The sequence below is a fragment of the Osmerus mordax genome, chromosome 7 (genome assembly GCF_038355195.1).
Source record: "Osmerus mordax isolate fOsmMor3 chromosome 7, fOsmMor3.pri, whole genome shotgun sequence".
In the NCBI taxonomy this organism is placed as follows: Eukaryota; Metazoa; Chordata; class Actinopteri; order Osmeriformes; family Osmeridae; genus Osmerus; species Osmerus mordax.
The window spans coordinates 3,177,560-3,465,917 of record NC_090056.1 but is presented as its reverse complement, the minus strand read 5'-3'; the positions used below and the strand labels follow the sequence as shown (position 1 = coordinate 3,465,917).

The 288,358-nt window shown below is 43.1% G+C and overlaps 9 protein-coding genes and 4 long non-coding RNA genes across 26 annotated transcripts; 9 read left to right on the top strand and 4 right to left on the bottom strand.

Annotated features, from left to right (window-relative positions):
* Window positions 1–14,621: 14,621 nt before the first annotated feature.
* Window positions 14,622–19,298, top strand: adora1b (adenosine A1 receptor b). Its single transcript, XM_067240816.1, has 2 exons — window positions 14,622–14,962; window positions 18,524–19,298. The coding sequence occupies exons 1-2, from the start codon at window positions 14,622–14,624 to the stop codon at window positions 19,296–19,298; spliced, it is 1,116 nt and encodes a 371-aa protein (XP_067096917.1).
* Window positions 19,299–76,531: 57,233 nt separating this feature from the next.
* mmp9 (matrix metallopeptidase 9) lies at window positions 76,532–83,405 on the top strand. 2 transcript variants are annotated; one of them, XM_067239176.1, is made up of 13 exons: window positions 76,532–76,784; window positions 76,996–77,234; window positions 77,530–77,678; window positions 77,944–78,072; window positions 78,349–78,522; window positions 78,760–78,933; window positions 79,031–79,204; window positions 81,493–81,648; window positions 81,772–81,964; window positions 82,057–82,187; window positions 82,290–82,440; window positions 82,542–82,639; window positions 82,755–83,405. In XM_067239176.1, exons 1-13 carry the CDS (start codon window positions 76,650–76,652, stop codon window positions 82,877–82,879), a joined length of 2,028 nt encoding a protein of 675 aa, XP_067095277.1. In that variant the 5' UTR covers window positions 76,532–76,649; the 3' UTR covers window positions 82,880–83,405. The 2 variants fall into 2 exon arrangements, with proteins under 2 accessions (XP_067095277.1, XP_067095278.1); XM_067239177.1 differs by lacking the exons at window positions 82,057–82,187; window positions 82,542–82,639; window positions 82,755–83,405 and having other exon boundaries at window positions 82,188–82,319.
* Window positions 83,406–88,053: 4,648 nt separating this feature from the next.
* znf335 (zinc finger protein 335) lies at window positions 88,054–108,290 on the top strand. The gene is made up of 27 exons (XM_067239175.1): window positions 88,054–88,251; window positions 88,867–89,143; window positions 89,360–89,437; window positions 89,575–90,654; window positions 90,983–91,150; window positions 94,825–94,992; window positions 95,261–95,531; window positions 95,789–95,963; window positions 96,412–96,524; window positions 96,818–96,836; window positions 96,938–97,075; window positions 97,358–97,434; window positions 97,522–97,682; window positions 98,047–98,267; window positions 98,731–98,827; window positions 98,958–99,046; window positions 99,896–100,158; window positions 100,669–100,801; window positions 101,517–101,720; window positions 103,551–103,693; window positions 104,215–104,354; window positions 104,434–104,534; window positions 105,801–105,878; window positions 106,023–106,106; window positions 106,267–106,326; window positions 106,939–107,044; window positions 107,533–108,290. Exons 1-27 carry the CDS (start codon window positions 88,054–88,056, stop codon window positions 107,652–107,654), a joined length of 4,764 nt encoding a protein of 1,587 aa, XP_067095276.1. The 3' UTR covers window positions 107,655–108,290.
* Window positions 108,291–108,406: 116 nt separating this feature from the next.
* Window positions 108,407–115,076, bottom strand: etv7 (ETS variant transcription factor 7). 2 transcript variants are annotated; one of them, XM_067239179.1, is made up of 10 exons: window positions 115,013–115,076; window positions 114,832–114,921; window positions 114,388–114,541; window positions 114,040–114,204; window positions 113,311–113,502; window positions 111,392–111,505; window positions 111,184–111,318; window positions 110,902–111,044; window positions 110,723–110,823; window positions 108,407–109,248 (listed from the first exon to the last, which is right to left on the bottom strand). In XM_067239179.1, exons 1-10 carry the CDS (start codon window positions 115,061–115,063, stop codon window positions 109,050–109,052), a joined length of 1,344 nt encoding a protein of 447 aa, XP_067095280.1. In that variant the 5' UTR covers window positions 115,064–115,076; the 3' UTR covers window positions 108,407–109,049. The 2 variants fall into 2 exon arrangements, with proteins under 2 accessions (XP_067095280.1, XP_067095281.1); XM_067239180.1 differs by having other exon boundaries at window positions 111,184–111,282.
* ube2t (ubiquitin-conjugating enzyme E2T (putative)) lies at window positions 111,352–133,889 on the top strand. 5 transcript variants are annotated; one of them, XM_067239187.1, is made up of 8 exons: window positions 111,352–111,436; window positions 126,578–126,701; window positions 126,800–126,869; window positions 126,982–127,087; window positions 127,457–127,555; window positions 127,630–127,713; window positions 132,743–132,817; window positions 133,559–133,889. In XM_067239187.1, exons 2-8 carry the CDS (start codon window positions 126,593–126,595, stop codon window positions 133,682–133,684), a joined length of 669 nt encoding a protein of 222 aa, XP_067095288.1. In that variant the 5' UTR covers window positions 111,352–111,436; window positions 126,578–126,592; the 3' UTR covers window positions 133,685–133,889. The 5 variants fall into 5 exon arrangements, with proteins under 5 accessions (XP_067095288.1, XP_067095285.1, XP_067095289.1 ...); XM_067239184.1 differs by lacking the exon at window positions 111,352–111,436 and adding an exon at window positions 126,049–126,212; XM_067239186.1 differs by lacking the exon at window positions 111,352–111,436 and adding an exon at window positions 126,074–126,272.
* A 1,823-nt stretch (window positions 133,890–135,712) lies between these two features.
* Window positions 135,713–201,969, bottom strand: LOC136945765 (leucine-rich repeat-containing G-protein coupled receptor 6). Its single transcript, XM_067239786.1, is given in 19 exon segments — window positions 135,713–135,751; window positions 135,753–136,954; window positions 137,306–137,386; window positions 139,302–139,453; window positions 141,273–141,398; window positions 145,197–145,268; window positions 145,395–145,466; window positions 145,631–145,696; window positions 146,263–146,334; window positions 146,957–147,025; window positions 147,434–147,505; window positions 147,640–147,711; window positions 148,070–148,138; window positions 157,308–157,379; window positions 157,636–157,851; window positions 163,246–163,317; window positions 165,226–165,297; window positions 181,071–181,142; window positions 201,722–201,969. Coding segments are annotated over 19 exon segments (2,895 nt in total). The 5' UTR covers window positions 201,949–201,969.
* Window positions 201,970–215,302: 13,333 nt separating this feature from the next.
* LOC136945403 (uncharacterized) lies at window positions 215,303–228,466 on the bottom strand. 2 transcript variants are annotated; one of them, XR_010876823.1, is made up of 4 exons: window positions 216,244–216,322; window positions 215,783–215,973; window positions 215,587–215,689; window positions 215,303–215,397 (listed from the first exon to the last, which is right to left on the bottom strand). It is a non-coding gene; the product is annotated as an uncharacterized lncRNA (long non-coding RNA). The 2 variants fall into 2 exon arrangements; XR_010876822.1 differs by lacking the exons at window positions 215,783–215,973; window positions 216,244–216,322 and adding an exon at window positions 228,423–228,466.
* LOC136946459 (uncharacterized) lies at window positions 217,207–217,686 on the top strand. The gene is made up of 2 exons (XR_010876902.1): window positions 217,207–217,399; window positions 217,584–217,686. It is a non-coding gene; the product is annotated as an uncharacterized lncRNA (long non-coding RNA).
* Window positions 221,774–224,626, top strand: LOC136946273 (uncharacterized). The gene is made up of 2 exons (XR_010876877.1): window positions 221,774–224,339; window positions 224,524–224,626. It is a non-coding gene; the product is annotated as an uncharacterized lncRNA (long non-coding RNA).
* A 12,120-nt stretch (window positions 228,467–240,586) lies between the features above and the next one.
* LOC136946522 (general transcription factor II-I repeat domain-containing protein 2-like) lies at window positions 240,587–242,398 on the top strand. The gene has a single exon (XM_067240895.1). The coding sequence runs from the start codon at window positions 240,587–240,589 to the stop codon at window positions 242,396–242,398; it is 1,812 nt and encodes a 603-aa protein (XP_067096996.1).
* A 17,404-nt stretch (window positions 242,399–259,802) lies between these two features.
* On the top strand, window positions 259,803–263,953 carry LOC136946063 (transcription factor Spi-B). Of its 7 annotated transcripts, none has more exons than XM_067240250.1 (6): window positions 259,803–259,873; window positions 260,128–260,159; window positions 261,457–261,661; window positions 261,769–261,887; window positions 262,178–262,334; window positions 262,738–263,953. In XM_067240250.1, the coding sequence occupies exons 2-6, from the start codon at window positions 260,139–260,141 to the stop codon at window positions 263,064–263,066; spliced, it is 831 nt and encodes a 276-aa protein (XP_067096351.1). In that variant the 5' UTR covers window positions 259,803–259,873; window positions 260,128–260,138; the 3' UTR covers window positions 263,067–263,953. The 7 variants fall into 7 exon arrangements, with proteins under 7 accessions (XP_067096351.1, XP_067096348.1, XP_067096349.1 ...); XM_067240247.1 differs by having other exon boundaries at window positions 262,157–262,334; XM_067240248.1 differs by lacking the exon at window positions 259,803–259,873 and having other exon boundaries at window positions 260,031–260,159; window positions 262,157–262,334.
* Window positions 263,954–264,837: 884 nt separating this feature from the next.
* On the top strand, window positions 264,838–273,256 carry LOC136945401 (adenosine receptor A3-like). The gene is made up of 3 exons (XM_067239183.1): window positions 264,838–265,175; window positions 271,471–271,949; window positions 272,816–273,256. The coding sequence occupies exons 1-3, from the start codon at window positions 264,838–264,840 to the stop codon at window positions 272,962–272,964; spliced, it is 966 nt and encodes a 321-aa protein (XP_067095284.1). The 3' UTR covers window positions 272,965–273,256.
* A 150-nt stretch (window positions 273,257–273,406) lies between these two features.
* Window positions 273,407–281,331, bottom strand: LOC136945406 (uncharacterized). Its single transcript, XR_010876825.1, has 2 exons — window positions 281,159–281,331; window positions 273,407–274,227 (listed from the first exon to the last, which is right to left on the bottom strand). It is a non-coding gene; the product is annotated as an uncharacterized lncRNA (long non-coding RNA).
* Window positions 281,332–288,358: the final 7,027 nt, after the last annotated feature.

Here is a 288,358-nt window from a genome sequence, read left to right as displayed (position 1 = left end):
TCTGTGTGTTGGTGTAAGTGTGTGGGTGGTGTCTGTGTGTTGGTGTGGGAGGGTTGTGTGGGTGTGTGTTTGGGGGGGATTGTGTGTTGGTGTCTGTGTGTGTGTGCGGGGGGGGGGGGGTTGTGTGCAGTGGTGTAGTGGTAAAAATAGAGGCGGGTAAACTATGAATTTTATTATTTATTTATTCACAGGGTCGTCAAGTCGTCGTCGTCCCCACCCCCCCACCCCCCCCCCGAGACGAGCTTTCACGTCTGTTTCAACCAACCCTCCACGTCTTTGCAGAGCTTTTTTGCTCAGGGGAAAAGGCCCGCGGAGAAGGAGAGAATCCGGTCATTTTTCAGAATAAAACGTCTTTCAGACTCTGATAATCAATTAAAAGGAAATAATGTTATTAATTCTTTTTTGTGCGGCCCGGTACGAAATGACCAGCGGACTGGTGGGCACCGGTTGGGGAACGCTGCTCTAAAGACCCGGCAATTCAATTTCCCGGCACATTTGCAATGTAATGCAATGCAGATGTGCACACCGCCCCCTACCGAACAAGATGGGTAGCTCGGTCAGCAGGGAGCTGAAGAAGAGCGGCTACTGACGTCACTGCTGCGCCGCTCAGAATGCTTTTTCGTTCATTTTGCATTTCTGCAAATGCATTTTAATGTTCAAATTTTACATTTCAAATTGAATTTTGGTATGTTCATTTTGCATTTCTGCAAATGCAGACGCAGCCTTACACCCCCACCCGTCACCTATGGTCTTCTTCAGACAACCGCCTGTTGGTCCCACCGCTCAAGACCGCCCGGTCCCAACACAAGCTCTTCTCCTGTCTGGCCCCCCAGTGGTGGAATCAACTCCCCACCTCCATCAGAGATACTGACTGTCTCTCCACCTTCAAGAAAAGGCTCAAGACGCACTTGTTCCGGGAGTACAACGGTACTTAGGAATGGTTCGCTTGACCCGATGTTAGTTTCCTCAAGGATCACAATGACTCTTGCTTAGAGACTTGTTGCTCTTGTGGTTAGTGGTAACTGTTTTAGATTTTTGTTCTTGCTGTGATATATTGTTTTTATTACTGTTGCTTGCTTTTCTTCCACAGGTACACTTGCACTTATAGCGGTTCATGTTGTTTAATTGTAACTTGTTTAACTACATGCTCTTATGGTTCTTCCCTTTGGCACTTACTTTGGTTGTTCACAATGTGTGCTTCATGTTTTGGCTACTCGCGATGTTTTTTTGGCTATCTTGTTGTTATGATCAGTGACCTATGCACTTTGTAAAGCTCTCTCTTGGAAGTCGCTTTGGATAAAAGCGTCTGCTAAATGAATAAATGTAAATGTAAATGCATTTTAATTTTCAAATTTTACATTTCAAATTGAATTTTGGTATCTATTTGCTGGGGCATGTTTTTAAAATTAAATCTCAAATGTCTATTTCTTTTTCATTTTAATTAAGTGAAAGATTGAGCACTCTTGAAGAAGAAAATTAAAATGCAAATAGAATGATTGATTACAAATTTTATTTATGAGTCAAATAATGCATACACATTCTTAAAATGAAAAAGCATTTCTGCAAATGCATTTTAATTTTGGTCACGATTTGCTTCCATACTTCAATGCCTTCTCTGTGCCCTCCTATTCCTTCTACACAGCATTAATGTGTTACACGGAAAGTCATTCATTCAAATTAGTCCTTCACTCCCCTCTCTCACTGTCTCTCACACTCGCCAGCTTGAACACTGCTAGAACACAGCATCCTTATAATCCCAACCCAACAACCAATTTGCCTCATTTATCATATTGCTCTTGGAGTTAATTGAATGGCCACTTGCTTGTGATGAAATTCCCCAAAGCATGGTCACACTTCACCTTGAGCTTGGAATGCTGGGTTGTATAGGGGAATTGATGGTGACAGCAGAAAAAAATTCAAGCTTCAATCACAGTGCTGAGGGGGCAAGAGCATACAGTTAAAGATTGTTTTGAAAAACGTGAGCAAGCATAAATGTGTCCTTAAATTAAATTATCAATTGAACGTCCTCTCTCCCTCTTTCACTTTCTCCCTTATTCTCTCTCTTTCTTCCTCTCTTTCTATCCTTTTCCCATCTGTTTCTGCCTCTCTAATTATTGCTCTCTAAACAACATTGATTGCTTCCTAGAGTGCTGGGCCACATTTGAATATTACAGATAATAATTTGGACACAATTTTGATGAGGACTGTTGACAGAGGGCAAAGGGAGAAATTGATTGCTCACACAAGGGAAATTGTCAATTTAAAAACAATCTCAGTCCTTGCCACTTGCTTTCATGTGTTAACAATGAACATGAAACTAATGGACATGTTCTTTTCAAGCCACATAAAACGAGTCAGAAATTTGTATCATTATAACCTTACATTGTCAACAAGCAAATTAAACCATGCTCTAATTAGAGAGCTCTCTACGATCATTATTACAGTTGCAGTGTTCGAGTTTTTTTCCTTCTCTGAGCTAAAAAGAGTGTTTCTATGGAGTTAGATTAGTTTCATAATTCACAAACAAATGTAACACGATTCACAAATGTATTTCGTGATTCACAAATGTAACGCGATTCACAAATAAATGACCCCATTACATTTGTTTGCAACCTGACAAACACGAGTTACAAATCGGAGAACACGAGTTACAAATCCCTGCATTTGTGTGTGTGGATTTTTGGAACTTTCCTGACGCGCTTAGATTCACAAATGCATTTTTAGCCAATCACAGCTAGCTTGCTAAACGTTAGCCTAGGAAACACTTAAAATTACTAAACATGGATCCTGCCATTCTCAAGAATATTCAATCACGTATGATAATCGGTTTAATAAGATTAACAAGCAATATTTCACCTACATGCTACCAGACGACATTGCTCGTGATCTGAAGGAGACATTTTGTCCGTTATTATGGCAGGTTGTTGAAGTCCACAAAGACACGTTAATGTGATTGGCTAAAATTTGAAGAGACGATCTGATAGGCTGCAGAGAATATCTCTTTGGAAAAAATGCATTTGTGAATCTAAGCGCGTCAGGAAAGTTCCAAAAATCCACACACACAAATGCAGGGATTTGTAACTCGTGTTCTCCGATTTATAACTCGTGTTCTCCGATTTGTAACTCGTGTTCTCCGATTTGTAACTCGTGTTCGTCAGGTTGCAAACAAATGTAATGGGGTCATTTATTTGTGAATCGCGTTACATTTGTGAATCACGGAATACAATTGTGAATTGCGTAACATTTTTTGGTAAATCACGAAATAAATTTGTGAATCGTGTTACGTTTGTTTGTTTGAATTATGAAACTAATCTCACTCCATATGTTTCTGTCTCCGCTGTGAAATATCTTAGAAAACAAGAAGAGCCTTTTACATGTTTGTGTCCATAAGGTATTCCCACCATGTAGCCGACATGTTCGGCCTCTGAAATGTCTCTTACTGGTTTAGAGCGGTATCTACTTGCATAATATCATGTCGATCTGCAGTGGTTTTATAGACAAAAGATGATCAGAATGAAGAGCCATTCTCAGGTATACAATTGTAGTTTAAAAGCGCATGTCAAAGCAAAGTAAAGGTAATTCACTTGTATAATGAGCTAGATGTTGGTATGCTAGGTAGGGATGGGCGTGGTTAATCGAATATCCGGATATCCTAAAGTAAGTTAGTATTCGAATACTTTTCGAATACTTATGAGCATAGTTTAAAACCTTTTTATGTTCCTGTTTCGCCCGCGTTACAAAAATGCTGCCCCCCCCTTCCTCAGTTACGACGCACTAAATTCTAACAAATATATTTTTTAGACGCTACACATGTTATACATCATTGGAAAGCTACGATTCTTGTGCTTGTAGATATGTAAACCATTTCAAGATCGAGTCACAACAACAAGTTTAGTCAACGTCTTTGTCCAGTCACCACTTTGGTGTTGTTTACAAAGCCAAACGTCTCTACTTACCCTCAAAGGTTCTGTGTCGTCCAGGTATGCAAACAACACATCAAAACTTGATCTGCGTACATTCCCAAGGGTTCAAAGTATCTAACCATGTAAAGTAATTCGTCCAAATACAATGTTTTACGTTCATGAATAGCCATTATCCTTTGTTTCATTATGCAAGTTAGCCGACGGAAGAAACAACTTGTTCACATAAAAGTGTTCATTTCTCCGGTTAGCAACGGAGTATTTACGATATGAAGGCATCAAAATGTCCGTTGAACCCTCCCCTTTTGATTGACACCTTGTTTGACCCAATAGGAGCTTCCATGCCCCGTTGACAGCCCTCTAAAGCCAATTAGGTCTGTGCGTCCTGCCCCCCCCCCCCCCGCCCCCCCCCCCACACTCTTTCTAAACAAATTTCTCGAACTGGCTTCGACTGGCTCTGAAATGAGCTCGTTAGCCTTGTAGCTGAAAGCTAGCTGAAAATGCCAATACCTCATTTGTATGTGTCTGTGGAGCCGTCAAAATAAAAGTCGATTGCGCAATATGGTAATTGCGCAATCAGTTTTCTTTGTGCGCCAATCCTGGGAATCAGATAAAGCACTCCAATGTGTTCATGCTTCAATTTTTGTGTTTCAGTAATACTAATTAGGGATTTAGCTATTATATATGATAGTTCTAAGTACCACCTTTCATTAGAGATAACAATTATGAAAAATAATACCTTTTATCCTGAGTATTTGACCTTGGTTACAAAGGGTCATTTTGGAGTCTCCAAAAGGCCCTTTTAGAAAATGAATGGATGTACTCTTATAAAAACTTAACTAGTATTGTAAAAACAGTTGCAGTAATTAAGTGGTACCAACCCTCCTGCTTTCACTCTTGGCTTTCCAGTGTGGAGTGTTCTAATTGTACAAGAGGAGCGATGTTTGTGTGTTAATTACATCCACACTTCATTATGCATGCGAGTGACTAGCTACAGTGTTTGTTTGCAAATACAAATGTTTGGATGATTGACATAGCTCACAGCATCAATATTGTGCTGGCATACACTGTGAGGTGGAAAGGTACAGTTGGGAGGGGGTAACGTTTTCAGCTGTAGGCATTTTACAATAATGTCAGTCCTTTAGTCAGATTTTCTTGTTATTGATTATCCAGAGCCTTCTGATGCACATACAGTAGAGGGGAGGAGATTCTTAAACGGGTTTAAATGGTTTCCATGGTAATCTATTACAGTATTAGCAGAAAGAAAGGTATTTTATAGCAAGGAACAATCACTTCATAATGTTAATACAGGGAAAAAAATTAAGAGAATAAAGGGAACCTTTTAAATGAAAAGTTAAGTTAAAATATTGAATGGATGACTTTTCTTTCTAATTTATTGATACCCAGTTGGCATAATAGTAAACAATAGCTTTAAATGTAGGTTACCTAAAGGGTTTGTATTAAGGCAGCTGTCATGAGGACCAACCAGTGGAAGTTTGGATGTAAAATGAAACTGTTCCTGTTTGCTAAACAGAAACTTAGAACTTAAACAGCATGCTGCAGTCGTTGTTCCGAGAAATCAAGTAGGTCATGTATCCAAATGGAGGATTGATGGAACATGGCAGGTGGCGAAGCCTTTGAATCCATTTGCATGTCTAAATGCTGCCCATGAAAACCATGAGTGAAAATGACCAAGCACAGTAGGTCAAGGCTGGCACAGTGACGGATGACAGCACATGGCTCACCAAGTTCAACACACAGCTCTGGGCAGCGAGGACTCCCCAGTCTTGAGCTGTAATCTACCCATCACTCATCGTAGCCCTTCAACAACTGTCTGGTTAGTCTGCTTTTTATCAAACATCATGGTTTATTTGGGGATTGGAGTTGGTAGATACTGATACTTCATCGACACTGTCTCAGTTGAACGAAGTCTTTCAAATTAGGTCCAACGGATACCAGCAGTTTAAACAACTGCTATCATTATTTACTAGTGGTTGTCAAGTACATTTTGAGGGGATAACTAGACAAACATTATTTCTGTTATGGTAAACCATTCCACCATTTTCATTCCACGGAGGTAGAATGATATTACTTATCTGCCTAAACGTTTATGTTGCAGTGTCATTTGTCTTTCAATTAGTCTTTTTCTTGTCCTCGTCATCAGTACTTTGCCTGTTCCCAGTTTTTGAACAGACCCTTTGTTTTGGAATCCTGCCTGCCTCATTCTGCCTTGCATTTGGGTTCTAACCCTACACCCACACGTGACAGAAGCACAAGATCACCATGGACCCAGCGGAGAGTTCCCCCAATGCTTATGAGGGCACCCGACTGATGTTGGACCCCGGTGTGCTCACCGGTGGTCTCGCCATGATAAGAAGCGCCTCACAACCTCTGTCCCGGACCCAACCCCAGCCTCTGTCCCAGCCCCTGTCCCGGTGCTGTCCTGTGCCCCTGGCTCACCTCAAGTATGTTCCCCGAGGAGTTCTGACCGCTGCCACCTCCACCACCCGGCCCTGTGGATTTCCCTGTGGCTCCGACCTGCCGGGTGCCCCTAATTGCCATGTCATTTCTGGTAGCTCATTTTGTGTTATTGCGTCCCCCTGTGCCTTGTTTTGCTGTGTATTTAGGTTCCTGTTTTGTGTCCAGTCCTTGTCATCGTATCGTCATCAGACGTGTGAGTAGCTTGCCTGTTCCCACTTTTCGAATAAACCCTTTGTTTTTTAGTCCTGCCTGCCTTTCCTGCATTTGGGTCCTAACCCTGCACCCTCACGTGACACATATAAAGATTGTTTGTTTGCAGAGAGGATGTGTTCTTTGTCTAAAGATGCCTCAGTTTCTCTAAAATTTCCATGCAAATTACATTACCCACATCTTTCCCCTGGGGGCTATAATAGTTTAGTGAGGCCTGTTAGGCGCCTCTACCATGGTCTGGGTGATCCATGTAAGTGCTTGAGTGCACTCATATTGCTGCATCTCTGAGGCTTCTCATTGGAGGCCTTGTTTTCACCTTTATCTTTTTCCCCATGAACACCCACACCCCCCTCCTCCCTGCAGCTAAAAATAACACCCCCAACATTGATGTCTGACGTTCTTGTTGAGGATTGTTCTGCCCATATGTTTCTGTTTTGCCCATAATATCTTTTATGTGTTGGGTAACTTACATTTACATTTATTCATTTAGCAGACGCTTTTATCCAAAGCGACTTCCAAGAGAGAGCTTTACAAAGTGCATAGGCCACTGATCATAACAACAGGATAGCCAAAAAACATCGCGAGTAGCCAAAACATGAAGCACACATTGTGAACAACCAAAGTAAGTGCCAAAGGGAAGAACCATAAGAGCATGTAGAGAACTTGAAACGTGTACGAAATGTTCACGTAATTTAATGTGTTTGATGAGTGTCAACGGTGAATGGGACTTTTATTTTGACGCCCACAGAGATTGGGAAGCAAAGGATGTTTGGAATGTACACAAACAAGGCATCGTTCACATAGCAACTGTCACATAGGAAACTAGAGAGGGTACAATTTCTGGGGAAATTGTAGGGTGTGCTTGCTTGCGTCGGTTGCACAGGGGTCCGTTTTTAATGACATTTTTACAACTAATATTTCTGTATATTTTATATAAAAATTCATAGGGCCTACTTATTATCTATAAAGATTAGGCCCACATAGATTTAAAAGCATCTTTTTTTTGCTGCTCATTTACAACTCAATATACGAGTGAAGTGTAGAATGAAATAGATGTCTTCTCATTTCCCCCAGCAAGAGGCAGCCTCATAGCTGAATAAAACTTGTCGTGATATTTTCAGGCATTTAGCCTACTCATATTACATTCATTCATGAATAAAGAACCCCCTTTGAAGATTATTCTACGACATTACCGGCAGTAGAAGATGGAATCGCGATTCAAACAGTACCATCTGCTAACTGAAAATATGCCCCCAAAAAACGTAAATGAGCTTGCCATTTATTTAGGCGGAAATGGCTAATTCAAAAGAAGTTGCTGGAAGCGATCATTGTCAGTAACAATGCCAAATACGACCATTTGATCTTAGACTAGAGCCCTGCACGGTGGAGAAGCTGACCTCAGTAAATTGTGCTACGAGCAAGCTAGCCTAGCTGCTGTTGGTAGCCAAACCTAAGGGGATTGAAAATGAAAAACGTTTAGTTTTGGCTGTGGCATTGAAGACAGCGACGCACCACACAAGCTTGAGTTTAAATACATTCTTTAATGTGACATTACTTACTGTACATGCAAGTCTTGATTTGCTTAACGGTACATGTATGATGCTGCTAGTACACCACGGCACGATACGATATTCGCTGTGCAACAGCACATCTATGCACGTTGTAGTGATGTGTCGTTCGTGAACAATTCGTTCATTTTGAACGAATCCTTACAAGGACTCGGGAGTAACGAGTCCTCTCAAAGAGTGATTCGTTCATTTTCTCGTGGCCGCGCATCGGGACTGTTGCATAGGCTCGTCCAAGTAAACATAAATAATTCGTTCATTTCCCGACTCGGTCTTCGGCTACGACTATTTTTCACGTGACCTGCATAGGCTCTGTAGCGGTAGCTAGAGGAAACGCTTGAGGGAACAATTCGTTCATTTCCCGACTCGATCTTTCTACGAGTCTTTGGATAATTTTTCACGTGACCTGCATAGGCTCTGTAGTGGTAGCTAGAGGAAACGAACGATTCGTTCATTTCCCGACTCAGTCTTTCTACGAGTTTTTGGATCCTTTTTTCACGTGACCCGCATTGTATTTTTTAGTAGAGGAAACAGTTTCCTCATTCCCTTTTGCGTGGCCGCTGTTTTAGTAAGACGTGAATGATATTCGCTCCAGTCATCATACTGACTGGTTTTGTTATTTTCACTTTACATTTACACTTACAGTTTAGTGCAGTGTAATAGATAATTAAATGCTAGTGTGATAAAAAATGACCAAATCATACAAACTGTCATGATACATTATTTTAATGCAGGAATTTCTTTTAAAATAGTATCTGCTGGTGCACATGTCATGCACTAACCTACATGAGAATATGATACGTGTTTGCAGTGGACGGATAGCCACCCCCCCCCCCCGTTGAAATGAACGAATGACTCGAAAAAAGATTTGTTCATTTTACTGAACGAGATTCAAAGAACCGAATCAGTAAAATTATCCGAACTTCCCATCACTAGCACGTTGTATCCATGCGTCGTTGCTGACGTGTGCTGACGTTATGACGTAGGCTAGCACTGAGTACCATTTGTTGACGAAAGGCACTTTTTGCCACAAAAAGTAATTTCAATTCAAACCATGAAAAGGAAACGTAAATAAAAATACAAGCAACTCAATCGCTAGCAAGACGAAACTTTTCACATCAACGTTGTCTATGTAGTCCAAATATTGACAGATCCTTAGGGGTGGGAAAATAAATAATAATATATATGTGAGAGAACAATGGTTGTGCTCGCCGAAGGCAAAGCACACCCAACTATCGAGTTTAATGTATTTTCAATCTGTCGTGTTTCAATCTTGTACAAAAGCAATGACTGTAAGTTTTACATGATCATAATATGTATATTACTTAAATACAATAAGTTATTGTAACTTTGATGATGTTTTTGGGATGTTTTAAATAGTCAAACGCAATCGCTGCAACTGCACGATACCGTCCTACTGATACATTTACATTTAGTCATTTAGCAGACGCTCTTATTCAGAGCGACTTACAGTAAGTACAGGGGCATTCCCCCCCGATGCATTTCACGTTATTTTGGCACAGCCGGGAATCGAACCGGTAACCTTCAGATTACGAGTCCGACTCCCTAACCGCTCAGCCACCTGACTCCCCTACGTTAGAATGTGTGCTAATAATGTCAGTTATGTAATGTATTTTATAATTAAGCACCTTTTCTACTTTCTCTTTTTCTGTTCGTAGTTTCACTCCATTTCAATGTTGTCAGCTTGACAAAATAGGAAGTCAATAAAGGAGCAAAAAGGCTAATTTTCCTGGCTCTTGGAGTTTGGCTCGCTGTTTAACTACTGTTAACGCTAGAAAGCACAAGACATAGACAGAGCTGTACAAGGATACTAAACCCTTTTTCTTTGAGGACACTTCTGTGTGTATGTCAGTTGAGGGCCACTGCTGTGCAGTTCTCTGGCAGTTCATTTGCTGGGAATTTTTTCATTACTTGACAAATATTCCCCTTTGAGTGAATGGAGGGGACTGCACTTAGGATAGCATGGTGAAAGCTTTCCCTCACATGCTTGTGTTGAAATTTGCTCAAAGCTGTCTCTGAGTGCAGAAGTTTAAGTACAAAAAGTAAAATGTTACAATTTATCGGTCTGGAATAGTTGTGACATTGCTTCATTAGTTTGAATAGAAACTGAATGAAAAAGTACAAAATCTTTTATTCATCAAAGACACTTTTATTAGCAACTTAGCAATTTTCTTCAGTTTTTTCTTAGGCTGGACAGTTTTTAGTTGATGTTCAGTGTGTCCCTTAGTCTTGGTTTGCGGTACTTCTGTTAAGCAGGAACATTTATTTTTTTCTGTGTGTTTATGCTTTAATGTGTCATGAATGCTTACTAATTCTCTTTTTAAGTATTTTCTTTAGTTGTAACATTTTCTCAGAAATTGTGAGATGATCGTCACTAGGGCTGCAACTAACGATTATTTTAATAACCGATTAATCTGTAGATTCTTTTTTTTTCGATTAATCTGATTTTAAAAAGCATTAATTTCCAACCCTTTATTCAAAAACAGAACTGACAGTGCAAATTCACAGTGCAAAACATCTTCAGAATGTGCACAAACAGGCACACAATTTTTTTAAAGTTATTAATATTAGCGTGTATTTAATGCTATTTTCAGAGATGAGCAATTTATTTGAGTTGTGTTTAAAATTTTATTGAAAAATGAAAGGTTGTGGAAGTAGGACAGACTTTATTAGAATAATCTGGTGTATATTTGAGATTTTTTGACACAATTTTGAAAAAAGTTAAGATTTGTGAGGATTAAGCTATTTTCAAAGATTAGTGATTTTCTATCAATTTATTTGAAACTTCATTGAAAAAGTAAAGGCTGTGGAAGTATACCAGACATTCCTAAGATACTCTGGTGTCTGTTTGAGGTTTTATATTCATAAAAATATTATAAAAGTCTACATTTTTCAAAATGGTACGGGCAGTTTTCACCCGGTCCCTAACGCGACGCTGAAAAGTAGCATCTTCCGAATGTGAGACAAATGTCGAATATGAAACTGAATTCACCTCGGTCAATTAACACACTTTTTCGATGTATTTAGTGTGAAATGCTCCCACACCTTGGATGACTTAGGTCGTACTGATTTCTCTGCCTCCGCCATGTGTCTCAACAACGTCTCTCCGATGGTCTTTCCTCTACCTCCGCTCTGCTCCGCGCTCAACTGAACTTTTTTTTGTAATACTCAAACATCCGCGACTTATTGAGTGGCGTAATAGTCGCGCGACACAACGAATCGATAATGAAATTCGTTGCCAACGCTTTTAATAATCGATTTTAATCAATCGATTCGTTGTTGCAGCCCTAATCGTCACCATTAAATAGCTTACATTTTAGCTAATCACTAAAGCGTTACTATTGCTAACTTGCATTAAATATCTGTACACATGCACAAAAAAGGTTTCACATCTACAAAAAACTCTGACTTAAATTAAGCATGTACACAGTTAATCATATGATTGTATCTTGCTTGTCATTGGAGCAATTGCACGTTTTACAACTAACCCATGTTACAACCATTCCTTGCAGTGGTCCATTAGGTCAGTTTGACAATCCACAGTAACAGCCATTGGTGCTTTAGGTATAGAATTCCATTTGATGTCTCGAGGCAAATTTGCTTGTTGTCTTTCCTGCGCACTCCCATGAGAGAACACAATGGATGCAGTAACAGTGAGCGTGCATGTGCCTTGTTAAGCACAGCCCAATTCCCACTCAGGGTTCTAGAGCTACAAAAAGGGATGAAATAAACACACTGTACACTTCAAAAAAAGTACAAGAAGCTGACCAAGGGCCACCCTTACAACCCAAACCTGGAATTGTAGAGTGTACACAGTGTTTGTCTAGCAGCTATGACCATTTTGCCCCATAGATCAACTTTACATTGACTCATTTAGTCAACATGTTTATCCAAATACACATGTACCCTGCTAAAGTGTTAAATATATTGTTCTATTGTTTTTATGTAAAAGAAAAACGTGGGCTGGTTCAGTTGTCCCTGGTGTTTAATAACTTTTCTTTGCTTCTGTATTGGGTGCGGTCATGTGTCAATTTTGTGACTAGCCAATCAGTGCCAATCAGAGTTGGTAAGAGATTGTTTTGTTGGGAGGGGGCGTAAATGAGAAGAACAAGAGAAGACAGATCGATATCGAGAGGAGAAAGAGAGACGCTGAGAGTTGGGAGCGAGTTCATTTTTTTTCTATTGGATTGCAGTTGGAAAACGGGGGATTTTGTATCGTATTTGTACATTTTAGTAACCTTCACCAATTCCTCTCCCATGCTGCGGATCTATTAGGGCGATTAGAATTGAGTGAGAGGGCTACACACAAATGTGGATGTAAGACCCCACTTTTGCCCCAGTAAACGAAAAAAGTTAGAAACATATTTGTGTGATAAAGTGAAGTGACAACACTGACGAGCAATAACAATAATCTAATCATCAAGCAGATGTTCTGGGATTCACAGTAGGGGATTTGAACCTGTGACCTTTTGATCAGCAGTCAAAAGCTCTATCACTTAGCCATACCCTACTACAAGAGTGGGAAGGGACCAATGGGTTTGGTACAAACGGTGGATTATATTAAATGCATTACACAAGGGGTCCAATCCTCTTTGATCTGCCTTCTACTGTAAAGTAGTTTGATCAAATTTTAAAATAACTGCACAGCAAAATGTACGTTTTATGGTGTATTATAGTGTAGTATAGTTTTCTGCAGTGCATTGCATATGATGGTGTTGTGATAGTATATGATTCAGTAGCAGCCTGCATTATATGATCCATGGTCATATCAACGGACAAATCATCACTGACATCATATTTTACTGCATAGTCATACAGCCTGGTCTGGAGAAGCTGGTATTTGATTCCTGTCTTAAAGCAGGATGTCAGAAACAGATGGAGGCTGTCTTCGGTCTGGACGCCTCTAAGGATCTCCCCCAGTGAGCTGGCCGCTCACCCTGACCCTGACCACTGTTATTCCTGTCATGGTTTGTGTGAGTGTGTGTGTTGTGTGCATTGCGTGTTTTGTTCAGTGTGCATCACATGCCCATGCTCAATCAACTGGAGAGCACTAGCACCTTCCGCCCTACCACCTCCTCCTCATACATGTTATGTAAGTCACAGTGAGTGAGCGCAGTGCACCATCTGGGACAGCTCTGCAGCCAGACCACACAGCCAAGGCAGGAGTACATCCCCTGCTGGGGCCAGATCCCCCACTGCTGCTGCCTGTCAGTGACCTTTGAACCACAGGGTAGAGAGCGAGAGCTCCTCTGGAGCTTCCTGCTTGACACATGAATGCTTGTAGACAGTCAGTGTTTCCTTGAGCTTTGTCACCATAGTGCTCCTGTTGACCCGCCCTTCACTGCTCAATTCACGCCTCTGCAGAGCACTCCGGATTTAAAAAAACCTTGACATATTTTGGGGGAAATGACTCGTATATCCTGCTAATTGTATCTCATCTCAACCAAATGTAATAATAATAAAATAAGCCTTTGTATTTCCACATTTACCGGGAGGGTGTAATCTTTGTCAACAGCGTGTACAACTAAATGCAAAGCATAGCATGTGCAAATAAAAGCACAAGCTTATTGGAATATTAATTGAAAAGGCAATGAACAGAGTAGTATTGACAAACACATTGGCCAATGAAGAGTAAACGTTTGCCGAGGAGGGAGTGTTAGAAAATTGCCTGGGAAAAGATAAGAATTGTTCGACTCTGGACCTAAAGGCTACACACCAAACCACGACGTCTTTGGGACGGTCCTGCACAACCTTTTCTTCGCAGTGGGCAAAACTGTACGGAGTAAATGAGAACTGTAGTAACAACAAAGGCGACGTGGGCTCCAAGATGAAAGGATTTTCAATGCGAGGCAACAATTCTAACTGAAGAGAGGAAATCAATGTGGATGAAAATCCAAGACAAAGAGCTATTTTAGATCACCGCATTGCTTTGACTCAGCGCACAATGAAATCGCACCCCCTCCCCAGCTGATACCGTTCTCCGACGTTTGCCCTATAATTAAAATGGTATTGTTTTCGTGGTATAGACCAACTGTTTAAACCTGAAAGCTATGGAAAGGTTACTGTGTTTCTAAGGAAAATCTACGCGCAAGCATGGTCCCCTCAAGAGCAGGTGGATTCAGCGAAGCGGATACACAGTGCACAGCACAAGGAGAGCGCACCACAATTTTCGGACTACACCTTCAAAGAATGACATTCATTATGTTATCTGCTGTTTGATTTCAGTTATGCTCTTTTTTGAATCGATATGTAGCCTATCAGAACTTCAGGATAGTCATCCAAGGGATGTGGTTTCTACGGAACAGACGGACGCACATTTGGAGGAGACTGTAGTCTACTGAAATATTTTTGTCAGGTCTTCAAAAGGGAGATTTTTTGGAATATAGAAATTTTCACGGCAATTAGGACATCATCGTCTTTAAGGATGCCTGAAGCACTTGCGCCATCCCAAGCGCTCTATATAGGAATGGAAGTGGTTATTGCCGTGGCATCGGTTATAGGAAATGTGATGGTGGTTTGGGCGGTGAAAATTAATAAGTCGTTGAGAGATACGACGTTCTGTTTCATCGTTTCCCTGGCACTAGCGGATATTGCAGTGGGAGCACTCGTCATCCCCTTGGCGATAACAATTAGCATCGGACTTCAAACTCACTTTTATAGCTGCCTGCTCGTGGCGTGCACGGTTCTGGTCCTGACACAAAGTTCTATCCTTGCGCTTCTAGCCATTGCCATTGACCGCTATCTTAGGGTCAAGATTCCAACCAGGTAATCGGCTCAAACAGGTGATGCCTTAAATATATGTCCACTTTAAGGAGCAGCTGGTGGTAATGATGATAATGACTATTATAATAGGGATAACAGTTTTGTCTCGTGTGACAAGTTAGCTAAATTAATCTTGTTTCATGCCCCACCTTCTGCTAGCTGTCTCCTGTCACAGAGAGGATCTGACATGGCAGCATTAACATGATAGGTTACCGGAGCAAAGGCTATCGCACACAGCTGTAATTAGCTCCCATGTTCCCAGGATTGAAACAGTATAGACAGCCAATAATGTGTTGTGTAGTTTGGATGTTGCAAATCAATGTCTGTGACTATGAATGTCTTTTCAATTTGCTTGACCATTTGGTTGCGTGTGGTGGTAGTGGTTGGGCAGTCATCGGATACATCGGGAAGTGAATGTTTTGGGGGGAATTTGGGCTGTTCTTGATTATAGCCCTTGTCCGTTGCACACCTTGCACCCCGCTCCCCCCCCCCCCCCCCCCCCCCTAGCTGAGCCATGCGAGAGTGTGGAGACAAAAGGCTAGCAGCTGCTGAAACGTGGGGGAAGATAACCCTGCTCATAAAGAGGGCGTTTTTCATTTGTTCCAGAATGCTGTCAGTGACACAGCTTTGCACTGAATCTTACGATGATAATGCCACCACGTCTTCTGAGCTGCCACTTTTGTCCTTCTGCCAAAAGTGATCAGTCTTATTGGGTGTGCTCAAGCCTTCGGCGAGAGCACAACCTTTGTTCTCTCACATATATATTTATTTATTTTCGCCCCCCTAAGGATCAGTCAATATTTGGACTACATACACAACGGCGGTGTCAAAAGGTTTGTCTTGGTAGCGATTGCGTTGGTTGTATTTTTATTTACGTTCCGTTGCATGGTTTAAGTAGAAATTGCGTTTTTGTGGTGAAAAGTGAAGCTAACAGTGGCTAATTTGCTAGCCACAGTCACTGACTTTACTAACGTCACTACGTCACTAACGTCACGAAAACACGCGTGACTACCTGTAGCAGAACATTCGTTTCACATCTGTTAACTTGGGGGATAGCTAGGCTAACTATAGCTTTACTGCAAGGCAGCTGCAGAAACGCCACAAGCAAAGAGGCCAGGGTGATAACTATTTACTCATTTTACTTTGTGATGTGAAACACAATTATGAAATGGAATGTACAATATTAGCTGATATTATTAAGGAAGTAGGCCCACATCTACTTTTGGAAACGGTAGTCTACTATTTCACTGAAGCATTAGCATCATGACATTAGCCTCTGTTGCCCGGGCAACACATACTACAGTGGTCTATGATGCATCTGTTTTCAATCTTTAAAATAAACATTCCTCACAAATACATTTTCGTTGTAGGATTTATTATGACATTACATTACAAGTAAACGATTTGGGGGTGAAATTATCATTACCTGTGGTTTCAAACCAGTGTTGCTCACTGCAATGCTGTAGCCTACGCGAGACACTACAAAAACATCTACACAGCTGTAGGAAGTCAAACGGCGACAGAACATGTTCGGCACTCCCCTTACTTAATCAAAAGTCTATCTAACTACTAACCTGAACTTCATTGCCACAGCCTAAACGTTGCCAATCTGTTCATGAAAATAATTAATTTCAGCCTAAACCGTACAACGGAACGTTAAATCCAATTCAACCAACGCAATCGCTACCAAGACGAACACAGCAGTAGTCTACTAGTACTGTACCGTAGTAGTACAATTTACCGGGGCAGCTTCTCCACACAGGGCTATATCGCATTTTGCGTTGTTACTGACAATGATCGCTACCAGTGAGCTTTTTATGAATGAGCGATTTTCCACTAAATAAATGTCAAGCTTATTTACGTTTTGGGGGGCATATTTTCAGTTAGCAGATGGGACTGTCTGAATCGCGATTCCATCTTCTACTGCCGGGTAACGTCGTAGAATAATCTTCAAAGGGGGTTCTTTATTAATGAATGAATGCAATGAGTAGGCTACATGCCTGAAAATATCACGAGAAGGGAAAAACTTAAAATGACGTTTAAGTCATAGAGATTAGGTCAATTTTTACACCGGTCTGCCAAATTTATTCGTTTTGATTCAACGATGAGGCTGCCTCTTGCAGGGGAAATGAGAAGACATTAGTGATGGGTCGTTCGTGAACGATCCGGCTCTAAGAGCCGGCTCTTGAAGGTGAACGTCGGGAGCTGGCTCGCATATCTGAAGAGCCGACTCTATTTTTTATAGATTAATACAGCCTATAAAAACTAAATGATTATGAAATAACTAATTTTAATTGTATTTAAAATAATTGACTAATTCAAAGAACAACAAAAAAATAATTGTAGGCTTAAAGGCGCACACGATCATCCTCACATTCTGTTCCTGTCAATCCTGCATGAGGGAGGGCCGAGCCAACTCACACAGTCAGAGAGTAGTCAAAACTCGGAGGAGAGCCATGACAAATCAATGCATTTTTAAAGATATGTGGTTACGGTCGAGTATTATTTCATTTCATAATTTAATTCAAATTGTTTTCACACCCATCATAGTCAAATTCATAGTTAAAACATGTATTTTTTAAAGAGCCGTTCGGGAGCCAAAAGAGCCGGCTCTTTTTGGTGAGCTGAGCCATACGAGCCGGCTCACGAAAAAGAGCCGGAATGCCCATCACTAGAAGACATCTATTTCATTCTACACTTCACTCGTATTTTCAGTTGTAAATGAGCAGCAAAAAAAAATTCCTTTAAATCTATTTAATCTTTATAAATAATAAGTATGCATTTTCATATAAAATATACAGAAATCAGTTGTAAAAATTTCATTCAAAAACGGACCCCTGTGCAACCGACGCAAGCAAGCACACCCTACAATTTCCCCAGAAATTGTACCCTCTCTAGTTAATCATTGTTTGAGATGCTTCCGCAATTGAACTCTTCGCTTCTCTTTCTGTTCTTTTGGCAATACAGCAAGTCAAATATTTATTCCGACCACTGTTGTGTTGCCATTATTTCATTTTTATTTTTATATAGCTTTTATTATTTGTATAGTTTCATGTCAATGATTTGTCATTCGCACGCCAACAACTGTGCCACAGCAGCACAGAGTGGGGCACAAGTGCAGTGCTTCATCGTAGCTTGTGAGAAAGGAGGACTGGTTAGGCCTCGTTCTACGGATGTACAGTATCACTCCCTGGGGAACTTACAACAGACCATCCTAACATGTTCTCAGCACCTCAAACTCTTCACTCTCTCATCCCCTGTGATCTCACTGCAGCTTGCTGATAGACTTGTGATCTCTCAGAGCCTGCTGGCCATAAAACACAATTTAACTATGAAAGATCCCACAGCCATGAAGCTGCACGGCCCACAACCAATAGACAGGACTGGGGACTTAGATACTGCAGTGTGTTCGCTGCAAAGAAGCTCTTCCTGTAGTAACTATCACCGCCCTGGAAATTAAAAAATGTAGCATATTTATGGTCCATGGACAGTTTGATTGATTTGAGCTTGCAGGAAAATCATTTTGCATTCTAGATAACTGTTTGTTTTTTTGTTTTTTTGCAGCTACAAACGGTTGGTGACCCCCCGGCGGGCGGGGGTGGCGGTGGTAGTGTGCTGGACGGTGGCTTTCATTGTGGGTCTCACCCCCATGCTGGGCTGGAACAACCTGTGGCGGCTCCAGCAACAGAACGGCTCGCTGGACTCTGACCTGGTTATCACCTGCCAGTTTGAGAACGTCATCAGCATGGACTACATGGTCTACTTCAACTTCTTTGGCTGGGTGCTCCCTCCGTTGGTGGTCATGCTGCTCATCTACGCCGAGATCTTCTACATGATCCACAAGCAGCTCAACAAGAAAGTCAACAGCCACGCCGATCCCAACAAGTACTACAACAAGGAGCTGAAGCTGGCCAAGTCGCTAGCGCTCGTCCTCTTCCTGTTCGCCATCAGCTGGCTCCCCCTACACATCCTCAACTGCATCACGCTCTTCTGTCCGGCCTGCCACAAACCCATGTTCCTCCTCTACATTGCCATCCTGCTCACCCACGGCAACTCGGCTGTCAACCCCATCGTTTACGCCTTCCGTATCAAAAAGTTCCGCACAGCCTTCCTCAAGATCTGGAAGCAGTACGTTTGTTGCAAGGAAGGACCGGTCATCGACACCCAGCCAAGCGAGAGGAAGGAGATACCAGATCCCCACACAGACCCACTGCAGCCTCCGCAGAAGGAGGTCATGAAACAGGATCCGGTCCAGAAACCCGCACTGCAGGCCCAGAATGGTGACCCGTCTCCAACAGGCAAAGAATCACTGCACATGCTGGAGCAGAAAAAGATCTAGGTGTAGGTATAGTTCAGTGCTATCAATGGAGATAAATGGGAATCTTGCCCACGGATATCATCAACCTCATTTGAAATACTTTCAGAAAATGAGTTGTCAGTGACACGAAATGGCAAGCTGAGAGAGGCATGGCAGCTTGCAGTCTTAATCTCATGAGACTCTTAAATCATGAACTGAAGACATGTTAATGAGTTAATGTTGAAAATGAGTACAAAGGATTTATGGTTAAAAGGGTAACAGAAACTTGCAATGTCTCTTTGATAAGAATACCATTAAATTCGTAACAAACAACATATATGAGCTTTAAACATTACTTGATTAGTGGATTCAAAAAAAAAAAAAAGACAAAATGTCTACAATAGAGTACAGACTATCAGATTATCATGTTTTTGAAAATAAATGGTCAATTACTGTCGGATTAGCGTGTTATATTAATCAAAAGCTAAGGTTATTCTCTAAATTATGTTTTGTATGTATGGAACAGTGGCTGAATATGAATGTATTGTCAATAGGAAAGCACCAGTAACGTTTCAACTACTCTAATACCTCATGTCGTCTTCAGGGTCTTAAATTAAATGCAAAAGTGCGGAAGGCAGGCAGGCAGTGTGCCCCTGGGTCAACCGATAAGGACAGCGGATGTGTTCTTGCTGACACAGGGGTTTTAAAATCCCTTTTGAATTCTTTATTTCGTACTGAGGGGGACTCGGTTACACAGCGCTACAACGCGCCAATCCATTACAGAGTTGGCAGAGGGTGAAATGTTCTACCGCAGGCCACTCATTTTATTTGTATGTATTTATATACAGTATATATATATAAAATACAGTTCCTGACCGCTCTCAGGGGCTGGGTATGTGCGTAAGTGGCCTAGCTGAACAATGAAAGGCACCTCTGGAAGGAAAGAGAAGATGCACTTTAGACGCATTTATACACCCTCTTTGTCAGCTGTTGATAAGAGTTGGATTTTTGATTCTGCTCAATCATGCTCCCCGTACATACTGTACATTGGAGAGTAATCTTGTTAAATGACGACAAAGTCAATCTGACTTCCAAGGCCATAATCAGTATAGTCAGTATAACCATCTAAGCCGTTTTCACACTGCACTAGTTTAGGTTTCTGGAAATCAGTATTTGGACTTTTATTTTTCCATTTCACTGGCAGTGAAGTCTGTGAATGTAATATTGGTCTCTTGTAACCATTGTATATTACTTAACATGCCATGTCTGGGTCTGTGATATACCTAGATACCATATTTTGTGTAATATTGAGACTATTCTTACAAATCTTCTCTCTCTCCTGTTCTCTCTCTTTCTCTCACCACCAAAATGCCTCTGTGGTACAATGAAATTACTTTGACAAAAGAAAAACTTTGAACTAAATTTGCATTATCTGTATATTTATGTGTCGGTTGAACATTTACACTATTTGTAGCTGTTTCTTAGCCAACCGTGCTGTCACTGGTGGTGCTGATCTGTTACCTCTAATTTGTAAGTTACATTGACGGGGCACCGATCAGCACATCCTCCAGAGAACTTTTTGCAGCTCCAGGTGTAAAGCATTATAAATCATCATGAGCAGGTAAACAAGCACATGTAATGTAAATAGAAGACACAAAATCAATTTAATGCTACAGTCGGTTCCTTCCAAAATGATAGAAAGTGCTAGTTTTACTGATGGCAACTAACATTCTTACTGAGCGTTTCTGTTAGCACAGAGAAGAGCAGCAGATGCATGTGGTTCTTTTGATGATCCCACATCCTTGCAAAACCTTTTTATACTTTCAGATCATTCATTGTGTAAGATGTTGACGGTGATGGTGAAAGTCTAAGTCCCAAAAATGTTGAAATTGTCATTACCACCTCAGACTTAAATGCAGCGAATGGCTGAGTTCCTCTGAATCAGGAGTATTTTCACTGCCTTCATGGCCTGTTTACCTATTCTTGCAGCCTCTGAAAGTAGAATTCTTGAAATTTGAGCACATGAAGTTATTCCTTTGACAATGTAAATCCTAGCGGTAAGTCGTCCACTGTTGTTTTTCTGTAAAAAAGACTCTTTGTGGGCTCATATTTCAGTTTTACTGTCTCTGAATCAATAACACAGGAAAGACACCAGACAGAGTCCTTTTACATGAATGAACACATTGTCATGCCATGGAGATCAATGGTTTGTCTCAATAAAAGGAGTGTTTTACGTTTATAATATGTTCTGAATCGTTCTTTCCTGTTCTAATCGAATATCCGTTGCTTTCCGAGCAATGTCCCTGCGTTTTGAGAGACAGTATCTTGGACCCCCCTGACCTGTTGTTGAGAGTAGGAAGCCGCAAGCTACTTTGTGCTGTCTACCTGCTTATTAATACACATGTCCCAAAGAAAAGAACCTGTTTAATCCTACACACTGACTGAGCCCCTGTTCATTCTGCAGGTAATCTGAACCCTGTCACTAACTAGGGGGGAGGGGGGGATGTAATAGGGCCCCAGGCCAGGATGACATTCACTGCCATGGAATGTTAACCGTGGGGTTTAGCATTCATCCATTTTACAAACACGAGTAATAACCAAGCCTGAGCATTAGTGTCCTTGTGTGCCCAACCTTTTGTCTTTCTGTGGATTTTAAATATGATTTTGATCAGTGTTTTCCCTGGTCTTATTTAAAGAAGATCCATCATACAGCTTTTTATCTCCCCAGAGGGTCATGTGCATAGCAGGACTGAGGGTTGAAACCATTGCATGATATTTATGTCCAGCCAAAGGCCTTTTCACATAAAAAATGGACGAGCAGTCGGATTCAACTTGGGTTCTGGTTGAGGAATCATGAATAAAGCAGAACGAGTTCTGCCCCAGGTGTTTCATCACCACAGGGACTCATCAGAAGATCCCCCCCACACACTGGCCACCAGTGGACCCTGAGAACTAGCTCTCACACAATGCTATCCTCACGCCTCATGTGTGACCAAGGTCTGAGGGTGAGAGTCAAAAGAATTCCTACACTTACATTAGGCTTCTGTTTAGTTTGTTTTGTTTGATGTGATTTGCATCCAGCTGAAAGTGCTCTGTGCAGATGGCCGGGTGTTATGAAGATTTGCATGGCCATTGTTCCTGCTAAACATGAGTGTTGTCCCAGAGATGGTGTACCATCTGTGTTTTCAACGCCTGGGCCTCCCAGCTGTGAGGCCTAGGTTAATGCTCTCTGCTTTGTCACTGTGCATTCCCAGCTGCTAAATGTCCAGGAAAGGTGTTTGTTGAAAACACATTATCCCCATGTGATGGCACACAAACCATCAGAATCTGAAAAAAAACAGACAAGCTCTCGTGTTTACTAACATTTTACAGCCTGTTCCTTACAACTCTGAACTCACAATGAAGGTCTAACTGATCGGCAGTGATGTATTTTTGTGATGCAGCCTAACTCAATAGTCATTTCGAGTCTAGTGTGGATTCCCTGTGAAATAAGAAATTAAGAATGTAACCAGGACAAGCAGCAGGCAAATCCAAACAAAAGAGCAGTTGGGTGCTGAAATAAAACTAACAATTTCCCCTTCAACAATCTATTATTCACCGAACACCGACTTCAAAACTCAGGGCAACATCAATATTTCATTGTCTTTTTTATCTTAACTAATCTTCCCCACTGAGACTGTTGAGAAAGCAATGTAGGCTATAATGTAGGGGCCCTGATTGGCTCAGCAGTCTCAGATCTTTTCCTAGTGGGTTGCGATGGAAATGACGATACATTTCATTTAGTCATTTAGCAGACGCTCTTATCCAGAGCGACTTACAGTAAGTACAGGGACATTCTCCCCGAAGCAAGTAGGGTGAAGTGCCTTGCCCAAGGACACAACGTCATTTGACACGGCCGGGAATCGAACCAGCGACCTTCTGATTACAAGCCCGACTCCCTCACCGCTCAGCCACCTGACTCCCACGATAGGTGGAAGGATTTCACAGTTTACTCCATAAATCTCTGATGAATATGTTGTGAAAAGACTGTATTTATTAGACGTCATGCCATGTGTTCCTTTACACTATAAAGGGTATGTCCCTTGATTTACATTTACATTTACATTTATTCATTTAGCAGACGCTTTTATCCAAAGCGACTTCCAAGAGAGAGCTTTACAAAGTGCATAGGTCACTGATCATAACAACAAGATAGCCAAAAAACATCGCGAGTAGCCAAAACATGAAGCACACATTGTGAACAACCAAAGTAAGTGCCAAAGGGAAGAACCATAAGAGCATGTAGTTAAACAAGTTACAATTAAACAACATGAACAGCTATAAGTGCAAGTGTACCTGTGGAAAAAAGCAAGCAACAGTAATAAAACAATATATCACAGCGAGAACAAAACTTTAAATCAGTTACCACTAACCACAAGAGCAACAAGTCTCTAAGCAAGAGTCATTGTGATCCTTGAGGAAACTAACATCGGGTCAAGCGAACCGTTCCTAAGTACCGTTGTACTCCCGCAACAAGTGCGTCTTGAGCCTTTTCTTGAAGGTGGAGAGACAGTCAGTGTCTTTGATGGAGGTGGGGAGTTGATTCCACCACTGGGGGGCCAGACAGGAGAAGAGCTTGTGTTGGGACCGGGCGGTCTTGAGCGGTGGGACCACCAGGTGGTTGTCTGAAGAAGACCTTAGGTGACGGGTGGGGGTGTAAGGCTGCAGGGGAGACTTGATGTAGATGGGTGCAGTCCCGTTCACTGCTCGGAAGGTCAATACCAGGGTCTTGAATCTGATACGGGCCATGATAGGTAGCCAGTGGAGAGAGATGAGGAGCGGGGTAACAGGTATCTCCTGATCTTCCGGATGTTGTAGAGGGTGAATCTACACGACCGGGAGACCGCAGCAATGTGGGCCGTGAGGGAGAGCTCGTCGTCCATGGTAACCCCAAGGTTCCTGGCAGAGGATGAAGGGGTCACCGTCGCAGATCCCAGGGTGATTGAGAGATCGTGGGAGATGGAGGGTTTAGCCGGGATGATGAGAAGTTCTGTTTTGGCGAGGTTCAGCTGGAGGTGGTGCTCGGTCATCCAGGCGGAGATGTCTGTGAGGCAGGCCTCAATCCTAGCTGAGATCCCCGGATCGGTCGGGGGGAACGACAGGTACAGCTGCGTGTCGTCAGCGTAGCAGTGGTAGGAGAAGCCATGGGAGGTGATGATTGGTCCAAGTGAGGTGGTGTACAGAGAGAAGAGGAGGGGTCCAAGGACGGAGCCCTGTGGGACACCAGTGGAGAGCTGGCGAGGGCCTGACAGTTTGCCTCCCCAGGAAACCTGGTAGGATCTTCCCGACAGGTAGGATGAGATCCACTGGAGTGCAGTGCCAGTGATGCCCATCTCAGAAAGTCTGGCGAGCAGGATCTGGTGGTTAACCGTATCAAACGCTGCAGAAAGGTCCAGCAGAATGATAACGGATGACCTGGAAGCCGCTCTGGCAGACTGGAGGGCAGTGGTGACTGAAAGGAGGGCAGTCTCTGTGGAGTGGCCAGTCTTGAAGCCCGATTGGTTGGGGTCAAGCAGGTTGTTCTGAGAGAGAAAGTTAGACAGTTGGTTATATACAGCACGTTCAATTGTTTTTGAAAGGAAGGGTAACAGTGATACCGGTCTGTAGTTCTGGAGAACGGCAGGGTTAAGGGAGGGTTTTTTGAGTAGAGGGGTAACTCTAGCCTGTTTGAAGGCAGAGGGGAAGGTGCCAGAGGTGAGAGAGGAGTTTAGGACATGGAGAAGAAAAGTTATGATGGAGAGGGAGATGGTTTGAAAGAGAGGGGAGGGTATAGGATCAAGGGGACAGGAGGTGGGGCGATGAGAGAGAATGAGGTCAGAGATCTCTGCCTCAGACAGGGGAGAAAAAGAGTTTAGACATTTAGTTGGGTCAGTCATGGAGGGTGAGAGGGTAGGAAAGGTGGGGAGGTGGGTTAAGAAGGGTGGAGAAAAGTTTGTGGGGGTTTGAAGCAGAGTTAATTTTGTTTAGAAAGTAGAGGGTTTTAGCACCAGTTATGTGAGAAGAGAAGGATTTGAGGAGAGAGTGATACTTATCAAGGTCCAGACCGCCTTTGGACTTGCGCCATCTCCTCTCGGCTGCCCGAAGGGTGGACCGTTCTTCACGAATAACATCCGTAAGCCACGGGCAGGAGGGAGAAGATCGTGCAGGCCTGGTTGACAGGGGACAGAGAGAGTCAAGTGATGCAGTTAAAGTGGTTAACAAGGTGTCGGTGGCAGTGTTAGTGGGGTGGGACGAGAACTCGTCAATGGGGGGGAGGGAGGATGTTACAATAGAGGAGAAATGGGAGGGGGATAGGGAGCGGAGGTTGCGCCGGAAAGTTACAAGGGGAGGGGAGGTAGAAGGAGTTGGAGGGAGAGAGATAGAGAATTGGATAAAGTAGTGATCAGAAATATGCAGTGGGGTTACAGAGGTTAAGTCAGTGATACAGTTACGTGTCAGGATGAGGTCTAGCTGTTTGCCTGCCTTGTGGGTCGCCGGTGTGCTCAGCAGCGTCAGGTCGAAGGAGGTCAGGAGAGACAAGAAGTCGACGGCCTGAGTTCCTTGGAGGTGGATGTTGAAGTCCCCAAGGACTATCAGGGGGGTTCCATCATCCGGGAGGACGCTGAGGAGCATGTCCAGCTCCTCCACAAAGTCGGCTAGCGGGCCTGGTGGGCGATAAAGAACAATTAAGCATGCTTTGATAGGATCAGTTAGCATCGCATAATGGTGATAATGTATGCTGGCGAAAATGCTCTTGTAGATATGGGCCATGAGTTAAGGGATGTATCCTTTGTTGTGGTTCTGCTCTGGTGCCAATGTCCACTGCATTATTATAGAATATTTAATTGTACAAAACAAAACTATGCTGGTCCCATTCTGGCTTTTAGTGGCAGAGTGACCCCAGCTGGTCATAAGATATATTGCACACACGCACATAGCAGGGGCCTGTACTACGAATCAAGATTTGGCGTTAGCGAGGTAACTTCAGGTTCAACCCAGGGTTTTATGTACTACAACGGAGGATCTCTTGTTACCGGGGTAGATCGCCATGGTAACACATGTTGAACGGCTAACCTGGTCGGGAGCAGGTTAAGTTGGAGATCAGAGATCAACCGGTATAAAAGCCCCGCCCACTAACTCATTCTTGAGGATAATGCCGTCACCGTTCATAGAAGATCCTGTGGAGCTTAGTTCGCGGATAGTGAGAGGTGCGCTCAGAAGAGTCAGAACATTTAGAGACCGACAAAACCCTTTCGCATTCCCTCATGAGTATCTTTATGAAAGATATAGATTCTCAGCAGAGGGAATTATGTATCTTTACCAGCGTCTTAAGCTGTATGTTGCCATGCATGCCTGAATGCATTTCAAAATAATGCCTTAAACCTTGTGTTATCTTTGGGTCATTCTGACCCATCAGTCATTGTGACCCACCGTCGTTTGCGACAACTTTACCGCATACAAAAACAAAGTGAAGCTTTTTCTTTTAACCGTTGGGCTGTCTCAGACCCCCCACATTGCGAAGGTTAAGTTAGTTAAGTTAAGTTATTTTTATTTGTTTTTGTATTGGGTAAAAAAATTGGGTATATGCAATGCATTTGTTTGTTCAGAAATTTTACTTTTTTTATGTAGCTTATTGGTTCAGGTTTTATGGAGCTGTACTAGGCCTACATTATCTGTACTGGACTTCTGAGCAATGAAATAATGTATTAATGAATTATATGATGCATACATTTGGGCATCCCAATTTATAGCACCTTTTTACTACCTACAAGTATATGTGTGAATGATAACATTCATGGATAACATTGTCTAAACCCCTTAAAAAACAGCAATTTAATGCAATCTTTACCAAAATGGACAATTCATCTTCTCACCTGAAACCCTGATGTTGATTCATCACCAACCTGCTCTTCATCTTTAGCTTCAGGGTGCTGTTTTTCCTGCACAGTAATTCATCAATTTAATACAGACACTAACCATGCTTAGTTGACTGCTGACATTGGTCGAGATTACAGAGATAGCCATATTTCTATCCAATGGATCATATAGGCCTACTTATTACCAGTTAATATCACTTTTGAGTTGCTAGCCTGCTGGTACTAGGCTAAACTAGCACGGTCCCATTATGTGGAGCAGCTTTATCCTTCTGGCTTCAACAAGACCAGCTGCTGCTGACACACTTGTCGAAAGATTGCAGACACTAGGGAAAGATTTAATACAAGCAAAAGTTACATGCTCTACTACACTAACAACTTTCAAAACATGTTTCCATTGTAGAATGGGTGGCGATGTAAGGCTAGCAGTTAACAACGACCTTCTTGATAGTTAGCTAGTTACTTACTCTCTGGGTGGGGAACTTCTTATATCGCTCTTTTTTTGGGGTGGCATTTTGATTTTCCTTTCTACAAAGCACAAAAGGGTCAAAAATATCAATGCTGACACTAAACGAAATACTAATATGAGGCTTTATTATTTCCTGGCGTATTTAATAGCTTACCGTAGTGATGTGTCGTTCGTGAACACTTCGTTCATTTTGAACGAATCCTTACAAGGACTCGGGAGTAACGAGTCCTCTCAAAGACTGATTTGTTCATTTTCTCGTGGCCGCGCATCGGGACTGTTGCATAGGCTCGTCCAAGTAAACAGAAATGATTCGTTCATTTCCCGACTCGGTCTTTCTACGAGTCTTTGGTAGTGATGGGTCGTTCGCGAACGATCCGGCTCTAAGAGCCGGCTCTTGAAGGTGAACGTCGGGAGCCGGCTCGCATATCTGAAGAGCCGACTCTATTTTTAATAGATTAATACAGCCTATAAAAACTAAATGATTATGAAATAATGAATTTTAAATATATTTAAAATAATTTACTCATTCAAAGAACAACAAAAAAATACTTGTAGGCTTAAAGGCGCACAGGATCATCCTCACATTCTGTTCCTGTCAATCCTGAGGGAGGGCTGAGCCAACTCACACACAGTGAGAGAGTAGTCAAAACTCGGAGGAGAGCCATGACAAATCAATGCATTTTTAAAGATATGTGGTTACGGTCGAGTATGATTTCATTTCATAATTTAATTCAAATTGTTTTCACACCTATCATAGTCAAATTCATAGTTAAAACATGTATTTTTTAAAGAGCCGTTCGGGATCCAAAAGAGCCGGCTCTTTTTAGTGAGCTGAGCCATACGAGCCGGCTCATGAAAAAGAGCCGGAATGCCCATCACTAGTCTTTGGATCATTTTTCACATGACCTGCATAGGCTCTGTAGTGGTAGCCAGAGCCATAGAAAAAGAGAGTTGCGACACTTCCATAGACTCCCATCTTTATCGAGTAATGCGGAAGTAAAGCGTGTCACATGCGACCTGTAGTTCCAAACATTGCATTTTACACCATTCAACCCCATTCATTTTCAGTGTCTCCGAAGCAAGTTAGATGGTAAATTGATGAAAATCCTTCATTTCTTCACATTTTTACCACCACATATCAATTGTTATTAGTAGTATTTCATATAGCTAGCTTTAGATAAAGTTTATCGTAAGATTATAGCTTGTTTGATTCTAAACGCAGTTAGAGCTAGACTGTAGGTCTAGCTAGTATCTAACATAAGCAACACTTTTACTGAAGCTAGCTAGAGAGCACGTGTATCATAACCAGAAGTCAGTTGGCTTATAGTCTGTCAAATTGGTTCTAATTAGTGGTGTTCGTTGGCATACTAAGTAAGTCTTCTATATAGCTCTTATTAGCCTAGTTAGTAGAGCTAGCAACAATGAATTGCAGATTAAGGGGTCTGAAGCAAGTTGGTAAATTCACGAAAATCCAGCATTTTTTCATATTTCGACCACCACATATCAATTGTTATTAGTAGTATTTTATATAGCCAGCTTTAGTTAAAGTTTATCGTAAGCTTGTTAGATTCTAAATGCAGTTGGAGCTAGACTGTAGGGATACGTAAGCAACACTTTTACTCTAGCTAGCTGTAGGCCTACATGTATCATAGCCAGAAGATCACCACAAACAAAAGGAGTGGAAGAACACTGGACATATTGTACAATAAAATGTTTTATTGAATGCAGTTGGTTGCCTTGTTTATTCTGTTCTATTTACCAAACTCCTTTCTTGTCTTAAATTGAGCAGTTGCTGGTGATAATGGTTAGATTCAACTTGCATCAAGTACTACAAATATAAGTGTTGTTAATGTGGTAAATTGTAAGTAGGCTGATGAATAAAAAAACGTTTAACAAGTCCCATTTACTTCAACAGTCGAAGGTTAAACGTTAAGTGGAACAATATAGTCCTCATAAGGCTACTGTTTGGTATGTACAGTATGGTACAGTACAGTTGGTACAGTATGGTAACTAGCATAGCCATTTCTAGCTCTGCTTCACAATATTGCGTTATGTATTATAAGTTCATGTAATACATACATGTTAATAAAGTATCAGACATACATGATACAACACACCAGTACCCAATTGACATTATGTGTTAATATACCGAAAATGTCCGTGAATCGAGATGGTGCTGCTGTCTGTCCCGCCGAAAACCATTCAAACAGGTTGACAGCAGTGGGGGTTTTGTTTAGCTACAGGGAGCTACCAGAACCACGTGACAAAAAAGCTCTAGCTTTTTTCCTGTGTTTCACTGGCAGTGAGTGTTCACAATGTTGTATTTCACTCCATTCTACACCAAACACGTCAGGGAGGACTACCTTTTGTAGATACGAGTCTGCTGAAGATAGCTAGAATATCAGATTTCTTTAACCGAGCCTGTTTCATTCATCATTTTCCTGAGAAAGCGACTTCCGTTGGCCAGCTTCATTGAAAACCATTCAAACCGGTTGACAGCAGTGTTTTTTTTTGGAACTACAGCGAGCTACATGAACCACGTGATCACGTGTCGGAGAGATCAAAGCGTGTCGCAACTCTCTTTTTCTATGGCTCTGGTGGTAGCTAGAGGAAACAAATGATTAGTTCATTTCCCGACTCTGTCTTTTTACGAGTCTTTGGATCATTTTTAACGTGACCTGCATAGGCTCTGTACTGGTAGCTAGAGGAAACGAACGATTTGTTCATTTCCCGAATCGGTCTTTCTACAAGTCTTTGGATCCTTTTTTCACGTGACCCACATAGTATTTTTTAGTAGAGGAAACAGTGTCCTCATTACCTTTCGCGTGGCCGCTGTTTTAGAAAGACGTGAATGATATTCGCTCAAGTCATCATTCTGACTGGTTTTGTTATTTTCACTTAACATTTAGACTTACAGTTTAGTGCAGTGTAATTGTTTGCCGTGATAATTAAATGCTAGTGTGATAATAAATGACCAAATCATACAAACTGTCATGATACATTATTTTAATGCAGGAATTTCTTTTAAAATAGTATCTGCTAGTGCACATGTCAAGCACTAACCTACATGAGAATATGATACATGTTTGCAGTGGACGGATTGCCCCCCCCCCCCCCCCCCCTTGACATGAACGAATGACTCGAAAAAAGATTCTTTCATTTTAATGAACGAGATTCAAAGAACCGAATCAGTAAAATGATCCGTACTTCCCATCAATAGCTTACCGTGTCAGACTACTGCCCTCTTTCTGCAAGTCAATTAAATGACATCATCTTGTCTTGCAGGCTCGAGGCGCGTTGGTTAACTTGGAAATGTATTTTTCACTTTTCTGGGCGACGAACATAGTATAGATAATAATACGAATGAGTTTTGCAAATATATTGTGCAGAATATTTTTGTCGAAAATTAACAAAATATTGGTGGGGACAATTGTGTTTTTGCCAAACGTGGTCGTGACTAGTCCCTATCGACCCTATGCAAACCTACGCCCTTGAGTCCAAAGTGCCCTTTGTAAAAACTTTGGACTTTTAATTAAAAAAACAAGGCTGGCTTTTCTGTGTTCCTAGGGAAGGAAGAACACATAAGGATGTATTTGTTAAACTTTTTTCTACGTTTCGGTCTTTTTATACCTTTTTGTTGTGCATTTTGAGTCTTTTGTGGGGGTTTTCACCATTTCTTTCTTTCAATGTCCTATTTATTCTTTTTGAAAAATGCTATAAAAGTGAATGAAACATCCAAGTTCAATGAAAGTAATGAAATGATCATTTATTTCACTTGTGAAGAGCATTGTATGGTACCATACACATTGTTCTTTTTGGTTTGAAATGTTTTGGTTGAAAGAAACACACATTTCTGATATGGAAATGATTAGAAAAAGGCACAAAACAACCCAAGGACAACATAATGGGTTAAGGGGAGATACCCCAGTGAATAGGGATAACATATTAACATGAATCCTCCCCAGTTGATAACTAATATTAGGTCAAATATTGTTTTCATTACTAGTTTCCTGTAAATGTATGTTTAAATGAGCAAATGATGCATCAAGTTGTAAAATATGATATAATGTACATACATTTCCAGAACGGAAATCAGAACATTGCATGAAGACAGAATGAAAATCCTTGTTTCATTTTGTCAACATATTAGAGTCCAACGTTTTTACAAAGGGCACTTTGGATATCTCGTTTTCATCACTCCATTAATCAGAATATGGTGGCAACAGCCATTGAAGAAAATCATTTGCAAATTGCGCGACAGACCGTGTTCTTACTCAGGTTCTCCGCATCACCCACACTATAAAAGTAGGTAGCGAAATAACGAAACGGTATATATATATAGTCTGTGGGACTGTGAGCGCACGGCTTCTATGTGTCGCATTGGCAACGTACGGCTCAAGAAGCTGGCAAAGATACGTAATTCCCTCTGCTGAGAATCTATATCTTTCATAAAGATACTCATGAGGGAATGCGAAAGGGTTTTGTCGGTCTCTACTAACTAAATGTTCTGGCTCTTCTGAGCGCACCTCTCACTATCCGCGCACCAAGCTCCACAGGATCTTCTATGAACGGTGACGGCATTATCCTCAAGAATGAGTTTGTGGGCGGGGCTTTTATACCGGTTGATCTCTGATCTCCAACTTAACCTGCTCCCGACCAGGTTAGCCGTTCAGCATGTGTTACCATGGCGATCTACCCCGGTAAAAAGTGATCCTCCGTCGTAGTACAGAAAACCCTGGGTTGAACCTGAAGTTACCTCGCTAACGCCAAATCTTGATTCGTAGTACAGGCCCCAGGTCTCTGTGGTTTACTGGCTCACTGATAGAGGACATAAGGGTCACAGCTATTTTCTCAAGGAAGCTTGTCCCACTAGTCCTGCAGGCCATAGTAACTTCTGATACCCCCTTGAGGCCCCAAGGCAGAGACCAAGGTCAATTCACTTGGTTGAATTTAGACCAATGAGTCTAAACTTTTACACACTGAAACCAGCCTATATCTCGTAGATAAATTACACAAACACATCCCAGGATTGGAAAGCCTAATGTTTTAGTTTGGGATGTTTTGACCTAAGACTGAAACCATGCTGGACATCCGACACCGTCCTAGTCAGCCTTGATTGCACACCAAGGGTATCTATTATGGCTGTCATGTTTGGAAGTGGTTGCACGCCTACTTATTGTCACGCTAGTCTGGATAGAGACAGTTTGTACCATACCTGGAGTCAGTTGGCTGAGCGGTTAGGGAGTCGGGCTGGTAATCCGAAGGTTGCCAGTTCGATTCCCGGTCACGCCAACTGACGTTGTGTCCTTGGGCAAGGCACTTCACCCTACTTGCCTCGGGGGAATGTCCCTGTACTTACTGTAAGTCGCTCTGGATAAGAGCGTCTGCTAAATGACTAAAATGTAAATGTAAATGTAACACACCTTCAAATGGAATGCTCAAGCTTTAGAATTGTGGTGGAGATGATTTGTGTGTCCAGAATTTACAGACTGTTTCTCCAATTCCCACTCCTTGTAAACAACATTTTATAATGTGTATAATCTGTACCAGCATGATATTTGTGTGGATGAGGGGATAAGAATTGTAAGGTCTAGCCTGAATGACAAAGGGCCATCTCCAGGTGAACTGCCTTCGACAGTAATTAGACCCGCTGAATAAGTTGTGTAACACTCCAATTAAATTATGTATCCTTGGGTCTTCAGGGACTGTGGATTGAGTCCTTCTTCCAGAGCGCACGGTCAAGCCCCTTTCAGGAATATTAATCTATCAAGCATTGCACAATCAGTCGGTGAACAAGTTAAGAAAGCTTTATTGCTTGCGGCCGCAAGGAGACAAAAGATCACACGCATTTGCGCTAGAAAGTTTGTCTAGCTCCCCAGTCTTCAGGTAAGACTATTTATTGGTGAGAAGTCCCCTCCCCTGCATATCAGCTGTCAATATGATCGATCCCAGAGACAGAGTGCGCGTGCACTTGGAAACTTACAAAGTTCTCTGACCCTAGGCTTGACCACATGATTCACTCAACACAGATAAGATTAACACATTTATTGCCCCTCTAGTATGCCCACGTCAGTGTGTTTACGTCAGCCTAGTGTCATCTATAGGTCATGTGGGGAGAGGGCTCTCTACTGACAAGGAATGTATCAGTATTTTTCCGTATAACATGTTACATTATTAATTTCCCCGACAGCCCCTGTGGAGCAGACATTGCAATGCTACGTAAAGAGAAAAGATAATTGTCCGCCTCAACAAGTTTACGGCTGAGCCAGTAAAGTGTTGCATCTGACTCATTTCCCGGCCATTATCAGCCGTGTGTCTTTCTTTTAAGAATGAGGAAATTCCCCATCTATCTTTTCCCCCTCTTCTCAAACTCTGTGCCGGTTCCTTAGCCTTTTTCTGACTAGATCATGATTCAGGACAGCCATCAGGGAGGCCTCTGAAAAAATATGATGTTTGGTGTTTATGGTTGAGGCCAGATCTGTTCCTGAGGGGACTTTAAAAAACAACTCTTTAAAAAGTTATGAAGGCGTCGTCCCGTATAGAGTTGAAAAAAAGTTTAAAAAGCCGTAAGGATATTTGGGGCACTTAGAGCCCTTAGCGTGGTCCCTCTGTCAGTGCCTGTGGTGGTTTCTCGGGTGGGTGTTGGAGGATGGCACACCCATACAGACCAGTGTTCTCAGCCTGTAAGTCATTAGACTTTAACTGTGGTGGTGAGAGATGGCTGTCCATAAATGTACCACAGGACCAAGGCCCGGCCCAGCCCCAGCACAGGCAGCCAAGGTCCCTGCAGACAGAGCTTCAACCCTCGTTCATGGCCCTCACTCAAAAACAACGCCTGCTTTACAGGGACATTTTTGAAGCAGCTGGACATTTGTATCTGAAAGTGAGGAGTTGAATTGTGTACATATAGCCTGATGTGCCTGAGATACATTGTGATTACATCGCTGCACTGTGTACATCCTTACTCTAAGCCCCAACTGTCTCCTCAAATTACAATTCACAATGATTCCAGCACACAACTATTTGTTCAATTGCACTATAAACACCTTGTTTGTGCTGTGTGGTTATGGTTGGACTCGTCATTTGACTTTACTCACCACCTTGAAATGTCATTTTTGTTTTTAGTATACTTAAATAGCCGTCCATTTTGCTCCACACATTTGCAAATGAACAATACATAATTTTTCAAGCTCTCAACAAAACCTCAAGGTATGGGATGGGTCCATTTGAGAGTCCACAGTGTAGGGAGTGTGTGAGCGAGAGACTGGAATGAAGGTGTGTTGAAGATGTAAAAAGTCAGATTCCACAATTGCCAAGTGAAGTGCAAAAGAGTGAGCAAACTGTCCAACTGGCAGACAGGTGCAATCAATTAGACGGCCTCCTTGCCCTACCACAACTGACCTGCAATGAGAGTACAACCTGTCAGAGACTAGGAGGAGGATGTCAGATAAACTGGGCTTTGGTTAGGAGAACTTTCTCAAAATTCATAAATTTGTCATTCCTCAACCCCTCGTGTGGATTCCCCGTTTGTCTGTGGCTGGCTTGGCTTGTGTTCTAACTGGTGATGCCCAGGAAGGTTACTCGGCCCTTAACCACATTGACAGCGAGGACTGTGTTAAAGTTAAAACTGCCATGCTGAAGGCTTACAAATTGGTCCCTAAAGCTTGCGAAGAGTGATTTCTGAAAAGGAAATCTGGCTCAGGAAGTGTTTTCTGGAGAGCTTAAAATGCAATCAAATTGCTGGTGCACCATGTGAACTGATGAGACAATCTAGCCAATGTGCAACATGATAGAGCTCAAGCAGTTTAAGAACTCAGTCTCTGATAGTCTTGCTGTCTATATCACAGAGCATGAGGTGCTGTCAGCATACAGGCCGCAGGGTTGACTGACAAGTTCGTCTTGACACTTAGGAATGTCAGGGAGCCTGGGGGCGGGACCCAGGTCCACAGGTCCATCCTCCTTTGTTTCGGTCACTGAAGTCTCCTGTTGTAGGGAGTAGGTCCTCCTCTCCTTAGTTCGACAGTGGGAACGAAAGTCGGTCTCAGTCTTTTTCAGGGTTTTTTGCCATTTGTCACAAAGGGATATGTTTTGCTTGAGTGAAGGGATGAGAAAAGGCCTGAAAACAAATCCTACAAGATACCTCTGAGTCTGATGTTTTAAAGACAGTTTAGCCATTTTCCTTTCTGACTGACACTGAATAGTGTGCTCATCCATGGCGTGGGATTAAACACATTGTCTGTTCAGTTGCATGGGCTTTATCTCATGTCAGAATTGGTAAACAGCAAAGTTGTGCTTGGAGTGCGTCCATCGTTGTCTGTGAGTGGTGTCAATTTTAGGAAACAACCCAGCTGGCAGGCATGTCTGGTGTCACGTGTGTCTATCTGTGGTGGTTTCATCTGTTCTTTCACTCCCAGGGAATCCCAATGAGAGGGTAAAGGAATTCCCGGATGTGTTTTATGCAATGTTTTGAATTGAAACTGAGTATGGTAATAGTGTGCCTCTGGTCCAAATGACAGATTATCCTTTGTCCGTTTCTGTTGAGAAGTTGTGGGCAGAGCAGATTTATGACTGCACTTTTCAAAGATTATTTGATCAGCTGTTACCTGCTGATGGGGCCCAAGGCTACCACTGTACGTCCAGGATCAATTGCTGGTGAGGAAGTGAATGCTTCACATGGATTGTTATCTGGGTGTCCAAATTGTTTCAAGGTGATGTGGCTGACCATTTGGGTATTGGTAAAACATAGAATTTTCCATCCATCCATCATCTTCCGCTTATCCGGGGGTCGGGTCGCGGGGGCAGCAACCTAAGCAGGGAGGCCCAGACTTCCCTCTCCCCGGCCACTTCCAACAGGTTTTCCTGGGGGACCCCGAGGCGTTCCCAGGCCAGCCGAGAGACATAGTCCCTCCAGCTTGTCCTGGGTCTTCCCCGGGGCCTCTTCCCAGTGGGAAGTGCCCAGAACACCTCACCAGGGAGGCGTCCAGGAGGCATCCTTATCAGATGCCCGAGCCACCTCAACTGGCCCCTCTCGACGCCTAGAAATTCTGTCCATATAAGTTAGATAAGCCCTTATAATGCCCTTTGTCACCGATAAGAATCGGTGACAAAGGGCAGCCCTGGCGGAGTCCAACCCTCACCGGGAATAAGTTCGACTTACTACCGGCAATGCGGACCAAACTCTGGCACCGGTCGTACCGGGACCGAACAGCCCCAATCAGGGAGTCCGGTACCCCGTACTCCCGGAGCACCTCCCACATGAGCCCCCGAGGGACACGGTCGAACGCCTTTTCCAAATCCACAAAACATGACATGTTCTGGCATGACAAAACATGGCTGGTCCACAGTTCCACGGCCAGGACGAAAACCACATTGCTCCTCCTGAATCCGAGGTTCGACAATCTGACGGACCCTCCTCTCCAGAACCCCTGAATAGACTTTCCCAGGGAGGCTGAGGAGTGTGATCCCCCTAAAGTTGGAGCACACCCTCCGGTACCCCTTTTTAAAGAGGGGAACCACCACCCCGGTCTGCCAGTCCAGAGGCACTGTCCCCGATGTCCACGCGATGTTGCAGAGTCGTGTCAACCAAGACAGCCCTACAACATCCAGAGCCTTAAGGAACTACGTGCGGACCTCATCCACCCCAGGGGCCCTGCCACCGCGGAGCTTTTCAACCACCTCGGCGACCTCAGCCCCAGAGATAGAAGGGCCCCCCCCAATGTCCCCAGACTCTGCCTCCACGTCAGAACACGTGTTGGTGGGATTAAGGAGGTCTTCAAAGTATTCCTTCCACCGATCCAGGACTTCCCCTACCGAGGTCAGCAGCGCACCATCCCCACCATATACAGCGTTGACAGTGCACTGCTTCCCCCTCCTGAGTCGCCGGATGGTGGTCCAGAACCTTTTCGAAGCCGTTCGGAAGTCATTCTCTCACTCTCCTCGCCGAACTCCTCCCACGCTCAGGTTTTTGCCTCCGCGACCGCCAAAGCCGCATTCCGCTTGGCCTGCCGGTACACATCAGCTGCCTCTGGAGTCCTACCGGCCAACAAAGTCCGATAGGCCTCCTTCTTCAGCTTGACGGCTTCTCTCACCTCCGGCGTCCACCACCGGGTCCGAGGGTTACCGCCTCGACATGCACCGACCGCCTTGCGTCCGCAGCTCCGGTCAGCCGCCTCAACAATGGAGGTCCGGAACATGGCCCATTCGGACTCAATGTCCCCGGCCTCCCCCGAGACATGATCGAAGCTCTCCCGGAGGTGGGAGTTGAAGCTCCTTCTGACAGGGGATTCTGCCAGCCGTTCCCAGCAGACCCTCACATTACGTTTGGGCCTGCCAGGCCTGACCGGTGTCTTCCCCCACCATCGTAGCCAACTCACCACCAGGTGGTGATCAGTTGAGAGCTCCACCCCTCTCCTCACCCGAGTGTCCAAGACATTCGGCCTCAGATCCGACGACACGACTACAAAGTCTATCATCGAACTGAGACCTCGGGTGTCCTGGTGCCAAGTGCACATATTGACATCCTTATGCTTGAACATGGTGTTTGTTATGGACAAGCCGTGTCTAGCACAGAAGTCCAACAACAAAATACCGCTCGGGCTCAGATCGGGGGGGCCGTTCCTCCCAATCACGCCCCTCCAGGTCTCACTGTCATTGCCCACATGAGCATTGAAGTCCCCCAGGAGGACGAGGGCATCTCCGGGAGGAGCGCTTTCCAGCACCCCTCCCAGAGACTCCAAAAATGGTGGGTACTCTGCGCTGCCGTTTGGTGCGTAAGCACAAACAACAGTGAGGACACATCCCCCCACCCAAAGGCTACCCTCTCATCCACCGGGGTGAACCCCAACGTACAGGTGCCGAACCGAGGGGAAACAAGTATTCCCACCCCAGCTCGACGCCTCTCACTGAGGGCAACTCCAGAGTGGAAGAGAGTCCAGCCCCTCTCAAGGAGACTGGTTCCGTAAAAAGATACGTAATCTATACGTATCTTTTCACCCTGTTTGAAGAGGGATATTTTATATGTTGTTGAGACCTGTCACACCTGTCAAATGTCTGGAAAACCAAACCAGACAATAAAACCAAACAATAAAACATGTTCTGTTGTACCCCATTCCTGTTTCAAACTACCCATTTTAACATCTTATTACACTTTAACTAGACCATCTTGCAACTACTGTTAGCACCCATTTTTGTCATACAAAGCAATGAAGAATTCTCTCCATCCTTGCTTGCTTCCTTCCTGCCTTCCCATTTTCTTTCCTTCCTTCCTGCCTTCCCATTTTCCTTCCTTCCTGCCTTCCCATTTTCCTTCATTCCTGCCTTCCCATTTTCCTTCCTTCCTGCTTTCCCATTTTCCTTCCTTCATGCCTTCCCATTTTCCTTCCTTCCTTCCTGCCTTCCCATTTTCCTTCCTTCCTTCCCATTTTCCTTCCTGCCTTCCCATTGTCCTTCCTTCCTGCCTTCCCATTTTCCTTCCTTCCCATTTTCCTTCCTTCCTGCCTTCCCATTTTCCTTCCTTCATGCCTTCCCATTTTCCTTCCTTCCCATTTTCCTTCCTTCCTTCCCATTTTCATGCCTGCCTGCCTGCCTTTCCATTTTCCTTCCTTCCTACCTGCCTTCCTTCCTGCCTTCCCAGCTGACTGCTTCAGCTGATTTGAAGCCTAAAGAATGTTCAGATTGAGTGCAGAATGAATGGAGGTCTACGGAGCTATACCCCTCAAAATCCACTTTTCTCAGGATGTAATTTTTTGTCTAGTAATTTGAATTCTGAATTCGAAAGTGGAGGCAAAAAAAATACACACCGCTGGGTGATAGATTTTTTTAAAGTCGTATTTCTGTTCTAAAAAGCCTTTTAAAATGTCATTGACGTCATACACATCGTACGGCCTGAGATACTGCTTGACGGCAAGCTCTGATTATTTCTCTAGAGGCATCGACAACACAGCTGACAGGTTAAGGCCGATTTATACTTCTGTGTTTTTACGGAGACAGGGAACGCCCTCTCCGTCAAGGAGAGCACGTACAGCTCTCCGAGCCCCTCGGAGAGCTCTACGTGCACCTCCTGATTTTCCTGACTATCCGTCCGTCATTTTACGGATAACCCTTGGCTGTGATTGGTCCGTATTAAGAACCGCTTGCGTCAGGGGCGGGGTTGCCGTGACCAACAAGAGAACAAAATCCTTTGACCGCCATTGTTGTAAGTTTTAACAATTCATATTTCAGCTAAACAGTACATGTAAATCAGCATCTGAATTAAAATGTGACGAGAAATGGGCAGTGTAGTTGCTGAAAATGTGCTTATTTTATTGATGAAACGGCTAATTTGTAAATTTGCTATAACTTTTCGATAACCTAGTTAGCATCGCAGTGCAGCGCCAACTGCTCTTCTGGCAGTGAATTGTTTTCAGCACCCACAGCTTTCGGAGTACTATAAATTCAACCTATCCGTCCGACTCCGTGCGTGCGTCTGTCCGTAACGGAGTCGGAGAAGTATAATTCGGCCTTTAAGGCTTATATATGCTTCTTTTTTGAAAAACGGACACATGGGAACACCCTCTTCTCCGAGGAACGCCCTCTACGAGCTCTCCGTCAGCCCTCGGAGAGCCCCGGAGAGCTCGACGTGCACCTCCTGAATTTTTAACTATCCATCGTGAGCGACTGAGAGCTACAGAGACCCCCTTGGCTGTGATTGGTCAGTATTAAGAATCGCTTGCGTCAGGGGCGGGTGAGGGGTTGCCGGGATAAACAGGACGAACATAATCCTTTGACCGCCATTGCTGTAAGTTTTCACAATTCATATTTCAGCTAAACAGTACATGTAAATCAGCATCTGAATTAAAATGTGACGAGAAATGGGCAGTGTAGTTGCTGAAAATGTGCGTATTTTATTGATGAAATGGCTAATTTGTAAATTTGCTCCGACTTCTCGATAACCTAGGTAAATAAACACTCCATGACGATTTACAAAAAACCGTTGCGCCACCTACTCTTCTGGCGGTGAATTGTTTTCAGCACCCACAGCCTACGGAGAACCATAAACGCAGTCTATCCGTCCGTATCCGTGCGCCCGCCCATCCGTAAACGGAGACGCAGAAGCATATTGCGGCCTTAAGGCTCTCCCTGTCAATACACATGCTAGAAAGAGTTTTGGTTTGTTAATGTTGTTGCTAATGTTGCTAATGCTCTGACATTCTGGTTCTGCTTCGGATGCCAAAGTTTTGTTTCTGCTATCATAATTGAACAGCCATGTCAATTTATGATGTTTTTTATAACTGTAGACCTTCTGGCTCAATGCTAACTTTACCGTGTAAGATAACATGTCGCCGGATCCATAGTCAAAAACGACTTTTGCTGGTGCTACAAGATTAAATGCATATTTTCAAAACTTGACTTGTCGCATAGCATGGTATTGCAATGTTTAGATTTGTCTCTGCTCTAGTGGTTCGTGCGCAAAATTGGAGCGACTGACTGGCGGCTCCAAATCCACCCATAAAACACTTTAAAAAATAAAACTGATGGCTTAAAAGACCTAAAGGGCAATGTATATCAAAGGGTCATAACACAATGTTTAAATCTTTAAACAAGTCTTTATTAACAATTCTCAAAATAATTCAAATATATGTAGCCTAGCCTATATCTAGGAAAACCCTAACCATAATATATAGTTTTTCAAGTCTAACGTTATATTGAGATTTTATTGTTGACTGGCCTACTTTTGTATGTAAAAAAATCAAGGCGTAAATATATAGCCTACACTTAAATGCAATTCATACAAAATATCGTGACGAAAGTTATTGAGTCATCCAAAGTTGCTGTAGCTAGCTACATGCTATGGTAGCCTTCGGCAGTTCTGGTTTAGCTCAACAGCCTGCTAAACATGGCCTTCCTTCTCAACCATTCAAGTGCTAGCGCCGTCCATGCTAAACAGGGACGGCACTCTGAACAGCATCGCCGTCCATCGCCGTCCATGCTCTATGCACTCTGAACAGCATCGCCGTCCATCGCCGTCCATAATCTATGCTCCCCCTAGCGACGGACGTCCCTGCTAATCAGGGACGGCACTGTGAACAGCATCGCCGTCCGTCCATCCATGCAAAGATCAGGCAGCCAAACTCCCCCTAGCGAGGACGTCCATATGGACGTCCATGACGCTCTAAGGGATTTAGCTGCCTCTCGTCCGCCATTATTTTAGAAATGAAATGAAAAGCTGCTGAAAGGGCTCCTCCTCTTCCGCTACGTGGCCAATATGGCGCCCGTTTAGGGCGAGTAGTGTCCATCGTTGTACACTGCATTTTTTGACCGTTTGCAGTGCGTCATCCGGGTACTTTCAGTGCACTGAATTCTGCTGGTTCTGTCAGTGTAAGCGCCCTAAGCACTGAAAGTCAGTGCACAAGTGCGCGGTAGTAGACACAGCCTCAGTGTCTGTATGTGAGAGAGACGCGTGAGTGACCGAGAGACGGAGGAAGAGCAAGGAAATGAAATGCAGCTGAACGAATGCGCTGCGTGTTTTAAATAGCGTAAACAACATTTTAAAAAGAATAATGAAACGCAATATGTGGCGGCCGGTGTTGATTCTGTGGCGCACCCAGGGCCAGGTTAAGGTCATCTGGGGCCCGGGGCAGAAGCATCCCCGAGGCTAAATATATATATATATTATTATTACTATGAGTTTTATCAATATATATTAGAGAGAGAGAGAGAGGGATTGGTAATTAAATAATGACAGACAAAAATATCAGTATGTGATACATTGTAATCAGTGGCGGCTGCTGGTCTTTCAAAGAGGGGAAGCTCATTTTCGGCCTACATCCTAAAGATGTTTTATTTATTTGGCTAGTTCACTGGCTAGTTCACCCCTACGACACTAGCCTACTGAATGAATGAACGAACGATCTAACAAAACAATATTAATCAAGGAGGAAATGTGGAAATTAGGTTAAACTGAAACAAGGAACGTGGTGTATAATTGTGTGAAATGTATGATGAAAATTGGTTAGCAATTTTGCCAAGCAAATACCAAGAAATAGGTTGCTGCAGTTTGTCTTTCAACTACAGATGCAACATCTGCGATGGGACTGAGTTTGAATAGCTTCGGTGACTTTTTGTAGTACAAAATGACTGTCAATCAAAAGTAGCGTCCAGGCCAGCCCACTCCTCCATTCACCCCCAGAGACGCTGAGCGTCCGAGGCGGGACATAAACTCAGCATTTATCCAATGACCGTATAGTTTCGAAGCACTGAAAAAAACTGTTAAACGCAGCCCCATTGAAGTCCATGGAAGCTGAGCTTCTAAAGGGAAATGCACTGTGACGCTACGGGAATGTATGAGAAGGAAATCAGTCAGTCGACCTGCTAATATATGTAGCTGATTCTGAAAGAACTCGTCTTCGATATGAACGTGTTCTAACGCATTTAAAATGTTAACACAATAGTAAATATTTGACCATTAATTTTTTGAAATTTTAGGGGACGCTGAGCTTCCCTTGCAGTCTTAAAGAAATCACCACTGATTGTAAAACATTGTAACACGCACCCCTAGCCAGCCACAATGTCAAATAAATTGGAACATGCAGTCTAGCGTGCACACACACAGCCCAGCGAACACATATATACAAACAACTGGATTGAACAATTTCATTATTAGGCTGTGGCCGCCTACTGAAAAGAACATAGGCTAGATAATCAGTGTGGGACTAGTTTAAGTCCACTCGTCTACCTTTTTGAAGGCAAAGTCACGAATCAAATCGTTGAAGTCAATTTGGCGAAGCAGGTCAAACTCGTTTGACATCACCTTCATGCGAAGCCATTGTTGTCTTGCATGCTTTGATACCGGCAACGACACGTGACGCTAAGAGAACGTGGACTTCACTACGGGTGGGTAAATGCATCAAAAATATGTATTATTATTATAAACTTTTTTAACTCCCGTGCCGGGGCCGCACGGGAGTTATGGGCAGCAGCCCCTCCTGCCCATTGCACAAACGCGGCCCTGGGCGCACCGCCACAAATTAGTCTATGTGTGGGAAACACTATATACTTACATACATCATGTATGTAAGTATATATTTATGTACACTGGCGCTCCACTTGGCTTTCCACTTTCCTGCCAAAATGGCGATGACCGGTGCATGCTGGGATTGCGTGACGTCAACTCCCGGACCAATTATCACCCTACGTCACACGACTGTCAAGCATGCTCAACTGCGCATGTCGGATGCAAAAGACGAACTTCTCCCGGGTATAATACACTTGTCGATCAGGTCATCATATATCTCTGGCCACTGGATTTCAGGGCTTGACATTAACTTTTTGAAGCACTTGTCCTTTGGACAAGTACATTTACGTTTCATTTGTCCATGCACAAAAGTCACTTGACCCCGATACCTTTAAATAGCCTGACCAAGTGATCGGGCAAAACTAACCTGGCTAACGGAGGTCACTTTCTCAGGCAAATGACGAATGAAACAGGCTCGGTTAAAGAAATCCGAGATGCTGGCTATCTTCAGCAGGCTCGTATCTACAAAAGGCAGTCCTCCCTGACGTTTTTAGTGTAGAATGGAGTGAACAGGCAAAACTAGGCTGGCTCGGGCAAAACTAGCCGGGCTAACGGAGGTCACTTTCTCAGGCAAATGATGAATAAAACAGGCTTGGTAAAGAAATCCATGAAGCTGGCTATCTTCAGCAGGCTTGTATCTACAAAAGGCAGTCCTCCCTGACGTTTATAGTGTAGAATGGAGTGAAATACAACATTGTGCACACTGCCAGTGAGCGACCCGAGTCTGACAGAGGCTAACAATGTCAAAACAGTGTAACGGGGACGCAGTCTTACTCATTGCCAGTTTTACACAAATCACAAAAATAATCGGACGAGCTGGCTAAAAGCGTAATTCCCATATCTCTTGACCTGCTGGACTTTTTAGGTGTAGAATTGACTGTAAAACTGTAAAATTATGAACTTTGTGACATGACGTGAAGACATGGCTGCCGCCTAAGACTATGCGGTCTACTGGGCAACATTCTCACTCAAATTTCAAGACTTTCGTGACTCAAATCAAAATTCTGATGTGTGAAAGACTGAAATCTTTGTGTCTATTCCAATATGACACAAGTCTGTGTTCTAGAAAGAGTGGTCTGGAGTCACAGAGGTCCAATAATATCAGCTTTAATGCAGCAGTTAGAAATCAACACGTCCAGAGCTCTGGGGTTGTCTACGTTTCCCTACCCGCAACAGAGTTTGGGCTGGTTCACGAAGTCCAACTGGCTATCTTTCCCTGCCCCAGCACATATTATACAGTGCCATTAAAACAGAAAGATGAAAAGAGGGTTGAGCTTGTTCTCTCGTGCATCAGGGAGTTGTTCTCGGCTACGCGTCCCACCTGCTCGGGTGCCATCTCCACCCAGTTTCAAGGTTGTTTCTGAAAATTAAGAGATAGAGACACAAAGAACAGCCTGCTTCCCACACCCAGTGTGAGACCCAATGTTTAAGGCTGAGCACACTTCTAAGTTCATAACTGTAATAAGCACAATGCATAACTTTAATAAGCACAATATATTCTTTATGTGACAGATCAATGGGGAATCGCTTTCTCTCTTAGAGGCTGTCCTCATCGACCTTTTTGGTCTTTTTAAATCAAACTATTTGTATAATCCGTGTACTTCTCTAGCCATTATAAAGGCTATCCTTTCCCGGTTTTCTGCAACCACATTGCGCGCGCATCTGTGGGAGTGGGAGCACTCGATGGTCTCTTCAAAAATCTCCTGATATCCATGGCTAATTAATCCATTCCGAACAGGTAAATTAATCCACAACGTGTGTGTACATACTTTGTGGATCCTGATTGGTGTCGCCGCCGCAGCCGCAACGCATTGATTGGAGGGTCACAGACCCTACAGCGCAGATGAAATGATTCAGACTACAGCATTTATATGTTAAACAATATGAAATGTTGTCTTTGGTGTTTAAAAATTACACCAAATTTATTTCGGATTATTCCAACGGCAGAATACGAGGCTCAGAGAATTTAGATGTGCGTGAACGTGCATAAACGCTATTTAGAGGTGGATAAACGCAATTTCTGCAATTTAGAGGTGGATAAACGCTATTTCCGAATTTCGGGAGGTGCGTTTACGTGCGTTTAGCCCCCACTACATCCCTGCCTGAAACACACCGTGAGAAGACTTGAGAGCTGAACAAAACTACATGTTTTATAGTGATGGGCATTCCGGCTCTTTTTCGTGAGCCGGCTCGTATGGCTCAGCGCACTAAAAAGAGCCGTCTCTTTTGGCTCCAGAACGGCTCTTTAAAAAATACATGTTTTAACTATGAATTTGACTATGATAGGTGTGAAAACAATTTGAATTAAATTATGAAATGAAATCATACTCGACCGTAACCACATATCTTAAAAAATGCATTGATTTGTCATGGCTCTCCTCCGAGTTTTGACTACTCTCTGACTGTGTGAGTTGCAGGATCATGCAGGATTGACAGGAACAGAATGTGAGGATGATCGTGTGCGCCTTTAAGCCTACAAGTATTTTTTTGTTGTTCTTTGAATTAGTCAATTATTTTAAATACAATTAAAATTCATTATTTCATAATCATTTAGTTTTTATAGGCTGTATTAATCTATTAAAAATAGAGTCGGCTCTTCAGATATGCGAGCCAGCTCCCGACGTTCACCTTCAAGAGCCGGCTCTTAGAGCCGGATCGTTCGCGAACGACCCATCACTAATGTTTTAAATGAAAATAGCTAAAAATGCCATATAATAAACAACTCACTAACCTCACCCGTCTGTCATGCCGGGAAATATCAAACTGAGGCTTCAACGTATCGACCGAGCGATAGCGAGGTTGTACTGTACTCCTATGTTTCTGTATTTTATCTAGTTCTCACGGCATATTTGACGGCAAAAAGTGCAAAATAAAGGTCTGTAAACCAAGAACGCCTTGTGTTTGTGAAGTAACTGGAGGGTAGTTACAGAAAGTATAAATTAATAAATGTGAATACATGAATATATATGTATATATACACACAAATACATGTAAAATGTATATATTTAGTGTCTCATTTAATTAGTAATTTATACATTTGTTATGTCAATTAGTCATTTTAAGCTTTGTATTTATAATGATAACGCCGTTGTCATTATCTGGAAACTAAGCAAATAAAGCTGGCTAGTCTTGTTGTTAAACAAACATGTAGCCTACGCCTTCAGGGCCCTGAAGGCGTTCTATACATTATTCCGTTTATTACACGGCTACTTGATTTTCACGAACAAAGTAGTTATCGGCCATAGCCTAGTACTAGTCTAGGCTATTGGTTCTCAATCCTGGTCCTCGGGACCCCCTGCCCTGCATGTTTTAGATGTTTCTCTGCTCCAACACACCTGATTCAAATGAATGGTCATTATCAGGTTTGGATAACGACCATTCATTTTAATCAGGTGCAGGGCAGGGGGTCCCGAGGACCAGGATTGATAGAATTACCGATATAATTTAAAGATTACATTAAACTAATAATGCATGGTGCAGGGTTGCCGACGTTGTCAGTGTCCCTAGTGTGTTTTTATCCTTTTAAATTCAGTCTGGTCACATTACGTGACTGTTCTGTGCCACTGCTAGCTAGCCCATCCTACAAACGACTGGTTGAGTGACCAGTGGCCTAACATGTATTCTACTGTAATCTTGCACTAGTAAAAATTCTGTATTTTTACACAAATGTTGTGTAAAAGTGGAATTTTGATAAATATTGTGAGTACATGAACCCAAGTCTGCACGCTTGGTCATGACTACAACAGTGACCTTAGAGAACTACAACTCTTGATTAACTTTTCTAACATGCCCCCGAGCGTGGTGTACTGTGGGAAGGCAAGCGGTGCAGAGCGTAAAAAAACGCTGCAGTGTGAACCTTAACAAACGTTTATGATCATGAAAAAGTAGCCCTGGTCCAGCACATAAAATATTGACAATTGTTTTCCAGAATGAGTGAGCTTAAAGAGAAGGATTCAATTTACATAGCACAGCTTGACTCAGGGCTGAGGTGCAAATGGAGCTGGGCCTGGCTAAAGATCGAGGTCAAGACCGATGTGAAGGGAGTTCAACACAGCAGGGACGATGGCCGACGGGGTGCTGTCCCTCCTGTCGAAGGGAGGGGACAGCACCGACCTGGGTAACTGGCGGCCGTTGACCATGCTGTGCGCATGCTGTACGCAGATTACAAACTGTTGGCCAAGGTCTTGGCTGACCGGCTGCGCACAGCAATCCCAGGCGTCGTGCACAAGGACCAGACCTGTGGTGTGGGTGGTCGGTCCGTGCGCTGGAATCTCCAATGCAGCCTTTGCAGCAAAGAAATAAACTACAGCAACAAGGGGTCTCAGGCTCTTTCGGCACACTGCCAAACAGAGGTGCACCGTCAAAACGTGTGCACTGTAATGACTACAGGCAGTGTGCTTCCAGTCCCAAGTCAAAGTGCTCCCAAGGCAGGGCCTGAAGCCATGAGAACGTGAGTTAGGTTTCCTGTACCCACATGTCATCGGGTTGCTAATGCAGAGGTGTGTATTATAGATTAAATATGCTTGTAGTTTTCTCTGTCACTAAATCATAACTACTATTTCATTGTTGACAGGTTACTTGATGTTTGCCAGTAGGCTATTGTCAGGCTACATAGAAGCAGGCTACATTACCAGCACAATTTATATGTACTGTACATGGTGTTTAGTCAATTGAACTAGACTCAATAACCCAGGCATAGGGTTATAATAAAAGGCAGGACATTTGCAAAAGTTTTACTTATGAAAATCTAATAATGTTTTCTATGTCTAGGCGATGATCCTTGCTACTCTCGCTGAACATTCTCTTCCTTTTACATTTGCACCAGTGTCAGAAATATTAATCTATCTAGCATTGCACAGTCAGTCGGTGAACAAGTTTAAGAAAGCTTTATTACTTGAGGCCGGCCCACAAGGAGACAAAAACATCACACGCCATTGTGCTACAAAGTTTGTCTGATTCACAAGTCTTCAGGTAAGACCATTTATTGGTGAGAAGCTTCCTCCCCTGCATATCAGCTGTCAATATGATCGATCCCAGAGACAGAGTGCACGTGCACGTGGAAACTTACAGAGTTCTCTGACCCTAGGCTTGACCATATGATTCACTCAACACAGATAAGGTTTATTGCGCCTCTATTATGATAATGGTCAACCTAGGTCAGTTTGTTTACGTAAGCCTAGTGTCATCTACAGGTCATGTGGGGAGAGGGTTCTCTGCTGACAAAGGAATGCTAGCACCAGTATTTTCAGAATATGGTAAAAAAAAGTGCTTTCTATCCTGGTTAGCTACTTCAACTCCGACAGGAAGACGGTTGATGTGGAACACCTTGGCTCTTTAGAGGTCTTGAAGGTTAGCACTCTCAAGCTAGAAAGGTTGCTGGTGAAGTTCTTTAAGGATAACAACATCCCATGGGTCAACCTTGTAAGCATGCTGATGGACTCCTGCGCTGTTATGCGAGGATGTAAAACGGGGTTGGAAACGAGAGTGTGCCAGAACCACTGCTCAAGCCTACTTCATATTGATGGTGATAGTTGCCACCATATCCACAATGCTGCAAAGGTTGAATCTCCTTTCAGCAATCATCTTGAACGGCTGTTTGGTGACCTACATGCAGATCATCAATGGGCCACAGACCAGGTTAGTTAATAATATTTGATTTCCATTATAGATATTTTTTTAGTTCAGAATGATTCATGCTACTGACTACAACACTAAATACTAAACCTTTTATATTTACAATATACTTACCTGTTAGGAGACTATTTTCTAGATGTAATCTAGATTCTAAAATTGTTTTATACTTAACTGACATATTTAGGCTACCTGAGCTCTTCAAAAAAAAACTGATTTGATTTATCTCTCTTTCTCAGTTGGCGTACTTTAGAGAGATATATGAGTTCATGAGCATTCCTGGTTCAGCTCCCAAAAGGTTCATTCAGCATCGCTGGCTATCGGCTTATAATGCTGCCATTAGTACCCAGAAGCTGCTTCCTGCCTACAAGGTTCTGTACTACGGCTTTATGGACAGGGATGACAAGGCCCTCTACAAGGACCCCCTGGGTCAGCTTTTTGCCAAGTACAAAGTGAGAGAAAAGGCACAGACACAGATTCGGTCCTTTCATGAGGACCTCAGCAAGAAAGGTAACTCATCAGTTATTTCTCCTTGGATCTGTGTTTGCCTACATGCACTATGGTAACCACCATAACTGAGCTACACCTCAGGTGTTTAGACAGGAGTGCTATCGATCCTTAAAGAATGTCATGGTGTTTCAGGTAAGTTGAACATTGAGTCCTCTGCTTATGGCTGCCATTTTTACTCAGGTGAATGCTACATTTCTCATCAGTTTTTTCAAAATAAGAAAAAATAGCACAAATTATGAGAAATATATTATGATGATGAAAATGTTACAGGATTCTATGGTGTCTGGGTCTAGAAAATAAATTATAGTGATCCCATGTCTAATAATTACTGACATTTTCTTTGACCACAGAGTATTATGCTTTTTCATAGTGATGTGATCTAAGTGAATCCTTGTATTTAACTTTTAAATACTAGGAGTTAAAATTGGTATGCATTTCTTGTGTGCGTTTTTGTACATTGAACCACAATCTTCAAAGTATGTTAATGTTGTTTTCTTTATAGGGCAGTCAGACACTTGTTCATAAACTTCATGACAAACAGCTTCAAGTCTTTACCAACTTCCTCACCTGCTTTGTCAAATCTGAACACCTGAACCTGATGCCCAAAACTCTGGCTACCATGGAATTGGACAACAAACTGCTGCCTGTGAGGGAGATGTATGTGGGGCGGGAGGCTAATCAATTCAGACTGGCACATCCACAGCCGAGATGAATCAAAGTTTGAGCCAGTAGATAGAAGGCTGTGTGGAAACATCATTTCGGCTGGAACCAGGGACAAATCCCTGCGGCAGCAAAAGCATCTGAAAGTCAGCGAAAGAGAGAGTTTGTCTGCCAGCCATCCACTAGTGCTGCTGTAAAAAGGGCAGAAGTGGTGGAGGAAGAAAGTGTGGCCCGAAAGAGGCACATGGCAAAACAAAGAAAACAGGTCCTTGAAAGCCTTGCCCAGGCCAAAAGAGTAAAATAATGAAAAACATGTTTTTGTACTCCACTCGACCAGGTTTATGATTGTTTTATATGTTCAGTGGTGTAAATAAATGTTTTGACTATGTTACCTGACGTCTTTTCCTTTATGTTCTTCTCGGGGGAGGGGGGCTGGGCTGTATAAAATGTGTCAGCTGTTTCTGCCCTTCAGAGTTTGCAGGTATGATCTCTGGAACTAGTCTATGAACAGCAGTGCACATATACACTTTTTTTTTTTAAATGTCAGTGAATAGCACCGAGTGAAAGTCAACGTTATCTTATATAAAATATAAGATAACGTTATACATTTACGTTTCACTTTTCCATGCACAAAAGTCACGTCCGGGTACAGATTGTGCCTTTGACCAACGAAGATGAGCTGTAATATTATACAAATGATAACAATTGAGGTGTTATAAAAGGTGTTTGTTACATTAAAAGTATATCACAAGTGAACTAAAAGTGTACTATCCATATTTTAGTATACTTATAGTATACTTTAATATACTTCTTTTTTGTAAGGGTTCCAAGCCCTGATAGTGTAACTGAGAAGACGCAGTAATTCCTCTTTCAAGTAATAAGCCCCCGTTCAAGTGTTAAGCATTAAATTAGCTGCACGGTCTGTAGAGATATTGGGACGAAGCCGCAATGCAGTACATAACAGAACGTGTTTCATTCTGCAGAAATTGTGTAAATGTTTAAGGAGTATACTTAGAAAATAGTTCACTTTTGATATACTTTTAAGTATGCTTTGAAAAAAAATCACTTTTGATACACTTTTAAGAAGTATACTTAGATAATAGTTCACTTTTGACGTACTTTTAAGTATGCTTTGAAAATAGTTCACTTTTGATATACTTTTAAGAAGTATGCTTCGAAACAGAAAATTGTATACATTTCTTCTGGAGTAGGATGTACGTTTTCTATTATTATACAGCAAAAACTGTCAAACATTTTTTTAAGTACATTACAGAATTACATTATAATTATTCATGTCTAGGAAAATCTATTATGCATTGCACATTGAATCTTTTTTCGTACTGAAGCTGTAACCTTAATTACTGCCAAAAAAATTTGAAGCCCAATACTCTTATACTAATAACTATCAATTGGAGTATTAATGGAAAAAACGAAAAAGCTACTGGAGAAAAAAGCAGACAGAAGGGTTGCATTGTGCATTTGAAGGTTATACTGTCAAACTGACTGAAGAACGAAATAAGGACGTGAAAAAATTAAGATAGTGTGGCTCATTGGCTGGTCAATTCCCATGATGCAAGGCGGTAAATAATGTAAAGATTTGCCGTTTGTTCGAAATACAAATGTAACTTCATGAATTTCGTTGTTTTTATGTGTCTGCTTAGAATGTAGTGTTTTGTTGCGTGGTAATTGTCATTGTTGTGCCGGTTTACCATTGTAACCATGAGTTAAATGAGTGTTACGTTTCATAAAATGAGCTGGATTATTTTAGCATTTGTTTACTCACAATATTTAGCTTCTTTCAGCTAAGATTCTGCGTTGTCACTTGTCAAAGGCCTCCGTTCTCGCCAAGCGACGGTAGGTCAGCGGTGTGTGAAGGGCCCCTAAACATTACAATATATTAGTAAATCAGAGTAATTTGTCATTTGAAGTCTATTTCTTGACGTACTTAATTTAATTGAAAGTGCAGTTGGAAGTATTGCAAAGTATACTTTGACGTACTTTAGGAAGTATACTTCATGAACTGAAAGTGCACTACACAGGTTACTTTAGAGTATTCCAAGGTATACTTTTAAGTACTTTAGGAAGTATACTTCATGAACTGAAAGTGCATCTACACGGGTTACTTTAGAGTATTCCAAAGTATACTTTGAAGTACTTTAGGAAATATACTTCATGAACTGAAAGTGCATCTACACAGGTTACTTTAGAGTATTCCAAAGTATACTTTGAAGTACTTTAGGAAATATACTTTATGAACTGAAAGTGCACCACACAGGCTACTTTACAGTATTCAAAAGTAAACCTCAAATACACTATAAGTGTACTTTAAAGTGTACTAAATGACCTAAAAAGTGGGCCAATTCAGTTTACTTAGTACAAAAATAGTATATAAATAAGTACACTGCTAGTACACTGCTAGTATACTCTTAAGTACCATGATAATAGTATACTTTTTATACTAAGTATTCTTACAAAATAAACTTGGAAGTATACTTATTTTTTGTAAGGGTTGGTATCATTGTTCCCGGCATATATTCCAGTACGGTTTATACTCAGATTTACAAACACAAAGCTCCCATTCTGGTGGGGCGGGGCCAGAGCAGGAACTGGGTGTGGTCACGAGTGAAGAGGAGGAAGCAGGCCGTTGGTGAAGATGAGCCAAGCCACGTGTTTGATCATGGCACAGTCCCACAGACCCTCACACTCCCCCCTCAGCAACTCCCAGTAGAGGCGGATGTAGGAGCCGGTCACTATCAGCAGACACAAGGTGTTCATCATGATGAGGGCCAGAGGAAAGCCGAGCGCAGCTGTGGGGCGAGTGGCCGGGGGGGGGGGGCAAACAGAGGGGGGAGGAGTCGTACTCTCCCACGCCGGCCAGGGGGAGGGACGCCAGCGCAAGGGAGAGGGTGAGACAGAATAGCGTGCACGTGCGCACGCCGCCCAGAGAGGGAGACTTGCGGCAGGCGCGTGCGCACGTGGCGCTCATGCCACACTGCACGGCGGCCAGAGTCAGCAGGAGCACGCTGGTCTCGGATGCAAACACCCACACCCAGCCTGTCGCCTGGCAACCGGGCCCGCCTTCCCAGCGGGCGCCGTGGCGACCAAACTCACCCATGGTCAGGGCATCGATCAGGGCCAGCGTGCAGGTGCACACGCCTGTCAGGAGGTTGGACGCCCCCATGCAGGCCACGGTGAAGCGGAGGGGGGAGAGGTAGCCCGCTGAGCCGAAGAGAGACAGGAGCAGGAAAGCGTTTCCCAGGAGAGACACCAGGGAGATGGACCACAGGCCTACACGCACCAGCCAGCTGCCTAGCAGAGAATCACAAGGACGGAATGGACCTGAGGGGAAGAGGCAGAGAAAGGAGGAGTCAAAGAGAGAGGAGCCGGGTTAGAGAGAGTGAGAGACAGAGAACGATAAAGAGAGACACCAATGGAGAGATAGGGAGAGAGAAAGAGAAAGCGAGAGAGAAAAGAAGGGCAAAGACATACAACTTCAATAACACGGACACTGTTCATCATCATCCAATAGTTCATGCTGATATTGACATCTGACTCAAGATCCTCTCTTTTATTTCAGGTATTACTTTAAGATAGTCTCTTCAATGAAAAGTGCACCTAAAAGAAAAGTGGATACCACTGCAAGTCCAGATCCATTTCAGTTATTTACTTCGTCATCCTCCTACCTGGGATAGGTGTACACTGGACACTAGTCTGGAGTTTGGCCTCCTCTAACTCCCGCTGGAATTCCTCTAGGTCAGGGTCATCTACAACACACTAGCAGAGATAGAGATCAGAGCCACAAAACACACGTCCTTCCAAGTCCTTTATTAGAGAAGATTTTGAATATTGGACTAGGTCAGAGTTCCCACTACAAATAGAAAATCCTATCCTAACTAGGAGATGCTTTCAGCCGACATAATGTCATCATATAGTAAAATAGTTTTGCTATATAATTGTGCGCCGACGTACAGTAAGAAATGTATATCAGGGCTCTATGCGACCAAAATTTGTACGGGTGCGACAACAAATGTTCCTAGGTCGCACCGGTGCACCTAACCTCCTCGCATCCGCTGCCTCTCCACGAACGAAGCGTTTGTTCTCCTTTAGCCAGAAACAGGTTTGTCGAGAACAGGTCGCTGTGTTGAAGGATTACAATTTGAATCGGCACTAAGGGACTAAAGAAAAAAACGAACGCGGACATAATAAGAACTTGACTGATTCAGTGGGCGCGGGGCGCTGATGGTTTGCTAGTTAAACTGCAGAAATAGATCACAGAACAAAATGAACTGAAAAAAAGTATTGCTTTTTGTATAAAGTTGATCAATTGCATATCTTTAACATACTGCAAAACAACTTTTCAGTGTTTGTGAAGATTAGTTACAAATAAAATTAAACACTGATGTAATGATAGTTTTTTTTGTTTTTTGTTTTTTGTTTTTTGACCTACACCAATAAGCCCGCTATAAGACTTTGAGCCATGAAATGTTAGGTTTCAGTTCAGGGAGGCACTTTTAAACAGTAGCACTTTCTATTTTGAAATGTTTTATTTTGCTTAAAATGTTTTAGTTTGGCAGCTCAGTGAAGCACTTAAAATATTAATATTTTTATATACAGTATAATTGTGCTTCAAATAAAATAAATATTGACCTACACCTTATTCTTGTTTAATATCATTTACATAATAATATCTATGAATGTATATGGAGCGTGATAAAAAGGTGACCTTGAAATTGTGGTGACGCAAGGAAAAGGTGCACCTAAATTTTGTGCTGGTGCACCTAAATAAAAAAGTTAGGTGCACCAGTGCAACCAAGTTCAAAGTTAGACTGGAGCCCTGTATATTACAGTATCTTCAGCAAGGATGGGTAGTTGCCTATTAAACATGATTTCAGACTATTGATTTTAAGCTTTACTTACTATATGCAGTATTTGTATGTCTCTTTGCATGAAAGCATCTGCTAAATGAATTAAATGTAAATGTCAAAATGTACAGTAAATTAACTAATGGTATTTTTTTTTAATCTAAATGTTATGATGGCATGTACCTGTTTTTATGGGCCTGTTTTTATTTTTCTCTGAGGTCGTGGCAGGGTTTGGATCAGACTTCTCTATTCTAGTTATTATCTTTGTGAAGAAACCTTGGGCTTTGGGTTTTAATCGGCTTTTATTCACGGTAACTGTCTTTGTGCTGTGTTATTCTGTTAGTCTACAACAGGGGTCCCCAAACTACGGCCCACGGGCCGAATACAGACATTAAAAAAAAAAAGTTCACACTGATTAATTTTGCATACGTAAGAAAAATGTTTTGATTTCCATAGCAATGAATATGAAAAAAGGTCATTATGATAGTAATAATGCTCTTTTAATGGCTATATACCAATTGATATTTACGGATGTATGGTGCATAACAAAATAATAAACTAATCTAGCATAATAAATACATTTAATATCATAATAAAATCTCCACAATAATACTGGTAGTTACTCCAGCCCATGTAATTTTCTGTTACAGACCGACCCGGCCCCACATTAAAGAAAGGAAATTTATCTGACCCTCGCAGAAAAAAGTTTGGGGACCCCTGGTCTACAACATGATCTAATGTGGTATTCCACAGTACGTAGGTGTGAGCAGAAGGAACAAAGGTGTGTTTGTGTGTGTGTGTTTGAGAGAGAGAGTGAACTGGCAGTTTGCTGTGGTTTCAGGAAGTCCCAACATGTTTTTCAACTTACCAAATTCCAACATACAAAAATACAACCCAGGGATCTTTGGCGCAGAGTAGAGACTGGCTATATTAATCGTCTTTATACTGTACATAAAATATATATGTGTGCGTTTGATCGTGTGTACATGTACTTATTTGTTTACCTGCATTTGCATAGGGTCAACATAAATGCATCAACGAAATATTGTGTCTCACTTGGTGCACGTGTGTATGTGGTAATTGTGTGTTTGTGCTTACAGTGTGTGTCGGCATGGATAGGGTATAAGGCCACTGTCCTCTTGTGCAACTCCTCCTCCTCGTTGCCCTGTTCTGTTTCCCATTGGTTGGCTGACTTATAGCTGTCACATGACCCGTAGACGCAGCAGTGATAGGCATATGGCTTCTCAATCACCCTAGGAGAGAGAGAGTGATGGAGGGGCAACCTTTACACTCATAGAGAAATGTATTTTTGTGTAAATATGCTGTAATTTCAATTGACATGCCAAAACATCCTAAAAACTGAGACACCTTGAAAAGAAAAAAAAAAATTATCCATCTTTCTAGATATATGGTTATTGACTGACTTTCCAGCCTTTGAAACACATTAAAGGTTGTGACTCAACGAAAGGTTAAATGCAGAAATGTTTGAAAACCCACAGTAAGCACAGTGTCTACAGTATGTCAGTAAGCCCGTGACAAATTACAGACATTACATTTACATTTAGTCATTTAGCAGACGCTGTTATCCAGAGCGACTTACAGTAAGTACAGGGACATTCTCCCCGAGGCAAGTAGGGTGAAGTGCCTTGCCCAAGGACACAACGTCAGTTGGCACGGCCGGGAATCGAACTGGCAACCTTCGGATTACTAGCCCGCTTCCCTCACCGCTCGGCCACCTGACTCACCTGACACATCTGGTAATGCTACACGTGAGCTACAGGGTTATTATCTATCCTTCCCTCGTGATGCTATTTCTACTAGTAATCAAGTTCAACATCTTCTGCTTCACTCCCAGGACATTAAAGGGCTCCAGGAACTACTCTCCCCTGTTTGTGAAGCCATGATCAGGCTCCGAATGTCAGCTGAAACGGTTTGTTTTTCCAGCCTCTTCCAGCTGGCCACGTTGTGGTCACATCCTTACAAGATCTTAGGACTCGCTCATCTTGGCTATTGTCAGATTTGGTGTTGCGAACTACAGTGTATATTATGTGCTACTTGATTCGACTCTAGTCCAGTCTAGTCTACTCTGCTCTAGTCTACTGTACTGTAGTCTTCTCAACTCTCTACTCCAAATGTTGGCATGAGCTCTACCCATCTTTCACTCATGTCTTTAACTATATGTTTGGCGTGTCTGGTTGTGTGTGTCTCACCTCATGCAGGGGAAGTGGTCGGGGTTGAATGCCTCGTACAGCTCCACGTTCCCCCTTAGTTTGAGGTGAGTGAGTCCCCCCAGACCCCCCACCGGCATGGTGCTCAGATGGTTCTCTGTCAGGTCCCTAGGAGTGAGAAGGAGAGTGAAGGGAGGTGGAGGGGGGGACAGAGGAGCAACATATAAGAGACAGAGGGAGAGAAAGAGACAGAAAAGAGGGATGAACAAGGATGAGTGTAGTGAGAGAAGTCAGAGACAGACAGACAGACAAAAAGAGAGAGAGAGAGGGAGAACAGAACAAAAAAGAGAGACCGAAAAAAGAAAAGCACAATATGGGAAATTGAGAGAGCGTATGAGTACGAGAACCTCATCAAAGAAGATGTCATTTGTGGTTCACAAATTAGAAACAACTTCAATACCTCCTGTTTCCTAACAGTAGCAAGGACAGTACTAACACATTTAACTTAGTTTATGTATACACACAAATCAAGTTTGTTTTGGCATGAGGATACAGTTTCCACCACTTTCAAAATGTTTTTACGTCTAGATGTGAGTAGTATACAAAGGAGTAAACAAGTACAAATATAGTTTCCATAGAATTTCTTCTTTCTAGTCTTTAAAGATCCTGTAAAGCAAATTCAAAGATTTGCTTCTCAGTACATTATATAAGTGTGAAATGAGTTCCTGAAAGCATGTGCAAAGCGCGAAAACGTTGTCGCACTGGAATGTGGAGTTAGACCGTAGAACAGTTTCTCTTCCGTTTTCAGATCAGGTTTTAATGGGTGGAGCCCAAAAAATTACCTATGTCATTTTGACCCATCTACATCAGATCACTGAATGGCTCCTCCTGCTGTACTGTTATTGTAGCCTACATCAACTAGCTAGCAAATAGCGCAAATTCGTTGGAAAAATAAACCTGCCATATGGCCTTTAAGAGAGAGAGGGGTTAGCTAGTTTACAGTAGGGGAGAGTGGGGTGATTTGTGCGAGGGGGGATGTTGTGCCACCACCTATTTCTAGGGAACCATAGAAGAAATTGGTCATGTGACCACACATTTTTGAAGAGTCAGTCATTTTACTCATCCTTTAAAGAAGAGAGCCTCATTGCATGAGAGGTAAGCACATTTAAGTTCAAAAAACTGTCTTTTGCCTTCCAAAGTAAAATTTCTATGATCAAGGTTTTTTGATTGTTGTGTCTGAACAGTTAAAGACATGTTTGAAAACATTTCACACATGCTTTAGTGCTTTGGTAAGCTACACAATGAGTCTATCATGATTTTAGCTCAAAACTGCTGGATGATGCATTTTTTCTAAAAACGTGGGATTGGGGTGATTTGTGCCAAAGGGTTTGGGGTAAGTTGTGCCAGATCTGTGAAGAGAATTGCAGTCAATTTTGTCTTCATTTGAATTTCATTTTGTTCTGAACATGTGTTCATGTAAATTACTTTTAAATAGAATGCTTTTTTCTTCTTCATTTGAACTCAGCTTTGTTCTGATGTGTTCATGAAGCCCTAGGCCTTGTTTAAGAAAATTGAAATTTGATGTCAGACATCCCAAGTCTCCCGGAAGTTCCGGGAGTCTCCTGCATTTCAATAGCGGCTCCCCGACGCCCGCAAATGCTATATAATCTCCCGGAAATCGGGGATTTTGTATTTAGAGCGAGCGAGAGACTGTCCGATGGTAATTTCTGGTCGAGACAGGTGCATATCGCGCGTCACCTCCCGGAAATGAGTCTCTGCAGGTTGGGATGTCTGTGATGTGCTCATGTGGCGCAATAGGCTTGTAGAAAATCGGCCTTTGATGTTGTAAAATAACTTTAAATAAACCGTAAATTAGTAATTTTGTATTGAATTTTTCTAGCTTTTATATAGCATCACAGTTTCTGAGATGAAAATATACTGTTTTACTTCAATAATCAATGGCACAATTTTTGTATTCTCTCTAAAGGCACAAGTTACCCCACACCGGGGGCAAGTTGTGCCACTTTTTTTCATAAAGCTATATTTATTAAATACTATATTTCAGATCCAAAGTGATTGTTCCCAGTGATGCACCACATCTTGAAATATATGTACATATTTTTGTTGGAAACATTACTGTCATGGCCTCGCTTTAAAGTCACTTTAAGTAAAAACTGGCACTTTTCACCCCACTCTCCCCTACGTGGGAGTAAAAATAGGCCCTGGACTTTGATCCAGACCGGCCCATTGTTGTAATTACATGCTTCTTAAAATCTTTCAAAGTTGTAAATGGAGACTTTGACTCTGTCCCTGATGTTATGGTTACTTATTTCAGACACTTTGTACAGGCTCATATACTATGTAGCCAGCGCAATAATTTAGAACGGTGAACAGACAGTTTTGCTGCAACTACGTAGTAGGTGTCCGTATATCACCGGATAATGGACACCCCTGCAGCCAATCAGAATCAAGTATTCACCCAGACCATGGTATAAATCCTAGTGTCCACTTTAGTACAGTACACGTAGTGTATCAGGTGGATGGCTGATCACCGGGCAGGAGAGACACAGTAGAAAGACAAAATAAGGCTCTAGCAGAGCAGAAATTAGCTTTGTTGTCTGTCAGCCCTGGGAAAGATGAATCAGCTGCCTCAGCCCTAGTTGGCCTACAGTCCTGCACAGACGTCTGTCTGATCCTGGTGACTAATCTGACTAGGGTGTTAGTGAAGCCAGGCATACTTTCAGAATTCACTGTAACTGTTTTGATATATGACATTTGTCCAGCTGATCTTGTTGATGGACCGGACTGGTTACTAGATGGGGTATTGAAACTGTACACCATGGTCCCATGTTGAGCTCCAGTCCTAACCTCTATCATTTACAGCTTCTTTCTGATGGAGGCGTTTCCACTGAGCTCACTGTAGTGACACATGAGAAAGGTTGTGTTATCGTTGACCACAGCTACTTCCCAAATTCTGAACAATTGTTTGGTTGACACATTTGTGTAAATGCTTCACCAGGCTGACTTAAACCAGGAAGAAAAACATTTAAACATGGGATGTATAGTTTTGTTTTAATGGGGGGGTTCAAAATAATTCCTTTGTTAATAATTCGTTACACTGAACTTAAAAAAAAATTAAATATGTATTATGTTGGCTGCGGTCCTCCTCTGCTACTCTTTCTTCAATGCCTAACGAATCTCTCTCTTTCTCTTCCTGACCCTGTCTTTCTGCTTGAGCAGCACTGGTTGTAGCCTGAAAATATTGTAACCAATTTCTGCATATATGCAGGTAGCAACGCTAGTGCTAAATAACTATTTAGCTGGTCGGCTCCATGACGCCGGGTAAGTAGGGCTTACGCCTGGTAAACGCTGGCTGCGAAGCGCCTGGACGCCACGATTGGCTACGACTGAGCAAAAGCTGTTCACACCAGACGCGCATTTCTCCGCGCCGGTCACCAAGCCTTTCAGCTACTCTGAGCTTTCCTTTACGCTGACATGGTACATAAACATGGCATTGGCTATATCCCAGCATTGATCCTTATCTATGTTGTCCTTGTAAAATTGTTGCTGACATACAACAACTCCCTGTGCTTTTCAGCTTCGAGAATTCATTTGATGCTGATTTTAGAAATCGACTTGGGGGTTCTTTCTCAGTAGGCTATGTCTGCCTGTGTGTTGTGTGCAACGCGTGACAACTAGTTTCTCTCAAACAAACAAAACAACTACGGGCATGCTAGCTCACCGGATCAATCCGTTTATTTTCATTCGTTTTCATCAGGGTAACCACATGTAAAGGACGTTCGTTACCAACATTGTGTAATTATAAAGTCTACAACTTTACAAATGTTCACCGTAGTCTACAATTAATGGAGTAAAATCTTAATAACATGTTTTTTTATTCAAATATATCAACTAATATGGTGTATTTCATCATCCTGTAGCCGATTTCGCAAGCGTCTCGCGAAAAAATTCGACCAGCTGCCGAAACGATCGCTGCAGATCGCAGGCAATCGCAGGCAATCGCGGCGCTTCGCAGCCAGTGTGGTCGGTCCCATTTGATAACATGGGCGCCGAAAGAAAAAAGGATGCGCTTCCAGGCGCGTCGCAGCCGATCGCAGGCAGTAGCCTCAACTTTCCTAGACTTTTAGCTACGGTACTAATTCTGAAGGCTCGCTGTAGAATGGCGTATCTATGCGTCGTTGCTAACGTGTGCTGACGTTGTGACTGTGTGTGTGTATGTGAGAGACGCGTGAGTGACAGAATCTTAACGTTCCAGAAATTGATTATGACGTATTAAATTCGCATTTTCCATTGACCTAGTTTGCACCATAGACATATATGTCTATGGTTTGCACCCCGTATTAGTGACGACTACTCGATTCATTGGTTGTTTTGTTTATCCCATCTTCTCGTTACGTATTTCTTCCGCTTCAGGGGCTGGCGGAAACCTTCAAAGTAGATATTTTGGCTATTATTCTGGTGACTGAAGTATTTGTATAACTCAAATTATACCACCCATATATATTTTGCACGATACTGAGATGAAAGCATGAACTGCTGTATTTCACGAGGTGATGTTTTTTGCCAAACTAGCTAGCTCGTAGTGTAGTAAAGAGTCAAATCAACAAGTTAGCTGTTGCTAATTTACTAGGCCATGTTACGTTGTTTGTGTGGTCGGATTATAACGAATACAAAATAATTCGGATACATCCAGTCAATCTAACTAGATTGCTATGCATCGTTTTGTTTTCTCTAGCTGGCTGGCTTCCATCTCGTAAACCTTTGGCCGTTGGCAACTCAGCCCGTGTTCACAAAATAAATTACTGGATGGAAGCCAGCAAAACGAAAATAAAACGATGCATTATAATCCTAGTAACAAATTAGACTGACTGGATGCACATGCATTATTTTGTTATAATCCTACTACACAAACTACGTAACATAGCCAAGTAAATTAGCAACAACTGTTGATTGTCAACCAAGCGAGTCTGGAACATGACTCCCAGACACCTCGACGAAAGGCGATCAAGCAAGCTCATGCTGCTTGCTTGGATATCTTCAAACCTTTTTGGTTGGCTTCAATTTATCTTGGAAACTTTTCTGGTGAGTAGATTATTTATACCCACAAAATATACACATACCTGTGGCATGATATTGAGACGAAAGCATGACCTGTGGTTGTTTTCCACTATCTGATGTTTTTGCTAGCTAGCTCATAGTAAAGGGTATTATTCAGGTAGCGATTACTAACTTGACATGTTTAGTCAAATTAAAGCAAACACAATAATTCAGACATCCATTCTATCTATCTATCATCTATTGATGGCTATGCTTTGTGATCTCTTGCTTCCATCTACTGTCATTCATTTACGTGTTGATAGAACATTTATTCCTCATTTATTGTCAGGCCACAGTTCAAGTATTGCAAAAATGAGAGGCAAGTGTGATTTGTTTGGAAAATCTGGGCTAGGGCTAGTTGATGGATGACATGTAGAATAAACCAGACTTTATGCTTATTCAATGTAACAACCTATTGAAATGACAAGACGGTAATGTATGACTAATGTTTCATAGGGTAATGAACACACCTATTGTCATACCACTTGATTGCCTGCTGTTGACCGTTTTCTATATATTGAACATCTCCCTTTCTAATTTTACAGGTGAATGCTGGCACGCACAGGCCCCGTTCCAAGAGACAGAAAATGTTGAAAGATGGTTGCACTGCTGTACAAATTGTCCATGTATAGTACATGGCCTTCTCTCAGGTGTCAAGCATGTAAGGTCAGCACAAAGTGACCATTCCTTGCTGAACATCAACGAGACCATCAAGCACCTAATTCCTTGATGTATCAGCAGCGTGTTTATTTTTTGCAAAGGCTGAAAGCCCATCTCCCATCCCACATCCTCACCACATTGCATAGAAGGACTATAGAGACAGGGCTCAACATTAACATTTTTTGGCACTGGCCCCGCCGGGCCAGTGGGTTTGAAACTTACTGGCCCCAAGACAATTTTTACTGGCCCCCCCTCCAAAAGTTGTAATTTATCATTGTTACAACAAAACCAAAGACTTCTAAGTTGTGTTATTCTGTTAACATGTTTAACTATTTAGTAAACCCATCCTGGATATAAAAAGAACAAAAATGAAATCACATTTCTAGTGATAAAAAATAAAAAGAGAATAGTCAGCAAAACAATTGACCTTTAACCTCAAACATGATGTGCTCTCTTCCCTGCTGACAGCCATCTCTGCACAACTCTGTCAATCTGAAACTGAAACCTCTGGTCCCTCAATGCTAATATATAAAAGCTTCCATAGCATTTCATCAGTATGATACTAAGTACCCAAGTCGACACCATTCTTCTGCTGCAGTTCAATAGCCCGGGGGAACGAGGTGAACGGCTGGCCCGTCTTAATTATGTGATATGCCGTTGTTATAAGTCGTGCAATAACACGATGGACGAATTCCTGACCAGCATGGTCAACGGCCTGGAAGATGGATTGTCAAGCATCCACTTAGCTGTCACGCAAACCAGGTGCTGTCTGCTAGCATGGCTGGTCAGGGATTGTTTTCGAAAATTGTCGGTGCCTATGTAAAAAGATCCACTTTTGTCTGCTTTAGACAGGATTATACGACAGACGACACAGCGCATCTTCGTTCCATAAAAAATTGCTTCCGTTTGAGCTCGTAGCTCTACTTTGCTGCCATCTTCACTTTATTGTCTTGCGCCAGTTGCTAAAAAATGTATCGAGATTAGAGAATTACAATTTGACAACCACTCGTCACTCACTACTCAACTCTTGATTTGCCAACTATGCGCCCCACAAGCTGAAGTTATTTAAGCATTTAGCAAAACATATGAAGGATGTTAACTTTTACAATGCGAATTTTTTTTAAATCAATAATTAGCAGATCGGGCCAGTGAGTTGCTAGTTTAACTGTCCCGACGTAACTTTTTACTGGCCCCGGGCCATCGGGCCATCGTTATTGTCGAGCCCTGAGAGAGCATCCCGAGGAGCTGCATCACGGTCTGCAGACAGTGAGGACAGCTGAGAAGATAGTCAGGGTCTTCCCTCCCTCACAAACATCTATACCAAACGCTGCATCCGCAAAGCCACACGCATTGTGGACAAACCCATGCACCCAACACGCTCCTGTACATCATAAGACTCCACTCAATTTTTTTGGCATATGGCTGCTACCTCAATAACTGATGTCCATGTGGTGTATTAATAACGAGACAGTCGTATTACACACGTTGATATTTACTGAGAACTGAAACTCAACACAGCATCCATTAAGGCAGGTAACGTTCAACTGACGTATACATGAGCTTGCGCAGTGCGCATCAATCACTAAAGTGATATGATCCAATCAGTACATCACATTACCTCCACTTTTAGATTAAAGGTAACTTAACACATTCAACCACCAAAAGTACCTTAGTCATTATTGCTATGAGTATCAATTTAACCTAACTTAACTTTGGTCTTTTAACTCACTGACTGCTGTTGACTTCTTATTTCAACTTAAACATTAAATAAACTAGCATCAGTAATCAAGTTATCAAAACAAACAACTCAAGTTTCAATCAGTCTTTAGAGCTTCTTATTACCACATTCAGTCCTGGTAACGCTCTGGACGCCTAGTAGTCCGCTCTGAGCGCCGCAAAGCCACTGGAACAGGGTCAGGTGGTTCAGGCAGCTGTACCTGCTCTGATGTTGTGGGCGCTGTTCTGGCACGCTCCTTTACCTGCTCCGCTGGTGGACTTGTGTCTTCATCAGGCTGTAGCTCTGAAGTCTCTGGAGTGCTGCATGGTCTGAGCTGGTCTCAGTGACGCCGGTACACTTGTTCGGCACTCTCACCTTGTACCCTGTATGACACAGGTCCAGTTTGTTGTCTTATCACTCCTGGAATCCATCTAGGCTTTCCTCCTGCTGTGTTACGCAGATATACCTGTTCATCCATATCAAACTGTCTCTCCGCAGCATGCTGGTCATGTTCTTCCTTCTGACGATACTGCTTTCTTCTCACCCTTTCTCTGATGCTTGGCTTCAGGAAGTCCAGTCTGGTTCTGATATGTCTCTTTAAGAACAAATCTGCTGGTGACTCACCCGTTGTGTTGTTGGGGGTAGTACGATACCGCAGCAAAAAGTGAGAAACTTTGTCCTCGATACTGAGATCATCCTTTGCCAGCTTTTTCATTCCAGCTTTGAAGGTGGAGACATATCTCTCTGCTAAGCCATTCGTGGCAGGGTGTCTCGGAGCACCTGTTGTGTGTAGAATTCCGTTTCTCTTCGTAAACTGCTGAAATTCATCAGACATGAAAGTTGCTGCATTGTCTGTGACGATTTGCTCTGGGACTCCATAGGATGCAAATAATCTTTTCAATCTTGTGATTGTGGCTGTGGAAGTCGTCTGCGTCATTTTGTACACTTCCAGCCACTTTGAAAATGCATCGACCACGATCATGAACATACTGCCCATGAATGGCCCTGCAAAGTCAATGTGGAGTCTTTTCCAAACATCCCAGGGAACTCCCATGGGTGCAGTGGGCTTTGACGCGGCATGCGTTGCTCTAGTTGGCAGGTTTCACATTCTTTGCAGACTTTTTCAATGTGCATGTCAATATTAGGCCACCAGACATATTGTCTAGCTATTGACTTCATCTTTACAATGCCAGGATGCCCACCATGTACCTCCTTGAGCACTGCTGTTCTCAGCTTCACTGGTGCAATCACTCGCGTGCCCCATAGAACACAACCTTGTTCAACAGACAGTTCATCTCTCTTCTTGTGATACATCCTCATTTCATCTGGAATTTCTTTTGGCCATCCTACCATAATGTACCTGTGCAGCTGTGAAAGCTCTCTGTCTTTTCTTGTTGCTGTGGCAATCTGTCTTGCGTTCATTGGTGCTTCCTCCAGATGTTCACACATCAGGGCATGTACGCTGACATCGCTTCGGTTCCGGAATCCTTGGTCTCTGAGAGAGGGACATGGGACAGCCCATCAGCGTTACCGTGCTTTTCTGACAGTAGACTATGTGGTAGTCATACGCTGACAACACGATAGCCCACCTCTGGATACGCGCCGCCGCCATTGTTGGAAGCCCCTTATGCTCCCCGAACAGGATCAATAGAGGTCTGTGGTCGGTGATCAAATCGAACTGTCGTCCCCACAGGTATTGGTGAAACTTTTTCACACCATACACTAGGCTCAACGCCTCCTTCTCTATCTGTGAATATTTCTTCTCTGCTGGAGAGAGTGTTCGAGAGGCATAGGCGATTGGATGTTCTTCTCCATTGGGTGTTGTGTGCTGAATCACGGCTCCTATTCCGTAAGCTGACGCATCACATGCAAGGGTAAGTGGCAAGTCTTGGTCATAATGCACTAACACTTTATCACTTGTCAAAAGTTCCTTACATTTGTTGAATGAGTCCAGTTCAGCTCTACTCCATTTCCAGGTGGTTTGCTCTTTCAAGAGTCTGTAAAGGGGTGCCAGCACAGTGCTCTGCTGTGGCACAAAACGTCCATAGTAGTTCACAAGCCCTAAGAAGGCTCGAAGTTCTTTAACATTTGTGGGTGCTGGTGCCTCATGTATAGCTCTGACCTTGTCTTTAGATGGATACACACCTTTTTCATCCAGCACATGGCCCAGGTACTCGATCCGAGTCCGGCCAAACTCACATTTTGATTTTTTCACTCTCAGTCCATTTTCTTGCAACCGCTGCAGAACTCTGTCCAGGTTCCGAAGATGCTGGGCGTCGTCTTTTCCCATCACTAGGAGATCATCAAGGTAAACAACAACATTGAGGTCCTTCCTGCGGATTGTGCCATTCCGCTTGACCACAGGAACTACTGGAGCCGCCCACTCACTGTGTTTTAATGGGGAGATGACATTCTCTCTCTCAAGTCGTCCTAGCTCTTCTTCCACTCGCGCCTTCATAGCAAATGGCAGGGGACGGGCTTTATGAAATCTTGGAGTGGCGTCAGGCTTCACTGAAATTGTTGCTTTAATGTCTTTTAATGTTCCAAGCTCGTCCTTGAACACCTGACTGTATTTTGCTAGCACGTCAGGAATTGACTTGGGTGTCTTTGTGTTTTCACTGACCATTTTAATCGTTTTCCAGTCCAATTTAATTTTTTCGAGCCAGTTCCTACCAAAGAGTGAAGGGCCATTTCCTTTTACTACGATTAGTGGCAAGTCAGCAGACTGGTCTCCATAAGCCACTCTGGCTAAGAACTGTCCTTTCACTGGAATAGCCTGGCCTGTATAAGTTCAGTGCCACATTGCTGCTCTTTACATTTACATTTACATTTAGTCATTTAGCAGACGCTCTTATCCAGAGCGACTTACAGTAAGTACAGGGACATTTCCCCGAGGCAAGTAAGGTGAAGTGCCTTGCCCAAGGACACAACGTCAGTTGGCATGACCGGGAATCGAACTGGCAACCTTCGGATTACTAGCCCGACTCCCTCACCGCTCAGCCAACTGACTCCCTCTTTAATGATACACGTGCAAATGACTTTTTGTACACGGTCTCTGAAATAATGCTGACAGCTGCACCTGTGTCTATTTCCATTAGAACATCTTCCTTGTTCACTTCAAATTTCACTTTAAATGCATGTTTCTCTGCCTCATTTACACTAAGCACTGTTTCAGCCCCTGTCTCATCTTCAGCATGAACATAGCTAGTGCCTTGGTGCTTGCTTGGTCTCTGCTTCCCCCTTCTTCCACGTGCTGGCTCACTAGCCCTACACGCTTTCTGGATATGTCTAGGTTATCACATTTATGGCATTTAGAAGTCCTAAAGTAGCATTCATTTGCGCTATGATTTTTGCCTTTACATCTGTAGCACTCTGCCTGTGCTGGTTGAGGTTTGTGCTTCTGGTTTACCTTGTGAACGGAAACGGCTGCATCATCGGTGTGTCTCAACTGTCGCACATCTCGGTGGGCTGTCTCCATGTTGAGCGCGACCTCAAGGGCCCTCGCAAAAGTCAGTCCATCCATAGCAAGCAGTTTGCGTTGGCAAGCCTCTTCATAAATCCCACTGACAAAGCCATCGCGCAGAGCTTCATTAAGCTTGTCTCCGAAACCACACCGTGCAGCCAACTGCTTCAACTCTGCAGCAAGCTTGCTAACACTTTCATTTTTCTTCTGCGCACATTTTCGAAACCTAAAACGTTCGGCAACGACCATGGGCTTGGGTTCATAATGTTCCATCAGAATTCTCACAATATCATCAAAAGTTTTGTCTTTTGGCTTCTGTGGTTGGACTAAATTACGTAAAACACCGTATGTTGAAGCACCCATAGCACTTAACAAGGTCGCTACCTTTTTATCCGCGTGAACATCATGTGCATCGATGAAGAGCTCCATTCGCTCGACGTATGTTGACCACTGTTCAACTTCAGGCTTGAACTCGTCCGGTCTTGCATAGTTTGCCATCTTCACGTCACGTCTTCCACTTTACCTCGTCGCCAATTATGTGGTGTATTAATAACGAGACGGTCGTATTACACACGTTGATATTTACTGAGAACTGAAACTCAACACAGCATCCATTAAGGCAGGTAACGTTCAACTGACGTATACATGAGCTTGCGCAGTGCGCAACAATCACTAAAGTGATATGATCCAATCAGTACATCACAGTCCACATATGGTTTTAGTATGTTATGTTTACATTCAGTTTCCCTTGCACTAGCCTACTTGTTGACAGAGTATCCCCACTTCTAGGTGTCTTGAGGCATTTGTCACAAATTGTATCTTGTCTTGTTGGAGCAATCTTTTTTTACCTAATTCTACATAGATTACATTTACATTTAGTCATTTAGCAGACGCTCTTATCCAGAGCGACTTAAAGTAAGTACAGGGACATTCTCCCTGAGGCAAGTAGGGTGAAGTGCCTTGCCCAAGGACACAACGTCAGTTGGCATGACCGGGAATCGAACTGGCAACCTTCGGATTACTAGCCCGATTCCCTCACCGCTCAGCCACCTGACTCCCCTAGATGTTGTAGTTGTCTAGGTTATGTCTAGGTCCTGGAAGAATGTTGTTTCGTTTCATTTTGTACTGTAAGTACAGTATATGATGACAATAAATACCAGTTGACTTGTCTTGACAACAGACCCAGAAATCCCAAGCCCTTATAATCCTGGATTTCCATAGTGGATCCTGTGTAAATGATCATGTCCTAAATATAGCCAACATCACACAACTCAAACATGCTGTACCTTTTTGCCAATATGTTGACGGAAGCCTTGCCTACCCCTACACAGCATCAAGGTTTTAAATAATTTTGATGTGATCTTTTTTTATAGCTGTGTGCTGAATGTTTGTGCTAATGATTTTCCTTGATATGTAATGTGACAGTGACGAGATTGTACCCTTTCCAGGACATGTACCTGAAATTAGTAAAAAGATACCGTGGTAAAAATTAAGAAACGTGTTGGTGTGGGTTTTTTAACTTAAAATATTTATTAAAATAACTCATTACTGTCATTACTGTTCCGATTTTCAAATATTCACACAAGTGAATCCATAGTGAATGGATATGATATATTTAGTGAAGCTGTCGACAAGCTAACTTGGCTATTACCGATAATGTAGGCTGGCATGTTTTTTGTTTTGATCAGTACTCAATGCATTGTGGGTGTCAAAGGGTCAACGACATAACCTACTCTTCTCACGAGAAAATACTGAGGTGTACGAGGTCAAGTGGTACAGCATCAAAGTTCATCTTTGTTGCCGGAACACAAACAAATCCAAGATGGCCGCACGTAAACGAGACGAAAGACAAGACGAGTGTCGGATGTTTTAGATGCATATTTGTGAACGTGTATCTATTATTTAGATCTCTGGTTGGTTGTACAATAGTAAAATGTGTTGAAAGTGATAGCCAAGTCAAGGAAAACGGATAATATTATGGTTTACTAGGTGGAGTGAGTAAAGCGTGAGTTATCTTTGGTTAGCTGTTAGCTAACATTAGCTAAACTGAATTGTTTGAACGTTGTCATATGGATAATAAAGGTGTACTTTCGCAAAATATACAGTAAATTGAGACCGATGTTTATAATATACACGTAGCCCTTTATTGTTACGTAATAAGCAAAACTGGACGTTCTAAGGACGCGTTCCTGTCACACCGGTGTGACCATAGATATATATAAACACTGTTTATATATGTTTATATATATCTATGGGTGTGACAGTACGCTGTGGGGCCCAGCCAGCAGCCGTCACACCGGTGTGACGCTACGCGTCAAAGGGTTAAAAAAAAAAAAAATAATAACGAAACGCAATATGTGGCTGCCGGTGTTGATTTATGTGGCGCACCGGCAGAAATTAGTCTGTGTGGGAAACACTGCACACACAAAGACGTCATGTGGCAGGCTGCTCAAACATTGCTCCACCTACTTTTCTGGCGGTGAATTGTTTTCAGCACCCACAGCCTTCGGAGTACTATAAATTCAACGAATCCTTCCGAGTAGTATAAATCGGCCTTTATAGGGAAAAAATATGAAAATATTTCCAAAACAACTGCAAAACATGGATTCCTATAAGGCAAGGCATTGGTAAATTACCATGACACAATGAAGGGGTAAAATTCCCTGCCACATAAAAGACAGGCTGACCTGTGTCAACAAATCTGTCTCCACAACGTACAAGTCAGCTCGAAACTTCTAAAGAGAAAGGGGGCTACAAGGCCAGCAAAACACATCAGTCTGGAGTTTCTGAGAGAGACAGGAAGTGATTCTGGCTTTGGAAACGGCCTTGCTAAAAACAACCCATAACACATAAACAGTCTGCTTTAACAAGGCATTTTGTAAACCAAACAGACCATGTCACAATTAAGGACCAAAGCGTCATGAGTCGTAGTAAAGGGAAAGTGCCAAATTGTAAACACTCGGGGAAACAAGGTTAGCTTTGGAAGATGGCAAGCCTGACCCTTATAAGCTATAGACTGACTTCACAAGCAGATTATTCCTGCAGAGTATCATCCACAACAAACATACACTGCCTGGCCCAAAAAAAGTCTCACACTCTAATATTTCGTTGGACCACCTTTAGCTTTGATTACGGCACGCATTCACTGTGGCATCGTTTTGATAAGCTTCTGCAATGTCACAAAATGTATTTCTGCATTAATCTTTCGCCAAGATCTTGTATTGATGATGGGAGAGTCGGACCACTGCACAAAGTCTTCTCAAGCACATCCCAAAGATTCTCAATGGGAATAAAGGTCTGGACTCTGTGGTGGCCAATCCATGTGTGAAAATTATGTCTCATCCCCAAACCACTCTTTCACAATTTGAGCCCGATGAATCCTGGCCTTGTCATCTTGGAATATGCCTGTGCCATCAGGGAAGAAAAAATCCATTGATGGAATAACCTGGTCATTCAGTATATTCAGGTAGTCAGCTGACCTCATTCTTTGGGTGCATAACGTTGCTGAACCTAGACCTGACCAACTGCAGCAACCCCAGATTGTAGCACTGCCCCCACAGGCCTGTATGGTAGGCACAAGGCATGATAGATGCATCACTTCAGGTGCCTCTCTTCTTACCCTGATGCGCCCATCACTCTGGAACAGGGTAAATCTGGACTCAATCCAGTCCAACCCGGACAATTCTCTTCCCAATTTGAGTAGTTTCAGCAATTTCCTTAGATGTTTTCTTTGCTTGATGCATGCCAATCAATAATTTGACCCTTCTGAAAGATATTAACATCTTTTCCACAACCACAGGATGTGTCCTTCGACATGGTTGTTTAAGAAGGGAGTCAGATGGCTGAGTGGTTAGGGAATCGGGCTATTAATCAGAAGTGCCAAATGACGTCGTGTCCTTGGGCAAGGCACTTCACCATACTTGCCTCGGGGGAATATCTCTGTACTTACTGTAAGTCGCTCTGGATAAGAGCGTCTGCTAAATGACTAAATGTAAATGTAAGAAATGAGAAGCTAATCTGCATCAATTAGGGTTAAATAACTTGTTGCCAGCTTAAACACAATCACCCATGCAGTAATTATCCAATGGGAGGCTCTTACCTATTTGCTTTGTTCAATCCAGGTGGTGACTTGTTTTGGGGCCAGGCAGTGTATTTTGACCTACAAATGTGGTTGAACTTCAAATGCCATCTACAACAGTACCATGCTACTAATTTTGATCAGGCTTTTGAAATGTTCTCTCCTCCTCTACCTTTTCTTAAAGATACAATGGGTAGGTTTGTTTTTGTAAAAAAATGTTGTGTCCCCTATAAATATGTTGTGGAAGCTAATGAGGCCCACAACTTAGTCCTAGTGGAATATCCATTTATGTATATTATTTGGGGCATGCCGCTACTATCCAGCCAATTACGTTCCAACAATCCTGTTCCAACCAATCGGCGTGCCTTCCTTGTCTTATTTTGTAAAACCACTGTCAATGAAACTCGAGCTGGAGGAAAAGCACAGACTTTCAGACAAGAACTGGGGGAGCTGTTTTTCATATTTGAATTTGTTTTTTAATGTTGCCCATTACAGTTTTAACAATTTCAGTGAACATTTAGTCGTCACAGGAAATCACAGCGGGATGCAAGGACTAAGAAGAGCACCTTCATTGGATATAGCTGGTTGCCCTAATCAGACCCAGTCAGACGGTGTTATATCTGCCATGTGAAGACCGTGAAATCAGTCTAATGTTGTGGTGGCCTCACCTCAGTTTACAACATATGGCCTGTTACAGCACGCTGGTAGGAGTGGCAGCCGTTTGGGCACCCAGCCAAACAAAATATGTCTTATTTTTCAGGGATGGTTGCATACAAGATGTTTCCGGAAAAGGATTGAATAAATCCAACACAATAAACAGAAATGTGTCCTTGGAGACAGATTCATTAAAGCATTTGACGCCAGTTGAAATGGGTGGCAGATGTATTCCAAGAGGCCCTGGGATGCTTTGAAGTTTCACAGAAATAACCATAGGATTTCTTCTAGAAGAAAAGCTGCCAGACAAAGACCCAGGCTGCCAGGATGAGAAACATAAAATCTGTGGGTTGTTCCCACGCACATGCAGTAGGATGTTGCAGTTTGTATTGGTCATTGCTCAACATAGCCCGTAATAGCCAACATAGCATGTAACTCCCTGGTATCTTTTTAGTATTACTGAATTACAAACAGCTTGTAAGAATGGCATGTGATTTTACAAAATAGTACTAGATCATTTGCAAGATGTCTAATTTCTTCTAAAAGTTCACATTTAAAATGTAGATGTACGTTTACAGCACCACTGAACTGCTGTACTGTGCGGCATAAACATACTTTTTTGCTTGCTGGCAGTCAGAGTCCCATCTGTTTTTAATAGGGTTTAATGGTTTTAATTTCCGTTTTTTTATGGCACTTGTTACCCTCTTTTGACCTTGAATTTATACAGACATTCTTTACTAGGTATTTATAGCTAGAGACCCATGTGGGGGCTAATGTATATTTATTTCCCCAGTAAACTTGTAGGGTAAGTGTTCACCCACTGTAAGTTCGCTGACTGTTGCATATTCACCTACAGTAAGTTTAAAACAAATATATCACTACAACACTATATGTTGTCGTTTTTGAAGAAAAATTTGATGGAGTTTGACGGAAGTGCACTTCACAACAGTATGCCACCTAGACCTTTGCATCAGTATGCCCCTATTGTGATATTTGGCATTGGCCAGCAAACATGAGCACATAAGGTATTATTTGTCATATCCCATTGCCAATCAATGAGTCATTTACGGACATAAAAACCCACAGGTGTGACATTTTGTCAACACAGCTGGTGATGATGAAAGTACACTTCTGAAATGAAAATCCCCAGCATTAAGACAGTTTATTACAGCGTACTTCCTTCAGCTAGAGGTTTGCAATATGCTGGCAAAGTTTGGCATGTCTACACTCACGTCAAGAACCAGCAATGAACACATGTTCATTTATAACACACAACATTTCAGGAAAATACATCTATTCATTGTGTTTCTTGTTCTTTTGAACTTACAATGGCATCTTTCTTTATTTGTGTAAAAACTTCTAGCACTGCCATAGCATTGATGAGACCTCTCTCATACTACTGCATTGTTATCATCACCACAAGCTGTAATAGCATTGTGTCTTTTCTCCCATCTGAGCCCAACATATTGCATCATCTGCTACACAAAACAGTAAAGGATGTGTTTGAATGTTTATTTTTACTCAGACGTGCTTAGCTACCTACTTCTATAATCACAGGAATGCTTACATTGCAAATACAGGGGACCACAACCACAACATTATTGTATCCTTATCTTATTTCCTGTCACCTGTCCCTCTGTTCTGGTTTGACCTGGTATGTCTCCATGTTCCTTCAGTGTGGGAAGGGGCTAAAGGGTTGTGTCATGCTCCAGGTGTGGGGGAGATATTCAGCAAATATGGCTGCATGTGGGGGCAGAGTGGGATGTCAGCAGTGAGGTCATCAAAAAAAGCCCCTCTTCTGAAGAATATGGCTGGTGGTTTGGCCCAAAAAATGAGTAATCATTTTAGGAAAAAAGTTACCACAACCCACACTAACATAACCTGACTCCATCACTCACTCACTCACTCACTCACTCAATAACAGACATCTCCATGAAAATACCTTATTAGGACTCTCCAGTTGTTGTGTCTAGTATTCATTGATTCATTGATTTACAACAGGGTTGGCTATTCAGTGAAGGTCTTTCCATGTCCTTGGATGGAGTTGTAGGCTCATTAAGATACATCAAGCTTTTAAAACGTTGTGTAGCTGACCATGTGACACACGACATGAGAAAACACGTACTGTTATTAAATAAGAGGAAATACATTCAAATAATGGTGGGAAAATACAGTTGTTTTAAAAGACTTGTGCAATAAGGTACAAAAGAGATTAGTCATGTAGTTACACAAATTAAAGAGCGTCATTTGTGTTGGTGAGATAGATGTTGCTTCCTTAAAATGATTGACCGCAAACAGAGTTTTATTTAGACCCACAATTTTGAACATATATTGCTTTATAGTGTCTACAAATGTGCCTCATTCTGTCCTGTATAATGTCCATAGTGTACTGGTGAGCCCAATCATATATTTCAGCCAATGATACCAAGCCATAGTGTGGCCTGGTATTACAAAAAAATGTTAGTGACAAATTGTGGGTGTGGGCATTGGTTGTGGGTGGGGGGATAAGTGCTTCAGTAAAGTATGGTCTTGACCCTTTTTCACCGTTGTCCAACATCAAGGGGAGAGGAAGTATTTCATATTAGTTTTTTATTTAGCACTCAAAAGTGGAACCCACCCTATAACTTCCCTACACCAAGAATAATCTCAAATGTCTGGCCATTTGTTCAGTTGTGAATATGGCGACAGAGGATGCATGTCACTGTTGAGTGAGTCCTGTCTAGTCCAAAAAAAGGACTAGTTTGCACTTCTAAAGCTATCTTTTAATGACACCATTCTAGTCTTGTGCAAACTATTGTGCTGAAACAACACACGAATACCTACAAAATTATGCTAAAACACAAAAAGACAATAGTAATATTACTGATGAAGTCATGAAGTCGTGAATCTTTAGGGATGAATGCGCCACAACAAATAGGTACAAAACATTTCCAAATAAGTATAGAAATGTTTTTTGGGGATTTATGTTCATTTAGATTAGATTGTGAGTGTCACTTGTATACAATATATAACTTTTGGACATTGAAATGTAAAAAAATCTTTATGATTTTTTTGATTCCAGAATTACGGAAACATGCTTGGTGTATGTTTGTTTCAACATTTCAACAAATCAATAACAAGCCATATATTCACATTGTGATATTTGTAGTTGAATGTTGATATTTTGGAAATTCCCACCTCTTGCTCAGCTCAGCTCCAGACATGCCACCCTCTGGCCAGTCGGGGAGGGCTGATAAGTGACAGAAAGGGGCGAGGTGAACTGACTAAGGTTTCATGAATAGCATAAATACAGTCCACAGCAGCAACAAGGCAGAATTGAACAAGAAACTCCAGACTTCATTTCAACAGACCTTCAAGGAGAATCCCCCCAGTGAATTGTTTCTTTTTTCTGTTTCACTGAGCATCCAGCTTCTGAGCACTAACTTCTTTTGTGCTTGGTAAATCTGATCTTGGTCTTAACATGAGATCCAGAGTGTTAGCTCTCCTTCTTTTGGGGACGTATGCTTTGGGAGGATGGTGCCTTCCACTCAATTCTGTGTTTGTCACCTTCCCTGGAGACATACTCAAGAACGTGACTGATGAGGAACTAGCAGATGTGAGTACATTTTGTGATTTGTAGTGATATGTTCCAGAGATGAGAAAAAGTGTCCATCTCTGGCTACTCATTGGATTAACAATAGGGAACTGTTTTGATATTGCAGTAATTGTTCATTAAATAAATAAATCCTTATGCATGAGGTGTGAATGAGTAATGTTAGACATGTTCCACTCATGTTCTTTGTCTTTGAACGCTTCCCACCTTCCAGCGCTACCTGAAGCGTTTTGGTTACATGGAGGAACTCCAGCGTAGCGGAATCCAGTTCCAAGGGTCCTCCTCAAAGGCCCTGATGAAGATGCAGAGGCAGATGGGTCTGGAGGAGACAGGCCTGCTGGACGAGCCCACCATGGCTGCCATGAAGCATCCTCGCTGTGGGGTCCCTGATGTGCGCAGCTACCAGACGTTCGCCGGCGACCTCAAATGGGACCATCATGACGTCACATACAGGTACAGAGAGAGAAAGAGAGAGATTGTGTAGATGGGGAAAAAACTGAATGCTAGTAGCTTAAGAAGAGGCACAGCATTTTTGTTTCATTGTTGTATTTGTCTTGTATTTGTATGACTGTTGTGTAGATAACTTTGGCCTTTAAAAACTTGAGAAAAAATTTAATAATGAGAGCTGCAGAGGGGAGGGAGTGAAGATGTGAGACAGAGATAAACAGTAACAAAGTGTGTGACTGCTATGACTTTGTGAATCTGCATATTTGTAGAAGTTGGAGTTTGACCACATCCTGTTGTTTAGAATCCTAAACTACTCCCCGGACATGGAGGAGTCTCTGATTGACGACGCCTTCGCTAGGGCCTTCAAGGTGTGGAGTGATGTCACCCCTCTGACATTCACGCGCCTATATGATGGAACCGCTGACATCATGATCTCATTTGGAAGAGCAGGTGAGTGGTTCTGCAAATTTTGGGAGATAGAATATGACAGGATTGAATCCCAACTATAGTCTTTTTGTGGCAGTCACCATGTAAAAATAAAACAACATTTTTGAAATGTTGTATGCTGAAAACAACACAAAATGACAAGAAATCATTCACATTACTGATCCTTACAATACAGTGATTGTAAGCCTTTAAAATGAAAGAACATTCATAGGAATCTGTCTGTACTTTGGATATCTTGTGAATGGCATTGTTACCGTTGTGTTTCCAGACCACGGAGACCCTTACCCATTTGATGGAAAAGACGGTCTGTTGGCGCACGCCTACCCACCTGGCGAGGGCGTACAGGGAGATGCCCACTTTGATGATGACGAGTACTGGACCTTGGGCACAGGAACAGGTAAGAAGAGGAAGTGTTGCAGTCCCATCCATTGGCCTAGTCCCACTATCTAAAGTATCACTTTTTGCCTAGTTCTACATGTATAGGAGTGTAAGGAAATAATGGGTCTTGCACCCATGCTATGCTTTGAAATCTGAAGGGGATTAGACAACAAGAGGATTAAAGTTACAAATTGCCATGGATACCTGTTATTAGTAATATATGGAGCTTTGTCTCCCTCTAGTGGCCATTATGCTGACTGAGAATGTTCAATGTTCATCGATGTTCAATTTCCAGTGGTGAAGACTCGCTATGGCAATGCAGAGGGCGCTCTGTGCCACTTCCCTTTTGTGTTTGAGGGCAAGTCTTACTCCAGCTGTACCTCTGAGGGACGCACCGACAACCTGCCTTGGTGTGCCACTACTGCTGACTATGACAACGACAAAAAATATGGCTTCTGCCCCAGTGAACGTAAGACAGAAATATAAACCATTCAAGTTCTGGGGATGTTTGTAGGGAGTGTTTGCTTTGGGAAGGATGTTCCCTAAAAATCCTTTAAATTGCCAAACTACAATGACAAAGGATTGAAGCAAAATGTTGGTTAAAGAAAAGGAAAAGGGATAAACAAATGCCATTAGATATTTCAGTGCTCACAACCCCATTGTTTAGCCATTCTTAACCCCTTTTCTTCCCACTCTCTTCCCACAGTTCTTTACACGTTTGGAGGGAATGCCAACGGAGCAGAGTGCATGTTCCCCTTCATCTTCCTGGGGGAGACCTACAACGGCTGCACTACGGAAGGACGCAACGACGGCTATCGCTGGTGTGCCACCACTAACGACTTTGACAAGGACAAGAAATATGGCTTCTGTCCAAGCCGAGGTGAGTGGCCTGTCAAGTTCAGAGAAAACCTGAATCAGTGCTCTGCTGTCACAGGGACTTATTTCCTTATTGTTGTTGTGCCTGTGGTTTGTGACAGACACGGCAGTGATTGGTGGAAACTCTGAGGGAGAGCCTTGCAGCTTCCCTTTCGTGTTCCTGGGAAAAAGGTATGACTCGTGTACCAGTGAGGGACGTGGAGATGGAAAATTGTGGTGCGCCACCACTAATGACTATGACCAGGATAAGAAATGGGGCTTCTGCCCAGACAGGGGTGAGTGACAGCTGACACACAATGTCAAACTATAAGACAATTGCACCCATTCTTAGGCAGTACTAAAATACTTTTTTTGTGTTTTTTTTTTGTTCAAATTGCTAATATTCCCAATTTCTACACTCTGCTAGGTTTTTTTATTTATTAAGATTATTAGATTTTTTTTTTTTAATATCTTTAAAGGGGTGATTGACTGTTTTTTGGGGGTATTTCACACTGTTCATTAAGGTCTCCGAATAGGGTATGTAACATTGGTTGGGTTGAAAATGGCCCGGGTGCTGTTCTATGCCCCCTGATAGATCCTCTGAAATTTTCCCGGGAAAAAACACTAGCTTTTCTTCTTTTATGGTATGCTCATTAATATTTAGATGAGCTGCGCGCTGATTGGTTGGTTTTCAACGAGTGAAGCTGGGGAGAAAAAACGCAACAGGGCCAACAGCACTCACTGAAACACCGAAGTTGGAGACTTGAAATAAAAACGCGCAAATAAATCTATTGTGTCTACACAACACTGTTTTCAACAGATTGACTAGATATCATTTGAAATGATAACGTTAGTTGTTTCCACTTCTGTTGTCGAAGCAAACTGGATTGACTTAGGTGGGTAGAACGTTACAGCTTATAGCAACCAAACTATATTGTGATTCAACTCAGCTTCAGTTAGCTAGCTCTAGACATCTTGTTGAAAAATAACCTGACAAAGATCTGGACAAACATGCATCGTGAATTGTAGATTTACATAACAACACGGGTTATTTATTTGAATGAAACAGTCAGGAACATGAAACAACGTTAGCCCCATTGCCAATAAACTAGGCTAAATCATCACACATGCTCTTGCGTTAGCAAGCTAACTAGTTTAAATGCCTGCAGTCTGGGTGTTTTCGCTATCCAGCTGTTCTTGCATTCCTTGCAAATCAGCGTTAATTAAAAGCAGATGAGCTAGTCTAGCTAACATTGACTAGACGGGCATGGCTGATGTTTGTCTATACCGTAGCGTAGAAGATCCCTGTGCAGTTCGACCCTCGACACATTTGCGCGAACCATTTCACCAAGGACGGTTTTGAAAACCTGCGACAATGTAGCTAAAGCAGGATTTGCTATGAAGCTGTTGCTAAAAAGAGGTGCGTTCCGACCTTACGTTCATCACAACCGCAAGCTGTAGTATGATTTTGTTGGTAACAGTTATTAGCAATGCTAACGTATCCTGTATCTAGCACCTGCCTTTCTCCAGTTCTTTCAAATAGATAATCTACTAGACAGGCGTTAGCAATAGGCCAGACTGCTATTTGTTTTCTGGCTATTTTTCGGAAGCTTCCCTTCTAATGCCGACTACAGCTAGTCTAGCTAGAGTCATTTGCTAAGTAAAGTATGTTGATGTGTTTAGAAACGTATTTAGCATTCTACCTATACTAGATACAGGAGACAAAATCATACTGTAGCCTACTTACAGCTTGCGGTTGCGATGAGCGTACGGTCGGAACAGCACATCTTTTCAGGTTCAGCTTCTTAGCAAATCCTGCTTGAAATTGTCCAAGGTTGTCAAAACTGTCTTGGGTGAAATGTTCAGAGCAAATGAATAATTGTCGAACTTCGCCGGGATCTTCTCATAGACAAACAGCAGCCATGCCTGTCGAATGTTTGGCTCCTTGGGAACACTATGAGTGTTAGCCTTCCCTGTACAGCCTGGAACACAGCATTTACGACCGTTGTCCATTTTCAATATCCTTGTTATACTTCAAAACGTTATTCTTTGTAATTGCTTAGAAGTAGCCACGAGCAGCGCGCAGCTAAACTAGCATCGGAGATCTACGCTACCTCGGACTGGGCAAGAACACCAGTGAGTGGGCTGGTCTGGATGTACATTTTGGGGCGTGACAAAGATACAGACCAGAGCCAAAAGAGGCGGTCCCCGGACTGACGTCAGTCCGGTGGCTTTGTTGAAAAGCTAGCATTTTACAGCCAAATTTTTTCATTTTGAGATTTGCATAGGAAAGAGTTGTCAATGGACTTTGAGGTTCACGGTATGTTCATTTTACCCACCAAACTGTCGTTATTCAACTATGACAAGGTAAAATCGGTTTTGAAATCAATCAGCCCTTTAAATATATACATACATATATATTTTTTATGCTACTGCGTAGATCTTGCATGCCAGGTCTCAAGAATTTCCCTCTCATCTCCATCAGAGCTAGAAAAGTTCCACACACGCAATTCATCACAGCTCCTCTTGACATCTCAAACAGTCATAGACCTCTCTCATCAGAGCTCATTCTGTTTTTTCACAGGGTACAGTCTTTTTCTGGTGGCAGCCCACGAGTTTGGACATGCCCTGGGTCTTGACCACTCCAACATCCAAGACGCCCTCATGTTTCCCATGTATAGCTACGTGGAGAAGTTCGCTCTGCACAAGGATGACATTGAGGGCATTCAGTATCTCTATGGTATGTCATCAGCTGTAACATGACCCGATCACACAGCATGCATGGTACTCATCTTTGTAGTGTATCTGTGTACAAACACCTAGTTATGACAAACCAGATTGTATTCCTTTTATCTGTCCATAGGGCCCAAACCTGGTCCTAATCCCACACCCCCTCAGTCCACCCCTGACCCCAGTAAGCAGCCCGATCGCCCCGCTACCACAGCACCAACCACCACTACCCCAGCCCCTATCGACCCTTCCAAAGATGCCTGCAAGGTGGACAAGTTCGACACCATCACAGAAATAGATGGAGACCTGCATTTCTTCAAGGATGGGTAAGCCACAATAGCAAAGTGAAGACATCTATCCTGAATTTAAAGAGGAAGAACAGTATGGTTTAAAATCAATTTATCCGCTGGCCCAACAGACAGTACTGGAGAATGTCGAATAAGGGTCTCCAGGGACCATTCTTCATTTCCGAGAGGTGGCCAGCACTTCCTGGCGTTGTTGATGCTGCCTTCCAAGACCAGCTTAACAAGAAAATGTACTTCTTCTCAGGTAACATGTCTCAGATGCGTTGTATGCAATCAGACATGGCTTTTAGCCGGAGGGGAAAAGATCATCAGCCTACATGTTCAACTAGTTTTTGCTGACCCACAGGGACCCGTTTCTGGGTGTATACTGGTCAGAGTTTGTTGGGTCCCCGTGGCATTGATAAGCTGGGACTGCCCAAGAGTGTTAGCAGAGTGGAGGGAGCGCTGCATAAAGGAAAGGACAAGGTCCTACTCTTCAGTGGGGAGAACTACTGGAGGTCAGTCCATCTCTCTGAGGAAAGACATTCAAAACAAAACAAAATCTGCTGATGTTGTGCAAAAGATGGAGGTTAATAAACCATGTTTCTTATGCTGACAGACTTGTTGTGAAGGACCAGATGGTTGACAAAATGGCTGTCACAAACGTGGTCTTTGGGGGTGTTCCCAGTGATGTCACTGATGTTTTCATGTACAAGAGTAAGTAGTAATTTCTTGATCTTAATTATACAGAAATATATCAATATTAGCATTATGCCACCTGACATTTGAAGTCCATTCTGCTCATGCGGTCATTCTTTTTTTCTCTTTCAAGGAAACATGTACTTCGTCCGGGAACGGTTCTACTGGCGGATGAATGTTAACAAACAAGTAGACCGTGTGGGTTATGTGAAGTACGACCTACTGCAGTGTTTTGACCCCTCCGGCTCTAGATACTGAAACATGGTCAAGGTCTGAAGACCCTATCAGTAGAATTCAAATTTGCCAATATCACAAGGGGCAAAAGCTGATATTTCTGGTACGATTTAGATTGTGTGATAAGTGATCGCACCATCATCCAAACTGATTCAACAATGGTTAGAATAGCCAGGTTCCCAACACTGTCATACATTTTCCCCTCTCAATGATAATCTGTGAAAAGGCTCATAAGTGGGCTCTACAGTCTAGTTTAGCGAAACTTTGACCAATTGATTGGTTACATTCACCAGCAGATTAGAATCCAGGGCTCTGCTGGTATGATTTATTTGTCTGCCCGGTGCAGGAGTATCAGTGTTAACTTAATGTGTACATTGATTTAATATACATTTTATTTTTGTGTTTGACTGTTATGTTTTGTGTAATTGTTTTTATTTTATTGCAAATTACTTGCACTGGATGACATTGGTGGCATGTCTCCTTAACTGAAATAATTTATGAAAATCAATAGGATTTTTCTATTAAAAAGACTTTAATAAACAAATAATACTCATCATTTTGACTTTGTGCGCTTTATTTACATGTCTAAGTTATGAAACTAGAGAGGTACAATTTCTGGGGAAATTGTAGGGTGTGCTTGCTTGCGTCGGTTGCACAGGGGTCCGTTTTTGAATGACATTTTTACAACTGATATTTCTGTATATGTTATATAAAAATGCATACTTATTATTTATAAAGATTACATAGATTTAAAAGCATATTTTTTTTGCTGCTCATTTACAACTGAAAATACGAGTGAAGTGTAGAATGAAATAGATGACTTCTCATTTCCCCTGCAAGAGGCAGCCTCATCGTTGAATCAAAACGAATACATTTGGCAGACCGGTGTAAAAATTGACCTAATCTCTATGACTTAAACGTCCTTTTAAGTTTTTCCCTTCTCGTGATATTTTCAAGCATTTAGCCTACTCATATTGCATTCATTCATGAATAAAGAACCCCCTTTGAAGATTATTCTACGACGTTACCGGCAGTAGAAGATTGAATCGCGATTCAAACAGTACCATCTGCTAACTGAAAATATGCCCCCCAAAACGTAAATAAGCTTGACATTTATTTAGTGGAAAATCGCTCATTCATAAAAAGCTCACTGGTAGCGACCATTGTCAGTAACAACGCAAAATGCGATATAGCCCTGTGTGGAGAAGCTGCCCCGGTAAATTGTACTACTACGGTACAGTACTAGACTACTGCTGTGTTCGTCTTGGTAGCGATTGCGTTGGTTGAATTGGATTTAACGTTCCGTTGTACGGTTTAGGCTGAAATTAATTATTTTCATGAACAGATTGACAACGTTTAGGCTGTGGCAATGAAGTTCAGGTTAGTAGTTAGATAGACTTTTGATTTAAGTAAGGGGAGTGCCGAACATTTTCTGTCGCCGTTTGACTTCCTAAACAGCTGTGTACTGTAGCTAGATGTTTTTGTAGTGTGTCTCGCGTAAGCTACAGCGTTGCAGTGAGCTACACTGGTTTGAAACCACAGGTAATGGTAATTTCACCAACAAATCGTTTACTAATGTCAGAATAAATCCTACAACGAAAATGTATATGTGAGGAATGTTTATTTTAACGATTGAAAACAGATACATCATAGACCACTGTAGTATGTGTTGCCCGGGCAACACAGGCTAATGTCATGATGCTAATGCTTCAGTGAAATAGTAGACTACTGTTTCCGAAAGTAGATGTACTTCCTTAATAATATCAGCTTATATTGTACATTACACATCACAATTGTGTGTCATATCACAAAGTAAAATGAGTAAATATTTATCACCCTGGCCTCTTTGCTTGTGGCGTTTCTGCAGCTGCCTTGCAGTAAAGCTATAGTTAGCCTAGCTATCCCCCAAGTTAACAGATGCGAAACGAATGTTCTGCCAAAGGTAGTCACGCGTGTTTTCGTGACGTTAGTGACGTAGTGACGTTAGTAACGTCAGTGACTGTGGCTAGCAAATTAGCCACCGTTAGCTTCACTTTTCGCCACAAAAATTAACTGAAGCCCAAACAATGCAACGGAACGTAAATTCCAATAGAAGCAACTCAATCGCTACCAAGACGAAACTTTTGACACCTACGTTGTCTATGTAGGCCAAATATTTACTGAGTTTTAGGGGGGCAAAAAGAATAAAAATAATAATAATAATATATATGTGAGAGAACAAAGGTTGTGCCCTTGCCGAAGGCAAAGCACACCCAATAACCATCTTTAGCTGAACATACAAGTACCCCCCCCCCCCCCCCCAGGCGAGTTTACACGGCTGTTTGCGCGTCAATGATGCTTCACTCCGTTAACCTGCGCCTCGTCCGTTACTGTTTACAACGTTAGCTTGGCTACTTGTTTGGCGTTGCCTTTTCAGCGTGAGAGTGAGATATACAATGTGTGGCGTGAGAGCGTGAGAAATGTTTGAAATGCGTGTGTCACAGCTCTGCAGTGGCGTATGCCCTGTAGCAGTGGGTGCCTTTAAATGACATGTACGGTAGATACACAACGAAGAGAAAAACATACATAACTAACATAGTGAGGAATATCCATTACATTGAGTAAATTCCTTTTGCCCCAGGCACCGACTCAACAAGATGTAAAAAGAATTCCACAGGAATGTTGGTTCCATTATCAATCTAATGCTTCCCACAGTGTGATGTTGGATGGTGCTGGATCTCTACTTCAAATAGCTCCATCTCATCCCATATGTGCTCAATTGGGTAGAAATATGGTGACTGGGTTTGTAGCACCATTCATGGCCAATTCTAGCCTTGTGGTATGAGACATTATTCTGCTTTAAAAAACAGTAGCAGATGGATTCATTGCTGCTTTGAAGGGATGCACTTTATTGGCAATAATACTCAGATGTCGCGTGGTATTGAAAAGTTACTCCACTTTCATGAAGGGGCAATGTGTGTGCCATGAAAGCAAAGCACCCCACAACATCACACCAACAACATCACCCTGCAATGTTATCATGCGGCATGAGGAATGCTAGACGGCATGAGGAATGCTAGACTCTTTTAGTCCTTCCATAAGCGTGAAAAATGCAGGGGGCAGATATTCATCAATCCGGGTAATTGTTTTGCAATTCTCAGCCTAATTTTGTATTACCCACTGTATACAGCAGATACAATACTCAGTTCGATGACCGAGTCGGCTGCGATTCCCTATTCGTCTCAATGTATACATTTAGGAGTTGTGCTGTATAGCCTTATGGATCTGACTGAAGAAGTGGCTCGCCTGGTTCTACGTAACGCGAGATACTTGCATATCCCTTTCAATGGCACCCATTTTGCCCATTTAACCTCTCAATGTCACCTACGCAATGTGACAACGTGACGTGTTTTAATAGTGTCGTGGCTTAAAATCCTTCCATGTTGTAAATGCATATTAACGATGTTTTCATATTACGGAACTGTGCGGTGATCCAAAACACCCAAGTCCTTGCAGTGGATATTACTGCGCAATACATTCTGTAATGCATCTGCCTCTAAAAACAACAGTTCTATATGTTACCGAAAACGTGAACGAAATTAACTCGAAAAAACGTTATTCAAACAACCTTTTTCGGAATATGTGCAAACAGAATTTTAGGACCTTGATACAAATACATGTTACATATAAATATTTATATAGGTAGCTAAACAAGATCCGGTCGGTCGAACAGGAAGCAAGGAGATACTGATGGCGCCCGAATAGAAGAGCAACTACAATTGCTTACATATCCTTATTCTTTTCGGTATTTCTACAAGGATCTACAGTTTTCAACTCGGAATTCACGGTAAGAATGAATTCAAAGGAATCTCGTGTTCAACATCAAAATTACTTTCATTTTCTTCAGGGAGAGAAGTCAGGCGATCTGTTGTGGCTGAGGCCCTCGAGGTCCCTCTGCCTCAGTAGAGCTTCCAGATTGCCTGAGTGGAAAAGAGTGCTAGTGGCAAATGGCGGTGTTCAGCAGGCAGGACGAAGGGCACCTAGGCCCCTTCAAAACTGTCAGAGGGGTCGTATAAAATACTTAACGCAGACGTAACTCTGAGAGATCGGTTATGATATGAATTGTGTCCGTCATAAAGATGACCATTCAGTGCTATGTGGAATAATAGTATTCCGCCACTCGACATGAGGTTAAAATGCCGTATGATAGAAGACAACAATGCCCTATGAAATCTTTCGATATGACAGTGCGGGTTTCAAATCATCTATTAGCTAGGCTAGCTTGTGCTAGCTAGATTAGTATCTGGTTTTGCTTGGTGCGGCTCAGCGACTAGTAACTATCTAGACTAACTGGAGACTAATCTTGTTGCCAGCACGATTAGTGCTAGCACTACAGTAGCACAGTAGCTGATAAGACACTCCAGCTCGTTTAGCCAAACACTTAATCTAGCTAGCTCTATTCTGTCTGACTGCTCGTCTCATCATCACAGGGAGCTAGCTGGTTACCAAGCTTTTGTCGTTATAAAGCCTACTGCTATTCAACCATTAACAGTTAATATATTGGTTAGTCATCAAAATAATACCATACATATGTAATAGTTTCAACGAGGATAGACCCAACACACATTCTTATTTATTTTCCTACACGATCCTGCTACTGTCAGTTTCACAACCGTCTCAAACGTTATTTTCCTTGCCAAATTCAAGTAAACATACCTCATATTCTGATCATCTTAAGCCTATGACCTGACCCAAAGCATCCTCACAAAGCCGTCTAGCTCATCCAGTAAACAGAAACACTGACCTGCCCATACTTGTAAAGTGGAGGATATAAAGTAGGTCTTGCAGGACATCACACTGGATTCTACATAAGCTGCCATTATATCAGAAAACTGCTGACTCTTCATTAGTTACTTTTTCAAGACAATGTTTGGATACTTTATGGTACACAGCTCACCCAGACTTTCTGTTCCAAGGACACTCATTACTCCATTCAATACTTGCTTGCATACTGAAACACAATTCACAGTTCAATATGGACCCGATCTGATTTGCAAAATGTTATGTTATTCCCATCACATTAATGGCAACATCACAATGTACACAGCAACTGGGTCCCCAGTCACAACATGCAATGACGTTGGTTATCAGGATGATGGCGTTCCTGTTCCTGTACTTAGACATGTAGCCTGTAGCTTCAGTTTACCTGTAACCTGTAGATGGACTCTGAGGAGATTGAGGTGGAGAGCAGCAGCGATGTGGGCCCCTCGGGAATGGAGGAGCCGTCTGAGAGTGGCATGGGCATGGAGTCATCTGAGGCCATGTCTGCAGACAGCAGCGATGCTGCCTCGGCTCACCACGGCACGCCAGCCCCCGAGTCTGACTGCCACGTGGGGCAGAGCTCAGAGGGGCTCATGGTAAGAAGCTATGCTACTCGTCTACTCTAATGGAGCGTTCAGTTGTGTTAAAAGGTTGCTTATCAAGTTCAAGTTGATTCCATGTGAAATGTACACAAAGAACAATAAAATGTTTACTTGCAAGCAGGCCCAACAATAATAGAGATATATTTAAATCATATTTAAATTAAATATTATCTACATAATTACAAATCTACATAGCTTTAGTAGAATCTGTGTTAATGTTATAATATGGGAGACAAACATATTTCAGTTTTCTGTAGTTGGATATTTGTTTTTCCAGGGCTGTGTTTCCCGAAAGCGTCGTAAGCCTAAGTTTGATCGTAGAATCCATCGTAGGACGAATCTTAGTTTTACGGGCCGTTCCTAAACACATCGTAGCTAAAGTGTCTCTTGAAAATTCGTAACTCTTGAAAGTGCATAGATTAGCCTACTCCTTATGAGCATGTTTGGGAAACGCACGTAAGAAATATCGATAGTTTCGTTTTTTGCTCGATCGTTGCTACAATCCATTGTTATCGGGAAACGCAGCCCAGCCCAGGTCAGTTACGCTCACAGTAATTTCCATATGTTTGAGTCGGAACACGTTCAGTGTCTCTCCTCCCTGCCCACTAGCAGGTGTTCCTCCCGGAGACCAGCTCGAGCACGGACGTCCGAGCCACTGTCCACCTCCCAGACTCCTCCTCTGTGGCCCAGTCCACCAGCGTGTCCAGTGTCTCCACGGTAACCCAGTCCATCCTGGTGTCAGAGTCAGCCCAGGTGCTGGTCCACTCCAGCGCCGTGTCAGACGGGTGCATGATGGTGTCTGACTCCACGGCCTCCACCTCCTCAGACATGGGTTCCGCCATCGACAAAATCATTGAATCCACCATCGGGCCTGACATCATGAATGGTGAGGGTCCAAGAGGGATGTCTGTATTTTCGATGTAGAGTTGTCTCTAACATTCTTTATATCTGAATGAACAACATTTACGTGTAAGCTCTTTTCATGTTTAAGAATGGAGAACTGCATTTGCTGGTTGGTCATCATTGTAGCCTGCCAGAGACATTTGTTGGAAGTATTTCGGTATGATAATGTAGTGTGAGATAACATAAAAACATCTTCTAGGTTGCATTGCAGTTACCAGTGCTGAGGATGGGGGTGCAGAAACAACCCGGTACCTGATTCTACAAGGACCAGATGATGGTGAGACTGAAACCCAATAGACTTGATCCATTCAGCCTGTATTATAATGAATGATCATAAACAGAGTTATCAGATCTTGAACCAACGCCTCTGCAGGGTTTTCTGTGTTTCACAAATGTGGCTCGCTCCTCTTCCAGGGGCGCCTATGGTGGCCCACATGTCCTCCTCGGCCTTGTCTAGCCGCATCGCTATTGAGGCCCTGTCAGAGGGCCCCACCTCCACCTGCCATGACCAGGGGGACCTGCAGGGGGGTGTGGAGCCTGACCACTCCGACGACCAGCCAGGCCCCTCCGGCTACAGCTCGGCCCACCCCGACCAGCCCCAGCACTCCTCCCAGTATGTGGAGTGCAGTGGAGATGGGCCGGACCAGACCGGGGAGTCCTCCTCCTACATGGAATCATCCAGAGAGGAGCCCGATCAGACCAGGTCCCGGTCGTGTTTTCCGGTGTATGGCCGGGCGGACAACTCGGATCAGGACCTTCCGGGGTACGTGGAGTGCAGCGGCGCCGACTCCAACCCCTCCCACCACGGCCGGCGCTACGTGGTGGAGTGCAGCGACAGGGGCTACCTGCCATCGGCTGAGCGGCCGCAAAACTCTCGCTACATTGACAGTAGCGATGACCACTCTCAGAGCCGACAGTACGGGGCCCAGTATGGGGCCCAGCACGGGGCGGATGCAGACTCGGAGCAACCCGGCTGTTCGCACTCCGAATACCATCCCCAGGAGGAGGAGGAGGATGAGGAGGCAGAACCAGACCAGCCCCAGCATTCTGGACAGCCTCAGAACTCCTGCTACCTGGAGACCAGCGAGGGGCCGGAGGGCTCCCTCTACGCCGACGAGGGCTCCTCCTCAGACCAACCCCTCGTCCACACTGCCGGCCCCTGCGAGCTGTCTGAGGCTGTGGCTTGCGGTGAGTGCCAGCCGGGGCCGTACATCAGCAGTAGCGGCACCTACTCCTCCCTTCCGGAGCCAGGCGCCGCGCCAAGGTCAGGGGGGGACGAGGACGACAGGGGGGTGGGGGCTTCGGGCGTGGCGGCGGGGGAGGGGACGGTGGAGGAGGAAGGGAGCGGGACGCGAGCGCCCAACCTGGCTGAGCTGGAGGAGATGATGGAGGTGGTTATCGTGCAGCAGTTCAAGTGCAAGATGTGTCCCTACAAAAGTGTCTCCAAGGACACACTTATCAACCATATGAGGGATAGGCACTTCAAACCAGCAGGTAAGAGCAGCTACGCGGCAGACCTGAGGCGAGTGCTAGATGGGAACATCGTCAAATGCTTTGAGTACCATTCATTTAGTCTACCCCGAGTCAAAACCAATGTGGATATCTGAAGTTCCCATTCAAAATGAAATGGACACTCCTCTATGTCTTAACTGCCTTCAAAGACTTGAGGTGACTGTATTTAAAGGTAGCTAGAGATAGAAGGCTGTCTACTTCATTCAGAATGTATGTATTTAACCCAAGCAATAACAAACTTACTTAGAGGTATTTGACCACTGTGTAGACGGCAGTAAGCTCTGTGGTGATGAGCCACTGTGTGTCCCAGGTGACGTCCCAAAGAAGCGCGGCCGCGGGCGTCCCAGGAAGAGCGAGCTACTGGCCCGTCTGAGGCAGGCAGAGGTGAAGGCAGATGAGGAGAGGAACCAGAAGCCCCCGGCACCGGAGGAGGAGGAGGACGACATTGTGGATGCGGGGGCCATTGACGACCCGGAAGGTCGGTTTGGAATCGCACGGCTACAGGGCGACCGTTCACAAGCCATTCCCTGATTTACACATGCACATTCTCGTTCTGTTCTCATATCTTTCTTTCTCTCTTAATGCTTGATGTGAAAGACACCCTCCAAAGCACACACATTTACATTACATTTACGCATTTAGCAGACACTTTAATCCAAAGCGACTTCCAAAAGAGAGCTTTACAAAAGTGCATAGGTCACTGATCATGGGGTGTCAGATGGCTGAGCGGTTAGGGAATCGGGCTACCAATCAGAAGGTTGCTGGTTCGATACCTGGGCGTGCAAAAAATTAAGTTGTGTCCCTGGGCAAGGCACTTCACCTTACTTGCCTCGGGGGAATGTCCCTGTACTTACTGTAAGTCGCTCTGGATAAGAGCGTCTGCTAAATGTAAATGTAATGTAGATGTAATAACAACGAGATAGCCCCAAACATTGCGGGTAGCCCAAAACATGTTGTATACATTGTGAAAACTAAATAAGTCCCAAAGGGAAGAACCATAAGAGCATGTAGTTGAAAAAGTTACAGTTAAACAACATGAACCTCAACAAGTGCAAGGGTGTACCTGTGGAAGCAAGCAACAAAAATATATCACACCGGAAGTACAAAAGTTTTAGGTCAGTTACAGCTAACCAAAAAGAGCAAAAAGTCTCTCAATAAGAGTCATTGTGATCCTGGAGGAAACATCAGGTCCAGCCAATCATTCCTAAGTACCGTTGTACTCCCGGAACAAGTGCGTTTTTAACCTTTTCTTGAAGGTGGGGAGACAGTCAGTGTCACTGATGGAGGTGGGACCACCAGACAGTTGTCAGAAGAAGACCGTAGGTGGCGGGTGAGGGTGTAAGGCTGGAGAATAGACTTGATGTAGTCGAGTGCAGTCCCGTTCACCGCTCGGAAGGTCAGTACCAGGGTCTTGAATCTGATATGGGCCGTGATGGGAAGCCAGTGGAGGGAGATGAGGAGCGAGGTAACATGGGGGCGTCTGGGTAGATTGAAGACCAGGCGGGCTGCCACATTCTGAATCCTCTGGAGAGGGCGGGTTGCACATGCTTGGAGACCGGCGAGCAGCGAATTGCAGTAGTCCAACTTTGAGAGGACAGGTGCTTGGACTAGCAGCTGGGTGGAATGCTCAGACAGGTATCTCCTGATCTTCCGGATGTTGTAGAGGGTGAATCTACACGACCGGGAGACCGCAGCAATGTGGGCTATGAGGGAGGGCTCATCATCCATGGTCACCTCGAGGTTCCTGGCAGAGGATGAAGGGGTCACCGTCGCAGATCCCAGGGTGATTGAGAAATTGTGGGAGATGGAGGGTTTGGCCAGGATGATGAGGAGTTCTGTTTTGGCGAGGTTCAGCTGGTGGTGGTGCTTGGTCATCCAGGCGGAGATGTCTGTGAGGCAGGCCTCGATCCTAGCTGAGATCAGTCTGGGAGAACGACAGGTACAGCTGCGTGTCGTCAGCGTAGCAGTGGTAGGAGAAGCCATGGGAGGTGATGATTGGTCCAAGCGAGGTGGTGTACAGGAGACCTGGTAGGATCTTCCCGACAGGTAGGATGAGATCCACTGAAGTGCAATGCCAGTGATGCTCATCTAAGAAAGTCTGGCAAGCAGGATTTGATGGTTAACTGTATCAAATGCTGCAGAAAGGTCAAGAAGAATGATGACGGATGACCTCGAAGCCGCTCTGGCAGACTGGAGGGCAGTGGTGACTGACAGGAGGGGGGTTTCTGTGGAGTGGCCAGTCTTGAAGCCCGATTGGTTGTGGTCGAGCAGGTTGTTCTGAGAAAGTTTGACAGTTGGTTAGATACAGCGCGTTCAATTGTTTTTGAAAAGAAGGGTAGCAGTGATACTGGTCTGTAGTTCTGGAAGACGGCTGGGTTAAGGGAGGGTTTTTTGAGTAGAGGGCTAACTCTGGCCTGTTTGAAGGCAGAGGGGAAAGTGCCAGAAATAAGAGAAGAGTTAAGGACATGGAGAATAAAAGTTATTATGGAGGGAGAGATGGTTTGAAAGAGAGGGGAGGGGACTGGATCAAGGGGACAGGAGGTGGGGCGATGAGAGAGAATGAGGTCAGAGATCTCTGCCTCCGACAGGGGAAAGAAATAGTTCAGACATTTAGTTGGGTCAGTCATAGAGGGTGAGTGAGTAGGAAAGGAGGGTTCAGGGAACCGACTGCTTATGTCAGCAACTTTCTTCTCAAAGGAGGAGAAGTCGTCTGCTGTCAGGGTGGACGGGGGGGTGGGGGAGGTGGGTTTAGAAGGGTGGAGATGGTAGAGAAAAGTTTGTGAGGGTTTGAGGCAGTTAATTGTTTCAGGAAGTAGTGGGTTTTAGCATCAGTTATGCGGGCAGGAGGAGTGATGCTTATCAAGGCCAGACCGTCTTTGGACTTGCACCATCTCCTCAGCTGCCCGAAGGATCGACCGTTCTACACGAATAACATCCGTGAGCCACGGACAGGAGGGAGAAGATCGTGCAGGCCTGGTTGACAGGGGACAGAGAGTGTCGAGTGATGCAGTTAATGTGGATAACAGGGTGTTGGTGGCAGTGTCAGTGGGGTGGGACATGAACTCGTCAATGGGAGGGAGGGAGGATGTTGCAATGGAGGAGAAATGGGAGGGGGATAGGGAGCGGAGGTTGCGGCGGAAAGTTACGAGGGGAGGGGAGGTAGGAGGAGTTGGAGGGAGAGAGACAGAGAATTGGATAAAGGAGTGATCAGAAATGTGTAGTGGGGTTACAGAGGTTAAGTCAGTGATACAGTTATGTGTCAGGATGAGGTCGAGCTGTTTTCCTGCCTTGTTGGTCGCTCGTGTGTTCAGCAGCGTCAGGTCGAAGGAAATCAGGAGAGACTTGAAGTCGACGGCCTGCGTTTGTTCGAGATGTCCAGCTCCTCCACAAAGTCGGCTAGCGGCCCTGGTGGGCGATAGAGGACAACTAAGAATGCTTTGATAGGATCAGTTAGCATCACATAATGGTGTTCAAATGATTTGGCAATAACAGAGAGTGGGGTGGATGTGTATTTAATATGTCGGGAAAGAAGCAAACCTGTTCCACCACCTCGCCCAGTTGAGCGGGGTGAGTGAGAGAACGAGTGGTTGACGGAGAGAGCAGCTGGAGTTGCAGTGTTCTCTGGGCGGATCCATGTCTCTGTCAGCGCAAGGGCGTGAAGAGAAGCATGAGATGCAAACGCTGGGATGAAGTCTGCCTTGTTCACAGCAGACTGGCGTTCCAGAGCCCAATAGAAAGAGAGAGGACAGGTGGAGAAGATCTGGATGGATAGCTAAGGAAGTGGACCGTATATACTTTGTGATACTATAGTATTAGTAATACACCTTGTTTAGTAGGGGTGGGGGGAAAATTGTAATTCACATTTGAATTGCGATTCAGTCTGCTAGCGATTCAGATCGATTCACAAATGTATGTGAATTTATTGTTTTTTATGATAATAAAAAAATAAACAATCTCTGAAAAATTGTCAATCGATTTTTAATCGAATCGTGACCCCAAGTATCGAATCGAAAGGTACCAAAAGATTCCCACCCCTATTGTTATTTATTTTTTCCAACATCACCAGAACAAAAAGTATGTTCTCCAGCAAGCTGCACAATAACACTGTCTGCCTCTCTATCTCTCTCTTTCTGTCTCTCGTCTTCCCTGCAGAGGACAGTGACTATAACCCAGCAGACGAGGACAGCAGGGGCCGACCGCCTGTCCCTCTGAAGAAGGCCCCCCCTCCCTGCTCCTCCTCCTCCCAGGGTCGCCCCCGGCGCCGGGCCGGCCGGCCCAGGAAGTTCAGCCTTATCGAGGAGGGCTACAGCACCAGGGGTGGTGAGTGTCACCCCCAAACCCTCCCCCCATCCCCCCTCCTCCCCGGCAAGACACACCCGCGTCACGTACTTCGCAAGTGTCACCTTTATTCTCGAGTTTGTCTTTGTTTAGCCAGAGTGTGTGTATTTCACGTGAGGTGTGAAGATAGGGAGATTGAGCATGAAACCTTTTATATCCAAGGATTTCCCCACAGGTACCCACGGGTGGGGGGGAGAGTCTAGTTTCTGTGTTTCATCCCTGCGTGTGTGTGTGTTGTGCGTCAACACAGAGACAGCTTCTGGCAGCCCAGCCAAGAGACCGAAGACCATCGCAGCAGCAGCGCCCAGCTTGTCGGAGGAGGCCAGCTCGTCAGACATGGGAAACAAACGGGTGCCTTCCAATGGCGGAGACGAGGCAGAGGCGGGCATCAGCCAGTCGGACTCCGAGAACAAAGACCCGTCCTCCAACATGCCGCCGGAAGAGGAGTTCTTCCCCAGGAAGAGAGGGCGACCCTCCAAGAGGTTCCTCCGTAAGAAGTACAAGAAGTACATGAACCGCAAGTAAGGGGCCTACACCTGGCTTAGACTCTTGTTTATGTTTCGTCAGGAGCTCTTTGTTGAAACTAGGCGTGCAAAGTAGCAGATTAGGGTGGTCTCTGAAACGTTAACCAGCCACTTGCGTCCTTTCAAAGAACTAATAAATACAAATCTTCAATACATACTGTAAACACGTTTTATGTTTTTAGTTATATAGTTTATGATAATAAGTCAGTAAAGTGTCCCTCTTCTGTGCTTTCCTCCCTGGCTGTGTCCAGTAGGTACTGTAAGTCCCTCAAGCCATTGGTGAGGCCTCACAACTGCTGGATCTGCGGCTCCCGCTTCATGTCCCAGGATGACCTGCGCTTCCATGTGGACTCCCACGAGGGCAACGACCCTGAACGCTTCAAGTGCCTCCAGTGTAACTACCGCTGCAAGCGCTGGTCCTCACTTAAGGTGTGTGTGTTTGTTTGTGTGTGTGTGTGTGTGTGTGCGCGCGTGCGTGTTGTCACCCAGGTTCACAAAGTGCTTGGTTAATTATGGGCTGTATTGTTGCCTTGGTAGCACACTGCAAAGAGAAGAGGGGAATCCAATGGTGATGAGTCAAGTCCTGCCATTCCTGCAGGTTTTGCCTTAGCAGTGTGTGCCTGTAATATGTCAATATCAACCTCTTTATTTAACAAACGTATGTAATAACTGTCATGTGAATATTGTTTGTGACAAGGCTCCAGTCAACAACATATCAATAAAATAATAGTCTTCATAATCTTAAAATTATAATAAGAGCTCCTGTTGAGCCTTTTGTACTGTCCTTTAAATCAAACCCCCAAACTTGGCTTTTCTGCCTTGCTAACCCTAATTCCACTGCCTGAGGGCTTTTTGAAGATGGTGTGTTGTGTTGCAGGAGCACATGTTCAACCACGAGGGCAACAAGCCTTTCAAGTGTGAGGAGTGCGACTACAGCAGCGTGTACAGAAAGGACGTGATCCGACACTCTGCCACACACAACAAGGACAAGTAAGCGCACCTTGAGTAGCGAGTTTCACACCGGGTTTAAACAATGAATGGAATTATTTCATGGCTTGATTACTTTTGTCTGGCACAGTAGAACCAATGAGTATCCCAGTAATGCTAACCCCACCTATCTTACTTCTTTTAAAATAGCAGTACTATAATTAATTCTAATAAATATAATAACTATAAACTTATTATATTATTACTATAATTCAAAGTACATTGTGTTGAATATGTCTCCTGTCACTCTAATCTTAATGTTGATTTTCTTTTTTTTACTTTACTCCTTCACTCAGGAAAATAAAAACGGAGTTGGTAAGAATACTAGTCCGAAATTTCCATTGGAAATAATATACAGTTTATGCTCCTCTTCACATGCTGTGGGTTGTTACGTATGTATTTTCATGCTGTAGCAGGTTGCTTTGCATGTGTCTCAGTGTCCCAGGGTGTCCCAGTTCGCCTGCCCGGTGTGTCACAGGGTCTACCCCATGCAGAAAAGACTCACACAGCACATGAAGACGCACAGCACTGAGAAACCCCACATGTGTGACAAGGTGGGGGCGCCCAGGCATACAAAACAGTAATACCATATGTGACACTGACTGACTAATAACAAACTTACCTGTCCTTTTTGAAGTCACAGTGGACTTGGAGCCCTTTGTGACATTTCTTAAAAATTGATTTGATAGACCATAATTAAAAACGGTGCTGCTTTTATTTAGCAAACTAGCCAAGTGCTTGTAACAGCGTCTGCTTTGGTCATTGAACTATCTTTGTCCAGCGTTGTTTGTGTACACAATTCAGTGTGTATAAAACATTTGTGTTTGATTTCTTAGTGTGGAAAGTCTTTCAAGAAGCGCTACACCTTCAAAGTGCATCTTCTGACCCACATCCAAACCCTAGGGGACAGCAGGTCAGTCTCTAACACTAGTCTCTAAAAAATATTTGTACACCCTCCTAACTTAAGACAACATGCTGATTTCTTTTTCCCGTTTTCAAGTTTCAAATGTGAGTTTTGCGACTACACCTGCGACAACAAGAAGCTGCTCCTTAATCACCAGCTATCCCACACCAACGACAAGCCCTTCAAGTGTGACTACTGTAAATACTCTACATCTAAAAAGGACTTCCTGGTGTCCCACCTGGCCATCAAGCACACAGGTCAGTTCCTGAAGAGAGCATAATCTTTTGGTCAGTGTTGGTAAAATGTGAATATATCTAGGCGTATAAACATCTAGGTGGTGGATATGTAAGTATGGATATGTAGGTCTCTTACAACAGTTGTGTGGGTTTTTACTTATAATATTTTTTTCTCTCTGTTCTGTATTGTTTGTTTAAGGCTCTGTCTAAAAATTATGTTCTCCTCTATTGTTCCATCCCTATGGGGATAGACGATAACGTTTTATCCTTTTTTTTCGAATTGAATCTATACCTAATTCTCTGTACTCGATAAACCCCCCCATGCAAGTGTAGTCCTAAACTGTGCATTTGTACACATTTTCTGTGTGTCCGTCCATTCCTCCAGGAGAGAAGCCATTCTCCTGCGACATGTGCCACTTCATGACGAGGCACAGGAAGAACCTGCGCCTGCACGTTCAGTGTCGCCACGCGGAGGCCTTCGAGGAGTGGAGCACCAGCCACCCCGAGGAGCCGGTCCGCCGCCGCCGCCGCCCCTTCTTCACCTTGCAGCAGATTGAGGAGCTCAAACAGCAGCATGACGACACGCAGGGCCTGCACAACGCCATCGTAAGACCTCCGCTGTTACCCTTTGGCACCACAAGGCCTGTGTGTGCTCCCCTGCTGCGGCCATTTCAGTCAGTGACCGAGGAAAGATGCAGAGTCAAAAAAAGGGTTGACGCGAATTTATGAATGCGACCTCGGATCTGTAAACCAGTCTTTCCTGGTGAATGGTGGTCCATCCACCACCTCATCAAAATAAAATAACATGCCATGATTGACATGAAAGATCAGCCAAAACATATCACAAACTACTATATAAGTATTGTTATACGTTTGTATCATTCTGAAACCATTGTTCATCATTGTATAATGTATTAAATGTTTTATTGAAGTTTATTATTTTATAAACATACATTTTGGAATGATAGTGGTTAATTAAGTTAAATATGGCATCACGCCAGAAGGTAATTTATTAAACTCGCTTTATGGAACAGGCCTTTGGTGTGTTTTGTGTGTGTGTGATGTTTAGGTGGTGGACCCTGTTACGCTACAAGCCATGCAGGGCATGGACAATGCCTCCGTCACCCAGGATGCCTTGGGAAACACCACCATTATCTATGAACAAGGTACAACCTTGCAAATACAAACTTTGATTCAGATTTCACATATAAGTCCTCCTAAAAAAAGGGATACATTTCACTTCAGAAAGTGGTGATCTAAACGAACATGCTCACCACCTTCTGGTCCCCTCCTCAGCTGAGTCCACTGACCTGTCGGCCCAGAATGCCCTGGACCTGCTGTTGAACATGAGCAACGCGCGGGAGCTGGTTGGAAACTCCCTTCAAGTACGTAGGTTGGGCTAGCCAATTCTATTGTAGTGCTCTGCACACAAAATAAGGGTTGGCTGAGAGGATGGACGCATGTTGTTTTAGTACCTCATGCAGAGATATGCCCATTGTTATACTGACCCGGTACAGTGTGATATAGCAGTATTGTCTTGACTAGGTTGATCCAGTCTGTCTAATAATCTGTTCATTCTGTTTGTTTGTGTATGTACATGTACAAATGAAAAACGAAACTATGAAAAACTTTAGTTTGTTGTTTAGTTGGTCTGATGGTCATTAAAAGTATATTTATATATATATATATATATATACTTTTAGGCCTTTAACAAACTATAACTCATAATATTTCACCGATACCATGGCATCATGAATACACATAGTCTCTCTGAAAGGCTGGAATTTTAAAGTGACAGGTGGATGTTCAGATTAATCTGTAAATAGAAATTCAGCCCTTTTTTGTCTCACAGAGTAAAAATTAAGAAGAAATCTTGCACCCATTACCAAGTAGTACATATTACTTTGTGTGTGTAACTGCAGATAAAACATAGACATGGACAAACTGTGTAGTGCCATCATTTCAATCTGCACCCAGTACTTGGTTACTTCCTCTGTGAACTTTAATAATTGTTTTATTGTTAATAACATTTTGTGGCCTTGAAAGTACAGTACTGTGCAAAAAGTCTGAGGCACCCAGGATTTTTTACGCAAAAATCTTCTTAAATATTTATTGTTTTCTTCTTCTGCATTTGTGCTGCAGTATAAAAGTACAATGTTGAGAATTGTTTAAGTCTATCCATTCCATTATGTCTTAAAGCATTTTTGCTTTACTTTTTTATGTGTTACCCCCAGGTGGCAGTATTGAAGTCTGATGGAAGGGCCCTTGAGGCGGGCTCCTGGACGGGCCTGGCCTCAGCGCCGGGCCAGCCCCAGAAGGTTGTGACCTTCCATGTATCGGAGAACGGTGAGACGGTGGTGCAGGAGGCCTATGAGGCGGCCAGTGCAGAGACGGGCGAGCTGGCGCAGATCGCCATCGAGGCGTACGAGGGGGCGGAAGACTTCAGCATGGTGGAACAAGCGGCGGAGGAGATCCACAGCACGGGCCCCGGATACAGGTACAACCCTGATACAGCACCTCCATGGTGTGTCTGGGCCAGGACGTCCCTGGCTGTTTTGGAAGCCTAGTTTGATATTTGAAAAAAGTGACCAACCACACCTGGAATATAGTGATTCATCACTCGTTTATTTGTCATGGGGTTATTTTGGACCCAAGACTCCTTTTGTACTGGACAGCTGCCCTGCTACTCAATGAGTGTTTTCTCGACTTTTTTTCCTTCTCTCACAGGCCCTTTTGGTTTCTGACAGGCTGTTGTGACTCCCAGTGTAATAATAATTACCACCAGCTGTGAGATTGCTAGCTAGAAACGGACTATTTGTTCGAAAAGACTGTTGCTTGGCGTATAATATCAATCTCATTCTGCGTTGATGATTCTTAGTGTCTGTAGATGTTCGGGATCCCTCAGAATTTCAAATTATATATTTTTTTCATATTCAAATACAGTTTTTGCATTATTGGCAAGTTAGAAGTGGCCCTGCCTCTCACCCTGGTGTTGTGTCTCTGACAGTGTGGAGAGCAGCTCCCCAGCCAGCCAGGCCATGGAGGACAGCGGCATGTCGGGGTCAGACAGCCACAAGGGTCACAGCGACAAATACTACCTGACATCTGGGCTCGGGGACGGGGAGCTACAGCAGGTGGAGGTAAATCCATATCAACCTAAAGTACACAACTTCATTGTGAGTCCCTTTTCTTGCTATGAACATGTAGTTTTGCTGTCTAGCAGTGCCGAACCCATGACACAATTATCGGACACATCATCTCCAAAAATGAGGGTTTTCCTAAACTATTTTGCCCAACATCCCCTCTTTGAAATCTGACATCTAAATGTTTGTGGCAAAAAGGGGGATTATGACAAACTATTATTTTGTCTTTATATCTCACACGGAACACTTTGGCATGGTGTCATGACAGTGAATAAAATTGTAATGTCATGATATTATTGTCTCATCTTACTACATTGAGATAGGAGTGAGCTTAGATTTGAAGGTGTTGGGAGATAGTGGCTTGGACGCATCACCAAAGCCTTTCCGCAGTGGGACGTGAATGTTTGATGCAGTGTTATCGTAATACTCCCAAACTGAGATCAGAAAAGTTCATCTCAGTTTTGAGAGACAGTGACACCTTTTCTTCTCCCTGGGGAATCGCTGACCTAAATACTTAAACACAGTTGACACAAAACGCAAAATACAGAGTTAATTTTTTGTTTTACACACAAGAAGGTGCACACGATAAGCCTTTTTTCAGAACAATCTCTGTCAATCTCTTTTGTGATTGACTGTCATCCATTGACTAGTTAGCTCAGGGCTAATCCCTCTAGTGCCTGACCCCCAACCTGTGATCTGTTCCTGGGTACAGTTGAGCAGTGAGGCCCCTGGTTCTCCCTGCACGATGGGCTCCAACCAGCAGAGCCTCAACCCCAAGAGGTTCTCCTGCCGTATCTGCATGGAGTCCTTCCACGGACGCTCAGACATGGAGAACCACAAGAGGGCCCACCTGGACCCAGGGACCTTCAAGTGCCCCGACTGTGACTTCACAGCCTCGTCCTGGCCTGAGGTCAAGGTGGGTTTCAATCTACGCCCTCCCTTTTGGTGCACAGACACACACATTTACATTTACATTTACATGTATTCATTTAGCAGACGCTTTTATCCAAAGCGACTTCTAAGAGAGAGCTTTACAAAGTGCATAGGTCACTGATCATAACAACAAGATAGCCAAAAAACATCGCGAGTAGCCAAAACATGAAGCACACATTGTGAACAACCAAAGTAAGTGCCAAAGGGAAGAACCATAAGAGCATGTAGTTAAACAAGTCACAACCAAACAACATGAACAGCTATAAGTGCAAGTGTACCTGTGGGAAAAAGCAAGCAACAGTAATAAAACAATATATCACAGCGAGAACCAAAAATTTTAATCAGTTACCACTAACCACAAGAGCAACAAGTCTCTAAGCAAGAGTCATTGTGATCCTTGAGGAAACTAACATCGGGTCAAGCGAACCGTTCCTAAGTACCGTTGTACTCCCGGAACAAGTGCGTCTTGAGCCTTTTCTTGAAGGTGGAGAGACAGTCAGTGTCTCTGATGGAGGTGGGGAGTTGATTCCACCACTGGGGGGCCAGACAGGAGAAGAGCTTGTGTTGGGACCGGGCGGTCTTGAGCGGTGGGACCACCAGGCGGTTGTCTGAAGAAGACCGTAGGTGGCGGGTGGGGGTGTAAGGCTGCAGGAGAGACTTGATGTAGACGGGTGCAGTCCCGTTCACTGCTCGGAAGGTCAATACCAGGGTCTTGAATCTGATACGGGCCATGATAGGTAGCCAGTGGAGAGAGATGAGGAGCGGGGTAACATGGGAGCGTCTGGGTAGATTGTAGACCAGGCGGGCCGCCGCGTTCTGAATCCTCTGAAGAGGGCGGGTTGCACATGCTGGGAGACCAGCGAGCAGAGAGTTGCAATAGTCCAACTTGGAGAGGACGAGTGCTTGGACTAGCAGCTGGGTGGAGTGCTCAGACAGGTATCTCCTGATCTTCCGGATGTTGTAGAGGGTGAATCTACACGACCGGGAGACCGCAGCAATGTGGGCCGTGAGGGAGAGCTCGTCGTCCATGGTAACCCCAAGGTTCCTGGCAGAGGATGAAGGGGTCACCGTCGCAGATCCCAGGGTGATTGAGAGATCGTGGGAGATGGAGGGTTTAGCCGGGATGATGAGAAGTTCTGTTTTGGCGAGGTTCAGCTGGAGGTGGTGCTCGGTCATCCAGGCGGAGATGTCTGTGAGGCAGGCCTCAATCCTAGCTGAGATCCCCGGATCGGTCGGGGGGAACGACAGGTACAGCTGCGTGTCGTCAGCGTAGGTTCTCACACACACACTCACAAACATATACACAGCACAAATACAGAAGACAAAAAAATTACATTGAAGATAATATTTGTGTCAAATCTTGGGTTCCTTTTGCACAGTACTGTAAGTGTACATGCAGTTTGCAAAGCTGACTGAACTGATGCCCCCATGATGGGGGTCCCTACCCCTTTGGCAACACCGTATACTTCCTCCCATTCTCGTTTAGCTGGTTCAATCTCTCTTTTCAGCCTCTTTGCAAACTGAAAACCATGAGTGGTGGGGCCTTTACTTGCATTGATCCTAAGCTTGGCTACTCACCTGTATAGTTGGCTACTCAACCTTTTTGCATTAGGAATGCCCCTTTGTTTGACTGCTTTAAAAAACTGCTTAAAACGTACCTTTTTATAATTATTTGATTGTGATTGTTCTTACTGTTATTGTATGTTATGAGACTGATTATATTGTACTGTAGCACTTTGAGTGCTAGAAAGGCACATTACAAATAGCAATTTATTATTATGATGATTATTGTTGTGATGATGATTATTATTAGACTCACATGGGGCTGCATGCCTACCTGCGGCCTCACAAGTGCCCCAGCTGCAGCTTCGCCTCCAAGAATAAGAAGGACCTGCGGCGGCACATGATGACACACACCAATGAGAAGCCCTTCTCCTGCGAGCTGTGCGGACAGAGGTAGGGAGGGGGAAGGGCATTAGAGAGCGCCCACGGGGAGCAGAGCAGAGTAGAGGGTTGAGTAGAGGAGCACTTCATTGAACCCCGGGTGGGATTTGCACTCGTAACAGTAGCAAAGGTCACCACAAAATACTGAATTCCACATATGAGTGGTCTTTTATTTTTTATGTTTTCCAGTATCTTCAGAATCTGTGATTGTAGGAAAGGTGATGTGGGGTGGTTATCCAGGGTGGGCTCACCCAAATGGAGTGCTGTTTCTATAGTTTCTATGAGAGCTATACACAAAATGCCATCTTGTGGAAACCAAATGCCCCCCCCCCCCCCCTTATCACCCTCTGTAGGAGTACAACCCTCCCTGTCTCGTGTTCTAGTGTTTTACAGGAAAACCCAACCAAAAAAATACATGAAAAGTATATTTTTCCTTTTTCACTGCTGCCAACAGTGCAGTTTCCCTTTGGGTATCAATAACCTTCCTACCTGATCTGTCTTTGTTGCCTGTCTCTCTTTCACACACCTGGCAGGTTCAACCGTAACGGCCACCTCAAGTTCCACATGGAGCGCCTCCACAGCCAGGACCCCCCCACACGCAAGCCCCGCTCCTGCACCCCCCAGCACACCATCATCGTCAACAGTGACGAAGAGGCCCTGGCCACACTGCAGTGTAAGGCTTGCTAGAACGCTCACATACACACAATATACATTCAAACAGAAGCCCTTCATGTAGTGTGTGTGTCTCCCAGCCTTACAGGCTAACCAGGCAGTGATCAGTCCAGAACGCCTGCAGCAGGCGTTGGGCCAGGAGCACATCATAGTAGCCCAGGACCAGACCCTCTCTGACCAGGTATGAACATACACACATGCGTTATAGGTGTAATGGTACGTACCGCGGTTTTGGGGTCACGGTTCGGAACAACGGGGACTCGTCTACATGACTGTGAAAACTGATACAATTTTCCATTTGGGACTTTTTTGATATTTCAGTTCAAGTCCCCTGATTACCCCCGTTTTACATTTTGAGCTTCGACAAACTGCCATTCGCTCTATCTAGCTAGCTTGCTGCAAGCATTTCTCAAACTCCCGACACTAAAATATGGACAGATGAGGGAAAATTGTGCAGCGTTTTCTCCAATTTCATCTGATTGACCTCATCAGTTTCCATAAAGTAGAAACACGTGGCTGACTCAAATGTATTCTTCATCTGACTGTCGGTACGAATGTGTACCGTTAGACTCCTAAGATAAATACACACATCTCCATCTCTCCTCCCAGCTTCAAACGGGTGTCCCTCAAATCATCTAAACCAGGGGTGTCAAACTCAGATACACAGTGGGAACAGACTTAAGTTTTACTCCTCTACCTTCTGGCGCTTCTGCTGTATGTCCAGGTGCTTGTACTTGTCGTGGTGTTTCGTTTCATAGTGTTTTCTTATGTTATATTCTTACAGCCACGTTGGCTCCGCACACAAGACAAAAAGGTCTGTCCTTTGCGGTCGTGAACAGATATTCGGTCTCCCACCTGTCTAGAAAGCTCCTGTTTTCCACCTTCCGTTGGGCAATTTTTTGGGAAGGGTGTCTGACATCTGGCCGAGGTGACTGGTAGCATGAGGTTGGGAATGAATGAAAACAGAGGAAGGGATGCTTGCGCGTCTTGACGCGCCAAGACACTAGCAGAGCATTCTGGGATTTATAGTATTAGGGGTGCATGCGTTACCGCAGTGGCGGGCCGTGCATTTCACCCGCCCAAAAATATTAAAACATAATTCAGTGATTCTGATAGTGTTTAAGCCAGCAGAGGAGGGCTTGCTGGCCCTGACAGCCCACCACTGTGTTACCGGCCCGCAGGCCAGCGTTTGACACCCCTGATCTAATCCATAGTGAAAGTGTGTACATTTACATTTAGTCATTTAGCAGACTCTCTTATCCAGAGCGACTTACAGAAAGTACAGGGACATTCCCCTGAGGCAAGTAGGGTGAAGTGCCTTGCCCAAGGACACAACATGTACAGTAAAGATGGCACTGGAACATGGAAACAGTTCGAGATACTGCCTGTAGTTCGTGTAAGTTTGATGGACAGCGTACATCATGTGCTGGCGTACGTTGAATTGCAGGAGGAGGGCAGCTACATCCAGCAGATAACCACTGTGGACGGCCAGACCGTACAGCACCTCATGACAGGAGACAACCAGGTGACGGAGGCACGACACTTTCACTCAGGAGAGACGTGACCAGTCTTGGATGGAACAGTTGGAACAATCCTGTACCTGTGTCACTTTCACGTAAACCGTGTCATTCCTTTTTTTCTTCTTTTTCTTATATGCACACATGGCCAGGTCCAGTACATCATTTCTCAAGACGGAGTCCAGCACTTGATCCCACAGGAGTACGTAGTGGTGGCAGACGGCAACCACATACAGGTGAATGGGGTGAGGTGACGAGGGAGGGAGGGAGGGAGGTGCACATCGCCAAGCATTATTGTGAAGGTTACAAAAGTGGGACAAGTGACGTCTAGTCTATGGTGGACCATAGTAAAATGAGAGGTGTTTGTGATGAAAGGATGTATCTTTATCTCAACAGATGCCAGATGGACAGATTATCCAGTATGAGCATGATGGTACCTTCCTCCAGGAACAGCAGGTGAGCTGGCACACGAACGCAATCGTTAAATCAATCCATATTCACTGATGAACTTCTGAGATTCACAAACATTACATGTAAATTCATTCGATATACTCTATATAGCCGTATGTAGAAAATCTATTGAACCAACTTGCGCTACTCTGCCATGCTCCAAGCTCCTCTGGAAGCTACATCATCAGTGTTTCCCCTACCATTATATTAGGGGGGCACCACGCCCCCCCAACGGCCCCCCCCCCGCCCCCCCCCCCCCCCCCCCCCCCCCTGGAAGGTCAAGTTTTTTTTTATGTATAGCGCCAGATCACAAAATAAGTCATTTAAGGTTACCAGTCCTATAAAACTGGTCTATAGCTTGCTCTTTTATTACACAAACTAAATGGCCTTATGTTATTTATCTTATTTACACAACGGCATGTCATTTCCCCCCCCCCCCCCCCCAAAAGCTGTAAACCTAGGAGAAACACTGATCATCATGAAGGCCTGAAATGTGCATTGGCAATCTGTGTTTCACAGAGGCAAGGCATGGGTGCTTTTGGCCATAACGTGTAGCGCCATGACTAATGTTTAGTGACTAATGTTCAAATGTGTGTGTGTGTCTGTGTGTGTGTATAGATTTCCCTGAGCCATGATGGACAGATTCGTTATTTACCCATCAACTCTGAGCAGCAGATAGTCAGCCCTGAGGACCTGGAGGCTGCGGCCCACTCTGCAGTGTCAGGTTAGAGCTGTCAATCTTCCTTGCTGTTCTAGAACTGAGAAGAACAGTCATGACTCCCTCCTGTTCTAGAACTATGAGGACTCAGATTGTGATTTATTTACTCCATACAGTCACTATTACAAATACAGTTTAAGGTTATAGCTCTCACAACTTTCTCGTCTTTTGTATGACTACTATTTGATAGAAACTCAAAATAAATTTGAACTCAAATCTGTGATTCCTTGTCAAAGGTTGATAAGGATGTGAACATGACGTCAAATAATCAACTTTCATTTAAGTTGTCTAATATGGTGCATAATAGGTTTGCATCAGTCATTGCAAAAAGTGTGATTAGCGTTATTTTTTTTGCATTAGGTTGGCTTGCTCTCCTGTTGGTTTAGGCAATCTTGAATGTCTCGAAAGGTGCAAAACAAAACAAAAACTTCAAGTTGAACTTAGTATTCTTCATGTTTCCTTTTCTCTCTCTCTCCCCGGTGTTGTGTGTGTAGCCGTAGCAGACGCAGCCATGAGCCAGACCCAGACAGTTTACACGGAGGCCACACCAGAACAGCTGCAGCAGCTGCAGCAGCAAGGAATCCAGTACGACGTCATCCACTTCACTGACGAGTGAAGCCCTGTACCGTTGGTGGCCTTCAATCATGAAGAATGGACAGATGAGCTCCAACATAGGATCTGTGGCCTTGGACTGCTTAGGCTGGGATTCGTAGCTACAAAATGGAAAGTCCTTATCTTTTCTGACGGAATTCTCAAACATATTATTGAGAGCATTTGTAAATCCTAAATATTGCACCCGTGTCGTCATAATCTAATCATAGGGACTGTGCATTAAAGTTTTGAGGCCGACTAGGTTGGACTACTCTGTACTTAAATCGACCTATTGGCACGTGCCTAGACCACTTTGGAAATGAGATGGCTGAAATCATGTTTTAGATTTAGACGCATTGCTTCGAATGGACTGAAGTACTTTGAAATAAGAGAATTCTCCAAAACAAATTGTTTATTTTCAATGGTATGTATGAATAGATATGCCTGTCGTAAAGGCATTTGAATTTTACTGTCTAAGAGAGTTGAGTGTTTGATTGTGAATGATTATGAACCTAATCATTTGTACAGATTCTGTTTGAATTATGGAAAATATAAGGTTTGTTTGACTTTGTTAGCCAATGAAAACAATTCTCAATAAGCTCCAGGATGATACCAAATTATTAACAAAGACTGTATAAACTCTTTCACTTTCTTTATAATTTACCAAGTCCTTACATTGGGTTAATATTATTAACCGTCCAAATATGGGAACTTCCAGAAACTCCCCCACAGTTAAGGTTTATGTAATGAAATAAGGAAGCAAATGGTATATGCAGTTGGTATTGCAGCTTTATAAAATGTTATGTAGCCACAAACTTAATTTAAACACTTAAATCATAGTAATCACACTTAAGGATGTTAGAAAATTTGAAAGTAATTTTCATTTCAGTATTTTCTAAATAAGGAAGCGTATTCAACATTGTTTTAAACATTGAAGGATTAAGCAATGAATCTTGGCTTGTATTCAAAAAATACAAATCCTCAAATATCAGAAAGCACTGTCTATCTCTCACACACTTAGAATACATTCTGTATATGTATTCATCAGGTGAAACCACTGACCTAAACATCTCATTTCAATGGCCACCTGTGGTTTAAGCAGTGATCCAACTGATCATGCTTTCGGTGTTTATCTGAGGAGATGAAAGTAAAGTGGTTTTTACTTCACGTAATACATTTTGTTGAAAATAATCTTGATACTTGGTGTAAGTGACAATAATTTAAGCAGATTTAAAGTGAAAGAGCAGTTAGTTGGTATGGCATTGACAGTTTGATCCTTTCCTCAATGTTAGTGTTGTAGTGTTCTGTTGAAGTTTTATCAGTTAAGTCAGCACCAATGACTAGTTAAGCAGAAAAAGCAAAGCTTGCTCATAGTGCAGTACATTGTATGTAGTCATTCCTGTGACAGGAGTTGTTTTCGCTAAGCCTCCGGGTCAGACTGGGGGGACAAGGGCTCAGGGGACACTTCGAGACCCTGCATGATGTAGTGTCTGGAAGAGATGTGTTCTGGTGTGTGTACTGGCGAGGCTCCGTTCAGAGGTGGTGTGTGTTCCGGGGACTCTGTGGAATCCAGACGGTCACCTCTGTGTCTCCTGATTTCCTGGGGAGTCTTGAGAAACCTGCAGAATGGGTCAAGGAAAGTGTGAGTACACAGTGCATCCGGAAAGTATTCACAGCACTTCACTTTTTAATTTTTCCTCAAAATTCAAAAAAGAAAATTTAATTTTCATAAATCTATTAAAAATAAAAAACGAGAAAATTACATGTACATAAGTATTCACAGCCTTTGCCATGACACTCGAAATTGAGCTCATCAGGTGCATCCTGTTTCCACTGATCATCCTTGAGATTTTTCTAGTCCACCTGTGGTAAATTCAGTTGATTGGACATGATTTGGAAAGGCACACGCCTGTTTATATAAGGTCCCTCAGTTGACAGTGCATGTCAGAGCAAAAATCAAGCCATTAAGTCCAATGAATTGTCTGTAGACCTCTGAGACAGGATTGCATCGAGGCACAGATCTGGGGAAAGGTAAAGAAAAATGTGAAGCATTGAAGGTACCATTGAGCACAGTAGCTGCCATCATCCATAAATGGAAGAAGTTTGGAACCACCAGGACTCTTCCTAGAGTTGAGCGATTGGAGGAGAAGAGCCTTAGTCAGGGAGGTGACCAAGAACCTGATGGTTATTCTGACAGAGCTCCAGCGTTGCTCTGTGAAGAGAGGAGAACCTTCTAGAAGAACAACCATCTCTGCTGTACTCCACCAATCAGGCCTTTATGGTAGAGTGGCCACTCCTCAGTAAAAAGCACATGACAGCCTGCCTGGAGTTTGCCAAAAGGCACCAGAAGGACTCTCAGACCATGAGAAACAAAATTCTCTGGTCTGATGAAACAAAGATTGAACTCTGGCCTGAATGCCAAGCGTCATGTCTGGAGGAAATCATGCCCAGGCCAATACCATCCCTACAGTGAAGCGTGGTGGTGGCAGCACCATGTTGTGGGGATGTTTTTCAGCGTCAGGAACTGGGAGACTAGTCAGGATCGAGGGAAAGATGAATGCAGCAATGTACAGAGACATCCTTGATGAGAACCTGCTCCAGAGCACTCTGGACCTCAGACTGGGCAAAGGTTCATCTTCCTACAGGACAACAACCCTAAGCACACAATATAACAAAGGAGTGGCTTCGGGACAGCTCTGTGAATGTCTTTGAGTGGTCCAGACTTGAACCCAAATTAAACGTCTCTGGAGAGATCTAAAAATAGCTGTGCACCGATGCTCCCCATCCAACCTGATGGAGCTTGAGGTCCTGCAAAAAAGTATGGTAGAAACTCCCTAAAAATTTGTGTGCCAAGCCTCATACTCAAAAAGACTTGAGGCTGTAATTGCTGCCAAAGGTGCTTCAGCAAAGGCTGTGAATACTTATGTACATTTTCGTTCTTAATTTTTGCAAATCTATTAAATATTAAACAAACATTGTCATTGTGGGGTATTATGTGTAGAATATAATCAATTTTGGAATAAGGCTGTAACATACAGAATGTGGAAAAAGTGAAGCGCTGTGAATACTTTCCAGATGCATTGTACATCCTACCTGAAGAGCAGTTTCTGTCCCGGCTCCTTCTTGATGATGTTGAGCTTGTAGTAGTGCCGCAGTGCGCGGGACATCTTCTCATAGGTCATATTGGCTCGGTTCTGGAAAGAGCTGTGATTAACCATTTCATTTATTCCTCAATCCATTCAATCTAAGAACCAGACAGACTCTCTACTCACTTTGTGATTGCCCCAGAGTCGGGCCAGTCCATTGGGGTCAACCACCCTGAACACCAGCCTGTCATGGTCCTCCCAGCGGATAAAGTCCTGGTAGCGTTGGTCAGATAACAATTGGTACACATAGTCCCACAGCAGTCTGCACTCTATTAGAAACATGCATGCACACACACACAAAAGACAGAAGATTATGACTGCGCTTGTGTCTTATGTAACTTCAAATCTACTTCCATACATTCACAGTCAAAAGCTACCAAATCTTTTGAGTGAATGATCTCCATCTACCAGGGATCCTGCCGTTAGCCTCGCGGGGCGGAGTTCTCTCCCGATTGGACAGGTTGAGAGGCTCTTCCCTTCTGCTAAGAACTGTGGGAGGAGCCTGGGCTTGGTGGTAGGACAACACAGGGACAGCTACGGACACTGATCACAACAGGATGTATCAAGAAGTCTGACGTCAAGAATAAGCTTATAACCAAGGGGGGCTGTGACTCACCAGTGTGTGTGTGCTGTGGATGTGTATCCAGATGTGCGTAGTGGGGTGAGTAATGCTTGCTGATGTTGGAGATGGTCACAGAGGGACATGTAGACAAGGCACTGGTGGAACGACCTGAAGCGGGGGGGAGGGGAGAAGGGGGAGAAGGGGCGGGAGGGGTAGAGTGTTGAAAGGGAATGTAAATTTTTTACAGCATGGCCAAACAATTACCAATGAATTGTTGAGCAATATTTTTGGCTGGAAGAAAATGCAATGCTGTGTGAAAACGTTTTGTTTTAGGAAGTTGTCTAACCACAGTTCAGAACAGGCTAGTTTCCCTGGTCTGGTGAGAGGCAGGTTAATGGATGTTTCCAGGTAAACCACACCTACTGGCAATCCTCCCACTCTCTAACTTGCTTCACTGAAAACACCAGGTTTGCTTGATGAAGTATATCTGTGGCAGGTTGGGCTACAGGAAGTGTAATACTCACATTGTAACAGTATCAGTATCTTTTTTAACCCTTGTGCTGCCTTCGGGTCACATGACCCAAAGGTTCACAACGAACCATCGTTGTGTTTACCCAATTTTACCCAATTCAAAAACAAATAAATAGCATTTTCTTTTAACCTTCGCAGTGTGGGGGGTCTGAGACAGCCCGACAGTTAAAAGAAAATTCCTCACTTTGTTTTTGTATGCGGTAAAGTTGTCGCAATACGACGGTGGGTCACAATGACTGATTGGTCAGAATGACCCGAAGATAACACAAGGGTTAAACATATAATTTGGATGAATGGCAGCTCAGCAACCAAAACCACATGGCCTACCTGCCATGGGCGGCGCTAGGGAGGGGATAGCAGGTGCTTCAGCACTCCCAAGAAAGACCAAAGCACCCCAATAGCACCCCCAAAAATATTGCTAATTTATTAATAGTATTCAGGCCCGGAGTGGCCATCGGGAGAAAAGGGGAGAATTCCTGGTGGGCCGCTCTGCCCGCTCATAAATTGGGCCAGCAGATCGCCTGCTTTCTGTTTTTTCACACACCAAATTAAACTAGTTTGTTAAGTTACTGTGTGACTGATAAGTAAGCTAATAGGCTACACTAGGTTTTTAATCTAAATAAGCGCATGATCAGACCGTGCATTAAAAAGTGCCATTTTCAGTTGTCGCGCAGTCTTTCTTATTGTTGTGGAGGGAATTAGCAAGATTAAGCTGATGCGAAAATAATAAAATGGATGGGGGAAAGATGCCAGGAGGAACTGAAAAAGCCAGGTAAAAAATTGAAGATCTGTCACTTCATAAAACTATGTTCCTGCAAGGGTGGGAAAAATATGTTTCTCAAAAGCACAGAATCTTTCAGGTAAAAATTTGGGTTGTAATTTCCGGAAAATATAGCTCTGACAATATGAGTCCAACGTAATGTTTATATTACATAAATCTCAAGAAACCATTTTTCACAGAAATTAATGCAAAAAATATTGCGCTGTGCACGCTCGCATTAATGTGAAGTTCCGATTTCACCTCACATCAAAACCTGTAGGTCCTAGGTTCGGGTTAAAACCGAATGTTCAACGTATGGCTCGGCCCCTGGTGGGGATGGTTTTGACCATTACATTCCCGGGCTGAAAATGGGTCCCACACCGGCCCTGATAGTATTTATATATAATATATAGCCTATATATATAATTACGCAGCTCCCCCTGTCAATGATCTAGCACCCCCTCAGCACCTGCATAAAAAATTCTCTGGTGCCGCCCCGGCTACCTGCACTCTTTTGTTTTGTGAAACTGGCTTATCAACGTTACCACTGTATGTTTGATCTATCTGTACTATCTGGGTCAGATGGCTGAGTGGTTAGGGAATCGGGCTATCAATCAGAGAAGGTTGCCGGATCGGCACCGTTTTTTCCACAAATACACATAAGATAGCCATACAGACTCACCTGTGGCCTCATTTGAACCTGTAGGTGGAGGCCTCTGGATTATGTGATGGAGGTCCAGTTGGCTGATAGGTGGTTGTTGGATGTGACTGGGAGGGTTTGGCAGGAGGTGGCCATGGGAAGGTTTTAGGGGGGCAGAGACCACACCTCTTCTCTGCTGCTTCACACACTGTAGAAGCTCATACAGCACATCGCCTATGAGTAAAGAGAGTTTACACCGTGAACAGAAACGCATACAAAGACTGCATTGAGATATAAAGATGATGTACTGGCGTTCTGTTGACTCAAATCACAAGTTTTTAAGTCCATAAAAGGCCACTGATGCAGCATCAAGACATCCTGTACACAGGCAAAAGAAAGTTCACTTTCCAAACGAGGTTTTGGGGTAGGCTTAATCCATTCAAGCAACAACCAAGTCATGCCAATGCTCCCTGTGAGCATTGGCATGCTCACAGTTCTGGTAAAAAGAAAACATCTGTGCTCCCCGCAAGCTTCATAACTAACCCCAATTACCGACCTTACTTACTACTTAGTGAGGTGCCCATAGTGCCAAAAAACTATCAAACTAAAATACAATAAACAAAATAACTACTGATAATAATAATGAAATAAGATGATGATATCATCTCATGAACATCTGCACATATATTCTTCTCTCTCTGTCTTTGTATTCACTTCTTTCCTCACTCACATGAACTCACGTCATATTTGTAAACACACACACTCTCATACCTGAACTAGGGCAGCGTCGTCTGAAGTCCTCCTTAGTGAGCAGACACAGCGCTCGTCCGTTCATCTCAAAGTGTCCTCTCTCTGGTCGCCGCAGAGCGTATTCCTTCTGGGCCCAGTGCAGCCAGTGTGCCACATCCTCCTTATCCCACAGAGAGGGGTTTATACCTTAGGAACGCACACAGCATTTGACCCAGTTCAACCACAAGAGCAATGAAAGGCAAAATGCTTTGGAGATGTGAGAAATTCAAATGAAGGGTCAAAACATGTATATTTTCAATTGAAAGGGTTGTTTGTTCATAAATTACGCATAATAAGTGTTTGTGTGTGTGTTGTCGGTGGGCCACTCACGTAGCCGTCCGGGTAATTGCCACAGGTCTTCTTGAGCAGGGTGGCAAACAGCAGGCAGGTCAGGGGCGGTTGGGCACATTACAGGAGGAAGTAGGATTGCCCTGACAGGCATTGGTGTGGTTATGGGCAAGTCATTGGTTCCTCTGTCTTCTTGCTAGAAAAAAAAAACGACACATTAATTGTATATCTTTAGTGTATACACACGATCACTTAGTCATATGAAACATAGTATAGTAGATGTATCCATTAAAAAAAACGTGTGCATGTTGCACACAACATAATATTTTAAATGTCCGTTTATAGCTAAAATAATAGTTTAAAGTTCAATAAAAAAAATGTTCGTTGTTTTATTCAAGTACGTGCCAAAATTGATTAATTTGGGCATTCAGGTTACTGAAAACAAACAAAAAAGCAGACTTCCCCGTTCTAATTATTGGACCTTACCTTGATCGAAGTTGACTGGGAAACTTCTTCCATTATGTTAGCTGTTCTGGATTGGAAAGTGTAACTACCACGACGTTTCTTCAAAGAGGCCTACAGACAAATATAGAATGATTTAAAAAAAATAGATAGCCACACACTTTGGTCGCCACGAAAAATTACAAAAAAAGATCGACATTCTCACAGGGCTTTTCATATCCTTCCGGGAAATGAAAACGAAAGGGAACATATCCATAAAGGTTCAATGACTGCATGTGACAAAAAAAGAGAAATGAAGAGGTTCGTTAAGTTTAATAAACTCTTAAAAAATGGTTAATCTTATATAGGTCTAAGTGATGAAGTGTAATCATTCCTGTAGTGTATTAACTTCAAACATTCAAACTGACTGATTTTACAATTGAGTTATACCATTTTCAGCACTGAAGTTTCTCAGTGCTGCTCCCGTGTGCGCGTCCAGCTGCGCGTTGCGTAGCTCCGCCTTTACAAGGAAATGAAGTTTGCAATCAAGACCAATTTCGAAGGACAGCCTACAAATACATAGCCTGGCTCTACCCTCCTACGTACTTCCGCTCAATTTTGATTTAGCTTCTGTACTAGGCCTGGCCATGAGGTAAGTAAGTCAGATGTCTCCGGTTCATTTTCTACCGTCCAATCAGCGAACAGAGGGAGTGGCTGTTGTACGAGTTTGTGTTGTAGTTCCGTAATGGCGGGAGAAAGATGCGAGCTTGTCTGTGGATTTCAGAATGAAGTAGACTTCACAGTAATTAAAATGACATTCTCACAGAGGTCAGTTAGCAGACACTCTTATCCAGAGCGACTTACAGTAAGTACAGGGACATTCCCCCAGAGGCAAGTAGGGTGAAGTGCCTTGCCCAAGGACACAACTTCAATCGGCACGGCCGGGAATCGAACCGGTAACCTTCTGATTAACAGCTCGATTCCCTAACCGCTCAGCCACCTGACTCCACTTGAATGGTTTGTAAATCCATATGCTGTAAACACTTTTTTTATCGCCATCCCTCCTGTTTGAGACATGATTCATCCCATGGCTCAAATCAATAATAACAAAATAGATTGTTGAGTAACATAAGTTCCTCCTGTGAATTTACATAACCCACCATTTTGGTGACACTTCTTGCATATCTCTCAAGACAGTCTCATCCACTTTCCCTAATGTTAAAAAGATCCAAGATGGCGCCGATGATGGCTGCCTCGGTCGTTAGGTGCGCTCTTTTTTTGTCTTGTTTTGTCTGTTAATTCAGTGTTCTGCCAAGATTTCCGGGGTTCTCTAACTAGAGAAGTACTTCTAAACATCAGGACTACAACTCCTGTGGATTTATTTCCCACTTCTGCTTCCAGCGGCAGAATTAGTGGGAATTATAGTCAAAGCCACCCTTGGCTTTGTCCTAGCAGCGAAACGCCGTAGGAAAGGCAAACGAGCCGGTGCTCTGGTGCGACTCCGTCGGCGTGGGGCACGCACAGCGTTACCAGGGATATTTCTCTCCAACGTGCGTTCACTGAGCAACAAACTGGATGAACTTCAGCTACTGGTGTGGAAAAACAGAGACTTTCATTCATCTTCCGTTTTGTGCTTTACGGAGACATGGCTGAGTGAACTGATCCCAGACTCTGCGCTACAGCTAGCAGGTTTCAAACTGCTGAGAGCGGATCGTGACCCTGTGCTCTCTGGCAAAACGAAAGGCAGTGGTATTTGTTTTTACATTAACAGTGGCTGGTGTGAAGATGTGACAGTGATTCTGCAGCACTGTTCTCCTGATCTGGAATCATTTTTTATTAACTGTAGATCTTTTTACTCGCCACGAGAGTTTGCATCATTCATTCTGGTTGGCGTCTACATGCCTCCGCAGGCTAGCGTCAACGAGGCTCAACGTGTGCTCGCCAGCCAGATACTGAGTGTGGAGCATGAAAATCCGGATTCCTTGGTTATTGTGCTAGGCGACTTTAACAAAGGCAATCTCACTCAAGAACTCCCAAAATATAGACAATTCATCAAATGCCCTACCAGAGAAGGAAACACCTTGGATCACTGCTACTCTACAATCAGCAAAGCATACCATGCGGTCCCCCGAGCAGCACTGGGTCACTCTGACCACGCCATGGTCCACCTGATTCCTGCATACAGGCAGAAGCTAAAGCGCTGTAAGCCTGCTGTGAGGACATCAAAACAGTGGACCAGTGAAGCTATGGAGGATCTGCGGGCGTGCTTGGACTGCACTGACTGGGACATGTTCACAACTGCTACCAATAGTCTGGATGAGCTCACAGAGGCTGTGACATCATACATCAGCTTCTGTGAGGACTGCTGTATACCAACACGCACTAGGGTAAAATACAACAATGACAAACCCTGGTTTACAGCTAAACTCAGAAGGTTGAGGTCAGAGAAAGAGGCCGCGTTTAGGAGTGGGGACAAAGACAGTTTCAAGGAGTCGAAGAACAGGTTTAGCAAGGCGGTGAGGGAGGCTAAACGACTGTACTCAGAGAGACTAAAACTTTACTTACTGTAAGTCGCTCTGGATAAGAGCGTCTGCTAAATGACTAAATGTAAATGTAAAACACCAATTCTCTGCAAACGACTCTGCTTCTGTCTGGAGAGGGCTCAGGCAGATTACCAACTACAAGCCCAGAGCCCCCCACTCCACTAACGACTCCCGCCTGGCCAACGACCTGAATGAGTTCTACTGCAGATTTGATAGAAAATTGGACAGTCCTGAACTACCCCTTCCCACCCAGGAGGCCTCCCACCTCCCCCCCTCTACAGTGACGACTCTCTCCATTCAGGAGGGTGAAGTTAACAGACTTTTCAAGAGGCAGAATCCCCGCAAAGCAGCTGGGCCGGACTCTGTCTCTCCAGCCACCCTCAAGCACTACGCTGACCAGCTGTCTCCGGTGTTTACCTACACCTCAACACCTCCCTTGAGACATGCCATGTGCCAGCTTGTCTCAAGTCCTCCACCATCATCCCTGTGCCCAAAAAGCCAAGGCCAACAGGACATAATGACTACAGACCCATCGCCCTGACCTCTGTGGTAATGAAGTCTTTCGAGCGCCTGGTGCTGGCACACCTTAAATCCATCACTGACCCTCTACTGGACCCCCTGCAGTTTGCCTACAGAGCCAACAGGTCTGTGGACGATGCAGTTAACATGGCCCTCCACTTCACCCTACAGCACCTGGACTCCCCAGCATCCTATGCCAGGATCCTGTTTGTGGACTTCAGCTCTGCCTTCAATACCATCATCCCCGCCCTGCTTCAGGACAAGCTCTCCCAGCTGAACGTGCCTGATTCCACCTGCAGGTGGATCACAGACTTCCTGTCTGACAGGAAGCAGTGCGTTAAGCTGGGAACACAAGTCTCTGACTCCCGGTCCATCAGCACCGGATCACCTCAGGGCTGCGTCCTTTCTCCTCTGCTCTTCTCCCTGTACACCAACAGTTGCACCTCCAGTCATCCGTCCGTCAAACTCCTGAAGTTTGCGGACGACACCACCCTTATTGGGCTCATCTCTGGTGGAGACGAGTCTGATTATAGGTGGGAAGCGGCCAACCTGGTGACCTGGTGCAGCCAGAACAACTTAGAGCTCAATGCTCTTAAGACAGTGGAGATGGTTGTGGACTTCAGGAGGAACGCAGCCCCACTCACCCCCATCACCCTGTGTGACTCCCCAGTCAACACTGTGGAGTCCTTCCGCTTCCTGGGCACTATCCTCTCCCAGGACCTCAAGTGGAAACTGAACATCAGCTCCCTCATCAAGAAAGCACAACAGAGGATGTACTTCCTTCGGCAGCTGAAGAAGTTCAACCTGCCAAAGACAATGATGGTGCACTTCTACTCAGCCATCATTGAGTCCATCCTCACCTCCTCCATCACCGTCTGGTACGCTGCTGCCACTGCCAAGGACAAGAGCAGACTGCAGCGTATCATCCGCACTGCTGAGAAGGTGATTGGCTGCAATCTGCCTACCCTCGAGGACCTGCACACCTCGAGGACCCTGAGGCGAGCGAGGAAGATTGTGGCCGACTCCTCCCACCCTGGACACTCCCTGTTTCAGTCACTCCCCTCCGGCAGAAGGCTGCGGTCCATCAGGACCAATACCTCACGCCACAAAAACAGTTTCTTCCCTTCCGCTGTTGGCCTCTTCAACAAGGCCAAGGCACCACACTGACTTTAATGACTTATTGCTTAAAACACACTGCTTTTTGCACTGCATTACAATAATGGTATCTTGTACATTTGTATTTTTTGTAATATTTGTATTTTTGTATTTTTATATTGTAATTTACGGCAACTTATATTTTATTTTATTGTATATTAAATTCTATTCTAATCCCATTTAGTACTGCTAGTTTATGTACCCTTAGTATAGATAGTCCACATATTTAAATTTTAGGTATATGTTTATTGTATGCACCTTCCTGCCAAAGCAAATTCCTTGTCTGTTTAAACTTTACATTTACATTTACATTTATTCATTTAGCAGACGCTTTTATCCAAAGCGACTTCCAAGAAAGAGCTTTACAAAGTGCATAGGTCACTGATCATAACAACAAGATAGCCAAAAAACATCGCGAGTAGCCAAAACATGAAGCACACATTGTGAACAACCAAAGTAAGTGCCAAAGGGAAGAACCATAAGAGCATGTAGTTAAACAAGTTACAATTAAACAACATGAACCGCTATAAGTGCAAGTGTACCTGTGGAAAAAAAGCAAGCAACAGTAATAAAAACAATATATCACAGCGAGAACAAAAATTTTAAACAGTTACCACTAACCACAAGAGCAACAAGTCTCTAAGCAAGAGTCATTGTGATCCTTGAGGAAACTAACATTGGGTCAAGCGAACCATTCCTAAGTACCGTTGTACTCCCGGGACAAGTGCGTCTTGAGCCTTTTCTTGAAGGTGGAGAGACAGTCAGTATCTCTGATGGAGGTGGGGAGTTGATTCCACCACTGGGGGGCCAGACAGGAGAAGAGCTTGTGGCGAATAAATCCCATTCTGATTCGGTTAAGACATCCTGTATGGCCTCTTTTGCTGCCACATCTGCTTTAGCATTCCAGAAAAATGAAATCAATGTTATCAGTATGAACTTCCAGTAGAGCAAACAAATTCTTCATAATCGATATCTTCCCAGGTGATCATTGCCCTATCATCATGCAGGAGCAATTCCCTTTTCAATTCCCTTTTAGTATAGGGAAGACTATTATGAATATTAGCAATAGTAAGCTACATATGGTACCACGGATGTCACAATACTACGGACGAGGAAATAGGTCGCCCATCTTTTCTACCTTTCCCTGCTTACTGTCTCCTATCTTTTTAGCCTATTTAGTACAGTCTCTTTCTTGGCCGGTCGGTTTCTTCACTGAGTTTGAGATGGGCCTTTCAATAAAAGAAAGACTCCCCTTTGTAGTCAGACTTGTGCCTCAAGAGACGGTGGTGAGTAACTAATCTGACTATATCAATGTCCCAGACTTTCTTACAGTGTGACAAGTGTCTCCAAAATGTCCTCTCTGCTATTTTGACTACAGTGGGTGTGGTGATTAGGACCTGATATGGTCCTTCCCACCTTGGGCTGGACCAGTTCTTTCTTTTGATAACTTTAATCAATACCCAATCTCCTCATTTGACTTCTCCACTCTTTGGTTTACTGTTTCACCTGGAACAAAATTTAGCAGAAGACATCTCTTTTCTAGTTAACATTTTTATAAAATCGGTGAACATTTTGAATCGCCTCTTCATCATGCTATGTGAAAGGTTTAAGTTGTGGTATTACATATGATCTTCCATAAATCATTTCAAATTATGTTAAAGCCTCTGGTATACATTTACATTTAGACATTTAGCAGACGCTCTTATCCAGAGCGACTTACAGTAAGTACAGGGACATTCCCCCCGAGGCAAGTAGGGTGAAGTGCCTTGCCCAAGGACACAACGTCATTTTGCAGAGCCGGGAATCAAACCGGTAACCTTCAGATTACTAGCCTGACTCCCTAACCGCTCAGCCACCTGACTCAGGTGGAATAAAAGTATAGGACTGGGAACGACTTCAATCCACTTAGTAAACGTATCTATCATTACCAGGCAGTATTTTTCCCTTCACATTTCTTTTTGTTGAGCAAACACATGTAACAGTATATTATAAGACAATACATCATCATTTGATATTCAACTCCTATTAGTTATGCCTAGAAATGACAATCTGTTTCCCTTCTTTAGAAAATCAACTGTTAGTGTCGTTTCTTTCACTCCCAAAAAAACTTTTCTTTCTTTTAAAACAGTTAAGTTCAAGACCTATATTGTTTTAGATTCTCTTTTTATCAAATGCAGTGGCATAACGACATCTCTGACACTGATAACAAACCAAACCGTTTAAAAATCGGTTGAAAATTGAGCAAGTTATGGTCATTTAAAAAGTACATGTAGCACCAACACAATGTTATGGGTGAGCGAGTTGACTGTAGCAAGATGGCTGCCATGTGCGGACGTTCTAGACTCCGCTGTAAGACATCTAGTCTTTACATATATCTATAGTAGAAACGAACACCAAGCGCAAGGAAGGTGCAGAAAAGTTAAGGGAGAAAAAGATAACAAAATCTACAGGCGAATGCCACAAAATGTGCAAAAATTTCGAACATGTTTGGAGGGGCTTTAGGTGCTTCAACATCAGCATTTCCTGTAGAGGAAGGAGGAGAGGTGGCTGGCTCAGAGAGGCAGAAATATACTGACAGGGTCAGGGAAGAAGCCGAGGAGGAGGAGAGTGATAGGAGCGAGTGAAGAAAAGATGGAAGAAAGAGTAGTTGACGACGTGGTAAGGAGTAGGCAAATTCACTCTCAGGAAGGGAGGGGGACTGTGTGTGTGTGTTATGTGCGCCTTACGTCGTAACTGCAAAAATCCAATAACATGAATAATACTGAATGAAGTTCTGAAGGGGAAGATTATGGGAATATACCACGCAAAATAAATGATCTATCTAGCTAAATTGGAGAACACAGTATTACTAAGTAACCCTATTTTAACCACTGCGGCCACCAAGCATAGGTAAAGTGGTATCAAAGGGTATCTGTATGGTAATAATCCAGTGCTGTTCAGAGGGCAATGCAGCTTTCCACTGTTACTTGCACTTGAGTATGGACATTGTGTACTATATGGCCTCCAAATCGTCAATAAAAAGTGAGTGAATACACTGCTTCTCTTGTATTGATGCTCTTTTCCAGGGCATATACTACTCTCAGCAAAAAATACTACTATAAAATACCATAAATATACAATTCATAACTCTAAGAATTAATTAATTATTTAGTGTAAGATCAACAGATAAGTCTTGAGACCCCTCTTGAAGGATCCAAAACTATCACATGAATGCAGAGCACTAGGCAACTCATATCATAAAATGCATGCATATTTTAAGAGGACTGTCTGCAGTGAATGTGTCTGACCAATCACGGTGGGTGTGGGCTAGCCTGGTCCAGAGCCATAGAAAAAGAGAGTTGCCACACGCTTTGATCTCGCCAACACGTGATCACATGGTTCATGTAGCTCGCTATAGTTCCAAAAAAACCCACTGCTGTCAACCGGTTTGAATGATTTTCAATTAAGCTGGCCAACGGAAGTCGCTTTCTCAGGCAAATGATGAATGAAACTAGCCTGGCTCTGCCCTCCTACGTATTTCCGCTCAATCTGGATTTTGCTTCTGTACTAGGTCTGGGATTTCAATGCATCAGTCGGTTTTCAGAAACAATTTTTTTGTAGGTCCAATCAGCGAACAGAGGGAGTGGCTGAGAACGATGACGTTGATGTTGTGCATTAGTTTGAGTTGTAGTTCAGTAATGGCGGCAGAGAAAGATGCGAGCGAAGCTATTCTGCAGTTGTGGCAACGCAGCCGAATATCCATAAGTTAAAGCCGGAGCAAGAACAATCCTTGCTGAGTTTTGTTGGTGGTCCTGATGTTGTGGCCCTCCTCCCCACGGGGTTCGGGAAAAGTTTGATTTTCCAGCTACGGCAGCTAGTTCCGTGGTGAAAGAGTTGGCTAAGGCGAACGCTAGCGATTGGTTATAGCAGATCAGAGTGGCTCTGGGCAGATCCAATAGTTTTAAACTTCAACAGAGTACCCACCTTCAATGAAGTTAACGCTTGATCCGAATCCGATATTCTGGCTATCTTCAGCAGACTCGTATCTACAAAAGGCAGTCCTCCCTGACGTGTTTGGTGTAGAATGGAGTGAAATACAACATTGTGAACACTCACTGCCTGTGAAACACAGGAAAAAAGCTAGAGCTTTTTTGTCACTTGGTTCCGGTAGCTCGCTGTAGTTAAAGGCCATATGGCAGGTTAATTTTTCCAACGAATTTGCGCTATTTGCTTGTTGGTAATAAACATTTAAACTGTTATCCATTGTATTTGATGTTGCTGGGTGTCACAGTAAGTAGTAAGTAATAACTAAGTAGCTACTTTTTGCAATGATTCTTCTTTCCCCCACAATGCATTGCATGACGTAACGTTGGGGAGACGACCGACCAAAGCCCGCTTAGAGACTATTGAAATTGATTAGATATAAACACTAGGCTAGTACCAGAGAATGTCTAATATGGTCTCTGCTAGTACCATCAAAACATGGGACACCGGTGTGTCACAACCACCTCGGCGACCTCAGCCCCAGAAATAGAAGGGCCCCCCCTAATGTCCCCAGACTGCCTCCACGTCGGAACGCGTGTTGGTGGGATTAAGGAGGTCTTCAAAGTATTCCTTCCACCGATCCAGGACGTCCCCCATCGAGGTCAGCAGCGCACCATCCCCACCATATACAGCGTTGACAGTGCACTGCTTCCCCCTCCTGAGTCGCCGGATGGTGGTCCAGAACCTTTTCGAAGCCGTTCGGAAGTCATTCTCCATGGCCTCGCCGAACTCCTCCCACGCCCGGGTTTTTGCCTCCGCGACCGCCAAAGCCGCATTCCGCTTGGCCTACCGGTACACATCAGCTGCCTCTGGAGTCCTACCAGCCAATAAAGTCCGATAGGCCTCCTTCTTCAGCTTGACGGCTTCCCTCACCTCCGGCGTCCACCACCGGGTCCGAGGGTTGCCGCCGCGACATGCACCGACCGCCTTGCGTCCGCAGCTCCGGTCAGCCGCCTCAACAATGGAGGCCCGGAACATGGCCCATTCGGACTCAATATCCCCAGCCTCCCCCGAGACATGATCGAAGCTCTCCCGGAGGTGGGAGTTGAAGCTCCTTCTGACAGGGGATTCTGCCAGCCGTTCCCAGCAGACCCTCACATTACGTTTGGGCCTGCCAGGCCTGACCGGCGTCTTCCCCCACCATCGTAGCCAACTCACCACCAGGTGGTGATTAGTTGACAGCTCCGCCCCTCTCCTCACCCGAGTGTCCAAGACATTCGGCCTCAGATCCGACGACACGACTACAAAGTCTATCATCGAACTGAGACCTCGGGTGTCCTGGTGCCAAGTGCACATATGGACACCCTTAAGCTTGAACATGGTGTTCGTTATGGACAAGCCGTGTCTAGCACAGAAGTCCAACAACAAAACACCGCTCGGGTTCAGATTGGGGGGCCGACTATATCTAGCCGGAACTTCTCTACCTCGTGCACCAGCTCCGGCTCCTTTCCCGCCAGCGAGGTGATGTTCCACGTCCCTAGAGCTAGCTTCTGCAGCCGAGGATCGGACCGCCAAGGCCCCCGCCTTCGGCCGCCGCCCGTCTCGCACTGCACCCGACCCCCATGACCCCTCCTGCGGATGGTGAGCCCACTGGAAGGGGGTCCCACGTTGTCTCTTCGGGCTGTGCCCGACCGGGCCCCATGGGAAAAGGCCCGGCCACCAGGCGCTCGCCATCGAGCCCCACCCCCGGGCCTGGCTCCAGGGGGGGGGCCCCGGTGACCCGCTTCCGGGCAGGGGCAACTGAGAACCATTGTTACAACTGAAACAGAAGTATGAAATTCCAGGGTCTAACATTAAACACCAATGCTACACTTTACCATTCGTCAAAAGCACTCCACAAAAGACCGATATACAATAACTTCGAGAACAAGTGAGTGAGTGGCAAGAGATTCTAGGTTGATTTCACTTTTATCGGTAAACGTGGATGCGAAGCTCTAACCTATGTTGCCCAATATCAACCAGACAATCACTGGTCTATGTGATTGTTAGAGTGCATGTCGGAGAATAGCATGGATACGCGCTTCACACCGCAGTTGAGATTGTGCGTCTTTGAGAAGTCATATAGCTAACTTGTCAGTTAATTTAAGCCTGCTATTGTATTAGTCTACATTCTTGCTCATTTAAATTAAGTTAACTGGTGATCTGTATTATTCCCCTGCTAGCTAAATTGCACGTCTGTTGATTCGATAGCGATTGCTGCCTTTGCTTACGTTTGTATTTTCGGTGCATTACTATGCAGAAGTAGTTTTAATTAATAAATAGTGGGTTTATTGTTATTATTTGCAACAGATTGCTTAGCCTATCAAGCTCAAATGAAGCAGACAGTGTACATGCTTTCGAGTACCTTAATCGATAGGCTACTGACCAACGTCAATTATTAATACGTCAATTAATAATTGGCAGCATTTATGCCATTTAGAACATACTTTATGAGTGGAAGGTCTCTAAGTAGCCTAACCTTATTTCTTTAGGGGAAATAGTACGAAAATATGTGCAATATTACATTAGTTATTAAACTAGGCTATTACATTAACCTGGGGGGGGGGGGGGGGGAGACATGTCGTTGTTGTAACATTCATTCATTCATTCATTCTTCCACAAATGAAAACACTGATCAACCATAAAAACAATCGTAATGAAAAATATGAAATATGATATATAAAACTGTACAAAACAGAATAAGGAATAACAGATAAAGGACACTCAGTCCTCACTGTCAGTGTCAGGACAGTTATCTCCCAGTTCCTCAGTTTATTTTGTGTTGGCACAATTACAACAACAACATAAGTCTGTGCAACACAGTCCTGCAGAAAAACATGAACATCTGCCTGTCTCACACGCACTTTTGCATCTGCAGTGTATCACATGCAAAACACTGCCAGGGGCCGAATTTCTGTTACGTGCAAGGTCCCATCCACTATTTGCCAAACATATCCATCCATGTTGACAAAAGGGGGGGAGGGGGGGGGGGGCGCGGCAGAAATCTGGGGGGTGCAGCCCACCCCAGCCCCCCCCCCCCTTGGATCCGGCCCTGGTTTAGAGGAAGGATGAGGTAGCAAATTTGCACTCTTGCCGTTGGGGTTCGACTGTTCGTTCATTTTTGCTGGTAAAACTACCACACCCATAATGCATAGAGCCAAGGAAGGGTCGAGTTCAGATGACGTACAACGTGGGAAATTCGAAGCTGTGAGTGCGCTATGTGTGTAGCTATAGTTTGTTTGGAAACGATAGGCTAAAACCTTCTAGGTAAGCCCTGGTTTTATGAACCCAATGAGTACGCTAATGTGTGTCGATAATAATACGTCCGTGTATGAGATACAAGAGATGACTTGCAAACAGAAAGTAATGTTTGCTGGTGATATATGCAGCCTGCTTCAAAGAGTTTAGCTAGCTTGCTAACGTTAATTGAAGTAGCATTAGCAGTCTTGTATTCGTGGTGTAGTTCGCTATTACAAAATGACATTCTTTCGTGGGTGGCAAAACACATCGTATTCGTTTGTGTGAACGTTTATTGTGTTGCTTAATCAAAAAGGTTAATAAATCTTTCACAGTTAAATCAGACAACGATGCAGAAGATCTCTCGTCTGAAGCGCGAGCTCCAGCTACTAACCACCGAACCTCCGCCAGGGATAATGTGCTGGCAGACAGAGGGACAGATGGACGATCTCCGGGCGCGTAAGTGAAACGTGAAAATGCACGGCACACTGCCTAATTACCTGAACAAGGAGATGATCGGACTCCCTCCTACTGAAATTCGCAACTTTCTTTGGTAGACATAATTGGTGGGTCGGGAACTCCATTTGAAGGAGGTGTCTTCTTATTGGAGATCAAGGTCCCCGAAAGGCAAGTTGTCCTACCAATGGACTGTAAACGTGAATTCTCACCCTCTGTGATAGTGTAAACATTTCATGTTGAATGAACTAGCAGATGGCATCATCATCTACCTCCACTTTAGGTATCCATTTGAGCCTCCCCAAATCCGGTATCTGACACCTATATACCACCCCAACATTGACAACGCTGGACGCATCTGCCATGACGCCCTCAAGCTACCGCCCAAGGTACTGGAATGTTCTATGGTTTTATTTGTGTTGACCATTGTAGGTAAACGAGACATGGAGTTATCTGCTGGTCCCACTCAAACTAAGTACCAGCTCCTCCCCTCTGGTAGATAGTTTTAAGTCCCCCAATGTAGGCTCAGTTGCCACAAACACACTTGTTCCTTACTCATCAAAGCCAGACCCACTTGTATGCTCAGGGTTTTTAAAACACATGTTTGTAGGGTGCTGATTGTTGTATTGTCTGTATTAATGTATGTGCCTTTATTTGATCTTACACGGCAGGCAGTGTGTCCAAGGCATTTTTCCTTCAGGATGTAAAGGAGAGGGGAGTTTCAGATTTTAAAACGTTCCTTAAACATTCTCATGCAGGGTGCGTGGAAGCCTTCCCTCAACATCCCGACGGTCCTCACTTTTCTTCAGCTGATGATGGCAGAACCCAACCCAGATGATCCCCTCATGGCCGATATAGTAAGACACCCACACAGTTGTTTTGTGTTTTCACCAAAAACTATCCAGTGACTATTTTTGTCTTTTACTTGTAGTCATCTGAATTCAAGTACAACAAGCAGCTGTACCTGGATAAGGCCAGGAAATGGACACAGAAACACGCCATGCAAAAAAACATAGTAAGAAATCCAGACTTGTTCCAGTTCCATATTCCAAAAATATGGAGGCTCCTAAATAACTTCAATACAACCGCACTAGTCTAATCTAGTGGCACTTTCCAAGCACAAGAGGGTGCTGTGTCTCCATTAAGAATTTCCCATGCTGTCCAGGTGTGATTTTAAAGGCCATATGGCAGCACTCAAGATATGTATCATTTAAAATATCTCCAAATGGTGTCTCCAAATGTTGTTAAAGATGAGTTTTTGTCGTTCTTGGTGTTAGCATTAGCATATTAGCACAAATCGGCGATGACGTCACGTTGGGGAGTCGGGGAGGAGAGAAGCCTCAGCCTAGTACTAGAACTATGGCGACTGACTGGGATGAAGAAGAGGTGGCAAAAACCACTAATGTGTATGATGGCCGCAGCCGTATAATTTCGAACCAAGTAGACATGAGAGGGCAAATGAGGAATTGCCGAGACCTGATGGCCGTCAAAGCCAATTAAATGGATGGTCCAAGGAGAATGAGTGGAGAGTTGGTGAAGTGTCCTGTTGAGTTGGTATCATTTAGCAACGCAGCAACAATCTCTGGAGCTAGTCTACGAACAACAGTGCACATATAAAAAAAAATTTTTTACTGTCAGTGAATAGCACCGAGTGAAAGTCAACGTTTTCTTTATATCTAGTGACAGTGATCATTCAGGGCCTGACATTAAATGTTTGAGGCACTTGTCCTTTGGACAAGTAGCCCTACATTTACGTTTCACTTTTCCATGCACAAAAGTCACGTCCGGGTAAAGATTGTGCCTTTGACCAACGAAGATGAGCTGTAATATTATACAAATGATAACAATTGAGGTGTTATAAAAAAATGTATTTGTTACATTAACCATTTACACAATTTCTGCAGAATTAAACACTTTCTGTTATGTACTGTATTGCAGCTTTGTCCCAATATCTCTACAGACCGTGCAGCTAATTTAATGCTCAACACTTGAACGGGGGCTTATTACTTGAAAGAGGAATTACTGCGTCTTCTCAGTTACACTATCAGGGCTCGGAGATACTGTGGCTTGCAAAAGTAGAACATAACATTTCATAATCATTTCAGTCAATCAAACAGCTGCAAGACTCAGTGAAATGTTATATACAGCTAGCAAACTAACGTTAGCTAGCATCGCTAACAACGTTGGCTAACTCCACTTCGGTAGGCTTTCCTCAGTATTTGCAAGCTGGCCAGTGCAAGTACAGTAACATGGCATTTTATTAGGATTCCTCCGTAAGGAGGAAACCTATTGTTATTGTTAGTTTTATTATTATTATTATTCTAGTTCCATGGGAGTCAATGGCAGCCCCTAGAACCCTTGGATAACTTTTTGTTAAATTTGGCACACTCATTAAGGACAGTTCCTTCTATACCTACACCAAGTTTCATGTATCCCATCAGACCACTCTAGCGCCACCAATGGGTCAAAGTTGGACTTGTGTTTACACACGCAACTTTTGAACCGTATGACTGTACGGTACCATTGGATTCCCTGGATCAAGCCGAGTTCAACGCACCCTATGACGTCAATTTCCGGTTATATAGATTTTCCGTTATTTCCGGTTGTATCAAAAACCTTTGAAAGCCTACTCCTCCTACAATTTTTGTCATATCTTCTTCAAAATGACCAGAGATGATCTTCAGACCAAGCCTCACAAAAGTTATCCCATGGCGTTTTGATTTTCTAAACCGTTTGTCCGGCACAGCCAATCAAAATCAGCAAAAAAGTAACCAAACAGGAACTTGGGTCAAATCTCAGCAAATCTTTGAGATATCAACACTAAACTTGGTATATCGGTGGACGACACTACAACATGTTACCATGTGCAAAGGCAACTTCATATCTCAAAAAATGATTGATATAAAGCAAATCAAATTTATCGCTAACGCTAAAATAATGCTTTACACATCCGCCGGTCAAAAACTGATACTTTGATTCAATCACAAGTTCATATGAAGACTCTTGAGAATGTTTAGTACACAAATCTGAGGAAAAGTTGACTGTAACATGAAAAGTCGATTTTATGTGAATATTTGAAACATGCATGCTTGGCTAATTGCTAACGAAATTTTCAATGAAATGTCTCCCCTGCTCTTCAGCGCGCGCGTGCTCCACATTCTCACACACTCAGCCTTTCCCTTGACACACGCGCGGGCTTGGCGAGACGCATACACAACATTTCAGGCAATTGTGGGCTGACCAAGCCCCCACTCATTCCTTGGCTTGAAGTGAAGGCCCTTGTGGATCTTGATGGTAATGCATTTTAGAAAAAGTTCTCAAAATCCTGAAACATTGATAGTATAGGCCAGGAGTAACTACCACACCACAAATGACACACCATTATCCATAGGTGGCGCTACGGCCAAGCCCCAATTGTCCATTTACAAAGTGATGCCATTCGCATCCCTTTTGTCCCAAAATTCTGAAATTCATTAGATATGCCTTATTTCTCATGAGGAACAAAAAAGCCTCAATAACCTATAACGGCCGCCATATTGGATTTTTTTGTACAATAAAGATTTAGGAAACACGTTTTTTCGCTACTTCTCCTACAATTTTTGTCCAATCTTCCCCAGAATTGGCAGGTATCATCGTCAGAGCAACCCTCACTGAACTCTTCAACAGATTTTTGAATTTCAAAACCGTTTGTCCGGTACAGCCAATCAAAATCGTCAACAAAGCAACCAAACAGGAAGTTGTATCAAATCTCAGCAAATCTTTGAAATATCACCACCAAACTTGGTGTGTCACGTGAAGGACACTACATCATGTTCCCATGTGAGAAGGCAAATTAATATCTTAAAAAATGATTGAAATAAAGGAAATCTAATTTATTTCTATCTAACGCTAAAATAATGCTTTACACATCCGCCAGTCAAAAAACTCTGATTAAATCACATGTTCATAAAGACTCTTGAGAATGTTTAGTACACAAATCTCAGAAAAAGTTGACTGTAACATGAAAAGTTGAAATTTGGTGAATATTTGAAAAATGCATGCTTGGCTAATTGTTAAGGAAATTTCCAATGAAATGTCTCCCCTGCTCCTCAGCGCGCGCGCGCTCCACATTCTCACACACTCAGCCTTTCCCTTGACACACGCGCAAGCTTGACGAGACGCATACACAACATTTCAGGCAATTGTGGGCTGACCAAGCCCCCACTCATTCCTTGGCTTGAAGTGAAGGCCCTTGTGGATCTTGATGGTAATGCATTTTAGAAAAAGTTCTCAAAATCCTGAAACATTGATAGTATAGGCCAGGAGTAACTACCACACCACAAATGACGCACCATTATCCATAGGTGGCGCTACGGCCAAGCCCCAATTTTCCATTTACAAAGTGATGCCATTCGCATCCCATTTGTCCCAAAATTCTGAAATTCATTAGATATGCCTTATTTCTCATGAGGAACAAAAAAGCCTCAATAACCTATAACGGCCGCCATATTGGATTTTTTTGTACAATAAAGATTTAGGAAACACGTTTTTTTGCTACTTCTCCTACAATTTTTGTCCAATCTTCCCCAGAATTGGCAGGTATCATCGTCAGAGCAACCCTCACTGAATTCTTCAACAGATTTTTGAATTTCAAAACCGTTTGTCCGGTACAGCCAATCAAAATCGTCAACAAAGCAACCAAACAGGAAGTTGTATCAAATCTCAGCAAATCTTTGAAATATCACCACCAAACTTGGTGTGTCACGTGAAAGACACTACATCATGTTCCCATGTGAGAAGGCAAATTAATATCTTAAAAAATGATTGAAATAAAGGAAATCTAATTTATTTCTATCTAACGCTAAAATAATGCTTTTACACATCCGCCAGTCAAAAAACTCTGATTAAATCACATGTTCATAAAGACTCTTGAGAATGTTTAGTACACAAATCTCAGAAAAAGTTGACTGTTACATGAAAAGTTGAAATTTGGTGAATATTTGAAAAATGCATGCTTGGCTAATTGTTAAGGAAATTTCCAATGAAATGTCTCCCCTGCTCCTCAGCGCGCGCGCTCCACATTCTCACACACTCAGCCTTTCCCTTGACACACGCGCAAGCTTGACGAGACGCATACACAACATTTCAGGCAATTGTGGGCTGACCAAGCCCCCACTCATTGCTTGGTCTTTAGCAAAGGCCCATGTGGATCTTGATGGTATTGCATTTCCGATTTTGTATGCAATGGTAAAAAGTTCTCAAAATCCTGAAACATTTATAGTATAGGCCAAGAGTAACTACCACACCACAAATGGCCCAATATCACCCATAAGTGACGCTACAGGCCACGCCCTGATACACAAAGATACAAGGCTTTCTGGAATGGGTAGGCTCAACCAAGCCCCCTCCCTTCACTCCTTGGGTTGAAATAAAAGCCCTTGTGGATCTTGATGGTATTGCATTTCATATTTGGTATCCCATTGGTAAGTCTGCGGCATGGAATTTTACAGTGACTATTTGTAAAGAATATACATTTTTCAGTGGTTTGCAATGTTTGGAGGAATCCGCCATTGCTGCTTGCAGTTATATTTTAGTTTGAGTTTAAACTTGTCCAGTGGCGCAGGTACATTTCTCTGCCCTACCAAAAAATCCACTTGTCCCGGACAATCATGTTGTTAGCTGTAGTTCAGATAAGTAGACTACTACCAGGGAGTCAGTTGGCTGAGCGGTGAGGGATGGATAAGAAGTGGATAAGAGCGTCTGTTAAATGACTAAATGTAAATGTAATGTAAATGTACTACCAGTAAACTTATCTAGAAAGAAGACATCATGCTAGCTATGGGCTAGCTATGGGCTAACTTGCCAGTCCCACCTAGAAATCCCCCCAAGATCATCCCTAATTAAATATTTTCCCCAACGTTGTAAACACATTTCCGATTTAGATGTCCCATGTTTTGATGGTACAAGCAGAGACCATATTAGACATTCTCTGGTACTAGCCTAGTGTTTATTTCTCATCGATTTAAATGGTCTCTAAGCGGGCTTTCTTTTTTTTTGTCTCTAAGCGGGCTTTGGTCGGTCGTCTCCCCAACATGACGTCATGCAATGCATTGTGGGGGAAAGAAGAATCATTGCAAAAAGTAGCTACTTTTTCATATTATATTCCGTTTTGTGACACCCAACAACATCAAATACAATGGATTACAGTTTAAATGTTTATTACCAACTAGCAAATAGCGCAAATTCGTTGGAAAAATTAACCTGCCATATGGCCTTTAAAGGTCCCAAGACATAAAAATGTCACTTTAGGAGGTTATCTAACATTAATGAGTTCCCCTAGCCTGCCTTTGGTCCCGCAGTGGCTAGGAATTTTGATATGTGTAAACCAAGCCCTGGGTATTCTTCTCCACCTTTGAGAAAATGAAAGCTCAAATGCTCGGTTTTCGAAATCTTCTTATGTCGTCATAAGAGGGAAGGTTACCTCCCCTTTCTCTTTTTTTCCCGCACAGAGAATTTGGCCCACCAATGAAAAAATGATACGACCGTGCGAGCGCGATATAGTTTTTTCCTCGAGAGACATCATGGCTTACAAACGACAGAAGCATGGCAGTTAGCCCTGCCTCTTGCTTCCTCATAGCATTTAAAGCTACAGACACAGAAACGGCACATCCTGAAGAAAGCTCATTGTGGGACTGCTCGTAGTGGCTGTAATTCTGTAATTTCAGGAAAGAGACTTCAGATACAGTATTAGGGGACCACAAAGGCCTATATAAAAGCATCCAAAAAACAGCATGTCATGGAATCTTTAAGTTCAACTTAATTCATCAGTGGATATTTACTTTCACACAGAATTTGATACAGGTCCATGTGTTTGTGTGCAGGGAGTAGTAGAGTCAAAGGAGGATGGCAAAAAGGAAGAGAAGTCGCTGTCCCGGAAGAGAGACACCCCGAGTGGGCAGGAGCAGCCCGGGGTGGGGCCACAGGAACCCAAGAGAGGGTGTGTGTAGATCCAGTGGATCTACACACCTCACTGGATCACCTTTTTTTTTTTTTTACTGTTCTGTTTCGTTTGGGTATGGATTCTTCTGGTTTGTCTTTTTTTTTGTGTTCAATTTTTCTCAAGATGAATTCACAGATTTATACATGGACACTCTTAATTACCTTTCTTAGCTATGTTCCTCCTTATATCAAAAATTCAAATAAAGAAAAATAAATATATTTGCCTTTAACAGTGCATTCATTGACATTCTGCATAGAGCATACCATATATCACTACGTGCTTGCGCTTTCACATGGTTGTAAGTAGGAAATCCATATAATACGGATAAATCATCTTTTGTAACATAACAGATTACGCTATTCATTTTATTGAAACAATCTTTTATACATTTTAAACAAATTATATACATCCAAAATATTAAGTCTGTTTTTACAAACTAAAGGGGTTTATTTTCTTAAATGTAATCATATAATTATTTTAAGATCATAAAACAAGGAGAGACATAACAATGGGATATAATTAAACAATAACATGTTAGTTCAGAGGTAGTTACATTGTATGTACATTAGCTATTCTAACAGTCTGTAAAAGGACCCAAGCTACATCCCATTCAGTCTATAAGACAACTTGATCTGGCTGTACAGCATTGCTTCTATAGAAGTCACTAGAACTGTTCGAGGGCCAGAAAAACCTGACAACTTTGTTTACCACCCAGTTTATACCAAAGCTTTTTGGAAGATAACATCATTAAAACTAAGAGCCTAAAGACTTAAGTTCTCTGAGGGAAGATTTAGACTGCTACAGTTTTTGCTTTGCTTTCCAAACCTGCCTTATAATGCAGCCATGAAATATCCTCTCCTGCTATATAGCTGATATTTTAATCAAACCATGTTCTATGCATCTATAATTTCATCTTTCGCTAGACCACCATCTGCTCTAATAAAGAAGTGTATGAAAGAACCCTTGCTAACCAATGTTGTCCATGGTATAGTAGACTACGAGTGTTGTAGTCTCGGAATCGTGGAATTGCTTGTGATGCAGTGACGAGACAGGCCACATAAAACTATGTAGCAAATAATGTTATGGTACATCAACGTTAGCTAATGTCAGCTCCATACCGCTCCCAATTTGTTGATATTAACGCTAAATTACACGCTAAGATTACCGTATTTTCAGGAAATAAAGCAGCGGTTTATACCCCGATTTTACATGTTTCTTGTGGTGGTGAGGCTTATATTTCGAAGCGGCTTATAGAACGTTTTTATAACAAAACAGGCTTCAAAATGTACTAATGAGAAGGCTAACAAGTAGCACTAGCATGGTAGTAGCATTGCTACGAGTATTATGCTAGCTAACTTACCGCGGAAGCTCACTAAAGCCAGCTAGCTACCGTTTCGGAAAAATAACTTACGCTTTGGGGACCGTCGGAAATATTTAGAACTCACGTGGCTAAAGGTAAATATTAGTTAATCCCGGGCAATAGAAAACATACATTACGCACTTACTTTCGTTTTCGAAGTGTGTTGCAACGGCATGCTGTAAGATCGCCTATACTCGTGCATTGCTTGGTATCATTGTTCCCGGCATATATTCCAGTACGGTTTATACTCAGATTTACAAACACAAAGCTCCCATTCTGGTGGATGCTTTGTGTTCTGGTGGGAGCTTTGTGTTGAGTACCATGCAGTTTACTACACTGCATAGTACCTGGCTCTAATTTGTGCTTTACTAAACAGACTTGTCTGCATCTTTGAATTCCTCATTTGATCCGTTTTCCAGATGTCTTGACGTTGAGTTTCGATTAATTTGGGTCTTCTCCCTCAATGGACTATTAAAGGCACTTTGGGCTGTACTCTGTACTGTTAGGGACAATTAGTGAGTGGCGTATTCACTCACTGTTTCTGTGGCCCCAGTTTGAAGGGACCCATATAGTCTTTGCTGTTGTTATTTGATGGTCCAATTCCATAGGGTCCCAGCCAGTCAGCCATAACGCCATATAATCAGTCAGCCAGGCCTCTCTCCCTGACCAGACAGGTCAGGGAGAGAGGGGGAGGGTAAGCACTGTGATAGAGCGGACAAGGCTTTGTGTTGGTCTCATGGTTACTCATCTTCAGGAAACTGTCATCTTTCACAGCGCCTCCTATGTTCCTCTCTCTGTCGCGCACGCTGGGAGAGGGCGTCTGGCAGGGGATGAGAGGCACCGACGAGGAGGAGGAAGTGGACGAGCAGTGGGAAAATCGGATTGGCTCCAGCCGGCTGGAGCCCCTGGCATAGAGGGCGTCACCCTCGGTGAGAGACTGGGTGGACGAGTTGGAGCATGAACTCTTTTCGGTTTCCACGGACACCAGCGAGTCGAGGGTGCAGTTGCGGCGCAGCTGCAAGCGTACCTTGGGGCGGGGCCAGAGCAGGAACTGGGTGTGGTCACGAGTGAAGAGGAGGAAGAGGAGGGGGTTGAGGCAAGAAGGGAGAGGTTGGAGGAGTAGGAGGACTGATTTGAGCATCTCCTCGCCCAGAGGGAGTAGACCCAGTAGGGAGCAGAGGGAGAGGAAGGCTACGGGTATGTAGAGCAGGCCGTTGGTGAAGATGAGCCAAGCCACGTGTTTGATCATGGCACAGTCCCACAGACCCTCACACTCCCCCCTCAGCAACTCCCAGTAGAGGCGGATGTAGGAGCCGGTCACTATCAGCAGACACAAGGTGTTCATCATGATGAGGGCCAGAGGAAAGCCGAGTGCAACTGTGGAGCGAGTGGCCGGGGGGGGGAGGGGGGAGGGCAAACAGAGGGGGGAGGAGCCGTACTCTCCCACGCCGGCCAGGGGGAGGGACGCCAGCGCAAGGGAGAGGGTGAGGCAGAATAGCGTGCACGTGCGCACGCCGCCCAGAGAGGGAGACTTGCGGCAGGCGCGTGCGCACGTGACGCTCACGCCGCACTGCACGGCGGCCAGGGTCAGCAGCAGCACGCTGGCCTCGGACGCAAACACCCACACCCAGCCTGTCGCCTGGCAACCGGGCCCGCCTTCCCAGCGGGCGCCGTGGCGACCAAACTCACCCATGGTCAGGGCATCGACCAGGGCCAGCGTGCAGGTGCACACGCCTGTCAGGAGGTTGGACGCCCCCATGCAGGCCACGGTGAAGCGGAGGGGGGAGAGGTAGCCCGCTGAGCCGAAGAGAGACAGGAGCAGGAGAGCGTTTCCCAGGAGAGACACCAGGGAGATGGACCATAAGCCTACACGCACCAGCCAGCTGCCTAGCAGAGAATCACAAGGACGGAATGGACCTGAGGGGAAGAGGCAGTGAAAAGAAGGAGGAGAAAGGAGGAGTCAAAGAGAGAGGAGCCGGATTAGAGAGAGTGAGAGACAGAGAACGATTAAAGAGAGACCAATGGAGAGATAAGGAGAGAAAAAGAGAAAGCGAGAAGAAGGGCAAAGACATACAACTTCAATAACACGGACACTGTTCATCATCATCCAATAGTTCACGCTGATATTGACATCTGACTCAAGATCCTCTCTTTTATTTCAGGTATCACTTTAAGATAGTCTCTTCAATGAAAAGTGCACCTCAAAGAAAAGTGGATACCACTGCAAGTCCAGATCCATTTCAGTTATTTACTTCGTCATCCTCCTACCTGGGATAGGTGTACACTGGACACTAGTCTGCAGTTTGGCCTCCTCTAACTCCCGCTGGAACTCCTCTAGGTCAGGGTCATCTACAACACACCAGCAGAGATAGAGATCAGAGCCACAAAACACGTCCTTCCAAGTCCTTTATTTGAGAAGATTTTGAATATTGGACGAGGTCACTACAAATAGAAAATCCTATCCTAACTAGGAGATGCTTTCAGCCGACATAATGTCATCATATAGTAAAATAGTTTTGCTATGTAATTGTGCGCCGAACGTACAGTAAGAAATGTATATCAGGGCTCTATGCGACCAAAATTTGTACGGTGCGACAACAAATTTTCCTAGGTCGCACTGGTGCACCTAACCTCCTCGCATCTGCTGCCTCTCCACGAACGAAGCGCTTGTTCTCCTTTTGCCAGAAACAGGTTTGTGGAGAATGGGTCGCTGTGTTGAAGGATTACAATTTAAATCGGCACTAAGGGACTAAAGAAAAAAACGAACGCGGACATAAAAAGAACTTGACTGATTCAGTGGGCGCGGGCTGCTGATGGTTTGCTAGTTAAACTGCAGACCTTGATCACAGAACAAAATGAACTGAAAAAAAGTATTGCTTTTTGTATAAAGTTGATCAATTGCATATCTTTAACATACTGCAAAACAACTTTTCAGTGTTTGTGAAGATTAGTTACAAATAAAATTAAACACTGATGTAATGATTGTTTTTGTTTTTACTGTTACATCTATAGTCTTTTCTTATTTGACCAACACCAAAATGTAAAATATTTACATAAATATATACAGAATATCCTTATTCTGACATTTATTCTTCTGATAACCAGTAGCAGCTAATCAAAATATAAACTTTACTGCTTTTTACAATGGGAGAAAATGAATAGTGAGCAGAATTAAGTTATCATTGATGCGGCCCTTCAACACATCTGCTAAATGAATTAAATGTAAATGTTAAAATGTACAGTAAATTAACTAATGTTTTTTTTGTTTTTTAATCTAAATGTTATGATGGCATGTACCTGTTTTTATGGGCCTGTTTGTATTTTTCTCTGAGGTGGAGGCAGTGTTTGGATCAAACTTCTCTATTCTAGTTATTATCTTTATGAAGAAACCTTGGGTTTTGATCGGCTTTTATTCACTGTAACTGTCTTTGTGCTGTGTTATTCTGTTAGTCTACAACAGGGGTCCCCAAACTACGGCCCACGGACCGAATACGGCCCGCCCACGCATTTGGACCGGCCCTCTGAACAATGCCAGAGACATTTTTTTTTTTTTTTTTTTTTTTTTTAAGTTCACACTGATTAATTTTGCATACATAAGAAAATAAATTGATTTCCATAGCAATGAATATGAAAAAAGGTCATTACGATAGTAATAATGCTCTTTTAATAGGCTATATACCAATTGATATTTACGGATGTATGGTGCATAACAAAATAATAAACTAATCTAGCATAATAAATACATTTAATATCATAATAAAATCTCCACAATAATACTGGTAGTTACTCCAGCCCATGTAATTTTCTGTTGCAGACCGACCCGGCCCCACATTAAAGAAAGGAAAATTATCTGACCCTCGCAGAAAAAAGTTTGGGGACCCCTGGTCTACAACATGATCTAATGTGGTATTCCACAGTACGTAGGTGTGAGCAGAAGGAACAAAGGTGTGTTTGTGTGTGTGTGTGTTTGAGAGAGAGAGTGAACTGGCAGTTTGCTGTGGTTTCAGGAAGTCCCAACATGTTTTTCAACTTACCCAATTCCAACAGACAAAAATACAACCCAGGGATCTTTGGCGCAGAGTAGAGACTGGCTATATTAATCGTCTTTATACTGTATATAAAATATATCTGTGTGCGTTTGATCGTGTGTACATGTACTTATTTGTTTACCTGCATTTGCATAGGGTCAACATAAATGCATCAACTACATATTGTGTCTCACTTGGTGCACGTGTGTATGTGGTTATTGTGTGTTTGTGCTTACAGTGTGTGTCGGCATGGATAGGGTATAAGGCCACTGTCCTCTTGTGCAACTCCTCCTCGTTGCCCTGTTCTGTGTCCCATTGGTTGGCTGACTTATAGCTGTCACATGACCCGTAGACACAGCAGTGATAGGCATACGGCATCTCAATCACCCTAGGAGAGAGAGAGTGATGGAGGGGCAACCTTTACACTCATAGAGAAATTTATTTTTGTGTAAATATGCTGTAATTTCAATTGACATGCCAAAACATCCTAAAAACTGAGACACCTTGAAAAGAAAAAAATAATGTATCCATCTTTCTAGATATATTAGCCTGGTCCTAACCAGACTCTCGTACATTGCATTTGTACAGAGTCTGGCCTCGCTCCATTGACAAGCATTGACTTCCTTGTAGGCGGGTACTCTTGAAGTTTAAAACTATTGGATCTGCCCAGAGCCACTCTGATCTGCCATAACCAATCGCTAGCGTTCGCCTTAGCCAATTCCTTCACCACTACTGTAACAGAGCTAGCTGCCGTAGCTGGAAAATCAAACTGTTCCCGAACCCTGTGGGGAGGAGGGCCACAACATCATGGCCACCAACAAAACTCAGCAAAACTTGTTCTTGCTCCGGCTTTAGCTGTTGGATATTCGGCAGCGTTGCCACAACGGACCGAATGGCTTTGCTCGCATCTTTCTCCGCCGCCATTACGGAACTACAACACAAACTAGCGCACGACATCAACGTCATCGTTCTCAGCCACTCCCTCTGTTCGCTGATTCGCCGGTAGAAAATCAACCTGAAAAATCTGATTTACGTACCTCATGGCCAGACCTATGTACAGAAGCAAAAACAAAATTGAGCCAGGCTAAGATATATGGTTATTGACTGACTTTCCAGCCTTTGAAACTCATTAAAGGTTGTGACTCAACGAAAGGTTAAATGCAGAAATGTTTGAAAACCCACAGTGAGCACAGTGTCTACAGTATGTCAGTAAGCCTGTGACAAATGAAAATACATAACTGGCATCAGTTCTGACTGTAATAACAACTAAGCTGTCAGTCTCTGTGGCCCCGTGCTACCACACCCCTCAGCTGTTTCAGGCGTCTGCATGTATTCGAGAAGTTCAATGCTTGTGCACACCAATGAGAGATCCGATTGGGAGATGTGGGTCATGTTGATATAGCCTTGGGTTAGCGGGGTGGGAAGGTTGGGTGATCACCTGTCTCCAGTTACAGACCGTTGGAAACAGCCATTTAAAAATAATAATCTTGGCACATTATTATGTTTTTGGGTCTTGTCCTTGAGGCGCCCAAAGGTCTGCTACCGGCGCTGAAGGAAAGGCGCTTGCTAGCAGAGACAACTATGTCCAACAACGATAAACAACTTGGCTCCATGGGTCCATTTCCTTAAGGATGACGAAGAGGTGAGTTCAGACCACACCTGAAATGACATGTCATACCTGCCGGCTATTGGCTGCAGAGACATGGTAACCTAATGAAAAAGGCTCAAAATAGACTCAACAGACAGCACATCTGGTAATGCTACACGTAAGCTACAGGGTTATTATCTATCCTTCCCTCGTGATGCTATTTCTACTAGTGATCAAGTTCAACATCTTGTGCTTCACTCCCAGGACATTAAAGGGCTCCAGGAACTACTCTCACCTGTTTGAGAAGCCATGATCAGGCTCCGAATGTCAGCTGGAACGGTTGGGTTTTCCAGCCTCTGCCAGCCGGCCACGTTGTGGTCGCATCCTTACAAGATCTCAGGACTCGCTCATCTTGGCTATTGTTGGATTTGGTGTTGCAAACTACAGTGTATATTATGTGCTACTTGATTCGACTCTAGTCCAGTCTAGTCTACTCTGCTCTAGTCTACTGTACTGTAGTCTTCTCAACTTTCTACTCCAAATGTTGGCATGAGCTCTACCCATCTTTCGCTCATGTCTTTAACTATATGTTTGGCGTGTCTGGTTGTGTGTGTCTCACCTCATGCGGGGGAAGTGGTCGGGGTTGAATGCCTCGTACAGCTCCAGGTTCCCCCTTAGTTTGAGGTGAGTGAGTCCCCCCAGACCCCCCATCGGCATGGTGCTCAGATGGTTCTCCGTCAGGTCCCTAGGAGTGAGAAGGAGAGTGAAGGGAGGGGGGGACAGAGGAGCAACATATAAGAGACAGAGGGAGAGAAAGAGACAGAAAAGAGGGATGAACAAGGATGAGTGTAGTGAGAGAAGTCAGAGACATACATACAGACAGACAGAAAGAGAGAGAGAGGGAGAACAGAACAAAAAAGAGAGACCGAAAAAGGAAAAGCACAATATGGGAAAGTGAGAGAGCGTATGAGTACGAGAACCTCATCAAAGAAGATGTAATTTGTGGCTCACAAATTAGAAACAACTTCAATACCTCCTGTTTCCTAACAGTAGCAAGGACAGTACTAACACATTTCACTTAGTTTATGTATACACAGACAAACCAAGTTTGTTTTGGCATGAGGATACAGTTTCCACCACTTTCAAAATGTTTTTACGTCTAGATGTGAGTATTATACAAAGGAGTAAACAAGTACAAATATAGTTTCCATAGAATTTCTTCTTTAAGCAAATTCAAAGATTTGCTTCTCAGTACATTATATACTTGTGAAATGAGTTCCTGAAAGCATGTGCAAAGCGCGAAAACTTTGTTGCACTGAAATGTGGAGTTAGACCTTAGAACAGTTTCTCTTCCGTTTTCAGATCAGGTTTTAATGGACAGAGCCCAAAAAATGACCTATCTACGTCATTTTGACCCATCTAAGTCAGATCACTGAATGGCTCCTCTTGCTGTTATTGTAGCCTACCTCAACTAGCTATAGGCTGCAAGGTGAACCACGAAAAGTCTTTTAGAAAATGATTCCCGCTCCACAGTCTGGCATCTACACAATCTTTAGCTCATAAAAAAGAACGATTCGTGCTAAGCTACCAAAAAAAAGTTTGTCGCTGAAATTCCAGTCGATTATCGTTGCGTCTATGTTTTATGCAGAACTAGTTTCTTCAGAGCGTAATAGGATTTTGGTGGCACGGTTCGACACGTGATCGTTCTACACCAATAAGGTAGCTGCTTTTTTTCAACATGGATGGATATGTTTGGCAAATAGTGGATGGGACCTTGCACGTAACAGAAATTCGGCCCCTGACAGTGTTTTGCATGTGATACACTGCGGCTGCAAAAGTGCGTGTGAGACAGGCAGATGTTCATGTTTTTCTGCAGGACTGTTGCACAGACTTATGTCGTTGTTGTAATTGTGCCAACACAAAATAAACTGAGGAACTGGGAGATAACTGTCCTGACACTGACAGTGAGGACTGAGTGTCCTTAATCTGTTATTCCTTATTCTGTTTTGTACAGTTTTATATATCAAATTTCATATTTTTCATTACGATTGTTTTTATGGTTGATCAGTGTTTTCATTTGTGGACAAGTTGGCTATACAACTATACAATCGTGAACGATCCGGCTCTAAGAGCCGGCTCTTGAAGGTGAACGTCGGGAGCTGGCTCGCATATCTGAAGAGCCGACTCTATTTTTAATAGATTAATACAGCCTATAAAAACTAAATGATTATGAAATAACTAATTTTAATTGTATTTAAAATAATTGACTAATTCAAAGAACAACAAAAAAATTATTGTAGGCTTAAAGGCGCACACGATCATCCTCACATTCTGTTCCTGTCAATCCTGCATGAGGGAGGGCCGAGCCAACTCACAGTCAGAGAGTAGTCAAAACTCGGAGGAGAGCCATGACAAATCAATGCATTTTTAAAGATATGTGGTTACGGTCGAGTATGATTTCATTTCATAATTTAATTCAAATTGTTTTCACACCCATCATAGTCAAATTTATAGTTAAAACATGTATTTTTCAAAGAGCCGTTCGGGAGCCAAAAGAGCCGGCTCTTTTTGGTGAGCTGAGCCATACGAGCCGGCTCACGAAAAAGAGCCGGAATGCCCATCACTAGAGGAAACTAACATCGGGTCAAGCGAACCATTCCTAAGTACCGTTGTACTCCCGGAACAAGTGCGTCTTGAGCCTTTTCTTTCTATTTAGTGTGAGATCAACAGATGAGTCATGAGACCCTTCTTGAAGGATCCAAAACTATCACATGAACGCAGAACACTAGGCAACTCATATCATAGAATGAACGCATATTTTAAGAGGACTGTGTGCAGGGAATGTGTCTGACCAATCACGGTGGGTGTGGGCCGCCTGGGCCAAAAATGCCAGGGCCGATTTGTGGTCCCAGTCCAGCCCTGGTTGCTGCAACTGTCGTGTTGGCCGCAGCCTGTCTGAAGTAGTAGTAGTAGACTAGCGAGGTGAATAGCGAATGGGATGTGAGATGAGCGGTTAAGTGACACTGACACACTACATCCAGAAAAGTAAAATTTTTCAAATGGGTTAAAATAAATATTGAACTCATTCATTGTTGTAAATACAAGTTAGCTTGTTAAAGTCTTTCAAAATTGTAAATGGAGGCTTTGACTCCGTCCCGGTTGTTATGGTTACTTATTTCAGACACTTTGTACAGGCTCATATACTATGTAGCCAGCGGAATAATTTAGAACGGTGAAAAGACAGTTTTGCTGCAATTACGTAGTAGCTGTCCATTATCACCCGATAATGGACACCCCTGCAGCCAATCAGAATCGAGTATTCACCCAGACCATGGTATAATACTATATAACTTTTCCAGAGGTATCTCTGCTATGAGTGCAAACCGCTAACTTGATATTAGGCTACTCGGTGTAGAATGATGGTATTTTGGTGAAATGGTAGCTAATGTGCTAGAAGTACTTAGTTGGAGAGCTCACTGTCTGCTGTCTCTGGTGTCCATTTTTACTCCTGTGTTACAGCTCAGGGGAACATTTCATTTATATGCATCTGTATGTTTCACTCATTGAACAAATAAATTATAATTCTATACTGTTCGCTTGACGTAGCGTCCATTATCTGGGTCTTAGGTAGGCAGCGAGGGGCGGATCTTCAGCTCCTTCAGGCAACACGCCCCCCCAGTCTCAAGCAGAGAAGAGTGCTGATTTTCTCGCGATTTCAAAGCCTAATTTAACATACTTGTCGTGGTTTTTTTTCATTCGAATTTGGATGGGTAGTTAATAACACATTCTTCTGTGGTGTGCTGAACTTAAAACTCGTTTTCAATTCCACTTTACAGGATCTTTATTGTCTCAAGTTAAATGACTTGTGCTGTATAGAACTAAGTGATGTCTGCAAAATGACCTATGACCTTGGCATGACAGGTGCCAAGTCACACTAAGGGCCCTATCTTGCACCCAGCACAATTAAATTTGAACTTGCGCTCCTGGGGGCGGTTCAGCGAAAAGAGGAGGCGTGTTCCGGCGCAAACGTTCCCTGACTAAGCTAATTTGGGTGGGTTTCTCCCATCCCCATACAATGTCACTTCTCTGTCTTTTACGGCCCAGACGAAAGTGTCGGTCTTCTCGGCTGTGAACTGCTCCTGGCGTGCGCCTGGCAAATCCGCCATTATAATAGCAATCCGCCATGGAACAAGCGCGTCTGCTTTTAAGGCAATGTGAGATGACGCTCTTATTGGTTTATTGCACTTTACTCTACTGCTAAATGAATAAATGTAAATGTAAATGTACTCCTAAACCACACCTATGAGTAATGTATCAGTAGCTACTTCAGACCAACCCATTTTATATTTGCGTCGGGTGCAAGAGTAATTTATCCCGCCGATATAATAGCAACAGCGCCCGAGTTCCGCCCACAAAGTTACTTGCGTTTCGTGTTTGATACTTGCGTTTCAGATCGTTTAAATAGGGCCCTAAAAGATAATCCTGACAGTGTCTGAGGACACGATGAGAGGGAATGGATACAGTGTGTGGTGTGGTCACTCACAGCTTGATCAATGAGTGAAGGGAAGTGAACGCTTCTGGGTGGATCCACTCAATGCTGTTACAGCTCAGGTCCCTGAGAAATATACGCACACACACGCATGCACGCACACACACACACACAAACTGTGTCAACATTTTATCACCACTAGGTGTCAGTACTGTATGCTGCAGCTCCAGCCTTTGATAGGTGTTTACTCACAGAACCCTTAGAGAGCTGAGTTGCTGGAATGTATTTATCTCGATCCTCCTGAGTTGGTTGTGCTGTAGACCTCTGAACATACAAACACACACACCAACAAACGCATAAATTCCAGTTGAAAAAGCACAGGGAGGCTATAAATTTGAAGTTTATATTAGCTAATTTCTGCACAATTTCAGGGGAAAAGTCAGTCAGAATTTGGCAGTTACTGTTTGTGTATATTTGTGTGAACCTACATCTCCTGAAGCACTGAGCAATGGTAGAAGCTGGGCAGTTCCTCAATCTGGTTATGAGACAACTCCCTGCAAGCAAGCACACACACACACATGCAAGTTGAATTTGGTTAAACTCACTCCTCAGTACAAATACTGCACACCCACGCCATCAAACTTTTCAGTGGTGTAGCTGGCTAAAGCGGTGTTCATGAAAGGTGGTCATCGTGTGAGTCAGAGGACTCCAGTTTGATCTCAGGAGTGGGCACATGAGGGAGGAAGTGATCCTGAAGAGTGACACGATGACACGTGACACAAGCTCACCAATCTGTTCCGTTTTGTGCAGAGCACTGGGGAGAGGGCAAGTCAAAGTGGTAGGATCTGAGAACTGGTGGGCATTTGTAGACCAAAAGTGAAATGATGATGTACAGAATAAAGGATGAGTATTTACTGTATGTCTGTTTGGACATGAAAGTAGTTGTGTCTGCAAGTGAGATGGATGTTTTAAGGGGTACATTTGGTACTAAAGCTGTGTGTGCAGGAAACTTGTGACTGTGTGGATGTGCATTTCCCATGCGGGCATATGCACTTTATGTGTGCCCTTGCCTTCTCATAGCATAATTTATCTGTGGCGTGTGTGTGAGTTGTATACTCACAGCACTCTGAGATGAGGCAGCTGTTGACAAAGTCCCTGAGGGAGAGCAGAGAGACCCGCTCTGGTCAATGTCCTAGTGAGAGACAGAGAGAGAGAGAGAGAGAGAGAGAGAGGGAGAGAGAGAGGGGGGGGGGGGTTGTGTAAGCGTTGTTCAAGAGCAGGCATGCGAGAGGATTTCCCTGCCCTGTGACACTAATCCCATCAGACAGGGGGCTCAGTAGGCTGGTATGGGACTGGCACAGCTCTGTCCACTGGCCCCTTCTGACACTGACACCCTTTCTCCTCCTCCACCACCTCCTTCTCCTCCTGTCTCCTTGCCTACTCATCCTCCACCACCTTAGCCCCGCATACTCTCTCCTACATCTTTTCTCCTCCTCTTGGTCCTCTTTTTCCACCCCTTCATTCTCTTCTCCTCCTCCTCCACCTTCTCCTCTTCCTGGTCCGTCTTCTCTTCCATGTGTTTTTCTTTGTCTACTCCTCCTCCACACCACCTCATCCTTCTCTTACTCCTCTATCTTTCAATCCTTAATACTCCTACACAAGTTCATTTTTCGTCTTTCTGTACCAACTTATCTTGATGAAAAGCTTGCGCCATTAGGAACAGAGAGTCAGTGTTTGGTAATTAATGTTTGGTGTGTGTGTTTGTGTGTGAGGGAGAGAGTGTGTGTGAGAAAATGAGTGAGAGAGAAACTTACAGTATTTCCAGGCTGGTGGTTCCTTTCAGGTCGGGGAACTCTCGTATTTGGGTCGCTCCGTTCAGGGAGCTGCATTAATTCAGAGGACAGCTTGTTAGAGGACACACATACACTTACACACTATATTCTTACAGCACATTCCACCACAGTTGTCTTCCAACATCAACACTGTTCTGGCTACCCTGACTGTCTCCTTAGACGTCATAACTCACACACACACATCACCAAACACATTCTTACTGTAGAACACACACATTTGGATCACCACCGATTACAGCACCACATATTAACACCACATCAGTTCAGCTGTCCTCTAAACTCCAACTGACGATAAGCAATACACTTGATTTATAAAGTATGAAGCCAGCCATGTCTTTCTTTTGTTCTTTCTCTATGTCTCTCTCTTTTCTCTATTTAGCTACCTTCCTTCCTCCCCCTATCAGATTTGAACTTGTGTTCAACCTGTCTCAGACTCACAGCGTGTGCAGCTTGGGAAGGAACTGGAAAGCAGATCTGCCCACAAACTGGATTGGGTTCTCATAGAAGTGTCTGGAACATGAGATGGATTCATGGTTGGATGTGAGATAACAGTGGGATTGTCGCTGGAGTTTGGTGAAGTGTTTCTGCGCTTGGTGTGTGTTTGTGTGTGTGGGAGGGAGGGGGGGCTGAGTAGGTGGACTCACATGGTCTGTAGCTGGGGGTTACCCACAAAGGCTCTCTCAGGGATAGCTCGGATGTTGTTGTTGTGGAAACCCCTGAAACACCAACATACAACATTAGATGTGTGTGGGTGTGTGTGTGAGAGAGGGGGAAAGGGTGTGTGTCTGTAAGTGATAGGAGTGTCATGTGTCATATGAAGCAGCTGTTATTGAACAACAGACAAGCATTTTAAGATACATGAGAACACGTAGACGTTCACAGTACAGAACATCTGCTGATTGTGAGGGGTTTGTGTGTGTGTGTGTGTATGATGATGCTGGAGGGAGCCACTGTTTAGGGTGCGAGATTGTATCCAAGTGCCACATTAAAATCATTTAGCAGGATTACTGGCAATAACGCAAGTATGATAGTTATGTCAGGCAGGTGTGTGTGTGTGTGTCTGTTTTGACATACAGTTCCTGCAGCTTGGTGAGGGTCCTGATGGCTACAGGAAACTCCTGGAGATTGTTGTAGTTCAGGTCCCTGGAGATGATTGAGAGGGAGAGAGCAGGAAGAAAGAAAGAGAGGGAAAGATGGAGAGATAGAGATATTAGCCCTTATGAGTACATCAGATGGCTGGACGAGGAAACCTTTAATGCTTGGCTCTGATGAAACTCAGGGTCAAACGTGTCTTTAGTGGTCATGTATGGGTATGTATGTGTGTGTCTCCTTTGAGACATTAACAGCTGTAGTGAGTTGTAGCTGAGTTAGGTCTTAATGTGACCTGTCATCTTTGCTTCTCAGTTCGGCCTATTATTATGGTCTGTCCTTATTGGCCTCTTACTGGAGCAAAAAAGCACACAGTGCAGGTGCCGCCCCAACGGTGAACTTAGATAACGTGTGGTTGGAGAACTTAGATAACGTGAACAAGAATGATTTTCACAATCAAGCACGCACGTATGCTCGCACCCACAGACAGAGAACTCATCCATTGGCCACATGATTCATAACTGAAGAGACATGGCCAGATTAACCTCTCATTCCAACATCCTCCGCATGCCAAGCGAAACCTGTCATCTGCTCTCCTGAATCACCAGAAGCCCCAAACCCTTAACCCTCGTGCTGCCTTCGGGTCACATGACCCAAAGGTTCATAACGAACCATTGTTGTGTTTACCCAATTTTACCCAATACAAAAACAAATAAAAATAATTTTCTTTTAACCATTCCAATGTGGGGGGTCTGAGACAGCCCGACAGTTAAAAGAAAATGCTTCACTTTGTTTTTGTATGAGGTAAATTTGTCGCAATACGAAGGTGGTTCACAATGACTGATGGGTCAGAATGACCCAAAGATAACACAAGGGTTAAACACACAGGCCCTCATGTATAGTCGTGGCCATAAGTTTTGGCAATGACAAATTTTGTGTTTTGCAGTTTGCTGGTTCAGTATTTGAGGAAAATGTTTCACATGTTTCTATAGAATACTGGAATACAATAAGGCACATTTCATATTTTTTTAAGCTTTTTGGGGGCGAAAATTTTCATTTTGCAAATAGTCCCCTCTTTTACAGCAGTCTGCTCTTAAAATCCAATCAGAATGATAGTGATGTCACCTGGCTAGAACTTCACACTTTCCCCTTTGCTGATTGTTGGGGAAGTGTTGGGGTAGTTACTCAAAAAAAGTAATAGATTACACAATACTAGTAACTTTTTTTAAAGTAATGCTTGACTTTACTAGATTACTCACTGTTGAAAGTAACTAGTTACACTACATTAATTTTGGATTACTCCGTAACATCACCTGAGATGCACTTGCCCAAATCAACTCAAATTCTTATTATAATGGGGACATACACAAGATCTCTCTTTATGCTTTTTAATACCACAAAGCTGACAAAAAAGTTGTGAACATCAACCTAAAAGTTGTCAAGCAGAACAAAGCTACAGTACTGGCAGTGAGCAAAATGTCTCAAAATAAAATTATGCTTAAAACTTTAAATGGCAACATTTAAGCCTGTTTATTTCTGCTTTGGTAACCTGCTGTTGAAAGTCAAGTCGTGGCTGCTTGGCTGGTGTCGGCAACAATGGCAACGACAACCTTTTATCGGCGTCAGTGTTACTCAGGGTTCGGGGATCTTTAGCTACTAGTCTTGAGTTAGCATGATGCCGTTGAAGATTTGCCAGATTAGAGGTTGTGTTCGCGGCGGTGGAGAGGTGTTTTTGGCCTGTGCACAATGTACATTGTACAGTTACGTTTTTGTACTTTTGCGCAACTAATACGAAGTAATGTGCATACCTCCATCCCTCAAAAGACGTCCTAAGCGGCTCTGCCATTCTTGCTTCGCCTCTTGAACTCTAAATCGCAAGTGACGAGTGTTACGCAAACACACGTCCCTTACAAAAAATAAGTAGGGTGAGGTCAGGTAATGTGGGACCTCAGTTGGTGGAATTAAGGAGGTCTTCGAAGTATTCCTTCCACCGATCCAGGACGTCACCCATCGAGGTCAGCAGCGCACCATCCCCACCACATACAGCGTTGACAGTGCACTGATTCCCCCTCCTGAGTCGCCGGATGGTGGTCCAGAACCTTTTCAAAGCCGTTCGGAAGTCATTCTCCATGGCCTCGCCGAAGTCCTCCCACGCCTGGGTTTTTGCCTCCGCGACCGCCAAAGCCGCATTCCGCTTGGCCTGCCGGTACACATCAGCTGCCTCTGGAGTCCTACCAGCCAATAAAGTCCGATAGGCCTCCTTCTTCAGCTTGACGGCATCCCTCACCTCCGGCGTCCACCACCGGGTCGGAGGGTTACCGCCGCGACATACACCGACCGCCTTGCGTCCGCAGCTCCGGTCAGCCGCCTCAACAATGGAGGCCCGGAACATGGCCCATTCGGACTCAATGTCCCCGCCCCCCCCCCCCTCCCCCCCCCGAGACATGATCGAAGCTCTCCCGGAGGTGGGAGTTGAAGCTCCTTCTGACAGGGGATTCTGCCAGCCGTTCCCAGCAGACCCTCACATTACGTTTGGGCCTGCCAGGCGTCTTCCCCCACCATCGTAGCCAACTCAACAGTTGACAGCTCCGCCCCTCTACTCACCCGAGTGTCCAAGACATTCAGCCTCAGATCCGACGACACGACTACAAAGTCTATCATCAAACTGAGACCTCGGGTGTCCTGGTGCCAAGTGCACATATGGACACCCTTATGCTTGAACATGGTGTTCGTTATGGACAAGCCGCGTCTAACACAGAAGTCCAACAACAAAACACCGCTTGGGTTCAGATCAGGGGGGCCATTCCTCCCAATCACGCCCCTCCAGGTCTCACTGTCATTGCCCACATGAGCATTGAAGTCCCCCAGGAGGACAAGGGCATCTCCGGGAGGAGCGTTTTCCAGCACCCCTCCAGAGAAGGCTGGGTACTCTGCGCTGCCATTTGGTGCGTAAGCACTGTGACGTCACGAGTTGAGTCCTGGAGGGGTGCTACATTCCCCGGAGGTGGCTGCAGCCCTGAGCAGCTGTGGCTCCCTCTGCTGGGGGAGTTGGGGGCTCCATCCCTCCCTCAAAGCGGGGCGTTCCCGCACACCTGGGACTGATCAGACCCTGAGGGGTTTTGTTTAAGAGGGAGAGCCACAGTTAGGTGGTGTGTGGGGTTTTGGAGAGGAGGAGGATTCCTGTGCCAAGAAGAGGTGCCGTGTACATTTTTGACAACCTATGAGTTTGGAAGTATTTTTTTTGTTAATTCTGAAGACCTCTAATAAACTTCTTGTTTTTGTTCGACCCCGGTGTCCTCGCACTACTTTGATCTGTCCGCTGAGGGCTGTGTAGCCTCTCGTGGCGTCAGAGCACAAACAACAGTGAGGACCCATCCCCCCACCCGAAGGCGGAGGGAGGCTACCCTCTCGTCCACCGGGGTGAACCCCAACGTACAGGCGCCGAACCGAGGGGAAACAAGTATTCCCACCCCAGCTCGACGCCTCTCACCGAGGGCAACTCCAGAGTGGAAGAGAGTCCAGCCCCTCTCAAGGAGACTGGTTCCGGAGCCGATGCTGTGCGTTGAGGCCGACTATATCTAGCCGGAACCTCTCTACCTCGTGCACCAGCTCCGGCTCCTTTCCCGCCAGCAAGGTGACGTTCCACGTCCCTAGAGCTAGCTTCTGCAGCCGAGGATCGGACCGCCAAGGCCCCCGCCTTCGGCCGCCGCCCGTCTCACACTGCACCCGACCCCCATGACCCCTCCTGCGGATGGTGAGCCCACTGGAAGGGGGTCCCACGTTGTCTCTTCGGGCTGTGCCCGGCCGGGCCCCATAGGAAAAGGCCCGGCCACCAGGCGCTCGCCATCGAGCCCGGCTCCAGGGGGGGGGGGGGCCCGGTGACCCGCTTCCGGGCAGGGGCAACTGGGAACCATGGTTCGTTTTCTTCATGGTAGGTTTTTTGAGCCACGCTTTGTCTGGTCCTCTGCCAAAAAGTGTCCCACATTACCTAAAATCACCCTATATTAAAGTATACTATAAGTAGACTATACTAAAATATGGATAGTACACTTTTAGTTCACTTTTGATATACTTGTATGCTTAGAAAATAGTATACTTTTGATATACTTTTAAGAAGTATGTTTTGAAAATAGTCCACTTTTGATATACTTTTAAGAAGTATACTTAGAAAATAGTTCACTTTTGATATACTTTTAAGAAGTATGCTTAGAAACAGAAAATTGGATACATTTCTTCTGGAGTAGGATGTATGTTTTTCTATTAGGCCTATTATACAGCAAAAACAGTCAAAATACTCTTAAAGTACATTACAGGTTAAATGTTTGAGATCTATCTTGTATATTCTAATTATTCATGTCATGGAAAATCTATTATGCATTGCACATTGAATCTTTTTTGGTACTGAAGCTGTAACCTTAATTACTGCAAAAACATTTTGAAGCCCTATAGGCCCACTCTTATACTAATAATTATCAATTGGAGTATTAATGGAAAACACGAAAAAGCTACTTGAGAAAGAAGCAGACAGAAGTAGGGCATGACATTGGCACCCGCCCACCCGCCAAATGCGGGTAGAATTTGGCTGTGGCGGGTACAGCAGTCACTCTTACTAGCCACTTTGGCAGGTGGAATTCTACATATCTCTCGCTATAAGATTTGTTATTGTAGTCTTCTCAAAACAAAATAATAAACTCATTGCAGGGTTCTCAAGCCTCACGCATTGAGACGCACGCATTTCAACCAGCACGTATCGTTTCCCCGTGTTAAACAGTCTCGGCCACTGTACGTTCGTTGCTAAGCAACATAGAGCGCGAACACACGCGAAAGCTCGTCTCGTGGGGCTTTTGATCCAACTTGAGGACCCTGCTCAGTGCAAGGCAAGGATGTGGCGGTAGGCTACATAACAGGTGTAGGAAAACCCGGAGGGCAGACAAAACAGAGAAAAACTGGTGATGAAAGTGAAACCGAAAATAAAGAGACACAAATAAAGAGATAGCAGACAGTGAGCTCTCCAACTAGGCTACTTCTAACACATTAGCTACCATTTCACCAAAATACCATCATTCTACACCGAGTAGCCTAATATCAATTTAGCGGTTTGCACTAACTCATAGCAGAGATACCTCTGGAAATGTTATCTAGTATAATTATAACAAGCACACAGAACTGAGTGATGAACTGCTGGCGGCGGTGGATGATCCAGGTGCGACCGGAGGATGAACGGCCGGAGGGGCGATGCTCGGTACGGCTCCGCGCTGCAAGAGAAGCCGTGTGTTGGTGAACTCCTGTCTCTGGTCCATCTTAAAACTGTCCGCCGTGAAATGGTCAGTGCAGAGGCGGCTGTTGGAGTTTATCCGAAGCTTTCCATGAGCGTGGCTCTTCACAAAATCTATCCACCTATATTTCCTTTCATTATCAATAGGGAACTTAAATGGCGTTGCAGCGCAGCTGGAGTTCTTGCATCCAGGGAAGATGCCGTTGCGGGTGGTGGGAGACATCCTGAAGCTAGCTAGCTAGCTGATGTAGGCTACAATAACAGTACAGCAGGAGGAGCCATTCAGTGAGTAGATAGGGCGAGATGACGTAGATGACGTACATTTTCTGGCTCCGCCCATTAAAACCTGATCTGAAAACGGAATAGAAACTGTTCTTCGGTTTAACTCCACATTTCAGTGTGACAAAGTTTCAGCGCTTTGTATGCTTTCAGGAACTCATTTCACACGTATATAATGTACTTAGAAGCAAAACATGGAATTTACTTTACAGGATCTTTAACTTGGGGGATAGCTAGGCTAACTATAGCTTTACCGCAAGGCAGCTGCAGAAACGCCACAAGCAAAGAGGCCAGGGTGATAACTATTTACTCATTTTACTTTGTGATGTGAAACACTATTGTGAAATGTAATGTACAATATTAGCTGATATTATTAAGGAAGTAGGCCCACATCTACTTTCGGAAACGGTAGTCTGCTATTTCACTGAAGCATTAGCATCATGACATTAGCCTCTGTTGCCCGGGCAACACATACTACAGTGGTCTATGATGCATCTGTTTTCAATCGTTAAAATAAACATTCCTCACAAATACATTTTCGTTGTAGGATTTATTATGACATTAGTAAACGATTTGTTAGTAAAATTACCATTACCTGTGGTTTCAAACCAGTCTAGCTCACTGCAACGCTGTAGCCTACCCGAGACACGAGTGAGTAGGTTAGCTAACAAAAACATCTCCACAGCTGTTAAGGAAGTCAAACGGCGACAGAACATGTTCGGCACTCCCCTTACTCAAAAGTCTAAAAAGGGAAACTATCTGACTACTAACCTGAACTTCATTGCCACAGCCTAAACTTTGTCAATCTGTTAATGAAAATAATTAATTTCAGCCTAAACCGTACAACGGAACGTTAAATCCAATTCAACCAACGCAATCGCTACCAACACGAACACAGCAGTAGTCTAGTACTGTACCGTAGTAGTACAATTTACCGGGGCAGCTTCTCCACACAGGGCTATATCGCATTTTGCGTTGTTACTGACAATGATCGCTACCAGTGTGCTTTTTATGAATGAGCGATTTTCCACTAAATAAATGTCAAGCTTATTTACGTTTTTGGGGGCATATTTTCAGTTAGCAGATGGTTCTGTTTGAATCGCGATTCCATCTTCTACTGCCGGTAACGTCGTAGAATAATCTTCAAAGGGGGTTCTTTATTAATGAATGAATGCAATATGGGCTAGGCTAAATGACTGAAAATATCACGAGAAGGGAAAACTTAAAAGGACGTTTAAGTCACAGAGATTAGGTCAATTTTTACACCGGTCTGCCAAATTTATTCGTTTTGATTCAACTATGGGGCTGCCTCTTGCAGGGGAAATGAGAAGGCATCATATTTCATTCTACACTTTTTTTTGTCACGATTTTGCAGCCACGTTCTTGAAAATGAAAATGCATTTCTGGAAATGCATTTGAATTTGAATTGTGGTCACGATTTTGCAGCCACGTTCTTAAAATGAAAATGCATTTCTGGAAATGCATTTGAATTTTCAAATTTTACATTTCAAATTGCATTTTGGTATCTATTTGCTGGGGCAAGCACAAGAAAACTGTAAAATCGGAGTACAAGCCTACTGACTGTCTCAGTTTGTCTGTTATTGGAGTCGAAGTTCTAACATTAACTTACACAGCTACTGTAGGCTAATCAACATTCGTAAAAAAAGTTTGGAAACCTAAACCCAATGCAAACCTTAAAACTGACTTCAAATATTATGCATTTTTCATTCACGAAAAGAGCTTGTGGAGCTGTGGAAATATTCTCTATTCTACTGTCTGTTCTTATTCTTCTGTATCTCGCAACAAACGTCTCTCTTCGATTTGAATAATGCAACGCAGCAAAGTAAATGCTTCTTTCAACAAGAGGTCAAATGAGATGTCAATCAGCATCAAATTTCCAGTAGCGAATTAAATTTTGGGGTGCCAATCAGATGTCAGGCTCTGGCTCCGCTACTGTTCAGAGGTAACATCGAATTTAAATATTATACAAGGCCGGAATTCCGGACACAAAAAAATGCCATCTGGATCGAAATTACAAATTACAGTAACTGTAATATTGCATGGCCACTTAATCTGTAGCGGAATGATTTCATGTTCACTCAACTAAAAAAGTGTGATCCTTGTGGCAAAAATACTTTCAGCTCGTCCCCTTGGCCTTTGTCTTCGTCTTGGTCGGATTACTGCTGCCATTTCACCAGGAGGTATAAGCGAAGAAACCTGCATCCTGGTTTACACCTGCTTTTAAGAAGCGCAGAATTTTCACCGCAAAATAGAGGAGTGCTTTTTTGTACATACCGCGGAATACATAATTAGGCGCACTTTACGCATCCGCTCCCATCTCTTTATGGGAAACTCCCACTTTCCCCTTGACCCTCCCGTGAATGCATATGCATGACACAAATGCGCAATTTGCCATTTTCAGTTCCCGCGACAGGCAGTCTGCCTCTGCCCATCTCTCTATCTCTCAACAGACTCACTCTGATCCCTCACAATTCCCAGCATGGATAATGGCTTTTAAATAGAGTGTTAAGCCGGGCCGACACACACACACACACAAGCACACACATACACACACGCTTGTAAAAAAAGGGGTAAGACGTCATTTTTTACACTTCAGCAGGCTGTTAAACAACATGTGTCAAAAATGCTGTGTTCAACAGACCACCGTGAATATGGCACACACACACACACACACACACGCATACACATGCACACAGCAAAGGCAGGACCATAGCTGCTATTAAGGCTACTTACGAGGTGTCCCCATTATGGCTCACTGATGTGTTCCAAACTTAGCATATTTCCTTTGGACTGGAACAAAGTCTAAAAGTCACAGGCCATCATTTATTTATTTTCAAAGCATTTGAAAAGGTCCTTCTTAAAAAAGATATTAGGGTCTTAAAAAGAAAACTTTCTGACTGAGAAACCCTAGAGAAAGACCACTTCCAATAGCAGTGATTTGAGGAATTGTACTGCGCTTCAAAACACAAAACGATAATAATCCCACAAAGGAATTGAGCTGGCATTGAGATGACCATCACCTTGACCTTGAATTGACACCTGCCTTGGGTGATTGACAGCCCCCGTTATGAAACCTATTTTCTCTTGGCTTCTCCCCCATCAAAGGAAAGCTACTTTTCCTTTGATGTCTGTGCATTCATTTTTCCTTCGTTTTTTTTTTCACAGATTGAAACATCAACCTAAGGGCTGGGATTTCTGATTTTAGCAACATTGTGTCATTGTGATTTAGTTATGTTAAATATTAATCTGCAGTTCTAAGTGCATGAATTAAGCATTCCAGTCATCCAATGGGCAGCATTACCAGGTTTATAAATTCAAACAAAGCTAGTTTTATCCAAACTTTTAACACTATTAAACACTATAAAAATGTCTCTAGTTGTTTATATTGTTTTTTATAATTCATTTATATTACTCCTTGTCAGTTTAGGCACGGGTCATACAGATGTCTTGTGATTGGTCTAAACCCAGCCAGCTCACTGATTTGCTGTTACCATCATGATAGCCTCTCATTATGATAAATGCTGTGTGTTGGGGGAAACATACTAAGTTGTCATTTACCGGTTAGTAATGAAAGTATTGGAGTCTGAGTGTTTGTGTGTATGTGTGTGTGTGTGTGTTTTTTTTTTTGGGGGGGGGTGTGATACTCACAGTGTTTCCAGACTGCTTAGGCCCTCAAAGCTCCTCTGGCCCAAACCTTGGATCTGGTTGTTATGGAGATGTCTGTGGAGATGGGGAGGCATTGAGAACAACTACCATGCAGCTTACCCCATGGCAAGACAACAGCAATATTACTGGTGAAGTTACGGACACACAATTAATCACATTTGTGTGTCCCTATTGAATCACAAAGCACAACACATTTATCCTCTTACATACACAATAGCATAAACACAATCACAAGCACACTGAAATCACTGTCAAGTTTCACCAGCACAAGTACACATTCACATCCACACACACAGCTACACGTTCTTACAGCACAACGAGGGCGGTCAGGTTGGTGAAGGCATAGTCGGGGATGTTCGTGATCTGGTTGAGGGCCAGGGTCATGGCCTGTAGGGAGGGCAGGGCATCCAACGCCCCCACGGGGATCTCCCTCAGGGAGTTGTCGTCCAGCCACAGGTGCCTGAGGGAGCGCATGCCGCAGAACGCCTCTGGGGGGACCGCCGACAGCAGGTTGGCATCCAGTCTCCTGGAGGGGACAGGAGGGGAAGGGTGGTGTGGGTAGGGCAGAGTAGTGGGGGGGCAGGAGTGGGAGAGAGAGAGGAGGGGTGGAGAGGGGGGGGGGAGTGGTGGAGGGGGGAGGGTAGGGAGGGAGGGAGGAGAAAGATGGTAGGGGAGAGGAGTGGTAGAGGGGAGGAATGGAGGGACGGAATGGAGGGGAGTGGAGAGGAGTGAGGAGGGAAGAGGAAGTGGTGGAGGGGAGTGGGGTGGAGAAGGAGGGGAGTGGTGGAAGGGGGGAGGGTAGGTGAAAAAAGTGGGGAAAGAGGTGTGGGACAGGAGGGAAGGGATAGGAGGATAGGAAGCAGGGGAAACGAGTCGAGAAGGTTGGGGAGGTGATTATATTTAGCAGAAAGAGCTTTTCAAAGAAACAGGAGTTAGGAGTGACAAGACATTTGTGTGATGTCTAGAATCAAGTTTCCATATTGTAACTGCTTAACAGTGAGCTTGTGTCTTGCCTGAGTGGTGCCTTAGTTTACAGGACTACCAGTCATTAGGAGAATGAAGGAATATTTTAATCCCCTCCATTTTTTCATCTTGCATTAATGCTGACTGTCGCTTCTCTGGAGGCTCCTAGACATGATTTACACATAGACGTGCAGTATGGGAAAGGGGCACACACACAGAAACACACATGAAGTCTACCCTCAAAAACATTTACAAGTCTTGTTCCGGGAGGATATTTCTGGTTCTTGGAGGAGCTTTTCATTTTCAGAGTATGCTATGAGGACCATGGAGCATGCATTTTCTAATGCTTTCTTTCTGTCTTTGTGTCTCTATCTCTTTCTTACGGTGTTTCTCTCTCAGTCACCTTTTCTTGAAGGTGGGGAGATAGTCAGTGTCCCTGATGGAGGTGGGGAGTTGATTCCACCATTGGGGGGCCAGACAGGAGAAGAGCTTTTGTTGGGACCGGGCGCTCTTGAGCGGTGGGATCACCAGACGGTTGTCAGAAGAAGACTGTAGGTGGCGGGTGCGGGTGTAAGACTGGAGGAGAGACTTGATATAGTCGGGTGCATTCACCGCTCGGAAGGTCAGTACCAGAGTCTTGAATCTGATACGGGCCGTGATGGGAAGCCAGTGGAGGGAGATGAGGAGCGGGGTAACATGGGAGCGTCTGGGTAGATTGAAGACCAGACGGGCCGCCGCGAAAAAATGACAATCACACCTTAATGACACACCTCTGGAAACGTGGTCTCAACAGCTGAAGAGGAAGGTGGACCGAGGAAGACTCTTATAAGGAAATTATAATTAAAAGTTGTGTTCTTTGTAAATATTGTTCTCAACAGCTTTTAATGTCATGTTTGATATGATTTTGTTTCTTATTTTACGTATTACATTCTAGTCATAATTTTAATGCTGTAACATGTACACGTACAGGGTTTACAGAGTTTGTTCTTGCAGCAGACCAACATGTGTTTAACATGTTCCCTTGTCTTGCAAGGGCACCACTTGTTCTACTACAGCCTTGATTAATGATCCAATTTGAATTTGTATGCGTTGGACAACTTTTCAGTCATATGACCGGTGTCCCCATTTTAGTCAGGTTTGGTTGTATATAGGAAGACGTTTTTACCACTCACTTTGAGTTCTGTTTACGATACAGCTCCGGTGTGTTAGGCACCTAGTCTTCATTGTGAATACCTTTGTTAACGATTGCTCTGAAGGTATGTTTTGTATTTGATGATATTTCATTATTATTGTATTGATTATCTTACTATTTAAATAATAAACTATTATTGTGCATTTTAAGTTACTTGTTCTCCTTGAAACGTATCTATCACGCTACGGCGGTGAAAACTTTGATCTAGTCTGGTTGATGCGGCTAATACTGATTATAAACATAGACTTTTGAAGTAGGTTTTAACTTAATGCCTCTGAGTCACTTACGGTGGATCTCCATGCTCCGAAGGAATTTACCGGAGCCTCTGAGTGATTGGTTTACATATTAGGTCTACTATGGTTAAATCCATATTATAGTAATGATAAACGACTGATTAGTGAACACGCATACTTTAGGGTCGATGCTCTGATCATGATGTCATTAACTGTTTAGCGCTCAAGGTTACAGGTAACGCACTTGTGCACATTTCTAAAGTCAGATATTAACGAGTCAATTATCTCCCTGAACATCTAACCAGAATTGAATTGGGTTTCCCAAGCCGGAGACAAAAAACAAGCGTTTCCGGCCTTATGATCTTCCTCCTACCTACACCAACCTGCTTAGAAAAATGTTTCCCCAGTATCAATATACACTGAAGCTCCTTTCATCTGACCCAATTGACTTCCCTCCCTTTTTCCATATCCTCCTCCTTTCAAGCCCCCCACAAACACACACACACACGCACACACTGCAATGTGCCCATCCCGATTATGCACACTCCTTAGACAATTTGTACATGGCACCAGCCTCATTTGAATCCCCGTCACACACACACTTCATGGTGTGGCGATGTATGATCTCTCAAGGAGACACAGAACAGGGTCCACTTCCCTCACCGTAATTCTTCTTTCTGTGGCTTTTCACACTCAGTTATTCATCTCTCCTCCTGTCTGCCTCGCTCTACTCTGCCTGTTTGCCTCACACACACACACACACACAAATACACATATACAGCACAGACACTCTTTTCCCTACACCTACTCCCATCCTGCCCTGCTCACCCCTCATCCCTCCCCAAACAAACGCAATCATCAAAGTGGGTTCTGAAACTTTGAACTTGGCCCAGCAGAGGAGGACTATGACACATACAAGCATCGGCTACAACTCACTCTCGGACCCTTCTGGTTCTATGCGACATGGCCACTTGTAGACCTGCAGTACAGGAACCCTGCCTTCCGCTGCCATGATCCAGCATCTAATAACACCATTCCTCCGGGTGCCGAGCTGCCAAAACCCGGGGGAAGGTTCCAGACGGAACCGAGAAAGTTCCATAGGAGCCAATAAAGCAGGGTCTGTTTTCTCCTCCTGGTCACATCAAAGACTGGGGGTTTCATTCGGACCCGAGAAGGTCTGAAACGATCTAGCAGACCTCGCTAGTGAGACTTTTTCTGGATTCTCAGGAAACGCTCATTGGGTATCAAATTGTGAGAAGGTTTATATGATTATAAAATTAAATTGATCACGATTTTATCAGATATTTTTTTTCATATTTGACAGTCATGTAAGCATGCCCACAGACACACAGTCTTCGTTTTATTTGGTCCTCTATTTATCCCTCTCTATCTTTCCCTCTCTTTCACCGGTGTCTTTTGTGTCTCTATGATGCTCTGACAAACTTCACTCATAAACATTGCCATCTTCCACAATCCACCTACATTGGGTTTATCGTTGCACTAATGACATGATGGGCCCTATTTTAACAATCTGAAATGCAAGTATCAAAGCACAAAGCGCAAGTAACTTTGTGTGTGGGACTCCGGCGCTGTTGCTATTATACTGGCGGGATAAATGACTTTGCGCCTGGCGCAAATCTAAAATGGGTTGGTCTGAAGTAGCTACATTACTAATGGCTGTGGTTTGTGCGTAACGTGCAATAAACCAATCAGAGCGTCATCTCACATTCCCTTTAAGAGCAGGCGTGCTTGTTCCATGGCGGATTGCTATTATAATGGTGGATTTGCCAGGCGCACGCCAGGAGCGGTTCACAGCCGAGGAGACTGACGTTCTCGTCAGGGCCGTAAAAGATAAAGAAGTGACCTTGTATGGGAAAGGGAGTCAGGTGGCTGAGCGGTTAGAGAATCGGGCTAGTAATCAAGAGGTCACTGGTCACACCCGCCGTGCAAAATGACGTTGTGTCCTTGGGCAAGGCACTTCATCCTACTTGCCTCGGGGAGAATGTCCCTGTACTTACTGTAAGTCGCTCTGGATAAGAGCGTCTGCTAAATGACTAAATGGAAATGGAAAGGCAGAGCAGTTTTCTCATTGCACTAAGTTGCCCACTCATGCTGCTCATTCCAATTCTTAGTCTTATTTTTATATATATTTTATTTTTTCAATTGTTATATTTTTTGTATATATTTTTCAATTGTTTAGTTCTTAGAATTAGTTTAACCATTGTAATTTTTTACTTAATTTAAGACCCGTATATGTTTATTGTTTGCACCTTCCTGCCACAGTAAATTCCGTTGTTGTGTAACATACATAGTGAATAAACCGAATTCTGATTCTGATTGGGATGGGAGAAGAAACCCACCCAAATTAGCTTCGGTTAAACAGGCGTGGGAGGAAATTGTTACAAAACAATGTAACGTAGCTTCGCAGGAAGAAGACCCTGGCCTCGCCAGCAGTGCGCACGGGCCAAGCATGCACCCTTAAAATAACATCTGAATAACGCGCCATTGACTTTAGACTACGTTTTTCCTGGTCTGTGGCAGAATTTTTTTTCTGAAACTGCAAAATAGCACCAGGGAACGCATAGCCCGGGACACGCCTCCTTTTTTGCAGAACCCCCCCGGGGAGCGCTAGGTCATTACGTAATTTACCGACGTGCGTCTGTGGAGGGAAAAGTCCGCTTTGCGTCGAGTGCAAACTAGGAATGATACTTGCGTCGTTGACAAAGTAAATTGTTCTGGGTGCAAGATAGGGCCCGATATGTGTCCATGTGTGTGTATATGTGTATGTGTGTGTGATCAACTCAGTCAGACTCTCTATTTGCTGGGGAGGAGACCACACACATACACACACACACACACACACACACAGTGCCTAAGGGAGGGCCTGACCACAGAGCCACAGTTGAGTGTGTGAGTGCAGGCTCAGTAGCTGGATTGGGGAGGAGCAGGCCGGTTTTCACCAAAGGAGAGAGACGCTGTTGGTGGCAGAGGGATTACACAAGCCCTCCCGGCCTCTGTGAAAACACAGGCAGCGGGAGAAGAAGGAAACACGACTGTGTGTAACTGTGTGTGTTTGTGTCTACGAGGTTAAGGAAATTACCATACAGATGTTTACCTGGGAATTATTCATTTGGAAAAGAAGGATCTGGAGTGTGTGTGGTACGAAATTGCAAGAAGGGGAAAGGGCAGATGAGGTAGTCCAGACACATGGACCCTCCGCACACACGCACACACTCTGACCCTTCTGATGATACAATTAGGCCCCCAGAAACCCTTATTAGCCTGGGGGATTGCGGTGTGGGTGGGAGAGTGGAGAACAGGAGAAGGGGAAGAACGAAGGAGAAGAGAGGAGAGGGGGAATTGATGGAAAATGGGGTTGTTTCACAGCTCATTGGAGATGGTCTCCCTGGCCGGCAGTGTCTGCCCTCTCCTCATGGCTTCCAGATGGTGTCAAAAACACAAGAGGAACCATTTCTCTTTCTATCATGAGTGTGTGTGTGTGTGTGTGCGTGTGCCAGGACACACTACTCACAAGGACAGGAGGTTGGGTAGGTCCCATGGTGCGTCTTCAGGCAATCTCTCTAACTGGTTGTTTTGCAGCATCCTGCAGTACAAACACATTATTTTTACACTTTATTTTCCAGCCTAAGAAAGTTTGTGTGTATGTGTGTGTTTTCTGACTGAACCGGATGTGTCTGTGTATGTGTGCAGATATGTTTCTGTGTGTCAGGCAAAGCAGATAAACATTAATATTCCCCTCAGTTGGTTCAATGGCAGGAACCAACATGGGAAAGGGTAGCATGTGTCTGTGTTTGAGAGAGAACTTGAAGAGAAACAGAGCGTATGACAAATAGAGGAGGGAAATGTAGAGAGAGAGAAAGTGAGAGAGTGGGGGGGACTCCATGGGTGGGCTGCTGATGTAATAATCAGAAGAATGGAGAAGAAAGTCAGGAGGAAGTGGAGAGAAAACAATATCGTACCCCTCCCCCCTGACCCTCTTTCTCTAACCCTCTCTGTCTTTGACCCCCTCTCCCTCTCTCTGTCCAACCCCTTCAAAGACCCTTCCCTCACTCTTGCTCTGCTCTCTCTCTCTCTCTTCCTCAATGTCTCAGAAGTCTTTATCAGGCCCAGTCGACTCTGAAATCCGAGTCGGAGCAATACTGTCTGTTGAGTGGTCCCTCAGAGCCCAGGCCTCTATCATGGTGTCGTTCAGGGTGCCACCACAGGCAGTGCCAAATGTGTGTGTGTGCCCATGCCAAATGTGTGTGTGTGAGTCTAGGAAACCCAGTGTAAGGGAGCCTGAAGAGTCATCAACACCATCACATGTAAGCCTGGCTTTACCTCTGTGAGTTTATTATTCCAGACTTTTTATTATTATTAAACTGTGTGTGTTATTCCTCTATGGAAATGATGACATGATATGATAAATACATTTGATTCTGACTGTGGTCATATTTCAAAGCAAACCCCAGCAAGGAGTCACAGGAAACCCATGCTCATGTTATGTGTGTGTGTGTGTGTGATTCCTTGTGTGCGTCTACAGGGACCCTGCTTCTCAAACAGACCCTGCGGTCTGTTTGAATCTGACACAAAGGGACTGTGATATATTCAGGAAGGAAATATTTCAGCTGAGAGGGGCGTGTGTGTATGTATCTGTATGGGTGTGTCTGTGTAGTTGTACAAAATTGTGTGTGTGTGTGTGTCTCCAAGTTTGTTTGTGTGCAGGTCAAAACCTTGTCTCTTGCCAGGCTAGCCAGACCAGTAAACCCGGTCCTAGTAGACCAGCCAGACCAGCAGATCTGGTCCACTAGTACAGTGGTTCTCAACCCTGGTCCTCAAGTACCCCCTGTCCTACATGTTTTAGATATTTCCCTGTTCCAACACACCTGATTCAAATGAATGGTCATTAACATGCTTTTGCCTAGACTAGTTTTTGATGAATTTGAGAATGTTTAAACTGAAAAGGCTTGAAGGCTGATCCAGCAAACAGACTGTAATATCTTTTCACTTTTACAGGCCAATCATTGATTTCCATGCTCAGTAGGATAATACCATATGTAGACTGTTCTTCTATGAGTTTGAAAACCAAGAACAGGCTTAGCGTTATGGGGTGTTGGTGAGGGACTTCACACTGGTAGGTTAGAAACATGTTGTCACTTTCTCTAATCTCTGTGGGTGGTGTGTGTGTGTGTGAGTGAGGGAGAGGCTGTGAGGGTGGGAGTTCTTTAAATGGCTGCTTAACACCTGTGAGCCTGTGTGTATAAGTGTAAGTTCAGGCAACTGGGGGTGTGTGTGAGAGAGAGAGCTGAAGTAACTTTCAGCTGTGCAGTTCTCCACTACCTCATAAACTTTAACTGTGCTTAATGATGCGTGTCCTATGCATTTTATTCTGTGCAGACACACAGCACACCCCCGCCACGTGGTCAGAATGGAACAGCCCACCAGGGGCAGGTGGTGCTGAAGGATCAGCCCATCAGAGGAAGATAGGGGGTTAGGGAGGTAGGTTACTCACAGGACTTTGAGGTTGTGAAGACCCTGGAGGGAGTGGCCAGAGATATACCTCAGCTGGTTTCCCGAGATGCGCCTATGTGAGAGAGAGAGAGAGAGAGAGAGAGAGAGAGAGAGAGAGAGAGAGAGAGAGAGAGAGAGAGAGAGAGAGAGAGAGAGAGAGAGAGAGAGAACAGTAGGGAGGAAAGGGTAGAAAGAGAGAGAGATATGCAGAGAAAGAAAGAGAGAAAGGACATCTAAGATCACAAGTTATGACCGCACTGTCTGCTTTGTCTTACAGGACATGTTTAGCTCTGAGTTGCTGGATCACAATTCCACGATGATGTAATCTTCTCGTTCCTTTTACAGGGGTTAGAGTCAAGGCAATGTGCAAGAAATATTCTATCCCTTCTCAACATGGTTGATGTTGGCCCACAGCAAACCCTCAAACTCTACCCAAACCCAGCCTACAGAGAGCAGGAATGACTGAGTGGACTGTGGACTGAATGAGATTAGGTCAATGTGGTGTGCAGAAGAGGAAAATAGGCCTTTGTCTGTTTAAATGTGTGTGTCTGTCTATGCATGTGTGTGTGTGTGCCTATTACTGGTTGCAGAGTGACTTTGAGGGGCCTTGCCTTTGGTATCTGAGGTGCGTGTTTGCACCACACACACCACGCACTCACATTCTAGCAATCCAATCAGAGTGTTTATTAAACACACCACCTAATGGTCATTTGTGTGTGTGTATAAGATGTCCAAATAAATAACACTCTGTCCAAATTAGTAACTCTCAAGGTCACAAGCTGGAAGCACAGTTTTAAACAAAGACCTGGTTTTCACTATTTCAGACCACCCAGTTCTAGCGCACACACTCCGTATAAGCATACACAAGCACACACTGCTCTGGCCAAAAAATAATAATTGTGTCCCATAGCTCCACGCTATGCAGGTGAAATGTGCCTGGCAGTGTCAAACCAATGTCAAGCACTGCGTTGAGCTGAATGACATCAGTCTGGATGTGGCACACAAGCTGCCCACTCATCTCCGCCAAAGCCTGCATCTCACAAAGCCAACAACCAAGAGGTCCTGGCAGACAGTGGCCATGGCGGCCCATGGATGGAGGTCTGACATCTGATACCCTTGTCAACACATTGTCTCACTCTTATAGCTGTGTGGTGCACCGCTACTCCCCCCCCACACACACACACATACGCCTGCCAAATCTCACACTAAGATTCTCTTCTTGTTCTATTTTGTGCTTACACACACACAGACAGATCAGGGAGTACAGAAGAACACACTCAAAAGCAGGCGAAAATACATACACACACACACATACACACCCAGTGGTCTACGGTTTCATCGTCCGCCAAGCCATTGTGTGGCTGTTAAGTCATGCTTTGTGATATGTGCTTTAGAGTTCAAGCAAAGAAACACATTCATACAACCACATACGCATCTACACACACACACACACACACACAACCATACACATTTCCCTACACATATACAACCACTTACTCATGTGGGGACACACACATACAACTAGAGAAAAGAAGCACACCATATGATTACACACACACACAGCAGAAAAGGTGTCCACACACATGCACAAAAACACCATCTAACCATCCGTATCAATCTGGTTTGTCACAGACCTTAAAGTGAACACAGAAATACGACCCTTGTCTCTGTGCCAATCCGCCAACACAGCTTTTCCTCATTAGCTGGCTCATTTAGAGCCAAAATAGCATTAAAGTCGAATTAAATTATTCCTTTATTTGACTTTGTTTGCTGGTTCCTAACATTGGTGGATGAGAATATATAGAATCAATTCAGTGCAACAATTTCGCATGTGCAAACATCTGCTGTTGAGTGTGCCCAGCGACCATCTCGTCTCCTCAGGGCCAGTCCTTCCTATAGGTGACATAGGCAGCCGCCTAGGGCGGCATGAAGAGGGAGGCGGCATTTTCCGAAGTGCATCCATTAATTAACCCTCCCACACTACCAGCAAAGGGCGCCAACCGCGCCACGTCATAAGTACGTGTTGTGGTTGTGGTTGTGGATGCATGGTTGCATCTCCCAACAGGACAGGCCCTGCTTACCCACATCATCTGTACGTACGTACCGACTGAGGCATTCCACTCCGCAACATGGGGTTGTCTTGTGACCCTTGCACAAAGAGAGAGGGGGTCCTCGTACTCCCAACATGCAGTACTTCTCCTTCCATGCTCCAGTGGTGGAATGACCTCCTCGGTCAACTATACACATCCTCTTCAAGCTTTACTTCAACTAACTACCGGTACTCTTTTGCTCAATTTTAAGGCCCCAGAAAGTAGCACTTAGTAGTTTGTTGCTTCTTGTGATACCAGCAAATGTGTCCCCTTCACATTGTTTTGAAGATCCTGTTATTCCACTGTCTGGCATTAGACTGCACCTATTAGAGTGTTTGATGTTGCACTTATATGTCGTGGATTTTGTTGCATTGTACTAATAAATTCTGTAAATGAGATGTTATTGCTTCACTGAAGTATTATTTTTCTTCCCCATGCCTTAATTAGCTAGATACTGTAATTGAGATGTTATTGTTGCGAGAATTGGTGCAACCAATAAGAAGCATGTTAAGAAAACCGTTTAAGGTTATTGGTTGGTGGTTTGATGCAGTGTAACCAATATAGCGACTGTCGCAAGATTTAGTTTGGTAACTTTTTTACTTTGCATGGAAATTTAGTAACCAGTGTCATTTTCAATTAGTCAAACTTGTAATAAAAACTAAATTACAACAAACATGAATATTGGTTCAGAATAATTGTGAGTTACAGTAGATTTTGTAGAAGTCTGCATCTCGCCATGCCCATTGTAAATGTTTACTAGAGGATCTTGATCGCTCCAATATTCCGGACACACAGATGCCTGGCAGCAACATACAGCAGCAACAAATGGCCTATCTACCTTTCTGTATCTATGGAATGTACCACTGTTTTTCACCAGTTTGTGTTTGGTAAATGGCTTTGTCAGCTACTGTGTTTGACTGTTCTGTACTATACTGTTTTTGACTACTAGGGTACTAGGGCTTAATGTATCTGCTGTGCTATGTAATGCTCTACTCACCTCTGCCCTACTCAGGTTATATGCTTTAGGCAAATGAGGTCCACTTTTTGTTGTGGACAACTTCAATTCCAATTCTAATGTAACTATTTACTGAAGTAAATAAATACCTGAAATAAGGATCTAAACAGGCTTTTAGCTTAATCTGGTGCACAGTTGGACAGCAGTACAGTACGTATAGGGGTATGCTGCTTCACCTGGATGATGAAATACATGAAGGAGAGATAGGGCCTTATCTGGCAGATAGGACAGGGAAGGATGTGTGTGAGGGAGAAACTGTTTGTGGGTGGGGGTGTTTGTGGCAGTTTTCTTTGAGGGGGGTGTACATTCTGTTTGTATGTGTGTTTGTATGTATTCCTCAATACTTTGGTTTGGAGGAATACTTTGGTATTGAGGAATGTATGTCAAAGTAATTTGAGATATTCTGAGATAGAAGGAGTAACATAGACCTTTTCTCTGCTGTAACCCCTCAAACATATATACATTGTGTGTGTGTTACTGTACACACATGTTTGTTTTGTGTGGGTGCATGCGTGCATCAGTGTTAGTGTCCCACATAAAAACATACATACAGTATACCATGAGGCTATTTGAGATATGTGTTTCACAGCAACCAGCAGTAACTCTTCCTCTGCGTCCACCCCCATGTCACAATCAACACTATCCCCAGACAATCTTATCTGTCCATGAAACCAGGGTAGTTTGAACCTTTCTCGCTCTTTCTCTCTCAGTCCCTCACTCTCTCTCTCTCTTGGAAGTCTTCCACTCTACCCTCTCTCTCTTTCTCACCCTCCTCTCAGTCCCATTTGGAGTCGTCTGAGGCGTCAGTCTAAGGCATCTGATGGAACAGGATAGGAAAGTTTGGAACAGCAGTTAAAAAAAATGCCTGATGTGCGTAGGAGCTTCAGACAAAGAGGGTGTTGCATTTAAATGATAAGGAGTACAATCTTTTATTTATTTATCTTTTAAAAATACGACATTGTAAAACATGTTTCGCATGTGTGCCCACTGTACTGTTAGATACCATATATTGTTTGTATAATCCGTTAACCCTTTAAAATGTCTACACACAATGAGGTATTTGTAAATAATTAGTTACAAAATTTAGTAAAACATAATTATTATATTCTTATACAATATGTGTAACATTACTAAGTTATATACAAACACTTTGTTATGCATTGACAAAGTTGCACAACTACAGATTAAACTAATTAAACAAATTATTTATTCTTAATAAGTAGCAAGACACTTTCGCTATAAGTAGCGAGATACTTTTAACAGCTGGCTAGCTAGCTTGTAAGAGCCATGGCCCCAGATAGTAGGCTAGTAGCAAGCAGTATGTGGTCTCAGGAACTTAGAAATTAGCTAAGTTGGCAAGAATTGTCAAAGGCTGACTAGTTAAAGACTCTATACAAAAACATTTTTTTCTGATGTTTATGTCCCCTATGTCTGATCTTGACCATACCGACTTGTGCAAAGTTTATCACTATAGAAGTGTTTTAACAATCCTCCATGGAAGAAGTTTGTGCACTTCCCTACAATCTGATATTCAAATGTGTCCCATGCAAGCTAGGTTTGGCATGTCACAAATTCAAAAGCCAATCACTGTCTAATATGCACATGCTCCAGTGCAGAGCGGATTTATCCATTTTTGGATAGTAACGAAAGGTTTGACAGCAGACAATGGTAGAGTATGCAATTATTTGACTTAAACCAGACCTTCTTTCTTCCTTCTGCTATATACAAAGAAATCCCATTATCTTACTGAAATGGTTGGAATTGTTGTATAGACATTGGGCTGACATGCCAACAAATCTGGAGGGACAATGTGTCTGTAATGGTCCTTTCAGTTAATGTATGGCTGGATCTCTCCAATGATTCCTCTAGCCAATTTGCCAAACCTCTAACCCAATCATAACCCTGCTATTTCACTGGCCAACCTAGGCAAGCAGCGATGGTGGGCGAGGTCTGTTCTATTTGCGTATTGAAATATCCATGGATCCAGAATTTATCAATGAAGCAAAAAGAGTAGATGTTGGCTATTTAAAGCCCATAGTCAACTTTTTTGTTTTGTTTTTAAGTGGGAAAACCATGTTAAACTAAATATTTATCAAAGCAGAATATTGTTACCTACTAAAAATTATTTTAGTAGCATTTTACATAATAATAAATTGATTTAGCAGAGCTTTTATTTAAAGTGACATGCAGAGGGTAATTTGAACCTGATGTTTCAATTTGCTTTGAACTTACAGTTTTTTGAATCAGAACACTGACTTCTTTTTACTAACTTGTACTTACATGTATGGTTGATGATAGATCTCTGATGAGTCTGAATGAGAGTAATATTGCTTGCAGCATGTTTCTGATAGTGTTAGTGAGTAATGCGTACTGTACTAATTATATTATCTTTGAATGTTCCTTCTTTGAATTACAGCCTGTTCAATTACAAATGGTTTCATCAAACCATTTGCAAAAGACTATTATGTTTTTATTTTTATTTTGTTGTTGTTTTTTTCAAACTAAAATCATGTGTTGTGTTAACTTGAGACGAGTACAGCAGCTTCAGGCATGGCCAGCCAGAAGGGAGTGACAATAAATGCATAAAAAGGCACAGAGAGTTCTCACTTTAGATTAGGTCACACAAAAGACTTAACAGTTAGTAAACACTTTATAGCTATCTTTTATTAAGCAAAAGTTGCAATATTATTTAGTGTTGTTAAATGGAATATGAACACACCCATTACGCTTTAGTCCATATCATATATAGGATATAGTATGGCTGTGAAACTCAACAAACCTACAAGCAACCAGCTTTCAACAGCAACAGCTAAATGTTTGGCTTCAGCTTGCAGGCTACTTAACACTGTGGAGGACTGCCCTTGAATTACTTTCTAGAAAGAGTAAGTGCAAGTGATAAGGAAAATAAATGTTACCTTTTAAAAATATTTGAAAAGTTGACGGGGGGGGAGGGGTGGATGAGGTACAAGTGAATCCACTTGTATGTGGATTCACGGCGACGGTGACCCCTTTCATCCTCTGCCAGGAACCTCGGGGTGACAAGCTCTCCTTCGCAGCCCACATTGCTGTGGTCTCCCGGTCGTGCAGATTCACCCTCTACAACATCCGGAAGATCATGAGATACCTGTCTGAGCATTCCACCCAGCTGCCAGTCCAAGCAATTGTCCTCTCAAAGTTGGACTACTGCAACTTGCTGCTCGCCGGTCTCCCAGCATGCGCAACCCGCCCTCTCCAGAGGATGCAGAACGTGGCGGGACGTGTGGTCTTCAATCTACCCAGACGCTCCCATGTTACCCCGCTCCTCATCTCCCTCCACTGGCTTCCCATCACGGCCCGTATCTGATGCAGATCTGCCCCCCCCCCCCCCCGGAGCACAAATCGGAGAAACTCCCCCCCACCCCGCCTCGGAGCCCTCTGCTTGTGGTGTGGGACGGTTAATTAATGGACGCACTTCGGAATTTGGCGCCCCCCTCTTCTATAGCAAACGCCGGCCCTGACTGCACCCGACTACATCAAGTCTCTTCTCCAGCCTTACCCCCCCCCCCCCCCCCCCTTTTTTTTCGCGGCGGCCCGTCTGGTCTTCAATCTACCCAGACGCTCCCATGTTACCCCGCTCCTCATCTCCCTCCACTGGCTTCCCCATCACGGCCCGTATCAGATTCAAGACTCTGGTACTGACCTTCCGAGCGGTGAATGCACCCGACTATATCAAGTCTCTCCTCCAGTCTTACACCCCCCCCCGCCACCTACAGTCTTCTTCTGACAACCGTCTGGTGGTCCCACCGCTCAAGAGCGCCCGGTCCCAACACAAGCGCTTCTCCTGTCTGGCCCCCCAATGGTGGAATCAACTCCCCACCACCATCAGGGACACTGACTGTCTCCCCACCTTCAAGAAAAGGCTCAAGACGCACTTGTTCCGGGAGTAAAACGGCACTTAGGAATGCTTAGCTGGACCTGATGTTAGGTTACTCCAGGATCACAATGACTCGTATTGAGAGACTTGTTGCTCTTGTTGGTTATTTGTAACGGTTTCAAATTCTTGTACTCGCTGTGAAATATTTTTACTGTTGATTGTTTTTTGTATGAGTATGTGTTGATACGACACACCTATCAAAGCATTAAGACATAAAAAAGGTTTCTTGCCATCAATGAAGACGGGTAGGGATAGAAAAGAGAGGTGGGATAGAGTGAGAGAATTTAGACAGATGAGAGAGGGATTGAGCGAGACCTGGAGGGATGGATGATGCACACTTACATGTCATTATAAACATTAATGACATGCTACACCAAAGGCATGTTTACCCTGGTGAGACTGATACCTGGTACACAGTATGGAGGGGGTAATCATAAGAGGAGAAAAGGGAACATTGAATCTGTGCCAGCGACAACATGTCTCGCCTTGCCTTTCAACTCTGCCCATGGAGCCTGTTAGAAGGCCCACCACTGGAGGGTGTGTGTGTGTGTGTGTGTGTGTGTGTGTGTGTGTGTGTGTGTGTGTGCGTGCGTGTGCACAAGAGCACATAACAGGGCTTTGATTTTATAAGTCGAGACAATTATTTGGCATATTTACAAGGTGTTTACCATAACCCCATACACAAACACACAAAAATACACGCAAATTAACAGTGAATGCATAAGAAGATCTGAGGTTAACATTCTATTCATCTTACAACATCATCATCCTCTCTCTCCCCTCTCTCTTTATGTCTCCAAGAGCAATCAGAAGCACGGGTCGTAAATAGGTTTTTTACAGCAGGGACATCCTCCCTGGATGAGTTGCAAAGAAACATAACCTGACCATAAACTGTGTGGCCAGACATCAGAGAGCTTTGAGTGAGGTGGGGTGGGAGGGTAACAAGAGAGGAGAGCAAATGACAGGAGTAGATGAGAGATGAGAGAATATAAGATTAAATGCCAGAAGAGGATAGATCTATCCTTAACCGATGGGTATGTGTAGATATGCTATGCTCTGCATGGACGTGGATACAGCTGTTATTTTACATTGCAGCTCAATTTTTCAAGCTTCTCTTTACAGCCTGTTGCGCCTTCAATGAAGATTACCCTTTTCTGTATACATTCTGTGTGATATACCTAACACTCATTTATGTTGGCCCTCTCTTGCCCTGCCATAAAGGTCTGGAGTCATGGTAACCGATGTAACCACTGTTATTAAAGCGTACAGTACTTGTCTGCAGTCTTCTCTTCCCTAATGCCTCGCAGCCAGCAGCTACATGTATTAGCAGAGAAAGCTCCAGGTGCAGGTCAGTTCACCACCACACAGACACACACACACACACTCACAGAGCTCCCTCAGGGCATATCTGGGTATTCAGACTGTGACAGGCATTGAGTTGGTTCCTCTTATCCTGGATTTAGTAAAAACAAACAGCTCTCTCTCACTCTCTCACACACACATACACACACAGACATACACCACTTCAACGTGTCACCATAATGGTATAAATCCTGGTTATTCCATTAGATCTCTCTCTGAGACTTTTTCATGTCTTCTCTGAAGGTTTGGGTTGGTTATTGGGGCATTTTGTGAAGTAGCTTGTAAAAAGGATTATACCAATAAAAACCTATGTATTTCTAGATCAGCATGTGCACATCCTCATAACTCTATCTGTATTCTTTATGTATTTTCTCTATAGCCATTTTTCTTGACCTCATGGTATTTGTAACCTATTGTTTTTGTTAGTATTCTTATTCTTATATTTCTCCGCTAAATAGCCCAATAGCTCAAAAAGTCCTGGAGTGGGAGGGTAACAAGGGAGGGTAACAAGAGTGGACTGCAAATGACCCGAGCAGCTGAGAGCTACCCGATTTTTTTCAATTTGGCCCAATGATACAACAGGTCACTCATTACTCCCAGACGGCTAGTGGCCCATGTACGCCCATAGGAGGAGCTATAAAACACGCCCAAAGTCTACGTGATTTCCCCAGCGCACCATTAGTCCAAAATGCCTGTAAATTGGTAGACATGCCTTATTTCTCATGGGAAACAAAAAAGCCTCAAGGACCCATATTGTCAGACTTTTCTTGTACTGTCCAAATTTGGTACAACCTTCAAAAACTTTCTCTTCATGAACCATAGATCCAATCGACTTGAAATTTGTTTACAGATGTGTAGAATACATGTTTTCATATAGGATGACATGGAATAAGAAATGCAATACAAAATGGCTGAAAGGGGTGTATTTTTGTAAATGTCCACATTGCCTCAATATCTTTGTGTCAATAAATCAAATATAATTTTGACTCATGGTTTTTCAAACCTAAGAGGGTTTAAGATGACATCACTCTGAAGTAGGCCAACCATAAACAATTTCACCTTGGTATGTCAATATATGATTGAATTCAATTGAATTGCTCCACAGCGCACACGCTCCAAATTCTCACAGACTCATCCTGCCCCTTGACACTAGGACCTGTTGTGTCGCACAGCATTTTGACCCCTTGTCCCGCACGTGGCATATTGAAAATGCTGTGCGATACAGCGCAAAGCGGGACAGGTGATCACCCTACTTGACACACGCGCGAGCTTGGCGAGACGCACACACATCCTTTCTGGAAATGGTGTGCTGACCAAGCCCCCACCCTCGGTTTTTAGCTCCTGTTTCATTTTGCTTCCAATCGCAGCTCGCCGGTACAAATATAAATAGCTTTTTCGGCGGCCATTGTTGTTTTCAACTGGAATCGCCAGATAGCCTTGTTGGAGGCAGCCACGTTCGGTAAGTCTTATTTTTACACATTTTAAGCCAGAATCAATGATTGGGTTCGTGAAAGTACACTACTCTTGAATTATGGTGAAGGTTTGAGCACTTTCAGACCTTTAGATCGTGAGTTTGAAGTGATGGAAAACCGAACTCGAAAAGTAGCTTCCTTTTTCCCTCTGTGTTTATAATTAGTGAATCATTTAGCGTCTCGGCGAATTATTCATCAAAAAGGTAGAGGAGGGCAGCTTTTAGGACAACAAGCGATTCCCCAATCACCTGTAGGATCAGAATTGTGATTTGGGTCGTGAAACTCTTTGTAATTGGAGTGAGTTCGGACGCAAGGGAGACCGCATAGGCTTAGGCAGCAGCCATGCTTCATGTTCATAAATTCACCATTTTACAGTTCGGTGTACACCAAAAAAGACGAGCAGGGCAGCCTTCAAGAGATGTGGGAATTGTGCTTTTAGCCAGATGGTTTTTTTGTGATTTGTGCAAAACTTTCAAGTGGAGTGAGACTGCGTCCCGGGGATACTGTACATTGTTTTGACGTTAGCCTCAGAGTCAGACTCGGCTCGCCCACTGGCAGTGTGTAAACAATGTTTTGTATTTCACTCAATTCTACTCCAAAAAGGTCAGGGAGGACTGTTTTTCCGTGCTTGTGAGCGCCCTGGATGCATATGCCACCGGTGCCCAGGTCCCCTGGCAGTTCTGCAGGAGCACACTGCCAAGCCCACACGACGAGGCATCGGCTGAGATTTTAAGGTCTTTGTTTGGGTCATACAACTGCAGGACCGGAGTGGACGCTAACTCTTGTTTGAGGCTGGTGAATGTCCTCTGATGATCAGGGCCCCAATACAACATGTTCTTTTTGGACAGCAGGTCTCTGAGAGCTTTATCCTTTTCAGCTAGGTTGGGCACAAACTTGCCTAGTTGATTTACCATGCCCAGAAAGCTCCTGAGCTCACTGACATTAAGCGGCGGATCCATGTCTCGTACAGCACGTGTCTTCTCTAGATCTGGGCTTATCCCGTCTGCCGAGACGATGTGTCCAAGGAATGCCACCTTGGTTTTGCTGAACTCACACTTAGCTGTGTTCAGTGTGATGCCAGCCACCTGTGCCCTCTGCAGAACCGCATGAACCCGTGTGTCGTGTTCTGCCTTTGTTGAACCCCATAAAAGGACGTCGTCCATGTGGCAGACGACTCCTACTAATCCTTTTGTCACTTCTGTCACCATCCGGTTTTGAAAATTGTCTGGAGCCGAGGCAATACCAAATGGTAAGCGGTTGAAGAAGTAGTGCCTGAATGGGGTGATAAAAGTGGTGTAATGGGCACAGTCTTCTGATAATGGGATCTGCCAAAACCCCATGTTGGCATCCAGTTTTGTGTATCTTTGCATCAGACAACATGCCTAGCGTCTGGTCCACAGACGGAAGGATAAACTTTTCCCTGCACACGGCTTTGTTGAGGGGCGAGAGGTCTACACAGATCCGGATTTCATCCTTAGATTTCTTTGGTGCGACCACCATGCCAGAGCACCACTCTGTCGGCCGCTCGATCCGGCTGATGACTCCTAGCTGCTCCATGCACTGGAGTTCCTGCTTCACTTTTCCCATCAAGGGCAGTGGGACACGGTGAGGCACTTTCAGAGACACAGGCTTGGCATCTAGCCTGAGTTTAATTGTGTACTGCTGCTGTACTAAACCTAACCCACAGCACAGCTTTGGGTATTGTTGTTTTACAGAGTCCAAGTCGATGCTATCTACTCTGGCTACCAGTCTGAGGCTAACTGAGGCAGGTCTACTCAGCAGAGCTGTGTTCAGGTGCTTCACTACATGTCCTCTGTGGTGCGTTTATCACCACTCTTCGGTACCTCTCTGGCTACCCCCACTACAGAGAGAGGTACACGGCCTGGCCCAAACAGTGCTTTTTTACCTGGGGTGAGGTTGTATGCGGTGCCTCTGCATATCTGTCTGTACACCTGCTCTGGTATGACAGTAACGTCGGCCCCTGTATCAATCTTGAACCTCACAATAGTATTACATTTACATTTTTTACATTTATTCATTTAGCAGACGCTTTTATCCAAAGCGACTTCCAAGAGAGAGCTTTACAAAGTGCATAGGTCACTGATCATAACAACAAGATAGCCAAAAAACATCGCGAGTAGCCAAAACATGAAGCACACATTGTGAACAACCAAAGTAAGTGCCAAAGGGAAGAACCATAAGAGCATGTAGTTAAACAAGTCACAACCAAACAACATGAACAGCTATAAGTGCAAGTGTACCTGTGGGAAAAAGCAAGCAACAGTAATAAAACAATATATCACAGCGAGAACCAAAAATTTTAATCAGTTACCACTAACCACAAGAGCAACAAGTCTCTAAGCAAGAGTCATTGTGATCCTTGAGGAAACTAACATCGGGTCAAGCGAACCGTTCCTAAGTACCGTTGTACTCCCGGAACAAGTGCGTCTTGAGCCTTTTCTTGAAGGTGGAGAGACAGTCAGTGTCTCTGATGGAGGTGGGGAGTTGATTCCACCACTGGGGGGCCAGACAGGAGAAGAGCTTGTGTTGGGACCGGGCGGTCTTGAGCGGTGGGACCACCAGGCGGTTGTCTGAAGAAGACCGTAGGTGGCGGGTGGGGGTGTAAGGCTGCAGGAGAGACTTGATGTAGACGGGTGCAGTCCCGTTCACTGCTCGGAAGGTCAATACCAGGGTCTTGAATCTGATACGGGCCATGATAGGTAGCCAGTGGAGAGAGATGAGGAGCGGGGTAACATGGGAGCGTCTGGGTAGATTGTAGACCAGGCGGGCCGCCGCGTTCTGAATCCTCTGAAGAGGGCGGGTTGCACATGCTGGGAGACCAGCGAGCAGAGAGTTGCAATAGTCCAACAGTTGCAATAGTCCAACGTATAGTATGCCTTACTTGTAAGTCTACTGTCCATGCCTGTTGTCTTGCATCAACAGTTCCCAGGAATATGTCGTCATCTTCCGTGACAGCACTCACACTTTTGGCAGACTTGCACACTTTGCCATAATGCCCTCTCTTACCACAATTGTAGCAGTCTGCAGTCTTTGCCGGGCACTGGAATTTAGCGTGTGACTTACCACAGTTAGAGCATGACCTAGCCTCTGCTCCTGATTGTGCTTCATGCTTCTCTTTGTACTGTTTGGCTGGCTGTCTTTTATCTTTCCAGGCTTGCTGTTTCCCTGTCCTAGTGTGCACGGCATCCACTGCAGTTTTAATAGCATGTGTAGCATCTCCTCTGAGATCTGATTGTTGCCGTTTAATGTCCTCTGCTTGTCTGACCATATTAATGTTTTTAGCCAGATCCAGTCTGCTCTCCATCTGCATTTTCTGTGAAAGCACATTGTCTCTAATGCCTACCACGAACTGTCTCTCAACAGTTCTTCGTGCAGTGCCCCATACTCACAATCTTCAGCCAGTGCATATAAAGCAGTTATAAACGCTTGACTTGCTTGACTACCCCTCTCTAGCTGGACAGCTTCTCTCTTCAGCCAAATCTTATAACGCTTGCCACAGGACAAATAGCTTACTTTTCTATACATTAACTGACGACAATGGTTCTCAGCACTGAGAATAGCTCAGTAGGCTAAGACGGTGCACTGCAAGGAGCAAGGTCACAGGTTCAAATCCAGCCACAGTCTTTTGGTCTGTCATAATTTTGATTATTTGTTTAGTTAAACAGGATGACATCATTCTGATATACCATGCCCTATTTCACCTCGTTTCTTAACCTTTGTCCCAAAGCTGACCAAAGCTAATACTCAAATCACACAGTCGGAGCACAGATAGTCAGCATCAGTGCCCCTTGGGTACCCAGCATGCAGTGCGGTATGTCAAATAGGCAAAGACTTGTGGAAAATAGTGTGGTTACAACAGTTGTGCGAGGGATTTCAGTTGTTGTGTTTGTTCAGTTAGATGTTTGTAATGTTATTGTTTATCAGTTAATATAATCTTGTTGGTCACCCTGATTGTGCATGTTGTGTATTTTAATGGGACCAGAGAGTCGGCTGCTATACTGCCATAGGCTATTCTCGCAAGGAGCTGAACATGAGCTCTGCCCTAGCCCAGTTGTCCACATGACTATTGTTAATTATGAATTGACTGAGACTCTGGAAAGAGATCAACTCAAGAAGAGTTACAATATCTGTGGCTTTTCAGCCATCTTGGGGAAAGTTTGAAAAGAGTACTGTGGTTAAAATGTGTCAATTGTGGGAGGCATGTTTTTGGACTACATCTAAACCTCATGCGGCCGCTGCAGCATTTCTGCCTTGGCATGACCTGCGCTGGGAGAGAGGGAAACAGCATGGATGGAAGTTGTGTGGGCAGATGTGTGTTTATATAGGGTGAAATAGAATAAGAAATGCAATACAAAATGGCTGAAAGGGGTGTATTTATGTATATGTCCACATAAAATCTCAACAGTTGTTGTGTAGCAGAGAGGATAGAGAGACTGACTTGTAACCTTATGCTCATGAGTTCAAATACCCATTCAGCCTATTGTTGTTGGCCAAACATGAAGTCGTTTTGCTCTCTTGTTGTCCAACTCTTGACCTACATTGTACATTTTTATAATATTTTGCGGAGGAACCCGGATCGCTGCTTGCAGCTATATTTTCACATAACTTTATTGTTTAAGAAGTCTCTTTGCGTTGTGTGTGTATGTGTTGCATTCTTGCAAGTGGTTGTGTGATTATACAGTATATACACTAAGAATGTGTTCACATAGGTTGTACACATTTTTTTTTGAGAAAGGTCTGTGAATAACCTGAAATTCAATGTCAAGCAGTAAAATACCAGTAGTAAAAATGAAATAAAAAGTAAAATTTTCAGTTACCAAAAACTGACAATTTAAGTTATACAAAAAGGCATTTTCAGGGATCAAGTAATGGATTCACATCGTTCTGCTGTTTCTCCAGCAATGGAAGTCAATTAAGCCTTAAAAGTTTTACAATTCCTACAGGTGTTGCAACTTTTGTTGATTACTGACAGACCAAACTAAATGTTTTGGGACAGTATTGTACTGTACTCTAGAAGAAATATGGTGAGACCATTACAACCCGTAGAAGTGTAGGACTTTCCTTCATTTAAAATGCAGATAAAGTTTCAGATGGTTTTCTATACACCTTGCCATGCATAAGTGTGTTTGGCTGTAACATCTGCAAAAAGCTACTTACAGTAAATGAGTGGGGAAAAAACGATTTCATTTCTTTTCAGCTCCAATTGTTTATTTGTTAAATTGGCAAAGCTATTTAGGCATGGCACTGGTGCAGCATGTCATGTCATCTGTTGACGTCAGTTTCGCAATCACTGCATGCTTCTAATTGAAGGTCTGGGCCTTCCCCTTTAGTGGACATAAATACTGTATGCATTCACAGACATGGACGCATGCTCACACATCATGTGTTGCTATGTGTTGCTATATCGCAATTGCAGCCACCTTCCACCATCCCCAGCTCCTCTATACTGTCTATCTGCATCAGCTACAGAACAATGCAATGCAAACTCTGACAGTGACTTCACTGAATATTTATCTGTAAAATATATTTTACTGTTACAAAAAGTAGCCATAATCTGCATTACCAACCATCCCTCAGTAAATTGCTCCTCCTGAGAGCCTGACCCTTGGATAGAATGACTCCGTCAAAGATAAATGTATTTCCATTGCAATAAATGGCTAATCAATATGTGAGTGTCTTGACTAAAATGCTTTAGTTTTATAACACGTTGGCACATTCAAACTGGAAAAATGGAGGTGTTCTAAAACCTTTCACCGGTGGTGTATACGGTAGTCCAGTTAAGACAGGGTTAAGAGAAATGAAAAATTGAACGTGTTAAACCTTACTTGACAAGAATTATGAGATCACCTATCCTTCCTATCCTCCTCTTCCTCTGCATTTTCTCTGGCTAGCAATATTGCTGCTTGTGTCTCACACAACTTCTTGTCACATATAAATTATGGTAATTTTGTGTGAGCGAGTGTTGCGACTCACAGTTCGGTTAGCAGGTGCAGTCTGTGGAAGGCTCTGGGCTGAATTTCACTGATGTTGTTCATGCTCAGGTCACTGAAAGAGAGGGAGAGAGAGAGAAAGCTTTAAGTGCATGTACTTTGATTACATAACAAGCAATTATGTGAGAGAGTAGAGAGTGACAGGTTTCTTTTACATTTTCATGAATGAAAAGACAACCAAGTTTGTGTGTGAGAGAGAGATAGAGAGAGAGAAGAGAATGAGGGAGGAGGATAGGTAAGAAGGGTCAGTAGAGAAGGGAGAGAGGGATGGAAGCAGGGAGAACATTAACCAATGAATCATTGTTGGGCAGCTGCAGTAACCTCCTTGGTCCCTGCTCCTTTTTCTTTTCCAGATGTTTCCCTACCTTCTCCTCTGATCAAACCCTCAATCTCTCTCTCTTTTACTCAACCGCTCTCTTGCAACCTCTCTTTTCCACAACCTCTCTGTCTCTTTCACAACCCCTCTCTCTTTAATAGAGAGCTGCAATAAAGACACACACACTGACGTGAGAGGGTTGTTGATTCAGCTGCTTTTTGGTTGAAGAGGTTGAGGTAAAGCTTGCACACACACAGAGACACACATACATAAACACATACACACATACACAACACTGGTGATAGTAATGCCTGTTTGAAAACACATGATCTGACCTCATGGTCTCAGTCATGTCAGGTCATCTCTCACAGACACAGCGAGGAGAAAGAGCATGTTACCTCACCCCTCTCTTATTGTTGCTCTTCTTGGGGATTAGCTCCACACATCCTCACAAAGTGTGGGTTGTATTCTGAATCACCAGTGTATGTGCGTGCGTGTGTGTTTGTAGCTGCTTGTGTGTTGCTGTTTTCCTAAACTTGAGTATTGTGTGATGTAACACATTGGCGTTTGTGTTCCCCGTGTTTTCCGTGCTGTGACGTGTGAGCCTGTGAGCGAACGCGATCCCCTGTGTGTTTGTGTCTGACGAGCCGTAGCTCAGAAAGCTGGACCACCGGGATAGCAAACGTAAACGCAGCTCTCAGGAACCCTTCCCTGCTGGGAGTTTTGACACAGTGATGTTTGTTGGTTTGTCAGGCCCTCTGAGGGGAATAGGGTGACCCCAGACACCTACAGAACTTGCCCGGTTTGCTGTTGTAGACGCTGGCTGGCTGGATGTTTGGGGAGGTTCCCATGAACAGGCTTGATAAGCTAGCCCTGCATGATGTCAGTTTTGATTTGCAGGCATATGTTTATGCTTAAGTCTCAAACGGATGAGAGTGGACTCGGGTGTACTGATGATGCCAATTGGTTGACGTGCTAATTGGGATGAAAGGTGTGTACACAGGAACACCAGCTGATTGGGTGACTTTGCACATGTAGCCCTAACACACACACACAAGTTGATCTCAAACACACCCCACTCACACACTCTCTCACAGGGTCTGACACAGCCCTCTCACACACACTCTTGAGAGATGTGGAGAACGTGTGAATAGCCTGTCAATGTTTAAGTCCTCCTGGTCTGGGTTTCTGACTGAAGTGTCAGAAACAGGCTTTCGGTCAGGTCGTCTGCGCCAAGGCTGCGTTCAGACAGAATAAACACGTGGAGAAAGTGTTTAAAAATAAAAACGGCAGGAGGAGTGAGTCATGGAGGGGAAACGTTGAAGCACAGATCGGATGTGTGTACCAAGACAGAGAAAAGGAGAAAAAGAGAGGGAGATATACAGAAGGGCAGGCAGAGAAACAGAGAGGTCGATAGAAACAGAAAAGGAGCGAAAATGGAGAGGGAGGAAGGCAGAGAAACGAGAGAGGGAGGCAGAGATAGATAAAGAGAGAGAGAGAGAGAGAGAGAGAGACATTCCTGGATCTGCTGTCCCAAGGCCTCCACTGAAAACCTGACATATTGTTGGAGAGCAGGGTTACGCAGGCCTTGTTTTTAAAATCAAATAACAGCTGTGGCTTTCTTAAAAGATTATAATTATGATTGATGAGCACCACATGTGGATTGCGTCAGGGGCCTTTGTGGTGAAGGGAGGTATTTTCGGCGCAAATAAACGCCAGAATAAAATTTTAAAAAAATAACATTAGTGGGTGATACAATGGCTGAAACTTCCACATTCAGAGTTTGAGGTTTATATTCTTTTTATAGGCATCTCTGGTGTGTGTGTGTATGTTATGTGTTTGTGTCTTTGGGCCCTATCTGGCACCCAGCGCAATTGACTTTGTCAACGACGCAAGTATCATTCCTAGTTTGCACTCGACGTAAAGCGAACTTTTCCCTCCACAGACGCACGTCGGTAAATTAGGGAATGACTTTGCACTCCCGGGGGCGGTTCAGCGAAAAAAGGAGGCATGTTCTAGTGCAAACGTTCCCTGGTGCGATTTTGCAGTTTCAGAAAAACAATTCCGCCACTGACCAGGAAAAACGTAGTCTAAAGTCAATGGCGCGTTATTTAGATGATATTTTAAGGGCGCAAGCTTGGTCCGTGCGCACTGCTGGCGAGGCCAGGGTCTTCTTTCTGCGAAGCTACTTTACATTGTTTTGATTTATGGCGTGTTACATTTCTTCAATGATTATAAAAAGATTTTCATGAGAAATCTCAATGTATGTGAACTTGATTTGTAACAATTGTGGCAATTTCCTCCCAAGCCTGTTTAACCGAAGCTAATTTGGGTGGGTTTCTTCTCCCATCTCCATCAGAATCAGAATGCGGTTTATTCGCCATTGCCTATGTTACAAAAACACGGAATTTACTGTGGCAGGAAGGTGCAAACAATAAACATATACGGGTCTTAAATCAAGTAAAAAAGTACAATAGTTAAAATTCTAAGAACTTAACAAGTTACAAATATAACAATTGAAAAAATAAAATATATATAAAGATAAGGGGAGTCAGGTGGCTGAGCGGTGAGGGAGTCGGGCTAGTAATCTGATGGTTGCCAGTTCGATTCCCGGCCGTGCAAAATTACGTTGTGTCCTTGGGCAAGGCACTTCACCCTACTTGCTTAGGGGGGAATGTCCCTGTACTTACTGTAAGTCGCTCTGGATAAGAGCGTCTGCTAAATTACTAAAATGTAAAAAAAATGTAAATGTAAGAATAAGAATTTGAAATATAGCTGCGGTGTCACGATATACTTGAAGACTGTGGCTGTATTCAATCCTAGGACCTTACGTTTCAAAGAGCCCATCTTATCCCAGAGAGCTATTCTCACTGCTGGGAAATGCTGTGTTCGGTTACTTTATTAAAAAAAGGAAGCCGTTTCTCCCATGACGAGCTTTGTCAGATTTGACCCAAGTATAAACAGCTGTAATTCAGTCATATTTTGACATATCAAGGTGATTGTGGTAGGAAGATGATTAGATGACATGCTCACGATGACATTTCCAAAGTTTCGTCTCCATACGGTAAACCGTCGCAGAGACAAGGCCTCACTTCCGCTATGGCGTGCTCTTTGTCAAAATCGTTTGCGTGTAACTCATGAACGGTTTGACTTATCTCTACCATTTGCTAACTTTTGTCGGCATGGTCTGAAGATGATCTCTTACAATGTTTATGAAAATCGGAGCAATGGCCTAGGAGGAGTTTGAAAAAGTTGGCATTTCTTAAAATACAAATGACGGAAAAACCTTCGGGACGACAATGACGCCATAGGGTTCAGTCGAATCGTCTGCGTCTAAGGAATCCGATGAAACCTCACTTAAAAAAAACGGTCTCATGGTTTGAAAGTTATGGGCGTAAACACACCTCCAACTTTGACGCCTTGGTGGCACTATAGTGCTTCAGGGATCTACATGAAACTTGGTGACAATAATCAGGAGACCGTTCCAAATCAGTGTGCCAAATTTCAAAACTTTGCACCAATCGCTATGCATAATAATAATAATAATAAAACTAACAAAAACAATAGGTGGCCCCTAATAATAAGAATACGTAGAAACACTTAAGGTGGCTTCGCCGCTTCACGGCTTGGCCACCAATGAGCAGCATGAGCGGGCAATTTAGTGCAATGAGAAAACTGCTCTGCCTTTCCCATACAATGTCACTTCTCTATCTGTTACGGCCCTGACTAGAACGTCGGTCTCCTCGGCTGTGAACCGCTCCTGGCGCGCTTCTGGCAAATCCGCCGTTATAATAGCAATCCCCCATGGAACAAGCGCTGCTCTTAAAGGGAATGTGAGATGACGCTCTGATTGGTTTATTGCACGTTATGCCCAAACCACACCCATTAGTAAAGTAGCTACTTCGGACCAACCCATTTAAGATTTGTGCCAGGCGCAAAGTCATTTATCCCGCCGGCAAAATAGCAACCACACCGGAGTCCCGCCCAGAAAGTTACTTGCGCTTTTCGTTTTGATACTAGCGTTTCAGATCGTTAAAATAGGGCCCATAATGCTTTTCAAGTTTCACACAACCTGGGGTGGCTCACCTGGTAATGCAGCACACCATGAGGACTGAGGCCTTGATATAAGAAACCAAGTTTTATTCCGACTGGGGCCATTCCCTGCATGTCTTCCCCTCTTTCTCTCACTGTTTTCCTGTCTCGCTCTCCAACATCTCTATAAATAAAGGCCCCAAAAACTTGAATACAACCTACATCTTATACTGCAAGACTTTAGCTACGTGTTTTTTGGGGAGAAAACATGAGAGCTAAGACATGATATCTCTGCCATCGCAGTATCACCATGTTCATCTGAATAGCCCCACTGTCCTTGCTGTGACACCAGACCTGTAATCATCACACACACACACACCAGTCCCCTCAGATCTCTCTGCTGCCTTGGACAGATGTTGACTGATGAGCTAAAGGTTCTGTCCACAGGTCGAGGGAGAACACACTCACTGTGCACGCAAAACTCATACACACAGTCTCTCTCTCTCTGTCTTTCTCTATTACATCTAAACCAGCCATGTTCATCCCTCAACGTACACAGTCTGCTCTGCCCCTTTCTGTTTTAATTTTGTCATGTTTGTCTGCTGTTCTTTCTTTCAGTCCTTTCTTTCTGTCTTCTATGGCCTTTCTCCGAACCTCTGCTAAGTGGTTTGCAAACACACCAGTAATCTCTGGGAGTCATTTAAGATATTCATGTGCTTGCATGTCTTTTACGTACGTGTATATGTGTGTGTGTGTGTGTGTGTGTGCACAAGGGGGCAGCAACTTGGGTTGACGCTGCAGGGAAGAATTGAAAAGGAAGAGGGGCGTGTCAGGGCAGCCCACCAGAACAGACACCATCATACACACACACACACACACATACATACACACAGAGATCAGGTGCCACCTCCTTAGGCCCATGGCTATTTCAGTGATTTCCTCCAACACAGGTATGCTTTCATCCCCCTGCCTGGCTAGCTATCCTTCCACACTGCTATATTGGCCTCATAGGACTGGAACCACAATGATGACTACAGCTATTATCTCTGTGTCTGGAACATAGTACAGATGACAGCATCATAAGGCTTTGTGATTGAAGTCAGGCACATTGCACAGTATTTGTTTAGTTTTTTGTTTTGTGTTTTTGTGTGCAGACACTGGACGATGCATGAAGGCTTGGGTCTTCTCTGAAATGTGAGTCAGGTAGTGTGTGTGTGTATGTGTGTGTCAGGTACTGTAGTCAGTCAGGTTGTGTTTTTGTGTGATATTTGACTCTAAAATTGTTTCCATGGTGAGGGGGAACAACACAATCATGAAGGAAGGCACAATTGCAGAGTATACTGGTGTGAGTGTGCCCCCATCCCCATTGTAGTTGAATCTGAATGGACTTGACTTCTAGTGATAGGGTGTGGCAAAAAAACTAACCACATCACCTACAGTTAGGTCCATAAGTATTTGGACATTGACACAATTTTCAGCATTTTGGCTCTGTATACCACCACAATGGATTTAAAATGAAACAATCAAGATGTGCTTCAAGTGCAGACTTTCAGCTTTAATTTCAGGGTATTTACATCCAAATCAGGTGAACGGTGTAGGAATTATAATACATTTTATATGTGCCCCCCCCCCCTTTTTAAGGGACCAAAAATAATTGGACAAACTAACATAATCATAAATCTAATTGCCACTTTTAATACTTGGTTGCAAATTCTTTGCAGTCAATGACAGCCTGAAGTCTGGAACCCATAGACATCACCAGACGCTGGGTTTCGTCCCTGGTGATGCTCTGCCAGGCCTCTACTGCAACTGTCTTCAGTTCCTGCTTGTTCTTGGGGCATTTTCCCTTCAGTTTTGTCTTTAGCAAGTGAAATGCATGCTCAATTGGATTTAGGTCAGGTGATTGACTTGGCCATTGCAGAACATTCCACTTTTGCCACTTTGCCTTAAAAAACTCTTTGGTTGCTTTCGCAGTATGCTTCGGGTCATTGTCCATCTGCACTGTGAAGCGCCGTCCTATGAGTTCTGAAGCATTTGGCTGAATCTGAGCAGATAATATTGCCCGAAACACTTCAGAATTCATCCTACTGCTTTTGTCAGCAGTCACATCATCGATAAATACAAGGGAACCAGTTCCATTGGCAGCCATACATGCCCACGCCATAACACTACCTCCACCATGCTTCACTGATGAGGTGGTATGCTTTGGATCATGAGCAGTTCCTTCCCTTCTCCATACTCTTCTCTTCCCATCATTCTGGTACAAGTTGATCTTGGTCTCATCTGTCCATAGGATGTTGTTCCAGAACTGTACAGGCTCTTTTAGATGTTTTTTGGCAAACTCTAATCTGGTCTTCCTGTTTTTGAGACTCACCAATGGTTTACATCTTGTGGTGAACCCTCTGTATTTACTCTGGTGAAGTCTTCTCTTAATTGTTGACTTTGACACAGATACGCCTACCTCCTGGAGAGTGTTCTTGATCTAGCCAACTGTTGTGAAGGGGTTTTTCTTCACCAGGGAAAGAATTCTTCTGTCATCCACAACAGTTGTTTTCCGTGGTCTTCCGGGTCTTTTGGTGTTGCTGAGCTCACCAGTGCGTTCTTTCTTTTTAAGAATGTACCAAACAGTTGATTTGGCCACACCTAATGTTTTTGCTATCTCTCTGATAGGTTTGTTTTGATTTTTCAGCCTAACGATGGCTTGCTTCACTGATGGTGACAGCTCTTTGGACTTCATATTGAGAGTTGACAGCAACAGATTCCAAACACAAATACCATACTTGAAATGAACTCTAGACCTTTTATCTGCTCCTTGTCAATGAAATAACGAACTCCCTTTATGAGGGAATAACATGGGAGTCAGGTGACTGAGCGGTTAAAGAATCAGGCTAGTAATCAGAAGGTCGCTGGTTCGATTCCCAGCCGTGTCAAATGACGTTGTGTCCTTGGGCAAGGCACTTCACCCTACTTGCCTCAGGGGGAATGTCCCTGTACTTACTGTAAGTCGCTCTGGATAAGAGCGTCCGCTAAATGACTAAATGTAACATACACCTGGCCATGGAACAGCTGAGCAGCCAATTGTCCAATTACTTTTGGTCCCTTAAAAAGGGGGGGGCCACATATAAAATGTATTGTAATTCCTACACCGTTCACCTGATTTGGATGTAAATACCCTGAAATTAAAGCTGAAAGTCTGCACTTAAAGCACATCTTAATTGTTTCATTTCAAATCCATTGTGGTGGTATACAGAGCCAAAATGATGAAAATTGTGTCAATGTCCAAATACTTATGGACCTAACTGTATACTGTACCTCCCTCACACACACACAAACACACACACACACACACACACAAACAGCAGGGGGGGCAGCATCACTGTGTGTGTTTGTGCGACATCGCATTACATTACATTGTCAGGACAGCTGAGAAGAGGACACATTTCATAGCTTCTGTCCTGCCTTGGGACTGTCACACACAAACAAACAAACAAACACACACACACACACTGTTTCTCACTCTCTCACCCTTTCTTTCACATACTGTCTCTCACACTCTTATGTATCCTCTCTCTCCCTCAGCACCTGTAGGTATGTTCTCTAAAATGCACACACTGCACACACACACATTCATCGACTGCAAGAACACTGAAGCCTCAGATCTTTCTCCCTCCCTCCTTTTGTCTTCCTCTCTTTCTATCTCCTTCCTCCAATCTCCCTAACTCTCTCTCTCTGTCCCTCCCACTCTCCCTCATTCTCACTCTCTCCGTCCTCCCACTCTCCAGCTCTGGTGCTGACTTACCCGATACACAGCGAACAATACAAGGTAAACTCTGAGCCCTTTGAAGCTGTCCTTTCCTAAACAGAACATTACTAATGCCGTCTTCCATAATGAAACTTAGAAGACGCTAAGCTTGGTCTTCCCTGGGGACCAAAATATCAGGAGGGCCACACCCTGACCTGCCTCTCCCAGCTGCAGTAAAGTCTCCAGCTTAAGAGAGCTATGCTTGCAAGGCCAAGATGATTCCACACAACGATCTCTTCTCCCAAACATAACAGCACACATGCACGCACGCACGCAAACACACACACACACATAATTCACATACACACAATGTCTCAGGAAGGAGAATACAATACCTCTCTTGACTATTCTCTCTCACACACTCCCAGACTTCCTGGGAGGGGTTCTGGGCCTTTCTTCTCTTTATCTCTCTCTCCCTCCCTTATTCTTTCTTCTTCTCTTTCATTGCCACAAAGAGAGGGAGAGCGAGAGGTCTTTCACCTGGACAGGGAGAGTCACAGAGGGGGCAAAGCCACAAAGGAAGGAAAGAGACAGAGAGGAAGGGAAAAAGCAGTAGGTAAAGAGAGAAGAGGAGAGACACGTCTGTGTTTTTGTGTTCCTGTGTTTTGTGAGTGTGAGTGTGTGTTTTCCTAATGTGGTTGAGGAGAGAATGACAGGCGGATGTCTGGGAGGGGAAGAGCGCCTGTTTAGTCTGAGACGATGTCATGGGAAACATCTTCATTCCTTGTGGGACTCATTCATGTGGAGTCACACACACACAGACACACACGCAGACACTAATGTATAAACACTTGCATACACAGTTGTACACACATAACACGCAAAAGAAGGCATGCAAATACAAACAAGAATGTATAAACACTTCTCATACACACATGCTCACACACATACAGTACACAGCAAGGTTGCTGTACATATATGTCCGCCCCTTGTCCTCCCACACACTCACACTGTCATGAGATGGAAGAGGGAAATATGAAAGGTCAACCACTTGAGCCCTTCAACAGTAAGAGACACTTGGGGCTACACACAACGTCCCTCTGTCTCTGACACATGCGGACACACCACATAGTCGGGATTGGACAAAATGTCTCAATGAGGACAAACCTTCTAAAAAGATAAGATACCGCTTTATTAATCCACAGGTAGGGAATTATAGGCATTGCAGCAAGAGTGACAGGCCTGAGATAGAGATAATACATTAATCAATCAATCAATAATGAAAACCAATTGACATATATTGTAATGTAAAAAATATGAACAAATAAACTTGTAAACAACCTATAAACATGTAAACAATATAAACATAGAAACAACGACAATGTAAATAACATAAACAGCAATGACAACACATGAAAAACCAATGTACATGTACTGTAGTGACATGCATACATGTAGTAACAGTTATGTACATTTCACTATAACTTACTATTTGTTCTTATATATCATATCCATCTTACTAATTATTAGTTGTATTCTATACAACTTACTAAATATAACATCTATATAACTGAAAAAGGATAACATATACACTACTGGACAAAAGTTTTAAAACACCAAGATCTTTCCAGTTTTCCTTGAAATTGCAGCTGTTTAGCAGCAATGGAGGTAAATTGGATCTATCAGTACCAGTACCTTGTTGATTTGTTTTACTACTACACCCTTTGAAGCATTACTAGACAAGACAGATCACACCTCTCAAAAGTGTATATCCTTCCTTTGAAATTGCACAGAAAACCAAGGTGTCAGTGAGCACAGTTTCCTACACCATAATACGGCATTTGGAAAATGGGGGGACCCCATGACTGGAGTTCTGGCAGACCCAGGACAGAAGACATGAGTTTCTGGAGAGTCAACAGCCTACATAATGAGCGCCTCAGGACAACAGCTTCAAGCACAACTCAACACTGGTCTGAGCAAGCAAGTTCCCGTTTTTATTGTGAAGAGAAGACTTCGAGCTGCAGGTTTGAGTGGCAGTAAGAAATGTAGTTACATATAGCTATAGCAGCATAGCTAAGATGGATAAATAACAAAAAGAGCCTTGCTTGGGCTTCAAACAAACAGCAAGTGCTCAGATGTCCTCTGGGAACACAATGACACTTATTGAGGGACTTGTTACACTTGATGGTTAGTTGTAACTGATTTAACTACTTGTACTCCCTGTGAATTATATTATTGTTGCTTGCTTTCCTCAAGGTACACTCTAGCACTTTCGAGGATCATGTTGTTTAATTGTAATTTGTTTAACTACATGCTCTTCTGGTTCTACCCATTGGCACTTATTTCCTTTTCACAATGTATGCTTCATGTTTTGGCTACTCGCAATGTTTTTGGGGCTATCTCGTTGTTTATGATCATTGACCTATGCACTTTTTGTAAAGCTCTTTCTTGTAAGTAGCTTTGGATAAAAACTTTTGCTAAATAAATAAATGTAAATGAAAAATGTAGGTGCATAGCAAACTTCAATAAGTCCACTCTCATTAGATGGACTTACAGTACATAAACACTCCTGGGGCCCTATCTTGCACCCAGCGCAATTGACTTTGTCAACGACGCAAGTATCATTCCTAGTTTGCACTCGACGCAAAGTGGACTTTTCCCTCCAAATCAAATCAAATCAAACCATCAAAATTACCTTGCACCCCGTGAACACCCCTTTGCGCCGGAACACCCCTTGGCGTGTTCCGGCGCAAACGTTCCCTGGTGCTATTTTGCAGTGTCCGAAAAACAATTCCGCCACAGACCAGGAAAATCGTAGTCTAAAGTCAATGCCGTATTATTCAGATGCTATTTTAAAGGCGCAAGCTTGGCCCATGCGCACTGCTGGCGAGGCCAGGGTCTTCTTCCTGCGAAGCTACGTTACATAGTTTTGATTTATTGTATGGCTGTGTTATATTTCTTTCATGTCAATGATTAAAAAGATTTTCATGAGAAATCTCTAGGCCTATGTATGTGAACTTGATTTGTAACAATTGTGGAAATTTCCTCCCACACCTGTTTAACCGAAGCTAATTTGGGTGGGTTTCTTCTCCCATCCCAATCAAAATCAGAATTTGGTTTATTCGCCATGTATGTTACACAAACACGGAATTTACTGTGGCAGGAAGGTGCAAACAATAAACATATACGGGTCTTAAATTAAGTAACAAAGTACAATGGTTAAACTAATTCTAAGAACTAAACAATTGAAAAATATAACAATTAAAAAAATTAAATATATATAAAAATAAGACTAAGAATTTGAATGAGCAGCATGAGTGGGCAACTTAGTGCAATGAGAAAACTGCTCTGCCTTTCCCAAACAATGTCACTTTATCTTTTACGGGCCTGACGAGAACGTCGCTCTCCTCGGCTGTGAACCGCAGTAATGTAGCTACTTAAGACCAACCCATTTTAGATTTACGCCAGGCGCAAAGTAATTTATCCCGCCGGTATAATAGCAACAGCGCCGGAGTCCCGCCCACAAAGTTACGTTAAAGTGCGTTTCGATTCTTGCGTTTCAGATCGTTAAAAAATAGGGCCCCTGGTGTTAACACTGATATTTGCTATGTGGACTACTGAAAACTGAAAGTAATTATGGACAGATTATTCAAAATGTTAAATATTTGGTTCATTACCCAAGGTCTTTGTACGCCATTGGTAGGCAAAAGGAATGTCAAATATGGAGGAGGAAGCGTGATGGTCTGGGGTTCTTTTGCTGGATCCAGGGACTTTCACAGATGGCAACCTGACTTAACAGAAACAGCAGAGCCATGCAACCCTGTTTACGCTCCGGTAAACATCTAGATGGTCAGGGGTTCATCCTTCAACAAGATGATGACCCTGAACATTCCATCAGGCAATGTCAGAACTACCTCAGAAGGAAAAAAAAAATGCCGTTTTGGAAAGAATCAATCCAATCAATATCAGATTTCCATGATGTCAAGAATGCCACAAGTGTTTTGCAGGTATATCTGCAAAAGGTGGCAACTTTGATGAGAACATTTTTAGAAAACTAAATAATTTCCATGACCAGTTGGTTGTTTGTTCTTTGCTTTCATTTTAGAGTACATGTAACATTAAATGGCGCAAACAGACAATGTTTACTCCTCGACAGGTCTGCAAACACCTTTGTAAACCGAGATTTGTTAAAACGTTTGTTGACCGAGACCGTAGGTCGAGGTTTACAAACAAATCGTTTTAACAAATCGAGGCGACAAAGCGTTTGCTGACCTGTCGAGGAGTAAACATTTGGTTTCTTATATACTACAACAATCCGTGGGAAGATAACAAATCAAACAGGTCGAATCTGGAGCAGACGCCATATTGTCAGAGCAATCAGCTGCACTTGCACTGGTGACGTCACTACACCTCCAAGGCTGTCTGCTTCAGATACTTTTTTAAAACGCGAAGCGATTGCGGGGCGTTTGCGGACCTGTGCAGAAACCATATTTGGTTGTTTTAGTTTTTTTTTTGGCAACTTAGGCTACTTTGTTGCCGAGCAGATGCTACGTTGTTAAGGTCAATGGCTACATCTCCAAGGCAACCGCTTGTTGCTAGGTCCATAAAACCGTTTATTTACCTCTGCGAACATTCGGGAGGTATATAAACGGTATTATTAACTTTTGAGAACGTCTTCTGGACCAATAGGAACAGCGTATTGGTCCAATTATTACACTAGTATATAAGAAATTTAAATAAAAGCTGGAAATAAAAGTTCCAAAAATCTTTTGGGACTTTTTAGTGTTTTCTGGCCCAAAATTCCCAATTCCATGCTCAGAAAATATATTTACTGCAGCTTCACATTTGAAGTTGTGCCTACACACTTGTTGGCCTTTCTCCACTATAAAATTTTAAAATACAATGATCCTCAAATATTTATAAATTACTGTAACATGCTTACTGAGTCGACTGTAGTCAAGATAGGGAGTCAGGTGGCTGAGCAGTTAGAGAATCGGGGTAGTAATCAGAAGGTCACTGGTTTGATTCCCGGCAGTGCCAAATGACGTTGTGTGGGCAAGGCACTTCACCCTACTTGCCACGGGGGAATGTCCCTGTACTTACTGTAAGTCGCTCTGGATAAGAGCATCGACTAAATGTAATGTAAAATGTAGATAGGAATTGTATTGTTTCCTGGTCAAATATTCAGACAGATTTTATATTATACCCATTTCCCCCTCTGCAGGTCAGCTAGAAATGGAAACCAGCAGAAATAGCAGAAATCGATGCAAATGATGAGGAGGGAAGGGGTCCACAGACACCTGTCAAACTAGATTCCTTCTTCCTGGGAGGGTTCTCTGTCAAACAGACCCAGAAGCAGTTTACCCAACCCTTAAACACCACCTAGCAATGACCGTAGATATCCCACAACTTACCCGAGATCAGTGCCTCAAGGGATCCATATCCAGTAACACGGAACACATATGAAACTGGTCGACCTGAATAAGAAGGATTAGAGGTTGGCCAGCTGCCATGATAGTAAAAGCTAGTTAAAGTCTCCCAGATTTACAATAGCTCCTTCACTCCAGATATAAAAGTGATCTCAGGCTGGGGGCTTCAACCCCAGACTCTCTACAGTGGCACAGCCTGCTGATCCAATAACCACCTGTAGAATCAACTTTCTCCCTCAGAGCCTTGTAGTGATCATAGATGCTGATGAGTGTGAATGTGCTGTTAGGCCTTTGGGTTTGAAAGATGCCACCTGTAGTTTGTTCAAACCCTTCTGCTCTGTCTATCTCTCTTGATTTAAAAGAAAACGGTAGCTGGTAACTTGGTAGTGATGGTAGCTTTGAGTGTGTCTGCGCAAGTTTGTGTGTGATCACTGCTTTGTTCCAGCAGACTATTCAGTGGGTCTAATCCCTGTTAGAATAGCTGTACTGTACATGCAGAGTCTTTGATGGTAGGGAGGAGGATTGGGTAGTGCATTAAGTATTATTACCTGTGTGTCTGCGTCTGTGTGCATAGTGGAGACTCAGTGTACCTGTAGGGATGTGCTGCTGTGTGTATGTGTGTGTGTGTGTGTGCATCAATTGGAGAAGGCATTAAGTATCATTAGCTCAGACTCATCACCTACACACTGCTGACCCCATATTAACCGATTTACTCACCAAGCCTGGCGCAGGATCAAAGAAACACACACACACACATGCACACATAGAGAAAGAGATAGACTTCACACCCAGTTAGGGTAAGTTAGCAATTCCTTACTACTAGAGCAATTACAAATCAAATATTCATGTCTAGATGTTGTTAAATCAATAATGAAAAACTTTAAAATACAGATATGCACACACGTACACACTCTGAGGCAGGGAGGGACACTTAGGCCATGACTGGACAATGCAATCTTTGTAGAGAGATGGAGAGTGAACTGGTGTGTACACACACATACACACACACATTCCCATGGATTCCCAGGGATGGGACAGGGCAGAAGCGGAATCCGGGTCATGTGAGCCACACGGCATTCTCTTGCCCAGTGGCACCAACCCACTCGGCTCATCACACACACACGTCACACCCTGCACATTCCACACACACCCATGTCATCATGTGTCACACGCATTGTATTCCCCAGACACACATCTGCTTTGAAACTGCCTCAATACTCTCTTCATTGCTTCGTTGTTTATTTGAGCGTTTATTCTTGGAGTATTATGTGCTGCTGGCTCACACCTACATAAACAAGCACAGACATTTACGGTCAAAATGGTATTTAAAGACTTAAATACACACTCTAATTATAATAATATTAATACACGCTAATACACTTATAATAATAAGTGTCTATGAGAGACACTCATAGACACTAATCTAAAAACCTTCATATACTGTACATATACACACACACACACACAGTCACATACATACTCACCAACCCTCCCACACAGATTGCACGTTGTGATTTCTCTTTTCTAAGGGACAGGATATGCAGTAGCACACTATGGTCTTTGTGTCTACTTTCCCTTTCTTTCATCCTCTCTATCCCTACCCCCCTTCCAACTCTCTCTCTCTCCCTTCCAGCTTTCTTTCTCTCCATCTCTCTCACTCTGCCCCTCTCTTTCCCACTCTCTCTCTGTCTCTATCTGTCTCCCTCTCCCCCTCTCCGGTGGGACTAGCCATTGTCACTATTGTCGCTCGTCCACCCTTACCTAGCAGCTGTCCCTGAGCGTCGTATAAAAAGACTCCCAGGTCGGTTTCAGGAAACCGCAAACCATCCGAGTACACACCCCCACCCCTCAGAAATATCTGACTATTGGGGGTTGGAAGGTTTGAAGCTTCTTTGTGCCTGTGTGTGTGTGTGTTGTCAAAGTGCAGTGGGGGAGTGGGGAAAAACTGGTGAGCTTGGGTCCATGTTGTCAGATTTAGGATAAAAATCAAGTCCAATTTATTTGTATAGCCCTGTTGGCAATGTCACAGAGTGCTTTAGATGTCCACAGATTAGACCAGATTTGGATGCATACATTTGGGGGCACAGAAATGAGATCGATCCTTCATGGTCTCCAGGATCAATCTCCTATACTACAATTTAGAAGATGAAGAAATCTGCTGTCAGGGGATTTAAAGGGTTTAGCTTTCTCATCTCAGCTCAATTCAATTCATTAGGTTTTAATGGCGTGAACATTGAGATTAAACACATGACATGAATAAATGACAGAGAATTTCTCTCTTTCCTACTTAGTCTCTGTAATTACAGGTGTGTTTCTCTCAGCACTGATCTCCATGGACAATTTTCTGGCTCCGAGCCAGAAATACCTGCCAACCGCCCCAACCCCCCACCCTGCAATTGACAGCATTTATGTTCCTGAGCTGAACGGTGTGCTCATTTAATCATTTCAGTGTGCGTTATTTACGCTGTAGGAGCTCCAGCTGGAGGCCACTAGGTGGCCATTGCTGTCGGAGTGGCTTTGGTTGTCAACGGGGTGATTGGGAAACGCTGAGAAGAAGGTAGGGTGTCTTAAAGAGGAATGGACAGAGGGCAGGGAGGAGTGGGGAAGAGGAGAGGAGCTGCTATAGCTGTTTGGAGCCAGGACGTTGATATTTGGGACTGATGGCTGATGTTAGACCCCCCCTCTCCCATTTGAGAACACTCACTCTCTCTCACACACAGACACACAAACACAGATTCACAACAGGACACAAAAACCCATACACACGGTTCAGACAGCCTCTCTATCTCCACTTTCTGGCCTTGTTCTCTTTTTTCTGGCCATGTCTTTCCTCCTTTCTTCCCCCCCACGGTCCTTTCTCACATGTCAGATGTTTACAGTGGGATCTAGGTTACCCATGATAGGAATCGTTCCACCAACATAATGGGTAAATGACACGCAGGCAAATCTTTCGAAGTCACACAGAGGTCTGATGTCCGGAAGCTGTTTATGTGTGTGTGTATTTGATTGTGCATATATTCCCACCCATGTTTTTTTTTCATAAAAGCCATCTTTCTATGAATTTGTCCTCACTTCTGTCACTTTCCCCCTCTCTCTGTTTCTCAATGGCTCTAGGTGTAGATCAAGCTGCCTATACCATTTCTCCCTCTGCAATCTGGGTGGTCTGGAAGCCCCCCCCCCCCCCACACACACACACACACACTCTTTGGCTTTTCTCTATCTGGTAATACGCTACCTGTGGTTTCCTCCCCCTGGCCAATTTACCGTGAGGTTAAGGCCATGCTAACCACTACCACACACACCTAATCACTGCAAGCACACACACACAGAGTTAGCCTAGACCTGTAACACACATACCCATATACGTAAAATAATTCAGCCCAGTAACATACAACACACATGCAAACAGACACAGACGCACACAGTTGATTTTGCTGACTGACAGCTCTCCACACCTCTTTATAGAGAGGCCCATTTTCTATCCTCCCACACACCCGAAGTCTTATCATGAACACAATGTCAAGTCCTTTCTAACATAAATAAGGAAAGGTTCCCATCACTCGTCCCTCATTGTTCCCCAAAATACTATACAGATTGCCCACACACCTTGTAGTCATAAAAAAAAGGCACAATATAATCATTTTAAAATTCAAAAGAAGAAATCGATTATGTTAGAACTAGCTAGAGCAACAGATGCTTATAATGTTAGAAACCAGCCATAGGGCAGAAAAGCCAGCTGCGAGGCTATTGTAATGCATCTTGGTTTTTTAAAGAGGGGAGCTGTCTTGCACAGGTAGGAATTAAACAGGATACGACAAGGGCTACAGGCTGTGTTCTCTGTTTAAGCACACACACATCAATACACACACACCCTTGGGCTCCATCTTTTCTCTCTAATCTGATATCAAAGCGAAGGTCTTTTCAAAGCCTTTTGTGGGCCAGCTCATTTCATGTGTTGCCTACGGAAACGATTATTGTCATAAATCTCAGCAGAGTACTTTGTGAGGAGTCGCTCTGAGCGCCTCCTGTCAAGTGCATCCTGAGTGGAATTCTGTGGTGTCAAGGTGTGCATTCTGTATTAAAAAAAAATCTAAAGCCCTGAAAGTAAACCTTCATTCATATTGTCACTATCAGAAATGACAAAATAAGGACCCTGAAATTCAATATTTAGAGGTTCAGAAAGAGAGACAAACTTTCAATCAGAATTGAAATGAGAATCAGCAGCTGATTTGGCCAGTCAGTTACCAATGTGTTGGAGTTGGACAGTCAGTCAGCTCTAAGTTTATCTATGATCCTCTAGTGAGTTTGTCACTTTCTAGACAACTGAATATTGTAATTCTGGGTCCTTCTTTTTCAGTCTGTTTATTTTTTTTAATCATTTCTCCCAGTGACAGTAACATCAACACACAATATTCATGCAGTATACACTCTTACATTGCAAGGCTGTCATTGTGACTATGATCATATAGTAAATGAAGCTTATAAAGTATACATAACACATCAAATACTACTTAAAACTACTAGTCTTCCTTAACTCTCACCTCTCAGTGCACGTGTCTTGTTTTCTACACAAACACACGGCTATTTCCAGACTACACAGGAAACAAGACAGCCTTCTCGGTGGGGTAGCTGGCCAAGAGTCACAGATTGTATCAGGGGTGGATGGTTTCTCTCATGATTTAATGGTTTATACTGGGGTGAAACCCTGCTGTTTATGTGTGTGTGCATGTGTGTCTGCGCGTGCCAATGTGCGTGTGTGCTTGTGAGTGTGCATGCCCCATAAAGTTTGTCACTGTAGCATTCAGGGAGGGCTCTATCAGACAATCTATACTTCATCCTGATTTACCCTGTGTGTGTGTGTTTGTGTGGTGTATATGTGTGTGTGTGTGTGGGGGGGTGTGTGAGAGGTTGGTCCTTCTGTTTGTTTACTTAACAGAGGGATGTTTCTAAATCAGGCTTCACTCACTTGGCTTCACTGTTGGTAATGAGGAAGTGAACAATTACTCCTGTTTGTGTGTGTGTGTGTGTGTGTGTGTGCAAGTGTGTGTTTGAATGCATGGGTGTGTGTTTTTAAGAGAATGTTGGTCAGTGGAGATACCCGAGTCTGGCATTGTCACCACATTCACCAGCTTATTGATTAATGGTTTAATCTGGAACCTAAAAGATACACAAGGTGTTTTGGCAATGACAAATGTCATGTTTTGCAAAGTTTGTTGGTTAAGTATTCAAGGAAAATGTTTTCACGTTTCTATAGAATACTGGAACATAAGGCACGCTTTTTTGGGGCAAAAATGTTCAATATATGCACATAGTCCCCTCTTTTACAGCAGTCAATCTGCTCCTAAAATCCAGTGATTTCACCTGGCTAGAACTAGTTCACATTTTCCCCTGTGCTGATGATATGACTTACTGAAATTATGTCGCTCCCAATACTTTTGGCCACGGCTGTACACTGAGGTTTGAGCTGTCACTACTCACCACTGTGTCTGTGTTTGTCTCTAAATGTGTGTGAGTGTGTGAACACTGTCAGTGTTCCCACACAGTGTGAATTTCCGAGTTTACAGTATCTTCTCACCCTCCCAGCTCCTGGAGTAGGGACTAAGCAGGAATGAGGGGACAGTGTTTCATCGACTTTCAAACGTGTTACAGGTTTGATCTGAAACCAGAAGTTTCCGTTGTGGCCCTCTCAGGGTCCAGTTACAGCCAAAGAGGTATCCATGGGACAGCGATCACAGTGTGTGTGTTTGTGTGTGTGGGTGTATAAGAAAAAGGGAGAGAGTGTGGTGGAGAGAGTGTGGTGGAGAGAGAGAGAGAGAGAGAGAGATAGAGAGAGAGAGAGAGAGAGAGAGAGAGAGAGAAGGTGAGGGTGTATTTACTGTGTATGCATGCTTTGGAGGGTAAATGTCACAACAAGCATTCCACAAAAGAAGGGGTAGGTGTGATACTGAGACATAGATCTGTGTCTGTTTGATAAAAGGGAATAACTCTTGATATCAGAATCCATGAAATCAACAACAACAACAACAAAAATACTTCATATGTTTGAATATCCTGCACGCAAGCCACTGTACACATTCTATTTACTATAATCACATGCCTTCACTACAATTAGCCTGATGGTGTGCTTGGTGCGCCCCTAGTGGCCAAACTCCACACTGCAGCCCGTCCTGAAGCCACAACGTTAACCCAGGCCAGTTAACTGTACTGCTTAGCATGTCTGGCTCTCCATCTCTGCACTGAAATTGGACAGAGCTGGCTGTTTTGATTGTCATGGGTAAACAAAATCCGGTATTTGTTCTGCATGTGCTGAAGTTCACTTGAAGCAGTGAAAACTGTAGGTTATCTTAATTTAATGTTTCAAATGTCATATTTACATGACATTGCTGTGATATTGATGTCACTGATATGATATCTACGTTTGGCAATGGTGTGTTAATACTCAGCCATGCTGTGTATCAGTGAAATCGACAGTGTTTTGAACTCTGAAGCTCTGGCATGCACATGCACATAGATGAATGCACAGGTACTTCACATACACAGAAACACACACACACACTTGACACATTCACCAGAGCTCATTAGGTGCATAATTTTCTGTGTCAAACCTCACAATTAGGCAGTGTGCACATTTGCACTGTTCTGTTTATAATGGTCCTTGAGGGACAATAAAGATGTAATCAATTTAAACTGAACTACGAGTGAGCGAGGGAGTTTAAAGACAGAGTTTTGAGGCAGGAGGTGAACACGTGCTTAGAGAAGGTACACATACCATGTGGGAAAGTTAATCAGAAGATAAAAGAGAAATATTCACTCCAGATAGGAGATGATGACTTGTAGACTTACAGGTTAAGGTAAACACAGAGCGTAGTCATGGGCTAGTAAGATAGTTTAGTAAATGACTATTATGTGTTACTCTGCTAGAATTTTAGCTGTATTATAGTGTTATTTCTAGTGCAGTATCACTGTAGTTCTGTACTACTTTCAGAGTTCTGTACTACTAGTCAAGCTATAGTGTGGTAGTGCTGTAACTACAGTACAATACAGTTGTGTTAGGATCAAAAAGAATGGAATTGAATTCCAGGACTGTTATGACTGCAGTAGAAGTCTATACTTACAGGTAGGTGGTCAGTGGGCTCAGGGTGGAGGGAACAGCAGATAGTCCCATCTCGGAGCAGTCCACCAGTACAAAGATGTCATCCTCCTCGCACTGGCATGCAGAGGGGCACAGTCCCACCCCTGTTCTGGTTGAGGGCCGCTCCTGCCCCCGGCTGTAACCGTCCATCATGCGGCTGGACCCCCACACACCCCCAGCGGTGTAAAGGACAAGGAAGACGGGCAGCATGGTGTCCGTCTGTCTATCTGTGTTTAAAAAGACGACAGCTTCTGGTCCTAGTCTACCTCTTTTCCACTTTTCTTCCTCACCCGCTCTGTCTGTCTCAGTCTATTTCACTTTTATCTGTCACTGTCAGTTGTTCACACTCTGTCAAGCCTCATACCTATATTTCTAAACTCTCTCTCTCCCTTTCTACCTGTCTCTCTCTCTCTCTCTTTCTCTATCCCTCTCTCTCCCTCAGTCCAGTTACTAATGACTTGCCACGGGTTAGCTTGTTGTAAATTCCTCCTCGCTGTCTTCTCTCTTCCCTCTCTCTTTCCACCCAGTGTGCCTCCTTCTCTTGTCTCCGATTCTCTCTTTCTCTCTCTCTCTCTCTGTTTTTCACACACACACACACACACACAAACTTTCTTCCTCCCTCTCTCCCTCTTTACCTATGGTAGAGGGAGTGCATGAGCCCAGAACGGGTTGTTTTCATTGGTGCCCCATTTAGGGATGGGCTGGAGCATCCCAGATAGTGGGAGGGGTGTACAAAAGTCTGTCTCTCTTTCCCTCTTTATTTTTTGCTCTACATCCCTCTTTCTCTCTCTCCTCTTTTTCTCTTGCCCAGTCTGTCTTTCTCTCTTTCCCTCCTTTATCTCTCTCTCTCGTTCTTTCCTAGCCCAAATGTCAATTCCCTGTTTTTCAGGATAGATAGAGATACAGAGGGAAGAAAGGAGGAAAGAAGTCACACAGTCAAGTGGGGTGAGCCAGACTCTCCAGGGCTTGGACTTTATGAATGAACTTGCAAGGAGAGTTGAGAAATAGAGCAATAGGAAAACAAATAAGAAAAGGGAAATGAAAGTTGCTTGAGAGGGGGAAAAGAGAGTGTGAAGGGACAGACAAGTGTGTGACAAAGTAGTGACAGAGAACAGGGGGGAACCTGAGAAGGACATTAGAGTAGTGGGTAAGTGAGTGTTTGTTTGTGGAGAGTGTGTGTGCGTGTGCACATATGTATATGTCTCTGTGGACGTGTGTGTGCTTGTGTGTGTAGAGGGAAAAGTAACAGTGACACTGAAACACCTTCTGCTCCACCAAAACAAAAAGCCAGTTTTCAGTTTACTCAAGTTTCTAGAGAGCATGACCACACACACGCGCGCAACCTGAGTGACCAGACCACAGTGATCACCAATGTCACATTATAAACACACACACTGCTGTCCTGAGAGGGAGGTGCAGATTAGTTGAGGAGCGTCAGCTGCTTCTGACAGGCAAAATACATTGTCAGATCTAAGGGAGTCAGTTGGCTGAGCGGTGAGGGAATCGGGCTAGTAATCCGAAGGTTGCCAGTTCGATTCCCGGTCATGCCAACTGACATTGTGTCCTTGGGCAAGGCACTTCACCCTACTTGCCTCGGGGGAATGTCCCCGTACTTACTGTAAGTCGCTCTGGATAAGAGCGTCTACTAAATGTAAATGTAATCTAAGTAACAGTTGAAAATAATGAAAAACTAAAGTTAACTCTCTCTTATCCCCTCATCCTCACTCCATTGTGAGGATGAGGGAATACCCTTAATTAATTTAAATTAAATAACTTTAGCACACCCAGAGGAACAAAGACAAACAAATATCTATCTACAAAACAAACACTATCTACTTCTTAAGACAATTGGTACAATGCATGGTTATTACTTCTGTAGATGTCAGTGTTTTTTTGTTCAATATCTGGAGAGGTACTAACTCTGGCCTTGGTAGTTAAACAAAGTTTAGGAAGATCTTTGCAACAATGCCAATCTACCTAGCACTCCACATCAAAATCTCTCTCTTTCTGTCTGTCTCACTCTTGACCGTTCTCTCTAGAGGCCTTGCAGGCTGAATTGTTTCTAATTAATTAATTAACATTCCCTGGCCTGTATGTTTTCTGAGGGGCTTTTGTTATTTCTCCACAAAAACTCTTTCAGTGACCATCCCTCTTTCACTTTCTCCCTCTCTCTATTCCCTCTTGATTAATCTCTCTCACTCCTATCTCTCTCTCTCCCCTTTCTTTCTCTCTCCCCCTCTCCCTCCCCTCTCTCTCCCTGGAATGTCTTTCTCTGCTCCTCTGTCTATTGTAAGCCATGGTTTGTCTGTTCCGTGTGTGACAGTGTTGTGCTAGTGTGTGAGCACAATCCTAGCATGAGTATTTCCTCTCTGTCTCCCTCATTCGCGGACACACACACACACACAATGACACACTCACACAACCACAGACCTGCACAATGTCACACTATCACTCATTCATGTTTTTCACACACACTAGCACACACATACATACTGTATACACCTGCAAGTCCTTACCCCTCCCTGACACGGTGCTCTGTCATCATGTTTAAATGCTCTTTAATTGGCCGGCCCCAGGGAAGCCCTTAAACACACTTACTGTGAAGAACTGGCATGCCTGGTCTCCTCTCTGTCTGCACACACACACAGACACACATTTATACAAACACCTCACAACAAACAGGGACAGGAGCAATAGATAGAGAGGGATGAGAGATTGAGTCAAGTAGAAGAGCACAGCACATAGATGCATTGTGCAGAGAAGTTACCAGCCATGGGAATATCTTTGGTCGAGAGGTCAAGACAAGCATGAGTTATAGCTCACGAACACACACACATCTTCTCCTTGGCTGTGGTGTAGCACCTGCTCCAGGGGTTGGATTTCTCGACTACGGTCAGCTGTACTGAATGAAGTGCCTCCACTCTCTCTCTCTCACACACTCACACACACACAAACAGACACATATACAAATACAGTACACATAAAAATACAAACATTTACTGACTCTCTGGCACACACACATGCACACCCTTTTTGCACACAAACAAGCAGGATCAAACAATCGGGATCAAAGGATTGGTCCCTCCATCCCCTGCCACCCCCCCCCACCCGACCCCCTCTCGCCTTCTGCTGGACTGTAAACACTATCCAAGTAACGGCAGCCTTGACGACACAAAGGCAAGCAGCTACCTGACACCACCCATTTTACCTGAGAGTATTCACATGGGCTCTACATGGATGGGAAGGACACCACACACACACACACACATGGATGGGAAGGACACCACACACACACCCTATATAAACCCTAAAGGAAGGGACAGTAAATGTTTTTTTATATGTGCGTGAATGTGCAAAGGCCCACTCAGGTATACCCAGAGGAAGTTGGTGAAATTGAGTGGGCGACAGCACAGGGTAGCGTAGGTGTGTGTTTGTGATTTTCATGTGAAGCCACCTGAAAACCTCTCTCTCTATGTCTTGTCTTACTTACCTCTAAACTCCTTCTTCTTTCCTCTCTCCATCTCACAGTAAAGGGGATGAGTGGATGAAAGAGAGGGAGTAAGGGAAAGGGGATTAAGTCAAAGAACGAGGGGGAGTTCAAAGTTTGTGGTCTTGCTGTGCAGTCTCGTGAATCAGCACTTTATTAGCACTGTTGTTCAGCTGGCACATGACTTAGCATTTTTGTTTTCACATTAATATTGCTTCATGTTGTGGTGTTGGAATGACTAAACTTACTCTTCAACAACTCTTCTTGGCTACAGTATTGTGAACCCAAGGTGTTGTGTGTTGTTTACACCTCTCCTTTTGCTGCTGTCAAATCTGTTAACGCTAGTAAGTTCTCATCAATGGAATGGCACCATACACTATCTTGAGCAAGTGTAGCAAATAGTGTGTGTAACTTGTGTTTTTTTGTGTACGTATTTGGAAAAATGCTTTTGTATACATATGTTTACTACTGGGAATATTGTATATAAATTAAGTTGCATGCCAGCATGCGTGCCTACATTTGTGTGAGCACGGCTTATTTTTCCTGATTAGACAGTGAAATATACGAGCCTTAATATGATGAAATATGTTGACTAATGCAGAGACAGGTCCCCACCTGCATCCAACCACAAAAAGAGAGAAGGAGAAGAGCTTGATTCTATTTTTAGTCATGCCGTACTGGCACAGCAATTAGCTACCTTAGGGGAGATTTACATTTACATGTATTCATTTAGCAGACGCTATCCAAAGCGACTTCCAAGAAAGAGCTTTGCAAAAAGTGCATAGGTCAATGATCATAACCAACGAAATAGCCCCAAAAAACATTGCGGGAAGCCAAAACATGAGCATACATTGTGATAAGCAACCAAGTGCTAATGATAAGAAACATAAGAGCAAGTAGTTAAAGAAGTTACAAATGAAACAACATGAACCTCAAAAGTGCAAGCGTGTACCTGTAGGAAAGCAAGCAACATTAATATAATTGACAGCGAGTACAAGTAGTTAACTCATTTACAACTAACCAACAAGTTACAACTAACCAACAAGTGCAACAAGTCCCTCAGTAAGTGTCATTGTGTTCCTGGAGGAAATAAACTAACATCGAATCCAACAAATCTTTCTTAAGTATCGTTGTACTCTCGGAACAAGTGCGTCTTTAGCGTTTTACACCATTGGGGGGCCAGACAGAAGAAGAGCTTGGAAATGTAGTGTGTGTTTGCAAGGGTGTGTGAGTATTTGTTCATCAAAATGAATTTGGGTGCACGGTTGTAGACGTGTGCGTGTCAGAGAGGGAGAAGGGGGACGTGGGGGGGGCAGTAAATGAAGTGAACAAAGTTGATTGTTCCCTGCTCACCTACCACCCTTGACTAGACTGGACCAACACACACAATGCTGAGAGTCCTGAAAGTGGACCTAAATGGGTTCTGGTGTGGTTCCAGTTCCTGTGGAGTCTGAAAAACTGCTGTGGCTTCTGGTTCTATTAAAGGGGTCATTGATTGCAGTAGGGCTGAACGATTAATTGCATTTGCGATTAATATCGCAATGGGACAGAACGCGATTTTGTAATCGCAAAGGCTGCGATTTTACTTTGGTCACGTGACACGCGAGAGTGTTATGTTGCTGACTGGAGATCAGTAGGCTAGTATATATCTATATTAATAATACATCATAATAATCGCATATTAAATCGCAATTGCTAATTAATCGCGATTATCTTATTTTCCTAAATAGTTCAGCTCTAGATTGCAGAACCGAATTGACCTTGTCACAGTTGAATAACAACAGTTCAGTGGGTAAAATGGACATACAGTGAAACTCAAAGTCCATTGACACCTCTTTCCTATGCAAATCTCACAATAAAAAATTTAGCTGTAAAACGGTAGGTTTTGAAAAAGCTACCACCTTTTTTGGCTCTGGTCTGTACCTTGGTCCAGACATCCCAACCTGCAGAGACTCATTTCAGGGAGGAAGCTTCGCAACCCCCAACCCCAGCCCCCCCCTCCCCAAGGACGCAATCAAGATGCGCGATATGCACCTTTCTCTACCCAAAATAACCATTGGACTGTCTCTCTCTCGCTCTAAATACTAAATCACGACTTCCAGGAGATTGTATAGCATTTGCGGGCATCAGGGAGCCGCTATTGGAATACGGGAGACTCCCGGAACTTCCGGAACTGTTGGTCACGCCCCAAAATTTGCTGCGCGCTGCTCTGTGTACTTCCACAGAATTACAAAGAAGAATGTTTTTGTAGCATATTGAAAATGGACTACGGTGGTAAATGCAGTGTTCCAGGCTGTACAAGGAATGCTGACACTTTTCAGTGTAAATAATATATAGTGCTTATTAAAGTTATGCATTGTGTTTATTAAAGTTCTGTCTTATGAACTTAGAAGTGTGCTCAGGCTTAACCCTTGTGCTGCCTTCGGGTCACATGACCCAAAGGTTCACAACGAACCATTGTTGTGTTTACCCAATTTTACCCAATACAAAAACAAAGTGAAGCATTTTCTTTTAACCTTCGCAATGTGGGGGGTCTGAGACAGCCTGACGGTTAAAAGAAAATGCTTCACTTTGTTTTTGTATGCGGTAAAGTTGTCGCAATACGACGGTGGGTCACAATGACTGATGGGTCAGAATGACCCGAAGATAACACAAGGGTTAAACATTGTGTCTCACATAGGGCGGGGGGAGTCAGGGGTGCGGGCGGAGAAAGAGGAACAATCCAGACGAGTTTCGACCACAGAGTGTGGGGAAAAGGCTGTATTTTGTGTCTCTCTCTTCATTTTCAGAAACAACCTTGAAACCGGGTGGAGACGGCACCCAAGCAGGTGGGACGCGTAGGCAAGAACAACTCCCTGCTGCACAGGAGAACAAGCTCAACCCTCTTCTTGTGTTTTTTGTTTTACTGCACTGTGTAATATATGCTGGGGCAGGGACAGATAGTCAGTTGGACTTCGTGAACCAACCCAAACTCTGTTGCGGGTAGGGAAACGTAGACAACCCCAGAGCTCTGTACTTGTTGATTTCCAACTGCTGTATTAAAGCTGATATTATTGGACCTCTGTGACTCCAGACCATTCTTTCTAGAACACAGACTTGTGTCATTGAATACCATCATATTGGAATAGACACAAAGAATTTAAGTCCTTCAAATAGTGACACGGACGCTGAAAAGAGGGAGTCCAGAGGATTCCGGCCCGACCGACAGATCGGGAGAGAGACCCATACACCGGTACGAGGAGGCAGACGTAATCATCGGGCGCGCCTCAATATAAAAAAGGTAAGCAGACACCTGTTGAAAAAGTACTGCTATTCGGAACTGAGAACCAAATTTAGACGATTACTATGTTTCATTGTACCTAGTCAAACCGAGGTGGTGGAAACAGTGGTGGGAAATCAACCGTGTGTGACAGGTTTGAGTCCTGTCAAGGAGGGGTTCGAGTCCCCTCCGAAAGGGTTAGAGTCCCTGAAGTTAAGTGTCTTCTAAAGTCCTAAAAAAAGGGTTAGAGTCCCTGAGGTTAAGTGTCCTCTAAAGTCCTAAAAAGGGTTAGAGTCCCTGAGGTTAAGTGTCCACTAAAGTCCTAAAAAGGGTTACAGTCCCTGAGGTTAAGTGTCCTCTAAAGTCCTAAAAAGGGTTAGAGTCCCTGAGGTTAAGTGTCCTCTAAAGTCCTAAAAAGGGTTAGAGTCCCTGAGGTTAAGTAATATAATACTGTAATATTTGTGTGGAGTCGGATTGTGTTGAATAAAAATAAAGAGGAGTGTGGTGTGGTTTTTTCTTTGACCAAGAAGTTAAAGAAATACCGAGGAGAGATGGAGAAAGGTGGGGGCTAAAAGAGTCCCGTTACTTGAGATCTTACAAAGGTGATCCCAGAGGGTATAGTTCTGCATAATTATGTGAGTATTAATGCTGAGAGATGTGTTCGTTTAGATGAATTCCAAATTTGGTGGTTAACAAATGTGTGATCATCATTTGTTATAATTCCTAGCCAAACAGGGAGTTATTTTTTTTAAGCCTTTCTGACCAGAACTTGTATTTATAGGCGGAAAATCTGTGATGTGTGATGGTATTCAGTAAAAATGCAGAAATTGAACCCCTGGTTTATAAATTGGTTCTAATACAATTGGAAGAGTTATACTAGAGCAAAATTAAGTGAATAGATGGTAAACACTACCCAGCTGTGTTGGTCAATGAAGGGTTTGAGGAAATGTATGTGAAAAACTAGAGAGGGTACAATTTCTGGGGAAATTGTAGGGTGTGCTTGCTTGCGTCGGTCGTTTTTGAATGACATTTTTACAACTGATATTTCTGTATATTTTATATAAAAATGCATACTTATTATTTATAAAGATTATATAGATTTAAAAGCATTTTTTTTTTGCTGCTCATTTACAACTGAAAATACGAGTGAAGTGTAGAATGAAATAGATGTCTTCTCATTTACCCTGCAAGAGGCAGCCTCATCGTTGAATCAAAACGAATACATTTGACAGACCTGTGTAAAAATGGACCTAATCTCTATGACTTAAACGTCCTTTTAAGTTTTCCCTTCTCGTGATATTAATCAAGAACCCCCTAATTAATAAAGAACCCCCTTTGAAGATTATTCTACGACGTTACCGGCAGTAGAAGATTCAAGATTCAAACAGTAGCCTATCATCTGCTAACTGAAAATATGCCCCCCAAAACGTAAATAAGCTTGACATTTATTTAGTGGAAAATCGCTCATTCATAAAAAGCTCACTGGTAGCGATCATTGTCAGTAACAACGCAAAATGCGATATAGCCCTGTGTGGAGAAGCTGCCCCGGTAAATTGTAGTACTACAGTACAGTACTAGACTACTGCTGTGTTCGTCTTGGTAGCGATTGCGTTGGTTGAATTCGATGTAACGTTCTGTTGTACGGTTTAGGCTGAAATTAATTATTTTCATGAACAGATTGACAAAGTTTAGGCTGTGGCAATGAAGTTCAGGTTAGTAGTCAGATAGTTTAACCTATTGAAAGACTTTTGATTTAAGTAAGGGGAGTGCCGAACATGTTCTGTCGGCGTTTGACTTCTTAAACAGCTGTGTAGATGTTTTTGTAGTGTGTCTCGCGTAGGCTACAGCGTTGCAGTGAGCAACTGGTTTGAAACCACAGGTAATGATAATTTCACCAACAAATCATTTACTTGTAATGTAATGTCATAAATCCTACAACGAAAATGTATTTGTGAGGAATGTTCATTTTAACGATTGAAAACAGATGCATCATAGACAGAGGCTAATGTCATGATGCTAATTCTTCAGTGAAATAGTAGACTACCGTTTCCGAAAGTAGATGCGGGCCTACTTCCTTAATAATATCAGCTAATATTGTACATTACATTTCACAATTGTGTTTCACATCACAAAGTAAAATTAGTAAATAGTTATCACCCTGACCTTTGCTTGTGGCGTTTCTGCAGCTGCCTTGCAGTAAAGCTATAGTTAACCTAGCTATCCCCCAAGTTAACAGATGCGAAACTAATGTTCTGCTTCAGGTAGTCACGCGTGTTTTCGTGACGTTAGTGACGTAGTGACTCTAGTAACGTCCGTGACTGTGGCTAGCAAATTAGCCACCGTTAGCCTCTCTTTTCACCACAAAAACGCAATTTCTACTTAAACCATGGTTTATTCAGGACATCCTGAATATGTGACTGTCAACCTCGTGGGAGCAACTTCGGGGTCACAACACAAAAATCGACGCAAAATTGAGAAAGAAGATTTCCACACATTATTTTAATTCCCGATTTCCATGTTTAAGCACATCAAAGAAAATCAGATAACGGGTCGTTTTTTTGTTTTCCGTTTTCTATTATCAAAATGGAAAATGGGTCGTTTTCGGTTTTTTGTTTTCCTATTTCTAAATGGTTTTGGATATCTTATTTCAAAACGAAAATCCATTGACCGCAAAGTACACGGACCTAAAACGTTCATGGTGCGTGTCTGTTTGGTTGCCACGGTGACTGCACAGCTGTGATAGCTAACGAGCTAGGCAGAGAGAAAAACGAACGTTTACCTAGCATCCACACCTCAAACAAGTTGACCTAGACGCAAAACTACACGTCCAATCAATAAAATGAGGATATTTTCCGAGACCCAAGACTCTGCCGAAACTAGAGATGTCCTTTATATGTCTGTGCGGTCAGAAATATGTCTCTACCGGCAGTTTCGAAATCGTCTTCCTTCTTGCTTTCTCTGACGGATTTTACCCACCTCTCCATTGAAGTTAGTGAGAGAATTTGAAAGGCTGCTCTCGCTTCAAGGCTCATAGCTGAAAATCTGTAAATGTGAGCTCTTTAGTAGTTACATTGGCTGAAAGAGGACAATTTTCCTACATTTTAAGGTATAACTTGTTTCTGTAAGTTAAACTATATGAAAGTTAGAGGAATTTGTTTGACAATTGATAGTTGAATATCAGAAAAAGAGCAGGCAGCAGTGTGCCACTCTGCTTGCTGCTCATTCATACAAATCAAGGAGCAAACATTTTAATGTATTTCAAACTGTCATAAGTCAAAATTGGCTGAATATTTGAAAAAGCTGAATCAGTTGGGAATAGCTGAATGTCTTGTGAACATTTTAAAGGTTGAATGGTGTCTCTAGCTAAAGGTATGCTGAAGTAGTTACGTTTGAAAGAGGACGCTTTTTAATGATTTGAAAGGACTTACCATTACTTTTAATGGGAGAATAATTTGCACAAAAACCTTAATGTCTTAAAAAGTATAAAAGTGAGAAAAACCAAAAGTCATAGCCAACATCTCATGAAGGAGCTGAACGTTTTGATACAAAAAAATTTAGGAATCGGTGAAAGTGTGCAGGACTAGTTAAAGGCCAAAAAACGGCGGAAGAACTAAGAAGTTGATATAACTAGAAAGGCATTTCCTGCTGAAAATGCGTTGGAATGCTGAAAGATGAAATTATTTTTCTTAAATTGCAGAAAATACCCGCAAGCTGAAATGAATGTCAAAAATGTGTGAGTCACACAAAAGAGGCAGTGTGGAAACTGAACTGCATCATCTAACAACGCTAAGAGCTGAAATACAATGCGGGAGAAGCTGAAAGCTGAACTGTTAAACAGAAGAAGAAGTAAGCCTAGGCTAGCTAGTCATAAAAAGAATATTATAGTCTTAACAGCTGAAATTATAGTTGGGATAGTAAGAGCAGTAGCAGATGTGTGCATTGAGTGCGTTTACTCGGCTTTCTTAGTAGGATTCAATGTGCTGATTGAATTAAACATACAGCAGTAGGGCCGATACAGGAAGACACGGCGACACTTTGTTGCTGAAGGATGATGGTGCAAGTTTTGTCCGTGGAGCATACAACGATTAATAAAAAGAATCATGTAGACGCGCTTATTGAGTAATCGCATAACTAATTACACATGTAAACGGAGTAATCGTATGGCATAAACCGACAATTGCTAGTAATCGGGTTTCTCATGGTCAAGTAAACGCAGTCAGTGGCGTAGTAGAATAAAACAGTTCCATTAGCAATAGTAGTAAAGGAGATATTAGCAGCACCTGCAGAGTCACCTCTTGTAAATTGTATTAGGTTTACAAGAGGCAGAGAGAATAACTAATGTAGCTAGAATCCGCACCTCAAACAAGTTAACCTAGACGCAAAACTATACGTCCAATCCAAAAAATAAGGATATTTTCCGAGACCCAAGACTCTGCCTAAACCAGAGATATTCTTTATATGTCTGTGCAGTCAGAAATACGACTCTACCTGCAGTTTCTAAAACGTGTTCCTTTTGCTTTCCTGGTGCGTGTTTGTTTGGTTGCCACGGTGATGGCGCAGCTGTGATGGCTAACGAGCTAGGCAGAGAGAAAAACGAATATTTACCTAGCATCCACACCTCAAACAAGTTGAACTAGAAGCAAAACTATACGTCCAATCCAAAAAGTAAGGATATTTTCCGAGACCCAAGACTCTGCCGAAACCAGAGATGTCCTTTATATTTCTGTGCGGTCAGGAATACGACTCTACCGGCAGTTTCAAAATCTTGTTCTTTTTGCTTTCTCTGACGATTTTGTCACCAGATTTGCATTGGTCTCTATGGGGCGAGAGTTGGACTTTGTCTCGCTTTCGTGGGGCTCTGAACAAATGTGTACATCTGTTGGATTCAACAGACAACTGTCTACGACCAGCACAAAATTATCTAAAGCTATCTATTGATCCAAAAACGAAGCATGAAGAGCGAAAATTGTGGCAATGCTGGCAAACTAGAAATATTTTTTCAACTACATCCGAAGCTGCCCTCCACTCTAAGCGTTTCAGTCTGCACTCTAGGGTTTCACGTAAACACCCATGTAAATCTCAGAAACGGCTTGAAAAAGTCATGAAACATAATCAGTGATATTGAAAAAAGTTGAATAGATAAATCAAAAAGCTGAATTATTTAAAAATAGCTTAGGGTTTTGTCAACATTTTAAAGTTGAAATGGTGGCTCTAGCTGAAAGATTGAGGAAGAAGAAGGATTTGGAAGTTGAAGAAGTTTAAAGAAGTTTGAGAGGATTTGAAAGAAAACTCCATTGGAAACCCATGTAAAAAATATTATGAATATTGATTTATATTAATTCAAGCATAAGAGGTACAAAGTTGAAAAGTCACAGCACCCATGGCCTGAAACTTTTTTTGATAGCTGAACGGTTTTAATAGCTGAAGATTTGAAGGCGCTGAAAGGTGTCTTGGGAGAAATAGAAGAAGAAGATGCTTGAATAAAGATTCAAAGAACAATACTTGGAATGCTGAAGCAGCATTCCAACAATAAGTTGAATAAAGATTCAAAGAACAATACTTGGAATGCTGAAGCAGCATTCCAACAATAAAGATTCAATGAACAATACTTGGAATGCTGAAGCAGCATTCCAACAATAAGTTGAATAAAGATTCAAAGAACAATACTTGGAATGCTGAAGCAGCATTCCAAAAAATATGAAGAAGTTGAATAAAGATTCAAAGAACAATACTTGGAATGCTGAAGCAGCATTCCAACAATAATAAAGAGAAACAGGAAAACAATAGTGAGAATGCTTAACAGCATTCTAATTTAACACATTATAATTTACCATATATATCTCCCGTAGTTACCAACTTCCTACCAGCAGTATTTAACCCTTGTGTTATCTTCGGGTCATTCTGACCCATCAGTCATTGTGACCCACCGTCGTATTGCGACAAATTTACCTCCTACAAAAACAAAGTGAAGCATTTTATTTTAACTGTCGGGCTGTCTCAGACCCCCCAGATTGCAATGGTTAAAAGAAAATTATTTTTATTTGTTTTTGTATTGGGTAAAATTGGGTAAACACAACGGTGGTTCGTTATGAACCTTTGGGTCATGTGACCCGAAGGCAGCACAAGGGTTAAAGAGTAATATTTATAAGTTTCCAGGTAAATACTAAGTTTTGTCTTCTGTCTTTAGCTAATTAGGACCAGTGAAAATTACCCAGTAATAACCAGCACGTCAGTATTTAGTTAATGGGTAAATACTTCGAATTATCTAGATATTTACCACCTTGGTACCAATCGGTAATACCCAATAATACAGAAAACATACCCAGTAATGACCACCCAGCTAACACAGTTACGTTGCCCTTACGTTGCCGCAACGTCACTCGATGACCAAACATACGTTGCCGCAACGTCTTTGGCGACGTTGCGGGACCGTGCATCTGTGGGACGCCAGAAGGTAACTGCAACGTAATCTTGTGACGTTGCCAGTCCGTAACCGCGACGTTGTGGCAACGTTATTTTCCGACGTTGCCAGTCTGTAACCACGACCTCCTAGCAACGTCATTTTCCGACATTGCCAGTCCGTAACCGCGACCTCCTAGCAACGTAATTTTGTGACGTTGCCAGTCCGTAACTGCAACGATAACTAAGTAAAATATATATATATTTCTACTGCTTATATTGGGGCGGTTCATATGCAGACCTCATTTGCCCAAAATGCCACTTGTTCTTGTATAATAGGCTACATGGTAGCCAACTTTAGGAGGACTATGTTTGTGTGATGTGTAGCCTAACTCCAGCTAATCATAAACAAGGCAGCATTTCCATGTAACATTGTCATTTTATTTCAAACAAAGTGCCAAACAGTGAATTAAAATCTTCTGCCAGTCCCCGCTACAGGTCCTGTCTGTTGGCCCTGACAATGAAGCACAAAATAAGTTAGTGTTCTATCAACATAATTGCACGTGTAAAAAGAGTCTATACAAGTCATAAAAAAATCACATCTAAAATAATATACATCATCAAAAAAATATGTGATTCTAGATTTTTGTCACATAGCCATGTGAAAGGTTGGATATGGAAGCTGCAATCATGATTCATTCACCTGGCTTGTTTTGAATGGGCTGCCGGGGTGTGTTTGAGTGTCTCCTCTATGAGGAGCTCCACAGCTTTCTCTCCCAGTCCCGTCTTCCACTTCATCACAGCGTCTGGAATTAGAAGTCATGAACTTATTGTCAGCACCAATGTGAACGTTGAACGCTACGTGTAAGCCATAGTTCATGGCATCTCCAAACACTTACCAGTCTCTTTCGCAACTCCAGCACCTTAAGGCGCTCCTCAAGGTCTTGTAGTTCAGCCTGTGTTTGGGCCACCTGTAGGTCCATCACTGGCACCTCTTCAGTGTGTCTGCCCTGTAGTCGCCTGAATAGGAGAGCCTCTCGCTGGTTCTCCTCCAATGTCTCCATCTTACGGAGCATAACCTGTAATGTGTCTGTCATTAAAGACAAGTAAAACAAGTTTACAAGAGTTAGCATGATTGGCATACACTGTGGTTCTTCTGGATTAGCTGTAACATTGATGTAAATAACAAATGTTACCTTGAATGGTTGTATACAAAGCATTAATATGACAACATTTGTTGTTTTGACAAATATGTATCCCCCCGCCACGATCAGAACAACTTAAGTATGCCTTACAATGAGTTGGCAATGCTATTGAGAAGCTTTGAGTATTTTTTTGAGTGTCTTATATTTGCACTTGCCTGGCTGCCAGCTGTTTTCCTGGGCCCCCAATGGGTTCACCTCCACCAGACCAGAGTTGACATCTAGGGGTATGGCATCTGGTGATGCAAACGTTTTAAGTCATGCTTTTGCTTCAAAACATAGCTTTTAGGGTTGCCATGGCTCCTACAATTATTGTCACTGTTATAAACGGTCATTCATTACTTTACCATCATTCCCAGGGACACAGTGCTAGGCCGTGTGACGGTGGTAGGATAAATCTGTACAGAAATGAAAGTGGAATGTAGTTTATGTACATAGTTTTAGCATATTGATATTAAATGAGTAGCATTGCACATATGTGATCGTTCGAAAGCAGGGCCCCACAGCGTAGCGTCGCTGAACATTCCAACCGACTATTTTCCGATAGACAACAACTATATGACAAACGCTATAGTATGGCTTCAAAATTTACAATTAGTAGGCTAACAAGTAACACTAGCAGGTAGTAGCATTGCTACGAGTATTATGCTAGGTAACGGAAGCTAATTAAAGCTACCTAGCCGCCGTTTTGGAAAAATAACTGGTGGAAGCGTCGGAAATATTTAGAACTCACGCATCTAAAGGTTAAATTGAATTAACAGATGTCATGTACAAATTGGAAAAATAAGTGACATGATACTTAGACGCCATTGCTGTGCATGCCATGACCGACTGTGATCAAAACGTGATCAGCCACGCTACTGTAGCTCCACAGTCTTTGAAAATTCAGGGCTAAATAAACTATTTTGGGACAAGGTTTTTTCTAACAGTTCTGAACATTTATTTTCACTGATTCTTTTGTCGGTGATTTGCGAGACACTAAACTTTCATGTATGCATTTTCAGTATTTCAACATAACTTTCTGGAGGGTTTAACCTATTACCTCGAGGTAGTACCTAGATCTAGCTAGCGAAATCCTAACGTAAACAATGTGAATCTGATAGCAGATAACCAGTGTAATGACCGGCTTTTTGTTTTGATGTTTCTGGGCTGACTTACGTCATCACGTAAGGTGCGTGCAGCTGTGAAGCGCTAAATTACCTGAAAGAAGTTTAATGCAGACGTTGTTATAAGGAGCAGCATTTCGTTTATGGATGGTCGTGTGGTGAACATGAGTCTACATTTGTATGGTTTCCCTTTGGAAAGCGGAGCGAGGTAATTTGTATATGTGTCAAACTTGTCTTGTAATATTTTACCTCCGCACGTATAATTGAATGTAATTGTAGCACATGTTCGAGACATGATCACATGTTTGTAATAGTAGCACATGTTTCGAGACATGATTTCCTTTGTGCTATATGTGTATTTACATTGTTGTATTTGTGTATTCTTTGTGTAGTTTTACGGTGTCTAGAAGTCTTCGTGTACGATGTATGTTGATGCATAGTACTACAAAGAAATCAACGTCGAACGGCGATAGCTAATAAAGACATCAGTGAGAACCCTCTGCCTCCTCGTACTTCCGTCAAGGGGTTGCTAACAGTAAAACTCGACGCTTCAGCAAGATTCGACGTTGGAGTAAACGCTTCAACAAGACTCGACGTTGGAGTAGCAAGATCGGTTCAACAAAGACTGAAAGCAGGTCCTATTCATTTGGTGCTTTGATAAGTTTAATATACGTTAATGCAGAGTTGTATTAGCTGTATTTACGTGGCTAGGTATTTGAAAAGTTTGAATGTCTGACTTATGGTGTTGCACAAAAGATTGTTTCCTGTTTGTTAAATATTGGAGTGTCAAAATAGATGTCTGATACGAGTAGGTCAGTACCCTATTTAAAATTAAAGACAGACAAATGGAGAAAGACACAATTATGCAAACAGCAGCACAAGTTAGGGAAATGTCAGCCTCTGCAGAGGAATCTAACTGTCCTTCAGAAACGCAACAAATAAGATCAAGTTCACGAAAGGGAAGTCTTACAAAGAAAGGCCTAGAGATGCGTAACCAGGAATCGAAGAAACACGAGAAGGCTTTTAACAAGGCTTATGACTCCTGGAAGCAATTAGCTAAAGAAACTAGGTCTACATTAAAAACTTTCTGCTCAGGTGAAGATCTTGACCAAATCCAGAGAGACGTTCAAAACAGACAAGATATAGTTAGCCAAGAGTATGCCCCCTTGTTACGCAATCAAACTACAACACCAGAGATTATTAAAAGAATGGATACCTGCACCACGCTCACTACAGAAATATGTGATGTGGTGAGCAAACGATTAGAAACATTAGATGATACTCAAAATGAAGAAACTGTCAAAGAAAGAGTTAGACAAATGTTAAACAAAGATGAGTATGAATCTGTTTTTGGTTGTACAAACACAGATACAGTCGTGTCAGAGTCATCTCAAGATACTAATATATCCCATGAGATTAAGTCAAAGACCTCCTCGGCTTCCAGTAGGAGAGCTGATGCAGAAGCAGAACTTGCAGCCAAAATAGAGCAAGCAAAAGCCATGCAAGAAATATATGATCAGCAAGCAAAACTGCGCAAAATAGAGACTGACTGGAAGCTTAACGAAGTAAAAATGCAAGCAGAAATTAAACAGAAAGAAACTGAGATGTCTTTAAGACTTGATGAGGAGAAAACAAAGCTTCAGATGCTACAAGCAGATAAAGAAGTTAAAGTAGCTGCAGCTCGTGTAAAGGCATACAATGATTTTGAGGACAATCCTGAAGATTACAACAGAGGTGAAAATGAAACAGAGTTTGGTGCAGAGGAGTGTAATAACAGATTCCAGCTAAATCCTAAGGCAGAGCCATTCCAGCACCAACAAACCTCTCCTGAGGTGAAGACTAGTCAAGAGACTGTGAGCTTAGCCCAAGCATTAGTAAACTCCTTAAGTTTAAGTCGACTTCCTGTTCCAGAACCAATTATTTTCACTGGTGATCCACTAAAGTTTGTCAACTGGAAGATGTCATTCACAGCCCTCATTGACCGCAAAGTAACTCTAGCAAATGAGAAGATGTTTTACTTGAAAAACTACCTGGCCGGAGAAGCTCTAAAGGCTGTTGAAGGATTCTTTTATAGAGACTCGGAAGATGCGTATCGAGGTGCCTGGCAGGTCCTTGAAGAAAGATATGGCAATTCTTTCATTGTTCAGAGAGCCTTTCGCGAAAAACTTATGAAGTGGCCAAAAATTGGAGCAAATGATCCTCTCTCCTTGCGAGAGTTTACAGACTTTCTACAAAGCTGTGTTGAAGCAATCCCGCACGTAAAGGGTTTGTCAATCCTGAATGACAGCGAGGAAAACTTCAAACTACTCAAGAAACTACCCGAGTGGATAATAAGGAAATGGAACAGACTTGTGGTTGAAGAGTTGGATGCGTCTGGTGACTATCCAAGCTTCAAAAGGTTTGCAGAGTTTCTGAAAAGGGAATCCAAGATAGCTTGTAACCCTGTAACCTCTTCACTTTTTATGAGCTGTAAGGTCTCAGAAGATAAATTCCCAAAAAGGGTCAAAGCGCTCAACACAACAGTTAAGGTTAAGGGTGCTGCAACAAAAACACAAGAGTTCAATCAAACGAAACCATGTTCTGTTTGTGAGAGTGAAACCCACTACATTGCCAAATGTCCGACCTTTGCAGCAAAGTCTACAGACGACAAAAGGTCTTTCATTCGTGAAAAACGACTTTGTTTCGGATGTCTCAGAACGGGACACATTACCAAGACCTGTAAGAAGAGACACACTTGTGGCATATGTGGACTGCGTCACCCTACTTGCTTGCACGAAGACAGAGTCAAGGGAGCAGTGAAAGCTTTAAGATCAGACGCAGAAGTAGAGACTAGTCAAGAAGTCCAAAATGTTATGTCTTATGCACTGACACAACGTGCTTCTGCTACGTCCAGTATTGTTCCTGTCCTCATCTCTACAGGGGAGGAGCCACAAAATGAAATACTCACTTATGCTCTACTTGACACCCAAAGTGACTCTACTTTCATCTTGAAAGACATTCTTGATGAACTAGAAGTTAACAGTCAACCAGTGAAGCTTAGGCTCAGTACCATGACAGCCAATGATACTGTCACCACTAGTTTTAAAGTCAGAGGTCTACGAGTTCGAGGACTCAGTGGTGGAAACCCCATTAAGGTGCAGCAAGCCTATTCATGTGACTTCATCCCTGTTGACAAGTCGTATATACCAACCAAAGAGACAGCTTTGCAATGGCCTCATCTTAAGCACATAACAAGTGAGCTGTCACCACTCCAGAGCTGCGATATAGGGTTGCTGATTGGATACGACTGTCCTTCAGCATTGGCTCCGTTAAAAGTAATTGTTGGCAGTGAAAATGAGCCTTTTGCACAGAAAACGGAGCTTGGATGGAGCATCATAGGCCTTTGCAACCCCCATCTGGACAGACAAGGAAGCCAAAGCTTCGTTCATCGAGTCTCAGTGAAAGAGATATCACTTCCATCGGCTAATGATGTTTTGAGGGTACTGGAGTCGGACTTCAATGAGAGGAGCTATGAGGACAAACATGTGTCCCAAGAGGACGTTCGTTTCATCAGTCTTCTTAGCGACAAAATCGAGCAGAAAGATGATGGACATTATCAACTACCTCTTCCCTTTAAGAGTAGCAGTCCTCCTTTACTACCTAACAACAAAAGGCTAGCTACTGCTCGACTGCATCACCTTAAGAAAAGGCTGAAGACCAACCAACAGTATTATGACAATTATAAGGTCTTTATGGAAGAGATGTTTAGCAGGGGAGATGCAGAGCCAACCCATCCACCATCTGAGAGAGAAATGGCATGGTATATACCACATCATGGTGTATACCACCCTCTAAAGCCAGACAAGTTGAGAGTGGTGTTCGACTGTTCTGCAAAATTCTGTGGTGTTTCTCTCAACGATACTCTGCTCACTGGCCCAGACTTGATCAACTCCTTGGTGGGAGTACTTTGCCGGTTTAGGAAGGAAGAGGTTGCTGTGACCTGTGACATCGAAAAGATGTTCCACCAGTTTCGTGTTCCTTCAAATGATAGGAATTACCTGAGGTTCTTGTGGTGGGAGAATGGAGACTTGGAGAAAGAACCTCAAGAGTACAGAATGGCTGTGCACCTTTTTGGTGCTGCCTCATCCCCTGGATGTGCCAACTTTGGCCTTAAGTACTTAGCAGAACAGTACAAGTCTGAGTACCCGTCAGCGTCGTCATTTGTGAAGACAAATTTTTATGTGGATGATGGCTTGATCTCCGTTCCTTCGATCCAGGAAGCTAAAGAGCTTGTCATTGAGTCTCAAGCACTGTGCAAGCGTGGAGGTCTACGACTTCATAAATTCAATTCGAATGAGAAAGAAGTTCTACGCTGTGTAGACTCTTCAGAATGGTCAACAACCACCACACCACTCAACCTTAACCCTGAAACTACAGGACACGTTCTTGGCATTCAGTGGTCCACAAAAGATGATACGTTGAGCTTTGATGTCAAACTGAAGGACCAGCCAGTAACACGTCGTGGGATACTGTCAATCACTGCTTCAGTGTATGACCCTCTTGGAACCATCGCTCCCTTCCTTCTTAAGGGATAATGCATCTTGCAGGAGTTGTGCCGTAGGAATGTTGGATGGGATGACGCCATTCCTGAGGATGTGCTTCCACGGTGGGAGGAGTGGAAAAATAGCCTCCAGGGGCTGAAGGACTTCAGCATTCCAAGGTGTTACCACCCTCCGTCTTTCAGTGACATAGTCAGGACTGAGCTGCACCACTTCTCAGATGCAAGCAACATAGGATATGGTGCATGTTCTTACCTGAGGTTCAAAAATGACAAGAATGAAATACACTGCAGTCTTGTGATTGCCAAAGCCAGAGTGGCACCCACAAAGATCAAAAGTATTCCACGGTTGGAATTGACCGCAGCTGTTGTTGCCGCAAAGTTGAGTTCTATGTTAAAGGCTGAGCTGGAGATGAAGATTGATCAGGAGTTCTTCTGGACTGACTCACAGGTGGTGTTAGCATATATTAATAATGAAGCAAGGAGGTTTCATGTATTCGTGGCAAATCGGGTTCAGCTGATAAGAGAACTCACAGACACAAGCCAGTGGTTTTACGTAAATACATGTGAAAATCCTGCTGATCACGCCTCAAGAGGTCTTTATGCTTCAGACTTAACGACAACAACCTGGATATCAGGACCTAAGTTCCTGTGGGAAAGAGAGGTGTGTCCCACACTCAACTCTTCAAATAACTTACTCGTGGGTGACCCTGAAGTCAGATCAGCTCAAGCTCTTGTTACCAAAGGCAATGGCAAACCAGACTTCCTTAACCGTTTCAGACATGTATCCTCTTGGAGAACACTCCTTACAGTAGTTGCTAGAATAAAACGGCTGGCTTCAAAACAACAATGTCCCAATGCTATTATAACTGTGGAGGAGTGCAAAAGGGCTTCTGAGAGTGTGATAAAGCTTCTCCAAGAACATGTTTTCTCCCAAGAGATAAGGATGATCAAAAAGGGAAATGTTCTTCAGGACTCAAGTACACTCTTTCAACTTGACCCCATCTTGAAAGATGGTCTCCTTCATGTCGGAGGAAGGTTGAAGCTATCATCTCTTAGTGAAGAGTTAAAACACCCAGTCATTTTGCCTAAGGACAATCATATCACAGATCTTATTCTGACCCACTACCATACCAAAGCATGCCATCAAGGGCGGTATCAAACACTAATGGAGCTCAGATCCAATGGATTTTGGATTGTAGGTGGTAGTAAATCCGTTGCTAAATTGATACATAGATGTGTACGATGCAGAAAACTCAGACGGCCAACAGAGGAACAGCGTATGGCTGAGCTTCCTACAGAGCGTGTTGAGGCCTCGGATCCGTTTTCTTACTCCGGCATGGACTGCTTCGGTCCATTCCTTGTAAAGAAAGGTAGGAAGGAGTACAAGAGATACGGACTCATCTTCACGTGCCTCTCCTCTAGAGCTGTTCACATCGAAATGCTCGAAGATCTGACAACAGACATGTTTATCAACGCTTTAAGATGTTTTATTAGTCTTCGCGGAGCAATACGTCAACTCCACTGTGACTGTGGCACCAACTTTGTAGGAGCTAGAAATGAGCTCAAAGAAGCTCTCAAGGAATGTGATGTCAAGACTCTTGAAGTTTTCCTACTCGGAAGACAATGCGAGTTCATTTTTAACGCTCCTTCAGCAAGTCACACTGGTGGTGTCTGGGAACGCCAGATTAGGACTGTGCGCAGTGTGCTGAATGTTACGCTCTCTCTGTGTCCTGGCAGACTTGATGACTCCTCTCTTAGAACCTTGTTCTACGAAGCGATGGCTATCGTTAATAGTCGTCCATTGACAGTAGATGGTATTAATGACCCAAAGTCACTGGAACCGTTGACGCCCAACCATCTAATAATGATGAAGTCAAGGATTGCTCTTCCTCCGCCAGGCACATTTGTGAAGGAAGACCTCTATGCAAACAAAAGATGGCGCAGAGTTCAGTACCTCATAGAACAGTTTTGGAGTCGGTGGAAAAGAGAATACCTAATGAACATATCTCTACGGCAGAAGTGGCATGTTCCCCGACGAAATGTTAAAGTTGATGACGTAGTCATTATCAAGGAAGACATGCTGCCAAGAAACCAATGGCAGTTAGGCCGAGTGGTTGAAGTCACTCATGGAAGTGATGGCCTAGTTAGAAAGGTGAAAGTTCAAACCAGTGAGCGATCAAAACCTAATCAGAAACACACTAAATCTACAATAATCGAAAGACCAGTTCAGAAATTAGTGGTCTTACTTGAGAGTAATACATGACATACTCATATCAGACGAATGGTTTCTAAATGTGATTTGTCAAATTGTCAATGCATTTACTTGTCTGAGTTTGTGTGGTCATCAAGGTTAATATCATGTATGATTTGTTTCATGTGTTTGTTTATCATAACATGATTGGTGGGAGTGTAATGACCGGCTTTTTGTTTTGATGTTTCTGGGCTGACTTACGTCATCACGTAAGGTGCGTGCAGCTGTGAAGCGCTAAATTACCTGAAAGAAGTTTAATGCAGACGTTGTTATAAGGAGCAGCATTTCGTTTATGGATGGTCGTGTGGTGAACATGAGTCTACATTTGTATGGTTTCCCTTTGGAAAGCGGAGCGAGGTAATTTGTATATGTGTCAAACTTGTCTTGTAATATTTTACCTCCGCACGTATAATTGAATGTAATTGTAGCACATGTTCGAGACATGATCACATGTTTGTAATAGTAGCACATGTTTCGAGACATGATTTCCTTTGTGCTATATGTGTATTTACATTGTTGTATTTGTGTATTCTTTGTGTAGTTTTACGGTGTCTAGAAGTCTTCGTGTACGATGTATGTTGATGCATAGTACTACAAAGAAATCAACGTCGAACGGCGATAGCTAATAAAGACATCAGTGAGAACCCTCTGCCTCCTCGTACTTCCGTCAAGGGGTTGCTAACAACCAGGCTAAATAGCCTCAATTTCAAACCTATACGTAATAGCATGCCCCATCCAATTTTTGAAAATACGTTTATATATTTAAAACTATTTCTGTAAAGAAACTCATCTTTGAAGTAGCTAATTTCCAGTTGAAATCCAATGCGTAGTCCTACAAGACGGTTGAACCCCTGCAAAATCTCTTCTGAAACCCCAGTGTCAGCGATGGGTTGAAATGGGCATGCGCAAAGTGGGGCAGACTGAGGGGCAGGTTTGCTAAGGAAGAATTGTAATATTCTGTGATGACTTGTCTTTGGAAGTGAAACTCTTGAGAGTCGCTTACCTTTTGGTCACATTTAACAATTTTGTATTACAAAATTATTGGAGCACAAATTTGCATTGTGTGTCATACAGCTTTGGTGTGCTGTACAAAGAATGTTTGCTTAATCATGTTACACATCACACATTGATTGCTTTTGTACATGTTTATAGTAAAGAATGAAAGACTAAATTATATTCCAAATTCAGTCTTTTACTTATTAAAGCTATGTTCCTGCATATGAGAAAATTGATGACCAATGACATGCTGGGGGTGAGCTGCACATGAATTACATACATTGTCTACATTTATACGTGCTGGGTGCAACATTTAATATTGTGTGATTGAAATTCATGTAGACTATGGCTACATTACAAAAGTGTCAGAACTGAGAGCAGTCCAGTGTGATCTCCATCTCTGGATAAACCATATTGCACTCGAGATCCGTTGTCCTGCGACCAAAGAGCGACTTAACGGCCACTTAACCCATGGTACCAAAATTAATGTATCCAGCCGACCAACGTACAACGTCACGGCAACGTTGTCCACGGGACCAAAAATAACAGTATCCAACCGACCAAGGTACGACGTCGCGGCAACGTTGTCCACGGGACCAAAAATAACGTAACTAGCCGACCAAGGTACGACGTCGCGGCAACGTTGTCCATGGGACCAAAAAATAACGTAACCAGCCGACCAAGGTACGACGTCGTGGCAACGTTGTCCACGGGACCAAAAATGACGTAACCAGCCGACCAAGGTACGACGTCGCGGCAACGTTGTCCACGGGTCTAAAAATAACGTAACCAGCCGACCAAGGTACGACGTCGCGGCAACGTTGCCCACGGGTCTAAAAATAACATAACCAGCCGACTAAGCTACGACGTCGTGGCAACGTTGTCCATGGGACCAACTGGTAACATTCCCTTTATAACGTTGCTACGACGTTGCCACGAAGTTGCTACGACGTTGCCACGAACGTTGCCAGAAAGGTAACATCGCGGGTTACCAACTGAGCACTTACTGGCAACGTTGCCGCAACGTCATGTGTTAGCTGGGCAGCACCTTAGTATTTAGTTAATGGGTAAATACTTCGAATTATCTAGGTATTTACCACCTTGGTACCAATCGGTAATACCCAATAAAACACAAAACATACCCTTTACTTTCTATGTAAATATCTAGTACTTAAGGGACTGTAAAAGGAAGGGTTACCAATATATTATGCATTGCACATTGAATCTTTTTTGTTACTGAAGCTGTAACCTTAATTACGGGCAAAACATTTTGAAGCCCTATAGTCTTATACGATACAAACAATTATCAATTGGAGTATTAATGGAAAAAATGAAAAAACTATTTGAGAAAGAAGCAGACATAAGGGTTGCATTATGCATTTGAAGGTTATACTGTCAAACTGACTGAAGAACGAAATAACAACGTGAAAAAATGAAGATAGCGTGGCTCATTGGCTGGTCAATTCCCATGATGCAAGGTGGTAAATAGTGTTAACATTTTGATCGAAATACAAATGTAACTTCATGAATTTCGTTTTTTTATTGTGTCTGATTAGAATGTAGTGTTTTGTTGCATGGTAATTGTCATTGTTGTGCTGGTTTACCATTGTAACCATGAGTTAAATGACTGTAACGTTTGATAAGAAGAGCTGGATTAACACAATATGAGACCATACACAGGAATTCGCTTCTTTCAGCTAATAATAAGTGTCACTTGGCGAGGGCCCCCGTTCTTGTCAAGTGATGCAAGATCGGTGGCGTTCGAGGGGTTCCTAAACATATAAATATTATATAGCTCCCTCGTACAGGTCGCTGGTGACGACCCGAGCACCAAGTGATGGCCTCCTCCTCACCACTGGTAGCTGCTGGTCTTGGCGGTTGGCCATCACTGGGGGCATTAAAATGTCTCCCCACTTGGCTGAGACCAGACCTGCTCGCACCAAAGGATTGGATTGAGCAGGTCAATGGCAGGTGCAAGGGCCGGTGGAGGGGGCTGGGCCGGTGGTGGTCGCCGTGGTGGGGGCTGGGTCGGTGTTGGTCGCCGTGGTGGGTGCAGGTCTGACTTTGGTCAGCTGGGTCTTATCATACCCTCCCCTGTTGCAGGGGAAGAGGCCTGTCTTCCTGAAGGCTGCCCTGATGTTCTCAGGCTTGGCAGCCTTAGGCCAAGTCTACTTAACATCCCTCACCAGGCCAAGGCGGGCAGCATCCAGGTCAAAAATCCTCTTCAGAGGACCAAACACCCCCACATCCAGCGGCTGCATCACGTGAGTGGTGTGCGCAGGGAGGAACACAACCACCACCATGTTCTCCCTGCAGAACCGGATGGCTTCCCTGTTCTTGTGGGGTTCCGCCTGGTCCACCACAAGAAGCAGAGGCCTCTCTGGGGGGGGCATGTTTGATAAAGTGGCCTAGCCACTTCAGCCACAGGCCACTGTCTATATAGCCCTTTTCGGACCTGCCATAGATGGCACCAGGGGGGCCTTCCAGGGCATATGGTGCATTTACATTTAGTCATTTAGCAGACGCTCTTATCCAGAGCGACTTACAGTAAGTACAGGGACATTCCCCCGAGGCAAGTAGGGTGAAGTGCCTTGCCCAAGGACACAACATCAGTTTGCATGACCGGGAATCGAACTGGCAACCTTCGGATTACTAGTCCGACTCCCTCACCGCTCAGCCACCTGACTCCATGCACTTGGGAGACAGCCAGTGAAGATGACAAAGGGGGGTATGTCTGCCCCTGCAGCACTGATGCAGCCATGCACAGTGATGTGCTCCCGGGTGATGACTTGCTGCCTGTATATGTGGTTTTTGCCTTTCGGCGCCAGCACCCGCTCCCTGGACTTGGGTTTGTCCCCAAACCCCGTTTCATCGGCATTGTAAACCAAGTGCGGTTTCATGTGGAAGCCGTGCTGTTGGAAGATTGGACACAGGGACGTTAATTTTTTTAAATAAATTGTCTTATTGGGTAGTTTTTATAATGATTGTAAAGGAATACATTGGCATTAAATAAAATAAGATCAGTTTGACGTAATTCAATACATAGTAATACGTTTATATTGGTTTCACTCACAAAAGACGCATCATGACAGTCAATTTTCCTGTGGTGATTCTAGCATTAAACCATCGCGTAATCAAGACTGTAACAAGTCATTTTAAAACAACAAAATTGTATGAAATGATATGTCAAAACATACTTGTTGACGTTCCTGTATCGTCCGCGTTACAAAAATGCTGCCCCCCCTTCCTCAGTTACGACGCACTAAATTCTAACAAATATATTTTTTAGACGCTACACATGTTATACATCATTGGAAAGCTACGATTCTTGTGCTTGTAGATATGTAAACCATTTCAAGATCGAGTCACAACAACAAGTTTAGTCAACGTCTTTGTCCAGTCACCACTTTGGTGATGTTTACAAAGCCAAACGTCTCTACTTACCCTCAAAGGTTCTGTGTCGTCCAGGTATGCAAACAACACATCAAAACTTGATCTGCGTACATTCCCAAGGGTTCAAAGTATCTAACCATGTAAAGTAATTCTCCAAATACAATGTTTTACGTTCATGAATAGCCATTATCCTTTGTTTCATTATGCAAGTTAGCCGACGGAAGAAACAACTTGTTCAAATAAAAGTGCACATTCCTCCGGTTAGAAACGGAGAAAATACGATATGGAGGGATCAAAATGTCCGTTGAACCCTCCCCTTTTGATTGACACCTTGTTTGACCCAATAGGACCTTCCATGCCCCGTTGACAGCCCTCTAAAGCCAATTAGGTCTGTGCGTCCTGCCCCCCCCCGCCCCCCCCCCCCCCCCACACTCTTTCTAAACAAATTTCTCGAACTGGCTTCAGCTGGCTCTGAAATGAGCTCGTTAGCCTTGTAGCTGAAAGCTAGCTGAAAATGCCAATACCTCATTTGTATGTGTCTGTGGAGCCGTCAAAATAAAAGTCGATTGCGCAATAGGGTTGAAAGAATCAGTTTTCTTTGTGCGCCAATCCTGGGAATCAGATAAAGCACTCCAATGTGTTCATGCTTCAATTTTTGTGTTTCAGTAATACTAATTAGGGATTTAGCTATTATATATGATAGTTCTAAGTACCACCTTTCATTAGAGATAACAATTATGAAAAATAATACCTTTTATCCTGAGTATTTGACCTTGGTTACAAAGGGTCATTTTGGAGTCTCCAAAAGGCCCTTTTAGAAAATGAATGGATGTACTCTTATAAAAACATGTGTCAAATATGAATATATTGTGGTATTATGTTTGACTTTTGATTTGAATTGGGTAAGGCTTCAACCTGTGGTCCAATTTAGTCTTCCAGCTAATACCTACCACCTCTAGGCCTCTTCAGGCCTCTGTTTTCAAAACAAAATCTAGACGGAAATAGAAATTTTCACTTTCCTTGTGTTCAAGCTTCTATTACTCAACACTAGTAGGACTGACAGGGGTCCTGACAACAGGGGACATAACTTCAGAGTGTCAGCTTTCAAAAGAGATCATTTACATGCATGTACTCCAAATGGTTCAAGAACAGCTTCAAATTTACTTTGGGTATGCTGTTTAGGCGTTTTCAGGCAAATTTAACAGGATTCTGAAGAGGTTAATATGTTTTTGTTTAATGTAGACATTTGTAAGTTGATAAAACAAGACTTAGAGAGCAGTTTCCCTTACGGACATATGGCTCCACCTAGCTAATTGCTATGCAAATTCCTCTCCCGGCACCATTTTTAAAGCCCATGATTCAACGGTAGGCGGAGCTTGGCTACTTACTGTGCTCTTGTTGACAGGAGAAGTCCAACTGATGTCAATTTGACTTTGCTGGAAGCGGGAGAAAATTAACTTTGTAACAGCAGAGCCTGTTTAAGGAGAGCCTGGCCACTCCCTATTAATCCCCATTGTACCGAATTTTGTTGCAGTTCCACCAGAGTTCCACCAGAGCTAAACGGCTAAATTTGTCTCTTTCACCTGATTGTCGTTGAGAAATCTCAGATTTTATTGTAGTTTGGATTATAGGTCGAAAATTGAATGAATGAGCACTAATGTCCTTTCTATTTCTTACAGGGTGAGTCGTTGTTGCCCATAACACGCTAGCATTCTGCTAATGAATGCTGATTGGTTAGTGAAGGACCGACTACGACCAGAGATCCCGCTTGATGGCATCCGAAGCAGAATCAGAATGTCAGAGCATTAGCAACATTAGCAACAACATTAGCAACCCAAAACTATTTCTAGCATGTGTATTGACAAGGAGAGCCTAACCTGTCATCTGGAAGCAATTCGTGACCAAAATTAAAATGCATTTGCAGAAATGCTTTTTCATTTTAAGAATGCGTATGCATTATTTGACTCATAAATTAAATTAGTAATCAGTCATCCTATTTGCATTTTAATTTTCTTCTTCAAGAGTGCTCAATCTTTCACTTAATTAAAATGAAAAAGAAATAGACATTTGAGATTTAATTTTCAAAACATGCCCCAGCAAATAGATACCAAAATTCAATTTGAAATGTAAAATTTGAAAATTAAAATGCATTTGCAGAAATGCAAAATGAACGAAAAAGCATTCTGAGCGGTGTAGCAGAGTGACGTCAGTAGCCGCTCTTCTTCAGCTCCCTGCTGACCGAGCTACCCATCTTGTTCGGTAAGGGGCGGTGTGCACATCTGCATTGCATTACATTGCAAATGTGCTAGCTTTTTTCCTGTGTTTCACTGGCAGTGAGTGTTCACAATGTTGTATTTCACTCCAATCTACACCAAACACGTCAGGTAGGACTGCCTTTTGTAGATACGAGTCTGCTGAAGATAGCCAGAATATCGGATTTCTTTAACCGAGCCTGTTTCATTCATCATTTGCCTGAGAAAGCGACTTACGTTGGCCAGCTTAATTGAAAACCATTCAAACCGGTTGACAGTAGTGGGGTTTTTTGGAACTACAGCGAGCTACATGAACCACGTGATCACGTGTCGGCGTCAAAGCGTGTCGCAACTCTTTTTCTATGGCTCTGCTGTTGGCCGTGTTGCGTCTTCACTCCGCAGCTTCACTCGTTGTAAACCAACCAATCAGCACGCAGCTCATCTATATATTCATGAGCATACCATAAAAGGAGAAAACCTAGCGTTTTTTCCCGGGACAAATTGACAGGAAGCATCAGGGGGCATAGAACAGCACCCGGGCCATTTTCAGCCCAGCCAATGTTTCATACCCTATTCAGAGACCTTAACAGTGTGAAATACCCCAAAAACCCAGTCAATCATCCCTTTAAGTTTTTAATTAAATTTGTGTTGTGAGATTTAATTAGATGAAAGAACACAACTGCCAACATTTGAGACTTATAACTATATTTCTTGCTGCAATCCTCATATAGTTATGGCCATGATGGGATTCTTAGAATAGTTTAACCCTGTCTAACAGCACCACCTTGTGAACATGTAATATAATGTCTGGGTCATGGCCAATGAATGAAACCCAGCAGTTCCTGTCTGACCACATGGTGGCAGTTCCAGTCAAAAAAAGGAAGCGAGTGCACAGTAATTGTTCACCATTAGTTGTTTACCCATTCTTCTAAGTTATTTACCATCACAGGCTAAGGTATAATGTAAAATAATCTGATGTGGTATGATATGATGTAATCTAACATTACACTATATCATATATTATATCAATTTAAACTACTGAAAATATAATGTAGTTTATGATTGATATTTTATTGTATTTATTTTTCAGTTTCAGCATGAGAACATATCCATCCACAAAGTGAGGTACCCATAGACATGGTTAGGTTTCCTGTGGAAGAACTTTGCATCCATAGAAACCTTAAAGAAACCCATCAAACCCATTTGGGATTCCATCTAATGCCACCTGCAAGCCAGGACTAATCGCCCAAATCAGTGTCCAGCCTCACTTACCAGAAAGGTACTTTTATTTCATATCTCACAAGGACATACACACACGTGCACACCCAAATTACGGGATTTTGTCACCTCCAGTGAAATTACGTCACGTAACCATTACAGGTCTATGGGAATCTGTGAATGACCATGCGGTCATGTTTCTGGCCACCAAGAAAGTTTATTATAGAGAAGTTTGTTCCCTTCTCACAGACGCAATGCCTTGCATTGGAATGGAAAGAGGAAATCGAATCAGAGCAACTTCCCAACCACTGACTCACTGGACGGTAGAACAATGAATACACACAAACAGCTGCGATGGACAGCCCTGCCAAAGGTGTAGAAAGCACAATAAAAATCCTGTCCTTGAACACACACACACACACATAGATCATCATGACTATGATAGACAAAAGCACAGTTAAAACCCTACTGTGAACATACACTCATACACACATGGAGACACTCATGACTATGATGGACACCACTGCTTAAGGTGCAAAAAGCACTACAAAAACCCTGCTCTGATACACAAAGAGCTATTACGACTAAAAACAAATGTAAATGTATTTTTGGCATTTTCTCATTGGTAAACATCCTTCCTCACTTGAACAGTGCTTCTTGGTCTTCAAGTATCCCAGATCATTTGAGTTTTGTATCATTTCCCAGGCTTTCTGTACTGATGGAATTGCAGTATTTGCAAATTGTGTTGGACCACTGTCTACTCAGGGCATGTTGATCTGATTTTGAAATACAGTGCATACAGTAGAACACAATAGACAGTGGTTATTAAATTGGTTATCAATAGCTGTGCATGTTTCAGTGGTGGGGGTCGATTGAAAAGAGAGAGACCATTGTCTTCCTTTGCCTGATGCTAAACAGCTGTGGTACAAAGGTGTGACCCACCCACTAGTTCACACACACACGAACACACACACAGGCATACAAATAGATTCCAGACTTCATTCAGTGTTCAGTGATTATTCTTCTACCTCAACTTTGTAGGGGAAGCTTTGACAGGATGCCTTCGATGATAAGAAATAATTCACATGCTGTCGTATGTTTTCTCAAATATTCAGAAAGAAATCAACCACCCATAAAGATACACAAAGCAATATTTGACAACTCGTAAATCTCAAAAGTAGTGTACTTTGTCTCTCTTTCACTCTCTCCTCATTATCTCTCCCTTCTTCCCCTCTGTTTCTGATAAAGTCTCTTATCTTTCTCAACCTGTGAAATAATATGATTTGTGCTCGCTCTCATGGTCAGCTTTATTCCCTGACCTGACAAACACCAGTGTATATGTGTGCTTGTGTCTGTGTGTTTTATGAGCTATGTTTATTGATCCCAGGGTCTGGGTCCCGTGGGAATACTGTCCTCTCTGACTCCCAATCCCATTTCTTATCTCCATCTCTAATATTCATCATTCCCACATTATGCTGGGAAGAGCCATGTATGGATGCTCCAGGTGTGTGTGTTTATTAATAAACAGTAGCTGTAGTCCATGTTCAGGACTCCAGTGCCCACACACAAATGTACAGACTGACAGACTTACTCGCACAAACACTTTCAAGGAATGTCACGCACCTTGGTTATGTTTTTCACTTACTAGGCATGTCAAGGACTACTGCTAACAACTTTCTATTTGAAGTGTATTTTTGTTTTGTTTTTGTAAGATACATGTATATTTAGTTGTGTGCTATATTTGGTATTATGCCTGTGCATAATAGCTAACATGATAACACTAACAGTTCAATTTCGCCCGGGGGAAATAAAAGACTATTCTACTATGTCTGATGAAGTCTAAGTCGATGCTTGGTTAAGGCAGCACCAGACTCATCAATGTGACGCTTGTTTTGATGTAACCGTCAGAACTTACTCAAACCCAGCCCTGCAAACCAGCACTGGGTTTTCTTGTGCAGGTTGATTGATACCTCTACTTCTCTCTCTCCTCTGTCACATTCCCTACCTTTCTATCTCTCTCTCTATCTAACTATTTGTTGTTGGTCTGACAGACAAACAAATAGTTAGATATATATATATATAACTCACTCGTTACTTTTTTGGTGTGTTTCTGTCCATGGGAGTATTGCCTATTTGTATGTCCCCCTGCCCTCAGACTTTGCATAAAGCACACCGTTTTTTGGCTCAACTCCAGTGGCCACAGAACTCTCTACATTTCACCCTGGGTGTCACTTCTCTGGAACCCTGACTCATCTAGCATACTCCCCCCATCACACCTACCCGTCAACCTAGCAGAGTGGCATACACACCCACACTGTGCACTACACCACACTCACACACCTGCAGTAACACACTACCACACACACCCACACTGTGCACTCCACCACTCATATACCTGCAGTATCACACTGTGCACTACACTACACACCTGCTACTGCAGGTGCAGTTTCACACACCGCATCGGTCCACTCAATAAATGTGACGTTTGTTTGATGTTGGTTGTTTGTAGGCCCTGTAGTAAACTTTTCCCCATCCATTCAAATGCTGCCTGCAATCCAATCACTGTCAAGAAGAGCTCACAACGTAAGTAAGTGTTTCAGTTGATGGACACCGACACATACAAACCAGTTGTTGGAATTAATTGAAGGGGGGTTATAATGTGTCTTTTGTGTTTACGTGATAAGGGAATTCCCCATCCACCTGCATGTGGACCAATGATTTGCATACAAAGAAGGCCCTTATAATCCAAGGGGCTTGGCACTAACTGTAAAGCAACAACACCTGGACATGACCTGTAGGTGTGTGTCCTACTAGTCCTGAACCTTTGTCTTCAAACAAAGCAAGTTTCCTGATCATCAGTTAGAGTCTAACTGATGATCAGGAAACTTGCTTTGTTTTGTTGTGAGTTAGAAGAAATGGGTAACGGTTTAACTGTTAGACCGTTACCCATTTCTTCTGACTCATATACAGTATAATGTAAGGGACACACACAAGCACACACACACAAAATAGATTATGCAAATGATCAGTACATTTAATCCAATTCACAACAGCTATTGTCAGGAAAATAGATAACTTGCATGATGGCAAAACTTTAGTTTACATTGCTTTAAACAAATTTCATGTGTTCACGGGTGCAATAACACACCATCAATTGAACGTTTAGGATGTTTATTAGAATGATGGGGCTGGTAGCACGCCGAGCCCGGTAGGTGAAGAGGCTGGTAGCAGAGCCAAGGCTGATGTGGAGGAGGCTGGTAGCAGAACCGAGCGTCCAGGCATGAACTTGGGTTGTGGTGGGAGAGTCCTTGAGGGTCACGCCCAAGCAGCAGCATGAGCAGATCCCCCCGGAATACCTGGATAGGTGAGCTGGAGAGATGGAAGAAGCAGAGGAAAAGGGGGGGCGGGAGGGCGACAAAACATGCGAGCACAAAGACGAGGGAATAGAGGAGAACATATGTGGACATTTCTAATTGGAGAAAGGGGAGTTTGAGGTGCGATTGCATTCTTCCGTTCTTCAGCTGGGCTGATGCAGATGACTTTATTGGAGGTGCGATATTCTTCTCCCGAACTTCAGTTAAGCGCAACTGCATAAAATAATTGTGCATTCATTTGTAGGTACATTACACGTCAGTTTTTCTTCTTTTTCCCCTTTTCCAATGCAAGAAAAAAAGCTTCAAATTGTTTACAATTTACATACAATATGCAACTGTTAAGATTTTCTAACTGAAAATCCAGGAATCTCTGTGCATTTGTCTTTGTGTCTATGGCTCAAATATCTCGAGAACCGGTAGAACTTTATGAAGTTGAAATGCGGGAGCTGTATTGTTCAGAACCCAAGTATGTGTCGTGTCACAAACAAATTGAAACCGTATCAGTGGCACCCACCAGCAACCTATTTGCTTTATTTGCATCACCACATTGCACCTAGATACCTAGGTGTACAATAAAGTCTGGCTTACACCAAGCTAATGTCACAGTTACAGTGAACCCTTCTCCCCCATGCAGGGTTTGGATCCTAGCACAAGGCAACACAGAAGCCCCAGAGGTCAATATACAAAAATATACTTTATTAATAAAATTAACATGTATCTTCAGTCTTCCCTGTTGGGCAGTCCTCACCAATCACCCCACAATACTGATGCCCGGAGTCTAGTGTAGAAGGCCCCCCTCACTGACAGAGCCTGTTTGTTCACTACCCCCACAGAAAAACACTACAACATTGGTGGGGAGGGAATGGCACTACAAAGACACTGTATTACTAGTGGTCAAGACACGACTACAACTGCAGTGATCTCCCAGTGGAGAAAAATAACTAGGAAAGCAACACTAGCGATAGAAGGGGCACTGCAATCAAATAGACTCTACCCTAGACACAGCAACTCTACCCTACACACAGCTCTGCTACACAATAATTTGGTGGGCAGAATGTCCACTCGGGACACAAAACAAATAAAGGGAAAGGGAGGCCGAAATGCTGCCTACCGTCTTCAGTCCTCTCCCTCCTTCTCTTTACTCTTTTTTTCAGCCTGACGCACACCAATCCCTCTTTCCGCTTTTACCCTCACTAATTAGCCAAAATGTGTTACTGGTGTGTTACTTTTTCTCCCCCCTTCCACCCTGTGACACTGGATATTTTTTTTTAAAGAAAAGAAAATGTTCTTGTGTACTTACGAACTCGTGTGACGTCATCTATTATTGCCCAAAAACTGTTACAATCCAAAGAACACAAGTCAAGAACGCCTAAAATACACAGATGTGTTTTTGATCCACCCCTTTTATCTAGGATGCATCGGGTGACATGTAAAAACTTCACAACAGTGGCTGTTTATCAATCCGAAGAACACTAAGAACGTACTTGCGTTCTTGAGAACGTTTTTACCAAGCATCCTTGCGAGAACGATCTTACAAGACCGCAAGGACGGAGAACGATTTGAGATGCGTGTGTTCTTGGCTATTATCTTTCAATTACTTCTGGTAAATCAGATGCGTTCTCACTGGCCAAGACACCAACCGATGCATCCTCGATAAAAGGGGCAGATCCATAGATCAAATCAAATCAAATGTATTTGTATAGCCCTTTTTACACCCAAGTATGTCACAGAGGGCTTCACATACGCCCATAGAACTGCCCCTCAACCAACCTAAACCCTCAAGGAAGACAAGGAAAAACTCCCAAAAAACTCTCAACAGGAGAAAAGAAATTGAAGAAACCTTGGGAGGAGCAATTCAGAGAGGGATCCCCTCCTCCAGAGACGGTTGGTGAGAGAGAGGAGCAGAACACAGGCTAAACATAGTCATACAGTGTCGATGGGTTTTGAAACACCAAAATCCATTGTTCAACTTTATAGAAGTAGGACAGGACCGGGAGACTCGCGACCAGGTCCAGCATTGGCTGACCGACGACCAGGCAGGTGCTGACAACTCAAACCCCCCACACCACAAGGGATGTGTGTGGGGGGGGACAGAGAGAGGAGAGCAGGGATTAGAGAATGCCAGGAGCAGCTAACAGTTACAGTCATAATAGAATGAGATCCCCACAGGTCAAGTGTGGACTGGTGCAGCAATTTAACAGAGCAAAAAAGGGGAATTTGATGCAACCCCACACACCAAGACAGCGACAGCCCCCCTTGTTTGGAACATGAAATCTGTTCCAGGGGAAGAGAACTCTAAAATAAGTTATACTTATAGAATAAGGATGGAAACAACCCGTCCCCCGTTGCCTCCAACTAGTAACATACTTACCTTTAACAGTCATAGAATTGACTAAACAATAACGTTTTTAACCTAATTTTAAATGTCGAAACAGTATCAGACTCCTTAATTGAGACGGGTAATTTGTTCCAGAGAAGAGGTGCTCTATATGAGAACGCCTTACCTCCAGCTGTTTTTTTCTTAATTTTGGGAACCACCAGATAGCCGGCATCTTGAGATCTAAGTGTCCTTGCGGGGAAATAGGGTGCAAGGAGACCGGAGAGGTACAGTGGTGCCAATCCATGCAGAGATTTGTAGGTTAGTAGTAGAACTTTGAAGTCAGCTCTGGCTTGGATAGGGAGCCAGTGTAGAGAGACAAGAGTAGATGTTATGTGATCAAACTTTCTTGTTCTGGTCAATAGTCTAGCAGCACCATTTTGCACCCGCTGTAAATTTTTTAGGTGGGTAATTGGGAGGCCAGAGAACAACACATTGCAATAGTCCAATCGGGACGTAACAAATGCATGTAGTAGTTTTTCGGCATCATCCTTTGAGAGAAATGTTCGTATTTTGGCAATATTACGTAGATGGAAAAATGCAGTTCTGGTAATTTGCTTAATATCGTACTCAAACGAAAGGTCTGGGTCCATTGTGACTCCTACATTTTTTACTAGCTGGCATTGAGAGACTTTGACGCCGTCTAGGTCTAAGGTCAGATTGGAAAAATTATTTCTATATTTTTTAGGACCGAAAATTTGAACCTCGGTTTTATCCGAATTTAGAAGAAGGAAATTTGCAGTCATCCAAGCTCTCAACCTAGAAACACATTTTTCCATAGCATGTGGAAAATCTCCAGACTTTATAGACATATATAGCTGAGTATCATCTGCATAACAGTGAAAATTTACCCCAGAGCTTCTAATTATGTTTCCTAAAGGCAGCATATAGAGTGAAAATAACAGAGGGCCTAGAACTGAACCCTGTGGTACTCCGTATTTTACAGTGGAGCTCCTGGATGAGCAGCCATCATAGTGGACATATTGTGATCTATCAGATAGATACGATCTAAACCACTGAAGTGACGTACCAGAAATCCCAACATAGTTCTCCATACGTTCCAAGAGAATCTCATGATCCACCGTGTCAAAAGCTGCACTTAGGTCTAGAAGAACCAGGACAGAGATAGAACCCGCGTCAGAGGCTAACAGTAGATCATTGACTACCTTGGCTAATGCAGTTTCAGTGCTGCGGTGGAGACGAAATCCATACTGGAGAGGTTCATAAAGCTGATTTGAGGAGAGGTGCTCAGTGAGCTGTTGTGCCACAGCCTTCTCTAAAATTTTGGAGAGAAATGGCAAATTTGAAATTGGCCTGTAGTTGCTAAGACAACCTGGATCCAGGTTTGTTTTTTTAAGAAGGGGCTTAATAATAGCTTGTTTGAAATCGTTGGGGACTTGGCCAATTACAATAGATTCATTAATAATACTAAGCATGGGTGGTCCAATAATAGGGAGACGTTCCCTACAGAGTTTGGCAGGGAGGGGGTCGAGAAGGCAGCTAGTGGGTTTCGAGGAGTCTATCAGCTCGATGAACGCTTCCATAGAAATAGGGTTAAAGTGAGTGAGAGCCTCAACATGCAGCATGCTTGGTATAGGGGAAAGTTCAGTGTTGATGACCACTCCTCCAGAACTACTCTGTAGTTTGTCCCTTATTGCATAGATTTTTTGGTCAAAGAAATCTAAGAAATCATTGGGAGAGAAATCTGAACTAACACAGAGTGTACTTTTCTTAGTGAGATTTGCAACAGTATCAAATAGGAACTTCGTGTTGTGTTAGGGTTAGGGTTGTTCTAACTAATCAACCTAGAGAAATATTCTGATCTGGACCTGATGAGGACTTGCTTGTACTCCATTAGGCTGTCCTTCCAGGCCAGGCGGAAAACCTCCAATTTAGTGGTACGCCACTTATGTTCTATTTTTCTAGTGGACCTCTTAAGAGTGCGGGTTTTCTCTGAATACCATGGAGCCAGTTTCTTGTCCTTTCTTTTCCTTGGTTTGAGAGGGGCAACAGAGTCTAGGGATAGCTGAAGAACCAAATTCAGATCCCTCGTTTTAGTATGTAATGATTTATTTGGGACGTCAAGGACTTCTAGTGCAGCGGGTAGAATATTAGCCAGTTCCAGAGCTGTGTTTGGGGTTATGCAGCGGCTAGTAGAAATATTCTTAGTGCCTCCAAGGCTCTGGCAGAGGTCCATTTTGAAGGTGACCAGGCAATGGTCTGATAATATAGGATTGTGGGGGTGGACAATGACGTCACTAATCTTGATTCCCCGCTTGAGAACTAAATCCAATGTATGCGAGTGAAGATGGGTAGGTTTGGAAACCACCTGAGTGAGACCTGTGGAATACATTAGAGCAGTAAAGGCCTCTTTTGGGTCATCCACATGAATGTTAAAATCACCCATAATCAAGACGTTATCAGTATATGTCACAAGATCAGCACTAAAATCTGCAAATTCCTCCAGGAAGAGGGAATACGGGCCGGGGGGCCGGTATAGAGTAACTATACAAAATGAGGGAGGGGGGCCAGGAGTAGTAGCATTATTCCTTTTTAAAATAGACACAGTAGACACAGCGAGCTTGCTCTTTAAAGATGGCGTCCCCGTTCATTTCTATGGAAAGTGCTCAGTGGCGCAGTGAGGAAAGCGAGAGCGCGAAATGGACCGCGCCATCTTTCCAGTTCCGGCTTGTCCGGTCTTGCTCAGAACAGTGGCTCGCCTAGCTCCGAGACTCGTGCACGCTTGCAACTAGCTGTACACGTCATACTTTGCGCGTCATACAACCTGTCGCGAGCGTGTGAGGTAAGGCATTGCAGTAGAGCATGGGTGTCAAAGAGGTAATTACGAATCCCATAATGGTCTGCTGTCTTCCCATAATGCTCTGCTGTTTTCGCGTGCCAATTAGGACAGGACCCAGAAACGCTCTCTCCTCTGTGACAGTAGTCATAGCAACATAGACGCTCCAACTGTCAGCGAGCTAACCCTTCCCAAAAATGGCGAAAAGAAAGGCAGAAAACAAGAGCTTTCTGGACAAGTGGGAGGCAGAATATCTGTTTACATATGTAAAAGACAAACCTGTCTGTCTTGTTTGTGGAGTCAACGTGGCTGTAAGTAAGGAGTACAACATTAGACGACACTATGAAACGAAACACCATGACAAATACAAGGACCTGGACATGGCTCAAAGGAGCCAGAAAGTAGAGGAGATGAAAAGAAGTTTGGTTTCACAACAGAATATGTTTAAAAAAGCCACATCACAAAGCGAGGCTGCTGTAAAGGCTAGTTATATAGTGGCAGCAGAGATCGCAAAATCAGCCCGGCCCTTTAATGAGGGAGAGTTCGTGAAAAAGTGCATGATGAAGGTTTGTGACCTCGTATGCCCAGAGAAAAAACAAGCATTTTCAAACGTGAGCCTGAGCAGGAACACAGTAGCTGATCGCACATGTGATCTTGCCACCAATCTGTATGACCAGCTGATGGAAAAGGGAAAAGATTTTGTTGCGTTCTCCCTCGCTGTGGATGAGAGCTGCGACGCATCTGATACTGCTCAGCTGTCAGTCTTCATCCGTGGAGTGGACTCAAATCTGTGTGTTACGGAGGAGCTATTGGGATTCAAATCAATGCATGGCACAACCACAGGAAATAACATCTTTGAGGAGGTTTCCAAATGTGTAACTGAAATAAAGCTGCCGTGGGATAAACTCGTTGGATTAACGACAGATGGTGCACCAGCGATGTGCGGTAAAAAGAGTGGACTGGTGGGCATGGTTCGGGAGAAGATGCGGGAAGAGAACTGTGCAGGTGAGCTAACTGTTTACCACTGCATCATACATCAGGAAGCACTGTGTGCCAAAGCCCTAAAGATGGAACATGTTATGACCACAGTAACACAGGTAGTTAACTTTATAAGGGCCGAAGGTCTAAATCACCGCCAGTTTAAATCTTTTCTGGAGGAGTGTGGTTCGGAATACGCAGACGTGCCGTATCACACAGAGGTGAGATGGCTAAGCAGAGGAAAAGTACTGAACAGATGTTTCGAGCTGCGTGAGGAAATATGTAAATTCCTGGAAACCAAAGGGAAGGATACAGCAGAGCTCCGGGAGCAAAAGTTCCTGTGTGAGCTGGCCTTTCTCTGTGACATCTCGAGCCATCTCGATGCGCTGAACCTGCAGCTTCAGGGGCGGGGGCGCATCATCACAGACATGTACGCTGCAGTGAGGGCCTTCAAAACTAAACTGTGCCTGTGGGAGAATCAGATGCTGCAAGGAAACCCTTGCCATTTTCCCTGCTGCCAATCCATAAAAGCGCAGATCTCTACCGCCGTGTTCCCATGCGCACAGTTTGCTGAAAAACTCAGTGTTCTCGCCGCTGAGTTTAGCCGGCGATTTGCCGACTTCGATGCCCAGAAATGCAAGTTTGAACTGCTTAATAATCCCTTCGCAGTTGATGTGGAAAATGCACCAACCAACATCCAAATGGAGCTGATTGAACTCCAGTGCAACGACACGCTGAAGTCCAAGTATGATGCTGTGGGCGCCGCACAGTTTCCACGGTTCATCCCTGACACAATGCCTCAGCTCCGCACCCAAGCTGCTCAGATGCTCTCCATGTTCGGCAGCACTTATCTATGCGAGCAACTTTTCTCCTCGATGAAGATGACGAAAACAACTCACAGGAGACGTCTGACTGATGAACATCTTCGCTCGATACTGAGGATTTCTTCAGCTCAGAGCTTGGGCCCAGACATTGATGAACTAGCATCCAAGAAGAGATGCCAGGTATCTGGCTTGGGCACATCAGATTAGACCAGTGTGCAATAATTAACGTTTTCTTTATGCACTTTTTCTTGCTACAAGGCATGGGCTTGAATGGTTGATTGATTTATTATCATTTTATTTGTAAAATTATTAGCCAGTGGAAAAAGTTTATTTTGGTATTTAAATCAGAAGGCTGCAAATAGAAAAGAGGCATACCATTTTTATTAAAAAAAAAATTATTTAATAAATGAATGCCATTGATGTGTTTTTTCATTTGAAATTCGATTTTGCATGTCTCCACTATTAAATTATATATTGTATTCTCGGTAATAAGCGATGCTTGTTTCATATTCAATGTTAAAGCAAAACTTGTTTGGGTCCATATTAAAAGGTTAATTTGTTCAATGTTGGCCTGCGACTTTGTTCAGGTTTTACATTTTGGCCCACTGGGTATTTGAGTTTGACACCCCTGCAGTAGAGTCAGAAAACTTGCAGAATGGGGTACAAGTCCAATTAAGAATCAGATAGATGATGCAAACTCAATCCAAATTAATGCTATCACTGTATAGTATTCCTTTCACTTGTTGTTTTGTAATATAAGCCAATTCTCGATGGAACATACGTTCCACATACGACTCAGGATCACCACATATACGTTGTTCTTTTTGCTTCATGTTTTTAGTATGATTAAGTATTGTGTCGGATTATGGAAACTGTAAACTTGAATATCTGGCTCCTTCCTTGTGCTAGCTCGGCAAAGAAAGCTATGTTAAAGATGACATGCCATGCTGTTTGTGGATGCTTTTATATAGGCCTTGGTGGTCCCCTAATACTGTATCAGAAGTCTCTTTCCCGAAATTCAGCCTTGGTGCAGAAATACAGCCACTACTAGCAGTCTCACAAGGAGCTTTCCTCAGAACGCGCTGTTTTGGTGTCTGTAGCTTTAAATGCCAATGTTTACAATGGATGTATCGCAATGGCAGTAGCCCCGTTGCTGTAAAATGCCTCGAATTTGCCCATTCTCACCCTGGTTTGCAGAGGCACACACTCAGTAATTTCAATGAGGGGAAAGGTGGATATCGCGCGCGGCATAACACCAACAGCAGAACGGTTATCCAAATAACAAAGAAGTGTACAACACTCACGTTACAGCATGTGTATTCACACACATACTTGATGCTATTTAGTTACCTTTCCATTAGCGACAGTAACTCAGCTGTTAGCTGCAGAGCTAATGTTACAGCCACATTGTAAGGGTAGCAAGCTAGGTAACCATATACAGTAAAGCTACAAAATGATATAGCGTTAGTTAACTTACTTGTCCGAGGTTAATAGCTGGACGAAGGAGAGTTAGTACTGACCCAGAATTTAATTTCAGCAAGGCCAGTTTTGTATTAGCTCAAATTGAAGAAACAGTCATGGCTGAAGTGTTTGGCGCAGACTTGCGCCATCAACAGAAGTTGTGTAGGCGCATTTCCAGAGAAAATAGAATTAAGACACTAGGTCTTCAGAGGCTCAGATGAAGGAACTGTAAAAATATTTTTGTTTTCCTTTGTACATCAAAACTGAGCAAATGTAATGCTTTGTTCGTTTGCAAGCCATGATGTCTCGAGGATAAAAACACTTGCACGGTCTTAGCTCAGTTTCTTATGGGCGGGCCAGATTCTCTGGGCGGGCAAAGCAGAGAGGGGAGGTAACCTTCCTCCTTGTGACGTCACAAAGAGATTTTCAAACAGAGCAATTGAGCCTTCATTTTCTCAAAGGCGGAGAAGAACACCCAGGGCTTGGTTTACACCTATCGAAAATTCTAGCCACTGGGGGACCAAAGGCAGGCTAGGGGAACTCATATTAATGTTAAATAACCTCCTAAAGTGAAGTTTTCATGTCATGTCACCTTTAAATAGGCCTATATATGTTACTATTATAATGATGGTGAGTGTTGCTTTACTGTTATTGTTAATGTCATCATTGTGGTGTTAACTGACATAATGTTGCATAACCATAACAATATTGTGGTTATCAGACATGATTTATTCATCTTCGTCTTTGCTCCAGAAGAACATGTCAACAATCTATAATGACGCCTTAACATGCCACGATATCACTAATTATATTAGGCTATAATTATGTTTGTCATGCCATGAACATAACATTCATTACAAAATTGTTCAATCTGCTTTAAAATAACGGAAATAAACTCTATAAACAACCGTCATGTATGTGTGCAACCATTTGTAAAACTGTCTACAGCAGGGCAGGCAACTGGAGATTATCAAGCCCTTTCTCCTTGTGCTCATTCAGCCCAGGTAAATCAGCGATCGGTTAATGTTCCCTTTTGTGCTCGAGCCCTGTTCGTATCCGCGAACACAGTTCCAGGCAACTTGTTTTATTTTTTATTATTCAAATTTTTTTTATTTTGACACACAATGCAACATAACAAGGACATAGGTATCCACATTTTCTACAAATGCCAAATCACACTAGGGCATTATTACAAAGCACAAATACAAAACAAAAAGAAAACAGACAATGACACAGACACTACACAGCAGCACAGCGATACAGATCACAACACCTCCCTCCCCCTCCCATGACACATACCATGATATACAGTACATTAGGTCTATCTTAACATCATTCCTACTTATCCCCCATCCTTAATATACGTCAGGAAACTATCCCACATAACAGAGAACTTTGACACAGAGTCTTCCACCTTGGCCAGCATTAGTTCATAAGAGGCTGTACTCGTCATGAGCTCAATCCAGTCCTTATAACATGGCGCACTTGAACTCTTCCATTTCCGTAAAATAACTTTGGCTGCGTTAAGGGAGCCCGCGAGAGCTAGCCCTAACTGTGCCTTTGTAAGTCCAGCTGTTAGCACCGTTTTGTCACCAAGTAGGAATAAACAAGGTGAACTTGGCAAGGGCTGCTCCAGCCACTCTTCCATAGTTCCAATTACTCGAGCCCAAAAAGGGGATACCAGTGGACAGTCCCACGTGAGATGCAGAAAAGTACCCACAGAGCTCTTACATTTCCGGCACTTATTACTTTGCATTAAACCCTAACTGAATGGATTCCAGTAATATTTATGAACTATTTTATAGTGTTTAAATTTGGTCTTAATATCTGTCACTGGCCAACCCATGTTATGCACAATATTCTCCCAAACCTCTTGTTCCATTTCAATGCCTAAATCCTTTTGCCACATAATTCTCAGATTTTCACTTTCACCATACAGAGCATTAGCAGCCATTTTATAGAAAACAGAAGATGACTGCACCATCTTGGCAAGCTTCAAAAAATTTTGCAGGACACTTTCAACTTGTGCTGTATTACAACCTATAGATGATACACAATTGCGTAACTGAAGATATTTACAAAAGTCCCCTTTATCATGTAGATTGTATTTTACTTTAAGCCCTTGAAATGAATACAATATTCCCTCCTCAAATAGATCGACAGGCGGATCGGTGCGGCGTCCGCAGTGATGCGGGCTCTGCATCGGTCCGTTGTGGTGAAGGAGCTGAGTCGAAAGGCGAAGCTCTCTATTTACCAGTCGATCTACGTTCCTACCCTCACCTATGGTCACGAACTGTGGGTAGTGACCGAAAGAACGAGATCACGAATACAAGTGGCCGAAATGAGCTTTCTCCGCAGGGTGTCCAGGCTCTCCCTTAGAGATAGGGTGAGAAGCTCGGTCATCCGGGAGCGGCTCAGAGTAGAACTGTTGCTCCTCCGCGTCGAGAGGAGCCAGCTGAGGTGGCTCGGGCATCTGATCAGGAAGCCTCCTGGACGCCTCTCTGGTGAGGTGTTCTGGGCACGTCCCACTGGGAAGAGGCCCCGGGGAAGACCTAGGACACGCTGGAGGGACTATGTCTCTCGGCTGGCCTGGGAACGCCTCGGGGTCCCCCAGGAAGAGCTGGTGGAAGTGGCCGGGGAGAGGGAAGTCTGGGCCTCCCTGCTTAGGTTGCTGCCCCTGCGACCCGACCCCCGGACAAGCCGCAGATAACGAACGAACGAACCTCCTCAAATACATCTCTGGTGGTGGCAATCCCCTTATTATACCATGTTCTCCAGAAGACTGTCATCTTTCCTATCTTAACCGCAGGGTTTTCCCATATGGATGAATAACTGTTTGTATTGAGACAAACAAAACAATTTGTCGACTTTGTTCCAGACATCCCTTGAATGCTGAAGAATAGGATTAACTAGGTGGGCATTTGCTAGTTTTTGAGACAAAGCATCTATATACCTAAATGGGAAGGTCAGCGACTTCTCAATTTCCAGCCACTCCAGTGTCGAGTCCCTCTCCGTCCAGTGTTCACACAGTCTGACCAGTTCAAAGGAGATATTATACAGGTCTATATTTGGCAAAGCCAGTCCACCTCTGTCCCTTGTCGTAAACAACTTGTTCAAACTGATCCTGGGCTTCTTCCCATCCCATAGGTAATCCCTAACTATATCATTGTATTGTTTGATCAACGACTCAGGAATAGTCAAAGGAATCATCATAGATATATAGTTAACCTTCGAAGAGACCATCATTTTAACTGTATTTATCTTACCCCATAGAGATAAGTTTATCATTTTCCACTTGGCAAAGTTGGTCTTGATATTTTGAAGGACTGGATCCATATTAATTTGTACAAGCGCCTGGAAGTCTGTGGTTAACCTTATGCCCAGATATTTCATTCCCGATGGTATCCAAGTAAATTGAAATGCTCCAATATCGGCATTTGAACAACCAGCAGAGACAGGCATTACTTCTGATTTCTGACAATTGATTTTGTAACCTGAAATTCTTGAGAAATTCTCAACAATATCCATAACACCTGGAATAGAAGAAGCTGGATCTGACAATATCAATAATATGTCATCTGCATACAGAAACATTTTATACATTTGAGCTCCCGCCATCACACCTTTAATACTTAAATTGTCTCTTATAGCAACTGCCAGTGGTTCTACAAACAAGGTAAACAGTAGGGGAGATAAAGGGTCACCCTGCCTAGTCCCTCGTCCTAAATGAAAGAAGGGGGACATGGTACCATTAGTGAGAACAGCTTCCCGTGGTGCAGAATACAGAACCTTTACCCATTTGATAAATCCTTCCCCAAAGCCAAAGGCCTGTAGAGTATATATCAAATACCCTCACTCCACCCTATCAAATGCTTTAATGGCGTCAAGGGAGAAAGCAGCAACAGGTGCCACCTTTTTGTGATTAATACACATAAGATGTAATAGGCGTCTAAGGTTATCAGCAGACGATCTGCCTTTAATGAAACTAACCTGGTCTTCATTGATGATTTTTGGCAAAACTTTCTCAAGTCTCATTGCTAACACCTTAGACAATATCTTACAATCCACGTTTTCCAAGCTAATTGGCCTGTAGCTACTTGGTTCATATGGGTCCTTGTCTTTTTTCAGTAATATAGTTATTACTGCATCATTGAAAGTTGGGGGCAGTAACCCCACTTCCAGTGCTTCCGCGTAAACCTTCGTTAGAATAGGTGCCAGGAGTAAGTAAGTAAGACTTTATTTATATAGCACTTTTCATACAAGAATTGCAGCTCAAATTGCTTTACATAAAATCAACAAAAACAATAATACAAGTGTTGATCTAAAACGTTTAACAAACTAGCCGCACTCTATCTGCGGTTTCTCGAATCCATCTTAGATCCGAGCTGCCACTTGCAGTTTCTAGGAGGTCAATGTTAACCTTATAGTATTCCACTGGAAAGCCATCCAGACCAGGTGACCGGTGATCCAGACCATTGTCAAAATAGCTGGCCTAACCTCAGATTCATCTATAGGCGCATCTAACATGTGTACTTGTGTTTGGGACACCTCAGGAATATCTATTTTTTTAAAGAAATCTGCATATTTAGCTTGATCTATAGACATTTCTGATCTGTATAAATTATCATAGAAATCCTTAAATATCCTATTAATTTCCACATTTTCTGTTAACACCTCCCCTTTATCATTATTGATGGCTGGAATTAAGAGGCTAGCATCCTTTCGCTTCAGTTGTATGGCTAACAGCTTGCCAGCTTTCTCTCCACTTTCATAAAAGTTGGCCTTTAACCTGAAAAGGGCATACTCTGCTTTCTTATTAAAAAAAACACTTTCAATCCTCTTTGTCCTGGAGAAGAGAGGCATTTAGTCTCCATCTGCTTCCAGTAGACCTTGACTCCAGCTTTACAATCAACTCTACTGGAGCATGGTCAGACAAAGCTATAGCTCCAATCTTACAATCAGATACCATCTCAGTCAATTTTCTTGAAACTAGAAAATAGTCAATCCTTGAATGCGATTTATGCACATGTGAAAAAAAAGATGAATTATTTTTCTCTATCTTTTGGCACTGTTTATGATATTTTGTTCAATCTAAATGAGCATCTTGTACCTGATTAAAGTCACCTCCTATAATTGTCTGAGCATCACCAAGTTCTCCCCAGGGTCCTATTAACCATGTGAAAAAAGTCGCTATAATTTCTGTTCGCGGCATAAACAGATATTAATCATTACACCATCAATGGCAGCATGAATACAAATCGTCCTGCCCTCACCATATTTTTTCTGATTGAGCATCACTAAGTTTAACCTCTTGTGCACCAGTATTGCCACTTCATTCTTCTTACTACTGTACGAGTTATGAAATACCTGCCCTACCCCGTCACGTTTGAGTTTATCTGCTTCTTTACCCTCCATATGAGTCTCCTGAATTAGAGAAATATCTGTTTGATGGGTTTTCAGATAGAGTAACCACTTCTTTCTTTTTACAGGATTCTGGGAACCATTGATATTCCATGTAATGATCTTTATAACTTTAGCCATTAGGTATTGCTAACATCATTTAGATTCATGTGTGACCATAGAAGAGGAGAATGCTCATCTGCTTTCTGTGATGTGCATGCTACATAAAACCTAATCCTACACATAAAACAAAACATAAAACACTTAACACTTAAAACAACCCCCAAGAACCTTCACCCCAATCCCTCAGAACTTTCTTTTGCAAAGGAATATCCCCACCCACACATGGTCCATAAGGCGCAACAACCAGATGCCTCCAGACTCTGCCCCACCCCCGTCTTGATATGCCACCCCTGCAGTACACAAATACAACTCAAATTTTGTCCAGACATTGTCATTGATAAGCCACCACATTATCATGTTAAAATGCTGCTGTTAAGCCTATAACCGTACGAATATGAGCAGAAAAACAAATGAATATAACCTAAATGAAAACAAAATTGGGCTATATGTACTGAGCCTAATACTCACATTGGTCTGTGTAACCAAGGCTACTTTGAGGACAACATATGCACTCCTTTTAAACCAAAAAAGAAAATAGAATCCAAGGCCCAAATCCATGCCAGAAGTAAAATAAATCCCTGTTCTGTCCCTTGTCTTCAGCTCAATATGCCATAGCAGATACAACTCCATAGAAACATTCAAATGTGACGCGCTCACTCCTGCAACTCCATCTTAGGTTTGATCAGAGCCGTCCTCCGCTGACCACAGTCCCGCTTCAAGCAGCTCCAAAGCTCCGCTGGGTTCCGTAAAGCTCACCTTTTCCCCCTTCCATGTAAAACGAAGAACGGCCAGGAATGCCAATGTGAAACGAACATTCAGCTCGTGCAATTTCTTCCTGACTTCGGTAAACTGCTTTCTTTTATCAGCGACCTCCTTGGTCATGTCAGGAAATACAGAGATGTTAGAGTCGTCAAGGCCGGATTAACCATTAGGGCAACTGGGCACTTGCCCAGGGGCACATGACATCTAAGGGGCCCTGGACAATGTCAACTAAAATGTTATATCACGTTATGAACGCAGTCCTAACTTTCCTTAATGTGAGTACTTTATTGCAACTCGTTCGATCAAAATATTATGTTAAATCACGTCAAAACAGTGTTTGTGTAGTCTAGTAGCCAGTGCCGCCGCTCCCATAACGCGCACTACGCGCTGTGCGTAGGGCACCAACTCCTGAGGGGGCACCAAAAATTAGCCAACTGAAAAATCATCATAGTTATAATACTTATGTAGCCGAGCGTTTGCGTTTAGAATTTGCTGAATTAAGATCCGGGTTGTAAAACAAGGACACGGGACGGGACCATCAATGCCTGGACCAAGCAATGCCTGGACCAAGACGGCTCCGCACGTCTCCCTTTTATTCTTCTCTCATTCTCAACCTTCAGAACCACAACCCCCCGTCACAATAAAAGCCCACAAGAAAATACCTTACACTTATAATGCCGATATTATTTTAGTATAGGCACGTATATTACAAAACAGGCAGAACAAGAGATATAGCCTAATTAAATGCTCAAAAAAAGTTACGATGGTGCCCCCCCCCCCCCCCCCCAAAAAAAAACAAAAACAAATACACACAACTTCCCAAGCTCGCTGTGGGTGCCCTTCCCTATCTCAGTGGCCTGACAAACTTTGACAGTAGGCTAGGTCAACTTTTCTAAAATGGACTTAAAAAGATAACAGGAGTCAGGGGAAGAAAAAAAGAATGAAAGAGACTGCGAGATGGTGCCCGTGCATCACTTTCAGGTAAGCCCATGTTTTATCATTGTTAAATATGGGAAATGTGCTGCTAATTTAATGGTTAGCCTATGCATACACCTCAAACTAGCTGACATTATTGGTAATGTTAGCACACTCAAATATGTTTTACCTTAGGTGCAAGCTAAATTGAGATGTTACTGTTAAACATTATCTATGCATTTTACAAGTAACTGACGCCAGCTAGCTGTTACTTTACATTATATGATGCTTTTATATTCGATTTATCAAATAGTTTTTAAATGAGTAATAAAGGTGGAGAGCTCCTTGGCTAAACCAGGCTAAGAAACGCAAGGTACATAGGGCTGAAAAATTAAGAGACAAACAGACATCACCTTCTCTAGACAAGATTTTACCAATTGAAAAACGGCTTGTAAAATGTTTATTTTACATAAAGCTCAAAAAACTATTTTGCGCTCAAATAAAGGCCCCAAAAATTCGCTCGTACGCGTTGCGGGCTCGCATTAAGTTTTACAAATCGTAACTAGCATCACATCAAACACAGGGGGCCCCCTTGAGCCTTGTTGCCCAGGGCACAGAAAATTGTTAATCCGGCCCTGAGAGTCGTTCCAACGAATTCCATCACCTACCCGAGCCTTTGCCTTCGCTGCTGCCCAAACGCGTTCCTTCTCCAAATAATTCTGAAAGCGGATAATGACCGGGCGAGGCGGCATATTTCCAGTTGGTATTTTGGATGAGGCTCGGTGTACCATTTGTAGCTCAGAGTCTGTTAAATCCACTTCCAAGGCCTCAGAGAAAAAAGACATCACACGCTCACAAAGCTTTGACGGACTTTCTTTCTTTTCTTTCAGTTCAAAGATTCGCACATTGAGGCGCCTCTCTCTGTTGGCCATGTCGGTTATCATTCCACGGAGCTCTGAGCACTCTTTAGCACTTGTTTGAGCTAGCTGCTTCAAACCTTCATTCTCGTCTTCCAATACAGAAACACGACCTTCAGCCTCATTCAGTCGTTGAAAAATAGATGCAACATCTGTTTTCATTTTACCTTGAGTAGTCTTGACATTTGTAACATCAGCTTGCAAGGTTGTTAAGGTGCCACTGAACCGGGCAATCTCCTCCATCGCTTTCTCAAGTGCTGCCTGTAATTCAGCAAACCCAGGCGGTGTCATGGCAGTTACGGTTTTCGACTCCTTTGGCTCGGCCTCAGCCCCACGTGGGTCCTTGACTCCACTCCCCGTGTTGTCATGGCTAACGCCTTGCTTAGCAGCCCTCATTTTCGAAGTTGTACTCATGTTTTAGCTTTTACTAAACTTTTAACTCACTTGTAGCTTGTTGTAGTACACCCGCATCTATTAAATACAATCAAACACTATTATGGGGTAATTCGACGCATTTATTTAGATTAATTTTGGGGGTTTGTGCAGAGCAGCTTTTTTTTTACCCATGCTAGTTTACCCATTTTGGATTGGTTTCAAACCTGATTTTTGCTATGAAAAAGATATAGTAGCTATAGTTTTGGATATGTTGACTGGAGTTAAAATCGACCGGGCACCTAATCAGAAATGCAATACCACCAACATCCACCGGGGCCGATGCCTCAAGCCGAGGGTTGGGGTCTGGGCGGATCAAGAACACTTCTGGGTATTTTTGGCGTTCTTGGGATGTTGTTTATCAATCCAAAAAATGTTCCGTTCTTGTGTTCTTGCAAACTCGTTTGACGTCATCTTTCAGTGCCCAAGTACGGTTCCAATCCAAAGAACACAAGTCACCAAGAACACCCAAAATACCCGGAAATGTTCTTGATCTGCCCCTTTTATCGAGGATGTATCGGATGATGACTTGGTCGGCGAAAACTCATCTTATTTCCCAGAAGTCATTGCAAGAACACACGAATCTCAAATCGTTTTCCGTCCTCGCGGACTTGCAAAACCATTCTTGCAAGGATGCTTGGCAAGAACGTTCTTCTCAAGAACGCAAGTACATTTTCTTAGCGTTCTTTGGATTGATAAACATCCGTGGTGACTTGTCATTTTAGGATTGGAACTGTACTTGGGCAATGAAAGATGATGTCAAACAAGTTTGGAAGGACACAAGAACGGAAAAAAACGTGTGTTGATAAACAGCCTGTGTTTTTACTTTTCTTATTTCAGGTAAACGGTACCTGTAATCAGCATCTGAATAAAAATGTGATGAGAAATGGGCAGTATAGTTGCTGAATATTTGCCTATTCAAAAAAAAAAACAGCCAATTTGTAAAATTTGCTCCAGCTTTTCGATAAGCTAGATCAGGGGTTCTCAAATATTTCAGCCCACGACCCCTAAAATAATGGTGCCAGTGACTCTCGATGCCCTCATCCATGGAGGTGGTTTACGTATACGTGGGAGTAAAAATAGGCCCTGGACTTTGATCCAGGCCGGCCCACCAGAACCGGTCCCCGTATACGCCACCACAGCTAACCTGCGAATGCATGCACATTCTGAGTTTGATGTGATGCTAGTTCGGGAGTTTGATAGTTAATGCAAGCACACGTAGCAAAAAATGTTGGCTCTTATTTGAGCGCAAAATATTTTTTGAGCTTTTTGTAAAATAAACATAGCTGTTTTTCGATTGGTAAAACCTTGTCTAGTGAAGGTGATATCTTTTTGTCTCTTAATTTTTCAGCCCCACCCTTACATTTCTTAGCCTGGTTTTCCGTCGTTATTCTTCTCCCGGTGCTCCCGATGGCCAGTCCGCTACTGAGGGGCTGTGCCGCGGTGGTGGATTTTCAAGTCATATTATTTTAAATTCTCGTGCTGTCAGGGGGTGCTGCAGTACCCTCAACACCCCTAGTTCCCGCAGCCATGGGTATTCCCTCTCCACTTAAATCCAAAACTCAGCCAGTGTCTTGGCTGAGTTTAACGCCTTTAACGTTCGGTTGCTTGACAGTTGAACTAATGCATCCTCCTGGTTGGATGTCAGATGGTTTGCCCTACTTACAGTGAATGGAAAATCAAAAGGCTGATGGCTTTTTTATTTGCATGCATTCGTTTAACTACTATTTTTAACTTGTTAAAATGTTGGCTAAAATATGCTATTTCTAATTGTTTTAAAATGTTCCTTGATTTTTGGAAACCATCTTGCGACCCCCCCCCCCCTCGCTGTCTCGTGACCCCCCGGGGGTTGACCCCAACTTTGAGAACCACTGAGCTACATAGCGTTATTCCGTTCAATGCAATGGAGATGCAATAGTTAATGTTAGCCAGCTAAATTAGTGGCTAGCATGACATGGATCTTATGATGAGTCAGATGAGTCTTATGGGAGTCAGATGGCTGAGCGGTGAGGGAGTTGGGCTAGTAATCTGAAGGTTGCCAGTTCGGTTCCCTGCTGTGTCAATTGACGTTGTGTCCTTGGGCAAGGCACTTCACACTACTTGCCTCGGGGGGAATGTCCCTGTACTTACTGTAAGTCGCTCTGGATAAGAGCGTCTGCTAAATGACTAAATGTAATGTAAAATGATCCTCTGACTGGCTAGCACTTCTTGCAAACTAATGCTTGATAAACACTATTGCATTTTTCCCCATGTGTGGGTCAGACTGGCTGGGAGTGTAAGCAATCATGCCAGTTATTCTGTCAAATTACACAGCTAGCATTAGCATCGTTGTCAATAACGTTTGCTAGAAACCATCATGGAAAGACGGGGAAAACATTTTAGCTTACCACAGCTAAAACGTTTTTAACCACTGGCAAAGTATGTGAATCAAGTCTACTCACATCTTTCAGGTGCGACCAGTAGCTATTAGCTAAATAAGACCAGGCGTAACAAATGTAGCCCGGAATCTCCAGAGACTTCTTGATGAAATGTGGTTTACCGACAGGTCTTCTTCTTATGTTGATTTATTGGCAGCTGTTATTCAACGATAACCGCCCGGCTCAAAATCTAAAACTTTCTCTGGGTTTTTGACAGGCTAGACATAACTCTGGCGCATTACTGCCGCTCAGGTTTAAGACTGAAATGCACCTATAAATGAATGGTTGGTTACTCGTCATACATTGCAAATGAAAAGTCCCGCCAGATAATGATCATAGGTTAAGATAGCGGGGTGGCAACTGGGGTGGCCAATCAGATTCCAGGGGTGGCATGTGCCACCCCAGGCCACTCCCTGAGAACACGCCCCTGCTGAGAAATGGGGCCATGGATCAGTCTAGCTCGAACAGGCGCTGCACTAGTTACAGTAACCATCGTTAAACTGCCACCTTATCAATGACCAAGGTTACCCGTTATTGGTAACCAGTTATGAACCATTAGAAACAACTGGACAGGTGGTGAAGTCAGTCCAGTTAAACAAAGACTAACAACGCATTAAGAAGCTAAAGGCAAAACAATGTACTGTTGAACACCGCATTTCTCATCAGAAATACAATCGGCATTGCATCATGTTTCCGAGCAGTACTAAAAAAAATCTTGCACAAATCAGGCCAACTTGTGCCAAGAGGCCAGCATCCAACAGTTAACATTTAGTCAAACAGGTATTTGTACATGCACTCACACCCGCACCAAGTCACTTGGTCACAAATGAAGACAAACTGGTTTAGGAAGCCCCACAGGGGTGTGTTGCCAACCTTTATCAGCTGGAAGAAGTATTGCAAACTGTGGAAGTGGTGAATAGGACTGTGACTGTGTTGAATTTGTTTGTCTGGTCAGACATATGAGAAGTGTAGACAAAGTTAGAGCTCTGTCTGCCGACCTGCCTGTCTCTCTGCCTGCCTGCCTGCTTTCTTGCCTGTCTGTCTCTGTCTGCCTGCCTACCTGCCTGTCTGTTCATCTATCCACCCTGCTCTACCTGTCAGATCAATTGTAGTCCCATCTCTTTATTATTCTGATTGGATGCACAGGTGCATAAAGAATTGTTGGAAGCTTAACCGTCGCACACTTCTCCCCCTAGGGAAGGGGGTTTCCAAACGTGTTTGTTCCATCTATATTGAAGTACTCGGACTTCAGCAGGGACAATGATATTTCCTGCAATGATTAGTGAAGAGCAAACATTCGGAATAGGCAAGGTGCACAAACTGGGGACTTTTTTCACTGTTGTTGGGACATGTGTGGGGTGTTGTTGGAGAGGTTGGTGTATGTGTATGACTTGTAGCATTAAAAACAGTGTATATATTCATGTAACATGTACTGTTGACGGATGCCCCACAGCCAAAGTGACGTCAGTGTGTGTGCCTGTGTGTTCTGCAGACCTGTTCAGTCTTGAGCAGCACTCACTGTGCACCATGCCCATTTTTTTTTGCATTGTACAGACTTTACTTGTAATATCTTACACTACCTATTCTTATAGGGACATTTGTCCAAAAAACAAAACAAACAACGTTGGTTCCTATTATCAGCTGACTAAGCATTGAATTTCTTGTGAATTTTTTACGGAATTGTTTTTAGTGTCTCAGTCATTTTCCCCTTTTTACAAAATTTTACAATTGTGCTCACATCAAAATAATGGCCAGGTATGGAGTACATAATGTTGTGTTGTACAAGTCTTTTGTTCTGTAAAATGCAAATTTGAAGGTAGGGTTTCCAGATATATGCATATTTGCAGCTTTTTGCTTAGACTCAAGTCCCTTTCACAGGTGACTCTCAGCGCTATGATGTTTGAACGCATTCATGTACAGAGGGTGTGTGTGTACAGGTGTTGCTGAGGGTCCAGGTGCAGGCCACAGCGTTGATATTTTGCAGAAATATGTACACAAGCTACCTGTGAGTCTGTCTGCAGACTGGGGCCTAAGAGAATAGCTTGGCAGTAGTCACAGGCAACATGGCCATGTGGACGAGAAGATGCTGTTGGTACCCTTATGTACATGGGACATGTGTAAAATCTGTAATTACAACATTTTCAATGTTTTTATCAGTGTGTATGAGAGAGAGAAAGCGAGAGTGAGAGAGGGAGGGTGTGTATGTCTCTTTTTGGGAAAGGGAACACGGACTAGATGAGTTACCTGTCAGGTAGTAGGTTGGAAGTTCTTCCAACATTTCAGGGAAGTTTACTCTTCCCCTGTTAGGCAGGTCCCTCCGCTAGAGCTGTAACCATGGTAGAAAATAACACAGAGTTAGAGTAGAGTAAAATATGGTATAGTATGAAATTCTACTGTCACAGTTGTAGCAAGTGATAAAAAACAACTACTTTACTTTTAACTACTAACTCCTGCAAATGGCAAGTGGTTAACAGTAATCCTTGGCATAATCTAGTAAATGCAAATAGAGCAGTTTTATAAAGTCCCATCCCTCCAGATGGTTTGCCTATCACCATCTGCAGAAAATCACTGGCTGTATTGTCACAGCTGCCAAACTGTTCGAGCTAATGACCTTACATTAAACATGTTTGACTATACGTTCATACACACTCACACAGCCAAACTCAGTCACCATTGCACTGCACTTGTGTAAGAAAAGAGGTGTGTGTGTTTCAGGCTTACATCTGTTCATACGTGCGTGTCTGTTGGCATGAATATACTATATCATTATAATATAACAACATCGTATTGTGGCAATGACAGATTGCATTTTGCTTTCTACTTTGCTCCCCCCCTCAGTACTATCTCCTGTCAATCCTCACACTGTGATTTACAGTGGAGGGCTGATATTTCATGTTGATGAATTCCCCCATAAAGATGGAAGGCCAGTAAAACCACTGCATGTTCTCAATGTTTGCAAACAAGGCTAAAGCAGCAGCCTTGAATAAAGTGATATATATGTACACACGTACATATATACACATACATGTTTGAATTGCTATTGTTGTGGGGACATAAAATTCAGTTCCTTTCAAAATCCTGTTTTCCTTAAACCCAACCTAACCCAAAAAACATCGAGAAACAGCACTTGAACTTGTAAGAACCAAGAATATTTCCTCACAAACTTAAATAGTTTCTTGTTTTGCTATTCTTGAAGAAACTTTTGATCCGACATGAACAGTTAAACACGCCCACACACACACAGACACACACAGCATGGTACTGTACATCTTACAGTAACACTGTCAGTATGAGGTAGCACTTAATCACAGTTCTGAAATGTCAAAGTTATACTTACCTGTCCTTTGGAGTTTTCACTGGCCTCCTGAGGAGTTAGGTCATACCACCATTCACAATGACTGATGCTCTGATTACTTTTTGCTTTTTGAATCGTTTCTTACTGTGTGTGTGTATGTGTGTGTATATATTTTACACAGGGGAGCTCCCCGCCAATCTCCCAGACTCGGCAAAACAACAAAGCGAAATCACAGATTGTTATACCCCGACTGGGGGTAACAGTAACTTCCCAACAACACGCGCACACACACACTTGTTCTGTTTAACATGTCATTGTATGTTCCATGGATGTAATTGACTACACTGTTTTGATTTTTATTTGTCCTGTTCAAGGGCCCAGAATCATTACATTTACATTTAGTCATTTAGCAGACGCTCTTATCCAGAGCAACTTACAGTAAGTACAGGGACATTCCCCCGAGGCAAGTAGGGTGAAGTGCCTTGCCCAAAGACACAACGTCATTTAACACGGCCGGGAATCGAACCAGCGACCTTCTGATTACTAGCCCGATTCTCTAACCGCTCAGCCACCTGACACCAATCAATCACAGAAATCTCATTCACCTGACTTGACTAGTTACATGACGGTGACAAAGAGGAAATACTATTACTGTAACAACAAAATATTTGTATTCCTTTTTTAGGATTAATCTGCTGCCTCAACAATAAAACAATCCTACAGTAACCAACTTATTTTATTCTATTTATTTCACCATTTTATTACTATTCATCCCTATTAACCAATCAATCACTCTCGTTCTCTGGTCCTCAGAACACTGATTTACAGACTGGTCCTCACAGTTGACTAAGGGCTTGCTGGTCTGTCTGGAAATTAAAGCTATCATTACAGGTAGATAATGCTGATTGTTCTAAGACAAAGAGAAGAGGCCAGCAAATGCAAAGACAAAAAGAAAGGGGATTTCCTGGGGATTTTATTGGAAAAGCATCTCTAAAAAGAGTAAGTAAGTAAGACTTTATTTATATAGCACATTTCATACAAGAATTGTAGCTCAAGGTGCTTTACATAAAATCAATAAAAACAATAATGTGTGTCTCATGCTGACTGACGGAGAAGAGATACAGAGAAAAATAAGTCAAACATATTGCCTATTGAAAAATTAGGAGGGTGGGCACTTTTTATGTGCAGAGGGACTGATGTAAATATGTGTACATTTTATACTGTTGTGGTATAAGGACCATGGCCTTGTTAAAAAATTATTATCTCATTGTATTATTATTAATATAAAAATATTATCTCATTGTATAACTATCTGTGTAAATGCACTAACACAATGCTGTGTTAGTGGTTGATGATGCCAGTATTTAGTGGTTGTGTCCTCTGCAAGTAAACTGAAGATTGTGTGTGTTCCTCTGGACAAATGTGTGTGTGTTTGTATGTGTAATGGAGAGGTTTAAGGATGTGAAAGTGCTTATGCAGTGGGGGTATACAGGGATTTGAAATGACTCAAAATGACCTTCTCACATGTCTTGTTGTCAACAGGTCTTCAGCATGTTTCTAACACCTGCCGCTGTGGACTACAGAGGAAAGAGGCACTGCTATCGATCGATAGATCGATATATAGATAGATAGACAGACAATACAATATAAATTGTAGATATACAGAGAAATGAGAAGGAGTTTCTTTGACAGAAAGTGAGAGTGTTTGTGTGTGTGTGTGTGTGTGTGTGTGTGGGTGGGGGGTGTTTGTGTGTGTGTGGCGGGGGGGGGGGGGGGGGGGGGGTAGTTGTGGGGGAGAGGGAGGGGCAAAGGTATACAGTATAAAAGTTTGGCAGGCCAGATGGGAGTGTCATTCAGGTGTGCTTGCACCTTCCCCTTCACATCTCTGTCTTTCAACTCGCTCTCTGACGGATACTAGCCATATACAGACTTCAACACTACATCTTTCTGATTCAACTAGGTACAGTTACCTCAATATCATACAGCTTAATATATCAACAATTACTAATTTTATTATTTGTGTATCAAGGATTTGGTGATTAGGAACGTTTTTGTAAACAAGCGTGTTGTAATTCCAACACGTTAGAATAAAACTCAACGACTACGACAGACTCCACTTTCACTTCTGGGGTCATGTTGTGTGTTGCATGTGTGTGTGTTTAGTGTGCTGAAAACACTCACAGTATTTAAGGAATGTGTTTTGGGGATTTTCAGATTGCAGAAGGATGCTGGCGACTCTTGAGACAGTAAGTGTATTTGTATTCTCTCTTTAAGTGTGGTGATATTTTTGTTCCTTACCCAATATTCGGGGTATGATGGACCCACAACATTATTCGGATTCTAAAACAAAACTGCCTAAACAATGAACTTTTTTGCACCTATGCACACACTTTTATTAATTTTGTGCCCAGTGGACCCGAAACACCAAATATGTTAAATAAATGTTTAGGTGGGAGGGAAAGGGTCCACAGTGTGGACTCAATGAAAGTTTGTTGCTGTTCTTCACAGAAAGTCTTAGCCTCTGAGTCTCGAGTTGAAAATAATTAATTGCATAATTTCTCTTTTAGTGGAAACACCACAAATATTTGTGTGTATGTTATTGTCTGTGTGAGTTAGTAATCTAACCAAGGCCGTAATCATAATATATATTGGGGGGGGACACATCCCCCCCCAATATTCAAATCTGGTCAAAATGCACCCCCCCCCAATATATTGATATAAAAATATACATGTGCTACGCTACGACAGGCAACCACGCACGCTGTCCGAAATTATCATAAAAAATGTAATCATATTCATAACTAAACGTAAAAAGTTCTCAGGGGGGGGACCCTCAGACTCCCCAGCAGATTTCGTCCCTCCCGATGTTGACTCCATGGCTACGGCCTTGAATCTAACAGTTAGACACTACAGCAAAACTTTAATCAGTCATTGTCGGATAGGTCTGAATCCTGGATACGGTCAAAACCCCATTAACCCATAAACAAATAACACAAATACAGTACTGTTACCAGCAACATGTCTGTTTGTCAAGTCTGAATGCAAACTAAGCATACACACTGTATTACTTTGTTGTCTGTACACTGTGTTGAATGAGACTGTTGATGGAGGCATAGGCTACATTTGGCAGTCAAAACAACACACCCCAACCACGCTGCTCCTGCCCTAACCAAAGGAAACATACACATATTAAATACAATAGACTACAGCCTACTGATACTGACTGCTATACAGTGTGTGTTTTGAATTTGTCTGTTTCAAAATGAGTAAGCTTAGTAAAACTAGCATTTTGTTGTGGTATGGATGAATGAATTACTGTGGATCAAAATTCCTTCCTAAAATGTTATATTGATTTATTATTACAATCATTCTTGATGTAGATGAATGGTTTTACTGGGAACAGATGTGTGTATTATAACCTTTATTTGATTATTGACATGCTTATTGTGTCAAATGCAAAGGTCCTCAGACAACTGCAGCCCTTCATGCAAAACACTCCACCCCCCCCCCCCCCCTCCTCCTCACTTTTCATTTCCCCCCCAGATGGCATACATGCCTGAGCTGGGCCTTAGCGGAGGGCGGGAGGGCTGGGGCGTTCATTCCACGGCCGAAGTGGATCTGGAGGTGATCGAGGAGTACCTGCAGGAGCACTCCCTGGAAGTGCAGCCGCTACGCAGGCCAGCCACCCCACCTGCCACCCCCACTCAGCCCACACTCACACACTCACACCCGGAGACCACAATCATAGGTGAGTAAGTGAGTGGGTGAGTGGGTGAGTGGGCGAGTGAGTGAGCGAGCAAATGATTGTACAAAATACTGCGCATCCGTAAACTAACAGTGTTGTGTCCTCCATAGAGAACAGTTGGTCAGGCCAACATGCATATGAGTGGAACTACGGCTCTCACACACCACATGAAGAGTATGAGGAGCAGGCTCCCTCCCAGATGTGGCCCAGCCCTCACAACAACCACTGGGTGAGTGTGAGGAACACATCATTTTTCCATCATTATTGGTATGGCGTTTTGATAAACAAAAAAAATAAAAATAAAAATAAATAAACTGTAACGCTATGAGAAAAAAGTAAATGCATTGTTAGGGCCGGCAAAAACTTTCTATGAAGTTCCAGTCAAAGCTGACTGTCAAAAGGACCACATATTCAAATAATCTGAAAAAACAAAATGTCTGTTTTTCTATTTTCAGCTTGGACACCTTTGGTGCAAGACTTAGTTGTAAAGTGCAATAGCATGTTTTTATGTGTTTTCAGGATCACAGTGCATATTCCTATGAGACGGCTACCTGCAGTGACTCAGACTCCCAGTCCAGCAGTTCCCAGTATCCAGACTACCCCTACAGCCCCTCCCCACCATCGGAGCGGAGAAGTAGGGAGACCAGTGAGACACTGCCCCTCACTCCGCTTTCAGGTACAACCCCCAACTCCAAATACATGCCACACACAAAAAACACACTCATGAGCACTTTGCAAAAGAACACATTTTACTTTTAGTAGCTCCTTACCCTACATCTGACACCTAAAGCTTGACCAAACTGTAGAACCCAAACACATAACTGTAAACCTAATCATAAACCTAATCCTTGGTTTAACCCTTAATCCTAATCAAGTACTGTATATACCACCTGAGATTCAAGTTGCATCGTAAAAGAGACTGAAGGTAGAGGTTGAAAGGACCTGTGTTATTCCTTAAGCAATGAGATTGTTGCCTTTGTGGTTTATGGTATAGTAATCCCGCATGACCTGCTAAACTGAAATTCACAGACACCATTGTCTTTTTACGGCACAACCTTCACCTTCCAAACCTCAAACAGGAAAAAGGAAGGAGCGCTTGTTCCAGTTCCTGTTTGAGATGCTGGAAACCCCATCCATGCGCAGCTGTATCTGGTGGGTCCAGTCCTCATCTGGAACCTTCCAGTTCTCCTCCCAGAACAAGGAACGTCTGGCCCAACTCTGGGGCCACCGCAAGGGAAACCGCAAAACCATGACCTACCAGAAGATGGCGAGAGCCCTGAGGAACTACTCACGCACCGGCGAAATCTGTAAAGTCAAAAGAAAACTGACCTACAAGTTTGACGAGAGAACGTTACGAGGGCTGCAGGGGGACAAACACACACACATGGGGACACACAGACTAGAATAACCCCCCACGCACAAAAAGATACACATTCTAGGCCACACACACAAATATAAACTGAGAATGAACATGCCTTTTTAGAGCAGCTCTATAGAATAAATACATCCTTAATCAATCCACTGGTACCTTAACAGCCTTTTCTAGGCTTTTCCTTGATTTTATTGCTTTAATAACATATTTACTTGGTTTCATTGTTTATTGTATGGCAACAATGACACATTCTGTTGTCATGCCACTAAATTAAGCAGAGTTAGATGGAAAAGAAATCCTGTGGATTTCAATTATCATGTTGAAAGCTTTTAACATGCACCTCTATGGACTTATAGAGAATGCTAATGTGCTAACCCATCAAGGAACATACTGATGAATACTGAGTATTTGAAATAGCAGGAGAGGAGTCATTAAACACAAGAAGATTATGAGAATTAGACTGGATGAATGTGTTTTTGTAACATTGATGTGCAGAAATAAGGATAACAAAAGAATAGTATGTGACTATGAGAGTACAGTATTGATATTCATGTTCAATATTGACCATTCCAGTCTGTTGTTGGTAGATTTGAAAGACATCTTGTATCAGCTTGATGGATACATCTTGTCTTTAGCTGGGCTCAGCTGAGAGACCTTGGATATTACTTAGCCTACACCTATCCACATTTTCAGCAGAATTCCTGCTAAATGGTTGGTTCCTTTGAGGCTATGGACGTCAAGCTGTGGTGATATGAAGACAGAAGTCGTCTGGCTTTGAACATTTGTAAATCTGAGGATTGTCTGTATACACACCAGCTACTTTATAAGTAGATTGAATGATTCATGGAACACAATGATTTTGTTATGAAGAATAGCTTAGGTTTTTTCTACATTTTCTAAAAGTCTGTGAAATTAACTTTTTTTTCTCCAATCTGTTTTATATGATTGAATAAATATGAACTTAAAATAACAGTGGCAATATATATGTATAAGACTAAAAAACATTTAAAACACACAGCACAATGTGGTGCCAAACTACACAGCACCTGCTATTCCTTCCCCCCTCCTTCCAAGACACACACTGAAACAAACTAACCATTTTCTCACAAGGCTTTATGCAAAGTATGCCTGGGGCATGAAACCGCCATCACAACAGTCCTGTTGATCAACAACAACACCCCCACTATGAAGCATGAGTTACTGTAACTAAACACACACACATGTAAACTAATATATTTTTCCATAGTCAAATGTAAAGGCGTGTGAATAGTGAAACAGAACCATTCAAAACCGCAAATATAGGCACTACTCGAGACATATATCAGTTAAATAGACAGCAGTGATACCTCTCCCAAACACCTAGTTTGACCTAAAGCCACATGTTGGCGCTAGCTTCACAAAATTGGATTGTATGACTCACCTGCAACAGCTTCTTTATCCCCTCATCAGTCTGTTCTGCACAAGCAAAAAAATGTGTTGCCTGAACTACGTATGTTGCTGTTCTGTCCCAATGACCCATTCAATTCCTTGGTGAGCTACACACCCTCATAGCATAGTAAAGGTGTCCACTGATTCAACACAGATGCTCTCTAGAGTGTGTTTATCCCCCCAAAATATCCTTCTTTCCACTTACTTCCCACACTATTTCTGGCTTTGTGTGTGAGAGTGAGATAGTTAATGAGGTAAGTGTGGAGTTGGGGTTATGACAAACTGAGCTTTTGTTCAGATGCAAATAGACTTCTGCCAAGAAATCACTGCCTTCATCAGAAGAATATTGCTTTATTGCATTCTACTTCTCGTCCCAAGAATGGCGGAATGGGCTTGGGTTATCTACACTATCTTAGAGGTGTTGGTTGCCGTGGCATGTTGTCTAGGTAATGTGTTAGTAGTGTGTGCTGTGTGTGTCTGTGTCCGCAGCTCTCTCAAAGAGCCAACATTTTGCTTCCTGGTGTCACTGGCGGTGGCTGACTTCCTGGTGGGCATGGCTGCTGTGCCTCTTGCCGTGCTATTGGATGGTTGGGTGTGTTTGACCCCTGAACTATGCCTACTTCTCAGTTGTGTGGTGTTGGTGCTAACTCAGGCCTCTGTCCTGTCACTGCTGGCTATTGCTGTGGACCGCTACCTGCGTGTGCACACACCTCTCAGGTAAGATACCAGCGTTTATACACATACTTTGTATTTTTAGGGATCCTAAGTCAAAATGTGACAATACTCAGGGAGCATAATGCCAGCAACAATATTTGAAGTGTTAGAGTATGTATCACGTATCATGTTTTATTTTCTTGGTTATTAGTGTTGGCGCTGTATGACGTAAAGATCTTTTTTTGTGACAGTTTACGTAATGTACAATGTACATGTACAGTGACACAAAGAATGACAATGATGAGAAATGTGTTCATTTAGCAAATGTAAACCAACCCAAACTTATGAGTGGAATGCTGAAAGAAAGAACAAATACAAATATAGCTGCAAGCAGCAATGGCGGATTCCTCCAAACATTGTGAACCATTGAAAAATGTATATTCTTCACAAATTGTCACTGTATAGAAAAGACCATGCTGCAGACTTACCAAGGGATACCAAATCTGAAATGCAATACCATCAAGATCCACAAGGGCCTTCGCTTCAAGCCAAGGAATGAGTGGGGGCTTGGTCAGCCCACACTCTCCTGAAATGTTGTGTTTGCGTCTCGCCAAGCTTGCATGTGTGTCAAGGGAAAGGCTGAGTGTGTGAGAATGTGGAGCGCGCGCGCTGAGGAGCAAAGGGAGACTTTTCATTGGAAATATCCCTAGCAATTAGCCAAGCATGTATGTTTCAAATATTCACAATAAATCTATTTTTCATCTTACAGTCAACCTTTTCTGTCTTCATGAACTTGTGATTGTATCAGAGTATCAGTTTTGCACCGGCGAATGTGTAAAGCATTATTTTAGCGTTAGAAATAAATTAGATTTCCTTTATTTCAATCATTTTTGAAGATATTAATTTGCCTTCTCACATGGGAACATGATGTAGTGTCTTCCACGTGACACATCAAGTTTGGTGTTGAAATTTCCAAAATTGTCAGCGAATCTAACTCCACAACCTCAGATATTGATCCTATACCCACAACATTCTTGTCTCAGGTCCGGTGCTATAATCTCTAGCACCGGACCTGAGACACTAAACTAACACACTACTAATGTGGACACTAAACACTCGCTTAAAGAATGTTGTGGGTATAGGATCAATATCTGAGGTTGTGGAGTTAGATTCGCTGACAATTTTGGAAAGTTCACTAAGTGTGATACAGGTAAATGTGCTCATGGTTATGTTGCAGAATCTACTGATGTCAGTTTTGACCCCACTATTAATAATACTAGCTCTAAAAGGCTACCTCTGCCTAGACTGACATGCACCAACTCAGAGCATTGAGTTTCACATCCTCCTTATTGCACTCGCCATAACTGGCGTCTTCACAGATGCCTTTAAAACAGCTGTTGTAAAGCCCCTATTAAAGAAACCCAAATTGGATAACAGTCTACTTGCAAATTGTCTACTTGCAAATTGCAGACCAATATAAGACCTTCCAAAATAACATCCTGGAAGTCTCGCAGTCAGGTTTCAGGAAATATCACAGTACTGAAACTGCTCTCACCAAAATAATTAGCGACCTCAGACTAAACTCTGATGCAAATAAAGTCTCTATCCTTATCCTGTTAGATCTCAGTGCAGCATTTGATACCATTGATCACGACATCCTAATCAATAGACTGGAAAAGCTTATTGGGTTCACGGATAGTGTATTGAACTGGATGAAATCATATATCACAGGAAGGAAGTTTTATGTTAGTTTAGGAGACCATAGGTCCAAGAAACATGAGAACTGCTATGGGGTTGCTCAAGGAAGCTGCTTAGGTCCATTACTTTTTTCTCTTTATATGTTACCACTCGGCGACATAATCAGAGAACATAACATAGATTTCCATAGCTATGCGGATGACACACAACTATATATATCCACTGAACCCAACGATGCAACGGCCATCAATTCCATTACCAACTGCCTGTTGGCAATAAACAAATGGATGAATGATAACTTTCTTAAATTAAATGAAGACAAAACCGAAGTCCTACTATGTGGCCCCAAATCCAAAAGAGAGATGCTTACTAAGAATCTAGGAGGCTTAACCCCCTGTCTTAAACCAGAGGTGACGAGTCTCGGTGTAATCCTGGACTCAGATTTGAATTTCAACTCTCACATTAAAAAAGTGACCAAAACAGCTTTCTTTCACCTGAGGAATATAGCAAAGGTACGACCATTCATAAACCAAAGTGATGCAGAGAAGTTAATTCATGCTTTTATATCCAGCCGGCTGGACTACTGTAACGCACTTTTCACTGGTCTTCTCAAGAAAACCACTGAAAGACTACAGCTCATTCAAAATTCTGCAGCTAGATTATTAACCAAAACTAAAAGGAGAGAACACATTAGTCCTGTCCTAGCTACTTTACACTGCCTCCCCGTTACCTTCAGAATTGACTTTAAGGTCCTTTTCCTCACATACAAAGCTCTACACTGACAAGGACCTAGCTACATTGCTAACTCCCTTATAAACTACACACCAGCTAGAACACTGCGATCATGAAATGCAGGCCTATTAGAGGTCACCAGAAGCAGTCATAAGAAGATTGGTGATTCGGCCTTTGTTAATTACGCCCCAAAACTATGGAACAAATTACCCATAAATATTAGGGAAGCAAATACGCTAGACATTTTTAAAAGACAGCTTAAAACCTACCTTTTTACCGAAGCATTTAAGTAATTTTATCTCAGAAGGGTTTTACTACTTTTATTAGTTATATTATTGTTTTTCTAATTTGCTATTACTTTTATCACTTGTATTATCGTTTTTATTGATTTTATGTAAAGCACCTTGAGCTACAATTCTTGTATGAAATGTGCTATATAAATAAAGTCTTACTTACTTACTTTTAAACCTCTACAGCCACGCCCCAATTTGCCCATTTTCAAAGTGATGCCAGTTGCATCCCATTTGTCCCAAAATTCTGAAATTCATTAAATATGCCTTATTATGAGGAACAAAAAAGCCTCAAGAACCTATAACGGCCACCATATTGGATTTTTCTGTATAATACTGATTAAGAAAACACGTTTATTTGCTACTCATTCAATTCTGGTCCAAACTTCCCCAGAATTGGCCCACATCATCGTCAGAGCAACCCTCACTGAATTCTTCAACAGATTTTTGATTTTCACAACCGTTTGTCTGGTACAGCCAATCAAATTTGGCAACAAAGCAACCAAACAGGAAGTTGGGTCAAATCTCAGCAAATCTTTAAGATATCAGGGCGGGCGGGCAGGCAAGGGCAGGCAAGGGCAGGCCAGCTGAATGAAGCTGTCCAGCTAGAGAGGGATAGCCCAGCAAGGGGACTGTGATACTCTCAGCATTCTCTGTTGTTGCTTTCAGCATTCTCTATTGAACTCTGTTGAGCAGGCCTCTGCATGACCCTCCAGACCTGTAAAAGTGAAGAAAGGATCCATGTCAGTTCAGTTGTGAAAAACAAAGCTTTTTCCATCTACACTTGACATAAACTACAGTTTTGACTGTGAAATGCAGTGGCATTACTTGAACTTGAATCCAAACGTGTTGACCGGATGTAGACCCATGCAAAGTCACTCAAAACACGGGTTCGATTCCAGGCTCTGGCAAGAGTATTTAGCTCTAAACTGGTCAATATATACACATCTGACAAAAGACCAGCTCGACCATTGCCTGTAAATAGTGATTCTGACTGTCAGAGACCTTTAAATAGCCTGACTTACTGAAATTGGCAAAACTAGCCTGGCTAACGTAGGTCGCTTTCTCAGGGCATATGACGAATGAAACAGGTTCGCCTTGAAAAATCAGATATACTGGCTACCTTTAGCAGGCCCTTGTCTACAATAAGCAGTCCTCCCTGACGTTTTTGGAGTAGAATTGAGTGAAATACAAAATTGTTTACACACTGCCAGTGGGCGAGCCGAGTCTGACTCTGAGGCTAACGTCAAAACAATGTACAGTATCCCCGGGACGCAGTTTACTCCACTTGCAAGTTTTGCACAAATCACAAAAAAAAACATCTGGCGTAAAGCACAATTCCCACATCTCTTGAAGGCTGCCCTGCTCGTCTTTTTTTGGTGTAGACCGAACTGTAAAATGGTGAACTTATGAACATGATGCGACCAAAACATGGCTGCCGCCTAAGCCTATGCGGTCTCTCTGGCGCATTATGGAGTTAAATCAGGGACAAATGTTTTGTTAATTCGAAAAAAAAATCTGTAGTTGAAAAACTAAAGCTTGACATTGAAAATGTACGTTTTGGTCAGAAACTTGAAAAATAAAACCATGAATTAAAAGAAAAAATAAGTTTACCAATTTTATTTTCCAAGTTGAATACAATTTTGATTAAAGTCTGGAATTATTTTGAAAAAATTATTAATTTTCATTTTTCACTTTTAGATTTTCACAGTTTCACATTTAATGTTTTCAGATTCGATTTTTTTTTTTTACGGCTTCAAATTTTTGGGGGGGAGTTTCATTATTTATTTATTTTTTTCAGTCAGAAGACTTGTTCTCCTAATAGCTGCCCTCCCTCTACCTTTTTGATGAATTCGCCGAGATGCTAAATGATTCACTAATTACACAGAGGGAAAAAGCTAGCTACTTTTCGAGTTCGGTTTTCTGTCACTTCAAACTCACGATCTAAAGGTCTCAAAGTGCTCAAACCTTCACCATAATTCAAGAGTAGTGTACTTTCACAAACCCAATCATTGATTATATCTTAAAATGTGTAAAAATAGGACTTACCGAACGTGGCTGCCTCCAACACGGCTATCATGCGACTCCAGTTGAAAACAACAATGGCCGCCGAAAAATAATTTATATTCGTAATGGCGAGCTGCGATTGGAAGCTAAATGAAACAGGAGCTAAAAACCGAGGTTGGGGGCTTGGTCAGCACACAATTATCAGAAAGCATGTGTGTGTGTATCGCCATGCTCGCTCGTGTGTCAAGGGGCAGGATGAGTGTGCGTGCGCTGTGGAGCCATTCAATTGAATTCAATCATATATTGAAATATCAAGGTGAAATTGCATATGGTACTTCAGCATGATGTCAACTTGAAGGCACTAACGTTTGAAAAACCATCAATCAAAATTATATTTGATTTATTAACACAAAGATATTGTGGCAATGTGTACATTTACATAAATACACCCCTTTCAGCCATTTTGTATTGCATTTCTTATTCCATGTCATCCTATATGAAAACATGTATTCTACACATCTGTAAACCATTTTGTATTGCATTCCTTATTCAATTAGAAAGACATTTATTCTACAAATCTGTAACAAATTTCAAGTCGATTAGATCTATGGTTCATGAGGAGAAGGGTTTTGAAGGTTGTACCAAATTGGGACAGTACAGCAAAATCTATCATGGCGGACCTTATGGGTCCTTGAGTATTTTTTGTTCCCCATGATGAATAAGGCAAGTATACCAATTTTCAGCCATTTTGGAGAAATGGGGCACTGGATTCCGTTACAGCTACAATTTAAATAGTTGGTATTTAGAATACAGTGACATTGTTGAAATCAATGGATTACATTATGATACTTATTTGTTTCACAAGTTTATTCACTCTCTAAATAAATTAAGGCAACTCCATGCATTTACCAGAACTTCTATCTGGTGGTTTCTACACTGTACGAACACAACTACATTTATCAATCCCATTGTCATTGCCTCTCGTTCTTTCCTTCTGCAATGGCCATCACATGCACAGGGGATGCAAACTCTCGTACCATGGTTGGACAAAGCATGCCTCTCATCCACTCTCAAGTAGTTATTAAGAGACACGTACGAGGGTTCTCCTTACGAGCATGTTCGGGAAACGCACGTAAGAAATAGTAGAGAACCCTCGTAACAACTAAGATCCATCATTATCGGGAAACGCAGTTTAGTAAACAGGATTTTATGGCCGCATTCCTGCCCTTTAAAATGCAATTCAATGTGGAAGTAATCCAAGTAATCCAAGTATTCAGAATACGTTACTCAGATTGAGTAACGTAACACGCTACAAAATATAGTAAATTTTTGGGCATGCATTCTGTAACAAAATACGTTTTTAAAGTATCCTTCCCAACACTGTTTACAGTCAAACACTACTCTCATGTGCCGCTTCTCCAGACACAACCACTCCCTGTGCCGCCTACTCGAATGGCACATTTTACAGAATCTCTGCAAGCTGCACCTAAGGTGACAGGAAAAACATCAAATGGCCAGAGCATTAGCCATTAGATAGCTACGTGACGACCATTTAGCAGCAGCATGGTTGGGCCCCATGTCTTTACGTTTCTCTAACTCTCTGTACACAGTTTTTCTTTTGTTTTTTTCAGGTACAAGGACTTGGCCACTCAGAGGAGTTTGTCGGTCGCCATAATCCTCTGCTGGGTCATATCATGCCTGCTAGGTTTCGCTCCTCTGTTTGTCTGGAACAACTACAGCAACCTGGCAACCCTCAACAACACAACCACCACCTCCTCTTCCCTTGACACCTCCTTCCCCCTCCCACACTGCACCTTTCTATCTGTTGTCTCCCTCCCATTCATGGTTTACTTCAACTTCCTGGGTTGTGTTCTGGTGCCCCTGCTGGTCATGACCCTGCTCTACGCCCGTCTCTTCTGGTACCTCCAGGGCCGTCTGCGAGACAGTCTGCCCCAGGCTCGGGCCTCCTTGCTCAGGGAGAGGAGGCTGGCTAGCTCCTTGGCCCTGGTGCTGGTCCTCTTTGCTGGCTGCTGGATGCCACTGCACATAATGAACTGTGCTCTTCTGATACGGGGTCCTGAGGCTGTCCCAAAGGAGGCGTTGTATGCAGGCAGGTCTGATTCTCCTTGAATCAGGTTGGCTGTGTTTTGATGTAGCTAAGTACATTATTAAGCCTAACTGCATAATTTGGTAGTCTAATTACATAACGCATTTTTAAGAGTTATTAAATAACATTTGAAAAAAAATAGTATCCTTTAAATCAGGGGTGTCAAACATCGGATCCGGCCCGCCAGGGCGTCCATCTTGGCCCGTCTGATGTCTTTGCTAAGTTTGTAAATTGCAGAAAGACATAAATCGCAAGTAACTGCTATTCCAAATCCAAATGTCTATTAAGAATATGCAGGTTTATGAGTACAAACGTTTTGTAATTTTTTTAATCTATCTAGTATTTGCTTCAAAAACAGCGTAAATGCGATGTCTGCTCCGGAGGCAGAAGCGCTCATTGCCACAGGCAGCATTTGACGTCAAACGGGTCACAAAGCAAGGGAATCAGCAGAGGAGAGCCCAGGCAGCTAAACAGTGGGCTGATGTCTGAGTTTTTGGTCTTTATGTTTCTAGTTTGTTGTAGAAAGACCTTAAAATAGGGTTTATCATCCAAAACCTTCACCAAGGATTTAAGCATCAAGAAATATTGTTGTTATGTATGCATTATTATGCCATGATTTTACTGGTCTGGCAAACTTGAGATCAAAGTGGGCAGTATGTGGCCTCTTACCTAAAATGAGTTTGACACCGCTGCTTTAAATGAAAGACCGTAATTGTATTTCAAGTATATATAATATTAAGTACATATAATTTTGTTTATATATAAATACTTTTGAAAGAATAAGAAAAATGCTTAAGTACTCTGAAGTGTTCATTATAATGATAACTAAAGTATCGTGTCACAAGTACAGTATACTATATGTTCCACAGGTATCCTGTTGTCCCATGCTAACTCGGCAGTCAATCCGGTGGTCTATGCTTATCGCATCCCCAAGATCCAGCAGGCCTACCGCCAAATATGGAGATGGTGTGTGCAGGGGGCGGGCTGTTGCTATAGGGAAGAGAGTGGTAATATGTAATTGACAGGGAGTGGAGCCAATCGCAACGCAGTGTATGTTTCAGGAGCAAGAACCACACCCTGAAAACCCAAATGGGGAGTATATGTTGGGATGTTATCCTTTTGGGACTTTTTTGGATATTTAGCTTTCCAGCCAAGCCAATTTAATTAATGATTGTATATTTTTATAGTCAGTCATAATTTTGGGGGGAATTTCTGAATATGTTTGAGCTGTTCCACTTATTTTGACCTCTCCATTACTGTTCCTTTGTCACAAATCCTACCTGTCACTTCTCTATCCAAGTTTTTTTCTCCATGGCTCCACTAGAGGGTGGTAACTACTAAGAGACAACATTTTGTTGGTCGTCTCTTTCAATTAACATCTTGCCACCATGTGATCAGTGGTTCATGATTTGATATAATCAGATGCATTTTCACTTCAAAGAACGAGATGCTTCACATACTTCATAATTCAGCGATTTATTTTTTCTGTGTATTTTTTACCTGATAAATGTCAAAACAACATTGATGCTTACATGTGCGTACACAGAATTGTTTGTGACATAACTTTTTAAAACTAATGTCCTTGCCCACTTTTGAAAAAATAATATGTCATTGTTATAATAATTAATGACAAGCACAATGACAAGCTCTTTCGAGAGCAGCACATAAGATTGGACAGGCAGTTGTGGAACATCTATTTGTAAACGTGTCAGTGTTCATACTGTATATCCACATGTGTGAATGTGTCTTAACAACAACAAAATATGAAAGTGAACTTTACAATAAACCGCTGTTTGGAAGAATCAACATCCTACCGGTATCATCTTTATTTTTAGACGCAAGGAAAGCAGAGCACTTGGATGGAAGCTAGTGAGGTCCTCAGGGAAGGCAATAGACTGTATAGTTATCGCCTGAGACGGGGTGCCATCCCTCCCACCAAACTATACAACCTACTACCTCAACCTGAGACTACCCAATCTCTAAAAGTTACAAAATACATAATACTGTTAATGTTTGGTTGCTGACCAAAGTGAAACTTTCCCAGAAAGTCTGTTTGGATCCAACCCTGCATGATGGATCAGATGAATGGCCTTTCCATCAAGTAAAGGTAGTTGATTGTTGGCTGACTCAGCTGTCACCTTAGGAAAGACAGTAGATTGTATAGTTATCTCAGAGGGAGGTTGCACGCCTCCACAACTATTCAATCTACTACCTCAGCCCCAAGGACAGCAGCACCAGGCAGCAGCCATGATGTCAGATAACACACATACAGCTATTATACCTGTATAGAGAGGGATATAAACAGAGAGAGACTGTTAGTTAGCTCAGTCTAGTTCACCAGTGTCATACATGAAACAAACGTATGAGACCAAACATATTGTCCAGAGGTAAGCAGAACTGACACTGGCTTGTTGTGGTTTGTTTTTGAGGTTAGCAGATTGTTTGATTTACGGATACAGTATTGTGTTCCCAGATACAGACCCCCTGCTTAGAGGAGTGTAATGTGGTATTTTACAAGGTCTCCCCTTTCTTTCTACTGAGCCTTCGTTTGGATCGGTTTCTGGAATTGGTTCAAAATCAGGACTTAAGCGCTTAGCAACTGTGGTCTTCGACTGCCAAAAATTTTGAAATGTTTAACACCTTGATACGATGGAGGATAACCCTGAAAGAGACGTACTTACACATTGTCATGTCTTATGTAAATCTGTCAGAGAAACCATGTAACAAGTATAGATAAACTACACGTAAAAAACACCAAAAGAAATAGGAAACTGAAATGTCAGGCAGATACCGAAGAGGGAAAGGGCTGAAGTGTGAAAGCCCAAGGAATAACTCACTAGCTTCCCGAGACTGGCATGTGATCGAGAGACGGAGGGAGGGAAAAAAGCTACTCGACAGTGCCAGGAATTTGTTTCCGTTTTAGCCAAAAAATTTGAGCTCATTCCAGCAGGCTGGCCCTTTGCATGCCGCTGTTTTCTCAGATGGTGGTACACACACAGATGCCTGAAAATATGGCTGCTACCAGCTGCCTTCGATTGAACACAAAGCATGGATACTGCTCCACAAACAAAACAAGAAAACAAAATGGCCTCTTTCGCGTCGGCCATTTTAGGTCTGTTGCTAAACAATTGTGTTACACATGAACCCGTTTGTTTTTTATTGCACCTACTCTAACCAGTGGTCCTTTTTCTGTCTTCTAAAGACAGCAATTGGGACACAATGTTCGAATGGATAGAGAAAAACTGAGAATGAATGGCAGGCAAAAATTTAAAGTATGCTCATCAAAATGGCAGAGACGTCTGTGGCCAAATTCAGGAAAACAAATGACGCAGTATCCCTGACTGGATACATGACACCTAAATAAAGAATACATAAATGTTACGTATTTATATTAATTTAGTTTAATAAATTGTCTCTGTGCCACTTGTACATGCCCTTACAAAAAATAAGTTTATTAAAGTATACTATTAGTATACAAAAAAAAGGATAGTACACTTTTTGTTCACTTTTGATATACTTTCAAGAAGTAAACTTAGAAAATAGTTCACTTTTGATATACTTTTAAGAAGTATACTTAGAAAATAGTTCACTTTTGATATACTTTTAAGTATAATTTGAAAATAGTTCACTTTTGATATACTTTTAAGAAGTATACTTTGAAAAAGTATACTTATATATTTCAAAAGTAAGTATGTTACAGGTAAATTTTTTTAGATCCATCTTTTATATTCTAATTATTCATGTCCAGGAAAATCTATAATGCATTGCACATTGAATCTTTTTGGTACTGAAGCTGTGACCTTAATTACTGCCAAAAGCCCTATACTAATAATTATAAATTTGGAGTATTAATCGAAAAAACGAAAAAGGTACTTGAGAAAGAAGCCGACAGAAGGGTTGCATTATGCATTTGAAGGTTATATTGTCAAACTGATTGAAGAACAAAATAAAGACGTGAACAAATTCTGGCTGGCCAATTCCCATGATGCAAGGCAGTAAATAGTGTTAAAATTTGCTGATAAGTTTGCAGTTTGTTCCAAATACAAATGTAACTTCATGAATTTCGTTTTTTAAATGTGTACGCTTAGAATGTAGTGTTTTGTTGCGTGGTAATTGTCTTTGTTGTGAAGAGCTGGATTAATGCATACGCAGTAAATAGCTTCTTTTAGTTAAGAATCTGCAGTGTGACTCGAGGGGCCGCATTCTCGTCAAGTGACGCAAGATCAGCGGCGTTTGAGGGGCCCCTAAACATTTAAATATATTAGTAAATCATAGTAAATGGACATTTTTAAGTTTACTTCTTGAAGTACTTACATTAATTGAAAGTGCACTTGAAAGTATTGCAAAGTATACTTTAAGTTACTTTAGGAAGTATTCTTCATGAACTAAAAGTGCACTACACAGGTTAAAGTTTAGAGTATTGCAAAGTATACTTTCAAGTACTTTAGGAAATATACTTCATAAACTAAAAGTGCACAACACAGGCTACTTTACAGTATTCAAAAGTAAACTTCAAATACACTATAAGTTTACTTTAAAGTTGACAGCATATACTTTAAGTACCATGATAATAGTATACTTTGTTATACTAAGTATACTTACAAAATAAACTTGAAGTATACTTCTTTTTGGTAAGTGCACATATGTTGTATTCAGTACAATATATAGTAGAAAATAAAAAATAGAACCAAATTCTGTTCTAGTCTAGGAAGATCATGATAAAATTCCAAAAGCCACTTCAGATTCAAATTTCCTGAAAACTGAACACAACACTGATGATTCTATGATGGCTCTTTTGAGATACTAGCTTAATTGGAAGCAAGGCAAGCAGGCACAAGAGGGGCATCTGCAAGTATCTCCCCTGGCACAGCAGCGGAAGGGGTTATCGGGTGGCAGCCTAGATGCCAGGCCTGGGGGTGGGGTGGTGAGTGAGGGCAGACATAGTGAAGGAGGGGTGGGTCGGGGTTGGAACCCACTTTGCATAAATTAGTATGGGAGCCAGGGCCCCCGGAGATGGCGACCAGCCCCTCATTAGCATGCAGAGGACCTCTCCAGTCTGATTGCACCAGACAGACAGACAGGTGTAACGTTGGCACTGAGCCCAACTCTGCCACCATAGGACTGGCCAAATCTACACACGAACACATACACCATGTTTGGTTGCCAAGAACTCTCAATCAATAGTAGAGATAGATATTGTCTGGAAGGCGGAGAAAGAGACACAGTGAAATGCAGTGAGGTTGTGAAAAGGGCAGACCAGAAACCTACTTGGCTTAGTGGAAGTTGCAAGCATAGCAACGCTCTGCAAATAAGAGGGCTTTTGGGTTACAGTTTTGCAGTGTGGTAGTGGATACAAAATGTTAATGAATCATCAATGTTTTTGCAATTTTAGAGAGAGAGGGGAAAACTTGATCCAACTGTACCTCAAACTTCAACACGCAAGTTATTTACACAGGCCAACAGTTGTCATTCTGACTTGACTGTCTATTGTCACTTGTCTTTACCAGATTTGGTCTGATTCCAAACACTGAAGCCATATTCTCTAATTCCATGAACACCAGACGTGGACAGTCATGTGGGGACCATTAGATTCTGGCCTTCGCCTCTGGCTATCAGCTTTGTCTGTGAAACAGGGCACACACACAAATTTGACATGAGCCAGTAGAGCAGCTGCATTTAGGAGTTGATTCTATTTGCTAAAAGTTCAAAACCAAGCCAAAAGTCTGGTCCATATAGTTGGTCTAATTTAATCAGTCTATGCTACATATGTTCAAATAGTCTGTTTTCTATGTCATGCATTGATTGAATAACAGCATTTGAAAGGCCTAAAAACCTAATGTTGTGTCCTCTTTTGGCCCCTGATATCTTGCTTCCGTCATGGGCTAATCAGGAAATGTTTCTCTGTGGTTGATTTCCTGGTCTAGTAGATGCTAACCCAGCCAAGGAAGACGAGATCACGCTCCCAAACTACTGCCCTATCAGCAACGTGAAACTGGGTTCACATTTCATTCTGTATAACACTCTCCTAACTCTCTCATACGATACAGTGTAAATGTGTATTTCTGACAGCACTTTGTTGTAATATAGGCCTTGCCCATAAGTAATTTGACAATGTGTAAACTAACTTGTGTTTAATGCTGTCATTTTAATTTTGTGGAATAGCCTTGTTACTTTTAAAGCAGCATAAGGTGATATAGAATGTCACTAGTTGCCTGTGTTATTATAATGCTTTACAATTTTTATTCATTGACATGCAATGCCAGGTCTGTGTTCAAAGAATAGATAGTTGTAGAAAACAGAGCTATGTGTGAAAACACAAAAACCTTTTAAACAGAAAAAAACTGACAACAACTGTGCAAGTGCAAACAGTGAACTACGATGTGAATGGAAGTAAATGGAGACCCCTGACTATAACAAGATGTGCGTCAAGGACTCCAAAGCAAACAGAACACAGAAAACCCAAGCAGTTTTGAAAGCCAAGTCACTGGCAGTATTTAAAATTGTAGAGAGGGATTGTCATCATCAAACACAGCACCCTCTTTCTGTTCATCTGACACAAAATGGCTACCTTATTCTGGAAAGAGGTAACTCTCTCTGTCAAGCTGTTGGAAGTCTTGAAAACGCGACAAGTCATTCTTTCTTTTTTGCCTTATCCCGGGACTCAAAAAAGATAATCAAAGGCAAAACAATTTCACTGAAACGATACAGTAGGCCTTTGCTCTCTCTCCTGCAGTCGCAAGGACGCAAGAGTCATCAGATTTACTCCTCAGCCAATCCAGGAGACATAAACACATTAATCAATTAGCAAATCCTGCCAACACCTCCGCCAAGAACCCCCACCAAAAAAGAAGTAACATATTTGAAGGAGAGACAGGCGAAATACCTAAAGAATCGACGGGTCTGTCCACAAGGCAAGATGAATGCTTGGCACAGCCACAATCGCGGGGGGAACCAGACGATTGGTACGGCTTCTTGTGGTTTCTCTCTCTCTCTCTCTCTCTCTCTCTCTCTCTCTCTCTCTCTCTCTCTCTCTCTCTCTCTCTCTCTCTCTCTCTCTCTCTCTCTCTCTCTCTCTCTCTCTCTCTCTCTCTCTCTCTCTCGCTCTCTCTCTCTCTGCCCAGTGCCAAGTAATGGGCAGCTTCTGTGTGCCAGGCAGAATTTAAATGAGGCAATGAAGGAGGTGGCAAATGTGAGGGGGTGGGGGCTTGGTGGTGGCAGGCATAGGGAGATAGGGGTAGAATGCCCCACAATCAATGGCATGATGACAAATACGACACTAGTAGAAATAACTTCTAGCAAACAATGGTTTTAATGCAAGGGTAAGCTCCAGCCCCCCCACTTTAACTGGTGACTGATATTGTCTGTCTCTTACAGGAGTCAACATGGGGAGCCAGGGAGTGTTCGTTTGGTATTGCTATTCCAACCCCACCCCCCTACTCCCAGTTGTTTCCTCTATTTCTCGCTAGTCGTCCCCCCTTTCCCCTTTGTGCTCTTAGTTCTTAGTTGCTCTGACAAACACGCACACACACACACACATGCATTCAAACATCCTGAAATGCACTGACACGCCCGACCACAAATGTGTGTGTTTCCCCCCCAAAATTAACACAGATATGAACATCTGTAGTTTTGAAGGCTACATGGGTGAACATACTCGTGTTAAGCATACTCGTGTCCTGTGTTAGCCGAGGCACTTCCTGTTGCTTTTCCTTGGCCGTGGCCATAGAGCAAAGATATCGACCAATCAGCCAAGTGGTGGCTGAAAGCAGGAAGTGAGCCAGGCTGCCTCTAGGAGTGAAAAAACATCAGCATTATGAGGCAACATGAGAAGTTCATCTGAGGATAGGAGAAGGCGGAGAAAAATGCTCTCCGCACCACGCCTCTCTCTATTTCTTTTTTTCTTCATTCTCCTTCTCTCTCAGTGTCTCTGTCGATTTCTCTCATCATGTTCCCTTTTCCCATTCCTTCTCTCTCTGTGAAAGAAACACATTGCCACACACACAGTATCTTACTGTCATACTGTTTAGGTCCGAAGCCCTGCTACCTTGGGTTAATGCCGAATGATGGAAGATTGTTTTTGCGTTAAAGAGGGATGCGTATTTAGTTTTGTTGGCGCTATGAGTGACATGATGAGTGTAACAAACAAATCTTCTTGATATCCCAACACGTGGCATTGAGTCGCCATTTTAACAACACCCTAGTTTAGGTAATGTACTCTAGATTGTTCCATGCAGTCGAGTTATCTGATCGTTAATGGATACACAAAAGTTCAACTCCACTCCCAGAGTGTATTTATTTATCTTACCTTTTTCGTTTAATTTGCATCAAACATTTCGTCTTTTGTTGTTTAGAGTCACTCAATGTTGAGTAGCACATGCAAGAGGAAAGCAATCCTTTGAGCTTTGAATGTAAAAAATTATCGCATAATACAAATACATTTTTAATAGTAAATATACTTTCTATAGAAAGCACAGCCTATTGCAACTTATGAAAAAGAAGGAGCACCCAAGTTTAATAAAAAAAATCGTACATAATTTGTAGTAAATCCACTATTCTGAATAACAGATGACTCTTCAGCCTAACATGACACACCCTATAGATGGAAACAGAATGTGAATGTGTCCTGCCTTTGTTTGCCAAGTAATATGAATATTGGTGCCCAATGTCAATCGTGTCACATGCCAGCCATCTGTCAGACTGATGTGTAATAGCTCAACTGCAGCCAGTTACTGTTGTTTTGTTCTGCATCACCATGAGAGAAGTGTCTTATCAGGATGCTAGCATGTCTGACATACTGACAAAGTTTTGTTCCTGTCTGGGTTTCCTGTTATGAAGAAACACCCACGCAAATAGTACAGTTCAGCAGACACTGTAAAACAGCTTTCATGCCGCAGTACTTTGCATGTATGCACATCCCCACACACAGTCACCAAATAACAGGGTTTCATGGTAGGGGGCATGAGAAACACAACAGTGTTTAGCGAAAGTTAAGAAAGGTAAATATTTCCCTGCTGTTACCCATCGTGACTACCTGTGGCAATAAGACTGCTGTATGTGTGTGTCTGTCTCTTTTATCACAGCTACTTTAATAGCTGTGATACTTTAATTTAAGTACAAATGGTGTTCAAACTTACTTAATTTTACATACATTTTCTCCACATTCACATGCACACTCTTACATTCACAACCCTTTTGCACTCATAGAGACTCACTTATGCCATGTGTTCCACACTCAGGTACATGGCCACTTGTATTCCATCAGTACCATGAGACACCTGCTCTGTCCAGCACTTCCCACAGGCAAGATTGTTTATTGGTCTGTCAAAGCCTGCTTGTCTCTCCATAGCAGACAGGGAGGAGAGAGATGAGAAATCATGGAGGCAAGCCTAATCCAGTGTACAGAAAACCTTTCACAAAAATTCGAAAACAAAGATGGCGGAGCGCTGAATGCAGCGTGGCATCTGCAAGGTTCAAATGAGGAGTAATGACAAGAGTGGAGGGAGAGGAGACAGGAACGAAGAGAACAAGCATGAAAAGGAGAGAAGTAAGGCAAGAGGAAGTTGAGAAAGAGGAGTTTAAGGATAAAAAAGGAGAAATACCTGGACATCGTTTCTGTGGCGACGACTGGCAGGGCCGAAGAGAGGGAAAACTGGAGGAGAAGAGGCCTGTTATGGCGGGAAGAAGGGAGTGCAGAAATGGAGTGCACACCCTCTCAATGCTACGCCCCCTTCCCACAATCCCCTCCTTCTGGCGTGACAACGTACGTCCATGCAGGGGGTGACAGAAGGGCGCACGCAGACATACACACACACAAACAGAAAGATTATCACAAAGCTCTAAAACACTCCGGGGCAGTGGACTAAATTATAGAAACACACACGGCATAAACGGCATTGTATATATATTATCATAACATACACTCCAAATAACACACATTCGGTTTGCCAGCCTGCAGAATCGCCCTCTGCTCTGCTCTCTCCTTGCTCAGCCTGCCCACTTTGGCATCCCTGCCAAGTGGGAGGGAGATGGAGGGAGAGAGGGGGAGGAGAGACACAGAAAGAGGAAGGGAGGGACACAGAAAGAGAGAGAGAGATAGCAAAAGAGAGGAGGGGACAGAAAGCGATGGGAAGGTGAGGAGGTGGGGGAAGGGGTGGGGCATAGGGTGAGAGAGAGAAAAAGAGAGAGCGAAAGCATATGTGAAAAGTTTACTTGTTCCGAACAGATAGACAGAGAGAAAGTGCAGACAGACAGAAATGAGAGAGAAATAGGAGAGACAGACAGACGGGAGAGAAAGAGAGAGCCTTGTAATAAACTGCTAGAGAACAGCTGGGTGTGCTCTGGGACTGCAGGGGTTTGGGTGTTAATCATCTAACCTGCAAAACACACAGACACACCCTTGTCTCAGCAGCACCACAGACGGCCAGGGTCATTGGGTTGAGGTGAAAAATACTGTGCAGTACTGGCACACTGCAGAAATGTAAGCTCTGCCAAGCCATAAGCATGTTAACCTAACTCCTATTCAAAATGTGGAATTCCAGACGACCGCCATTTTGTCACTAAGTTGACATAAGAAAGAGAGATAGAGAGACAGATAAAGAGATAGAGGGAGAGGATGTCCTATCCCAGAGATTTACTGTACTTACGCTATTAGGACGAGAGTTTTGTACTACTTCTTTCTTCCTCCTTCCACTCCTCTCTCACTTCATCCAGGGATAATATCAGAACCCCTGAGAGGTGGTGGTAGGAGGGGGGGGGGGCTCGATAGGCTAAATTAACCAACGAAGAGAGGGAAGCGGACGTGGGGGAGGGAGGTGAGTGGGAGGGAGGGGGGTACGTCTCTGAGAATGTCACAAATGTTTTTGTCGGCCTTTTGGCAGAATTCCCAGGTCTCTGTGCTCCCATTGCTCCTCAGGAGGGTTTTAGCACATGGACTCAGCCGAACTCCTCCCCAACTCAAAGCCCAGAAAACTGACAAAACTGAGCGCAAAACACTATCCAGAACAGGCATCTTCCTGCTTCTTCATCCAGACTCAGCACTGAACCAATCAGAGCAGTCCTCAGAGCTGTTGGAAGCTGCCCTTGGCCAATTGAGCGTTGTCGTGGGTTGTTCTAATTCTTGCTATGCTTGGTAGGCTTTCCATGCCATCATCCTTGTTGAAACAAACATATTCGAATGTCAAAAGAACAGGATAAACGTCTGTTATCCATGACTGTTAGTGGCATCCTTTTTTGTGCCGCAGGTAAATAAGAGTCACACACATACACACACAGAAAATCAAGCAGGGGTCTCCTGGCCACAAAACACTCACCATAGGTATCAAACAGACCATAATACTCCAGCTTCGCTGTGCCAAAAAAACTCCCCTCAATTCTGTTCTTGTAGACAGTGCAAAGGACACAGACACTCTTGCAAACACTATTTACGCACACACATCTACACTGAGATAAGTGTGAATCCAGTTCCTCCATGTAATTCTGTCCTCGGTTCAGACACTGTGTGACGTCACCTCCTTTTGTTGTTTATGCATTTATTTCTCTCCTCAGCTGAACTCGCTGAACCGTACCCCTCCCCCCCCCTCCACCACACACCTACCTTTGCCTTTCTCTCTCCTCTCAACGCTCACCCCTCCCAAACCAGAGTGCAAGTACATTAAACTATCCAACAAAAGACACGTGTGTGTGTGTGAGAGCCGGTAGGAGAAAGAGTAAGAACAGTAGAAGCTAGAAAGGCATTATGCTTTCCTATCTTTTTTTCTTTCTCTCTCTCTCTCTCTCCCTCTCTTCTTTTCTCTATTTTTTTCTTTTATTTCTGGGATCACTGTCCTCGAGTCTCTTTTCTTCCTTGGCTTGTGAAAGTTTCAGCTGCACGGCATGGACAGCCTCCTCTGGCAGCAGCCCAAATTCGCTGCCACTGTTGAAGCAAGGGAGAGAGAGGGGGGGAGAGAAAGAGAGACATAAGGGGAAGGAAGACAAAAGGGGAGGGTTGGAGAGAGAGAGAGAGAGAGAGAGAGAGAGAGAGAGAGAGAGAGAGAGAGAGAGAGGGAACAACTTTAACATGGCTACAAAGACAGTATCGTACACCAGCCTGTTATTCAACACACAATATTTTCTCCTTTCTCATCACAGGATTGTTTCAGCCTCATTGAAGCAACCAAATGGTGTAATTGCCATCAAGGGTTAGTAGCTACAAGTAGTTTCTTAATGGCGCAGTCGTTTTGGAGTGTTGCTAGTAGAAGTTTATCAGGGATCTGATAGCACAATGTCATAGCATGAGCACCCAGGTTACACCAGGACAATCTGATCACTGGCCTTCCCCTCTTGGAGTCATTGGCATGAGCAACACATTTTCTACACACGCATGCACACACTCCACACCTCCAAACGCTCACACAGACTTGTTGATATGGAGCCAAGCCCACTGAATAAGGCTTTTGTTAAAATCTACACACACACTAACACAGACACACATATGCTGTCATTCAATAATGGACACACACAGAAAGCAAACATACACAGATCTGTTATCGCTGTCAATCATTAACTCAAACCACACCCTTGGGCTGTAGGTGTAGAGCACGTATGCCAGGACACCCCTACCCCTTGTGTGTTTGTGCATGTGTGAGTGCATGTCGGGGCAGTCTGGGTACTCGTTCGTATCTTGGCGTAAGATTGTTAGCATTATTGATACAGCTTGCATCTGGCATATTAAATATTCACACACACATAATCACACACTCCTCAATTCCTCTCTCATGATTGTTTTGATTCCAGTCCAAATCAAAGTTTATTTGTCACATACTCCCTCATAAAAGTACAATGTGCAGTGAAAAGTTGTTTGCCGAATCCGTAAGTATGCCAATAAAATTATAATATAAAGTAAAATAAAATAAAAATGTACATGCATCCATTTGTCCATTTTCTAATCTTGCAGGATAAGGCTCACCATCTTGTGGACAATACGTGTAATGCAGTTGACAACCAATAAATAAATAAATAAATAATAATTGACATGCAAAAAACGACCATAGGTAGTCCACAGTACACCTGCTTTAAGTGGTTAGTATGATCTTTACATGTCTCCTGTTTTCCTCACTCTCACTCATGCACACACACACACACAATCCACCCCCTTGCATTCACTTAGCATCAATCTCTCATCCAACCAAGGGGGGGGGGGGGGGGGGGGGGAGGGGGGAACCCCCATCCTGGGAAAAATAGGATTTGTCCCCCCCAATAAATCACTGCAAACATAGGGAAATTTAAATAATATTAATTATTAATTATTAATTAATATTAATAATATACAGTTAACATATTACAATTTAGGCTCTGTGTTACAGCAGTAATTTTGGTGTCCCCCTCAGGAATTTCTCTTGAAAAAATTTCATATAATTGTCCCCCCCAAAATTGAAGCAAATTTTCGCCACTGATCACACCACCAGCTCCTCATCTCTACAGACCCAAACTGTTTTCTGTGGACTCCAGGAAATGCTGATCCTTCCTGGTCCAGTGTGATCTGCATTTTAAGCAACAGGCGTCTTTGTTTCATATGGAAAACTCAAGGATAGTTTGCATCATTTCCCACCTCATAGCCAGACTGACATCTGCTATGTAGAGTCACTCACCAAGCTTGATCCATTCAATTGATCCTTGCCAATGAGGATCCTCATTGGCACTGAATCCCTGACTTATTGCCAGGCCCAAACGTAATTCGCGAGCACAACTTGTCAACTCATATTACGTCTCTTTCGAAATATTTAACCTGTAAACAGAGCCCATTGCTACCAGTGTAGGTAGGTCTGTGATAGCAATCGAAGGAAGTCTGTCAACCCTGAAACTGATACAGTAACGTTCACGTTAGACTAGCTACTGTAGACAATATTAAAACGTATAAAAAATGCAGAGATTCAGCCCTGAAGAACTGACACGGAAACCTGAATCTGCAGATTATGTTTGGGCTTGCTTATTGCATCTTTTCATCCTGGGGTTCCCCTGCTTGGACTCCTTTAGGATGTGATGTCAGACTGGGGGCTACAGTACATCTCCCAATTATGGAGGGTTTTGCTCTCTTCTGTGCTACCATCTGTCTCTCCTCTGGGTACCACCCCCAGTCCAATGATCAGACAGAGCTATTTAACCAATAGCAGATAGAGACCGGTCTTTGTTGTCTTTGTCTCCCATCTACTCTGGGTAGAGTATGGACATAAAAACTTGCCAAACTCTGCTTCTGTTCCCTCTCCCTTTCAGTGTGCCTACTGTTACCAGCCGCCACTGTTCCCTGACCTGGAGGGGGAGGTAAACGTCGCCTCTGCCCAGGCTTTCATTTGTCGGTGTCACTGTACCTGAAGCCAGGCCTGTGCTCCTATGAAGCTTGGCCCATTACAAGAGGATAGTTGACTTCTAGCAAATCCTCACTCCCCCCGACTGGCCTGGGTAGAGAATATGCTTCCCTTGCTTGTGGAATCTTGCAAGATAGTTCCACGGTGTGTGTGAATGTTCCCTGCCTCTAAAGTAATTAATACGGTGGTCGTACTTATACCCCCTTTCCACCAAAGTGAACCGGGAGCTAGTTCGGAGCTGGTGCTAGAGCCGGTTCGGAACTGGTTCAATTTGTGAGCCTTCTAAGAACTGGTTTGCTTTTCCACGGGCTAGAGAGCCACCACAGAGCCACGTCGTTACGTCACTGTATACGTCTCATCTTTCCCAGCAACGCTAGGTGGCAGCGCCAAACACAAAACAGAGCCCGTCTAAAGGCTGTTTATCAATCCAAAGAACGCTAAGAACGCGAGGTTGAGATGCTTGTTTTCTTGGCTATTGCGCAATACCCTGAACTTGCAGCAGAATGACAACACTGGCATTATCAGCGCAACATTTTATAAACCTTTGCTGTATAGTGCGTGTGTATTAAATTTGTGTTTCAGTCAAGACACTCACGTGGTTGATTTCACCATTTATTCATATACATGACAAATGGTTTAACATTGGCGGAATGCAATGCCCTTACAAAAAAGAAGTATACTACAAGTTTATTTTGTAAGTATACTTAGTATAAAAAAGTATACTATTATCATGTAACTTAAAGTATACTAGCAGTGTACTTATTTATATACTATTTTTGTACTAAGTAAACTGAATTGGCCCACTTTTTAGGTCATTTAGTACACTTTAAAGTACACTTATAGTACACTTATGCACTTTCAGTTCATGAAGTATATTTCCTAAAGTACTTAAAAGTATACCTTGGAATACTCTAAAGTAACCTGTGTAGTGCACTTTCAGTTCTATACTTCCTTTAGTGCCTCAGAAGTATACTTCGCAATACTTTCAAGTGCACTTTTAATTATTGAAAGTACTTCAAGAATTAACTTAATAAACATCCATTTACTATGATCTAGTTATATATATTTAAATATTCAGGGGCCCCTCAAACGCCGCTGAGCTTGCGTCAGTTGGCGGATACTCGCAAAGTGACACGGCAGATTCTTCGCTGAAAGAAGCTAATTACTGCGTAAACAATATTGGTGTAATAATCCAGCTCTTCTTATGAAACATAACAGTCATTTAACTCATGGCTACAATGGCAAACCAGCACAACAACGACAATTTCCACTCAACAAAACACTTCATTCTAAGCAGACACATTTAAAAAACGAAATTCATGAAGTCACATTTGTATTTCGAACAAACGGCAAACTTATCAGCAAATTTTAACACATACATTTTAACATTTACCGCCTTGCATCATGGGAATTGACCAGCCAATGTGCCACGCTATCTTCATTTTTTCACGTCATTTCATTCTTCAGTCAGTTTGACAGTATAACCTTCAAATGCAACCCTTCAGTCTGCTTCTTTCTCAAGTAGCTTTTTCGTTTTTTCCATTAATACTCCAATTGATAATTATTAGTATAAGAGTATAGGGTTTCAGAATGTTTTGGCAGTAATTAAGGTTGCAGCTTCAGTAACAAAAAAGATTCAATGTGCAATGCATAATAGACTTTCCTAGACATGAATAATTAGAATGAGATGGATCTAAAAAATGTAACCTGTATTGTACTTTTAAATTATTTTGACTGTTTTTGCTGTGTAATAATAGAAAACGTACATCCTACTCCAGAAGAAATGTATACCATTTTCTGTTTCTAAGCATATCAAAAGTGAACTATTTTCTAAGTATACTTCTTACAAAAGTGAACTATTTTCAAAGCATACTTAAAAGTATATCAAAAGTGAACTATTTTCTAAGTATACTTCTTAAAAGTATATCAAAAGTGAACTATTTTCAAAGCATACTTAAAAGTATATCAAAAGTGAACTAAAAGTGTACTATCCATATTTTAGTATACTTATAGTATACTTTAATATAGTTATTTTTTGTAAGGGTGGGGAAGCGCTCCCTGCCTTCACTGCAG

Bases quoted from the DNA above. Each gene is read 5' to 3' on its own strand.
- adora1b (XM_067240816.1), top strand. From the start codon at position 14,622: ATGCCTGAAGCACTTGCGCCATCCCAAGCGCTCTATATAGGAATGGAA. The intron at 14,963-18,523 runs GTAATCGGCTCA...GTTTTTTTGCAG, and splicing joins AGGGTCAAGATTCCAACCAG to CTACAAACGGTTGGTGACCC.
- mmp9 (XM_067239176.1), top strand. From the start codon at position 76,650: ATGAGATCCAGAGTGTTAGCTCTCCTTCTTTTGGGGACGTATGCTTTG. The intron at 76,785-76,995 runs GTGAGTACATTT...CCCACCTTCCAG, and splicing joins CTGATGAGGAACTAGCAGAT to CGCTACCTGAAGCGTTTTGG. The intron at 77,235-77,529 runs GTACAGAGAGAG...CCTGTTGTTTAG, and splicing joins CATCATGACGTCACATACAG to AATCCTAAACTACTCCCCGG.
- znf335 (XM_067239175.1), top strand. From the start codon at position 88,054: ATGGACTCTGAGGAGATTGAGGTGGAGAGCAGCAGCGATGTGGGCCCC. The intron at 99,047-99,895 runs GTACGTAGGTTG...TGTTACCCCCAG, and splicing joins TGGTTGGAAACTCCCTTCAA to GTGGCAGTATTGAAGTCTGA. The intron at 104,355-104,433 runs GTAAGGCTTGCT...TGTGTCTCCCAG, and splicing joins GGCCCTGGCCACACTGCAGT to CCTTACAGGCTAACCAGGCA.
- etv7 (XM_067239179.1), bottom strand. From the start codon at position 115,063: ATGGATATGTTCCCTTTCGTTTTCATTTCCCGGAAGGATATGAAAAGC. The intron at 114,922-115,012 runs GTGAGAATGTCG...ATTTGTCTGTAG, and splicing joins GGAAGGATATGAAAAGCCCT to GCCTCTTTGAAGAAACGTCG. The intron at 110,824-110,901 runs GTGAGTAGAGAG...AGCTCTTTCCAG, and splicing joins GACTCTGGGGCAATCACAAA to AACCGAGCCAATATGACCTA.
- ube2t (XM_067239184.1), top strand. From the start codon at position 126,153: ATGCATAGAGCCAAGGAAGGGTCGAGTTCAGATGACGTACAACGTGGG. The intron at 126,870-126,981 runs GCAAGTTGTCCT...CCTCCACTTTAG, and splicing joins GAGATCAAGGTCCCCGAAAG to GTATCCATTTGAGCCTCCCC. The intron at 132,818-133,558 runs GTAGCTACTTTT...GTTTGTGTGCAG, and splicing joins AAGAAGAATCATTGCAAAAA to GGAGTAGTAGAGTCAAAGGA.
- LOC136946522 (XM_067240895.1), top strand. From the start codon at position 240,587: ATGGCGAAAAGAAAGGCAGAAAACAAGAGCTTTCTGGACAAGTGGGAG.
- LOC136946063 (XM_067240244.1), top strand. From the start codon at position 261,367: ATGCAAAGGTCCTCAGACAACTGCAGCCCTTCATGCAAAACACTCCAC. The intron at 261,662-261,768 runs GTGAGTAAGTGA...TGTCCTCCATAG, and splicing joins CCCGGAGACCACAATCATAG to AGAACAGTTGGTCAGGCCAA. The intron at 262,335-262,737 runs GTACAACCCCCA...AACCTCAAACAG, and splicing joins GCCCCTCACTCCGCTTTCAG to GAAAAAGGAAGGAGCGCTTG.
- LOC136945401 (XM_067239183.1), top strand. From the start codon at position 264,838: ATGGCGGAATGGGCTTGGGTTATCTACACTATCTTAGAGGTGTTGGTT. The intron at 265,176-271,470 runs GTAAGATACCAG...TGTTTTTTTCAG, and splicing joins CGTGTGCACACACCTCTCAG to GTACAAGGACTTGGCCACTC. The intron at 271,950-272,815 runs GCAGGTCTGATT...TATGTTCCACAG, and splicing joins AAAGGAGGCGTTGTATGCAG to GTATCCTGTTGTCCCATGCT.